The sequence below is a fragment of the Mustela nivalis genome (genome assembly GCF_964662115.1).
Source record: "Mustela nivalis genome assembly, chromosome: 9".
Lineage (NCBI taxonomy): Eukaryota > Metazoa > Chordata > Mammalia > Carnivora > Mustelidae > Mustela > Mustela nivalis.
This window is the reverse complement of record NC_139028.1, coordinates 36,513,719-36,802,076: the sequence shown is the minus strand read 5'-3', so window position 1 is coordinate 36,802,076 and position 288,358 is coordinate 36,513,719. Positions and strand designations below refer to the sequence as shown.

The 288,358-nt window shown below is 42.6% G+C and overlaps 4 protein-coding genes, 1 long non-coding RNA gene and 1 pseudogene across 12 annotated transcripts in view; 2 read left to right on the top strand and 4 right to left on the bottom strand.

The window, feature by feature from the left end:
* The first annotated feature begins 63,232 nt into the window (after positions 1-63,232).
* B3GAT1 (beta-1,3-glucuronyltransferase 1) lies at positions 63,233-93,495 on the top strand. Of its 3 annotated transcripts, none has more exons than XM_082682847.1 (7): positions 63,233-63,717; positions 83,983-84,078; positions 84,244-84,390; positions 87,674-88,182; positions 88,885-89,181; positions 89,944-90,044; positions 91,278-93,495. In XM_082682847.1, the coding sequence occupies exons 2-6, from the start codon at positions 84,075-84,077 to the stop codon at positions 90,028-90,030; spliced, it is 1,044 nt and encodes a 347-aa protein (XP_082538973.1). In that variant the 5' UTR covers positions 63,233-63,717; positions 83,983-84,074; the 3' UTR covers positions 90,031-90,044; positions 91,278-93,495. The 3 variants fall into 3 exon arrangements, with proteins under 3 accessions (XP_082538973.1, XP_082538974.1, XP_082538975.1); XM_082682848.1 differs by having other exon boundaries at positions 63,234-63,717; positions 89,065-89,181; XM_082682849.1 differs by having other exon boundaries at positions 63,580-63,717; positions 83,983-84,095.
* A 2,049-nt stretch (positions 93,496-95,544) lies between these two features.
* LOC309840623 (beta-galactosidase-1-like protein 2) lies at positions 95,545-143,201 on the bottom strand. The gene is made up of 19 exons (XM_082682846.1): positions 143,033-143,201; positions 128,840-129,037; positions 127,196-127,264; positions 126,545-126,640; positions 124,715-124,823; positions 119,858-119,950; positions 117,237-117,318; positions 111,158-111,228; positions 107,950-108,034; positions 106,211-106,348; positions 105,551-105,631; positions 105,029-105,135; positions 104,220-104,360; positions 100,593-100,664; positions 100,237-100,315; positions 97,881-97,968; positions 97,472-97,583; positions 96,929-97,045; positions 95,545-96,652 (listed from the first exon to the last, which is right to left on the bottom strand). The coding sequence occupies exons 1-19, from the start codon at positions 143,116-143,118 to the stop codon at positions 96,566-96,568; spliced, it is 1,911 nt and encodes a 636-aa protein (XP_082538972.1). The 5' UTR covers positions 143,119-143,201; the 3' UTR covers positions 95,545-96,565.
* LOC309840625 lies at positions 114,498-119,709 on the top strand. Its single transcript, XR_014298716.1, has 2 exons — positions 114,498-114,545; positions 115,083-119,709. It is a non-coding gene; the product is annotated as an uncharacterized lncRNA (long non-coding RNA).
* A 3,131-nt stretch (positions 143,202-146,332) lies between the features above and the next one.
* LOC309840622 (beta-galactosidase-1-like protein 3) lies at positions 146,333-198,068 on the bottom strand. 4 transcript variants are annotated; one of them, XM_082682842.1, is made up of 21 exons: positions 197,919-198,068; positions 197,009-197,134; positions 196,642-196,857; positions 190,535-190,603; positions 189,913-190,008; positions 188,766-188,874; positions 185,334-185,426; positions 183,796-183,877; positions 182,761-182,825; positions 166,861-166,945; positions 165,214-165,351; positions 164,527-164,607; positions 163,769-163,875; positions 162,783-162,923; positions 162,390-162,461; positions 161,761-161,839; positions 161,270-161,357; positions 160,881-160,992; positions 154,439-154,555; positions 154,237-154,298; positions 146,333-147,027 (listed from the first exon to the last, which is right to left on the bottom strand). In XM_082682842.1, exons 1-21 carry the CDS (start codon positions 197,939-197,941, stop codon positions 146,988-146,990), a joined length of 2,001 nt encoding a protein of 666 aa, XP_082538968.1. In that variant the 5' UTR covers positions 197,942-198,068; the 3' UTR covers positions 146,333-146,987. The 4 variants fall into 4 exon arrangements, with proteins under 4 accessions (XP_082538968.1, XP_082538970.1, XP_082538969.1 ...); XM_082682844.1 differs by lacking the exon at positions 154,237-154,298; XM_082682843.1 differs by lacking the exon at positions 146,333-147,027 and having other exon boundaries at positions 154,173-154,298.
* Positions 198,069-241,699: 43,631 nt separating this feature from the next.
* Positions 241,700-288,358, bottom strand: part of LOC309840829 (beta-galactosidase-1-like protein 2) — a 72,551-nt gene continuing 25,892 nt past the window's right edge. For both annotated transcript variants that reach the window (XM_082683309.1, XM_082683310.1), the window contains 11 exons: positions 287,098-287,190; positions 280,873-280,954; positions 279,589-279,653; positions 247,499-247,645; positions 245,473-245,544; positions 244,657-244,744; positions 244,238-244,325; positions 243,764-243,875; positions 242,953-243,069; positions 242,779-242,842; positions 241,700-242,094 (listed from right to left, as the gene is read on the bottom strand). In XM_082683309.1, coding sequence (XP_082539435.1) covers positions 242,087-242,094; positions 242,779-242,842; positions 242,953-243,069; positions 243,764-243,875; positions 244,238-244,325; positions 244,657-244,744; positions 245,473-245,544; positions 247,499-247,645; positions 279,589-279,653; positions 280,873-280,954; positions 287,098-287,190 — 936 coding nt within the window. In that variant the 3' untranslated portion in view covers positions 241,700-242,086. The remainder of the gene's footprint in view (positions 242,095-242,778; positions 242,843-242,952; positions 243,070-243,763; positions 243,876-244,237; positions 244,326-244,656; positions 244,745-245,472; positions 245,545-247,498; positions 247,646-279,588; positions 279,654-280,872; positions 280,955-287,097; positions 287,191-288,358) is intronic.
* On the bottom strand, positions 281,246-282,916 carry LOC309840827 (elongation factor 1-alpha 1 pseudogene; annotated as a pseudogene). The gene has a single exon. The product of its transcript is annotated as an elongation factor 1-alpha 1 pseudogene (transcript).

Below are 288,358 nucleotides of genomic sequence, written 5' to 3'. Positions count from 1 at the left end.
TTATTTATACCTTTTGGTATTTTATTTTATAATCACTAGGAAAAAGAACTAATTTATATAGAAAATGGCACAATGTTCTCCCTAAATATTGTAGGTTGGTTTTAATTCCCATACAGAGGAAATGCTTTCCCAGGTCTAGGCATGAGGTTCCTTGTTATAATAATGGCTCCTACACCATCCCGCCTGAGGACAGATTCCAAATAGATAGGAGATGCCCAGGGAGATGGGGGTTTTCCTCCCACTTTGCTGCCACCGACAACTTACATGACTCCCCCCTTCCATCCTTCCCACACCAGAATTCCAACCTTCCAACCCTGCTAATGACATCCTCACAGTATCCCCTGTATGGCATGTTTAGGTGAGTTAGGGCTCAGGCAGAGAGGATGTCTGTGCTCAGACACCCATGCACTGTCTGTTCTGTAGACTACAGAGGCAGCTCTGGTCAGCCATAGTGCTTCTCTGTTGTGGGGAGTGGGGGAGAGGAGGGAGTGCCCATGTTCCTTGTGCCAGCTTCCACAAGAGAAGCCTCCTAGTCCCAGGGACAGAGAGACTGTTGATTCCTTCCTGACTTTCTGGCTCATATCAAAATGGTGCTTTACATAGGAACCTCCTAACATAGCAGGCTAGCTGCCTGCTCAGCATCACAGTGGGGAGAAAGGGCAGAGGCTGAAGAAAGGATTTTGGCAGGGAAGGAAATAATAAGGAGGAAATTATAAAAGATGATGGGAAAGGGGATGAAAGTTGCTGCTTATGTTCTACAGCATTTCTAATACTGGCCAGTGCAGTGCTTGAAATTTTCCCTAATAATGTTAATCATTATTCCTTTGAGATTGGACATTGAAAGTTCTGCTTAAAATACAAATCTGTTTCCCAGAAGGGAAAACACATTAACGATAATGCCAAATATTTATAACACTTTATACCATATCTCACTTCATTCTCAAAACAGCACCATGAAGAAGTAGAATGATTATGCCCCTTTTACAGATAGAGGAGCTAAAGCTCAGTCAAGTTTGCTTTGGCAACACAGTCCAGAGCCACACTATATTGGGAGTCAGGGAGCCCTGGTCTTCCATGCTGCCTCTACTACTTAATCTTGGGATAAGCCTACACCAGCACTACACCAGTTAAATCCTTAGGTTTTTAAACCACAAAGTTAGGGCTCTATTAAGAGCTAGATGTAATTCCTCCCTGATAGAGTGTTTGCTATCAGACAAGGGGTGCTACCTGCAATAGAACCTGAAGGTAGAATGTACCATGAGCTCTGTGAAGGGAGTCGGGCACACAGGGTGAAGACACTCCCTGGTAAGCTGGAAACCCTTATAAATAGTGAGAAAATGTCTGGTCCAGGCTGCCTGCTGCTCCACAGGAACTTAGACCACATGCCTTCTGAAGTTAGAGCAAGGGCAAGTGGGAAAAATAAAATGGAGGCTGCTGTGATTTGACTCACTCTTGTCACTTTCAACAAAGTCCTGCAAGAGAGAGTTGGACTTCTGCTAGAACTAGCTGGTGTATGAGCAGAATGGAAAGGGAATGCTGCATTGTGTGTGCACGCCCTGTATAAGTTGAGTAAGAGTTTTCATGAAGCTAAAAAATACTGAAATTCTGCTCTACCGCAAAGGGAAATGGTTAAGGGGGACTGTGAAGTAGGAATTCTAATGGAAGATAAAACTATGACCCCAAGCTTTTATCAAGCCCTTTTAGTAAGAGTTCTCTGCAGAAGATGGGGGTCTATGCCCCACAAACCCAGATTAAGTGTGTTATCATGGTCACCATTAATTTACAAGCTTAGAAAATGGACCTACAAAGACCAGGGAGTAAAATACATGACTATTCCAGCTTAAAAAAATGGTATCTAGACATTAAGAAATGTAGCTATGGCTATTTTCACATTGCAATGCTCAGAAGCAAATAGACCAGAAACCAATCTGGGTTCTGAGAGAACATTTCTAAAGCAACCTCAAGCCCAGTCTACAACAAATTGAAACTACAAAAGCCCTCAAACAGTTCCCTTCCCTAATCCTGCACCCCATACCGCAGGGTGTTAAAACCATGCATCCTTAGGAAGGACCAGCTCTCCCACGCCCAATTCCAAGGAGGTAGGAGGATGATCGAGAGGGAGGACTCTCTCTGAAGCAGAGCCACACACCACACTACCCAAGCCACTCCCACAAGCTGGAGAAGAACAGCCACATCTTCCGGCCAAGGAAGCCATTCAGTCCACTGGCCAAAGCAAGCCCTACCATCCCTGTCCAGCAGAATTTAACCATCCCTGTGGACCAGTCATCTCTGCAAATCTTCCTCCCTTTCCTATATGGAAGGCTGGTTTTCTTTTAATTGTGGCTGTTTTATGTTTCTCCACAATGATGTATTAGATAGCCTAGGAACAAATAGCCTGACATTTTTTTATGATCACTAGTCTATAAGAAGCCACATCTGGGACTGATGGAGAGGACTTCCCATAGCACAACATTGAAAGGCTCAGGACCTTTAAGCTGGACGCAGTAACTGGACAAGATTTAGGGGTGGGAATGACTTAGGAATAGGAGCATGCATTCTCTGTGTGAGAAGAGCTATGCCACCGAAGTTGGGGAGCCAAAGTGGCAAATGCAGCATGTATTTCAAGCATTTCCAATAATCTTCTACTCCTCAGCTAGACAATCTCCCTATTTTATTCAAAGTAGCGCTGTGTCAGCCAAAAACCTACATGTCCCCTGCAGGTAGTTATGGCCATGTGACTGAAGTCTAACCAATGAGCTGCAAACAGAAGATTCTGTGTCTTCTTTGTAGGGAAATTCCTTTTTTGCTTTCTTCTCTTTTCTTCATCATTCCTAACTAGAATATAAAGATGATGAGTGGCACCCCACAGGAGTTTCAGTCCATGAGGAGAACTAAAAACTGGAAAATGATGTGATAAGAATGCAGAACATCGGTGAAGTTTCCACATCATCTACCATGTTTGCTCATCTCCAGATTTCTACTGTGGGAATAGGGTGGGGGAAACATTCAGTTGTGTTTAAGCTACTGGTTTTGTATATATTCTTCTTTTCCTAAAAGGTGCACTAAAAGGTGAACATGATTTTTGAGTCAAGTTCGCCACTAATTCTGAGCCTTAGTTTCAGCATCTGTAAAATGAGGATAAAAAACACCTACATTTGAGATTGTGTGTGTCTGTGTGTGTGTGTGAGAGAGAGAGAACTTAAATGAAATAATGTATTTTGAAAGCCCAACCCAAAACCTGTCATATAATAGTTGCTCAGCAAATAGAAACCATTATTGCATTTACTATCATTATTATACAGTCATTAGTGATTAGCCTGACCAAGGATCCAAACACAGGTTTGGACAACCAAACCCTTGGGTTCACATTTTATAACTGTATTAATTCTTAACATTTTAATGTTAGCTATAATGAGACTTAATTCCCCAGTACAGAGGACAGGAATATTTTGATTGAGATCAAGCAGCAGGAAGGTTTACTGCAAACAGCAGAATGAGCTTGGAGTTAAGTGTGCAAACTTATTCTATAAAGACCCAGACAGCAAATATATCATGTGGGCTCACCATCTATGCCACAGCTGCTCAGTGTGGCAGCCATAGTGAGGAGCGGTCACAAGCAGCATGTAAATGAATGACCATGGCTGTATTTCAATAAAATTTTATTTCCGAAAAATGGTCTGGATTTGGCCAGCAGACTGTAAATGGCCAAGCTCTGGTCTACAGAGCTGCACTATAATAAGAGACACAAAGCAGACCCAGAGGAATCCCTATCTCCATAACCATATGTCCTGCTACACACTTCAACAGCACATCTTTTTGCAAACCTTCCTGACCTTAACCTGGGTGAGGAGATTTGGTTGGTGATTCCCGAGCATGAACCTATCAGACTGGCTGTCTCCCCCATCATAGTTAATATCTGTGACAAACTCTGTGTAAGGGTTAAAAGAATATGACATTGGGTGCCTGGGTGGCTCAGCGGATTAAAAGCCTCTGCATTCAGCTCAGGTCATGATCCCAGGGTCCTGGGATTGAGCCCCACATTGGACTCCCTGCTCAGCGGGGAGCCTGCTTCCTCCTTGCTCTCTGCCTGCCTCTCTGCCTACTTGTGATCTCTGTCTGTCTAATAAATAAATAAAATCTTAACAAAAATAATGTGACATCATAGGGTGATCATAATGCTTGGGATCAATCAGGGAAGGGTCCTGGGGAGCTAAATTTTAAGCTGGAGGACTAGTAAATGGGGGAGATTGTGGGTTTAAGGAAGAAAAAGCAGGCATCTGGTGTCTGAGGACCGGGATGGGGTGTGGGTCTTCCGTGAGCCCCAGAGGGAAGCATCAGTCAGTCCCAGCTCTGTGGGAACCCTGCCAAAAGGAGGTGTCTTCAGCAGGCTGTTAACCTTGGTGATGAAAAGCACAACTTTACGAGCACCAGAAATTGGCTAAACTCATTAATTTTATTCATAATAGAAAATTAATGCTTGGGATGAGTAAGCCAGCAGTAAAGACCTCTAGTTTCAAATATAAAGGGGGAAAGCATGTAGTCATTTCCTGATGTTGAGGGTTATTTTCCCCTTTATTACATTGCAGCAGAAGTAAATTTTAACTGTCTTCTTTTTGTGAGGGAGTATTTTATTCTCCAGTACAGGAATCTCACTTTTATCTAGAGGAGGAAAGAGAGAAAAATCAAATAGCCCTCTTTCTGTCTTGCCCCTCAACCTCCATTCTTCCACCCTGGATGCACCATTAGAAAGCACAGATGAACTTGTGCCTTGGTCTTGCCGGCAGTGATCAGCGAGCTGTGCCCAAGGCTTCTGCCACATCTGTGCAGCCCAAGGGGGTCAGTGTTGTCTCATCTTGCCCTAACCCACCAGACAACATTTGATTCTGGAAGCTGAGCCTTAGAGAGTGAAGTAAGGGGAGGGAAAATAGAAATGGAAAATAGAAGGGAGGGAGGAAGGAAAGAAGGAAAGAGGGAAGGAATAAGGAAGACAGGAAGGGGGAGGCAGGGAGGGATGAGGAATGGAATGTGGCAATAAGTAGCATTTATTGAGAGCCCAGCATGTGTGAAGCACATTAAAGGCTTTACCTGTTTAATCTCATTTAAGTTTTACAAAAATCCTTTGTGATTGGAAAGAAGAAACTGAGTCCCAGGAGGGCAGGAAAGTTGGAAAGCACCTGACTCCAGTCTACCCCATGCTGGGTCTCTGTGGCCCTCAGTCCCACCCTCTCCAAATCCTTCTGTGGACAGCATTCCTGCAACTGGGCACTACCTGGGAATAAGAGTTCCCTGCACACCAAAGACACAGCAGTTAGTGCAGACTGTAGAATGAAGGAAAAGCAAGTGTTCCCCAAAAAGGATCAAGTACAGATTCATAGAAGGAGCTCCTAATCTTCTCCACAAATGTAACATGATCCCTCTGAGGGATCAGCAAGCCCACGGGGCCTCAAAGCCACAGGCCACCTGTGGCCAAGCCCAGCTCCCACCCCCACCCCCAAAACCACCACCTCCCCAGCCTGCACTTTAGATTGAAGCATTTGGTTAAGAAACTGCTTTGTGCTCTTCACAGTCACACAGACTCAGAAGACAACTTCTTGACTCCCTGAAAACGCCCCAGGGAGCCTCTTAAGTGTGTGGAGCGGTGAGTAATGTTTGCCTTAGGGTAAGGAAAGCATGACTGGAGAGAAATTACTTCAGAAAAATTGACCCTCCGGGCACCTGGGTGGCTCAGTAGGTTAAGCATCTGCCTTTGGCTCAGGTCATGATCTCAGGGTCCTGGGATCGAGCCCTCCGTTGGGCTCCCTCCTCAGCAAGGAGTCTGCTTCTCTCTCTTCCTCTGCCCCTCTCCTCCCTCATGTATTCTCTCACACTCTTCCTCATAAATAAAATCTTTAAAAGAGAGAGAGAGAGAAACAAAGAGAAAAGAAAGGCCGACCCTCCTCTTATCTTCTGGAACAGACACATGATGAATTTTGGCCTGGTACGGATCCCACTGGTGCAGTGTGGATTGGGTTAATGACGGCAAAATCATGGCTTAAATCCATAGCCCGACCTCACTGTCTGTTACTTCAGGCAAGGCCTTTAACCCTTTGAGTCTCAGGCTCCATAGCCATAGATGTAACAATAATATCACACAGTTGTTAAAAGGATTAAAGAGGAAATGAATGTGAGAAAATTGATACTGATAAGCCCCAAGCACATGTGAGCAAAGACAGTGCACAGAGAATGAAGTCCTACTATTGTGGGGCATGAATTCTTCCACTATAAGCTCCTTATTTCACCCATCACCAATACATCATTGAGATAAGGCTCCTCTCCAAATCCAGGAAATCAGGGTCTATGAAACGTTATTTCTAGACATAAGCATATACAGTGTCTTCTACTACAACTTTTCTCACCATCCATCCCAACCTCCCCTTCTGTCCAAGCATGTCCAGCAGGACTGACAGCAAGGTTGGGAAACAAAAGAACCCCCACAGAGCACTTCTGATCTCTACCATTGACCCCTATCAGGAGCTGCTAGGATTATACCCCAGACATGTGAAAAAGCTTTGAACCAGCCTTGTTCAATTTGATGTTTAGATGCTTTCCTTCTTGTCCTCTTAGAACATTTCTCTTTCATAAGTAAACTGGTACAGTTTTCAAATCCAGAAGAAATGATCCCTGACTCCACTGGTAAACTCCCAGGAGCTTAAGAAATCAGTTGACAATTTTCTGTTGTCAAGTTGCTCTAACAGCATGAATGCTTCCAACTAGAATCTCCCTGGTGTGAATTGGCCTGAAAGCTTTTAACGCCATCCTTTTGCAAGGATGATGAGAAGCTTTTCTGTGAAAGAGAGAGAGCTACTACTCATTCACAACCTTGCTCCAGGCATAAACTCACTGTTACATCAAAGGGCAAGGCAGCTTAACACTTGCAGCAAAAGATCTCTGAGAAAAGGTTTGAAACGTATTGTTTCCCATTGTCAGACAGAGTTGATTCCCACCTTGCTGTTGGGGCCACCAATGAATGCTCTTGCTAATGTTCCATACTGAAAATCTTCTCAATCTAGATCTCTTGAGCCAACTCTTATAAGAATCGTTAAGATCATGGATGTACCAGTGTCTGGATTTCATTCTGATAGAGTTTAAACACCATTTACCTTCCAAACGGCTCCCCTGCTCATAGAATAAGTTTTCTGTGGTATTAAATCTATTAGCAAAGTGAGGGTGTAAGTCTTCAAATGGCTTGAGCCTACTATTAATAATTCTGAATAATCTGGAATTTTGAGTGCCTATATTACTTTGCAATGATCGACACTTGTCTGAAAGTGTACCCAGGATTTGTTATAATCAGGCATGGTAAGGCTACCAAATCGGAAAATTGTTGCCACTGAAAAGACAGTTGATATTTACAGTTCCTAAGAGACAGGCATATGCCATACCACACAAGGCCACACAGGGAAGCACTAGAATCTGTCAGGAGTCAGAAGGGGCAAGAGGAAAACAACATGAACAAAGCTTTATTGTGGTTGTTGGGGGAAGTCATGGGTGAAACAGGGTGTGCAGCTGAGCAGGCTAGGGATTGGATAGTTTGAGGATTGGGGCAGGCACTAGGTTATAGAGGTGGTCACTGCTAGTCCAGTACCTGGCCCTGGGGTGATTTAGGGCAGGAGATAGTATCTCAGACTGCAAGAGCCTGATAATAAATAGCAGGCAGTTAGGAGTATGGGCTCTGGATTTGTTGGTTTGACTATCAAAGACATGCACTCAGGCAAGTTGTTTGCTATCTCTAGAAATTAGTTATTAGTTAGGGCCATCCCTCCCCTTACTAGTCACAAGGCTCCAAGATGTCAAAGCAAAATACAGGGGGAAAAAAAAAAAAAAAAAAAAAACCAACAACATGATTAACATAACCCTTAGCAATGAATTGCTGTTATTAGGTTATATTTGCTTTTGGATTATAAAATACTGTATACTCAGTATTTTTTTTAGATTTATTTATTTATTTATTTGACAGAGAAATCACATGTAGAGAGAGAGGCAGGCAGAGAAAAACAGGGAAGCAGGCTCCCTTCTGAGCAGAGAGCCCAAGGCAGGCCTCAATCCCAGAACCCTGAGACCATGACCTGAGCTGAAGGCAGAGGCTTAACCCACTGAGCCACCCAGGCACCCAAAATATTTTATAAGCAATATTATTGGCATTATTATTGCTGTGCATAGTCTTTCTACTTATAAGCTTCTTTTGGGCTCATTACTAACATAATGCTTTACGTGGTCAAGGGGAAACCTGTAGGTATTCTCTACACAAACCTCACAAGGTGGCTCTGCATCTCACCAATCCCGGGGTTCTCATGTTCCAAGACTGAGGTAAAAGCATGCAGTTCTGCTATGAAAGCATCCCTACCCTCAGTGAGCTATTGGTTCTGTTTGGAAAAACTACATCTCCAAATTACCTGATGCTGCTGGTAAGAAACATACTTTCAACAAACCCATATATTTAGTCTCTTGGGTAAAAGGAAGGAGAATGAGAGCTTTGGGTTCCATGGACCAGGAAAAAAAAGCCAGTCCTCTTCTCTTCTCTTTGGGCCCTTTATTTTCTTTGTTCAAGAGTTGGAGGTGAGGGGTGGGGGAGATCCTCCTCAGTGTCTGAATCCTGGGACTCTGGCTGACCAGAGGCATATCTTTGGCATACCCCAAAGCAGTGTGTTTGACTCTAGAGATAACATTTTAACTCACAAAGCACAACACACTTATTAAATTTTTATTATTTCAAAAAATAACACTCAACTTTGTGTGTTTGTTTTTGTTTCACTTTTAAATGTTGTCTGTAACCTACACGTTAATTTTAGAATGAACCTTTTCTAAAAGAAGAACAATGCCTTCCAGAAGTCTCGATCAGAAGTTGTAGCCAATATCTTACTGATAGTTCTTTCAATTAAATGTATTTAGTGTTTTAATTAAAAATCCAAATGATATGAATTTTGCCCCCAGAACAGGAGAGAAAAAGATCTTCCACACCTGGAGACTCCCACCATGTACTCTTCAGTGACATTCCCTCCAGATCATCCCCATGCATATACAGGCGCTCATATGCATCTAATTTTCTACAAGTGGTCTACTATACACATTGTTCTGTGCTCTTATTTCATGCAAAATGTCATTCAGGCATGTTCAGTTTGATCATGATTTCTGAGAGTGACAATGTTTTGTTATAAGTTGCCATTATTTATTCTACTAACTCAGTATTGGTGGGCATTCTAGTTATTTCCAATGTTTTGTGGTACTAGATAATACTTTTATGAATATCCTTGAGTACATATCCTTCTGCACTGTGATAATTCTCTACTTACAGTAAATCTGAAAGTTGATTTGTTTCATAAGGTAAACACATAAATTTGATGCATATCACCAAATCACCCCCAAAATATTACAATAACCCTTACTAACCAGACTGTCCAAATGCTCACAACATCTCTAACATTGGGTGTCGTCCAACTCTAAATTTTTTTCTAATATGATAAAAGAAAAATATCTAATTATTGCTCCTATTTGCATTTATCTAATTTTTAGTGGAGGTGAAAACCTTGGAATAGGTTTATTTGCTTATGTATCTCTTTTGTGTCTGTGTGCATGCAAATTACCTGTTCAAACCCTTTGTTCATTCTTCTGTTGGGTTGTTCTTGTTCTTGCTGATTTGGAAAAGGCAGTGATGCTCCATGGCTAAGAGGTTCGGCTCTATACTGCATAATGTGTAGAGCTGTCAAATCACTATGCTGTGTACCTGAAACTAATATAACATTGTATGTCAATAATATGTCAATAATAAAAATGTAAAAAGAAAAAGAAAAGATTGGGGGCAATATCTCTGCTTTAGTCTTTTCATTGTATTTATGAAATTTCTCTGTAATTTTAGCTGTTCTATATTTTTGACTTATTGACTTAGTGTCTTAGTTCATTCAGGCTTATTCCAAAAAAAAAAAAAAAAATCAGGTCCAAAGCCAGACTTCCTCAGTTCAACCTCACTCTGCCTTTCTCAAACTATCTAACCTTGGCACTTGAGTAGTTGCCCTCTCCATATCTCCATTTATCTGCAACCTGGCATAGTATTAATATCCTCTTCCCAAAGCTGTTGTGAAGATTATATGAGTTAGAGAGTCTAACATAGATCAGACAAGTGCCTAGCACATAATAAGCATTCCATAATGTGATGTGAAGAGTAGGGTAAATTCTAAAGATTTTGACAATCGCGTAGCATGGGCATCATCAACAAATTAGGGCAAAAATCAGCTGTTGCATTGGAGCAGGATCCTAGAAGCATTAATCTCCAAATTCCTGGATGTTGGGAGTGGGGCTGGTCCGAAAGGAGCCAGAGACGGGGCATATGTCCGTCAGAGGTTCAGGGAAGCAGTTCTTTACCAGCTGGTGCAGAAGACGGGCAGTACCATGCATGGCGCTGTTCAGTTGCCCAGCCCCTGTTGGCAGGGCTCCAGCAGCAGCCCGCCACCTGAGGCAGGAGTCGGCTGGTTTTTCACTTGTCACTCAGCTTCCTTGGTGGTTTACTAAAGCTCTAAAATTTCAGGTGACCAGAATTATGAATCGTTCCCTTCATGTTTTGAAAGACCTTATCTGCCCAAAGATTATACATTCACTTGTGTTTTCTTCTAGTATTTCCCGAGTCTCTTAATACGTTAAATCTTTGAGAGTGAATTTGCATTTTCTGTCAATGTTCACCTTTCTAAACAGACTCATTCTTATTGCCAGAAATCATACGCTATGGATCGCAATTTAAAATATACATATATATGTGTATACATAATATAATGTATATTACTTAATATATACAGTATTATAAAATGTAAGTGTATATGGCATTATGAATATAGAATATAACATTAGTTTACCAACAATACAGAATAAAATGTCTTGAGTGCTCTAGTTGCTGGAGCATGTGCCCACCACCCTGAGGCCCATCAATGAGATCAGCCCACGAGTCACAGCTCCCTGCACCCTTCCCAGCACAGTTCCTAATTACACACTTGGGTGCTTATTTGATTAATGGTTATGTCTCCCACACACTTGGGTAAATTCCATGAGATCAAGATGGAATCTTAGCTCACCATTCTTACCCAGATCTGAAACAGGGAGTCTGAGTAGAGTCAGAGCACAACCAATATTTGTTGTTCAACTGAGTGAAAAAGGATGAGAGGAGAAAGGGAAAGAGAGGGAGGGGGAGAGAGAGACAGCCTGAGCCAGGAGCGGGGGAGGGGTGAGCGAGGGGGTAGGAGGAAGGAGGGGAGAGGGTGGGACAGAGAGAGAAAAAGAGGAAGAGGGAGAGAGGAAGAAAGGATGAAAGAGCAGCTAGCCCTGTTGACACAGAACACCACAGTCTTTGCAGTCTCTGCTTCCCCACATCCAGCCCATGGCTCCACACTGCTTTTCCCAGAAACAGGTGCTCCGCACTGGTGGCTGGATTAAATTGGATACAGATGAATCAAAGGGGATTGTTTGGCTCCCTGGTCCCGAAGCACAGAAGCACTCTATGAGGACCTCACACGCAATCGCAAAGTCTAGTTGTTTCTCTCATCAGACTAGAAACTCTTAGAAGACAAGGGTCATTATTATACACTGTTATATCCCCACCCTAAGCCTCAGGCAGCAGGGCATCCAGAAACCCCAGCTCAGAGCCCCAGCTGTAGGGAGATGGCTCCCCCACAAGGTTTTGGCATCTGCAGCCCAGCTCCAGTCTCATCACCCATGCCTCAATCCACACTAGCTATAGTTATTGGATGTGTAAATTACCATCAATGGAGTGACAAAGACTCAATTAAAGCAGCAGATCTGAAGTCAAAGCTGTCACCTCTGAGAATTCAGATCTGACAGAGATGACAATAGCAGCTCTCTGCACCAGTGAGTGCTCCAAAGCTAAGCTCTTGCAGGGGTCCCTTCCCTCAGCTGACTGATGTCACCTTCCTCCCTGCTCACACACCTGTGCAGGGGTCAGACCTGCTGGACTTTGCCTGCTTCATGTCCTGGACCAGGCTGTGAGGGCCTGGAGCAAGAGAAAGCCTTTTGTTTAAGCATCCATGCTCCAGGCCCTCTGTGAATGTGTGCTCTAAGGGGAGATGGGGAGAACACTTGGCTGAGCTGTCACATCCAGAGCAGCACAGCGTCCTGAATAAGGAGGCCCTGGGACAATCCGTGCTCATCTCTGCTGCACACTTTGCTGCTTGTCAGCACTGGTCTGGGTACTAAAAACAAAAGAGTGAACAAGTCATGGGCCCATTAGCCAGCCAGCCACTCCTCCCTGGTGTTGACCCCAGGGTGACTGGCTTGCAGTCCCCAACTTCTCCCTGCTTCCACTCCCCACTCATAATATGGGACACTTTTCAAGAAGAAGGCAATGAAAGAACCAAGGAGTGGGGGTTTCAGTACTCACCCCACTACCGTCTAACCCCTTCGGGGCTTCAGGCAATGCTAGCCTTGCACATTAGCCCCTCCTTTTGATTCCTCGTTTCTCCCATTCCAGCCAGAGAGGGTCACGACCCCCACTCCCTGCTCAAATGTCTTCCAAGGATCCTCACTGCTCTCCAAGTACAATTTTCCTAGGCTGGTGTTTCAAAACCTTCAGCCTCTCTCAGTTCCCAAAAGGAATTTTAGCCTCATCGCCCACCCAGCCCTCTCTGTCCCCTATGTACCAACCACAGCAGACCACTTGCCATTCCCAGGGAATAATACTCAAAATTCCCATCAGCTTGAGTTGCCCCTTTCACGTGGGATCCCACAGCAATTTTTACCTCAGGGCTGATGTTATTCCTACATTTTACTTTTTCATATTTTATATTTTTATATTGCCATATTGTATTTTGCCCATTGGATTATGTGCTCTCCGAGGGCATTCCTTACACAATGCAGCTCAGAGATATGTACGTATTATATATTCAGCAAACGTTTCTTGAGTGGATGAATAAATACATACATAAATGAATGAATAAACCTACCTTGCCCACTTCTCTGAAAAGGGGACTACAATGAATGTCACAGTGTTAATGTGAGAAGTAGTCGTGATATACTGAATAAGAGTGCTTTGCAGTTTGGAAATAATTATTCAAAGTGGATGATTCCTGAAGGTGTCATTTACAGTGTTCCTCCCTCTCTGTGCTCTCTGGCAGCAAGGATGGTGTGAAGGCACAGTTACGGAGACCTTAGGGGGAAAGAAGTCATGGGAAAGCTAGGTGTTCCGTCTCACTGATGCAGTGGTTTGGTTTTGGTGTTCCAAGCCTTAATAATTGTTATTCCATGAGGACACCATCTCTTCCTGGATCTTACCACTCACTGAGGCCTCCTCCATGTACAGGGATGCCTGGAAAATAAGCTAGAAAGCGGAAGAAGAGACACAGTGAGGCATAGGCTCCACCCATGACTCTGCTTGGGGAGAGATGAGGCTTATAGGACATGATGCAGGTGTCACAGCCCACAGGGAAGTCTGATTTTCCCCCACAAATCCCACAGAAGGGCCTTCCATCCCCAGACTTCCTACCTGCTGGCATTGTCTTTCAAAGCCCCTCTAGCTTATATAAACGGCTACTGAAAAAGGAGGGACTGTATGAGTAAATGGAGAAGACAAGACAAGTAGAGCTTGAACCCATCAAAGTTGTAAAGAAAATTCCTGACATGAGGTGAAGCAGTTACGCTGGAGGCTGGAACTGATGGAGACCAGGCTAAGAAAACCAGACCTCGCAGTGCCTCTCTTCACCATAAAGACAACAGAAGTCTTTCCTTAGGTGGGAAATGTTCCTCCTCTGCTTCTGGGCTGGGGACAGCTGCTCTTCCCAGAAACCTCTGGGAACATAGCAGAATAGGAGCTAGAGTACAGGGGGAAGTCGCCACCCCAGCTCTGGGGATTCCCTTGTCTATACGGGAATGTGGACGTGAGAGGAAACATCACACTCACAGAGACAATTAAATAACCATTCAGGGGTCTAGTAGACACCGCCAAGCTTGAGGAAAAGGAGGCAAGGTTATTTTGGCTTCATTTACCATGACCCACCCCTCTCTCTCAGGTTACACTGATAAACATTTATGAAATCAAATGTGTCTTACACATTTATCTTACGCATCTTAAGATCCAGAGAGCAAGAGAGCAGGTAGAGAAGTAAGTCTGAACAAAGGTGTTTTTACATGTGTTTGTAAGAAGAATAAAAAGAATACAAAGTAGCCATCCAACAGAAGTTTCAATTGGCTATGTCTTTTGGTCTTTAGTATCACATAAGTAGAGTTTTCTCTTTTATGTGAATTCATAATTTTCACCAATAATATCTTCTGGAAGATAACCCCATGGCAGAACATTGGAAGGAAAAGTAATCACGCATCCTGGACATAGCCATTCATTTACCTGTGGTGTAATGACAGGCACCTGAAGCTCCCCAGCCTCAAGCCTAGACTGCAGTGCCCTCAAAGCTGGGATCGGATGGGACCACAGAACATGTCTTGAGGGACTATCACTCAGGAGCAGAACAGCATCTGTCAAAAGTATTGGACTCGTTTCTGAGACAGGCTGTTTTATTTCCAGCAATACATAAGATAACATGGGGGATGGGGAGAAAGAAAAAGAAAAACTGAGTTCAATAAAATAGCAAAAGCAGAGGAAATAATGGTATTTTTCAATATTCTTGAAATTACATTGGCAGTCTTAAAGTGTTCTAGGGGTCTGCATCAAGCATGCCCCAAGGAACACAGCTGCCATCGCAAGGCTCTGAAGAACCGTCAACACAGTTCCTGTGGTGAAGAACATTTCCCTTCCAAATGTAATGAAGGAAGACACAAGCACTACTCCCAGTCCTTCCTGAAGAACACATACAATGGCTTAGATGACTACATACCATTTCATTAGTCAAAAAATAATTGGGCAGACAAGTAATGTGGCACTTCCATGTTCTCCTACAATGCAAGCAGACAGCATGTTTTTAACCTTCTGGAATTTCCTTAGAACCAAGAGAATACAGTATAGTATTTGAGGATTGACTCTGGACCAGGCACTGTGTGAGGCACCAGGACCAGCCATGGTTCTTAACCTCAAGAGACTGCCAGGTCTATGAGGGGACAGGTGCACTAGCACGTCATCTGAGAGCTGTGTAGCAGGAGCTGGAATGGAGATACTTAGAGGGCCCTTCAGGAGCACCCAGCTGGGTCTCCTCTGTTGTATCCATGGAAGGTCATGTCTAAGCCAAGCTTGGACTCAAGGAGTTGGCCAAGACAAGGGAATGAGAAGATTACAGGAAAAGGGAACCGGAGATGCAAACATCCAAGGAAGAGAGAGTGCAGTGCTTTAGGGGAAGTTTCATTTGTCTGGAAGCCTGGGCAGCAAGGTAGAGGGGAATGATATTGGAGCAGTGAGTGGATCGTGAAGGCCCAGAAGGTTGCATGGGACCTTATCCTGCAGGCAGTGGGAAGTCCTTGAAGGATTAGAACAGAGCGATAATGGGCATAGATTCACAAATTTAACAAGAGCTCAGGGGTCTGTGAGGAGTCTGCTGCTACAGACAGATGAGAAATGATGGTAGAACCAGAGTGGTAATATCAGGGCTGAAGAAAAGAGCTTAGGCTTGAGGGAAGTAAAATCTGCCCTCAAACTGGAACTTGATGTGTTACAGTAGGGACAGCAGTGACATGTGCCCTTGGGGAACAGGTATCAAGCAGGGCCGTACACCAAGATAAGGAGGAACAGGTTTGAATGAATAGGTATGGGGGGACAGTTTGAGTTCCAACTTGCTATTTGTCTGACCTGTGGTTTGACCTCTATGCACTGAGTCGGCATGTACTGAACAGCACCTGTGAGCAGGGACCTGTGCTGGTCACATGAAGAGAAGATACAGCCCCTCTTGGAGTCCTCAGGCTTGCAGAAAACACAGCCCAGGGATTTGACATTCACCTTCCAAGCTGACCTCAGCTGGCCATCTCTGCTATGTATCCCAACTACCCTAGGTCATTCCCTGGACCTTCATGCTAGCTTGCTCTATGAGCTTCCGTGTCTTATTAGTATGTCCTGAGATTAGGCAGTGTGAAAGAAAAGAGGTTTCTGCAGCTTTGTGATTAATATGCTCAGAAATTTCCCCCAAACCCTCCCTTCAGTCTGGGATATAGGTAACAGTTCTAGAATGGGGACCTCCAGGTTCCTTAGTACCAGGCAACCAGACTCTCTTCCCCTGCTCTGTTCATCCCAACAGTACAAGAGCTCATACCATGTACACACACGCACACACACACACACACACACCACAGCAAGTACACAGCTTCTCCTCTGAAACTGATGGCTACTTCAACAGATAAGTTTCCTGTTTACTCAGCACCCTTTTTCCTTGTTCCCTATATTGGAATCTTCAAGATCCCAGATTTGTAAGGACCTTACGTAACCTAAAGCAACCTCTCATCCATAGGGAGACAACAGGAGCTGATAACAAGCCCACCCCCACCTCTGCCCCCACCTCTGCCCCCACTTCCTTTGTCTCTCAGGGGCTAATGCATTCTTCCAACCTATAGACCATATCCATGGTTCTTTCTCCTCCCAGGGCCAAAAGGAGGGAAAGGTGTTCTTGGGAGCTCTCCACTGATTATGTTGAATCAGCTTTACAACCTGTTAACAGGGACCCTTCCCAATTCCACTGCAGGCACAGTGCTGGCCTGAAAGCTACTCTGCAGATGGGCTCTCAAGCCTTTGGATGAACTGCTACAGGGAAAGCAGATGACTCACGCTGCTTGGCCGCCATAGCAGCTACCGCATGCTCACAGGGGCTAGCCCCGCCAATTTGGCTGGACTAAATCCCTGGTTCCCCCTTGGCTGCTCCTTTGGCCTCCTCCCATGCCTTGCCTTCTTCATCTCTCCTAGTTCAGACCCCCAAACACCTCTGCTGACATGAGTCCTCCTGCCTTTCTCCCTCTGGCTTAGGTAAGACCTGTGGTGCTTAGGAGAGCTCTGCAGACAGGGTAGCTGCACCTCCAGTAGGAGCTGTCTTCACAGGAGCAGCTATCAAGGGTAAAGTGCATTGCCCCCTAAAGGGAATGGGTGGGTGGAACTTTCCCAAAACAGTTCTTTTCCAGGCCTTCATTAAGGGGATATGGCAAAGGACTCCTCCTCTCTAAGATGCAGTTTGGGCTTCTTCATCTGTAGATGGGAGGTTCGAAGAGGCTTCCAGAGTGTAGAACAGGAGCAGTCTCTGCAGAGAGAGGTAAAGACGGGGAGGCACGGGTGGCAGTGTGCACAGGCACCCTACATGGCCAAATCGGAGCTCATTCCCCAGCAGAAGCCTGATTTTTCAGAACACAGTTCCTCCCAACAGGGTCTGAACTGCAGGGAGTACTTCTGTATCAAGATGTCTTTACACAACACAATTTGGAAATGGCCTGGAATGAAATTAAATGGCAGTTTGGTTACACTTTAATCACCACAGGCAGATCAAGATGCTGCTGTGATTACAACAAAGGAATCTATATTTATTGTCTTGTGGGGATTTGCATCGGAGATACAGTGATCTTTCTGCAAGGCACCCAATTTATTCATAAAGCCATAGCAAGGCGTTGCAACTGTGAATCCTTCAAGTGTGTCTTCCTCCTGCCTCCAGAGCCAGGAACTGGGGAGCGGAGCCCTGTCCACTCAGCAGGCTTCTCTGGGTCAGGCCCTAGTCTAGAATATTTGGAAGGAGTTGTGAATCCAGCCCCCAGCAGGGGAGAGTGTGGGGTGGGGCAGAATCACTTTAGAGCCAGCTTGCCATGAGCACAGAGAGACTGAGTGGTCTGTCACCACTAAATACAGAAGAGGAAAAAGTAAGCTCCTGAGTGAGAGCGCACAATGCTGACAAGAAAGACAAAGGCCTTTACAGGCTTTTCCAGGGCTTGGGTAAAGGGAACCTTCCAAGGTTCTTTAATTTTCCTCTCCTGTGCCCACGGGTAACTCGTGATTGAAAACGCCTGTCATTGAACAGACATTCATAAAACGCCTACAGCACGCCTGGCTATGGACCAGTAAAGGGTGGGAGGGTGGGGAATGCAGTTACAAGGGTGGTAAATGCCACCCAGCAGAGGACAGCAGGAAAGCTATTCCATGCAGGAGCTCAGAGATCCAGGGGCTGGGGCATGGGGCCACTGAACCAACCAGTGCCACCACAGGCTCCAGCCCTGGAGTAAGGTACTCCAGAAGTAGCTGGAGTATCCCCACTTTCAGCACAGCCTGACAGCTTGGGGTGGGATTACAGGTGGCTATTAAAGGGATACTGAACTACCAGGGAGCTTAAACCCCACTTAGAAGCTATCTACAGCTCCTAGTGGTGCCAGAGCCCACTCAGACCCACTCGTGAGAGCCAGTCATGCTCATCTCTTCCAACTCCAACATGAGTGACCACACTGGAAGCTCAAAATCAGCCAGGGCAAGAGTATTTACTCCACTGAAACCAGCACACACAACATACCAAGGCTCCCCCCACCCCAGCTAAGTGATAAACACTCATCAGCACAGTACCACACTCCCAAGTCTTAGTGGCTGGAATAAAGTGAACTCTGGTTGTCTCTAACCTAGTCCTAAACTGATTCTGACCCTTCATGTCCTTAGGCCAGCAAAGTGCTCTGTTAAGTCAGATGTGATCTAAAAACAAGGCCACCCACCCACCCAAGGCATGAAGAGAAGATGCCATCTTCCCCAAGGATGCAACTTCCTGCCCATGTTGGGGGAAACTCACAAAAGTGAACTCTCTCTCTCTCTCTTTCTCTCTCTCACACACAGACCACATATTTATTGAGGACTTCAACTGATTACAATATTCTTTTTAAAAAGAATTTAATAAATAAAGACTTGTTTTGTGCCTACTATTGTATAGATGAGGAAACTGAATCTCAGAGAGCCCTGGTCTAGAACAGATCTTGTTCCATAGCTAAATGTAGGATCATCCAACACTGTGGTGATGGGTTCTAACCTCAGGAGCTCCCTGGGAACCACTGCAAGGGCCTCACCATACCCCCAAGCAAGAATATGGCAGAACACTGTTTTGTGGGCCACTAACACCAAGTTTTTGAATAACAATGAGTCTCCCAGAGCTGGGTCCTCATGGTCCTGGCCCCACAAGTGCACTCCTCTTGGTCTCTGGTGTGGGACAGGCCACCCATAAGGTGACAACAAGATGAGAGTCAAACTTCACCAGGTAGAGCCAGGTGCACTTCTCAAGGGGTAGCTGCCTCTTCAGTGGGGCCAGAGACTTGTGGGGGCAGCCAGACTGGAAGACTTTGGCTGCTCTAATGATGACTCCAGCATCCTCCCTTAGCCAGCTGAGAAGTTGGTAAGTATCTAAGCCCAAAAAGCAGCAATAGCCCTGACCTGGGTAGGGAAGCAGAAGAAAGCACACTATGCTAGGAATTAGAAGGCCATGTGTACATCCCCGGGAAGCTTCTGGATGTAGAAAGGATTGAACTGAATATCCCTGAGTTCCCTTCTAACTCACATTTTGTTGCTCAGATTCCTCCTACTTCCTGTACTCCTATCACCAGGCTCAGGAGACAAGACCCAGGGGAAGAATCCATTGCTGCTTTAGGCACTGGCAGCTTTCCTCCTCTCCCTCCTTGGACCTCTGCCCATGGACAGGTACAGTTCCCACCCCCTCAATGTGATTGAGCCATCTGAAACCATCTGCCAGAATTATTGGCTAAAGAGTGCTAAACAGGCATCGGAAGCTGAACACTTAAGACATCCAGGGTGACAGGAGACAACAGGCTGTCTGATCTGTTGTTTAGCAATAGATTGTAATTCTAAACACGGTGTTCGTTATTCCACTGTGTGGATTCTAATTAACTGTCAGAAATACATTGTTGAGGGGATGATGGATTATGCTGTGGAAACTATTAATACAGCTCATTCACTTCTGCCCATGTGCAGCCTGAGCCCAGAGCAACTGACTCGGGAGACATTGAGCTACAAAGAGATGGCCACTCCATGCCTGACAGTGAGAAGGACATCAGCACCATCACACTTGAACAGGCAGAAGTCACTGCTTCCAGGACTTTCGGGTCCTGCAGATATGAGGGTAGCATCACGTGATGGCCCACTGAACTATAAAGGACGCCCAGAGCCTGAAGCAGCAAAGGGCACAGTCAGTGAAATGGAAATTATTTGGGATGGATATAGGGGTCTGTACATGGTAGTGAGAAGGTGTGGGGTTTACAATGAGAATCACTAAGTAGAGTCAACCTGGCATTCAACAAGCTGTGCAAAAATAGTCTGCATTAAAAAAAAGTTCTCTCTACATATAACTCCAAAAGACTACCTTCCTCCTCCGGTTTCACATTAGTCATACTGTTCAACTCTATCCAATACATGTTAAAAGATTGTATTACTCTGGGTTCTGCAGAGAAAGAGAACCAATAGGGAAGAAAGAGGGATTTCTTTAAAGGAATTGGTTCATGTGATTTTAGGGGCCAGCCAGTCCAAAATCAATAGGACACTGTTTCACTGTTTCACTCTCTTACTGTCAACTGATTATAATGTTAAGTAAATCTACAAAATATTTCCACAGCAACATCTAGACTAACATTTTACTAAACAACTTGACACCATAGCCTAACCAAGTTGACACCAAATAATTACCCATCACAAAGAAACATTGTCAATCGACATAGCTCATCCAAAGAGGTAACAGAACTACATGACCATATCATAGGAGAATTACTTGCTTATGGCTGACCTAAATACTACATTTCACTGAATGTAACACATTAACAATTGTATTTTCTTTTTATTTTATGTACTATTTCTTAAGAAAGAAGGGACTGCCAACTAAATCTGGATACAATGCATTCTTATGACATAATTTTTGTTTCAGATTTGTTCAAAGAGCTGGTTAGGCTTATTTTGGCTATTTCTTTTGTTATATGTTACTCTTTTACATGTGTAGAAAGAAAAATAGCAGATAAACTGAGTAAAATATTCTTAACCTTTAACTCTCTTGAATCACTTTTGATTCAGAGCTGGTGATGTTCAGGTTTTTCCCCATGATACCATCTGTGCCATCACAAGCTTGGCTGGTGCAACATTTTTAAAGGAAAGTATATGAGAACTAAAAAAAAGATTTGAGAGCTCTTATGGGTTTTGCAACTATGTAGACTAACCAACTTTGACTCTTGCTTTGGGAAGTTTGCTAACACAGGCCTGATTCATCACGCCCAACAGTTTGGTCCCTGCAGATTAGAAAAGTCCATCTATACTGTCCCCTGGGTGGTTTTCTAGGCCACTGACACCAGTCTGTAAGTTTGGAGACTGAGGCTTTGGACCTTTGTACATGTGCAGGCAATGAGCCCAGTGTCATAAGTCACCTAGCTGAAGACACCGTGAGAAGTTGCGATGCATTCCTACAGCAGAGGTGCTGAAATCCAGGGGCAAATGTGCCTTCCATATCAATGACACATTCACATTAAGTAATTGCAGGGCTCTTGCAATGTGGCTGTCACTGGCCCATGAGCCCACACCTTGCTCCATGTGGTCCACACAGCAACAATGTCAAGATGGCACTGCCACCCCCCATCTTACAGGTGACATAACCAAGGATCAGAGAAATTAATCAACTTGCCCCCATTTACAATGCATCAGTGAAGAAAGTGGGCAGTAGCCCAGGTCTGTCTGACAAGAACAGTGTTTGCTCTCAGCATGCCTCTCAGAGGAGATGGTAGTGGTCTGCCAGCACTTAGAGGGCTCTTCTGTGTAGGGAGTTTGGATGATCCCACTAAATTGCTGGGGGAAACAGAGCTCAAGAACAGTAGAACCTTACAAGGGAAGGGCTGGATCTGAGGGCATGGACACCCCCAGCACTACACTGGTATTTCCGCCTGTAGGATCTGGGCCAGGCCTGCACTTTATTACCCATCCCAGAGTTGTTACAGGGCTAGGTGAGATGCAAGGGAAAGAGTGCTGTGTGACACAGTGCTCTACTCTGGACAACTTAACATCCCATTCACAGAGTTCTGGGGATTACATCTCTGATTCATTCTCCCTGAGCCCTTGGCAAGGAGATTAGCCCCCACCTCAAACAAGAGAATACTTCAGGTCAGTAGTAGAGAAAGGAAATCAGCGTTCAAATAACCAAAGGATAATTAATGTTTTATTTCCCTGGGTAAACACTATGAAATCCTCATTGATGTTAAATATGTTAACTGAACAAATTGTATCTTTCGAAAAATGGAAATTTGCTCTCTGATGATGCAGAGTTTATCTTCCTCTCGCCTGCTGGATATCACAAGATCATTTCTCTGCGATATGAATGACCCCAAGGGAATGTGTAGCGGGGTCTCAGATTAAAGGTCTATATGAACAAAAGCCTATAGTGACCATATGTGTGTAATGGTCCCCAGCATCAGGCTGGTGAGCATGTCCCTTCTCCTTCTTCGAATGCAGTTCTCACAAAGACAAAGTCTTACTTTAAAATCCTGAGTATGGTTTGCCCCTGGCCATTTACTCAAAATCGGGTGAAGTCTGCAGCCCCAATATCTATGTAAAATAATATCTAGAGGGCTTGTTTACTCAGGACCTAAGGAAGACAGCAAAAGCATTTACTGAGAATTCTCTAGCCTACACTGTATAATGAGAAATAGGTAAGAGTTGATTCTATAGGGTTACATACAGAAGCTATAAAGAAATACTGTGGTTTTCATCTCCAGCTCTCCCTCAATGTAAAATACTTTGTATATTTATCAGAATCTCTCATATGGTCCTTTGTTTGGCCGGAGAGTCTAATCCAGTGTGGACCTCTTCTGGGAATGCTGTGCTGGCATGGCCCCTCCTTTCTTCTTTCTTCACCAATGCACAGACCATATCAGCTGATAAAGTGCCACAGCTTTACCAGCTGATATCAATCAAGGGCTTGGCCCACCTCCCTTTCCTCTGCAAATGTCACAGCTTTTGTCTTTCCATACTGGGCACCCTAAATTTGCACCTGTGGTCTTAACCCTTCTGGGTTTCTGCTGGTCCTGAGCAAGTACCACTCCACCCACCAACAACATCACCAACACCTCTCTCCCTCCTGCCTATTCCTAAATGATCCAAAATAAGACACAGAAGACCTGGATTTGATGGCTGGAAAGGGGATCTTGGGCAGGGCTCTTTAGTTTCTCAGAGCTTCAACTCCCTCATTTGTAAAGTCAGAATAATTAGATTAGCCCTTTGCCTTGTCCCTATGATGGTTTGGAGAACATCGTGTGTGTGTGCGCCCGCACGTGCGTGCGCACACGTGCAGGCATGCTTTAAAGAGAGAGCATGAGCAGCGGGGAAGAGCAGAAGGAAAGGGAGAGAAAAAATCTTAAGCAGACGCCACCACACTCAGTGCAGAGCCCAATGCGTGGCTCAATCTCATGACCCTAAGAACATGACCTAAGCTGAAATCAAGTAAGATGCTTAACCAACTGAGCCACCCAGGTACCCCAAAAATATCTGTATTAACAATTGTTTATAAAGACATGAATTACTATCACCAGGGTTATTCTCATTATGTAGACGTGGATTACCACCACTATCACCATTGTCATTGAATGATGGTAACATCAATACTGTCATTTTTTTCCTATGGAAGTCACATCTGATGGCTGAGATAAGGCCTTCTGGGTTCTTGACCTAAGGACTCATTCAACAGAATTTATTAGGTTCCCATGTAATTGGGACAAAGCTAGGCAGAGCACAAGCAGAGAGCTTCTACCTTTGAGGAGATAAGGGTTTGACCCTGAGGGTATACAGAAGCTAAACTCTTTGTGATGGGATTAAACATCATAGAATTCAGATGTGCTGGAAAAAGTTGAACCTCAGAATCACAGAGCTCCAGTCTCCACTTTCCATCACGAGATCTAGAACAATCCAGCACGACAACTATGCTGGTCCAACTCCTGGCATGGAAGTGATGGCTATCTCAGGAATGCATCCTTGGAAAAGCTCTCCTCCTTTCCTGTTTCATTTGTCCCAGCGTCTCACCCTGGTTCCTTGGTATCACTATCCAAACAAATGGTCTGTATCCAAGACCTTTTCTCAGGCCCTGATTTCAGGGAAAACCTGGACAAGACAAGGACTATAGTGTCATGAATTTGGACTCCAACTACAGAGAAGAGAAGGCTCATGTCATTGGAATAGGTGAGTTGTCAGAGAAAAAGGAGCAGAAGATGCAGGCTCTACACAAACTTTTGGGAGAAATCCTATTTATAGGGCAAAAAGGGAAAGGACTGGCTGGTCCTGACAATGTAGAGAATAGACCTTCCAAGAGAGATGCTGGAGCTTTTGGATGTTTGACAGCCTTTGAGATGCTTCTCTGCCTAGGAGGCTTGAGGGACAGCCCAGGCAAGTCTGGCTTTCCTGGATATTTGCATTTCATCCAAATAGCTGATCTAGAAAACAGGGTCTATTCACTAACCTGTTCCCTACTGTTTCTTTAAAAAACACAAAGCACATTTCTGCTACTGATGATGTTCCCTACCCATAATGCAAAGAGATAAAAACCAAAGGGGGAAAATCCAAAGATTTAAAGGTAGCTAAATAGAAGCTCTTGAATCTAAATACATAGAAGACTTGGTTCCCTGGCTTTTCCACTCAGGCTCAATCCCACTTTCCTACTACTTTTCATTCCCCAGACAGGCTTCTCCTGTGATAAAAAGGAACCCCCGGGTGGTAGAAGGGAGCAGAAGAATGTGGTGTCATAGACACACGAGACAGGAAGAGGAGTTGCCAGAATAAAAAGCGATTATCATTGTCTGATCACGCAGGAGGCTGAGGGAGGGGAGGGCTGAGGAAATGCCACTGATCCAGCTTTTCAGTCTTTGGTGACCTTTAAGAAAACAGGGCCCAGAGGGTGTGAAGGTGGAGACCAAGAGGGATGGGAGGGCCAGAAGGAGCACCAGAATCAGATAAACCAGGCAGTGAGTGAAAGGGAATAACAACCAGGTGTAAGGGTATATGGCAGAGGTTTTATAGAGAAGAGGGGCTAAAGAGACAAAGCCAGGAGGAGAGAGAAATGTGGAAGATCTGGGGGACAGAGGGCCTACATGGAGAGAGTCAGCTGAGTCCCTGCTTACCTCCTACCAGGTCCAGCAGTCTCCAGGTGGAAGAGAGCTGTCTTCTTCTTCACCCACACTATACACTCCCATCACCTAACAGTGTGTCCAGCATAAGCTGAGCAATGACCAAATATCTGCAAAAAATTAGGAGGCCAGAAAGAGACAGAGATGAGGAATGGAGAATTTGAAATACAAAAGAAGGGAAATGGAAATTTCCACTGAATGTCTCAACTTTCTCAGTACAATCAGAGGAAAATGTCATCTGCTCAAAATGAGACAGATGGAAGAAGCGTTAGAGGGTTAAGTAACGTGGAGAAGATGTAGAACAGCCTCTGGAAGCAATATGCTAAGCAGAGCTTCCCAGCCAGGGGGGACCAAAGCAGGGCCATGTGCCATAAGTCTGTGAGCACCAGCCCTGAGGACAGAGGGCCAGGTTGGCCCTTGCAGCCCCAAGTAGTGCAGAGGAGATTCTCAGAAGAGTGGTTCCAATAATCACAGGACATGGGGCACACACTACGCATTGGTATGCTCAGAGTACGTCTGAGGAGGGGCTGGGTCACATGCACATCTTCTCCAGCAACTCGTGCTACTGGTCAACAAAAGGGCCCATAGAAGTATCTGTTCTCCTGTCACCCAAGGGTTCCAACTGCAGCCAAGGTACAGCCAGTTGTGGTGGGGGCATGAGAGGCTCAGCAGGGGCCTGTGGCAGGTGCATATGTAGTCAAAGGGTCTGTATGTATATGTCCACAAACCATTGCAGCTGATACGCCCTTCAACAGTAGATGAACTGGATGTTCTAACAGTGCACGCACATTCTTTATTTTGGAATACTTGATATGAAAAAGATAAGAAATCTATTTAAAATATTACAAGAAATTCCAACATTACTTTTGTCAGTGAAAGAAAAGGAAGAACCGTTTGATCCTTTAAATATAATTTCAAATGTTGTAAATTTTTGAGTGGTTATAAAAAAATGGTTTTAAAACTTTTATCGCCTACTTGTATGAACAATTTCCAGTCAATGGTACCTATCAAGAATTGGAAAAAATTATCACCAAGTCTGAGACATCAATTGCATTGTAGCTATTTTAAGCACCAAAACAGATACATTAAAAAAGTTATGTTCATGGAAACCAGTTCAACTTTCTCATTTATTTTTTTTTAACTTTTTATTTTTTATAAACATATATTTTTATCCCCAGGGGTACAGGTCTGTGATTCACCAGGTTTACACACTTCACAGCACTCACCAAAGCACATACCCTCCCCAATGTCCATAATCCCACCCCCTTCTCCCAAACCCCCTCCCCCCAGCAACCCTCAGTTTGTTTTGTGAGATTAAGAGTCACTTATGGTTTGTCTCCCTCCCAATCCCATCTTGTTGCGGTTCCATGGTATAATGGTGAGCACTCTGGACTCTGAATCCAACTTTCTCATTTAAAAATTTTCATGGATATCTAAAATTCTTATACAAATTTATTATTTAATTTATTTCTTAGAATTGTATGTTTTTTTTCCATTTTATTTTATTTTATTTCTTCTTATGTTCCAAAATTCATTGTTTATGCACCACACCAGTGCTCCATGCAATATGTGCCCTCCATAATACCCACCACTAGTCTCACTCAATCCCCCACCCACCTCCCCTCCAAAACCCTCAGTTTTGTTCTCAGAGTTCACAGTCTCTCATTTTTTGTCTCCCCCTCTGATTTCCCCCATCTCACTTCTCCTCTCCATCTCCCAATGTCCTCCATGTTATTCCTTATGCTCCACAAGTAAGTGAAATTATATGATACTTGCCTCTCTCTCTGCCTGACTTATTTCATTCAACATAATCTCTTCCAGTCCCATCCATGTTGATACAAAAGTTGGGTATTCATCCTTTCTGATGGAGGCATATACTCCATTGTATATATGGACCATATCGTCTTTATCCACTCATCTGTTAAAGGGCATCTTGGCTCTTCCCATGGCTCTTAGCAATCGTGGCTATCGCTGCTATTAACATTGGGTACAGATGGCCCTTCCTTTCACTACATCTGTATCTTTGGGGTAAATACCCAGTAGTACAATTGCTAGGTCACAGAGAAGCTCTATTTTTAATTTCATAAGGAATCTCCACACTGTTTCCCAAAGTGGCTGCACCAACTTGCATTCCCACCAACAGTGTAAGAAGGTTCCCCTTTCTCCACATCCTCTTCAAAACATGTTGTTTGCTGTCTTGTTAATTTTGGCCATTCTAACTGGTATAAGGTGGTATCTCAATGTGGTTTTGATTTGAATCTTCCTTATGCCTAGGGATGATGAACATTTTTTCATGTGTCTGATAGCCATTTGCATGTCTTCATTGGAGAAGTGTCTGTTCATGTCTTCTGTCTATTTTTTGACGTGATTATCTGTTTTGTGTGTGTTGAGTTTGAGGCGTTCTCTATAGATATTGGATATCAGCCCTTTGTCTGTACTGTCATTTGTGAATATCTTCTCCCATTCCATGGGTTACCTCTGTTTTGTTGACTGTTTCCTTTGCCGTGCAGAAGCTTTTCATCTTGATGAAGTCCCCAAAGTTCATTTTCACTGTTTTTTCCCTTGTCTTTGGAGACATATTTTGAAAGAAGTTGCTGTGGCCAATGTTGAAGAAGGTACTGCCTGTGTATCCTCTAGGATTTTGACGGATTCCTGCCTCACGTTGAGGTCTTTTATCAATTTTGAGTTACTCTTTGTGTATGGTGTAAGAGAATGGTCAAATCTCATTCTTCTACACATAGCTGTCCAATTTTCCCAGCACCATTTATAGAAGAGACTGTCTTTTTTCCACTGAATATTTTTTCCTGCTTTGTCAAAGATTATTTGACCATAGAGTTGAGGGTCCATATCTGGGCTCTCTACTCTGTTCCACTGCTCTATGTGTCTGTTTTTGTGCCAGTACCATGCTGTCTTGGTGATCACAACTTTGTAGTAAAGCTTGAAATCAGGCAACGTGATGCACCCCCCACCCAGTTTTGTTTTTCTTTTTCAACATATTCATTGCATTCTTTTTATATTAAAGTTGATGAGAAATTAAAAATATACAGTTCTGTTTAAAAAGAATTTTACATTTTTAATTTCTCATCAACTTTAATATAAAAGGAATGTAATTAATATTTCACCACATATATAGATACCACCAAATGCCTCTGTTGCTCCAGTGCACCATTCAAATATTATTTTCTGTGTATACCATGACATGAAAAAGAAGCAAGGTCAGGAAGCATTGTGAAAAAAATCAAGGAGAAATGAATAAAAGATGATATATATCCAGTGGGCCACTCGAGCCACAATTCAACTATCTTCCCAGCAAAGCCAATTTCTGAAGAGCAAACCCCCAGGAGGGAATCACATGGAGGACCCAGAAGGAGGTTCAAAGAGCAATTGCGGGCAACATTGCAGGGTTGTTCACCCTACAGGGGAGCCTGTATTTGGGGTTCAAATCCAATCCAGGTGAACAAGTCTTTCTAGGGATGTCCCGGAAGCATCCCTCCTTGAGACATTACCATGCATCACACAGACATGAAGCTTTTCCATTTTTAAAGTGTTTCTTCTCACCCTGGATTTCAATCATCTGAAATGTCACTGTATTCCCTGTTCCAACTGTGACTACAATGTGCCACATAGACCTTGTAAATTATCCACTCACGGACACCAAGTCTAAGCCTGGAAAATCACAGCATGAGGTTTTGCTGCACCATGCAGCAGGAAATGCTGGACACAGACTTGAGTTCAGGTCTGTTTGGGCCACTGATCAGCTTAGGGACCTCTGGCCTCCTACATTTCTTTCCCATTCTCATATTCCTCATTTGTGAAATGTTTTACTATATGATCTTTAAGGTCCTTTCCAGGCTTGACATTGTCAATTTCTGTGGTAACCAATATCCAAAAGATTTAAATATTGATTCATACCACCAGGTTAGAAATGCCATGATGCAACCCCCTTAACGGGAGCTATATTCCTGCACTATTCCCAGCTAGATCTCTGGTGCTGAGAATCAATCTGGGCATACAGTAGGGACACAGTAAGTACTGGGTAGATGGGTGGATGGATGGATGGATAGATGGATATGCTTTCTAGGGATATGTTCATGTCGGAGTCCTGTTAAGATACTGTAAAGTTCATTCATTTGAAAAAAAAAAAATCAGTAGGGCATAGGGAGTCAGTCCATTGTGGACTAAAGTAACTTGATAGTGGCATATTTAACATCAGAACCACACTGGGAAAAAATGGACCAAAAGTGGGGGGTTATAGGAAGACATATCCATCAGAATTCCCAGACCAATTTTAGAAGGTTTCTAGAAGGACGGAAGATTTAAAACCCGGTTAGGAGGATGAAACTCTGCTGGACAGTGGAAAAGAACATATGGCCTGCTTTGAAGAAGTCATTAAAGGCTGAGTTGAAGTTCAGGCCTCACTGATGGGTGAAGGAGGCAATAAGGAGAACCAGTACTTCAAGTTGAACAGTCCAGTCTGAATTTAAACAGTGGCCACAACTTTCTAGCCCTTGGCCCTACTCTGAGTCCCCATAAGAATGGTAATGCCCAAAAGGTGCCTGCCTCCTTCCACCCTCCCTAGTGGAAAATGCTTCCATCCTCTAAAGTCAGCACAGAATGCCCCGTTAGAGGTTCCCCCATCCTGTGTTTTGCCTACAGCAGCGAATATCTGCCCAACTCTTGGGGGCTTCTGTATTGTCACCAGGGCTGGTCTGGGAAATGCAAAGACCTCAAATGACTGGCCTAAACAAGGTCCTTATGAAGGTGTTCTTCTTGGAGTGGCATCACCCACTACTCCCCAGGTAATTCCACTTTCATGGAGGGGAGAGGTGATTCCCTCCAGATGTTCCAATCATGTCTGCTTTGCTTACCTGTCTTCTCCTGCTGGACTCCTGACCCTGGGTCACTCACCAAAACACAATGTCCTTTATCCTTTGCTGTTCACCTGGCAACCTCACCCTCTCTATAACCCACTTCTAAGTCATGAGGAGCCCAGGCTTCCCAACCTCCAACTCTGTTCTGTCTGATGGCATCACACACCTGAATCATTCAGAGGATTGCCTACAAGTTATGGAATGCCATTCCTGACCACTGTATTTGCTCCCTGTTGCTGTGGGACCAAATCATCATAAAATTAGTTGCTTAAAGCCACATATATTTCTTACCTTATAATAAATATTCAGGAGGTCAGGAGTCCAAAGCAGGTCAGTGGAGCTGTTTTCAGTGTTTAGAGGTGCCCTCATTTCTTGACTGATGGCTCAATCCTCCATCTTCAGATCTCTCTGTGACTCTCTGACCCTACTTCTGTAATTGTATCTCCTCTATCTCTGACTGTCCTGCCTTCTCTTACAAGGATCCCTATGATCACACTGGGCCCATCCAGATAATCTGAGATTATCTCCCTATCTCAAGATCCTTAGTTTGGTCAACTGCACACATCCTAAGGGCCAAGGAATTAGAATGTGGACATCATTGGGGGCCACTGTTGCCTACCAATATGTGGCTCTGGAGGCTCAAAATTACTCAATGGCCTCCTATTTTAAAGAAACTAATGCCCTGACAAGACCTGCACAATCAAGTTCCCAGTTACCTCTTTAATGTCAATATCTACTATTCTCCCTTGCTCACTTGGTTCCAACCACATGAGCCTCACCAGGATTCCTTAAGTATGCCAGGTCTGTGCTCACCTCAGGACCTCTTTGTGGAAAGCCCTTCTCTCACACATGCACATGGTAATACCCTCTCCTTCAAGTATTTGGCTCAGTATCACCTCAGTGACAACTTCTCTCACCACTCTTTTTAACATTGTCACTCCCTCCCTCCTCGGTGATGCCGTGGCATTTGCTATCTCCCTGTGCATTGTCCTTCTTCACCCTTATCACCTTCCAGGATGCTATATATTTCCCTTTCTCACTTGTTTACAGTCCATCTTCCCTCATTAATGAGCTCCATGAGGGAGTTTTTGCCTCTCTTGGTCTAACCATAACCCTAGAGGCATCCAATTGTCCCCAAAACTCAGTGGACACTCAATAAGCATCTGTGGAGTCTCGTTATTCATTCAAAATAATCTCTTAAGCACATACTGTCAGGGCCACCGGATCCTACAACTCCAGGAGGCATCGTCCACATCATGACCCATGGACTAGTCCATCTGGTGGGAGAAGCCCCTGAGCTTTGTGTTCCAGGCAGGAAACAGATATGAAGGAAGGCCTCTGCCCTCACAGAATAGGACATTTAGTGGGGGAGGTTGATACAAAATCAAATAACAGCAACGTAATGAGGCAGACACTAATTCAGGCAAGTATAAAATATCATGAGATTATTCCTCACTTCATCATCTTGTGTATGTGCTAACATCACAAGACACCATGCATGTCCTCAGCCTTAACAGCCACCTGCAGTAAATAGCTGGCCTCCTTCACAAGGCCCAGATAGAAGATATGTGATGACTCAGAAAGTTTTTCCAACAGGAGTACCGTAAAGCAACCCAATATCGCTGCTGCAGCCTGTCACGGAACTGGGTCAGCCCATCAGAGGCCATCAGTCACAAGGCCACCCATCAGTGAGAAGCTGGATCCCCACACCTCCTGCCCCAGCTCACCAGGAGCCATGGAAGACAGCCAGAGCCTGGGACTGGTGGTGGCTCCCAGCCCCTGTGCTTGTGTAATTGAGTAGACCCAAATATATGAGAAAGACATTTGTCATTTTTTATGAGGGCACCTCTCCTTTTGGCTTCAAAACCCACATTTCTCTTTCTTATCTCCTCTTGGATATACAATACACAGCTAAAATGAAAGCAATTAATTGAGGCCTTTTCCTAATACTGAAGCTTTTTTGTAGTACCAACTTAATTATTTAATAGCATAGAAAGCAAGTTGTACAGTGCACAACAAAGGGTGCGATGCACACATGTGAGAGGCCCCATTGGGAGGGGGCCTCTCAATGACCCCTCAAAGTAAGGACACTCCAAGGACATTGCCTTTGGAAGGCCAGAGGCTAAGTCCAAACCTGGAGCGTTCCCCTGTACAGCCAAGGAAGCCTGTCATCTGAATCAACTGCTCACATTTCTCCCACTAAATGGACTTCTTGGGGATCCTTCTTCTTTCTTATCCCAGGAAGGTGAGGGGCAGAAGAGCCTGCTGGACTCTGCTCTTTCTGATCCTACCAAAAGAAAGATTGCTTTGGAGGACATTAGTGAGAGAAAAAGGCAGAGCCAATATTAAGCTTGTGACCAATGCCACACATGGACCAGTGCGTTCTTGGTCCCTTAGTCCCCAATGGCCACCAGGTAGCAAGCACAAGACTTCAGAAGTGAATTAGCCCTAGTTAGACAGAACTCCTGGAGTACTTAGGATCATTTAGGATCACACACTTAGGTTGAGGCAGACTTTAAATAGAATCTGTGTACTGAAGATTACACAGTCAAAGTAGTTGGGATAACAAGTCCTGCTCACTTGGATACATATACAACTCTGGGAGGCACATAGGAAGTGGCAAGTAGACAGTTGGAAGAGTAAATCCTTGGGACCCAAAAAATGCAGAGGCCACGGTGAAGCAGTCATAGAATGGCTTCCTGAGGACATGAAGTTGGGCTTGCTCTATAATCAGGACTTGTCAAGGCACTCCAGTGGGGGGAAGAGAGTCATGCCATGTGCACAGGCAAGGCACAAATGTGCCATGTCAGGAGGACAACCCACAGACCCCTCTGCCTAGGACAGCAGACTTATGCCAGCAAAGTGCAGGAGGCAAGTTTACAAGGCAAACCAGAGGTTCAGTTGGTTAGCATTCTAACCCAAACCATCTCCAACATCGGTATGCCCACAATACCACCATGCCACTAACCACCTACCAGTCTGGAACATTCACTGTATCCAAGCACTATCTAAGCACTTTTCAGGTCCTAAGGCACTTATTCAAACCAACCTCATGTACTAGATACCATTTCATACCCATTTACAAACAAGAAACCTGAGGCCCAGAGAGGGCAAGTAACCGAGCCAAAGTCATACAGCCAGTAAGTGTGGGAGCTAGATATTGAATCTCGCCCCAGAATCCACCAAGTTGTTTTTATTCCCAGTGCCTTTATTTATTCAGAAGTAGCATCTTTTTAATCATTACTCTATGTTGTAGCAGTATCAACTTTAACAGAAAACAATTATCCATTGTCCAACTCCACAAGTCAAAACTGTTCTGTTTCTTTTTTTCTTCTCTTCCCTTTCACTGAGTGACATATTTGCTCTCGTACTGGCTTTCCCCTCTGCCCACTCTTAGCACCTCCTTAGGACCTCTAGGCGTCCCCCCTCCAGCAACCGAAAGATTAATACCTGACATATTTTTAACTGCTGTGATATATTGCCTCTTGCAGACAAGTGCTGATGGTGTCCAGAGGGAGTGATTACTTAACCCTCTTGAGTACAATAACCAGGCTCCAGGTGGTACCCAGGAGGAAATGGGCCTAGATGTAAGTCAGAGCCAGCAGCAGCCATGTGAGATCAGACCCAGGAGAGAACATCTTCCGCAGTGGCAGCTCAGTGCCCTACATCTCCAGGTGCCTGCTCTCTCCTGCCATAGGAGGGACTATCGTGGACACTGTAAATGTGGGACCTTCAGGGTTGGTGACAATTTTGATGGGCTGCACTAAAAAAAATCTGTAAAGATGGTTAAGATTTAACATGACTGACTGCCTAAATGCTTCTTTTTATGTGTCTATAAAAATGATATCATCAAAGGAGAGCCTTGGGACGATTAATCTGCCTGCAGTCTACAGGGAGCCTAGGCAGAGATTATTGCCCAGGGCTGGGAGGTGTAGCCAGAGGGCCTGAGTCAGGGCTGTGGATCTTGCAGGAAGGAGGTGGGCAGGAAGCAAGAAGGAAGAGTCAACAGGTCACAGATACTGGATGGACAAGGGTGAGGGGCAGTGGGGTTCACTGATGACTTGGGTTTGAGAAGTGACCAGGAAAGAGGTTTTATTTTTATTGTGATGAGCTGCAGCTACAGGCCAGCCTGGAACTTGGGAAAGAAGAGACTGTGTCTCCCTTAAGTTTGAGGGGAGAGTTTAAAGGGGGAGTTCACGCCTCATTCCCATGGGCATACTCTGTGCCTGCCTGAGGCTTTGTGCTCTGGAAAGGAGGTTTTGAAATTGCAGGGAAGAGGATGACCCCTGTGGGAATATGCACAGAAAAAAGAAGGGTAATGAGGAGAAGTCCTCCAGGCTCCCCACCCCAGCAGGTAGGGAGCCAAAGGGAGACCTATTAGGGGAGTAACAAGTGAACCAAGAATCGCTGTGTGCTGCAAGTTCCAGCTGGCACAGGCTGCCCAAAAAGGACAAAACCAGCCCAGTCTACCACTGCTGGGGGATGGTCCATCACCAGCTCTGCAGAGGTGACCCTTCCAGGGGATGTACTGACAGAAATGATCCTTTTAATGATGGTCCATTCTCTGCACAAGAGTGAGAAGATCAATGGTGGGCCCATAGGCCACCCAGAAACCAGAAGAGGGCTGGTGCTTGTCCTCTCTCTGGGCAACTCTGTCACCTGTTCTCAGACCCTAGGTCTTCTTTCCTTTTTGTGGATTATGCTGGGGTCTGCCTACAAGGTCTATTTCTTTCACTTGCTTCTTTCTCATTTTTTCCTTAAATTCATCTTTAGGGTAAACGAATCCACCATCATCCCCCCTCCCCACTTAGAAAGAGAAACAAGAGTAATCCCTGTGGCAAACCACAGAGCTGGGAAGGGTGCTGGGAGCCATGGAAGGGCCACTCTGCCCAAAAGCAGCTGGAGGTGAAGCCGGTGGGTGGTCACTCGTTTCCAGATGGTGGGGGCTAAATATTTCCTCAATGTGCCTAACAAGCTGGATCTTGAGGTTCACCCAGGTTTATGAGGACTTGGGGGACAGAAAGGCCACCACCGTTAGGAACTGAAACTGTGCATCTTTTAGTTCTTGGGTCATGAATATGAGTTGTCTAATCTGATAATTAGAGTGTAGAGGCCAGAAGCACACAGTCTCATCAGGAATTTTTCCTAAAGCTTCCAATATGCCCCTTCCACCCACAATCCCCAAAATAGGACGGTCCAGCAGAGAGCAGACCTCCAAATCACTGACCATTGTAAAGGAACTCTGGTTCTCACTAATGCTGCTTTGGTGCTTCAGCCAAGAGCAGCAAAAGCCTCAGGGAAAATGCGGAAATTAGATGAAGGCTTTCTTATCTGTGGGTGGTTTAAGAAGCTAGTGTTACCCAGAGCACCGGCTCTCACATAGTCAAAACTTTAAATTTCTGGGACCGAAGAATCTGGGCCTCCCAACCCAAAAGCATCTGGGAAGTCCCCTGACCCTGAGTTGTGACTTTGGAGACACTACTCCTTACCAGGCTCACAGCCCAGAACCCATCTAGTCCCAGTCACCAAAGGTACAGTTCTGTATTCTGTGTCTGCCCAGAATCACAGAGCTAGTTCAGAATGTAGGAGATAGAAATGTCATGCCACTCCAAATGCCACAATGGCTTACCCAGAACCAGTGGGGTGACAAGACCCACTAGCTGGACAACAGGGGTGAGACAGACAGTGACCTCAGCGCTGTAGGAGGACACTCTGCACCACTCTGAGAAGAAGGACCACAAGGGATAGAGACTGCAAGTGGTTTCATCCAAATTACCTGACTAGACTCTCCAACTACTTTCATTTCATGGGTAATGAAACAAGCTCCAAGAGGTTTAAGTGAATGGCCCAGGTAATAAGGGGCAAGCCCATGTTCTGACTCAGATCTGTGTGACCTTGTGGGGAGGGGATGGCTCCAGGAATAAAGAGAGGAGTCCCTCAGCCAATGGGATCCAGAAAAGTTAGCACTGCCTCAGAAGTATGATACAACCTGAAGACTTCTGTCCACCCCAGGGTGGTCTTTCTAGCCAGGTCTCTGGAAGGGATGAGGCGGCGTCAGCCCCCTTACCAATAAACCTGGCTCAGGAATCAGCCTGGCATACCCAAAAAAGAATGGGGGTCTGTGTTCCATCTGGACTCCCCAGAATTTTACCTGACCCTAAATGGACATTATGCCATCCATTTCTTTCTCCACAGGGGTAAATTTGAAAGGAGCAGGAACTGCGTGGGTTGAGAAACCAAATTTCTATTCCCAATCCACCTGGCTTTGCTTCCTTAAGGAGCCTGAAGCACTGCCATCTGTCTCTCTTCTGCATGTTCCCATCCATCTACTGTTGCTGGCTCTCTCCTCATCCCTGTGCCCTATCTCCTTCTCTGAGTGGCCCGGATCTACCTCCAGGTCCTTCTACAACTCAGTCACCCAGCAAAGATTTCTGCCAGAACAACATGACCCAAACCCATGGCATCAGGGCTCTTCCTATGAGCCAGGGCTGGCTGGGGTCTGAACAGTAGCCTGGGGGCTGGGACCACTCCAGAAGCACCTGTGCCTATGACCTGGCAACCAGCCAAGGCCCCTCACACCAAGGATGGAGGGGAAAGTCTGAGAGACTCTCTCCCTGCAGGATCTGCTTTCTCACAGAGGCAGGCTCTCCAATGGCTATGATGCCTCAGCAACTTTAAAAAGGAATTATCTCTGTGCATGCTTCTTTCTGAGAGCTGCTAAGACCAGAAGAACAGGCCTAGTCGAGGTGGGGGGGGACGGGTGGACAAGAGACAGAAACTGTCATGATAAATACAGCCAGTCAGACAGCATGACTCTGCTGAGCTAGAGTTTGGGGGGTTTTGTTTTATTTTTCTTTTCTCTTTGCTAACATGCTTCATGAGACTACTGTGGAGCACAGACACCTCCTCTCACTAAGATGTTCCTCAGGAAAAGGGAGGGAAGAGCTAAGGACTCTGAAAAGGGTCTGAATTAGCCACCTAGGCTGATAGCAGGCCCAGAGCTTGGACCCCTGACTTAAGGGGCAAGTCAGAGTAGTAAGTGGGGATTTCCAGCCCTCTAGGTTTATTCAGGCATTTTGATCCCAATTCTAGTCCTGTCCACAGCTGAATGTGTCATATAGGCAGGCAGGCAAAGGGGAAGTAGACCCAGACATCTGCTCCTGCCACCTGAGGCCCTCATAGGGCATGATGGACCTGGGTGGAAGTCATATTTCCTGTGGGGGAGCTCTGTAAGAGCAGGTCACCTGGGTACAGCAGCTGGACACTGTCAGAAGACCCTCCTCCAGATACAGACAAGGGTTGGATTTAAATCTGTCTGTCCTCTTTGCAGATCACAAGGGTCTTCCTCTATAAACAAGAACAGCTCCAGAAAGAAGTCTTCCTTCATGAGAGGGAAAGGGATCAAGCATCTACCTCATTCTGACAGACTTCTATCAGGGGTGGTAATATTGATGTTACTACTAAAGGTATTAATACATATATTGGAATTAATAAACATTTCACATTCATTAAGTACCTGTTACATGCACAGTACTTCCTGTGCATAAAAACAAGAGCAGACCACAGTGAACCCATAACCTTTAACACACTGAAACATCCTCAAAAAGCACTCACTCATTTCCATTCATTCCTTCACTCACTGACTCAGCATTTAATTGTATCACCCATGAGGCCCCAGCACACAGCTGGGCACCTCGGGAAATGCCAGGATAAGTCAGATACACTTTCTAGATTTACCAGGAATACACTCTGGTGGATAAAAAGGAATTTTGACTCACAAAAAAAGCAGAGAGGAAGCCCAGGACTTTTGAGCTGGGTCTGGGAGCCATTTAGTAGGAGTTCTGCAGATGGGAAAGAGAATGGTCATCTTCTAAGTAAAGAGAATAACATTACACATTGGAGAGGGGAGTTGAAAACACAGTAACTAATAATGGGCAATAAAGGGCAGAATGTGATAAATGTCAAATGAGTGTTTCTGACAGTAAATGCCAGACGAGTTAGAGAAAAATGCCCATTTGAATTGGGGTGGTAAGGAAAGACAATAAAGGGAGTGAAGTTTTTAACAGGATCTTGCAAAACAAGCAGGCTTTCCTCTAGCAGCTAGAGAAAAGTGAGCACATTCCCGACAGAGGGTAAGGTTAATGGTTAATGAGGGCCAGTTATAAGGACATCTGGAACCCATGACCACCAAAGCAGGAGTTTGCTCATGGATGTAGCAGGGGTGAAATGTGAAATCCAAGGGAGTGGCTTGAGGAGAGGAGCATTTTCCCCATTCAGAAGTAGAAGATCCTAGAGATACAGCGCTGGGATGCCTGGCAATTTCGGATAGGCATGGAGAAGGCAGGCCAACCACCAAGTTCTGCTCAGCCAGCTCCTGGAGGTGTGCCCCTTGCCCCTCAGCCACTGAGAAAGCAAGCACCCTTCTTCCAACATCACTCATACCATGTGGAGCGTTTGCTGCTCTTGATCCAGAAAGAAGTTTTTCTATCAAAAGCAAAATGGAAACCTCAAGGTCTCTTGAACACAGTTTATCTTGAAAATACAATTTTCCACTTTGTCTCTATGAGTAAGGACTCCCTTCTTCTTCCCTTATTGCTCTGGGCACTGTCTTCACAAGATACACCATTTCTCTTGAAGCCCTGGGAGCCCAGATAGCCGCCTCTTGTTGGTGGTGCTACGGCAGCTGGCTGCCCGGTGGCCAAGCCTGAAGACTCCCCAGCAGTTACTGGGGGAACATGGGAGGAGAAAGCAGAGTTTAAAACTCTGCAGCCTGACTTCCAAAGAGAGGAATAAGGCAGGAAATGAAGACCATATATAATCCTTCCAGCCACAGCTAACAGTTTAACAAATTTCCTCCTAGCATATTTTTACAGATTTTATACTGCCAATGTTATGTTATACGTACAGTTGTATATTCATTTTCTTAAGCACTTCCCAATGTCTCTTTGTAACACAATCGTCTGCAGATCTCTTGACTGGCTCATTCTTGGAATTCCAGCTTAAATGGCATTTCTTCCAGGAAGACTTCTCCGACCACTCTCACCTCAGGTAATGATCTCTCTTGTGGGCTACCTCAGTCCTGACTTCTTTTGCCAGAGGCCTTACCAACAGTATAAGAATTTCCTTGTTATGTGAGGGCCATGATGACAAGAAATACGACTGTTTTAATAGTTTATGCCTTGTATAGTTCCTGATACATATTAGGCATTTAATAAATATTTGTTGGATGGATGGGTGGATGTCATTCTTTATATTTAATGGTCACATAATATTTTATTGTGATGATATACTATAATTATACCATACTTGTTAAACAGTTCTGTTTTTCTTTTTTCTTTTTTCTTGTGGTTTTATTAAGACAGAATTGACATATAAATTGTACTAGTTTTAAGATTACCACCTAGTGATTTGGTGTATGGGTATATTGTGAAGTGATTGCCACAGTAAGTTTAGTCAATATCCATCACTTCACATGTTACAATGTTTTTCCTTGTGATGATGAACAGTCTCAAATGTCTCATTTTGCTTATTGCCTTCCGCACTAAATGGTTAAGTTCACAAAGCACAGGAGCTATGTCCATTCTATTCACCAACATGTCTTCAACATCAAATATAGGATTTAGAATATTACCAGTCTTGAAATTTATTGAATAAATTATTTTAAAAAGAAATGAACATTTGGGTTGCAATTGTACTAAACAACAGTGAGATAAATATCCTTGTGGATGAATCCCAAACACAAAGGAGAAGTGTTTACTTAAATTGCTTGGACATATATAAAGGCATTTAATATGTGTGTCCGCACTATTTTAGGTAAAGGCAGCACCCACTATGCTCCTATCAGCAGGCAGCATAAGAGATTATATGCAGGAAATCCAAACTCTACCTTTTAAGTCTCTGTAAATGTAGTTGGTGAAACAGTATCTCATTTATGTCAGTTTGCATTTATTTCACTCCAAGAAAGAGTTAACATTTTTTAAAGGTTTCTCAGGCATTGTTATTGGGACCCGCCCATGTATGATTTTTGCCCATCTTCCTACAGAGATCTTAGTATTTTTCTTACTAATATAGGCATGAGTTCTTCAGATCATTTATTCTTTGTTTTTGATAGCTTTAACTTTTCCCATTATATTTGCCTTTTCATTGCCAAATATTTTTGATGCATGGAGTTTTGAAAATGTAACCAAATCCATTGTTATTTATCTCATCACTTTTATGCCTAGAGTACCCTTTTTCATTTAAAGGCAAGCATGGACTTAAATTTTCTTCTAATTTCAATATGGTTTGATTTATTTTCCTATTAACATAGATCTCTTTTGATATACAGTATAAAGTGAAATTCTTAGCTGCTTAGTTTTCCCAAAGAAAAAACCATTTCTTCCAACAGTGTTCAATCACTCACCCCTTCCCATACTGAGATGCCATACCACCTATATTATATAAAGGCCTTTACCTGGGTTATCCTGTGCTATAAATCTCTCTCCTCCTCCTTAACTATTACACAGTCTCAGTGATGATTTACAATATGTTCTAATGCGTGGTAAAACAAATCCCTCATTCAACTTCTCTGTCATAATTCTTAGCTATTTGCACCTGTGTATTTTTTCAAATGAACTTAAAATTTATTTTTGTCAAGTCTTCTCCACCCCATGAAAAAAACTGGAGTTTGAGGAAAAATTAAACCTATGAGTTAATATGAGAAGAATTGATATATTTATGATATCCAGTCTTCCCATTTTCCTTTCTTACTCAGGTTCTTCCTGAATGTGCTCTGCTCTATTTAGGTAGGGCATGAGGGCAGGCAGTGGGTTGTGCTACGACTCTAGGGAGCACCCAGCCTTCTTGACAGGATTCCCTCCCCTGGAGGCAGAGAGCACAGGGCAGAGCTATGCCCATCCTGGTGTGTCGGTATGAGCTCCATATACCAATTATTCAGCTAATTTACAGCCCAAATGAACATTTTGATCTGAAATAATTTGGTAATTTGGACCAAAATGAAGATGAGAAATAGGATGCAGAAAGTAGCAACATCATGGCATAATTACATAAAAAAAATTTTTTTAAAGCACTCGTAAACATGAATCCTATTCTTAGCTCTTCTGCCTACCAGCTGCATAACCAGAGACATCACTTCCCCTCTCTGGGCCTTGGTTTTTGCATCTGTAAAGTGAATAGGTTGGATTAGATAATGTTGAAATTCTTTTTCTTCTCTGGATTTCTTTTTTTTTTTTTTTTCAGCATAACAGTATTCCTTGTTTTTGCACCACACCTAGTGCTTCATGCAATCCGTGCCCTCTCTAATACCCACCACCTGGTTCTCCCAACCTCCCACCCCCCACCACTTCAAACCCCTCAGATTGTTTTTCAGAGTCCATAGTCTCTCATGGTTCACCTCCCCTTCCAGTTTTCCCCAACTCCCTTCTCCTCTCTAACTCTCCTTGTCCTCCATGTTATTTGTTATGCTCCACAAATAAGTGAAACCATATGATAATTGACACTCTCTGCTTGACTTATTTCACTCAGCATAATCTCTTCCAGTCCCATCCATGTTGCTACAAAAGTTGGGTATTCATCCTTTCTGATGAAGGCATAATACTCCATAGTGTATATGGACCACATCTTCCTTATCCATTCGTCCGTTGAAGGGCATCTTGGTTCTTTCCACAGTTTGGTGACCGTGGCCATTGCTGCTATAAACATTGAGGTACAGATGGCCCTTCTTTTCACTACATCTGTATCTTGGGGGTAAATACCCAGAGTGCAATTGCAGGGTCATAGGGAAGCTCTATTTTTGAGGAATCTCCACACTGTTCTCCAAAGTGGCTGCACCAACTTGCATTCCCACCAACAGTGTAAGAGGGTTCCCCTTTCTCCACATCCTCTCCAACACATGTTGTTTCCTGTCTTGCTAATTTGGGCCATTCTAACTGGTGTAAGGTGATATCTCAATGTGGTTTTAATTTGAATCTCCCTGATGGCTAGTGATGATGAACATTTTTTCATGTGTCTGATAGCCATTTGTATGTCTTCATTGGAGATGTGTCTGTTCATATCTTCTGCCCATTTTTTGATATGATTGTCTGTTTTGTGTGTGTTGAGTTTGAGGAGTTCTTTATAGATCCTGGATACAAACCTTTTGTCTGTATTGTCATTTGCAAATATCTTCTCCCATTCCGTAGGTTGCCTCTTTGTTTTCTTGACTGTTTCCTTTGCTGTGCAGAAGCTTTTGATTTTGATGAAAATAAACTTTGGGGATTTCTTCTCTGAATTTCTACCAGCCAACTTGCAAACTATTGTGGCTACATTTCTTACTGGTTAGAAAAATTTGGAAGATCTCATTCATTGGTTCCTAACTCCAGTTACACAAAACACAGTTTAACTTCAGCATTATTATCTGTGATCTTTACAGTCAAACCTAAGACACCTACAAGACATTGGACTGGATTCCTTGAGTGTTTGCCCCCATGCTGAGTCAAGGCATGGGGACACGAGTCAAAGGATCATGACTGGATAACAGTGATCTGGCCAATTTCCTTTCCTCCATGGCCAATGAAATGGGACCAGCATGGGGGCCACAGCCAAAGTGACAGAGCTTGGGAGGTTCTGAGAGGAGCAGGCACAGGGGACAGCTTATTACTACAGGACAGTAGTATGCAAAAAGTACTGAGTGCCATGGACACTGTAGTGGGCTCAAGGTCTTCAGGGTAAGTCTTCATACTCCTACAAAGGCTACAGTCAGATCCCTAGTGACTTCTAGTAACTTCTAGGGGAAGGACCCATTCCTCAGGTCCTCACTGCTGCAGAGGTGAGTTCTAATTCTGAAACATCCATCAACACAAACAAACAAGGCTTTGCAAAGGCCCTCCAAGTAAAAACCTGACTAAAATAAGTAAATAGATAAAATAGCCTACTCCTCTACAAAGCTTTATTGCATAGACCTAAGTGAGCTCCCAATGCCTGAACCCACAGTATGCGTAGTGCCTGAATCAACCAAAGGGCAATTGATAAGGACCATAGTCCTATTCCAGGGCCAGAAGTATCTAGGGACACCTTTCGAAGAAGCATGATATGGTGAAGTTGGATGTGAAGCTTAATCCCAGCTAACCACTCAGCAGCTGTGCAGCATTGGGTATATTGTTTAACTTCTTTGAGCCTCTGTCTCTTCACCTATAAAGTGGGTTTAGTCATTCAATGAGTTGGTACTGGCAAAGTGCCTACAAAGGAGAGGTAATCAATAAATGTAACTTTCTTCCTTTGCTCTTAAACCAGAAGCAAAAATAAATTAGAAAGAAATGTGGTCAAAAACATTTCACATACCAGCTCCCCACATCTTAACGATGTAAATTGGACCCTCTGCTCAACCTTCCCTTCCTCACCAGTGAAATAAGAACAATGATGCGCACAGAAGACGGGAGATCAGTAGAGAGATGTGAATGTTCCTTACCAAAAAAGTGCCTTGAGAAGGTAAGGGAAGACTCTGGTTTTTAAAGAATGGAGAAGGGCACCTCTCTGATGACCCCATGGGGCATGCAGTTGATGTATGGCTGCATGTGGGGTCACTTCATGGTAATTAGTGCCCAATTCCCATCATTAGACAGATCCAGCAGGCAGCCTGCTTCTCTGAGAGGAGCCTTATGCCTGCTGAAGCTAATGATGATGTTGCCGTGTTAACCTTCCCCAGGGGTGTTCTCCTTTGCCGGGCAGCCAGAAGATGAGCTATTTTCTGGCTTGGCTTTGCTCTCACAGCTGGACAGCTGCCTCTGGGCTGGAACCACAGGACTCTCCTACAGTAGTTTTCCTTCACTGCAACGTTATTGTCGAAGAAAACAGGATCAGAGGATTAAGACACACTCCCCGACTCTCTGAGAAAAATTAATGTAGATGGCATGTCCCTCAGGTCACTGGGCATCTGCAACTCCCCATGTGTGGAATGCCTTCTCCCAGTCCCTCTCCCCTAGGACTCCCCATTCCCCTTCAAGTCTCAGTTTGAAGGGTCCAGAACCTACCACATATATTCTGTTTATCTATTCTCATACTGTTTATCTGTTCTCGTTCCTAGGAGTGTAAGCTTCTCCAGGGAAGACTACATCTTATTCATGTTTGTATCTCCACTGAATGGCTCATAATAGACATTCAGCAAAAGACAAATTTAAACAGATCTGAACTCTACCAAAAGTCTATGCACCAAGGACCTAGAGCTGCCTAACAGTTAACTTCAGGGGGCAGGGGCAGTAGGCAGGAGGGAAGTTATGGACACTAAGGAGGAGAGGGACTGCCAGGAAATTGGATGCTTTCATGATGACCCAGAAATACCATCCCACAGTGGGAGCAGAGGGCCTGCTTTTGCAAAGAGATCCCTAAATTTGGAGTTCTACCTATAATGACCATATTTTCAAAACCAAAATCTTAAAAATTAAGATAAAAATTAAGTAGCATATGGTGACCCATTTAAGGAATCCAATTACTGAAGTGAATATAATCAATTGAAGTCAACAGTTACAAAACCCAGTACCCAAAAACTACCAGAAATATCCTCTTAGGGGAGGGATGAATTAACTTCATTATGCTTTGGGTTGGGCTGTGATAAACCCATCCTAAGCAAAACTAATAAAATACTGATTTTGGCTCCCAGGCAACCCTGAAGCAGAAGTCATAAAGGACTATAGATTCACCTTCCTAATGCCCAAGGAGAAGAAATATAACTGCAGAGAGAAGAAATAACCTCAGATCCCATCTCAGGTGGCCAGACATATTAATTTGACTAACTGAAGGACCAAGAAACCTGGGTACTATTCGAAGCACTCAGTCTGTTGTCTTGAGCAAATCACTTAAAGCCTCAGTTTCCGAGTCTAGAAAATGGGTGGGTGGGATCAGTTAGTGGTTTCTAACACCTTCTGGAGCTCTCCTGAGGCACTTGGAACACTGTGGAGGTTCTCCAAGCCCTGCACCCATCTCACCCCCAGCTCACGTGGCTTCCCTGAAGCAGAAACAGCAACTCTTTTACCTTTTTTTTTTTTTTTTCAATTCTGGTATCATTTTTTTTTTTAACAATCTGAACTTTTAATTCTATAAGGTTGAGAAATCACAGAAGGTTTATGATGAGAAAGAAGGTTTTTGGAAATTATTTTTAACAGCTAATGTTTTGGGGGATATACGTATTATTATTATGTTCAGTTATTATTTTATTATTTTTATTACTGTTTTCTTTATTTTTATTTTTTTATTTTTTGTTATTATTATGTTCAGTTAGCCAGCATATAGTACCCATAAGTTTTTGTTGTAGTGTTCAACAATTCATTAGTTACATGTAAGACCCAGTGCTCATCTACAACACGTGCCCTCCTAAATACCCTTCACCTAGTTACCTCATCCCCACCATGGCCCCTCTCTTCCGTAACCCTCAGTTTGTTGCCCCATGTTCAGAGTCTCATAGTTTGTCTCCCTCTCTGATTTGTTCCCAGTTTTCCCTCCCTTCCCCTGTGGTCCTCCACCCTTTTCCTTATGTTCCACATGTGAGTGAAAACATATGATAATTGTGTTTCTCTGCTTGACTTATTTCACTCAGCATAATCCCCCCCCCCAGTTCCATCCGTGTCAATGAAATGGTGGGTATTCATCCTTTCTGATAGCTGAGTAATATTCCATTGTATATATGGACCACATCTTCTTTATCCATTCATCTGTTGAAGGGTATTTTTTACCCGTTTTAAATACTGGAGCATTTCATACAATTTTGTTTGGAAAAATCAAGTATGTACACCATTGGACTGGAATATCTCTAAGAATCTTTCTGGCTCTTGTTCCTCTGGTATCCTCAGTGGACCTGGAGAACAGAGCAGAGCCTGGCTAAAGTCAGTATCCTGGGCAGCCCCATGAGGAGACATCCTTGCAGTAGGAGGTGGAATGAACGAACCAGGATATGAGTTAACGCTTTCCCCACAGAGCCAAATAGCTTCAACCAGAAAGACTTGGGGCCTATCGCCCTCCTGCTATAGTTATGTGCACTTGAGCAAGTGCTTTAGCTTCCCTGACATTTGGTTTCCTCATCTGTTAACTAACAAGAAAATGCTTCCCTGAAAGGTCAGTCTGATACGTGGAAGCACATGGAAGAGCCTTCCTGGGGGCAGATCTCCTTCCTCTCCTACTGGAAGGAAAAAACACTGGCTTGCTGCCTCTAAGAAATAGCATTCCTTTGTTCAGAACTCTGTTTTTGGTGTTTTTCTTTATAGAGGCTTAATTGGGAAGAAAAAATATATAATCTTATTGCATTATTAGTAAAAGCATCAGTTAATCCTGCTGTGAAGAGCTGCAATTTACTTAGGAGGGGCTGAGAAACAGTGAGTCCTCCAGAACAGAGTCATCATTGGTTTATAAATGCTCCAGGCTCCTGGCTTCTAGCTGGGCACTCCACTGTCCCTACTAATATGCCAGGTGCAGGGGAGGGCAGGGAGTAGTATGACCCCACCCTGATAGACATTCACAAAAGGAAAGGTGAGCTGGGTCCTCCCCTCACTTGGAGTGTGTGAGGTCCCTCAGCTAAAGATAGTTAACACCCAAAAAGCAGGCTTGGATAGGGGTGTATTAGTACCTGTAAACCCTGTATATTGTATGCTCAACAGCAATTCAACCCTCAGCCTCCTAAAAGCATCCCTGTCTGTTCCCTGCTCAGCAATTGCTTTCCTCTAGAGCTGTTCCTCTAGAGCTGGTTCCCCTACCATTTACCCAAACCCTTGGACAGACTAGAAACTTCAGTCCATACAGAAGGTGTCTTTCTGCAGCTACAAGACCTTTCTGTATCAGAGTCTGATAGCCTGACCTTCTCCTGGGTTCCTCTGTGCCAAGCTCCCCTACCTGACAGGCTTTTAGCCTACCTCGGCTTTGCATAGCCTTTGTGAACCACCTGGCTGGTTTCTTTGCTGCAAAAACCTGACTTATCGGCTGCCCTGCACTGCCCCATCTCTCGACCTCACCATCCCCAGATGTACTTGCTGCCAAGAAAAAGCCTCAGGTCCTGGAGACCTTGGCTCTAGAATCTGCCCACTTCCCTTTGAATATTGTCAAGCCCATCATCATGCCTCATTTACCTGAGGATCGAGGTTCTTTATCACTGTGATGCTAAACTGACTATGTCAGACTAATTCGCTGCAGAATTACTAAGAAGTAATCAGTTTAGACACAGCCATACATGCAATCAAAGACATTTCGAATTAAGAAGATTCTTAGACCCGGCTCATCTAGACCAACCACCCCATTTCAGGGTTAAAAAGACTGAAGGAGGGATGCCTGGCTGGCTCAGTTGGTTGGACGACTGCCTTCGGCTCAGGTCATGATCCTGGAGTCCCGGGATTGAGTCCCGCATCGGACTCCCAGCTCCATGGGGAGTCTGCTTCTCTCTCTGACCTTCTCCTCGTTCATGCTCTCTCTCACTGTCTCTCTCTCAAGTAAAAAAAAAAATCTTTAAAAAAAAAAAAAGACTGAAGGAAGGATAAGTGCTAGCAGTCACACAGCAAGCCAATCACTTATAAAGGTAATAACAATTCCTCTGGACCCTACAGTGTGATGGAGATGGGTTAGGTATCTCCTGCTTGGAGACAGGAGCAGGACTAAATGGGAGTTGTGGAGACCAGGGCTCAACAGCAGGAAAATGGAAATGACATTTGGCTAATGGTGTGCTTCTCTGGCACCTTCAAGGTCAGTATTGATAGAACTTGGGTCCTAAGAGATAAAAGGAAGGTTCTGGAAAATATTTGGTCCATGTCAGTGCCTCCAGTCATCTCAGTGTGCTCACAGGCTCTCTTGCAAGCAATTTGTTTCCATTCTCTTTCCCTTGTACTCAACTCAGCTAACATGGGCCAAAGAAATGTACCCAATGAACCCATAAACAAAGGTTAATGAAATCTGGGTTCCTGCATTCCTGAATGCTCATGGACTGTGGGCATCAGGACAAGTACAAGAGAGAGAATACACTCCTCTGGGTAATCCCCACTTTCTACTTGGTCCTTGATCTAGAGCGGCACTCCCAGGGAGGTAAGATGAGGAAGAACATCAAACTTGACCAAAGGAATAGCTTATACCTCTGGTCTTTTGTGTGTGTGTGAGGGGCCCCAGACCCCCAGGGCCTGATGGCTGTGTCCGTCTAAGTGAGTTGTAAGACAGGGAAGGAATTTGAAGCCCCACATGCAGAAGGATCCTGCTCAGTCTGCAGCTTGCACTCAAAAGCTAAATGACACGTAATTCAGTTAAAGGAGAAGGAAGCAAACCTCATCACAACAGTTGAAAACATGAAAACAACAAATAAACAGCTGCTTTGAGCCTGCTACAAGGAGGCCAATTTGATCTTTGCAGAAAGAAAAGTGCCATCTTGCATGTGCTTGCGCGCGCGCGTGTGTGTATGTGTATGTGTAGGGAGGGGCAGTTCTCTTCAAGAAGCTGCAGCTGTGAGCAGTTCAGAGCACAGCATTAACCAAGTTCCTGGAACAATTTGCTAGATTAGAACTATAGCATTCATAGCACACAGAGTAGGGTCCTGGGTTGCAATACTAATGTACTTGCTATAAAGCCCCCACCACACACACGCACACACATTCTCCCTGCCCTGACTGGGCTAGAAGAGGAGGTATTTGGAGTCTGAGAGCCAGCAGTCCTGGTCCTGGAAATGCACTCCCACACTCCTACCCCCCACCCCCGCCCCTGGTGAACTGAGACAAACTCTTCCCACTCAATGTGTATGAGGCAAACAGCCTGTCACAGAACCATGAAGCACCAAGTGAAAAGGCAGATTCCTGGGCCTCCTCTCAAATTAGTAAATCAGAATCTCCTAGGGTTCTATGAGTCTGTTTGCCCAGGAACCTCAATGTTTCTTTGGTACACAAAGGTTGAAGGTGTACTGAGTGACATATTGTCCAGGAGCATCAACTAACTATTGGTATAATAATTCTACATAGTGAAAAGAGACCCACAAAGCCTCAGTGGCTTAAAACAAGTCATTTGTCCTCACAGATGAGCAGGTCAACAGGGGCAACTCAGCTTTGAGTTATAGGTCTGCAAGTGGGGGGTTCCAGGGCCAGGCCAAGGGGGCAGAAACTCATCTCACAGCCATGGTAAAGGTAAAGAGGAAGAGGAAGAAAAAGGAGATGGAGAGGGAGAGGGAGGGGGAGCGGCAGGGAAAGGGGAGGGAGAGGAGGAGACACTAGCTTTTAGACCACTTTCTTCAGCCTGCATCTAGGATTTGGCTCCTTATGCATGTCCATGGATTCGTGAATATCACAGAAGGAATGTAGCCTAAAGCCACTCCATTTCCCCCTCATCCCTTCACAGGAATGAGGAATGATGAGACCCACTGAATCCCTCCTAAAGCTCCTCTCAGGGTGGATGTTAAGGATGCCAGTGTGCTTAGAGATACTCATCTCCCTACAACTGAGAGAGATGTGGTGAAAATGAAGACATACGTTTTGCCTTTCTCCAGTAGATGCCTAGGTGGGAGATTTTTGTCAGTCTCGCCTAGAACTCATTGAGCTGTTTCAATCTTCAGACTCAAGTTTTTTGACAAACCAAGACAATTTATCTGTATTATTTCTTAATTTATTGCTTCTTCATCTGTTTGGATTTCTTCTTCTGGCACTCTTGCTATTTACATGTGAAGTGTCCAGAAATTGTCCTTCAGATTTTTTTCTTCTTTCTTTTCTCCTCATATTTTCCAGCTCTTTATATTTTGCTTCATATTTCAGGCTTTTCTTCCCTTTGATTTTTAAACCACTAATCTACCTCTCAGAAGTTGCTGCCTTCTTCTTTAATTTAGCTACTGAATTTTTCAACTAGGAAAACATGAGTTTTAGTCACAGAAAGTTTCCATTACATTAGTTTTAATCTCACTTGTTACCCTGGTTTGGTAGTTATTAAGGTTAGATTTCCCCTGTGTTCTCTAGTACAGCCACCTGCTCTGGGCATTCTGATTGTTCTCTCTCATGCTGAAGGGCCCCCTTCAGTGTGCTTCAGTTTTCCATTGCAATCCACATTTACCTTGTGGGTTTTGCTAAGCCACTGAGGTTTCTTGGGTAGTGACAAACCAGGATTCCTGTGAGTCCCAGGGGAAAGCTGTCAGTCCTCCATCAAGGTTCTGAAGGAAGGCTGTCTCCTTCAATCCCTGTGGCAGATGGAGTAATACTTGCAGCTTCAGGGGTGGGGAGGGACTCTGAGCATCCCTAGAACTTCCAGCAGCTTCTCTGGATCCAAGCAGACTAGCTCTATCTAACTGACTACTCAAAATCTTCCCTGAAGTACCTAATATTCATCTCAAACTTAATGACCAAAACAGAACTCTGGGTTTTTCCTAAGAAATCCGATTCCCTGCCCTCTTGTTCTTTGATTCACGAGCTTTAATCTCTCCACTTCCCTCATCTTGCATTTCCAAAACCTATCAAGTCTTCTTGGTTACTCTAGGTCTAATTACCACATAATCCTATCAAGATATTGTTTCATATGTCTACAGTAGTCACATTTTCTTTTTAGGATGTACAGTCCTAGATTTTTACTTCCTGCTTCTAGTTCTTTATTCCAGTACCCATGCATATATATATATATATGGGCCTGGCATATAGTTGGTGTTAAATATTTATATATATTTATATTTATATATATTTAACACCAACTATATGCCAGGCCTGGGTTAGGTGCTTGGAAAGTGAATAGCAAACCAATCATAGTCCTTACCTCCAACGTACTTTTTGTATATAGGTGGGCAAAATGTGCATGTAAACAGGAAATATGTACAGAGGGCTAAATTCTATATAGAAATAAAGGACAAGTGCTGTGGGAATGAGAAGAAAGGATACCCGTTTTCTGATATATGTTAAGGGATCCAATCCTTTATTTCTTCCCTTTACCTTTAACATTTCTTCCTATTCAATAGGAGTCCCTAAGAGCCTTGCATTCTTTCTGTCTCTAAACTCCATGATGTATTTCCCCACCTCTTTTGACTGTTAACTTCTTCCTCTCATATATCTCTTCTATTGCAGCCTCTTTTCCCTGGTGAAAGCTAATGATACCAACTATCCTTACCCTCATGGAGCATCACTGAGAAGACCACCTCTTCTGTGCTTTTGCCTTTCACAGAAGCTCAGGGAACACATTTTATCACCTTCTTTTATCTGCTACTCCTATTTCTACTATCTGAAGGTAGCTCAGCTTAAGAGAAGAAGATCAGAAAAACTTAAATCTAAAACTTGAAAAGGATAAAAGACCTCAACATGAGGCATTAATCTATCAAAATCCTAGAGGAGAACATTGGCAGTAATCTCTTCGACATTGGCCACAGCAACTTCTTTCAAGATATGTCTCCAAACACAAATGAAACAAAAACGAAAATTAACTTTGGGGACTCCATCAAGATCAAAAGCTTCTGCACAGCAAAGGAAACAATCAATAAAACAAAGAGACAAACCACGGAATGGGAGAAGATATTCGCAAATGACAGTACAAAGGGCTGATATTCAAGATCTGTAAAGAACTCCTCAAACTCAGCACACACAAAACAGATTATCATGTTCAAAAATGGGCAGAAGACATGAACAGACACTTCTCCAAAGAAGACATACAAATGGTTCATAGACACATGAAAAAATGTTCCTCATCATTAGCCATCAGGGAGATTCAAATCAAAACCACATTGAGATACCACCTTACACCAGTTAGAATGGCCAAAATTAACAAGACAAGAAACAATAAGTGTTGGAAAGGATGTGGAAAAAGAGGAACCCTCTTACACTGTTGGTGGGAATGCAAGTTGGTGCAGTCACTTTGGAAAACAATGTGGAGATTCCTTAAGAAATTAAAAATAGAGCTACCCTATGACCCTGCAATTGCACTACTGAGTATTTACCCCAGAGATACAGATGTAGTGAAAGGAAGGGCCATCTGTACCCCAATGTGCATAGCAGCAATGGCCACAATCGCCAAGAGCAATGGAAAGAGCCAAGATGCCCTTCGATAAATGAATGGATAAAGAAGATATGGTTCATAAATACAATGGAATATTACACCTCTATCATAAAGGACGAATACCCAACTTTTGTGTCAACATGGACGGGTGTGGAGGAGATTATGCAGAGTGAAATAAGTCAAGCAGAGAGAGTTAATTATCATATAGTTTCACTTACTTGTGGAGCATAAGGAATAACATGGAGGATATTAGGAGAAGGAAAGGAAAAGTGAATTGAGACAAATCAGAGGGTACATGAACCATGAGAGACTGTGGACTCTGAGAAACACACTGAGAGTTTTGGAAGGGAGTGGGGTGAGGGGATGGATGAGCCTGCTGGTGGGTATTAAGGAGGGCAGGTATTGCATGGAGCAATGGGTGTGGTGCACAAACAACTAATCTTAGAACACTGGAAAAATAAAATTAAATTTTTTTAAAAAAACTTAAATGTAGCTATTTCTGGCTCTGCCAGCATTATGATTTTATGCAAGTTTCTGGACCTCAGTGTCCTTATTTGTAAAATAAAAAAATTAGTCAAGAACTTTTTTGGATGAGACAGTGTCTTCTAAACTTGACATTCTATGAGTTTATAAAATGTGTTTACTATGAATTTAATGGAATGTAGGACTTTTCTATTGGTGAAAAGAAATAAAAATATGGATATTATCACAGCCTTCAAAATTTTATCCTGTCTTGGACCCATGACAGAGACTTCACCACTCAAAGTGAGCTTAGTGGACCCATGGCATAAGTATCAGTATCTGAATCAGAATCTGTATTTTCATCAGATTCCAATCAGAATCAGGAAATTCCTACATACTCTAAAGTCTGAGAATCACTGCTCTAAAGGACATGGCCAAAGAACTTTTAAAAAGGCAGATTTCTGTTTCAGTAGGAAGAACTTTCTAATTTGGAGACAGACTGAAGATGGAATGGAATGTCTTAAAGGGTAATGGGGCCTCTAGCATTGGGTTAACAGAGAAACAGGAAAGACACCTCTCTGGGGTGTTGTACAGGGGAATGGAGTGTCCTACGGTAGTTTAGATGGATGGCCTGTGATTTCTTCTAACTCTGAGGTATAAGGTTTTTAAGTGTAACCTCTGCACATTGCGTTTGTTCTATCCAGGAGTAGAGTCAGAATATAAGCTCACTACTCTACTTAGCTGGTTTTGAGATACCATTACTAAATACAGATGTCGTGGTAGAAGACAGCAGAATGGGGCAAAGGAAAGTGACAGAGGCCCATCCTGATTGTACATTATTTCCTTCCCTCCCAGAGACCCTTTCTTGGAAAGCTACTGGGCCTAAAAACCCTTTTATTGCCTAAAATACATAAGACCCTTTTCTCCCTTCCTGGTCAAGAGTCTGGGCTCCTAATTTACAGCCTAATTTTTGTTCATATTAGCCCATCTCATAGATAGAATTAGAAGCTGGGTGATGATTTGGAAAATACAATCAATTTAATCCACTTGTTCTTGCATGACAGCTCCATCCGATAATGAAGAATTTGATCCTCAGGCTCTAGGGCTGACAGTGAACCATTACCCGTGGGAGTAAGGTTAGTCTGACAGAACACAGGAGCCAAATGGGTTCACCTAACAGAGGCTCCCAACCAGGGCCAAGAAGGGAGGTTAGTGATCAGATTCTACCCAAGGGAAAAAACCTGAGCACAACAGGACAACTACCTCTATGAGGTCAGATCCTAAGACAGGGCCAGGTAAAGAAGACAAGGCACCCATCTGTGCCTCAGTATCCTTATACCTAATTGGTGGGTAATGAGACCTACTTTACCCACCTCATGGAATTACACTTAGGAACAAACAATATAATTTATATGAAACCTCATTTACTCATTCATTTGTTTTTAATAAAGATTTATGACATCTGATATTCATTAGACATCCAGCAGGTACCGAACACTGCTAGTTAAAAGAGCTGATTTAATGAATAAGTCACAGTCTGAACTTTCATGGAACTCATGTGAAATTATACAGTTACCTAATAAATAGTAGGGATGCTGGTGATGAAAATGATGATGACAATGATGATTAGGTATTCACCCCAGAAGATACTGTTAGCCAGTGCCTGATTGTAATGTACAGTGAAAGATTGCTTCTTCCATTGCTCATCTTGGCTATGAGCTATGAGAGATTAAAATGCTTTTATACAAAGCAAACAATATACATATTTTATGAAATACATTTCTTTGCCTGTTTAATTGTGGGACCTTCAAGAGAGGTAGAAAGATTCACCATTCACCACTGAGATGACTGGATTGGGATTTAGCTTTCAGTCTCAGGGGAGAGACTAAAAGTAAGAGAGGAGAAAAGTAAGGAGAAAGTAAGGAGAGACATTGTAACCTCCTGGTTCTGTAGGCCTGTTGAGAGCCTGAGCATGCAGGAGGATTGCTGCCATGCATGGCCTCAGTGTGCCTAGTTGTAAAACTATAATGTACACTTTCCCATTGTTTAAGTTTTCTTAAGCCTGATTTATTACAAATGAATCTACTGAAACTCACAAAAATGATAGTAGTTTACCAGAGAACAAGGAACAAATTCATTAGAAATGGCCTATTCCAGCATCTCTGGTGGTCTTCCTAATTTTCTTTCACTGTGAAGACACTCTCATCCTTCCCTTTAATCCTTAATAAAGACACTCCAGTGTCCTCCTTCCTCCCCAAATTTAGGAGTCTTAAAGGTGGTTTCAAATTGGAAATATGTTGAGCCTCCTTGTATAACAACTGTGGAGTTCTACTAGGTGGTCTGTGGGTGACCATAGCTAGTCTAGGCCTAGGAGAGGACTCTGCAATTGCCCTCACTACATCAATAGGCTAGTGTCACTTAACATGGTGGGTTTACCAACAAACTGATGACCCACAGTTTGGGACCTCTTTTCTCAATCTCAGAGTTAAGTCATGGGAAGCCTGCTTTCAAATTCTGCCAGTTGGGCCAACAGTGTGTTGAAAGGAGTGTAGTTTGATTTTGGACACCCTTTGTGCAGGACTTTATTATAACTTCACTACACCAAAAACATGGCATCAGTTACATAGAATTTGTCTTTATCCACTATGTTGTATCTCCTTAGTTGTCCTTTTAGCTTATTAGACTGCAAGCTCACTGAAGGTAAGTAACATGTACTGCCCAAGACAAGCACCTAGCAGGCCCTCAGTAAATGTTAGTTAAATGGGTGAACAAAGGAGTGGATTTTTTTTTTAAGGAAGAACTAAAAGAAAAGAACACATAGAAACTGACTTTTAAAGACATATAATCCTAGAAGTCAAAAGGATTTTAGGTATCACCTACTTAGCAGAAATGGCCTTCTCTATGACCTACCACCCACTCAAGGCAAAATCACTAATGGGTCATAGCACACTGTCCTGCTTACCACAGATGTAGTTTCAGAACACTTCACATAACACTTCACACATCCACAACCAAACTCAATGAAATTGACATGCAAAATAAAATTGATTTGCCATCCCTGATCTAGGTCAGCCCCCTCATTTGGAACATGGGCCCTCTTAACCTTTTCCAGTCAGTCCCCAAATATGTTGTTTCCACTCTATGCCTTATCTAGCAGTCATTTTAAAAAAGAATCTGTCTTTTTCAAAGAAACATAGCTACAGGGCCTGGAAACTGGGTTTTATGTGGATGTCAGCCTGGCTCCCACAATGTGATGCCGTCCTGCCAAGCACAAGTTGGGCTTCCAGAGTCCTAATATTGCTTATGTCCAGATGCGAGAACATATGCCGCTCATGAGTGGCGCTGGCCTCGGTGCTGAAACATAGATCTGTGTATATGAGACAGTAAAACCTACGTTATTGAGGATTTAGGGTGTTTGCTTTGCTGAATGAGGGATTAGAGACCAGAAAGCCCAAAATGACCATCCATTTGCAGAAAATCAGAGCTGGAGAATTAGAACTATCAGATGTGTGCTCTAACCCAGAGGGTCCTATTAGAACTCTCCCTAACTCCTTACCCCCTATCCATCAATAGGCTATGTGAAGACAGATCACCAGTTCCCCTACAGAGACACTGAATGCATGCAGCCAGGAAGTAGTCATCAGGTGAAAGGCAGTTTTCCCAGTTACACGCCTGGGAGCAGGCATCTGTGGGTGGGATACCTGGTGAGCAGCCACAGTGGCCTGAGGGCTAATCATCAGAGCAGGGGGTTCAAGACTGGCATCTTGGGGATCTTACTGAACAGCCTGATGCTGAGTAATGTTCAGGATTTCAAGTGGCCTTGCCTCCACCATTTCTCACCAAAGTCTGAGGAAAAGCTTGACACTCAACATTCAGCACCCTTTCCACTCATATGTCCATACCTTCTCTTTGCTGCCCAGAAATCCCGACAGAATTTCTGCTTCTTTGACAAAACCAGAAGGGATGTATTCCTCAAACCCTCAGCTTCCCATGATCAACAAGGCTGTCAGAGAGTGTTTAGTGTTAGTTCCTTCTTTTCCCATCTTCCATAACACATAAATGAGGCCACACGCCCACACTGGGCAACAAGCATCAGTGCCCACTGATTCTGAGTATCCCCTCCTCACATGGCTCCAGGAAAGAAAAGAAGAGAGAGGAGGTTAGAGAAATTAAAAAGAAGAAAATAAAGGGGGGAAAGAAAGGAGAGGAAAGAAAGGAAAGGGAAAGAAAAGGAAGGGAAGGGAAGAGAAAGGAAATTCACAGGCCTAAGGAATCTGGAGAGGGAGGAGAGAGTTGTGTGTCTGATACACTGAGCACAAAAAAGGATTCCTCAAACCTTTTAATCCCAAACTTTTCTTTCAGATTATGCCTGATCAAAAATCATTACTTGAAGTCTGAATTTCACCTACAAGTGTTACAGACTCCTTTTCTTCCTCTCTTATCCAAAAGAGGTCATGATACCAAGCATCATGGACAATAAGAAAAATTTTGGAGGTCATTGCCCAGTGCTTCTCCTCTCTGTCCCTCCTACATTTTGTCCTGGTCAGCAGCCTTGCCCAGGTCTCAGCCTGCCCTCCGGACAGCCCATTCTTCTTCTTTCTTTCAGAAGAATCCAGTGGTAGGGCACATGGGGAAAAAGCAGAAAAATCAAAACACAGAAACCCCAGGTTTGAGAGGACTGCCAGACTGAAACAGGAGCCAAACCTTTTATTTCTCTACTTTTCAGCACCTACTAGAGGTCCTGGGACAGAGCAGCCTCCCAGAAACTGAGATGAATGATTGAATGAATGAATGAAATCAAAACATCCATAAGGATAGACTCTAAGTCCTTCTTTATGTTTTTCAAATTTCAAAAGAAGGTGAGAGCAGCTCAGGAGGAGGAAGTCACTTCTGCAAAAGCTCTGCTAACACTGAAGGTCTAAGATGTCAGCCCATCAACCTGGCTGTGGAGGGGAGTCTAGGCAGGAAATTAAGCAACTACATCCATCATATTTATTGAACAACTCCTCTCTAAAAGACACTTGTAAGGGAGGTCAGTCATGCACACAAATCCTCAAACTCTGAAAGGGAATGTTCTTCTCACTTTACATTGCTCTCTGCTTACTCTCCACACTCCAGCTTCACTTGCCTTGGTTTTGTTTCTCAAGCATACTGAGTCTTTCCTGCCTCCTGACTTTGCCTGTTGCTGTTCTCTAGGACTGAGCCTCAGGTCTCCAGCCTTGCATGCTACTGGCCCTACCACCCTGCAAGTTATAGCTCAAATTTGACCTTTTGACAGAGGCTTTCCCTGATCCTCCAATGTAAAAAGCCCCTCTCAAGATTCTCCCTAGCTCTTTGTCGTGTGATTTCCTTCTTATATCTTATTCAACATCTGTGTTTATTTAGTGTATTTGCCTGTCTATTATATCCCTATCATATAAGCCCCTGAGGTATACTGGGATGATGAACAGTATGAGTTCTAGAATTAGACTGCCTATACCAAATGCCAACTTTGTCACTCACTGAACATGTGACCTTGATTAAATTACCTAAATACTATGCCCTGGATTCCTGACCTATAAAATGCAATTTATAATAGAACCTTATCGTTAACAGTGCCTCATAAACAAATGTCATGAAATTTGTTAATGCACACGAAGAATTCAAATATTGCCTCATACAAATAAGGAGCCCAGTGAAAGTTAAATTTTCTCATTGCTGTTATTTACTGCAACATCCATTATCTCTATCCTAGTGCCTAGCACAGAGTGTGGCATAAGAGGAGCTTAGAATAGACTCAGAATATCTGCTGAACAAATGAAAGCATGCATGCATGAATAAGAACCTCCAAGAAGCCTAGAGAAGATGTGATGGCACTGAAAGAAAGGCAGCTTACTTCCTTAGGAGGCTCAGGCAGGAGAAGCTGTAGGATGTGGACAGCAGGACCAGAGCAGACTCTTGGAGGAACTGAGGGAGTCCTTAGGTCTCACTGTGACTGACCCAGGCCCAGTCATAAGGAGTTCTAGAGGGACTTGGGAGGAATGGATTCTGGGGAATAGTTAGGGAGTAGTGGGAGAGATCACTTTATGTTGGTGAAGATGTAGAGAAAAAGGAACCCTCGTGCACTGTTGGTGGGAAGGCAAACTAATGCAGCCACTGTGGAAAACAGTGTGAAGTTTCCTCCAAAAGTTAAAAATAGAACTACCCTATCACCCAGTAATTGTACTATTAGATATTTACCCGAAGAATATAAAAACACTAATTCTAAAGGAAATATGCATCCTTAATTTATTGCAGCATTATTTACAATAGCCAAATTATGGAAGCAGCCCAAGTGTCCATTGATAGGTGAGTGGATAAGGATGTGGTATATATATTCAATGGAATACTACTCGGTTGTAAAAAAAAAAAAAAAAGAAAAGAAAGAAAGAAAAAAGGAAAGAAAAGAAAAAAGAAAGAAAGAAATTTTCCCATTTGCAACAACATGGATGAATCTAGAGAGTAAAATAACAAGTTAAAAAAAAATAAAAAAGTCAGTCAGGGGCCCCTGGGTGGCTCAGTGTGTGAAAGCCTTTGCCTTCGGCTCAGGTCATAATCCCAGGGTCCTTTCTGCTCAGCAGGGAGCCTGCTTCCTCCTCTCTCTCTGCCTGCCTCTCTGCCTACTTGTGATCTCTGTCTGTCAATTAAATAAATAAAATAGTCTTTAAAAACAAAGTCAGAAAGAGACAAACACCATATGATTTCACTAATATGTGGAATTTAAGAAAACCAACAAAGAAAAAAGAGATAAATGAAGAAACAGACTCTTAACTATACAGAACATGGTTACCAGAGGGGAGGTGGAGCAGGTATGGATGAAGTAAGAGAAGGGGACTAAATGTACACTTATCCAGGAGCTCCTGGGTACCTCAGATGGTTAAGTGTCTGCCTTTGGCTCAGATCATGATCACCAAGTCCTGGAATGGTGCCCCACATCCTGGGATGGGCTCCTGGCTCTTCAAGGAGTCTGCCTCTCCCCCCCTGCTCATTCTCTCTCTGTGTCCCTCTCTCTCTTTCTCTCTCTCTCTCTCTCTCTCTCTCTCTGTCTCAAATGAATAGATAAAATCTTTGGGGGAAAAAAAGAGTACACTTATCATGATGAGCACTGAGTAATGAACAGAATTGGTGAATACTGTATTGTACACCTGAAACTAATACAAAACGGTATGCTAACTATACTGGAATTTAAAAAACAGATCCCTTTAGGCATCTAAAGCCGTACAACTGAACCTTCCCCATAGATGCAGGGTTTTGAGAAGGCCAGGGTCAGCCTTCTCACTGTAGCTCAAGAAGAATGATGTCTGTGCTGGAAAGGAAGGGAGGGAGAAGGGGGAGGGGGAGGGCTGAGAGTCCTGGAGACCAAAGGACCGTTTCCAGTTTGTTATGGGGAAATGAGAATGTTCAAAATCCAAAGCTGACCAGAGGCCTCCTGATAAAGGAGAAGAGCTTAAAGGCTTCCTCTCCTTTCTCTCTCTGGGCCATGAGCTCAACCACCCAAAACAACACTCGCACACACATCCAGTGAAAGCCATTGCAGGGACAAGTTATGTGTGCCTGTCAGAGGTTCCGGGGCCCTGGGGAATTCACCCCAACTGCTCTATCCTCTCAACTCCCCCACTCTGGTGAGGGAGGGGCTGCAATAACAGGCGAGCACACGCAGCGTGTGGTAGGTGGGGAGAGTCTTCCTGGACCAGGCCTTCCACATCAAAAGGGGGCCTCAACAACTAGACAACGAAGACCAGCCCTGGATCCCAGATAGGCAGAGAGCAGCTCAGCTGCTTTCTGTTACCTCTCTGGGGTGGTTGGTGAGCTGAGGAGGAAGGGTGGTCAGAAAAGGAAGTACCATTATAAACCAGGGGAAGGCCAAAACTCCTGCTGAAAGAGAGGCCTGCAGAGGCAGAGGGAACCCACAAGGGGAACAATTAACTGATAAGAGTAAACTAATTGCTATTCATATTAAATTAGGGCACAGGTGATTTGGAGAAAGCCTACAGACCCTCCCAGATGTTTTTGGGGTTTTGCATTGCAGATGATGGTTTTATGGAATCCTTCTGGGAGTCAGATTACAGGAGCTGGGCCAGGAACAGAGCAGGGACAGGGCTCCCATCCTGTTTAACTACACAATAAACACATAACAGCTTGTCCCAGAGGACAGACTCAGACTCTGCATACTAAACATTTTGGTGGTAGGCTTTGGGGGCCTCTAAGAAGAGGGGCTCACTTACTCCTGGCAAGGAAGAGGGGGAAGAGGAAGAGCAATCATTCAGGGAGATTCAGGGGCTGCTCCAGATGTTTGGAACAAGGGCTTAAATCCTGGGTTGCACTAAATCCAGATGTGGAAGGGTTTCCACAGATCTGCAGAGGCCAAGCAGGAGAACAGAGAAGAGAGTAGAAGGCAATAATTACAGCCCCAACCAGCCTGTGGAATCTGGAGTGTATGTGTGTGTGCACATATATGTCTATCTGTGTGGCTTTTCAGGTATGCACATCTGCATGCATGCATAAACGCACTCCAGGAATAGAAGAGTTGTGCATGTCTGCATGTGTATCTGCCTCTGTGTGAACATTTTGTATCTATATAGCTGTTTGTGTATTTATATGTGTTCACGCACTTGGGGTATTGCCAAAACTTCCCACTGAAACTAATGGCAGGCTGTTTTCTCTTCACTGAGGCTTATCATGCTAATTTTAATCCCACATTATTGTTTTAAGTTGGCTCTAAAAATTAATATTAAAAAATTCTGTAAACAGAGCCTGGGGCTAAATTGCAAGACAGGTCCCTAGAAAGGGGTTTTATTATCACTATTGTTCTTACAACAATAGTGAGGTTCGTGAAGCTCGCCACCCATCCTGTTCCATCTGGTTAGCCTCCCCTTAGTGAAAGGGAGAGCAGCTGAGAACACCTGCAGACAGTGTCCAACTGGCTACAGCCCGTCAGGACCAGACGGGACTGATGACCATTTACTCTAACACCTGGTTTTATTACTGAAAAGAATGGCTGTGAAGGACTGACTACCCAGTCACCCAGGTAGTGTCTTCACAGTCAGCCTGAAGCTCTTCATTGCCTGAGCTGTGCCCTGTTCTGGGGGAATTGATGGCAAAAAATGGATGTAACCCCTGTCATAGCCTCACACAGTCCACACACTGCTGATCCTGATATCCTCTGTGGGCTTCAGTCTCCTTATTTATAAAATGATGGGTCTAGAACCAGCAACTCTAAAAGGGCATTTCTACCCTACTATTTGGTGATTGTATATCCAGGACCAGCGGCTTTAACTAGGGAGATGGGCAGTTTGTACTCCATGCAAACTCATGGCCACGTCCCTCCTCTGCACTCTCTTGATCTTCCCTTTCCTGCTCCAGTTGGTGCGGTGGGGAAGTAGAATGTGAGGACAAGGAAAACTTGATCTCTGAAAAGTTTCTCTTAGCAGAGTCTAAGGTGCAAGGGTTATTAAAATAGGGGAAAGAGAAAATAGAGTAGGGGTTGCTGTAATTCATACATCATTAAGAGAATGAAGAAATGATCCTGTGTTATAGCAGAAGGTACTCAGGTTAGATGTGGAAGAACTTCCTTGACAGCAAGGAGAGCTGTTAGACAGTTAAGGAAGAAAGAATAGGAGGGAATAAGAGGGTGGGACAGCTTCTCAGAATCAGCCCAGCGTACATAGGAAAACTGCCCGGTGGTACTACTTTGACTCAGCAATGCCTGACAGTGGGTCTAGGGATGGTGGAAGGAAGAAGGCATCAGACCTTGTGGGAGAGTTAGAGTTCCTAAAAAACACTGACATCCTCTGGCCCTGCTGTGACTAGAACCCCAGCTACAGGAACTGGCCTCTGCTGGGGCTGTGAAGAGAAAACACGGTGGCCCTGACTACAGGTGTCCAGGAAGACGACAAGCCTGGGTGTACAAAACCTTTAAAACATTTATGAGGATAGCTTCTAAGTCTCTGGCAACTTGGCACAAGAGCACTTGGAAGTATCTCCATAGCTAGCTACCTGCCATGGCTATATCTGTACCCCATACATACATGCACACACATGTGCCTATGCAAGGACTCCCTGGTTACACACACCCCCAGCCCACCCAGGCTGCCTTTCCACACAGGCAGGAAACATGCAGGGGCATCTTTGCCCAGGGAGCCCTGGGAAATTACTGGATAGCCTACTAGCCACCTTCTCTCCATCTCTGCTCCTTCCTTCCCAGCTCCCTCTCTACCCCACGCATTGCCTCCCTGCTGTCTGTTTGGAATGTCCAGGGCACTGTGGGAGGGGGAAAGGAGGCTAACCCTCAGCAGCTGGACATGCCCTTCGACAAGGCAGCAATGCCGACAGATGGGGCCATTCTGTTGGCTGGTACCTGAAGACTCCCATCTTTACCACACATAGCCCTGTATCCAGGCAGGTAACACCCACCCCCACCAGCTATCTCCTACTCCTGGGTGCCTGAAGCCCAGCAGGGAGCCGCACCCTCCCCACTCCCCAGCTCTGCCTCCCAGTCCCAGAGAACCGCCCCCCAACTGCCCAGCCCAGAAACAATCACCCTTTGAGAAAGGCTGCCAAGCTGGGCGCCAGGAACAGCCAGGATGGAGGCGGGGTGGGATGGGGGTGCAGGCAACGGGCCGGGAGAGCTTTAACTCTAGAGAGTCGAGGCCCGGTGTGGCTCGCCACCCCCCACCAACCCCGCCCTCGCAGCCCCTGCTCTAGCGCCTCAAACCCGAGCCGCGCAGTCTAAGAAGGGCTTCTGTGTAGGGGGCGGGGGGGCGATACCAATCACGGGGGGGCGCCACCTCCTCCTCGCGCCCCCCGCCTCGGCTGGCGAGGTTGGTACCGCCCATTAGCGGCGCGGGTCCCGCCGGCAGCTAGCGCGCGCTCGGGGGCGAGGGCGGGGAGAGTGGGGGCGGGGAGCGAGGGGTGGGGGCGGGGCGGCAGGCGCTGTCAGAGCCGCGGCTGCACCCGCGCATCCGCTGCCGCCGAGGGGACTCCGCGCCCGCCGGGTCGGCTCGGCTCCGGCCGCCCCGCGCCTCCCCCCTCGCCGCCCCCCGGGCTTGCCCCCCTTGCTTCCCCCACCCCGTCCCCTGTGCCTCCCCCGCCCCTACTCCCCCACCCCCCGTCTCCCAGCCTGCGCCCTCCCTCGCGCTCCCAGGCTCCGGCTGCAGCCTCTCTGAGCCCAGGAGCCGGGCCGGGGCGGTGGGCGGGCGGGCGCGCGGACCCCGCGGCTATGAAGTGGCCCCCAGGGGCCCGGAGCCCGAGAGCCCCCGGGGAGAGAGGTGCGCGCGGCCCAGGGCAGCAGCCGAGGGGCGCCGGGGCCGGCGCATAGGGGCCGCCGCCCGCCATGGACCGCGCCGGGGACGCTCCGGACTCGCCACCGCAGGTCAGTGCCCCCGCGCCCCCCGCGCGCTGCCACAGCGCAAAGAGTCCCATTATGCGTCCCCATCAGTACCCACTCCATGTCCTCCCGTGCGCGCGTGTGTGTGTGTCTGTGTATGTCTGTGTGTGTGTGTGTGTGTGTGTGTGTGTGTGTGTGTGCGCGCGCGCGCGCGCGCAGCGGGGACAGCTGGAAAGGGGCCGGGAACCGGGCCGGGGCCGGGAGGCGCAGCCGCCGAGGGGCTGCGAAACAAAACCCGGTTGGTGCCTGCCCTCCTCCGGCCGGCCTTAAGGGGAAAGAGAGCTGGTTCTCGGCAGCTTCCAACAACTGGCCCAGGCTCTGAGCTCTTGCGCCCCTTTCCACCTCAGCAGGTGGTTCCTTGTCACGCGGAGGAGTCAGGGGTAGCACACCCGCCGCACCCCTGCTCCCCAGCAGCCATTCCCAGTCGCTCTATAGCCGCAGGTATTGGCAAGTTAACTCTCTTCGGGGAACCCAGCCTCTGCCACTCTACTGGGGAGTCTGAGGGGCTAGAAGGTGGTAAGTGTGGCAAAGGGCTCTTGGGCCCATCGGTGTAGCCAGGAAGGAGGCATGACCAAGTTCACCACCCACCCCGGTGCACCTGATTGCTCTGAAGTCAGAGCGTTAAACTTTAGAAAAGGAAGCTGAGAGGTGAGGCAGGATAGAAGAAAGGAGAAAGCCATAGGATCTCACAGTGCCAGAGAAAGGAGGTGACAGCCTGGTACCAGTCAGCTTAGGTCAAGAGACACCCCTTCCCCCACACACATATGAATACATAAGCAATCTTGACTAGCCTCCCCTTCCCCTACCTCCACCCAGCCAGGCCTACCATCAGCCATGAACTAGTCTGATGAATTCTTGTAGAAGCTGGAGCTAAAGGATTCCAGGGATTTCCAATTCACAGGACTCTGAAGGGGACCTCTGCTGACAGTTACTAGCCCTATGCTGGTGGGGCAGCTCTATCTGGATAGAGGAAGCATTGGGACCCGGTTGGATTCCGTGGCTTGCACTGTAAAAGGATTGGGTGTGAATGTCCTAGTGCATAATAGCACTGTGAAGTTATTATGTGTTTCTGTGGAAATGGGAGGCACACAGCTTCTTAAGTTGGGGGTTATGGGGGTGTGTGGCTTTACAGGACTGATGCTCTAGTGTTTTCTAAGATTTGTCTTCTGTGCCCCATGTCACCCTACCTCTGCCAATAGCCACCACAGAGATTGAGACATTTCCTCCCAGAACTTGATTAACTGGTGACCATTATTACTGGACCAAACAAGTTCCCCGTTTATATGGAATAAAGACCCTTCCCATGAGACCCTCAAAGAAACTGTCCACTCTGCCAAGTCTGTGTCCAGCACACCCAAAGGTTCTGGAGTTGCATGCCATTTCCCTCTGCCCCTTTTGGTGGGAACAAGAAAGCTTGCCAAGGTTAATGGAATAGGGAGGGTAAATGAATTTGTGCCTCATTCAGCCCAGGAACCATGTGGTTTGCTGTGCCCTTTTCTCTACCTGATCCTAGATGCTTGGAAATCACTCTGTTTTCAGGCATGTTGGAATTTCATTTCTGCTGGATTGAATATATGCATATAGGTTTCCAGGTGAGCAGGCACTAACTGGTCCACCTGAAGCATGGGGCAGGTAAATCACTGAGGTGGGACAGCTCCAACGACAGGATTGGAGCCTGCAGCAGAGACCAGGGGCTCCAGAGGAGCATGGGGGGGAGAAGGGGGTAGCTCAGTTCCTTGTCTCTGGCATCTGGATAGACCTGGATTTACCCACAGTAGTTTGAGGGGTGAGGGGAACAAGTCAGCTGTACTTCTTGTTGTGAAGCATAAGGTGAGGAGGTAGGGCAGGAGCTTTGCAAGTGTGAGGAGTGCAAGAGGATGAGCTGAATGGGAGTTGGGCTCAAAGATAGGGGAGATCGTTGGTTCAATTTGGCTAGAAAAGAGGAATGAGCAGGCCTTAGAGATGCCCGAGAGCTCCTGTCTGATGACACTGGAAGAGAAGCTAGGCAGGGCTCAGGAAGAGAAGGAATCCGAGAGTCTGAGGCAGGCAGTGGAGCCAGCCTGAGACAACAGACAAAGACACAGAGGCGTGCTCACAGAACGATGGGGTGGGGGGCCCAGAGGCAGAGCTGTGGCTTGCCCAGTGGTGCTGTTGGGGCCAGTCCAGGGCCCTCCCAAGCTCCACAGTACCAGCAGTCATCCACCAGGGCAGAGTGGAGGGGTCCTTAGAGGAGCTGTCGGACAGTCTCCTGAGGAAGGCCCTTTCCAGGCCTCGGATGAATGCGAGGGAAGGTTCAGAGGGATGCTTAAAGGCAAAAGAGGGCTGGCTGTTGGATCAGTGTCTTCAGGAAGACTTTCTTGCCCAGGCTCACCCCCCAGTGCTGAGGGCTTCCCCCATCTCCTGGCCCCTGCCCCACTACCCCTCCTCATACTGGGATGCATGGAGTGGGGAAGGGTGTGGACTCTGGAGAGACTGGCTCTGGGAAGAAGGAAAAGAAAAGCCTCTTTCATGATGCCCCAGGCCTCCAGACAAGACATTTGGAGACCCTGCAGAAGAGCATTGGGGGCTGGAGTGGTAGGGTATGGAAGTAGTGCAGTGCAGGGCACTGGCTCTCAGCCAGTTCTGGGGGGCCCTCCTTGACCAGTTTAGTGGACTTTGGGAAAAACTCAGCCCTCTAAGCCCTGGTTTCCTAAAAACCTAACCTGAGGAAGCCTCATCCCACCAGTCTGTTTTTAGGTGAAGTGCCAGATAAATGTTAATTTATGTACTTATTTTATATACCCTCCCCCACATTCTTCCAGGATTTGGATGGCTACAGAATTTGGAGTAGCAATTCTCGGGCCAACCATGGAACCAATTACACTGGGATGGTTATAGTCTCTCCATCTCCCACGCCACTCCACCCCATCTGCTTTGCCACTCCTCCAGACTCTAGGCCTTCCCCAGGCCCACCTGGGATCTGCCTCTGTTGCTTGGACATTTTCATGTCTTCTTGGAACAACAGCAACTGCAGTGTTTTCATGTCTAATTAGTGGTCAGTGTAATTGTTCCAATTCATCAGCTAGTGATTTCATAAAACAATTTATGCAACTTAGAAGAACTCTAGCTCTGTGACCTCTTATTATCCATGGTGAAAAATGGCAAGGTGGACAGATGTCACTCAAAATTCCTTTCACTTCCATAGATGTTGACTGAGCACCTACTGTGTTCTAGGCCTTGGGCCAGTGCTGGGAACATAAGGCATCAAATAATCCAAAATCAGGAGTTTTTATTTAGTTTTTGGAAGGGTTATGTGGGTTGCTTTTTTTTTTTTTTTTTTTTGCAGCTACAGCAAATTTACTTTTCTAATGAGGTTCAGCTCCAGCCAATATTAAAATGAGTCTGCGCTCCCTGCACACACCAGCTGACAGCAGGGCAGGCAGCCTCGCAGCCAAGTGGCTGGCAGGGATTAGGGCTTTGCCACCAATAAGCCCCAAAGTGGAGAGTTTCAGTCTGGATCACCAAGAGTTGACTGGATTTAGGGATAAACCTTGCCCACGGGGCTACATATCTGACAAAATATTAGAGGCATGGGCAGGGCTTCTTCTTGTATGTGTGAACTGTAAGCTGTTCTTATCTCTTTATGATGGGAAGAAGGCTGGAAGGAGCAGAGATAAAACAGCATGGTCTGGATTATTTGGAGTGGAAATATAGGACCGGACCTGAGGTTGGGATCCTGGTTCAGCCAGTCCTCCCTGACTGGCTAGGTGTGGCTGAGCTCATCCTTTCTCCCTCCTTCTGCTTCTCTCCATCTTGCTTTTTTCCTTATGAGGCAGTTAGGCAATTGGGCCTCTGAGGCCATGAGTCTCTTTAGGCTCAGGATCCTGGGCTATTCATCTGACCATCATTCAAAAACCTCTATAGCCCAATGCTAGATGTGGGGTGAGCTGTTTTCCCTCCCATGGTGAGCAGTCTTCCATTCACACCAGCCATATTTTGAGAGCCAATGGAAATCATATTGGACAGCACAGATACAGAACATTCTGAGCATCACAAAAAGTTCTACTGAAAGTGCCATTCTAGACTCGGAATGGATGGTTTTAGCAAGGTGGCTAAGAGAATGGGGTTCTGAAACCTGACTGGCTAAACTCAAATATGGCTTTGCTACTTAATAACCGTGTAGTCTTGAGACATTACTTATCCTCTTGGTGCCTCGGATTTCTCATCTCTAAAATGGGGATAATCCCAGGGTGTTTATGAGGAGAGAATGAGTCATTACGGTTAATCATGATAATCACTCGGAGAATGCAATACTAAGTGCTTTGCCTAGCAATTTCTATTATTCATTTATTTAACAATTCACTTAACAAACACTTAATGAACAACACACTTTATGCCAGCGTGATGCCAGGTGCTGGGGCTGTCAGTCATAAGCCTGTGATCTTGCTCCCTGAACCTCAGTTTCCTCACCTGTGATGGGAATGTGCCAGATAGTAACCCCTCACCACTGCCCCGATGAGATGCACTGAGATGAGTAATGTCTTCCTTTGCCCATGATACTTCTGGATAAGCAGGGCTAAAATTTCTGGAAGTGGATACAACTTAAGTTCTCTTTTTATTGGAACCACTCTCACCAAAAAAAAAAAAAAAAAAAAAGCATTTCCTAAGCCTCCATAAGTTCGAAATAAAAGGGGCAAATGCATCTTGTTGAGTGGGGAAAGAACCAGCATCTTGTTGAGTGGGGAAAGAACCAACTGGCGGTGGGGGTGGGGGGTGGCTCTTGCCTGGGCTCACCCCCTCCCTGGTCTGGAGGGAAGGAAAGCTAGGAGGCCGCTGCCCTGGGCTCAGCAGTGGAAAGAGGCCAGGAGGGAGCAAGGCCCTTGGCTGGACAGGATTTAAAAATCAGCTGCCGACCCAGTGACTCGCCACAGCTCTGTCAGCAGCTCACTGTGTGACAGAATCTTGTAGAACCTTATCTTCCTCATCTAAAATATGAGGAGTGTGAACCATGTGAACATTGCTCCCCCTGAATTATACCACTTACCTTGGTAAAGGAAATGTGTCTGAGAAGCAAGAATTTGCCATGTGTAGCCACAAACTATTGGATGAACACTGAAGACTATCTGGGCTATAAGGCTTTACACAGAATTTAGATTCTGTGACTCTGGGTTACAGAGTCCATCTGTAACTAACTCCATCTGCATCTAACTCCATCACTTGTTGATTCCTTCTTTTTATAGGTAAGAAAACCAATGCCCAGAGAGGTTCCAGGCCTATCTCAGGTCACGCAGCACTGTCGTGCCTTTTCCTAGACTCTGACCTCAGTCTCCCACCTCCCTACTTTTCCCTTTCTGTTAGGCTGCCTGTCCTTTTGGCAGGACAGAGATGCACAACAGGGAATCAGGAGTTGCCTCACCTGGGGCGTGGGGTAAGAGGCTGACACTTGAACCCCAGCTCCTTTCATCCAGTCTGGGACAAGTCTTCTCTCCCCTTCTCTGACAACTGGTCCAAGAAGACGAACTTAAACTATCTCTGACAGGACCCCAGAAGGTCAGATCCTTCCGGCCACCGGCAATGTGTTAAAAATACATAGAAAACTTTAATTAAATCAGTGAATCATTAACCTGCTACTGTATGTCCATGTACACTCTGACCAAAGGAATAAGTTCAGCCTGGAAATCATCAGTCTGAGAGAGCCATCAGGGGCCCTCCGTGGCTTGACACTGAGGTTCTGGGGCCACCTGGCTCCAGCTCAACCCAGACCCGAAACTTCTGGGTCCCTGATGGCTGATTGGGGGTGTCCTATGGGATGTGTTCTGAAGCCTAAGGATATCCAGGCATCTTTCTCAGCCCACCTCCCCATCACCAGCATCCTGATGCCCTTAGAGATAGGTAAGTGCTGACTTCTGGAGATGTTAGCACCCTGTCCCCTGGAAGGTGTAGTTAATAGGATTATACAGCCAGGGTGAGCAGACCACATGAAGCTTTTCAAGGAGACGCCTCTTCTTTGTGGCCATCCTGGGCACATATTTATTTCTCCCACTCACTACTTCATGCTCTCTTCTCCTCTACCCACTTCATGCACAGAACACAGACCAGGAGGGACCACCCTAGGTGCAATGGCAATGGCCGGCCAGCACTCCCCCATGGGCTGCAGAATCCTTACTCCAGGACAGCAGCTTTCTCCCACCCCAGCCTGCTTAAGTGAATGTAAAGCCTCTGGGCAAGTTATTTTCTTTTTCCATCAAAGCTTCTGAACTTAAGCTGAAGTGTTACTCGCCTAACTCCATCATTTGTCGATACCAACTTCTTCTCCCACTCATAAATCTCTCTCTGTCTCTCTGGAAACAAATGCCCCAGCTTCTCTGTCCCTCCCCAGGCCCCATGACTGGGCAACACATCAGGCTGCTCTATGTGTGAGTGCGTGCACGTGTGCATGTGTGTATGCATTCATGTGTGCACACACTCCTCCACCACACCTCACTCGGTCATAGCAGCACCTTTGGAACCTCTGTAGGGTTCTCTGTGCATGTTTCCTCACGGCAGCACTCCCCCGTGACAGCCACCAGGCAGGTGCACCCAGCAGCCCCACTTGGGACTAAAACGAAGGGGCCCATTCCAGCCCTGCTGCCAGGAAAGCCCTCTGACCCACCATCCCCTCTCCCTGCCTAGGATGCAGGCCCTAAGGGATGTGTCATTGTTGGCAGATCTAACCAGACCTTCTGGACAACCAGTTCTTTTTGGTGTGAGCAGTAAAACAAGAAACACATGAAAATAACGTGAAAATTACCAGCTGAGCCATTTCTCCGTGTTCAGCAGTATTAAGTACATTCATATTGACATGCAGCCGTCTATCTCCATAACTTTTTCATCTTGCAAATTGGAAAGTATATTCGTTAAACAGCAGTTCTCCACTTCTCCTTCCCTCAGCCCCAGTAAGCACTGTTCTACCTTCTGTTTCTGAGTTGACTCCTTCCAATAACTCAGGTAAATGGCGTCGTACAGTATCTGTTCTTCTGTGATTGGCGTCTTTCATTTAGCGTAGTGTCCTCTAGGCTCATCCATATTGCAGTGTCGCTCAGGACCCCTTCCTTTCTCAGGCAGAGTACTACTCCATTGCACATGTACACTGCATTTTGTTTATCTGGTCAGACAATTGACCAGTTCTTTGGTGCCAGGCCATGGAGCAAGAAGTGCTTGATAGTGGTGGTTCTCCCCACTTGACCTTCCCGTTCAATGGGTGTCTCAGTATAAGGGCCCAGCAGAGACCTCTGTGCTCTGAGTTAACCTACGTGACAAGCATAATAGGAGCACAGAGAGGAGAGAGACCCATTTTGTTTGAAGAGAAGGGTGTATTTTTTGGACCTCTGGTTGCTCCCTTCACTGCCCAGTGCGGATGGAGCCTCCTCAGTGCCCAGCCCCTGTGAGGCATTCCCCAGGAGAAATGTACCTGGCCCAGTCCTGGAAGGTCAAGTGGGGAACTGTTCCTTGAGGAACAGTATGGAGAAAAACATTCCAGGCAGAGGTACCTTCCAGGGAGGTAAGGTCAACACCCTGTCCCAGACCCCTCCCTACCCTGAGAAAGAAATCTGTCCCGTGCTCCCCAGAGCTCTTCCCTGGGGGCAGGAGCCCTTGGTGATCCCAGAGAGCCCCTGTGTATGTGGCAAGCCTGCCTTACCACCTGCCTTTGCATTGTGCAGGCTCCTTCTTGGTGATCTGTAGCCCCCCTGCTGTTAGCTGTATAACATACAGCCTGTAAAACACAGAGATAGTGTCAGCATAATCTACCGTCTGGGGGACTGAGATTTAGGGATCCTCCATTCATCACACTCATGCCAGCCTGCCCATGGTGGGGAGGGCACACACTGCCCACTCTAGACTCACAGGCCTGCTGAGGCTGGGCTCGCCACACTCCCCCCTCCACCTTCAATGCCTTCCCTTAACTAGTCTCCACCCAGGCAATAGGGTGAGCTAATGCCAGGAGGGATCGAAGGGATATGGCAGAAGTAACAGAGGAAATTGGGCAGCCTCCAAGGGGGGAGATGAAGCTTTCCAGGAACCTGGCCTGCTTCCAGGGGAGAAAGGGCAGTGATGACAGGCCTCAGGGGTCAATAGCACCAGCCCCTTGCTGACAGTCAGCTCTCAGCCCCAAGGCTGCTAGAGTCTCCATGTCCTGACATCTCTGGAGACAGAAGAGAAGAAGGGGCATCTGACCTGAAATCCCCAGTCCTTCCCTGAGCGTGTGTCTCCGAGAGTCGGGCAGAGACCTGGGCTGACGTCGTAGGGGGAGGAGGGCAACACAGGGAAGTGTCCCAACACCAGGGCAGGCCCGGCTGTCTACTCCGGGCACAGCCTTTCAGTTCTGTGCTCAGCTTCTGAATCTGTAAAAAAGGAACAAAGAAAGCACTGCCTTCCCAAGGGAGCTGTACTGAGAGACGATGCTGGGCAGCTGTATATGAAAGAGCTTGGTAAACTGCGAAGAGCCTGCGAGAGGGGTCAGAACAAGGCCCGAGTGCTGGGTTTCCTAGGCATGGCCTCTCCCCAGGGCCAGTCTGCCTTCTCCAGGCCACAGCAGGCAGGCGCCTCTCTTTATCATCCTGCTGTGTGCCCGTGTGCCTGCTTTCTGTGGGGGCCATTCTCAGCACAGCCTCATCCTTAGAGGGAGGAATCTGCTAGAAACACTGTCCCAGAGGCCGATTGTGCTGACCGGAGAAGAAGGAACTGAGATGCCCCCTCTCTCTTCCCTTCTCTTTTAGGCACTTGGATTTAGCTGAATCTTAAAACAAGTTGTAATTACTATTTTACATTACATTATCTAACATTTTTAGTACTCATCGTTTGTAGGCCTCACGCTGGATGTTTTCCGTGGTTCCCTCACTTGATCCCAAAAATAGGTCAGTAAGAGTTACAGATAAGGAAATTGAGTCACAGGGATATCAGTGCAATTTTTGCTTTGTGTCAGGGCCTGGACCCTATGAAGGGATCCAGAGGTAAGTAAGGCCTGGTGCCCCCAGAAGAACCCATGGCCCAGGAGCTGGAGACAAACATGAAAACCAACAAGCACACAGAAGGTTCCAGAGCTGGACCTTGCTTTCATGGACATGGAGTGCTCAGGCCTGGGAAAGAGCATGGCCAGGAAAGGCTTCAAAGCAGGAAAGGCAGGCTGAGGGCATAGGGCTCAGAATGGCCTCACCTAGTCAGCACCCTCACCCAGAACTGCACAACATCAGCACCAAAAGAAACTGAGGCAGAGAGCAGCCTGGACAGTATGAGGGCAGGAAGGACAGTACTGTGGGGACAGATTAACATTGGCTGCTCACACCTTCTCCACAAGATGCCTGAATCCCACCCTCACCCACAGTCCAGGAGGCTCTATATGGCTATCCCTGCCCACCCTTGTCATGGACCCTCAGTCCCTGGGCCAGACCCACCGGGTTACCTGGCCTGCTTCGTTCCAGTCCCCCAGGCCCTGGTCACGTGCCCTGCCCACCAGTCTGCAAGGGTCTGATGGGTGCCAATTCAGTCATTATGACCTGTTCCCTGCTCCATCCTATGGGCCCTCAATGGAGCCAGTACTTGGCACCTACCTATCCCAGCACTGGGCTTGTCTCATCCTCCCTGGGCCTCCCCTATAGTCAAGTGCTGATCAGATGAGGACTGTGTCCTCCCAGCAATCCGACCCCAGGAGTCTACAGTTTTTCTAGGTTCTGGAATGTACCCTAACCTCAGCCTCAGCAGGTAGCAGGCCACCCCCTACTGCTCAGGCAGCCTGGAAGAAAAGGAGGGTCATAAAGCAGCCTGCATGGCCCTTGATACCACTGCTCCACTAGCAACTGTCGGTTTGCGTGTCCTCCCCCACTGGCCCCTGCTGTTCATCTTACATCAGAATCTGCTCAGTCCTCCACTCCTACTCCCCTCACTCCCTCTCAGCCAACCAGGTGTTTGTGGTGTCTTGACCCCATGGGTGTGTGCCACATTGAGGCAAGACCCCACCTTGTGTCCCAAACTGCCCCATACCTTTCACAGAGCAAGTGTTGCAGCAGCTGAGCTGAAAGGCTGAAGAGGATTTTGCTATAAACGTGGGATTCAAGGCAGGACTACTGTATCCTCGTGTGGCCTTGACCTGTGCTAGGGTAACACACATTGCCAGTTCTGCTCCCCTGTCTCCAAGGGGGTGAGGCGAGGCCAGGGCTGGCAGAGGATATGGGGAGGTGTTCCCAGCAACAGTGAGAACCCCAGTGCTCCCAGAGCTTATAATGCAGAGGGTGGAAGAGCCGTTCTGGATTTGCTCACAGCACAAACCAAGTGTGTTGATCCTTTGCAGGGGTAAAGACCGATTTGGGGAGTAGGCAGAGGGGAGAAGGACTCTGTACACAAGGTTCATTCCCATGACTGGGTGCCACACAGTGGGTGACAGTGGGCTCCAGTTAGGGGACCATTACCCAGTGTGCCCAGGCCAGTCCCTGAGCGTGCCTATTGTTGATGCACTGACTCATCATCACAGTCTGAAAGGTCCTGGTTTGGTAGTAAAATATATGGCCCCACCTATTCTGATGGACAGGGCCAAGGGGCAGGACTGAAGCACAGATGCCCAGCATGGGCTCAAAGACCAGGAGGATGAGCCCTAGTTTCCACCCAGCCCAGCACAGAGGTGGGAGAGTGCCCCCCAGAGGCAGCCTGCAGGGAGCTTGGACCAGGAGAGAGAAGAGCAGAAAAGAGGGCTACTGCATCCCAGGGAGCAGGTCTCAGGCAGGGGTGAGGCTGGGCTGCTGTCAGACTGGACCCAGGATGCCCGGACATTCAACTCCTCTGTGCCTCAATTTCTTCATCTGCAAAGCATCAATAAAGCTTTGGAATTACAAGGATTTATTGATTAAATGAGATGACCAATGTGAAATCATTTGGGAAGTTGCAAATCAGTACTGAGTTGTGTTCCCAGTAGTTTCTAGGGGAGGCTGCCCCTGCCCACAGCCCCACAGAGAAAGGGAATTGGCCTGTCTATATCTGTGTTCTGAGATCTGAGGCCATTGGAGACCAAGGGCCCATGAGGTAATCCTTCAGTTGAGCAGAGACCCAATCATGGGATTCTCCAACAGGGCTTAGAAGCAATAACCAAACCCAGCCGAGGGTGTGCTCGCGTGTGCCCATGAACACACGTGCACTCATTAAGATGGGGTGCTGGCTGTGAGCACCGAACTGTGTGCACCTGTGTGTGAAGTGAGCTGCTGCCCTGTGAAATCACTCTGAAGGGGGCTTCAGAGTTTGCTGGCACAGCCTTGATGACTTATTCAAATGGGAGACTCAGCCTGGCTATTCTCCTTAGTGAAATGACAAATTTTCCACAGCCAGGAGGATGTGGAGCAGGAGGCCTCAGTCACCTTCCCCCGTCATGTAGCGTAGAAACGGTGGTAAGAGGCAAGAGGGCCCCAAACACCGAACTGGTACTTAGACTTCCACAAGGCAAGGACCTGTGTAGGACCCTCTCCTACCATATGGGATGATGGCAGAGGTTCTAGCAAGAGGGACAGCAGGGGTCAGAGGCCAAGGTGAAGAAGCATGGTTGCAGATGGAAGGAAATAGGGGGATGCTAGTTAGTGAGGTCCAGGCTGGCTTGCTCTCAGGACACCTTGACTCTAAATCAAGATCTCTGTCCCTGGGGCTGGCCCAGATGCTGGTCCTAGGAAAGAGCAGTTACCATCTAAATGAACCAAGCAGTTTTACCTGCTTCCAGAGCTTTCCCAAGTTTGCTGCAGGGAGAGGAGAAGGCTCTGGATGGTAGAAGTCAGAGACTGCCCTGGGTAGGAGGTAGATAGGAAACAGAAGAGTTTCTGTTTCTGTTTCTGTTTTTGTTTCAGTTAGACTCGGCCACATGGTAAAGAGCCTTGAATGCCAAGCTAAGTAAGTTGCAGTTAGCAGGAAAGACAAAAAGTATTGAGTGTGAGCAAGTTAGTAAGGGGGGAGGGCCCAGGCAGTGAGCTGGAATCTGAAGAAAGATCACAGTAGGTGGCTAGGGGAGCAAAGATATGATCTGGACCTGCATCAGAGGGATGTGCCCCAAGGCCTAGGGGCAGGCCAGGCCAAAGGTGCTAAGCCCCAGCTGATGCAAAGAGGGGGAGGGATCTAGGGCATTCCTGGGACTGGCTGAAGATGAATGGCAGAAGGAAGGGATGGGGAGCTACTCTAGGAGGAAAGATGATACTCGAATTTTAGTCATGTATTTGAGGTCACAGTGGACTATGCCAGACAGTAAAAGAGACAACAGTTCCACACTGGAGATGAGGAGCCTGAGCTGAGGAGCCTGGAGAAATCAAAGGTACTTTTTAATGGCCCCATACTGTAGAAGGCCAAGGTCAGCCCTTGAGACAGGGAGATGTCCCTTCTGCCTAGCCCAGCCACCTGTCCTCACTGTCTCCTCCTTTGGGGGTGATACAGGGCTTTCAGGGCCTGTGGTTTCCACCCTGCCTTCCAGCTGTCAGAAGTTCAGCTGGAGGGAGTTGGAGGGAAGCAAGGCCAAGCAGACCCATCTCGGGCCCTTTCCAGGGCTACAAGGTTGGCAGTTGTAACTGCTTCTCTTATTGGCACCAACCCTGTGTCAGATAGTTTATACAGATTTTGCCTCATCACCCTAAAAACCCTAGTGAGGGAAATACTGTTTTTATTCCTGTTTTATAGTTGGAAAAACCAAGACCCAGAGAGGTCACCTTGTCTAAGTCACACAGGAGGAGGAAGGACTCTAGAATTGTGCCCAGGGCTCTCGGGCTCCGGGCGTAGGCTCCCACTGCTTCAATATCCATCTGTGTGCCACTTTGCTGGGCAGAGGAGAGCAAAGGAAGATGGAAGGGAGGCAACAGAAGACTGTGACTGTGGGTATACCCTGCTGTCCCCTCAGCAGCCATGGGGGCCAGACAGGAGCTGAAGGTCAGATGGGGATCTGACCTCCTTGTTTTGATAGACAGACTCTGAGGTGTCCCCCGATGACTCCTGACTCCTGTTGTTCTTGCCTTTGGATAACCTCCTCCCCTTTTGTTGTGTATGACACCTGTGACCAGCCTCTCGCAGGAGAACGTGGCAGCAGTGGAGGGCTATCCCTCCCATAAGTGTGTAGGACTCTGTCTTGTTAGTTCAGTGGCTCTAGATCCTCCCCTTGCTGGCTCAATGGAGCAAGTGGCTGTATTGGAGAAACCTGTATGGCAAGAAACTTGGAGCAGTCTCTAGGAGCCGAGGGCAGCCTCTAGGAGCAGGAAGAGTGACACTCGTTCCCATGCCTGAAAGGTAGAGGACTCTGCCAACAGCCTGTGCTTGGAAGTAGGTTCCTCCCAGGTGAGCCCTCCAGAGAATAATGCAGCCCAGCCAGCACAGTGCAGGCTTGGCGGCCCCTGGGCTGTGCGTGCCTGGGCTCCTGAGTCACAGAAACTGAAGAGAGTAGATGAGGGTCACTTTAAGCGGCTGAGTGTATGATAACTAGTTAGATAGCGGAAGAAAATGAAGGCACTCAGGAGCAGTGACCTTCCTTTCAAAAAGTTGGCATGGCTGCCGGAATGGGCCTGGGATGAATATGGAAAGAGAACAAGCAAGGAGGGCAAAGGAGGTGAGGGCGTTGGCACTTTGCAGGCCCAGAGCCCTCTCCTGGCCCCAAGGCCCCAGCCAAATGCCGTGCCAGAAACTGGGCTGCACGGCACTTTGCAGGGACTGCTTCCCTGTCCCATAAACTCCAGAGCTAGGCATGACCCCCCGGCTCTCCCCCAGCCTGCAGGCAAGGGCCGAGCAGCTATGTGCTGCTGTTTGCCAGACTGGGACTCTCCACTGTCCTGCGGGTGACCAGGACATCCCTGCTGACCGTCTTGCCCACCCAGCCCTCCGCTTTTAGCCCTCACATCCTGCCGTAGGCTAGCTCTGAACGGGGGTGCCCCATGGGCCTTGGGCCACTACCCAACTCTCCACAACCCTCCATCAGGCCTGTGTCCTTCAACAGGCTGTCTCCCAGGCCACTGTGCACTCCCTGCTGTCCCCACTCTTAAGGGAACAAGCTGGTCATCAGTGTGCTTGGGCCCCAGCCTCTGCAGGCCACAACTGAAAGTAGCAACCAATGTCCCCACAAAATAAAGCATTTTTTTTTTTCTCTAAGGGCCTCCTGCCTGGAGGAGGCTCTGGGATGTGTGGACGCCTCCCTGCCTGAAGCCCACAAGCTACACAATTCAAGGAACTTCAGTGAAACCCGCTGGGGACCATCTCTTATTATGCAATGAACCAGAATGGACTTGGCTTTGCAAAGTACCACGCGAAACCAAACCCCAATTTTTATTTCTTACTGAATTCAAAGGCTATTTCAGAAAAACCAAAAAGAAAAACAAAGGAGTTACCTAAAAGAAACAAATCATAAGTTGCATTTTCTGACACTGCTGGGCTGGAAGAAAACAAAGCGTATGCTTTATGCCAAGCCTGAAATGAATGAACTCTTCTTTCTGCCCAAGCGCTTGGATTGGTTTTCCTAGCTAGAAAGGGACAAGATGGGGGAAGATATGGAATCCATGCCTTCCTTCCTTTCAGAAGTACCCGGGAGCGAAAGCCAGCAGTGGCTGGGCCCCAAGGCAGGACACAGACCTCCCCAGGGCCTGGATCTTCCTCTCCTCAGTGATGCACCATGAAGGCAGGATGAGGGAGCTCCTCCTGGGGCCCTGGGCCTGACCACCAGGACGGCAGGCCAGTGGTGGGCCCCAGCAAGCTCAGGAAGCCGTCCCTGGGGCCGAAGTGCCGGGTGGAGAAGGCAGGAGGCAAGCACCAGGTCTGAAGTGAGACGAGCTGCATGGTCCTGGAGGGGCACTCTGATTCCGGGTCCAAAGGCCTGAGCGGGAGCTCTGCCAGCAGCCGACTCAGCCCTGGGCCAGTGACATAGCCCATCTAAGCCTCCGTTCCCTTGAAGATAAACTAGGGATACAGTTTTCCTGCCTTCCTCACAGGGCTGTTGGGAAGATCAAAGGAAGATGAATCCTGTTGGCCCAGCATTAGGCTGTTACAGGGAAGGCTTACAGTCCCAACCAGGTGTCCCACAGGACCTCACTTCACGTTTTCTGAGGTCATGGGCACAAGAGAGGAAGAAGAGAGCAGGAAGCCTGCTCACTGCAGCTCCTTGGACACTCCCTCGATGAGTGTCCAATGCCTGTGTGCTGCCCCTTCCCCAGCAGGAGCTGGTGGCTGGAAGCCAGGGCCAGGTTGGGGGATGGAGAGTGGGGGTAGCCGGGACCGGGTCGTGGGGCAGAAGACTGGGGCTGGGTTAATGAAGTATGGATTGACTGGCCCAGGCGCTGATTAGCTCTGGCATTGGGCTTTTCCTGAGCAGTGGCAGCAGAATCAATACTAATCCCTTGATCCCATTAGGGGCTCCTGCGGGTCTCAGGGACAAAGTCTGTGCCTCTCTTTGAGAGGCGCGCTGTCTGGGGCTAAAGGGTAATGCTAGATAGAGCCTTGACCAGCATCCCTCCCACTATCTTCTTTTAAAATTTCCCCTCTCTCTGCCTCCTGTAGCCACATCCCTGTTCCCATGCTCAAAGGTCTGGTGCCTTCCCTAGTCACTCTGGCTGCCCTAGCTCTCTCCGCCCACCCACCCCCTCCTTCTGGGTCCAGACCAGTCAGGCTGGCTGTGCTTCTGCGTGGGGAGGCCTCAGCATCTGCCTCTCAGCCCCAGTGTCTCAGGCTCCCAGATGACAGAGAACAGCTTTTTCCCCTCACACATGCAGCAGAAGCTCTCTTAACAAGCCTTTCCTCGACTGACTGCGCACGTAACTGATGTTCTCCACCCCATCTGTAAAGCACAGGAATGGCTGCCTGTGGAAGCATGGTGCTGGACCTCCCCTCTGGCAGCTTGTACCAGCTGAGCCGCATGCTTACGGAGAGGCCATAATGATTGCTCCCAGCCTGTTTACAATGGTCATGCTTGCTGTCACCATCATAGGATATTATAGGAACCACATATTGCAAAGAAATAAATGTGTTGTCTCTATGAAAACTAAGTTGAATGCTCTCAAAAGACTGCATAAGATGACTCCAGGGGGAAAGTTCTCCAAATTAGGTGAAGATGTGTGTCATAAAAAATGTCATAAAAAAATCTTAGAGGGTACAGCACTTGAATTGCTCACCAGGTATCCTTCAGGTCCTGGACCACTTCAAAGACATCAGCACTGGAGGGCACAGGCAGTGCGTGGTGGTGAGGAAGATGTCAGAAAGGCAACATGGAACTCAGCTCAGCTGTCTCCTGGCTCCTAGGAAAGGCTAAGGCCCTGTGTCAAAACAAGCTAGCCAGTGCTGAGTGGTTTGGATTTGGGGAAAGTAACCACATACAGGGCAGTCCTGGGAAAACATCACCTATTGAGCTCTTGGCACTTTAAAAGTTACTTAAGTTGAAACATATATCATATGTGCATATTTTGAAGGACTCTTCACTTTAATGGATTCCTTTGACTAACCAATTACTGTTCCCAGTCTTATTGGGTGACATGGCTTTAACATCCTCCAGAGACAAGTGACTTGGATTGTTTCTGAGCTTGTTTGTGACTAAACTCCATCAGACACGCGCGCACACACACACACACACGTGCACACACATGCACTCTGCAACATGAGTACTCATCACACGTCACCCTGAGTGTTGTTAAGGGAGCCTCAAAGACACCTGTGTAAAGTCCCTACCTCCCTCTCTCTGGGCTGGGAGATCCTGGAAGGAAGCCCCTACCTCCCTCTCCCATGCTGCTGCTTTGCTTTGCCGATAGAACCTGACGCAGTGCCTGCCCACTACAGATGCTGAGTTAATATTTGTTGAATGTAATTAAATAACGCTCCTCTTCAGGGACTAAGGGCATTGATGTGGTTTTCGTTTGAACACCTGTAGGCTCAGGAGGAAGCCTTTCTATCCACTTGGAATCATTCAGCCTTGAAGCCAACCTGGCCTCCAGCTCTGCCTCCCCAGGCCCAGCATCTCCTGCTCCGCCTGACTGTCTCTGTCCCATTCTTGGGCACTTCCTTCAGGATCCCAGATGGCCCCTGGTTCTCATACACAGACCATGACACCCTTAACCCCAGAGACAACTTCTTATAAATAGGTCTTCCCAGACATGGACACTCTCCATAGCTATTAAATCATGACTATGTTCCATACAAAGTTGTTAGTTTGGCTTCCTGCCTTGAATGCCCACCTGGCCCCACTTTTCCCACATAAGGCATTTCCTCTTTGTCACAGAGGCCTAACGGTCTCAACCTCAGGTTGAAGCTGGTCACGGACAGGGGTGACCAGTGTCAGATGGAGAGTCACGCCAGCAAGGCCCCTGCAGTTTCCCATCAGCCACCCCTCACAGCCTCCACTCAACGCTTCTCAGGCAACCGACTCTTCTTGACCTTGCCTCCTCCCCTCTGCTGGCCTCTTGGTGTGGCCAAGCACCTGTTCCATCTTTGTGTTGATTCTTCTGCCCTAGCCAGTGAGGGCCCAAAGGAATTCCGAGGTCTGAGCCTGCAACCACGGGCAAGGAATTCCGAGGTCTGAGCCTGCAACCACGGGCAAGCCCCCAAGGCACAAACAGAAGAGCAGGCTGTGGCGAGGTGGTCATCCTTGCACTCCCATCTCCCACCCAAGCCCAGGTCTGGGGTAGGAGTAGGTGCAACTCCCAGGACCCTCCCCTGCCCCAGGTCCCACTTTCCACAAACCTGCCCCCTGCTGGCCAGCCAACTTTCTCCAAGACTGAGGGCTCTGTGCGGCTTAATAACTGCCTGGTAATTAGCTCCACGATTTTGCTACTATGCTTATAATAGCCTCCATTAAAGTTATGGGGTTTTCAAGCCGTAATGGCTTCCAGAGTAATTAATGCACAACTGGGTTTATTGCTAAGTTTATTTTTAGAGCTTTTCTCCCTCATTCCCTCCTCCCTTTCCTTTCATAAATGTTTTGACCAAAAAGACTAGATGGGATCAAAATTATCTCCAGAGCCCCCTTACACCCTTGCCTACATCCTAACCCCAGAACCCGCTTCCTGCTCCCACCTCCAGGGAAATTCTTGGACCCCACGGTGGAGGCAGCTTTTGCGAAGAAGGTTGGCTCTGAAGCAGCTCTAGGCCAGGGTCTTTGTGTAGACCTGTGCTCACCCTGCACCTGAGCCGGCTTTGAGGCTCTGGGACCTGGAACCTCTCTTCCTATAGTCCCACTGACAGCGTGGGGGCACAGGATCAGCACTTAGGTCTGGCTTTACCATGACCTGATTACAGCCTTGGACAAGCACTGATCTTCTCTGGCCTCAATGACTTCCTTGTGAAATGGGGTTACAGCGGTACCTGCGGCCAGAAGTGCCATGAGGATTGAGTGTGATGTGTTGAGTGTCATTTCTGAACATCACCAAGTGCTGCCTAACAGCTTGTTATTATGAACGACAGCCCAAGCAGACAAGCTTGAGGAGGTTGAGCAAGTGCCAGAGGTAGGAGGCTTGGGGTAAGGGGCTCCCCAGAGGGGGAAAATTTAAAAGCAGGCAAGTGCAGGCACTGAGCAGGCTGAATTTGCATGCAGTAGATTGGCCCAGAGCTTGCCTCTCTGGTGCTTTCTCCACCCTGGACTTAACCCTCCCCAAGATGAAGGACATTTGGAAAAGCTTCTTTTTTAATCACTAAGAATCCGAAGGAACTCTCCCAACCAGGCCTCCTAGGAGCTCCCCTGTCCTCCATCAAATGTGGCCTGAGATCACCCAGCCAAACTGAGGCCTTGACTCAGCTCTTTGTAGCCTTGTCCGTGGCCTTGGAGTCGGGGGCGCAGGCTGGGGGTGGCAAGAGGTCACCCCACTTCGTCCTACTGAGCACACAAGAACCAGATAAGCCTCCTGGGGTAGGACATTGGGTTCTGTCACCTGATGGGGGCCATGAAAGAGGAGTTTTAGAATTATTCTCCCTGCTCTGTGTCCACATCGTTTGTCCCTGCCTGTAACGTTTCAGCCTGGGGGACTTTCCATTTCCCTGAGGAAGGTGGGGCCGCCTGTTTACCACCTGCCTCCAAGGAGATGGTGGAGGGAGAGCAGGCCTCTCGTAGGTAGGTGGCTGGCGGGGACGTGCTGGCTGAAACAGCGGTGCTCTTCACTGGAAGACATACTTCTTCCACAAGGTGACAAACCTGTTTGGAGAGAGGACCAGACAAGGAGAGGAAAACACACTGTTTCCCAAGCTGGGTGGGTGGGGGTCGGACAGAGGTTCTCCTTGACCTTGGCTCTTGACACTGCCAGAGGGGAGAACATGTGCTACCGGACCTGGACTAGGCACCTGCCATTTCCAAGGCATATCACGGCCCAGGGCTGGGCTCTAGAGGCAGTGGGCATGCCAGAACCAGCCAAGGGCTGCCTGGATCCTGCATCTTGCACAGGGCTCAGCACGGAAGGAGAAAGGAAAGCAGAGAATAGGGTGTGACAGTCTCCACAGTGGTCATGAGGGCTCTGTGCCTACTGTCCTTGTCACACAAGACAAGGCCCAGAGAAGGATGCTGCTGACAGACACTCACTCTGCAGAACTGAGGCTACCGGGCTCATCCTACTTACAGAAAGGGAATCTCTCCTGGAACCCCGTTGTTTGCATTGTAAGTGCTGTCTCCTCAGCATATGACAGCCTCCAAAGGGACCCTCTTCACCTTGCTGATATCCAAGCCATGTGAAATTCACAAAAATTCCCAACGTGATGTTGACAAAGGGAAGGCACTTGCTGCATTTCCTTCTGGGGCCTCTCCCCAAAAACATCTTTTGTTGGCCCTCACCCCAAAGTTGACCCCTTTATTTAGGCTATGAAAGAAACCATCTGGACACATGTGGACACCAGAGTAGCTAACAGGTCTTGAGTTACTCACTCAAGGTACCAGATGCCATTCTGTGGCCTTTGTGGGTATGAACTGATTTAATTCTCAAAACCTTGTGAAATAGGTAGTGATCATACCCCGTTTCACAGATGAGAAATCAGAGAGGCGCAGAGAGCACCCATAACTTGGTAAAGAGCATATGGCTTATTGGTGGCAGAGTTGGGATTTAAAACAAGGCACGTGTGTCTCAAGGTCATGCCCGTAACTTCTGTGCCCTGCTGAATCCTGTAACTGGGCACCACCATGTCCCCATGCCTGGGGGGGACAAGTTCATTTCATTCAGGCAGGCAAGCTGGGGCAGTCCTCAGGGAGATGGCAATCCACACTCGACTGGGAAGACCCCAATGCTGTGAGCCCCACAGCAAGGCCCCAGGTCTCTGGCCATCCTGTTCTGCTCTCTCTTGCAGGTGTCCACTTCACAGGGTCCCTGATCGTGCCCTTGGACAGCCACCCCTTCTCAGTCTCTGGTCTGGCCAGACTCCGCAAACCTGCTTCCGCAATGGGTGGGTTGTGAGTGCTGGTAAGACCTGCTAGCCAACATTCGGCTTCTCTGCTCTCCCTGTGCCTGGCCTGCCCGGCCCATTCCTATTCTTTTCTCCCCTGTGCTCACCACTGTCTGCTGCCGTCGCCCCTGGGGCCACCCTTCTCCTGACCTTGCCACCGCTCAGGTAACGAGGAGCTGTGGGCCCAGCCAGCCTTGGAGATGCCGAAAAGACGGGACATCCTTGCGATTGTCCTCATCGTACTGCCCTGGACACTACTTGTCACCGTGTGGCACCAGAGCACCATCGCGCCTCTGCTCACCACGCACAAGGGTGAGCCCCCCAACCTCTGGCCCCAAGTCCCAGCCAGGCTTCTGTTTTAAGAACGACCACAACCAACAACGATGGAACTCATGTTTTCATTTATTAGGCAGCTGGGAGGTCAATGACCTTACCTTTAGGGATGTCTTGGTCCCTTTGGGAATGTGAAGAATATCCCCACACATATGTATGCCCAGAAACACACACAGATGCACAGAGACATGTACAGACGCACACATGCAGAGACCCCACGCACAACTCTGCATCCAGTCTCAGGACGTGTAAGAATTGGTTGCTCTCAGCTGTGGGTAGCGAAGGATGAATGGACAGGATTTCTGGCCTGTGTTTTAAAACTCTTCAGGGAGAGCATCATGTTTGGTTCTTTTTCCTGCTTAGGAAACCCTGACCTACTCAGTCCTACCTAGTGAAAATAGACCTGGATAGAGAAAAAGTCCCACAAAGCACTCGTGAATGAACAGGCTGGAACGAGGTTCTCCTGGCTCTGAGTCCAGAGACTTCCCCTCCACCAGGCTGCCTTTCCTTCTCACACTGGGCTCCCTGTGCCTGCCCCCTTCGATGTGCCCTTCATCTAACCTGCCCCCTCATTCCTTGGTCTCTCATCTCACACTCTTCTACCCTCCAGTGTACTCCATGCACACACAGCCTCAATCCTCTAAGGCAGCAGTTATCCTATTGAAACGTACATCACATTACAGGATAAAATTAAAAAGCACCCAGGCCCATCCCAAAGAGCCGTTGGATCCAGGGTAGGGCCTGCAGATCTAACATGGAGCTCATAAGCCCAAGTGATTTGGATGCCGTCAGTAGTCAAAAATCCTAGTCACAAGCCAGGCTGCTTCACAGGTATGCAGTGGGTCCTGCTCAGCCCCAGCAGTTCCTGAAGCTTCCATGAGGAAGACTTTCCAGGCTGAAGATCAAGGAATTCTCACTGCCCAATGCTGAGCACTTAGAGCCTCTCCTGACATTTATCCTCCACCATCTATCTTTGGTGCTCTTCATTTTGGAATTGTTATCCGACAACCACATCATTCCAGAAGGGTGAAAACTACCATATGCAAAGTGACATAATATCATGTGGATTCCATTCTTGGCAGAGCTCTAGGGTCAGAGGTGTCCGAATGTTTTGCTAAGCACCGATGCTGCTGCCTGGGGTTGTAGAGCTGGCATTCTGACTCCTGAGTATACCAAGAGGGGCTGAACGAAAGCCTCTGAAATCATGTCAGGGTGGCTGGGAGGCCTTTGTGACTCAGACATTGCAGAAGCCCTGAAGACAGCACAAAGGGCTAAGATCACACTGTGGCCAGGTCAGAAGGCATAGAGAACCTTCCCAGGGCCCAGACCCACCTGTTTGGGAGGACTTAAATGGAAGAAAAAGTGGGGAAGATGGCTTTGAATCTTTCTTCCCAGGCCTCAGTTTCACTGACTGCAGAATAATAAACCCTTATATATCTTGATCAGAATCCCCAACACCCATCTCTCTTACCTCAACTTTGTTGTTTTCCCAGTTTGACCCCAAAACCCTTCCAAAATGTCGACTTTGATCAACAGAGGCTGAGCCAGTCTCCTGACATGTGCGTTCACACCCTTGGGGGCATGGTGTCTCCTGCCCCAGTTGCAGGTTCCATCACTGTATGTCTTATTGTACTGTTGACCTGTGTGAACTCCCTAAGAGCCAGAGCCAGTACCACCTCCCAGAGCCCAGCAGCACACCTCATACAAGCACCATACACACCCCATCTGCTGACAGTGATGGGAAGAGGAGAGGTGACAATGGCTGACTCCCAGCATCCTCTCTGGGACCATACCTCTACCCCATGGTGAGAATGCTTCTTTCATCCCTTCTCTGACTGCATGAAGCCATGCAGACACAGGGCTGGCAACTGTTCTCGCTCTACACACAAGGAAAGAGAACATGCCTAGCAGTGTTCTGAGTCTTTTACGTATATTGACTTAGTCCTAGAGTAACTCAGTAAAGTCGATGCTATTATTAGCTCCATACTACAGTTGCTAACATTGAGGCATCAGAAGCTGAGGAATCTCCCCAAGGGCAGTAGTTAATGATAGAACTGAACAGGGTCTGAGCCCAGGCATTCAGATTCCGAAGTATGTCCTTTGACTTTTACCATCTCCTGCTGAGATGCTGTGAGAGCAGTGAGGGCCACACAGTTGTTCAAACAAAAAGACTTAACTTGTAGAGGAGGGGCTCATTAAAAGCAAGAATACCAATGGCCCTGATTTCCCCTCTTGATAGAACTACTAGCATCAGTAATGAGGAAAATGTCCAGGATCTAGAAAAATGTTTGTTTAGAGCTGCCCCAGCCAGAACAGGTTGCCTTCAGGAAGGAATGGGTTCCCCGTGACTGTGAGTGTTTCACCAGAGGCCAGGGCTCTGCAAGGTTCCACACACTGTCCCTCGTGGTGTCTCGGGGAGTAACGCTTATACGCTAGAAGGATGTTAGCACAGCTGGGGTCAATGGTACAGCTAATCTCACAGACGGTTGAATGAGTCCAGAATGTACAGATCAGGAGATTGACATGGAAACAGCAGAAGAGCTAAACCTAGGTTTCCACTCTGTCTTTTGGTGTAGGCCAAAATTTAAGAACATCTAAAAGTACAAACAATGAGTTCAGGATTCACAATTATCCTGACAACCATAGGCATAACCCTGGAAGGAAATGTGATACTTAAGGATGAAATTCTACACCAGGTTTCATAAGACCAGGAAGGGGGTGGCCCCACTTAAGTAGAAATTTGTGAAAAATGGGGCTGAGCCAAAGTCAGGCTCATCGAGTCCACAGTGTGATGTGGCTAGAAAAATCCTAAGGCTGGGCTGGGGCTCTGTGGCAGCTACACCAGTGCAGGGGGCAAGTGCAGGCAGCTCTGGCCAGATGGGGAGGGCAAAGCACTAGAGTGGGCAGCATCCCGACACTGTGTCATATAAAACCCAAAACATTTCAGAAGTGGGAAGGCAGTCTTGGAATTTGGCCAGCCATGCTCAGATAGCTACAGAGCTGTCAAATGTGTGAAGGAGGAAGAGGTTATTTCTGTGCCCTTTCAGGAGTCAGAACTAGGAAAATGCCCGAGAGAATTCCAAGGATGCAGCTTTCTCTCTTAGCTTAAAAGCTAGAGCCCCAGGCAGGTTTCGGATGACAATCCTGCAGGAGTGGAGGAGAGGTTTGTCTTAGCAGGACGGGTGGCCTCCTGTCCAGTACCTGAGGCCAGAGCCAGGCCTGCGCGGTCCGTCCCCACACCGTGTGTCTCCCAACCCCACAGATGACGGCAGTGACTCCCGGCGCGACGCGCCCCCGGGTGCTGACCCCCGGGAATACTGCATGTCGGACCGTGACATCGTGGAGGTAGTGCGCACGGAGTACGTGTATACACGGCCCCCGCCGTGGTCGGACACACTGCCCACCATCCACGTGGTGACGCCCACCTACAGCCGCCCGGTGCAGAAGGCTGAGCTGACGCGCATGGCCAACACGCTGCTGCACGTGCCCAACCTGCACTGGCTGGTGGTGGAGGACGCGCCGCGCCGGACCCCGCTAACCGCACGCCTGCTGCGCGACACCGGCCTCAACTACACGCATCTGCACGTGGAGACGCCCCGCAACTACAAGCTGCGCGGCGACGCCCGCGACCCGCGCATCCCGCGGGGTACCATGCAGCGCAACCTGGCCCTGCGCTGGCTGCGTGAGACTTTCCCGCGCAACTCCAGCCAGCCGGGCGTGGTGTACTTCGCCGACGACGACAACACCTACAGTCTGGAGCTCTTTGAGGAGGTGTGGGACGGGGCAGAAGGCGGGGAAGTGGTGGGGAGGATGCCGGCTCAGGCCCTCTGGTGTGGGGCCCCGGGACTCTTCCTGAGGGGCCCTTTGGAATGGGTACATAGAGAAAACTTGGGGTTTGGCCGGGTTGGGGGTGGGGGCGGGGGGAGGATGCGGGTGCCAGTGCCAATTGGGGTCCGTGTAGACTGCGGGTAACCAGGGAAGAGATGAAGAAAACTCGCAAGTCTCATTTGTCACCACTAGTTAAAGGGAAGAAAGTTGGTGGTGGTGAAGTTCTTAGACCAAAGTCTTGGCCTTAGAAGCATTGTCTCAGTAAAGGCCTCGAGTGGGGTCATTCTATGTGAAACAGCTTGTCCTTGGTGTTTGTGAGTCATGAGTCTGGGGCAGGGGAAGGAGTCATTCTAGACTCTAAATTGGAAAGATGGAGGTTTTGCAGGAGAGGAAGCTGGACTGCAAGTCTTGCAGAGAAGAAGCATGTCAGCTGGGTGAGAGGTCAGGCCTTGTTCGCAGTGAGGCAGGTTTCCCGATAGGTGCCCCCCGTGGAGAATGCATCTGGAGACAGGGCTGGGCTGGATCCCCTGGTACGGCTTCAGATGGCCTGTCTGCATAGAGTTAATCGAGTTCCCCTTCTCTGGGGACAGGTTCCATTCCCCATCAGCAGTGCCACCTGCCCTGACTCTGGATCCCCTCTTGTAGATGCGCAGCACCAGGAGGGTGTCTGTGTGGCCCGTTGCCTTCGTTGGTGGCCTTCGGTACGAGGCCCCACGGGTCAACGGGGCAGGGAAGGTGGTCGGCTGGAAGACAGTGTTCGACCCACACCGACCATTTGCAATCGACATGGCTGGATTTGCCGTCAACCTGAGGCTCATTCTACAGCGTAGCCAGGCCTACTTCAAGCTGCGTGGTGTGAAAGGAGGCTACCAAGAAAGCAGCCTCCTCCGAGAACTTGTTACCCTCAATGACCTGGAGCCCAAGGCAGCCAACTGCACCAAGGTAAACACTCCCAGAACTGACACCTATAATGCAAGCTTTTTCCAGCCCATCCAAACCCTCCTTTAGATCAGAGGGAAGGAAATAAAGACCTCAAAACAGCCCCGCAAAGGACCAGCCTAGAGCCATGCCTTCCTAGAACACCCTCCTAGGAAGGTAGTTTATCCCATCCAAGGCTGTCACACTAAAGTCAAGCAGGGAAATAGGGTCAGTGAGCAGGGCCAAGGGTTACCTTTCCCCCAAAACCTCCACACAGCAAAGCTCCGCAACCGCCCTGCCAGAAGTGTGTGCACATATGTACGAACACATGCCTGCCTGGGTACATGCACACACATGCATGGGCGCACACACGCATGCATGCACGTGGACAGGCACACACTACTTCTGGTTTGGAATTCTCCAGCTAGGGCCTAAACTATCTCTAGTTTGATCCGAATCCTCCTGAAGAAATTCTTCCCTCTCTGGAGAGACCTATGAAGAAATACAGGGGAAGACAAAAAGCAAGAGGTTTTGGAACTGATCTATTTTCTGTAGCTATACACCTTTTGTTTCCAACAGATATTTTGAATGCCTCATATGTACAAACAGCAAGAATGTGGGGGTGGGGGAGGTAGGTGGGAATAACAATAGAGAAAATCTTGATGGAACGGGGTCAGAACTGGAGGGGCAGGAAAAGTACTCGCAAAGCGTAGGAGAGAGCAGGGAGGTGGTGGGCTGAGGTCAGGGGGGCCTGCCACATGCTGTTTCATGTCTCTGGACACACAGATCCTGGTCTGGCACACACGGACAGAGAAGCCAGTGCTGGTGAATGAGGGGAAAAAAGGCTTCACTGACCCTGCTGTGGAGATCTGAGCCCCAGGATACAGGTATGGCAGGGACAAGGGTAAACCACACACTCGATGCACATCAAGTTTGGATGCAGAATAAATCTGCAGAGGCTTTTCCTCTCGTTTTTAATTGTGGGAGGACAGGGCAGAAGGGGGCAAGAGCGGAAGGGGCATAGCTTCAGCTTTCCTATCATGTTCACAGCTGCCTGCCCACAGAAGACCGCGGAAGGGGCATGGCTGAAGTCCTCGTCCCGTTGTGCCACCTGGAAGTTCACAAGAGCCAACTTCCGTCATACAGCAGGGTCCTTCTGCCACCAGCTCCTTGGAAGGCCTCACCTTCTAGACATGGCCTCATGACAGCCTTCTGTCATTACTGCTATTATCTTGGCCACAGCTCCAGTCCCGTTGCAGGGTGGTGCTATGTAGACTCTTTCTCCGAGGCTCTGTCTTCCCCTGGTCTTCAGCCATGCTTCTGTGACAGGGACCCCTCGCTCCCTGCCTCCACCTCATCAAGCACATCCATGTGTTTCCTAGTAGTAACCGTGTCATGCTGAGCTGAAAGCAGGGACCCTAGAGCCTAGTTCAGCCTCCAGGCCTACCACTTTTCACCCTTTGACTTAACTTACTTTCTCTCAGTCTGTTTTTTTGATCTGTAAAATGGGTTTTGGGGGGCACCAGAAACAATCTTTGGTACCCAAGAAGTCATATAGGTATTGCTATTTTTATTTGATTCTTTAAAACTTTCTATGGAAGTAGATCACAGGATCTATCTATATTTTAGAGGTTAAGAAACGGTGTTCAGAAAAGCTATATGAAGTGAATTGTGCCAGCTGATTGTCCAAGTCAGGAAGTTTCTGTGGGCTTTTCTATGTCATTACAGAGGTGAGAGCTCAGACAGCGGGATACACCTCTGTCCACTGGCCCCAGAGTTAAGCTTCAGCTTTCCTATCATGTTCACAACTGCCTTGCCCACAGGAGATCACAGGGTGTCAGTCTGCCTGCTTTGTGCCCTGAACCAAAAAATCAGCTTGACCAGTGTGGCTGAAAATGCATCAGTCCAGAGCCCTGTTCCCTGCCTCCTCACCTGGTCACCAGAAGAACCCACCTGCCTCTCAATAAGGGATCCACAAAGGACTCTGAGGGTTGGGCTTTGCAGAGCTCCTGGGTGAACTCTGATGGGGGCTCAGGATTAGGAAGTTTGGCCAGAACGGCTGCCCTTCACCTGCCTCCCCACATCGAGCCTCACCCATATTCCTCCTCTCCCCTTCACAGGAGCCTCCTTCTCAGATCCTGTGCCTGGCCTTACATCTTCTCCCCATGGCTGATGGTCCCTCCGAGGCAAACTCCTAAGGAATCACCATCATTCTACTTTCTATTCTGGGAGCTTCAGAGAGAGCCCAGCTTGATGCCAGGACAAAGGACGGAGAACCTAAAGCACAGAAATCCCAGACCTGTTGTTCTCTTCCATCTAGCATGACCAGGGGCCCAGCTGCTAGTCAAGCCATGCCAGCCAGCGAACCAGTGCCCCAGCATGCCTCCCCAGAGCTTCCTGCACTGACAGGGCCTGCGGGAGCAGACGCAATGGGCACTGAAGCCCTGGAGTGAGGCCAGGCTGGGAGAGAGGTGAAAAGACCCCGGCTGTCAAGTGCAGTGTGGCCTTCCCTGGCTCCCTGCTCCTGGGGCCCAGCATGACCGCACAGGCCATCCGGCCAGGGAATTCTGAAGACTGGAGAGCAGCCCCCTGCCCAGGCATCAGGAACACCCCCTCCCCTCCTCAGAGAGCTGCTCTCAAGTAGACATACCTCTCTGGCTTTCCTCTGGATCTCATTTCCAGAGCATAAGTCTGTCTTTGATCCCAACTGATGACCACCCTGCATGAGGGGAACCTGAGCCTGCCATCAGGCTCCCCCATACCTCAGGCTGTGGTAGGAGTGGAGCCCCTTACTCTGGCCCCACATCCCCAAGCCTGCTCCTTCCAGTACAATGAAGGAGGTGGGCCCTTGAGCCAGCACAGGTCATGGACTGACCTGGACTAAGACCATGCAGGTTCCTGTCTAGGCACTGCCTCCCCACTGTCCACTGGGCTCCAGGGCCCCTCGCCTGGGCTGGGACTGGGGAGGTTAGGAGCCCTCTTTCTGGAGCTCTTGAGAACCACAGACCTCAGGGGCTAACGTGAGCCAGGGGTGGACAAGGTGGAAAGAAGAGGGAGGTAGGGGCAGGTAGGGGCAGCTCCTCTGGTTGGGAGGGGTGGGAGGGAGGGGTAAGGGCCTTGGGTTAACAGAAGGATTTGTGGGAAAGGGGCAGAGATCATCTGGACCCTGAGGGGAAAGGAAACCTGAGCACACACTACTTTGGAAAATCATTCTATTTTAAACACATAATGGGAACGAAAACCTCCCTTGTCCCTAAGTTGAGAGCATGAGGAATAAGCCTGCTGCTTGTCCTCCTCTCTCCCCAGTTACCCACCCCCAAGAGCAAGAACAGTGTGCATGTGTTGCCCCCTGTACCAGGAGAGGCCCCTGACAGGGACAGGCCTCTTCTGATTCTCTCACTCATGCTCCTGAAAGTTGGAAGCACAATTTTCCTCCCAAGTGGAGGAAAGGGAAAGGCCTGAGCCTACTGAAGAGGTGTTTATTTTTTAACGCTAACAGCCCCCCCCCACCCCCCATTTAAACTCACAGGACCCGTCTGAGGACTGCTGAGAACCCACTCCTGGGTCGGTGGGTAGGAGTCAGTCCAGCAACCTAACATTCAAAAAATAGCCTTGGCTGCCGATTTTGAAATGGATTTAACTTCCCACAGCATTCGTGAAACCATCCAGTGGGATCCTGTCTGTGAGAACCCTGAGACACCTTGTGAGACGTTCCCCAGACTCACACTTTCGATGGCGGCTCTGGAATCAACCCCTCGGAGCCAAGTGGGGTGGTGCGGGAGGGAAGGGAGGAGATGTGCACAGGGCACCCACCAAATGGGTGAATTTATGCCCAGGCACGGCACTGCCTCACTCACCAAAACCAGCCCTGAATGCTCAGGTCAGCCTGGCTGGTCTTAGGCCACCTTCTTAGCCAAAAACCCAGGGCTCATTTTTCAGGAAATTGATAATGAACAACAAAATGGGATATCCTCTCTCGGTTTTTGTTTTTGTTTTTTTGGCAGATGCTATTTCTGTTCTTTCCACCTAATAGCCTCTCTCTTAGCTGCATGTGTATTTATTTATAATTATAATCCTGGTGGACTGCAGCTTTCATCTTTGTTGGGAATGAGTTTTTTCCAAATCAGAGCTGGGTCCATTACAACAATTTGTTTCCCAGACCCAGTCTGTTCCTGCTCCCCACCACAAAGGAGTGAGGCTGGGGGCTCAGAGCCCCGAGAACAGAGCCTGTGGGGGAGGGCAGAGCCCATGCAGCTGCACCATCTGGTCTGTTTTAATTTAACTGTATTTAATTTGTTTCCAAAATTAAAAGTCAAACATGGTTTTTAACAGCCCTAATCTTCTGCAGCCCTGCCTTACTTTATTCTCAGAAACTGTCTTAACTATCCAACAAGTATTTATTTGGCGGGCATTATTTTAGGATCTAGTACAGAGCAGTGAAAAACCAGAGCACTTGTCTTCATGGTGCTTCCCTCCTTGGGAAACAAGACAGATGGACACTAGGCAAACTGACAGTATTTCAGATGTGATCTGGTCTAAGGAGAAGTATGAGGCCAGATGGGGGTGTCAGAGTGTAGCTGAGGAGGAGCTGATCTCCTCTGCAGGGCCATCAGAAGAGCCTCCCTGATAAGGGGACAGAGCAGAGCTGCAGTGCGCAGACAGGCACTTACCTGGGTCAGAGCTTTCTGGAAAATAGAACTTGCTCCCATGGGGAGAGTACTTAGCATGTTTGAAGATCAGCAAAAAGGCCAGTATGCCTGCAACTGGCTGGCAAGGTGGGAAGGGGTAGATGGGAGGTGGGATGGACGCAGTTGATGGAGGGTGCAGAAGCTGTTGGCTCTGGGAACCAGGGCAAAGTTTTTGGCTTCTCTCCCGAGTGAAAAGGTAACTGGAGCCATTGGAAGGTTTGGAGCAAAGGGCCAACATGATCTAACTGACCTGTAAAGAAATCACAGCGGGCAGGGCAGGCTAGGGGAGGCAGCCAATGCTGTGACCCAGGCAGGAGGTGATGGTGAGTCAGAAGAGCAAACCTTGAGGCACTGAGAAGTGGTCAGGTTCTGGACCTGTTTGAGGTACAGCCAGGAGAGGCAGCTGATGGTGTGGCTGTGCCATATGAAAGAGAGGAGCCAAAACTAATCTGAGACAGAGTATAAAACTGCCCATTTCCTGCTACCGGCGGAATGCAGGAGGAATCCCAGAAGAGTCATGGGAGTTTGGTGTCACACGCAGGAAAGAAGGTGAGTAGACACTGAGTGAGCCTGGAGGTAAACATCAGAGAGCATGAATGTTGAGGCTGTTTACAAACCACCAGTCAGTGAGGCCACCCACAGTGAGTGTGGACAGAAGGAAGTAAAGGCCCAAGGAGCAGGCCTGGAGACCTTCAGCATTTAGAGGTAGGGGTTGTGAAGAGTCTTCTAAAGACCCTATGATGAGGCCATCCAGTAGGGAAGGCCTGGACAGACCATGAATAAATGCTGGAAGATGAGCTTTGCCAAGGGGCTCTGATAGAAGTTGCAGGGCTAGCTGACAGATAAGAAGATCAAGAACAGTAAGTTGGTGCAAAAGGAGCAACGCAGCCCTGCACAGATTTGGATAAAAGCAATTCAAGAGGATTCTTCACTTTACAAAAGGATCACAGTAAGGTTCATTTAAATACCAGTTCCCTATAACATTTTCCAAGAGAAGCCAACTTTTACATACACCTTTGTAAAATCATGCTCAGGTGTAAGGTAAGGCACAATGACACTGCTCCCCAGTGTTGGCCGTGCCCAAGCCCTGGTCTTATCCACGTGTTAGCTTTGTGCTTTCCGTTCCAAGGCAATTCAGGAATAGCAGATGAATTTTTGGCACAAGACTGGGGACTTTACCAGTGGCTATGCACCACAAATGCCCCCTTCCTTAGCCAAGCCCAAGATGCGAGCCATGGGGCTGCTGGGAACCTCATGGCCTCTTAGTCTCCAAAGGTCTTTATGGGCTCCAGGCACAGGCACCATCCCAAGGAGGTGTTGGCTTTCTAACTTTGATTACTATTGAAGATAATCCAGTGGCAGTGCAATACAGATGTGATGTGTGAGGAAAACTCACCCACTAATGGAGAGCTCTTGGCTGTCCAGCAGATTCTTACCACCTGCCCACCAGCACCAGAATGGCTTCTGGCCAATGACTTCCCCTCCCCAATGGCACTTCCAATCCACAGTGACACTTCAGGCAGAATGAAGGTCAGAAGGGAGGTGGTAAGGAACCAGGGACTGGATCATCCACTAACCGGGTAAGTCAGTGTCAAGACTCTGAGTGCCAGTTGAGATAAATAGGTGCCTGACCCTACAAAGCCTTTGCCAGTGATGAACAGGGGCACAGACAGGATCAAGAAAGTATCACCAAAAGGGGTTTGATTGAATTCTGCTTTATTGCAATTCAGAAGTGAACCTGAGCTAACCCGATGGATTCAATCCCTAGAACAAGTGCCTCAAATTTGGACAGACAATTGCAAAGGAAGGCTGCCTCTCCTCCCTACTGCTTAAGTTACAGGAAGTAGAGGGAGCGAGACTGAGCTGGAGGCAAGATCTGGGTTAGGCCTGCAGGCCCCTTGGCTATAGCAACATTCCAGGGAGACTACCTGCCCATGCCCCTGGATCTGGGCCTTTAGATCAGGGTGTGGTTCCTACTAGGCTCTGCATTCCCTCCTCAGGTGATGCTTCTCACTGAGTAAAACTGGAAAGACCTTCTAATTCAGGAAGGTAAGTAGCTGAGTATTTCTGTTTCTCCTAAGTTTGGCTTGTCATCCTGTCAGATGCAATTAGAGTAGAAATGAGAAGGAGAAAATGTGTGTGTCTCTCAAACGAAGTTTCTTCCAGAATCCCAGAGAAGACTTGGAGGGTTGAGAAGAACAAAGTTGATTCAGGCGAGACATCCACCTGCTTCCCTATCCTCTGCAAATGGTGACAAATCTTCTCTTTCAGATGAAAAGGGCCAGGAGGGGTATGGCTAAGCACAGGTGAGAACATCATAGGTCAAATCTGTGTCTAGAAGTCATGCCCAACAGAGGGCCCCAGGTGTCATCAGTGGACATCTGATTAGACAGTCCTCCCTAGAAAGGCATCCCTCTGTCCTCTCTCAGAAGAGAAGGGAAGTAGGGAACATCCCATCAACAAAGCCCAGTCAAGAAGCCACTTAGGTAAGAAGTAAGTCCCTCCTTCCTATCCCACTTTTCTTCTTCAGTTCTTCCAAGTTTAAGGTCTTGAAGTGAGCTAGTGGACCCTGCTGAACATGTGGCTGCCTGAGGACACTACTTCAGGAAACTCTCCTGCATGGGTGGGTTGTGAGGCCACAGAGCACCAGGCTCTGGTCAGCTGAGAGGATGGTGGTGCTCTCCTGCTTCCCACCACCAGGGGGCGCGGGGCAGTGCTGCTCATTCAAGGTACTGGCTCCTGCCTAGGTGGGGTGTTTCAGTGAACTGTATCACAGGGCCTGCCATCTTCTCCTCGAAAACAATAACCTGGAGGGGAGAGAAGTGCTGATATATGACAGCAGCAGAGGTTTGTCTTGGAGCCAGATGACAGTGCCTTAGGGGAAAGGACTGAGAACCACGCTGGAAGGAACAGGGACCCACAACTCATTGGCACCAAGGAGGGATGCAGAAGGGGCTGGCTAAACCTTCTGTCCCCTCTCCCACCCTAACAAGCCTAAATAGACTGTGATCTGGGCCTCCCTGGGAAAACACTGTGGTACTGGGGAGGGCTGAGACGAGGGAAGAAGTTGCAAGTGCTCCAACCTGGTTGCTGCCTTGGTCCAACCAGGCACCTGGGAGGTAGAGGGTCTCCTGGGGTCCAATGTTCCAGTAGCGTCCAAGGTTTTGGCCATTGATGAATACAACCCCCTTCTCCCAGCCCTTTAAGCAGAATGGGGAAAGGATTAGTTGACCACAAAAGCCACCAAATATAAAGTCACATGAGAAGACAGAGACGGACACATGCCATGCACTTCTCTCAGCTTCTAAGATATCAGTGTGAATGAATATTTCAACATCCATGAGGTTAACACATGGGTATTCTATCCCCGAATCCACTAGCTCTGAGCCTCCTCAGCAAGGTACCCAAATGCACACCTGGACCCTGAAGAGTACCACCCGGTAGTTCTTCTGCTCTGAGTCTACTCCTCCACCCAAGGAAGGCCCTAGAGGCCCTTCAGAGAGGCCAAGACAGAGAATTTCTGGGTGCAGGTGGTATAGAGGGCTCCAGCAAGAACATGTAGAGGGCTTGGGTTCAGAGCTCTCTGAGGGAAGACTGGAGAACCCAGGCAGGAAGGAGATACAAACCTCCAGCTTCATAAAGGTGTCAAAAGGGGAAAGGGAAATTGACAAGGCACCCAAAAAGAAAGCAGGGAATGTAGGTACTTCAGGGATAGGGCTCCACTTGTCAACGCTGAACCTATGAATAGAATGGAAAACAAGAAAGAAAAGAGGACACTTTCTCAAATTTGGACTCTGTCCCAAATCTAATTATAAAGGCATTCCAAACCCCACCCCCAACCTATTAATTAATTAATTAAGGTATCACAGAAATTTCCTAGTCTCTAGCGCTGGTACTGCCCCTACCTTGGGCAAGTTGCTCTGGGTCTGTTTATACTTGAGTGGGAGGGTCTAGGGCAGAGCAGTTCTCCAGGCCTTCCTGGCTCTTACTGCACATTATCCATGGCTTCACACACTTCATGGGGTGGGGACTCACCTCTGAAAGAAGCTCTTTTTCATATCCAGGCTGTAGATTCTGAATTTTTTCAGGGGAGAATTATTCAGATAGATATTTCCAATTAAACCTGTGGGAAGGAGGCAAGGAAACATGAATGAGGTCAAAGGCAGGGGCACAACTGACCCAGCTAAGGCCCTGCACATACATGGAGAATTTCTGAAAAGTTCCAGTTAGGATTCCTCCAGAAGTATATACTCCCTACAGAGCTCTTCTTATGGCATAAAACTTTCTCTAGGAATCCCAAAGGAGAAAAGAATGAGTAAAAAGCAGTGTTTGCCAGGACCTCCCAAGGATTTGCAGAGAAGAATAATTCCGAGGGTAGTGAGAGCAGAGGCCATCGCTGGGTGAGAACAATCTCTAGTCTCTCTCTGAAGGGGAAGCTCCCTTTTGGGGATAAGAATTCCAACACAATAAAATGAGGCCCAAAGGGCAGATAATCAAGAGGTCACAACAGTTCTAACTTAGCTTCAAGGTCAGATTCAGTAGGGTCCTGGATTAAACAGACCTAATAACTCAGCCAAAAATCTTCTACATGACCTGGGATTGAAGATAAATTAAATATTTATATTGTGAACAGATAGCAACATGACTTGGGTATCTGAGTCTAAGGATACACACACACACTTGCATAGTTATTAGCTAGTGGCCTGGGGAAGGGGCCAGCAATATTAGTCCTGGAGCTGCTCCCATGGTACTCACAATCATGGAGCTGTTGAGTTTTTTGAGAGGTAATTTGAATAGGCTGGGGATTGCAAACAGGTCTCATGGAGCCTGAAGAATCTAAAGTTGCAGGTACAGGTATGGATGATGTGGGGTGTGTAACTTATAAACACTGAACTGTTCCAAGGGATAAGTACTCCACAGTGAGAGTCCAGAGCATATCTTATTCAGGAACGTGGTGAAGCAAAGACTTAGGGCAGGGTGAGACTGGCAATCCCTTCCCACAGACAGAAGAGTGAAGGAAGTGAAGATAGCCCTGAAGACAGAGCTCCTTAGGACAAGAAGCGAAGATCCAGAGAGGAACACTCAGGGACTGTTTAGGGAAAAAAGAGGGTAAGCCTGGACAGTGTTAGAAACTACCATGAAACCTATCTGGAGAAAGCCAAACCCCAGGACCCAAGAAAACCCCAGTGGCTAGGGCCACAGTGCTTCCCAGGCAGGAAAGGAAGAGATGTACAAGTTTCCTCATTACAAAGGCAAACACCCGTGAGAGAGCTGGGAGGCCACCAGCATCTCTTACCATAGTAGTATTTATTTGTCTGAATTCTTTGTTATAACTTACATGAAACCACCTACATTTTGACAGATGAAAAGGAAGAGGCAAATTTAAGCAGAGAAGGTTTAGAAGGCCAGGAAAAATAAAATGAGTTGGAATATTCCTAGGAGAGCACTCCATCAAGAGCATTTTGTTTACTCTATGTACTACCACCTCCTCCCCCCCACAAATGAGATCATCAGTGGGTTTCCACAGTGGGTCAAGAAAAGAAATTCTGGGGCACCTGAGTGGCTCAGTCAGTTAAGCATCCAACTGTTGGTTTCAGCTCATGTCATATTCTCAGGGTTGTGAGATAAAGCCCCGTGTCAGGCTCCATGCTCAGCACAGAGTCTGCTTGAGATTCTCTCCCTTTCCCTCACTCTCTTCCCCTCCTCCCACTCACATGTGTGAATGTTCTTTCTCTCTCTCTCCCTCTAAAATAAATACATAAAAACTCAAAAAAAAGGAAAAAAAATCTCAGTATGGAGACCCAAGAAGGCAGGGGTCCTATGCCATTTTTGGCTTCCTGGGAATCCCCTTGCTTAAGCTTCACCACCTCTAGCCCAGCCCCAGCAGAGAGTCCTCTGTTAAAGCAGACTACAACCCAGGGAGGTCTGGAGAGGTTTTTTCAGTGTTCCCTGTGTGTTCACCATGGACATGTAAACAAGATGCATAAGGAAGAGGTCAGAACTCACATGGGTCTTTTAAGAAGGCCCACTTCCACCTCTCTCCAGTGGGCTTCCATGAGTTAACTCCATCCGATGGGCTTCAATGAGTTAGCTCCCTCCAATGGGCCTCTGCAACTTACCTCTCTCCAGTGGGTCTCCATAACCCACCCCCTCCAGTGGGTTTCCGTTATCTGCCTCCCTCCAATGGGCCTCCACAAATCTCCTCCAGTGGGTCTCCATGACCCACCTCCCTTCAATGGGTTTCCACAACCCAGTTCCCTCCAATGGGCCACCATGACTCCACCTCACTACAGTCAGCATCCATCATTAGCTGGTACACTGGTTTGAAGAATAGATATTGAGGCATTGCTGAGGACTAGAAGCTCTTTTCTCAGTACATGCTATGACCCACCTTTGCGTTGGTCATCAATGTTATTCCCGTAGTTGACTCGCCCGCGATTCTCCACCAAGATCCTCAGCCTGGTGTAACCCTGCCAGGAACATAGTGGTCGATAATGACCACCTGATTACCCAACCATAAGATCACAGCTGCACCTCAGAGTTTCTTTGTGGAACCCCAGCTCTTCCCTGAACTCTGGGGATGAAAGATTACCCACTGATCAGAAAGCAATGTTTTGCCCCTCTTTCCATCAGCAGCTCTGTGGTTAAGGAGCCTCCTGTCTTCCAAGTCTTCCTCTTTGACTCCCACCAAACCTGCTCAGGAAGCAGCTGGTGCTAGCCATCACCCAGCTCCCCAGGATAACAAACCTGGATCAAAGGAATAACAATCTTCTTCTTTTCATAGTCCAAGAATCCTACAGACACTGTGTTCACAAATACCTGCAAATGAACAGACAGAAAGCATTCATGTGTCAACAGAAGGGAGGCATTTGAGGGATCTCCGATAAGCAAGGAAAGGGGTAACACTATGTGTGTGCAGTGGAAACCGGGGTTAGCCAAGCACAGAAGAAAAATGAATGCCCATGATTATAGCTGAAGAGCACGGCAGAGCTGATGGTGATTGGACATTTCTACACACTAGTAACAAGCAGATATGTGAGCGTTGCGGAGAGCAAGTCAGATGCATTTGGTAAGGCTTCACAGGAAATAACAGAAGATGCCCCAAGATTAGAGGAGAATTTAATGGTATGGAAATTTTAAAAAATAGTAGAATAGACCAAGGAAACTAGGAGCTGGTTTGTTGAAAGAATCAGTAAGACCAATAAACCCCTAGTGAGATTTATCAAAAATAAAAGAGAAAGGACCCAAATAAATAAAATTGTGAATGAAAGAGGGGCGATCACAACCAACACCAAAGAAATACAAACAAATTTAAGAACATATTATGAGTAACTATATGCCAACAAATTAGACAATCTGGACAAAATGGATGCATTCCTAGTGACCTAGGAAGTGAACCAGGAAGAAGTAGAAAACCTAAACAGACCCATACCCAGCAAAGAAATTGAATCAGTAATCAAATATCTCCCAATAAACAAGAGTCCATGGCCAGATGGCTTCCCAGTGGAATTCTACCAAATATTTAAAGAAGAATTAATACCGATTAATACCTATTCTTCTGAAATTCTTCTGAAACTGTTTCAGAAATAGAAATGGAAGGAAACTTTCTGAACTCATTCTATGAGGTCAGCCTTACCTTGAAAACCAAAAAAGATCCAAAACCAAAAAAGATCCCACCGAAAAGGAGAATTACAGACCAATGATGAACATGAATAAAAAAATTCTCGCCAAGATACTAGCTAATAGGATCCAACAGTACATTCAAAGGATTATTCATCACAACCAAGTGGGATTTATTCCTGGGCTTCAAGGATGGTTCAACATCCACAAATCAATCAATGTGAAACATCATATTAATGAAAGAAAGGACAACAACCATATGATCTTCTCAACTGATTCAGAAAAAGCATCTGATAAAATACAGCATCCTTTCTTAATTAAAACTCTCCACACTGTAGGGATAGAGGGAACATACATGCATAAAAGCTATATATGAAAAACCCATAGTGAATATCATTCTCAATGGGGAAAAACTGAGAGCTCTTCCCCTAAGGTTAGGAACATGACAGGCATGTCCACTCTCACTACTGTTGCTCAACATAGTACTAGAAGTTCTAGCCTCAGCAATCAAAGAACAAAAAGAAATAAAAGGCATCCAAATCAGCAAAGAAGTCAAATTTTCACTCTTCACAGATGACATGATACTCTATGTAGAGAACCCAAAAGACTCTACCCCAAAATTGCTGGAACTGATAAAGGAATTCAGCAAAGTGGCAAGATATAAAATAAATACACAGAGTTCAGTTGCATTTCTGTACACTAACAGTGAGGCAGAAGAAAGAGAAATTAAGGAATTGATCCCATTTACAATAGCACCAAAAACAAGAAGATATCTAGGAATAAACCTAACCAAAAAGATAAAAGATCTATATTCTGAAAACTATAGAACACTTATGAAAGAAATGGAGGAAGACACAAAGAAATGGAAAAACATTCAATGCTCATGGCTTGGAAGAATAAATATTCTTAAAATATACATACTACTTAAAGCAATATAAACCCTATCAAAACACCATCAACATTTTTCACAGAGCTAGAACAAACAATCCTAAAACTTGTATGGAATCAGAAACAATCCCAAATAGCCAAAGTCATGTTGAAAAAGAAAATCAAAGCTGTGGCATCACAATTCCAGACTTCAAGCTTTATTACAAAGCTATAATCATCAAGACAGTATGGTACTGGCACAAAAAAAGACACATAGATCAATGGAACAGAATAGAGAACCCAGAATTGGACCCTCAACTCTATAGTCAACTAATCTTTGACAAAGCAGGAAAGAATATCCAACAGAAAAAAGACAGTCTCTTCAGTAAGCGGGGTTGGGAAAATTCAACAGCCAGATGCAGAATGAAACTGACCACTTTCTTACAGCATACACAAAAATAAATTCAAAATGGATGAAAGACCTAATATAAGACAAGAATCCATCAAAATCCTAGAGAAAAACACAGGCAACAATCTCTTGATCTTGGCCACAGCAACTTCTTGCTAGACACCTCTCCAAAAGCAAGAGAAACAAAAGCAAAAATGAACTATTGAGACTTCATCAAGATAACAGCAAACAGTCAACAAACTAAAAGGTAACTATGGAATGGGAGAAGATATTTGCAAATGTCTTATCAGATAAAGGGCTAGTATCCAAAATCTATAAAGAAGTTATCAAATTCAACACCCAATTGATGGAGAGGAGAAGGGAGTTGGGGGAAATTGGAGATGAACCATGAGAGATGAACCATGAGAGACTGTGGACTCTGCACAAAACTCTGAGGGTTGTGGAGGGGCGGGGGATGGGAGGTTGGGTGAGCCTGGTAGTCCGTATTATGGAGGGCACGTATTGCATGGAGCACTGGGTGTGGTGCATAAGCAATAAATTATGGAACACTGAAAAGCAATTTAAAAAATAAATAAAAATTTAAAAAAAAAATCAACACCCAAATAAACAAAAATATCTGGGCAGAAGACATGAACAGACATTTCTCCAAAGAAGACACACAATGGCCAACAGACACATGAAAAAATGTTCAACATCAGAGAAATACATATAACCACAATGAGACACCACCTTACAGTGGCCAGAATGGCTAAAATTAACAAGTCAGGAAACAGCAGATGTTGGTGAGGATGCGGAGAACGGGGGGATGTAAACTGCAGCCTCTCTGGAAAACAGTATGGAGGATGGAGGATCCTCAAAAAGTTAAAAATAGAGCTACCCTATGACCCATCAATTGTACTATTAAGTATTTATCCAAACGATATAAACATAATGATTTGAAGGGGCACATGCACTCCAATGTTTAAAATAGCAGCAATGTCCAAAATAGCCAAACTATGGAAAGAGCCCAGTTGTCCATTGACAGATGAGTGGATAAAGAAGATGTGGTATATATATATATGACTCAACCATCAAAAAGAATGAAATCTTGCCATTTGCATCGATGTGGATGGAGCTAGAGTATACTATGCTAAGCAACATAAGTCAGTCAGAGAAAGACAAATACCATATGATTTCCTTCATGTGGAATTAAGAAACAAAACAGATGAACATAAGGGAAAGGAAAGAAAAATAAAGTAAAATGAAAACAGAGAGGGAGACAAGCCATAAGACACTCTGAACTATAGGAAACAGAGGGAAGGTGGGCGGAAGGATAGGGTAACTGCGTGGTGGACATTAAGGAGGGCACTTGAATATATGAGCACTGGGTGTTACATGCAACTGATGAATCACTAAATTTTACCTCTGAAACTAATAATGCAGTGTATATTAATTAATTTGAATTTCAAATTTTAAAAAAAAAGAGAAATCACCCCTACCTGTCCGCGGTCACGCACAAGACCACTAAGGATGCCCGATGAAGCAATGGTGGTCTCATACAGAGTGTACCCAAAGGACTGTCCATTTCCATTATTTACTGGCAGGTTTTCCATATTGACTGGTTTTTCAGAATTGACTGGCTGCATAGAGGAGAGTATGGGGAGATAAGGCTAGGCAGAGGAGAAAAGAGGCAGCAACCTCACCTTGAGACTTCTGGGGGAGTGCAGGGTAGCAGACAGATCCCCATCTGGGACTAGGGGTTTGGGGGAAGAGGACCTCTAACCTTTTCTTCTAGTTTGACCTCTCACTATACAAACATGGAGAGCCAATCCAGTTGATAGGCTCTCCAAGCTCCAAAATTCTGATTTTTGACTTCTCATCTCATTAGCCCTATGGCTGTCCAGGGTCAAAGGGATGGCAGATGTGTGATAACAATAGAATGAAGCCTGGAAATGTACCAGACCTGTAGCCTTTCAACCTGCCTTCATTTCTGCATCACTACACTCCACTGGGTTAGCTCCAGGGGTGCACCCTCTTCTCAGAGGGGATACAGCCCATTCACATGCCTCTTTACCCTCCTCCCTGTCCACCAAGGCTGGAGAGAGACTACTACCTACTGTATTACCCAGTTTTTCTTCAAGTTCTTTTTGTTCCTTTCCACTCCATACTCTAACACAAGTTTATTCTCTTTCCTCTGAGCTCTAAAGTCAAAGTGGACCTTAAAGCTATCAAGTACTTGTTTTCTCTCTCCACAGTCCCACTAGCCCACCTAGCGACAGTCCCAGCTTCCCTGCCCCACGGCACTCACCTCCTCCATGTACTTCAGGGCATCCCACAGCGACAGGTATAAATATGGTCTCAAGGGCTCATATGCAGTCTTGGGAAGAAGGTCAGGTTGGGGAGGAAGAGGGACACCTGCAATACAGACAATAGGTTCATCCCAAGAGGACCCAAAATCACTGCCACCTCCAACCTCCCCAGGCCCTGGCTCCTTCCTGCAGTCCAATGTGCTCCTTTATCCTAGAGCCAAGAGGGAAACATTCTTAGACTGCTTGGCCTTAGACTTAGGAAAGCAACATGGGGCGGGGGGGTGCCGGGAACTTGACTTCCTCATATTCTCAGGAGTCTTAACACCCATTGGAAGGTGAAGGTGGTGACACACAGACCATGATAAAGAAGACAGTCTCTCAAATTTGCCTGTCCTTGTCTAGGGACATTCTTACATACAAGTCAACTGGGGTTGAGGTAGGGTAGTGAAGAAGTAACTCTTTAGGGAGTCGCAGAGCAAAAAGGGCCCAAGTTGGTGCTTGAGTCTTCTGTCTTCAGGTACCTGAGAGAGAGCCAAAGAAACCTCGGAGCTTGAAGTACTTGGCTGTGTAATCCCCAGCCTCTGTCAGCACTGCATCATAGTCTGCAAGACACCAGAATGCTGTCACTGGTCACCTGTGTCACAGAGCAGTGTCCACAGCAGCAAAAAGAGAAAGGAGAAGCTGGGTACGGCAACAGGGTCCTCACCCCAGCAATCTGGCAGCAACACTTTTGGTGTGAGCCATCAGTCCAAATACAATAAGTACTAAACACTATGAAATATCACCAACAGTGCCATGGCCATGGCATGACCCACAATTTCCTGCACCTTGCCTGACTTCAGGGGACTGTCAACCTAAAGGGTTCAGAGGTCACACATTTCAAGGGCCTGAGTAGGGAGAAGAGGCTGCCTTCATCAAAGGACCTTCCCTCACCCTGGCTGTACCTCTCACTTCCTCCAGTGACTTCCAAAGGCTCATAGGCACGTCAGTGGGCTTCAGTACCTCCTACTGCTCTAGAAGTTTAAAACTGATAATCTCAGCAAAACCATCCCTTCCTCCGGCACTGTAGAACCAAATGCATTAAAGGTGCCAGACACTGCCCCTAAAGGACTCTGCATAAAAAGCTCCAAACATGCAAATGTGGGGTGTTCCACGAAGGGCCAGTGTTGGGGAATACTTGCCGTAGCTGGTGACATCAGATTTATATTCATGAAAGTGCATGGCTCCATTTATGAAGCCAAAGTTGGTACCTCCATGGAACATGTAGAGGTTGATGGAGGAGCCAGCATCGAGGATGGCAGACACTGTTTTTAGAACTTCTGCAGGAGGAGGGGAGAAAGGGCATGTGCAGAGTGAGTCAAAGTTTAGGACGAGCCACAAGTCCTGTTGATGTCTCAGCTTTCCTGATCTCCCCCCAACCCCATCAAATTCAACTCCCTAGCTCTGCCCTTCAGCTTCCACTAGAGCTGCAATCACAAAAGATGAAGGGTATGAAGAGAAAAGGGCCAGCAAGCACCAAAGCCCCCGAGCTGAAGCCTTATAGTTGTTTGTTCCACCATGGCCAAGTCTCCAATGACTATGGTCTGAACAATGGCAGCCTTCTACCTCCACACTTCTCAACAATTACTCACACTTGGTAAGGTGCAAAAGACTGGACTCCTAATTGCAGCTGTAATTTCTGACCACCTCCCCAATCCCGCCTCTATTATAGAATTAACCAAAGATGTGAAAGATAACATCAAAAGAGAAATATACAGTATTAACATACCACACACACACACACACACACACACAAGCAATCAGATTGACAAATATTAAAAATTATTTTAATAACCAGTGTCGATAAATCTGTGGGAAATACGTATTCTCATTTAATAATAGTAAGAATTGCTGTAATCTTCTGAAAGAGCAGATTAGTACATATATATCAAAATTGAATTAATGCAGCATTCCACTGGTTAGGGAATTCTATTGGTTATCCTAGGGCACTAATATGCAAAACTGGATGTTCAAGCATGGTCGCTGCAATGACATTTAATTAACAAAAACCACTGGAAACAACCTAAAGGTTCATCAATAAGAAAATGGCTAAATAAATTGTGGTTTAATCACCAATACAATAGGGTTCTTTCTGTTCTTTAAAACGGTGATGGAATCTCTCAGAAGGCTGTTCATTTGTGTCCATCAGGGCACAAGCAAGTAACAAAGAGCAGATAGGACTGCAAGTGTCCATATCTCTGTGTGCATATAGGGCTGCAGACAGACACACAGAACTGCCTGCACAGTATACAGCTGACCCTCAAACGACATGGGTTTGAGCTGCACGGCTCCACTTATGCATGATTTCTTACAGTACAGTGCTGTATTTTTGATTTCTTATGATCTTCTTCATAACCCTGTCTTTTCTCTAGCTGGCTTTATCATAATAATAAGTATATGACACAGATAACATACAGAATATGTGTTAATCAATTACATGCTATCAGTAGGTTTCTGATCAATAATAGGCTATTAGTTGTTAAGTTTGGGAGGAGTCAAAGTTATACCCAGACTTCAAGTGTGCAGGGGGTCAGCACTGCTACCTGCCACATTGTTCAAAAGTCAACTGTATGTGTTTTGTCTGGGCTCTGGGCTTTTTATTTATTCTTCCTATATTTTCTGTATTTGCTGGATGTTTGCAATAGGCGTGCACTGCTTATCTAATTATAAAAACATGATAAAGCAGTGTTAAGGGTCCTACCATTCATGACAAATGTCAGGACACATGACTCTGGAATATCAACAGCTGATTATGACATGCAGATAATCCAGGAGCCTTGTACCCTACAGCTCATTTACATCAATTAGCAGGTTATTTGGAACTGATTTTTATTTCATAGGTCAATACACATGCTGGATTTAGGTACCGCAAAGCACTCACCAGAAGAATCCAGGATGTTGTGTGGGCCTCCCCACGAGTCAAACCACCCTGTCCAGTACTCCATCACCATCTTGGGCTGAACCCTCTGAGCACCACAAAATGAGAAGTTAGCTGGCCAAAAGAGGCAAATGGGGAGTTCTTCCTTCAGGGAAATCCCAGCCCTTCTACCCTTCCCAATCTTCCCTGACCACACACTCCTTGCTGTAAGAGCCATCAAAAGCAGTGCACAGGTGAGGACCAAAGGCATCTGCACCAGCTTATCTTCCACATGTGGCCTCCACACTGCAGGTAGAAAGTAGAATGAACTACCCAAGCTGGTGCAGGAGACCCTGAGGCCTTAATGTGATTTTAATGTTACATACGGAGCTGGCAAGAGAACACAGGGATGTAAGCCTGCATCAGAATGCAGCATGTACTCTGGGAGACTTTTCCTACATGGCTTTCTGGGCCAAGCCACACTTTGCCTATCCTCTCTTGGGGAAAGAGAATCTTCTAACAGGATAATTCCATTTCTGACAGGCACCCCAGAGATACAGACCCCTCAGCTGCTGTTTCCCTTTAGCTGGAAGAGTCAGAGGGCTGTAGAGTGTGCCCCTCTCTGAGGTCTAGCTTAAACATAAGTTTACAAAACTGGACAGGAAAATCAGGGAGTTATTTAGCACAGTGAGTCATAGTACAGGCCCTGCAGCCTCAGTATCTGGCTTTGTACCTTGGCTAGGATGTTTGATAACAATTAAGTCCTTAATATTACTTCAGAATACTGCCTTTGGTGCGGGGTTGCCCCAAGGATGCAGAAACAATTTCCAGAACCATGCTCTACTGTACTGTTACTGTGCTGTGTTTGCAGGAGCACCGGAGCATCAGGAGGGAGATATAAGGACTAACATGCTGGTGTTTCAGGTTCCGCACCAGAGAGCTGTCCTCATTCATCAAGTACTTTCTCCGTTAGTGATGGCCTGACATTTAGAAGGCAACACATACAGAGCAACAAAATCTGGTTCAGACTCATGGGGTAGATTTATTATCTGCTGAGTAGGAGATACCAACCATGCCAGAGGAAAAGCCAAAGTAGTCACAATAATTTTTTTAGCAAGGCTGGTGGCTGTCTACCTCCCAAGAAGGGGATATACTGTACAATGTTTAAGTCCCTAAGGGAGAAATAGATTCTCTGTGCCACATGTCAATAGTCTCCACAGCTAGGAGGGGGCTCCCTGACTTGATGGTGCCAGGGTCAAGTACTGGGGTGCCCACCAGTGGCCCAGGTCACTGCCTTGCATGTTGTGGTTAAGAGCTGAAGTTCTGCCTCAGTCAGACTGTGCTCTGCCTCCTCACGTGCCACTTACTGGGTGCTCTTTTTGTTATCAAATCTGTCTCCTTAACTACACAACCAGCTGACCTGGTTCCTGGGAGAATTACATGAAATAATGCACATAACCCCTTTAGCACATGGTGCCTAGCACTTGGAAAGTACTCAAGAAACACTCATGTTAATTATCTCCATCACCGGACATGCACGGGAGGGCGCAGTGGGGTGCTGTTGGACATCCTGAAGTTTAGCAGAGCTGTGCCTGTCCTGTTTGATCATCCAAAGCAGACTCTGATCGAAGTCCCCTTCCTTGACGAAAACAGACAGCACTGAACTGCGGACAGAAAGGCCGTTTAATGGAGCCTGTCTGTCAGCAGGATGACCCGGCCTGGGTACATAGGTGTGGGGCCCCTATCTAAGGATGACCATAAAGGAAACAGCATGAAACCTTGCTTTCCTGGGTGCTTTCCAAATATTACTTCATTTGATCCTCAAACAACCCCATGAGTAGGTACTATCATCATCCCCACTTCACAGAAGAGGAAAGAGAAGCACAGAGAGGTGACAATTTCTATCCAGTGGGCAGAGACTGCTCACAGTGTCCTTAGACAGCACTCAAGTACGATCCTAATTAGTTGCTGGGCAATTGTTTCTTTTTGTTTATCTCCCCAGGTAGGTCACAATCCCCATAAGGGCAAAGACCTGCCATCTTAGTCACCACAAGGTAACAGGGCCTAGCCACATTCCACACACAGAGCTGGCACTCAGTCAACACTGGAGGAAGGAAAGAAAGGACAAAGTAGCTAGACCTGGGCCCTCTGGGAGAAACTGTCTCTCCCTTCACTGGCCTAACAAAGTCTGCCTGGCATCAGGTCCCAACCTGTCTCTTCTCTTCCTATTCACCGTCCTTGCACATTCCACTTATCCTCCTAAACTCAGGTAGTAGCCACATCATACACACAGGTGGCCCTCATGCTCCACAGCTTCACACTCCCCTCGTGATTTCATATGGATGTGCCTTTGGGCCTACTTCTGCTCCAAGAAATGAACAGGTAGAACGGAGATGCCCCAGCATCTCTGCATTTATGGGGGACACTCATGTTCCAACAGCTCCACAGTAGGCCTGGGGAATCAATGCCTACACATAATAGGTGGTGACAGTTTGGGGCATTCACACCCTTCAGTAAGACACGGTGAGAAATGGGGCCCCAGCTCTGTGAACGGGCTGCCACTACCATGGCCAGATCCCATTGGCCTCCTAAGGAGAGACATGTGAACTCAAGAGAACAGAAATCAATCAGAATAGGATTTAACTGTAAATTCCCAACAACCTGAAGGATGTGAACCTTCTACTCAGAAACTCCTCTCTCCTGTGACCTGGAAAGGCCCAGGTCTCCCATCTTTCTGATGACAATGATCTTTCTAGGCCCAGGGGGGTCTTACGGGTTAAGGTCAGACACACACAATATAGGTCAGGAAAGCTTCTCTCCTCAATCCCCAAATGAGCATATCTTGGGCTAATGGAGTCCATAGAATTCTAGTCCAGAGCCTCTGTGAACACACCAAGCCTAGGCCTCCCAAAAGGGCCCCTTTCTCAAGAGGCAAGAAACCACATCCATGCATCAGTCTATACACCACCACCTTGAACACTTACACTCCTACAGCGCTTCCCTACCTGAGGGCATGGCAACACAGGGGCCACAAAGGTTGAGCGTCACAGTGCAGAAGGTTGGCTGAGAGGTGAAAATCTGAGTGAGCCCAGAGTCCTTCTCTCCCAGAGCCCTGGGTATAGTTGCAGGTACCTCACAGCACTGTACAGTGCTGACAGATGCTCCACTTAGCTCTAGGACTTTCTACACACATGCCAAGCAGAGCAAACAGCTGCCCCTGGGCCAGACTTACCTGCACACTTAAGAGAAAGTTGGTTAATAACTGCAGCTCATGGTGTGACTGCAAGTTGATGGTGGCCAGCACTGTGAATGGGAAGGAGAAAGAGAAACAAAGCAGGTCTTAAAGGCAAGGAGACTTTCTGAACTAAGCCAGATCTTTCCCAACTTACCGGCAAAATAAATTAACCTTGGCATTGTTTCCCACCTCCAATTAGAGTTTAGTTCCTCAGATGTCAAGAGATTCATCTTGTTTCTCTCAGAAACTCCACCACTCAGCACAGAGCTTACAGGGCAATCATTCACTAGGCATCTGTTCTTGACTAATGTAATTTTTACAAGCAGAGGGTACATTTCTGGTAATTATTCTTTCATAGGAACCTAGATTCTGTTCTTTGTTTTGCACCTCAAGCATCTAGTACAAAGTAATGACCTAAATGAATACTCCCATTTTATTTCTTAAATGAGGGCTAATTTTCTATTCCATCCCACAATGTGTCCATTTTTTAGTTTAAAGTTATATTTTAAATGGTATCAGTGAAAGATATGCCCAAGAAGGATATGCTATGTTTGGCCTACCCCAGCTGCAGAACTTGGCTTCTGAGGCTCCTTGCCTGCCTGTTGTCTGCTTGGACAGCAGGCCTCACATGAACTGGGTTTGGCCTGAGCTCCAGCAGGTCTGGGAATGCATGAAAGAGACTGAGCAAGCCTGCCAAGCTGGCTACCCTGATACTCTCCTATTGGACATAAGCTACTGATTACCAGTGATTAAAAACAAACAATACCTGAGGCTCCAGGAGGTTAAATAACTTGCCTCAAGATCACACAACTAGTAAGCAAGAGAGTAGGGCTGCAACCCAGGCCCATCAGACACTGACCCATTGTCCCGCGATAGCACCATCCTCCAGCAAGCCACTGGATAAGACCCTATATCCAGACCCCTCCTCACCTAAAGGAGGAACCTCAAAGACAGGAGGCCTGTCTGAAAATAAGCAAGCAGAAATCTCAGAAGTGAACAGGATTAGCATGGCTAACGACTTGGCATCTATTCCTAGTCTTCCTGAATCCTCACTAATATAAAAATAAAGGAATCCAAAGGTGGAAGGCCATAAAGAACAATATCTAGAGAGGAGACAAAGCAGAGAGGAAGTTTCAAGAAAATCTCAGGAGGCTGCAAAGAGCAGTGGGTCAGCGAATGGCCCAGGAGAGTGGAAGAAGCTTCAACCAGCTCCCCACCTCCAGCTGCAGTCCTTGTCTCACATCCCAGGGACTGTGCAGCCAGGAGCACACTTCCCTCCCCTGCTTCACACACTCCTCAAACCTCTTCCCCACTGGAGCCCTACCCCAGGGGACCACATTCTCTGGGAAAGCTGAGCCCAGGTGTCTCCAGGTTGGGATTGGCACAGCAAAGTGTGAAATAAGGGATGTGCTACGGATCAGTAAGGGCCATATCAGCCAAAGTATTCCTGTCCATATCTTCTGCTGGCTCCCAGAATATCTATAGCAACAGACCAAAGGATTTGTCTCTGCAAACACTTAATAGAGCTAAAGACAGTATCTCCAACCCCCAACATTTGGCCTTCCCTCCTGGAAAGAGCACACCCCAGCCCAATCACCCCACTGGGAAGCACACCTTCCCAGCCCCTTCTGGCACTCAGCTTCCAACTGGCCATTTAGTGCCTCCTCTTTAAACTGCTCAGTCAAGAGCCAAACAATTGAGAAAATCCCCTAACATGGAAGACTGAGCAGTCTTATATATATATATAATATATATATGTTATAAATATATAACATATATATATATTTATAGTTCTGTCCAGCAGAACTATATATATAAATATATATATATAAATTAAAATATCCTCTAAGCAAAGTAAGAAAGATAGTATCCATTTAAAAAGTATGCCATGAGAAAAGAAATATATTCAAGAAAACAAGACCCAGGAAATAAGAGAAGGATTACATGAAAGAACTTGAGGAAGTCGCCCAAAAAGTGGAACTAAAGGGCAGAGATACATCAAAAAGATAAGCAACTTAGAGAATAGATACGACAGTCTAATCTACAAATAACAGGAGTGATCAAAAGATAGAAAAAAGAAAGGAAAGCATACCAAAATAATGCACTAACTGAATATCCCACTGACAAGTACCAGAACTGTGTCAATTCAAATAACGCACAAAAGTTCCACAGAAGAAAAAAAAAATCCCATACCAAAGAACATCATTGTGAAATACCAGGATACCGAGGATAAAGAGAAAATCCTGTTATTTTCTAGAATGGGAAGGAAACACACACACACACCACCACCACCACCACCAACAACAACAACATATGAAAGGATCAGGAACCAGAATGTCCTTGTACTTCAGCAGTGACTACGGGTGCTAGAAAATCTGGGCATAGTGCAGAGAAGGGATGGGGCAGGAGACCCAGACAGAGCTCAGCCTCCCTTGGGTGAAGCCAGTTAGTGGACTTCCATCAGGTCAGGGGGTGGTGGGGTCTCAGACCCACCGGACTTGACACAGAATCCGATATATACAGTATTTGGAACACGTGTGACAGGAGTTTGGGAAATCTTTGGTAAAGGGTTTATTTTATTTTTAAAAAGATTTATTTATTAGAGAGAGATCACAAGTAGGCAGAGAGAGAGAGAAGCAGGCTTCCTGCTGAGCAGAGAGCCCGTTGTGGGACTTGATCCCAGGACCCTGAGACCATGACCTGAGCTGAAGGCAGCGGCTTAATCCACTGAACCACCCAGGCGCCCTAAAGGGTTTGTTTTAAAGAGAAGGTGTAGGGAACACCTAAAATTAATGTAACATGTGTCAGCTGTGTTAACATGTGTCAGGATAAATAACACCGAAAGTGAAAACTAGCCCCACCGAAAGCGAGTCACTTCACAAATACTGCCCCGAACACCACTCGCACCGCCCATACCGCACCGCCCGCACCGCAGTACCGGGTCAGAATAGCCAGAAGGCACAAGCCAGGGTCGCGGCGGGGCGGGGGGGGGGGGGGGGGGTGGAGGGGAAGTAGGAGGAGGGGGAGGGGGAGAGGGAGGAGGCGGCGGCAGCGGCGGCGGCAGCATTTCTGGTATCTTTACACTTTACTTTAATTACGTTTTTAAGTAATTGAGTAAAGTTCTGCCGACAGCAGGCAGAGCTCAGGAGGTCAGGGCAGAGGTGCAGGGCACCGGGAGGGAAGGGCAATACGGGGGCGCCGACGCGGGGGTAGAGGAGGGTAAGGAGATGAAGGGGCAAGCGGGGCGGGGCGTCGGGGAGGGAGGCGGCACCGAGAGGCGGAGGCAGGGAGACAGACAAGGCAGGGGCGGAGGCGCGGCATGGAGGGGTGGAGGGAGGCGGCACCGAGAGGACAGAGGCGGGGAGGCGCGGAGGCGAGGAGACCCGTAGGAGGCGAGGAGATGGATGGGGGGCGGTAAGGGAGGGGTGTGGAGGCGGAGAGGTGGGGGACGGGGAGGCGGGGAGGCGTGGGGGGGAGAGGGGTGGGGCAGTGGGGAAGCGGGTGGGGGGCGGGAGCGGGGAGTAGGACACAGCGAGGGCGGGCCTTGGAGGAGGGCCTGGAGTCCCGCGGCCCGCCTCGCTGACTCCCTCCAGGCCCCGGAGGCCTTGCTCAGGACCATGCTGACGCGCGCTAAACCTGTGCTGCAGCCTCCATAAGAGTCTTGCCTGCCGGCTCTGGCCGCAGTCCCTCCCAGACCCCCCTGAAGGACTGGGCCGGCGGAGGCTTTCGAAGCGGCCAGAAGGGGACAGTGCCATCGCGTGGAAGTGGCGGGAATCGCTGCTGGTCCTTGAGAAACCCAGTGGGTTTGGGGAAAGGGACTGACTTCTCTTGCGGGTTCATCCAAGTCACACCCTGAGTGCCCCCCGCAGGCCGGCGCTGGCCTAGGGCTGCAGAGATGAAAGGCCCTATCTGTTCAGTCTAGTAGAGGGGAGGGCGACGCCGAAGGAACCGGAAGCGCAGCGGCGTTGGGCCATGGAGTAAGCTGGTGGGAGCCCCCAGGAAGCATCAGGCAGCTGATAGGAGGCCCTTCCACCACCACGGTCTTTACGAACATGAATCATGTCCAGGCACAGGGGCACAGCCAAACAAGAGGGAATCCAGGCCCTAGCGGAACTTACGGCCGTAAACAGGTAAATAAAACAAAGAAACTATCTAGAATATTAGAAGGCAAAAAGAAAGCAGGGCCGAGGGGCTGGGTGAGCTCCAGAAGCAGCTGTATTTCAAATGGGTGCTCAGGGGAAGCCTCACTACGAGGTGACCAGGCAGAAAAGTGGGAGGATAGGGAACAGCCATAAATAGCTCTGCAGGAAGACTGGGGGTGTCCAGTATGTTCCAGAAACAGATAAGAAGGGGACCAGGAGACACCTAGACAGGTCACAGAGGTCAAAGGCCAAAGGAGGGCCTTTGAGGACTTTCTCATAACTTGTGCTTCAGTCTGAGGAAGGCAAGGTAAACCTTCAGTTAAGGAGAGGCCTAAGGGGATCCAAATGACATTTGCAAATGCTGTCATGTTGAGAAAAAGTTATGCAGGTGTCAACAGTGAAGAAAGATCAGTTCAGTGCTGTTGCAACAATGCACATGAAAATGATGGTTATAGCAGAAGTGGTAAAACTTACTTGGATCTGGATAAATTTGAAGATAAAACTAAAGATAAAAAGGATTAGCTGTGCGTCACGCATACACAAGCAGAGGCTTGAGAGTGCCTACAAAATTTAGGGCCTGGGCAACTGGGGGAAATGGAATTGCAATTTACTGAGAAAAAGACTGAAAGTGGGGCATGCTCTGGGAGGGAGACAGTTCAGTTCCCGGCAGGTTCCACGATACCAGCAGACTTTCTGGGGTGCTGTATGCAATAGGCAGATGTACACGTGAGGCAGGAGTTCAGGAAGGTCGCTCATGGTGACATGCATCTTACACTCAACAGTACACATGTCAGATTAAAGACACCTAGATCATATCACCAGGGTGGTGAAAGTAAAGAAAGGATGAACATTCATTCCAACGAGTAAGAGGTAAAGAATTTAAATATCAGAACTCAGGGACAGAGAAGTGACCGGTGGGAGATATCAGGTGGGAACAGCCTGTGAGGTCAGAGAAAAACCAAGAAATTGGGTCTCAGACACCAAGGAAGGAAAACACTTCAAGGGAAAGAGACTGATGGTTGCTGACAAAATCAGAGAGGTCAGAGGCGACAAGGACAAGCATTTAAATTTGAAACATGGAAGTCCCTGGCAACCCTGAAAAGAACAGCGGCAGTGAAATGGCAAGGATGGTTACATGATGCCCACGGTTTAAGAGAGATGGAAAGGGAACAGACTGGGGCAGCCAATGAGCATGGGCATGGAGAGATCTCTTGAAAGGAGAGCAGAGAAACTCAGCAGCCTCTGGATAGGGAAATGAGTCAAGAGTTGTTTTAGAAGAGAGAAATAACAACATGTTTATATGCTGATGGGAATGACCCAATAGATAGAGAAAAATCTGATGACCTAGGGCAAAAGCAGGAGTTGCTGGAGCAATGTCCTTGAGTAGCTCAGAGACAAGGGGCTTAGTGCACAAGGGTGAAGCTGGGCCAGTGCCTCTACAGTAACAGGAAGAGACTCAGAGTAAGGGGAACAGATACCCTGTACTACTGTATACTTATTGCCCAGCCAGCTGCCAAAACCACAGGGGCTACATACCCCCTGGACAGTGGTCAGCCATCTCCATGATTTTGGCAGGGTTTGACTAAGCCACCCTAACAGGACACCCCATCCTGATTCATCTGCTCTGCCTTCTCTGCGGACTTTCAAAAAGACCTTCCTTTAGAATGACCAACTTACCATTCCCATCTTGGAGTTTGCAGAGCACTATTAGTGTCCTGAGAGAGTGCTCAGCAGAAGTGGGAGACCAGAGATCCGTCTGCCACAGATCCTCCAACCCTCTGAGGCCCAGAGCTTCGGGCCTGATGCCATGCAAATGGGAGAAGCTCAGACATCAGGGAAACTCCACTGGTGGCCCAGGCCATTTGGAGAAGAATACAGAGTGAGGCCAGGGTACTGCTTCCCACCCTCCCACCGCACAGCTTCCAGGCAGGCACCTCCATCCATGACTCCCTTTTGCAGGCCATCCTTGTTGTCTGAAGTCAAGAGCAACTCCACAATACCTCGGTCCTCCAAGGCCTGTGGGGGAAAAGAAAACAAGTCAACATGTCGTTCCTCAGAGTTGGGAAGGGAGAGTTAGAAAAGAAAGAAGGAAAGTTTCAAAATAAAGTATTTACTTCACCACAGAATGTAGACAGAAACCTATCCTGTTTATGTTCAACATGTTCAACAAAGCTCCTATCAGCTGAAGTCCAGCTGAGGCAGGGTCAGGGCTATCAGACTCTGGCATCCCTTGGCTGCCACAGATCTGGTGAGGGGCCAGTTTTGACTAATGTGCCGTTCCTAGACAGGCCTATGCAGAGGCCAGCTTGCAGGGGGTCCATGAGCAGGTCAGGACCTCCTGACCCTCCAGCTACCCCACATCAGAAAGAAGCAGCCCATCCCTCCCCCACACCGGGCCAGGGTGGGCTCTGTTCAACACAGTCACATGCCCAAGACATGCTGCATGTGCCCAGGAGAACAGGAAGATCTCCTCGAAAGTTGTCAATCAAATGAAGAAGTAGAAGGAGCACACACTGCGCTGAAAGGCAGTAACCATTTTACTACTCAGAGTAACTGCTACATTTATGAACCACTTACAATCATGGCAGGCCTTCTGCTAAATACTTTACATAGACTGTCCTATTCACTCTTCACAATAACTGTACAGACAGAAACAACAGAAGCTGCAGAAGTTCAATTCGTTAAGCAGGGTGAGATTTTTATTAAAATCTGGACTCAGCATCTCACAACTCCCAACCCAGTCATTTGCCAATATATAACAGGCTTTGCCTCAGTTCCTACTTTACACATACAGCCTCGTGTTGGTTGGGAGGGTGTAACCTTCTTTTACAGCTGTACTATTTACACTTGACTTTTCAAAGGCATTAATTTATTGACTGCATTCCATAAGGGGTAATTACTATTTCCTGAGCACCAGTGAACTGTCAAACAGAGTTAGGGGTCTTGTGTCTGTAATCTCACTTCATTCCCAGAGCAGCCTTAGAGAAAGGCATTCTTGACTCCACTGAGCACATGATGAAGCTAAGGCTCAAAAAGGTCAGGTGTTTGACCCAAGGTCATCCTATGCTGATGGTGTCTGTATATCTGCAATATCCAGGAAAAGCTGCATGGCAGCTCTAGGAGGGGATCCTCCCAAAAGCTCAGGATGACAGAGGATGACAGAAGCTGCAGCTTCTCTTTATCCACCTGTCTCACATGTGGATACCTTCCCCAGACACCAAGGAAGTTGAACCGGAGAAGCCCCTGAAGGATTGCACTCTCCTCTCCACCCATCAGCAGAGCTCTCCTTCTCTACAGCTCAGGACTCAGTAAACACCTTCTGGAGAAACCCCAGCATTTGAGAGACAGTCCAAGGAGTTACAGTGGGAGAAGCCCTCCTATCCTGAGGCCTGGCTGAGATCTCTCTAGTTAATTCAAAGGCAAAGAGGAAGTTGGAAGTGTGATCTAAATAGGCTGCAGTTGGGCTTAACTATCAGAATGGAAGCTAATTCTGGAGCTCCCCTTCCCAACTTTGGGAATGCCTCTTCCTGGAGACAGGCTTGCTCCCTAGAGACAGGGCTTTCTGCAGGTGATAAGAAGGGGGCAAGACTACATGAGAGCCTATAAGCTGGAGCACTTGAGCCTGTGTGCAGGGACTGAAGTAATTTCCAAATGGAAAATCAATCTGCCTATGACAGCAGAAGAGATGCTGACATCAAGGGCCAAAGCTAAAGCAGCTTTAATTAGGTGGATTCCCTAAGGCCACTTAACCATTTCCTCAGCCCACACCATGGCCCGCCCTTCTAAGTACTATAAAACCACTGCCAATAATCTATCAAAGTCTTATTTACTGACTACTTACTATATCGCTAGAATAGTCCTGAGCCAAGTGATCTCAAACACATGCACAATTCAGAGAGGCAAATTCTCTCATTAGTCCCACTTCAAAGAAGAGAAAATGGAGGTTTAGAAAAATTAAGGCATTTGCTCAAGGCCTTAGCTACAAATGGATAGAACCCAGAGCAGAGTATATCCCTGCTGTTTTAAGTGTCATCTAGCCCTGCCCTACCCTGATCTGCCACACATTAAATCAGTGGTTCTCAAAATAACCCACACATTGGAATAAGAACCCAGAGATTCTTATTTAATTGGTACAGTACATGGCCTGGGCACAGGGATTTTTAAAGTGATGTTCACATGTTTAAAGTGATGTTTAATGTTCACATGAAGCTGGGAACCCTTGCATTAGATGCTAGAATGAGAGCAGCCTCTGCAGAGAGACTTCACTTGTCATCACACTCAATGAAACCCATCCCTTTATTTTCAGCCACTGTGATACCATATATGTACTACAACCCACAATTAGACTCAATTGATAAATGGTGATAAAAGTGATGACACCACTGAAATAAAAGTACAGTGAAAGGATTCACCATATGTAAAATATGCTAGGTGAAAGGTGCTAGAAAATTAATAAATGGTGCTAGGAAATGTAGTATTAATATGAGAAAAGAATTAGACCAACATCACATTTCAGAGGAAGGAATATGAAGAAATAAACCAAACTGACTCTTACTTTCTTGATGTAAGGCATATAGGCAGGGTCTTTGTTATAGGAACCATACTCATTCTCCACCTGCACAGCAATGATGGGGCCTCCATGCTTATACTGGGAAAAGAGAAATAATCAAAAGCTGAGTTTGTAGTGGAAACTGTACTAATTTCACCACACTTATCACCAATTACCAGCAAAATATTGCATTTGAAAACAAAAGTCTCAAAAGATTTGGTAATATAATTGAGAATGATGTCAGTAGGACATAGAGTAGGTAGAGAGTTCCAGGTCCTCATTCCCTTATGGGAACATCAAACAATTACAGGCCAACTAAAATAACTTTTTAAGAGCTCTGGAAACCAGTTAAATGTTTAAGCAAATCAAGAAAAACGCATGTTTAAAAGCATAAGAAATCTCCTGGTGTTTTTCTTCACCCTTGCCCCACCTCCTCGCTGGCATAGCATGGCATAGTCAGAAAAAAGCAACCCAATCCCCAGTTCCCTCCCTGAAGACAGAAGGAGAAAAATGAAACTTGTTTGCAATATTCTGGACTGTCTATAGGCTTCCCAGTAGACTAGTTTCTGTCTCATCTGACTTGGAGCTCATACAGGAAACGGCATAGCTTGGACCTCAGGTTGGAAGCTATACAAGGTAATGAAGATAACAACATGTGAAAATTTCAGGGGGGGTCTAAAGGCCCATATATGCCAGGTACAAGGGGTTATAGGTAGAGGAATATGATAGAACACCTAAGGCCACAAAAAAAAAAAAAAAAGAAAGAAAGAAAGAAAAGAAAAGAAAAGAAAAACTGAGGTGAGACTCTTTGGGAAATTAAGACATGTAAAAGCAGCCAAGGAAAATTAGGAGGAAAAAAAGGTGGCACACACACAGGCAAGACTAGACACATGCCCAGAAAACATCTGAGAAGATCTAAAGCCATCACCCCACTGTGATCTTAATGCTTAGGATCCCGCCAACTTTCAACAACAACAACAACAAACACAGGCAAAGAAACAGCATAACATAGCTCATTCAAAAGGATAAAGTATATCTCTAGAAACTGTCTTAAAGAACACACACTGGACTTACTAGACAAAGATTTTAAAACACACACACATACACATATATACACACATATTTTTTTTTCAAAGAGCTAAAGAAAACCTAGACAAAGTCATCAGGAAGAAGCTATATCAGCAAGGTGAAAATATCAGTAAAGAGAATGTATTAAAAAAATAAAATTTCTGGAGCTGAAAAATAACAGTATCTGAATAGAAAAATTCACCATAGAAGTTCAACAATGGATTCAAACAGGAAGAATAGGAAAACTTGAAGACAAGTCATTTTAAATTATTTCATCTGTAGAGCAAAAAGTGACAGAATGGGGAAAAGTGAACAGACCCTGAGGGACATACACAACATCAGTAAGCAGATAAATATACACATTGCAGAAATCCCAAAAAGAAGAAAGAAACAGGGCAAAGAGATTATTTGAAGAATTAATGTCTGGAAACCTCTCAAATTTGAGGAGACATAGATATACAAATCTGAGAATCTTCAGTTAACTCCAGGTAGCATTAACAAAAAGACCAAACCAAGACACATTACAATCAAACTGTCAGAGCCAAAGACAAAAAGAGATTCTTGACAGGAGCAAGAGAAAAGCATGTGTGAGTGATCCCCAATAAGACTATTAGTGAATATCTCACCAGAAATCTTGCAGGGCAGTGACAGAAGGATGATACAATCAAAGGGCTGAAGGGAAAGGTAAAAAAAAAACCTATCAACCAAGAATTCTACATCCAGCATAACTGTCCTTCAAAAAATGAGGGAGAAATTAAGACGTTCTCAAATAAAAGTGGAGGGAGTTTGATAACACTAGAATCGACTTATGAGAAATGCTACACAGACTCCCTCAAGTTGAATGAAAAGATGCTAGACAGTGACTTTAAGCCACAGGAAAATACAAAGTTCTCCAACAGAAGTGAATGTCAAAAAGAATGAAACTTTGCCATTTGCAACAATGTGGATATAACTAGAGGGTATTATGCTGAACAAAATAAGTCAGTCAGAGAAAGACAAATACCATACAGGGAGGTAGAGGTGTAAAGGAGTAGTTTTTGTGTGTAACTGAAGTTTAGTTGGCACCGATATAAAAATAGAATGTAATAACTTTAGGACAGTATCTGTAATCTCCATGGTAACCACAATGAAAATACTATAGAACATACACAAAAGAAATGAAAAGGGAATTGAAACTTGTAATTCTAAAAAATCAACTAAATACAAAGGAAATTAGTAATGGAGGAAATACAGGAGAGCAAAGCTATAAAACATAGAGAAAACAAATTAAAAATGACCAAAGTAAATTCTTCCTTAGCAATAATTCCTTTAAATATAAATGGATTAAATTCCCTAATGAAAAGACCTAGATTTCGACTCAAACAATGCTATAGATCAAATGAACCTAACAAATACATAGAGAACAGTCCATCCAAAATACACATTTTTCTCAAATATATACAAATGGAACATTCTCCAAGGCAGATCATATGTTAGGCCACAACACAAGTTTAAATCATTTTAAAAGACTGAAGTCATATAATGTATCTTTTCTGATCACAACAGAATGAAACTAGAAACAACAGCAAAAAGAACAATGAAAAATTCACACCTCAAATTCCCAGAAATATGTGAGAATAAAACAACACACTCTTAAAAACAACCAATGATTCAAGGAAATTAGGAAATACCTTGAGACAAATGAAAATAAAAATTCAACATAACCTTACAAGATGCAGCAAAAGTGGTGTTAAGAGGGAAATTTATACCAGTAAACACATTAAAAAGGAAGAAAGGTCTTATGTCAACATCTAACTTTTCACTTTAGGGAACTAGAAAAAAGAAACAAACTAAACTCAAAGGTAGCAGACGGAAGGAAATAATAAAGATTAGAATAGTGACAATAACAGGTAATTAAAAAAAAAAAAAACAACAAAACCAAGAGTTAGTTCTTTGGAAAGATTAACAAAATTGATAAAACTTTAGTAAGACAAACTAGCATAGCAACATTATTCACAATAGGCAGAAGCAACCTAGGTGTCCATTCATGAATGAATGGATAAAATGTGATACAGACATACAAAAAATTATGATTCTGTCTTAAAAAGGAAGGAAATTCTGACACCTGCTACATGTGCTACAACAAGAATGAACCTTGAAGACATTCTAAGTAAAAGAAGCTAGTCATAACAGGACAAACACTGTATGATTTTACTTATATGAAGTACCTAGAGTGGTCAACTTCATAGCAACAGAAAGTAGAATGGTGGTTGCCAGAGGTTATGGAGAGGGGAGGTGGGACGTTAATGTTTAATGGAAAGTTTCAGTATCAGAAGATGGAAAAGTTCAGGAAATGGATGGTAATACTGTTTGCACAACAATGTAAATGTATGTGAACTCTACACTTTAAAATGGTAAGAGTAGTAAATTTTCTGTTATGTATATTTTGCCACAACAAAAAATAAAATAATTATGTTATACCCAGAATTTTTTTTTTAATTTCTGGTATACTACTTCCGTATTTAAGAATGCTTCTGAGCCATATTCCTGGATGACCTTCCCTACAACCCCTGCCTCTACCTCCAGCACCCAATCTACTACAACCTGCTGAATCATCTCAGTAATCCCATCTTCCTTGCAAAAATCTAGGCTAATAATTTCCTGGCTTCTTACTTCTTTCATGATTAGGGTTTCTAGGTTTAATTAAGAAGTTAAAAAGTACAAGATAGTCAGCTAAACTTGATTTACAATGAATACATTTTTATGTAAATTATGAATATTATAATGTAGGTACATCCCATGCAACATTAAGGACATATTTATATTAAAAAATATACTCCTTCTTGTTTAGCTGAAATTCAAATTAAACTGAGCACCTTGTGTTTTATTTGCCTACCCTATAAATGGTCAAGGAATTCCTTTGGTCTATGTGTGCTCTGAACATTCCAAACGATTGACTCAAAAGCATGGTTTTTTAAAGATTGTATTTATTTGTCAGAGAGCGAGAAAGAGCACAGCAAGGGGAGCAGTAGGTAGATGAAGCAGGCTCCCTGCTTAGCAAGGAGACCGATGTAGGACACTGGGATCATGCCCTGAGCCGAAGGCAGCCATTTAACCAACTGAGCCACCCAGGCGCCCCAACTCAACAGCAATTTTTGTAGATGTATTAATTTTTTTAATAAATTACTAATTTCTCAGCATGATTCTTCTAATTTTTATATACTATTAGATTAATTATTCCCATTCCTGCCTTTTGATTGCCTCCAAATATTACATGCAAGGATAAGATACTTTCTCCCCAAAACTGATTTTTTATCACCTATGTTTTGAATAAAATGTGTATCACACAGCACTTTTTTGGTAGGTAGCCAAAAGATGTACCTTGAAAAGTCATCAACTGTAATTTTATAACCACAAAAAGTCCTGCTGTCTTACAGGTAAGGGCCCATCCATTTAAGCTCTTCTCCATGTAGGACTGAGCCAGTAAGTACGCCACTGGTACTGGTACTGGGACACCAGTTGGTGGGTTTTTCAGTTACCAAGACATCACATATGGCAGCTCTGACACTGGGAGGATGAATGTCAGTCCTTGTGCCTGTCTATCCCTTCAGCACTTTGCCACCTAAGACAACACTGAAATATATCTTTTAGAAAACAACTATTACAAACCCCTCCAATTAAAGATCTCAGGCAGTGGAAAAGAAAGCATTCCTGTGTTGAAAGGAACTGTGAGCCCCTAGTCTGAGAGGTCACCTAGGACTATTTACTCCCAGTAGGAGACAGCTGAAGATCAAAGAGGAGGCTCCTTGCTTTTACCTGGAGTGGCACCACCCTGGACATCAGGTGATCAAAATAAAGGTCCACTGCTTCCGTGAAGCCCTTGTAAGTTGTTCTCAGCCTCATGCCAGAGTCTTGGAGTAACCAGCTTGAATAAAAGGGGGGGGGGGATTAGTTTCACTGTCTGTGGGTTTATTCTGGATAGGGTGATGGTGGGGGAGAAAAGCAGCTTCAGAGTCCTGGGGAGTGAGACCATTCCCACCCCACTCAGCCAGGAAGGCGGATTGTGCAAACAGATCCAGAGAGATCTGTTTGCTCCAGCCCTGCACTCTGCACTGCTTCCCTACAAAAAGACAACCAGCACAGCTAGGGATTTTATTTCCAGCGTTATGGCTATATAGATAGGCCTGGCTGCCAGGCAGTGTGAGAAAAGCTTTTCACTGAACGCAAGGCCCAGCGTTGAAGCATTTACTCTAAAATCTCATTACAAATTAGTGAAGCCAAAGGGGTTAAGGAATCACTGGGGCCAGATGCAACCTTCCAGTGTCACCCAGAAAACCAGTCCTGACACAGAGGCCATCAGAGGCTAATCCGACTTCTCCCCCAGCTGTCCTGGCTGGCGGGGGAGGGGAGCACATTAGCATCAGCCTCCTTAGCTCTTCAGACCTCAGCTCAGGGGAGTTGCAGGTGAGGAAGAAGGGGAATGTTTTCCACAACTTGTCCATTGTCATTGCATTCCCCAGATCATATTATTCCTTCCAGACCTGGAGTCAGAAAGTTTTCCTTCTCACTTGAAATTTCTGAGAAAACATTTATATTTTCTTATAAAGGCTCTGAGGGCTCTCCTAAATTGGAAGCCCTGAACAGGTCAGAAAATGATCAATTTAGGTAGGTAAAAATGCCTGAGGAAAGAGCAGCTTCCTCGAGATGGATACCTCCACCCTCCATCTCACCTAGAAGGGTCTAGCTTCTCATCAACACTGGGTCTCTGCTTATTTGGGCCTCCCTAGGGTGTGTCCATATGCCAGGATATGAATGGACAGTGCTGCCCAGGAGGAGGGCTAAGTGCTGGAGCTTCTGAGCTAACACTTCAATTCTGTCCTCCTGGCAGCTCCGGCTGAACCTGAGGACATCGCTGACACAGAGATTTCTAATCCCTAGGTGCAGGGGGAGGGCACTCCGGCTGTGTGCACAGCCTTGTCAAGGGCACAGAGACAGGGAGGTGATCCTAGGGATCAAAGGAAATGGAGATAGAGGCTGCTTGGATCCCTAGGGTAGGGCTGTGTTGCGCTGGAGAGGAAAGAGAAAACAAGGCCTGGGCTGGTGGCTGTGCAGTGGGGAGAGGCCATTCCCGAAGGAGACCACAAGGCAAACAGGACCAGTCTTCCTCCCTCTTGGGGCAGCATGGGGTAGGGAGAAAGTGGATCTAACCATCTGGAACACCCTAAAGATAGGAAAGATTATATCTATTAACAAAAAAGTCTTTTTTGTGGAAAGTTAATGGCAGTAATAATGAGGACAAGGAATGAATGCGGTACCAGGTGATTACTGTCCAGATTTCTCCTCCAACCTCAGACAACTCTACTGACCTTAGTGGAGACTATACATAGTCTCCTAACATAATTCATTCAAGCCTGAAATTTGAAGATAAAACAAAAATATTAATTTGTGCTTCTTATACTTTATCAAATAAAGTGACATCATTTAAAATGGCCTCCTTTGGTACCACTTATTCTGAAAAAGAATTTCAGTACAAAATGAAAAATATACTTTTGTAGCAAAATTAAACCTACATTTGTGATCACTATTTTGCACAAGCTCAGAGGACAGTTCAAGCCACAGCTGGAGCCCCACATAGCCCCCACTCACCTGGGCAAGCCCCCGAGGTCAATCTCACTGCAGATATAAGGGCCTGGACGCAGAATCACCCACAACCCGATCTCCGCAGCCATCAGCACAAAGGCCCTAGGGAGGTCAGCGTCAGCAACTCTCAAGACACAGAGGAGGAGGGTGGAGACAAGTCCAGCATCCCAAGGTGGTGGAGCTGCCCAGCTCCTCTCCTCCCTGCCTTCAGAGGCCCTGGGAGCTGGGTTCTCACCTGCTCCCAGACTAGGACCTTCTGCCCAGCCCCACTGGGGGCATAAGGATGAAGGGTATTAGACAGGGTACGGGGGTCCTAACAGTGAACCTGACCCCAACTGCCTTGCTACCAGAGAGGGGCAACCCCTGTCCCAGCCCAGGTGGTTGGACCACACTGCAAAGCAGGACAGACACTGGGGTTTAGGCACTGATGGGCTATAGCGAAGAGGTTTGGACTCAGAGTAGGCAGACCCAGACCCCCAGGAGTAACAGGTTCGTCGCGAGACAGCATGTGGGTCCTGAGAATAAGGCTCCTGACCTGCCTTTCTCTGGTTCTCAAAGCAGAACCGAGATGGTCCCATGGTTCCTAATCAACCCCAAGGGGTCACCTCTCTGCTTCCCAACCCCAGGCCAGGCCACAGAAGCAGCAACAGCACTTACTCCAGGTCCAGGTTCCCAGAGAAGTCAAATTTGCCTCTTTCTGGTTCATGGAGGTTCCATGGCACATAGCTGTAATAGAAGATATTTACAGGATTGAGCTTTTCATTTATTCTAGTTTGTTGTCTAGATTACCTCCTTTATCCCTAAAATGTCTGAGGATATATTAGGTACATTGTTGTAATGGTGTCATGATTGTAACCAAGAACTAAGTGAAGAGATCTAGGGACCTTAGAGAATCCAGGGCCAGTCCCTGGATGGGGTGTGGGGGCTAATATGTCATCTCCTTAGGAGAAGTGAGAGAAGGCCAGTAAGATTTCGGTAAAGCCTAAGATGGGACCACCGGTCAGCTTGAGCATGCACTCCACTCCCCGACTTCCTCCTCCCTCCCCACCTCTCTCGTTTTTCCTTCATCAGAGGAAAAAAAGGTAATTTATTAAGAGAAAGAGTTAAAAGTAAAATAAGAGGAAACCTCAGTGGTCAGTCCTATTTTTACTGATGCAACCAAAATTCCAAAGAATTCTTTCCTTGTATTCTCTTGAAAAGATAAGAAAATAAAATAAGTTCTTTAAAGGGCCCAACTCAAGAGGCAGAGATATGGGCTGATGTATGACAGTAACACACATCAGTAACCAGTAACAGCTGGTCCTCTCCTGGACCCCCACCCACCCCAGCTTCCAATGGAACCCTCTTCAGCTGCAAAGAATGTGCTCAGGTATAGGGAGAGGAGGTTTGCTTGCTTCTAATTCAGACTCAGGAGTTCTGTGTTTGAGAAAATACAGATTACCTAGCTTTAATAACATAGAATGCTTAGCTTGCCATATTCCCACAAGACTGAGGAGTCCTGTGATGTGTGAATGTACCCATAGGACCAGAATTTACATATGCAAATAAATGGATCCTTTTAAGTAATCTTTCTGGAAAATTATATACATTTGTTTCAGCTATGTTGTGATGGCCCAGAACATTCCTGTAATTCTTTTTAGAAATTGTCTACAAAGCTACCTCATAAACTGTTCAAGAAAATCTATAATCACATATTTCTGCCTGAAAATGCTTTCCCAAGGAAGCTATTTTGAAAAAGATCTTACTCATTTGCTGAATAAACTGAGGGGTGGTGTGCTTGTTTAAATATATCTATATCTATCTAGCTAGCTACCTAGGTAGCTAAATATCTATATCTAAATATATCTAAATATATCTAAAATATCTAAATATATCTATATCTAGCCTAGATATAGATATATCAATGTATATAGATATAGACGTATATATATTCGATAATTTAATCACCTCCTACACCTACACTCCCCTCCTTCACTGTATACCTTTGTATGCCATTGCTCTTTCTATTCCTCTAAAGCTTATACATCCAGCCTGTCTTCTCATCCACACAAACGGGGAGCGCTGTGCAGGTGAGGGAAGGCAGTTGTTATACCTGGCAGTCCTGTGCAGAGGACTGGGCTCCTCCTATATTTTTCCTCACAAAATTCAGCCCAAAGATTCTCTTCAGGGACAGCTCACATTCAGGATCTGGCAGGGCTGATCCTGCCAGATGGAGACCCACCGTCTGGGCTGCCTTAAAGAAGCCCAAGACACAGATGCCACAGATGCCCATGCTTGGTGGTGGGGTGGGGCAGCACTCACGTGGTGAGGGTATTCAAGCCACAGGCTTTCATCTTCAGCAAGCGGTCCCTCCAGTATTCCTTGGGCACCCGGAAATAGTGCATGGAGCCCCCAAAGATCCAGAAAGTGGAGTCCTCCAGCATGAAGTATTGGCCATTGGCCTTAAGCCCTGACTGCCGGTGTTTTAGCCATGCAGGGATCAGATTATACCAATCCGACCTGCAAAGAGAAAAGGCAGCTGAGACTTGGCTCCTTCTCAACAATGAGCAGGGGTACAGAGTCTTAGGAGAGAGGCTTTTTCTCCTCCTCCACAGGCCCTCCTTTTTTCTAAGAGGTCCTGCTTCCGAGGCCTTCAGAAAAAGCTCCCTACCTTCTGATTTAGTCAAACGTTAGAAGGAGTCTTTCTTTAGTACACTCATCTGCACCCCACTGCAAGGGAAGAGCAAGCTGAGGCCGTTGTCAGGAACAAGACAAACACAAAGGTCAATGAGGAAACTATGTGCTAACAGGAGAGAGGACATGGTGGGGGCACACAGCATTGAAAGGGTATTCGCAGGGGAGTACAGGGTACCCAGGACAAGTGTGGCACGCAGGTTCCTACAATGGCCAGCTCTTCCAGGCCATTCGACTTAACATCAAAGCAACAGCTACTTCAAATGGTACCTCTGAGCCACCCCACGGTCACAGCTGCCCGGCTTGAGGTGTAAATACCTAGAAGGAGGTTAGAAACAGCATCTGTTCATTGACCAACTTTCCAAGTCTTAATTATTAACTAAAGATTAAGTTCAAGAGATAATCCAGCACAACAGAGAGCCCCATCTGGGAGGGTGGTTGGAAAGTGTTAGTCCCTAAAAAATCAGGTCTTGACCGAGGGGAGTCCCCTCAAACTAATTCTCATGATTAGAATTCCCTCCCTCTCTTATCCCCAGTCTCTTAAGGCCATGGAAGAAACCCAGCAAGAGATGCTGGGGGAGACCAGAAATTGAGGAGTTTGAGGACAGGAAAGCGCAGTGTGAGTCTGAGAGGAAAGCAAATTTCCCGGATCTGCCTTTTCTACACCCACTTTTCATTACAATTCCTGACACTAGAGGGCGTATTGCCCCCGCAGGGCTCTTCTGCGTTAAAAAAAAGCTCCCTAAACTGCTGCCCACCTGTCTTTCTATTCATTTTGTAACACTGGCTACAACTGTGCCACTGAGAGACATGCTCTGTTTAAGGCCCAAATTGCTCCACTCAATCAATATTGATAATCACTGACTGGAGACTGTCATCTCTTAGAAGAAACAGAAATGCATGAACAAAATTTAGGCTGAGAGTTTCCATCTTGATTCTGGATTCAACAATTTTCTGTGTCCTTCAAAGGGGCAGCTCCTTCACAGAGCTCTGGTCTCTCTGGGGACCAGCAGTGCAGGTCACGGGGGCACAGGGCACATGCATGTTGCACATCCATAGATGACTCTCCCAGTGTGATCATGGGATGAGCCATCCCTTCCACTCTCCATCTCTGCCACAGCTCTGTCCCTTTCCTACGTCCTTTCCCTACATGCCAGCCAGCTTCTCCTCTGCCTACAATGCCAAGTGCTTCAGCTCTGAACATAAACTTGCATACGCTACACTGCAAAACAGCCAGAGCCCTGCGATTGATGGGGGGGAAAAATGTTAATGGCATTTAGTGAAAATCCAGTGCAGGTGTGCGTGCTCCTCAGGAAGCTGGCTCCCATCCTAACAAAGCTTCTCCAAGCCACAGTCCTCATGGTCCTATACGGCATTCTGACACATACAGTCTTTCTACACCTCAGTGCACACTCGGATAATTACAAGTCGGTGTCAGAGTGCTGTTGTAAGGCAAGCACAGAGATAAGCCCAAGGCTGGCCTCTGGGGCATATGACCCATGGAATCCTCCAGGTCCCCATGCTTAGAAGGCTCTCTTGCAAAAAGTAGTTAAATAAGCCATAGAGATCTAATGTACAGTATAGTGAATATAGACCGTATTGTACTATAAATATGTCACGTGATAAATATTGTTAGAGTGTCAATCACATTACAATATATAAATGTATCAGAGCGCACACTGTATACATGGTTTCAGACACTATCTCCATCCTGAAATTCTCAATGTTTTTTAGACAAAGGCCCTACATTTTCATTGTGTACCGGGCTCTACAAATTAGGTAGTCTGGCTTAGCAAGGGCAGAGGACAGTAGCTGAAATAAATATACATATACACACACACACACACATATGTAATTGTCAAATGAAGAAATTGTCTAAATTATCCAGGTAGAGTCAGAGAAAGCTTTGCCAAGAAGATGACACTGTCACAGGTTGGAAGGCAGACAATATGAGAGAGCATAAATTATCTAAATTATCCAGGTACAGCCAGAGAAAGCTTTGTCCAAGATGACACTATCACAAGTTTGAAGGCAGACAATATGAGAAAGCAGAAGGAACTAGGGGCAAAAGCATTAAAAAGTGAGAGCATATCTACTCAAGGACTAGCAAGCAGACAGGTGAGGAGGCTGTGTGAGCATGTGGATAGCCTGGGGCCTCTCGACAACACGGGCCTGGCCTAGCACACACCAGTCCCAACCGCCAGCTACTAGTCTGTGACCGGTACAGAAACTGAGATACTGGGGCACCTGGGTGGCTCAGGTGGTTAAGCAACTGCCTTCAGCTCAGGTCATGATCCAGGAATCCCAGGATTGAGTCCCTCATGCATCCAGCTACCTTCTCGGTGGGGAGTCTGCTTCTCTCTCTGGCCTTCCCCTCTCCATGTCCTCTCTCTCTCCCCCTCTCTCATTCTCTCTCAAATAAATAAATGAAGTCTTTAAAAAAAAAAAGAAAGAAAGAAAGAAACATACTTTTAGAGCAATACATGTCATTTTGTCTGTTGAAGCTCATCATAAAAGACTGGGGCACATACTTTGTGAATCTTTTCATTTCCTTTTTCTAGTATCTGTTTTCAATGTATTCGATAAAGTAACATTGGGGGGAAAAAGACTTTTAAAGAAGAAAAGGAAAATGATGCTGCAGCACAGAGAGAGTGAGAAGTACTACTTGAGATCAGAAACAACAGTCTGTCTTTGGGCAGTTGTGATCAGAGCTGAGAGAACAAACATATTGACCCATTGGGTTTAACAGGCTTAGTAACCAAATGATGCAGGATGCGTGAGACCAAAACGGTGTGAAATCGCTTCATCAGCACCCTTCCTAGCACTTGACTGAGGTCGGCCAGTAGGACAAGAAGGAGGTTCGGGTTTAGCCACAGCTGTTTTCACAGCTGGCCCCATATCTGAATCACCTGGGAAGCTTAAAACTAAGGAATGCTATAAACATTGGGGTACAGATGGCCCTTCTTTTCATTACATCTGTATCTTTGGGGTAAATACCCAGTAGTGCAATTGCAGTCACCAAACTGTGGAAAGAACCAAGATGCCCTTCATCAGACAAATGGATAAGGAAGATGTGGTCCATATACACTACGGAGTATTATGCCTCCATCACAAAGGATGAATACCCAACTTTTGTAGCAACATGGACGGGACTGGAAGAGATTATGCTGAGTGAAATAAGTCAAGGAGAGAGAGTCAATTATCATATGGTTTCACTTATTTGTGGAGCATAACAAATATCATGGAGGACATAGGGAGATGGAGAGGAGAAGGGAGTTGAGGGAAATTGGAAGGGGAGGTGAATCACGAGAGACTATGAACTCTGAAAAACAATCTGAGGGTTTTGAAGGGGGGGGAGGGTGGGAGTTGGGGTGAGCCTGGTGGTGGGAATTATGGAGGGCACGTATTGCATGGAGCACTGGGTGTGGTGCATAAACAATGAATTCTGTTATGCTGAAAAGAAATTTTAAAAAAGAAAAAAAAAACAAGGAATGTGCAGGCCCCACCCCTGACCAATTAATGATGGTGGAGGTGGAGCCCAGGGATTGGTGGTATTTACAAGCTCCTCCACAGACCCCATGAGGCTGAGCCCCTGGAGGGTTTTACAGGAGGGCTTAGGGCAAATCAGGGGCCCCAGTGGCCAGAGATGGGAGAACAGGAAGTGCCATAGATTTCACTACTTGGAAATTTTGTCGACAGCCACTCATGGGCAAAGAAAATTAATTTCACCCCCTCCTTTCTACTTCCCACAGCCCCCAGGACCCAGAACTCCTATTGCTCCACAGGACTGCAGTTGTGTTATACTACAGTTCAAACGTCATTTGTGTATAATCTGGGGACCTCGTTACTATTTTCTCAAAAGAGAAAAGTTCCACTTTCCAAGTGACTTAGAAAGGATATTTCAGAATACAGTTCTAGGGGCACCTGAGTGGTTCAGTTCATTAGGCCCTGAGATCAAGATCTCGGGTCATGAGCTCAAGCCCCATGTTGGGCTCCACACTGGGCATGGCACCTACTTAAATAATAATAATAATAATAATAATAATACAGTTTTTCCAAGGGACCACCTATATGGGGAAACAAAAACAAGAACAATATCTGTAAGAGGAGGATCTGGACACGAATCCTGGCCCTACCCTTGTAGCATGGCCTCCTTGGGTCAGTGACACGAGCCGTGTGGGAATGAGTTTCTTCCTCTGTGAAACGGGGTGAATGCCTGTCCTAACTGCTGTGAAGGTCAGATATAAATGGAATACTCTGTAATGTGTTATAACAGAGTTTGTCACCATTTGAAATAAGTTTATTTTTGCATGCTTTGCATATTAGAGAATAGCCTCAGTGAGGTTCTTTTATGTCCTTAACATGGAATAATCCCAATCTTTCCATTCTTAACCATTTAATTTACTATCTAATCACATTTTATATGGAAGATTTTGTCCCATCATATTACAATTTCTAAAATGTTACAACGAAAAGTTTTATCCACCAGGACCCTGTCAAACCAACCCAGCCCCCTGACCAGTGTCAGCAAACCCCAGGTGTGGGCCAAAGCCACCCTGCCTCCTGTCTTTGTGCAGCCAGCAAGCTACAAATGTCTTTCACTTTTTTTTTTTTTTTTTTTTTTTTTGTCTTTCACATTTTTAAGTGGTTTGAAAGAAACTAAAAAAACAAGATTTGGGGACACAAAAAATTATATCAACTTCACATTTCACATTTCGATGTCCATAAATAGTTTTACTGACACCCCACCATGCCCACTCTTTCCAGTCCTGACTGGCTACTTTGGGCCACAGTGACGTTGCTATGATAAAAACATTGTACAGTCTGCAAAGCTGAACACATTTACAGGAAACTTTGCCAACTCTACCCTAAAGGATGAGGCCTAGGATACTTACATGAGGCTTCAGGTCCCCTATGACCACAGTCTGGACCTCCTAGCCACCTCCTTGCTCTGGCTCTTCCCAACCCCTCCACCCCTCCACCCCCCTTTCCTTTGGCCACAAGCTCCTGGTGTTCTGGCTGTGTCTGAGGTTTCTCATACCACACGCACAGAAGAGTTTGGTGTCCCTTAGTTTTCATCACATCTGCTCCAAAGCACACACTCTGCCTTCTTGCCTCATGTACTCACTAGGCTTTATGTACTCTCCCCTCCTGACACCCCCAGGCATTCCCTCAGGTGCCCCACCCTCCAGGCTGGCCCCAGGCTAGAACGAGGAAGAACTGATGGACAGATTCTCTTCTTAAACTCGGGGAGTATACTGACAGTCCAAGTGGTGAAAATACACACAGGCACACATAAAATTTCATTATTTTTAAAGACAGTGAAAATACAACTTAGCAATCGCTCCACTGGGCAACACTCCTTATTCACTGGCCAGAGCTTCAAAGGAACAGTCTGCAACTCACCAAGCTCATATCACTGACCTTAATTTTAAGGTGTCTCCCAAATGCTGTGAGAGCCTCCCTTTCCTTACCCACTCAGTGTAGAGGTATATACAGGGCTGGAAGTGCTCTCTGTGACCCCTTGTTCCAACATAATCTCTGCTAGTAACACACTCTCCCTAATCTGTCCCCTAGCTAATCATTGGGAAATCTCCTTTGGGCAGGGGGGTGTTGTCTCCAGATGTGGTCTGCACCTGCAGAGTATCTTCATCTGGAATTTGCTACAAATGTAGAAACTCAGGCCTTAATTGACACCTGAATCAGAATCTGCATTTCAACCAGACCCTAAGGTAAAGTTTGAGAAGCACTAATCCTTATCTTGTCCTTGATATATGTATTTATCATCCCTTCCTGGATAGAGCTTCTATTTGCTACTGTCTTTATGTGCTATCATTTTCTAGATTTTTTAAAAAAATATTTCCTCTCAGTGCTTCTTAAGAGGCATGAAGCTAACACTGCAAACAACTAAAGCTAGCTCATATCAAATACCAAATTCTGGAGAATTCAACTGTTTCCTTTCTGAAAATCTTCTGGTAGGTTACTAAATGAGTTTTTAATATAATTAATGAAAAGAATAAATTCATTGAGAAAATGAGGATGATAAATGTGGGGTTTCTCCAAGGAATTCACTGTGAGGAAATGAGATAATACACATTAGAACTTCATAAACAAGAAAGCACCATGCAAATAGTTATTAATACTGATAACAGTCATTAGTACTAGAGATCATAAATTAATAATAACCCCCATGCTTCCTGAGTTACTAACTCAGTAATAACAAAATAAAGAAAATGGAAACTGTTTGGTTACATCAGGTCAGAGAGATTTTCCTTCTAAATTAGGCCTGTTACCAAGGAGGTAATCAAATCTTCAAGAAACCTTTATTTCTGTTGCTTTTCCCAGTGAGCAAGCAATTCATGTTGAAACTTTTTTTCTTTGGATTGTAGAAAGCTTTTATTAGAAAGCTTTTATTTATTTATTTAGATTATGGGAAGTTTTGTTTTTTGGGTTTTTTTTTTTTTAAGTAATCTCTGCCCAATATGAGGCTCGAACTCAAAACCCAGAGATCAAGAGTCACATAATCCACCAACTGAGCCAGCCAAGGCGCTCCTTGTTGAAACTTTTTTTGATGAAACCAGGGCATCTGCCTTCTTTCTAGATGAAGCATATATTACTTTTTCCTGGAAATTTTGTTGCCTTTATATCTTTGCTTCATTGTAGGCTAAGTAAATTTTCAGTCTGAGAATAAACTTCTTCCTAGAAGAAGCCACATGTGTCACAATTTCTGACAAGGCCTCACACCATGTAACAAGACCTCCACATTCTGATTGCTACCATCCCTTTTGGCAGGTGATAAAGGTTGTGCAAGCTATAAACTTAACAGGTTACAGCAGAAACTAGGCAGAGGACCTGGGGCCTGAGTTCCCTATGGTGAGGAATTGACATTAGGCAGTGACTAGGAGGTTGTTGGGGGAAGAGGGACCAATCCTTCTTATGCTTTATCCCTTTCGTGGATCATGATGACAAAGGACACATTGCAGGCTCCACACAGGCTGGATGGCACCTGACATGATCAAAAGTGCTGGGTTAATCTGCTTGAATGGAAAAAGGCAGATAAGCTGGTGACAAGCTTACAACTTCTTTCATGTGAAATGGGCCCCCGAACTGATTCTCAGCTCTCAGAGACAGTCTTTCAGGTGGGGTGGGAGAAGAGCCAGATCAGTTACCTACTTGAATGATCTCCTTGAACAGAGTACGCTCATCAAGGTGGCCCTTGAAATGGCCCTTGCCATGCCAGAAGGCATCTCTGTGTCACCTGTACCTGCAAATACTGCTTAGTAATGAGGGCCATCGTAGGATTGGGAAGCTTCACTTGGAGTCACAGCCATCTCCTTCAGCTTTCTATCATGCACACAATGTGACCAGATTCAGACAAGCCAGTATCCACTCAAACAGATGTGGTAGAGATACCATCATTAACTGAGGCATACTGGCCTCCAGCAGAGACCAGGCAATGCCCAGGCAATTTTAAACTGGCCATGGATATGGACAAGCTCAGTACATGAGGTAGGAATCTGCAGATATAGTTCTTCAATTTACAGAGCATAAGTCTTCATTGATCCTAAAGATTGGTTCTTTTGTCACTACACATAACGTATAATTGAGAGATAACTTACAAATCCAATTTCCAGGTGCACTGTGATCCTATTAGGGCTGCCCTATGCAGAGGTTCACCTTCATCTGAGTCCAATGCATCATATTAAAGATACTGATCAAAAAACACTAACATTTTCATTCATCCAGGTGGTCATGCCAGAGACTATTATTTAGATGGCAGTTATGTTAAATTGCCCAAAAGATATCATCATACATAGAAATCTCCTCACTTGGATCTAAAATACAAATTTTCTAGTCATCAGTCCAAGATTCTGATATGGTTACAGGTTCCCATGAGGTCCCATTTTCTTGGGTATTCCATTCCCTTCAACTGCTCCCTTGGGGATGTTTCAGCCTTAACCGTCTTTAAGCTGTACACTCCTCCCTCAGCAGGGGAACTTGAGGGCCTAAGGAAGGAGCAGACCCTTCTTTGGCCCAGGCCAGTACTCTTAATGCCTCTAATCCAGAATAATGGCTCTTGGATCAATCCTGGAACCCCAAAAACTTCAGCTCCAGCAAAACAGAACTCTGTCCTTGTAGCTGATCCAGCTTCCTAATTGTGATCCTTGGCTTGGGGCCCAATGCTTTAGGCTCCTGCTTTGCTAGGACAGCATGAAATACTTCCAAAGGGCTTGAACCTTCCATACCAAAAGCTAGTATACTCGTTTTGCAGAGATGTGAGGTCATTTTGCAGCATTTTGCAGGTCAATGGCACTACTGCAACCTTCATACCTCTGTCCTTCCCTCTGAAAAGGCTTCTTGGTAAGCCAGGAAATGGCATAGCACCCAGGCTCCAGCAAGTCAGGCCAAGTGGCTGCCTACATGATCCAGGGACATGCTCTGGACCATTTAAATACTATAGGAAGTTTATATGTGAATAAACACTAATTAGACCAAAACCTTGAGACGCATGGGTGAAGCAACAAAACTGCCCAACCACGTATTAATAATAGTAATCAACCACATTTTAGTAATAAAAAGTATCCTGATGTTATGTGACAGAAATTTTTCATTTGGGGAAAAATTTCCATTGTGGCATCATCAACAAAAAAAAGGATTATATCTCAACCTAGAAAGGGGTGAAAATTCTGCTAGATAACCCAAAGGACTCTACTAATAGCAAGACTCTGCTCTTGAGATGCTTGTGGTATCAGAATAAAATTATTTCATGAAACAGGGGAAACATAAATATGTTCAATATTTTTTTTTAAATCCACCACATGATACTTATGTACATAGATACAGAAGAGATGGACTAGTTCTTAAAGATACAAAGAACCCATATACATGCAAATTAAACAGTACCTCCCCTTCAGATGACAGAGCTGAGAATCTCCCTCACATTGATCCACAAAAATAGAATGTGCTACTTTACTTATTTTAACTTATTTTTACTTACTTATTTTAAACGTCTGTCAGGATTTAAAGTGAATATCTCATATGGTCAGCAATTCTAGGAACAGAAATATACCCAACAGATATTCATTGCAACTTTGGGGTTTTTTGTTGTTTTTACTTTACGTTATTTTGTTTCAATTCCAGTGTAGTTAACATACATTGCAACTTTGTAGTAGCTAAAAGATTGCAAACAATCGATGCCCATCAATAAGGAACTGTTTGAATAAATTATATCCCTAATGGACAATGGGGTAATAAATATAGCTGCCTTCTTATATATGCACAGAATACCCCTGAGAGAAGCCATTATTAGTAATCACCTCTGGTGGGGTGGAGAAGGGTGCATAAGGGCCAGGAGTGGGGAGTTATTTTTCTTCTTATATTATTTGAATTTTAAGCCTTTATATAGATTACCTACTCACAAAATAAACTTTGCAGGAAAACACAGCATGTTCTTGAAAGTAAAAATGCCACTATCTATATGTGGGAGTATGAAAGCAGTGAATCCCATCAACTAAGGATCTCTACTTAGTAGACCCCAGTGAAGAGTTATTTCATTACCATTAGCCTCTAAAAATACCCCTGCCCTTCTTTCCCAGGAGAAGTCTCACACAACAGGAACTCTTTTTCAACATGACCTTTAATATCCAGAGCAATAGATTTAAGCAAGAAATAAAACTTAGTGGGGAGGAAGCAGCAGCAGAACTGTGCTGGATGATGGGGGAGGAACGAGGAAGAGGGGGGCTGGCCTCCAGAGTCTGTTTCAGGTGCAAAATGCTCTGAAAAGACCTCTCTAAACTCCAGCATCTCCTGAATCTTTATTAGAAGAGCATTCTAGGTGATACAGTGGAATTCAGTCATTTCATCAAAGATTAAGTGCTTTTATTTCCTTTGCTACTTCCTTGACCCAAGGTACAGATAACTCTTTGGCCAACCTTCTGATACTTCTGCTGCCAAGGCTGTGTAGCTTTTGCCCTGAATCTCCTGGGTATCCCAGTCCCTTTAATCAGAAATACAGCAATAATGTCCATGCTCTTGATCTAAGACACTCTGGTTCCCTTCGGTTGGCTAGTATGGCAGTGAAAAGAATCCCAATGCCAACTCTATCTTCCCAGCACAGGGTGGCTCAGACATCTTACCTCTCTCTTTCTCTGACTAAGCCACTGCCCAGGTAGCCATGTTTCTCCAGTTCTGTCAGAGAAATGACTACCTGCTGAAAGACACTTCCCAGATGCTGAAAACTTCACTACTAGAAGATGAAAGGAACAGTGTTCAAAGAGTTTGAACATTCCAGGGAATATGACTCAGGCCTCAAGCAGGGTAGAGTCCTAGAACAGGTAAAGCTCATAAAATCAGTGACCTCACAGAAGCGCAGGAAGAGACACAATTTGCCCACACATCTTGGCAGGCAGGACTGGCCATGATTTGGATCAAAGGTGACCAGGTCATGTTGCTAAGCTATCCACCTTCTCTAGAGAGAAGATGTTTATAGGCTCTCCTCTTTTTTCCTTCAGGAAGAGTGTGGGGTCTAGAATTCAAATAATGCTAGTATAGGAGCACTGAGTGAGGTAGAGCTGGGCAAACAGATGAACTTACCTTTGAGAAGGCATGATGCAGGGTGCCTACCTTGCCACTTTCCTCTCCTGACTTTTGCCAGCTAAAATATCAGGTATAAGAGATGCAAAGTTAATTGAAATATTGCTCAGTGATGCGTTTATATTAAGTAAAAGAATCACAACCATGCCTTGATCATATCAAGTAGGCATTCTTGCCTCCATGGAGTGGGAGGAGGAAAGACAAGGAAAGGCAACCAGATTAGACATGGTTCCCACTGATATGCATCAAAGATCTCCAAAAATATACGGAGTAAAAGAAGCCAAATCAAAACAGAGTACATACTTTAGGATTACATTTCTATAAAACTCTAGAAAATGCAAACTTATAATATATGGTGAAAGCAACAGATCAGTGTGCTTAGGAGTTGGGGAGCAGAGAAGGGCTGGAGAGAGAGATGCATAGGGGCAAAAGTAAATTTCTAGGGCTGATAGATATTTTCACTCTCTTAATTATGGTGGTATTGTCACAAATGGATATATACACCAAAACTTATCAAACTGTATAAGCTAAACATGAACAGCTTATTGCATGACAATTATACTGCAATAAAGGTAATTTCAGACCACTGTTCAAGCTAAAAAATAGCAAAGGTTGAAATCATCCTCAAAAGTCATCTTGGGGGGCGCCTGGGTGGCTCAGTGGTTTGGGCTGCTGCCTTTGGCTCGGGTCATGATCTCAGGGTCCTGGGATCGAGCCCCGCATCGGGCTCCCTGCTCCGCAGGAAGCCTGCTTCCCTCTCTCTCTCTCTCTCTGCCTGCCTCTCTGCCTACTTGTGATCTCCGTCTTTCAAATAAATAAATAAAATCTTTAAAAAAAAAAAAAGTCATCTTGGTCTTCCTATTTCTCAGATACGATATAATCAAACAGCTTTGACTGACCGTGAACCAGCCCAAGGTAAAGTTCATGGGAAAAAAAACAAAAAATGGATCCCAGAAGGCCCCTCCCCCAACCAAATACCTGCCTTCTGAGGTACAGGAAAAGGCTGATCCTGGCAGCTCAGCTCCACAAACCTGCCGCTGAGTAGCAAATTCCCATGTGACCTATATTCCCCTGGCCATATCCACATTTCCAGCAAAGGTTGGGAGGGGTCCTCACTTCCCTTTCAGTTAATGATGGTCAAAACTAGAGCAAGGCAAGAAGAGGAAGCAACAAAGAGTGAGTTCTTCTCTGCCCTCCAGAGATAATCCTTGGTTTCCAGCCCATGGCAAACAGGAGGAATTAGGCAAAAAGCCCAATACCATGAAGGTGATAAAATTTAAAAGATGCCCAAAAGACACATATTCTGAAGGACCCTAAGAGATGGCCTTGAATAGGGGTCAGAGCTTCTCTGGCCTCTATCTTACCTGCTCAGAAATGAGAGATATCAGGAATAACGATTTTAATAAGTATCTCAAACTATTTCCTCAGGCTTGAGTTATAGCTGTTCCCAGGCACTTCCATAAACCCAGGATTGACTCCTGTTACGGCCACTCTAATCCAGGCAGGGACATGGTTAACTCAGTTATGAGAAGCTCAGGCTTCACAGCCAGTTACGGCCACTCTAATCCAGGCAGGGACATGGTTAACTCAGTTATGAAAAGCTCAGGCTTCACAGCCAGTCAGTTCCCTGACACCTCATCTTCTTTCCTGCCAGACACCAGCAAACACCCAGCTTCCTTCTTATACCTTTTCCTGTGGAATATTAGGGTGCACTACCTGGCCCAACTCAAGCCCCTCAGAGCTGCCCCTCAATGCCCCTGCATAGACTGCCATATCCTTGACCTCCAACAATGGACAAACCACATGCTACTTGCGCAATTCTGGCCTTTCTCTCTGGGATGTGGGCTTCTTGATACCCTGCTGTATTAAGTAATCCTCCTGGGCTTTGCATCAGCCTTGCATCAGGAGGAATGCTGAACATCCTACAAGAGCCAGGAGCAGTCTTCAAAGAGGAATGGATTAGAGATCACTGACAAGATGGAAAAAAGTCTTGGGAATAACTCAGGAAACAAAATGCCTCTTTCAGTTTTCTGGACCCCGGAGTGAGAAGAGCACCATTTCTTTCTCTCAAACAATATTATGACACCCTCGTCAATTCCAAAGCCAAAAAGAGGTAAAACAAAGATACATAAGTCTGAAAAAGGTGGAAGTAGAGTCACTGAATGTGTTCTGTGCCAGCAAAAACATTCAGATATTCATCTCCATCAAAAACTTCCCTATTTTCCAGGGGAAATTTAGAGAAACTAACAAAGGGGTTTAGCAGAAACAAAAGATAAAGCTGAAGGGGTGGTGTGTCTGCCCCATCACCTGCTTCAAAGTTAACTTGCAGTGCCAAAGCATTTGATACTCCTGGTCTGCCTTCCCAGAAACACTGGAGGTTTTGAATATGAAAAGTGCCAACCATCGACCTGAAAAACATGGTCAGGACAATAGAATCCTATAAATAGATACAGTTTATGAAAGTTCTGGGCCACGGCACCCACTGGCTGTGGGTAAGTCCTTTTGCCATTAACACAACCACTTGCCACAAATAACAGTTTGTAAAAGGGGGTTGGGAAGGAGTGAGCTGATGACTGACGAACGTGGGAAAGTGGAGAGAGAAGACATATCAGTCTTAAAGTGGGGCTAATAAACCCAGAATTGAGGACCTTGAAGGACCCGTGGGACAGCAATCTCATGACTGTGCTGGTCAGGCGATATCAACCACATCTGTGAGCCTTGGAGCTCGGGCTTCTGATGAATAGAGAAGAATCCCAGCAGGCTTGGCAGGAAATGTGGGGACCCGGGAGAACAGCAGAAGTGGGCTCCCCAAGGAGGACTAGAGAAAGAGCAGTGATCGGGGGACATCTGACAAGAGTCCTGAAGGCTAGCTCTGCTGCTCTTCCCAGAGAGCTGGGGGTATCCACGAGAAAAGCAGAGCCCCAGGCATCACAAGCTTCGAGAAAGTGGGGGAAGTTCTAGGGCACAGAAGCCTGGGGACTGAGAGCACAACGCCTGGTGTCACCCGGGAAGCCTGGATCTCGAGGTAAGAGCAGAGTGCCTAGTGATGGAGAGGAACGCCAGACCCAGCAAAAAAGAGGCCGAAAACGCCTTTCCAGTGGGGTCTCGCGATTCGCGGGACGCGGACACCTAGGGCTGCCTCCCTCAGGTGAGAAGGGAAGCGAAAACTGTGAGTGTGGAAGGCTGAGATGTCCGGAGTCCGGCAGGTGTCGGGCGGGGCTCTCTCACCTGCGGAGCACCAGGAAACCCACGATCACCAGCAGCAGGAGTCCGAGTGCGCGGCCCGGTTTTCGCCCGATGCTCCACTTGCCCATCGCGCGTTCCCGCGGCGCGCAGAGACCTCAGCTAGCACTGTAGCCAGAGCTCAGCCGCGCGCGGGAGGCTCGGGGCCGGTGGGGGGGGGCGGGGCCGCACTCTGGTCGCCCGGGCGACCGGACCGCGTCCCCCCGCCCCTGGCCCACAGGCACTCATTGGCTGAGCCCTTGGGCCCCGCCCCCCGCGCTTCAAGTTGAAAGCGTAGGCGGGGGCGGAGCCTGACGGAGGCGGGGCGCACTGCCTCCCCAAGCAGTTTCCAGCTCCGAGAAGGTTCCCGGGAGGCTTTCCGGGTCTCCTCCGTCAACTCCCCCTAGTCTCAGGGAGGCGCTGGTTGTTTCTATGTTCCTTCACGTGGTATGCAAACAGGTGCAAAGATACTGGACTCCTGTTGCCCAGTCCTTGCGGATCGTAGAGCACACCCACCAGCGCTCTACATTAGCATGTATTGAATGCGGTGCCTGCAAAGCCGACACAATGTTTTAGAACAGTTCAGATTTGGAAGAAAAACATTTTGAGGTAGTGAACTACCATATGAAAAGTCAGAACATTGTGAAATTTCCTTTAGACATGTTTTAGGACAGTGTGGTTCACGTTTGAACAGCGTGGGGCGTGGTGAGGTGAAGAGGAAGGAGCACCAAAATATTTTTTGCCTTTAGTTTCCACAAGTCTTGTTCTGGTCCTGACTCCCAGTAATTTCGGTTTTTCATCTTAAAAAAGTCCAGCTAAAATCCTCACATTTTATGAAAGGACAAATACAATTCCTATGGGTACAGAATTATGTCACAAAGGATATTGTGTAATATTTGGACAAATTTATGCTTTCTAACAATCACACACCCAATTCATCCCAAGAACAAAATTCAGATTTTACTGAAAGAAAATCTGAAACATTTTCTAGGAAGGCTAATGTAATTTCAGAGCACCCGAGGTTCTAGAAAATATCCCCTGTGGTGTGTTTCAAAGATTTGTTTTAAATTCATTTGTCAGAGAGAGAGCACACACAAGCAGGGGGAGCAGCAGGCCCAATGCGGGGCTCGATCCCAGGACCCTGAGATCATGACCTGAGCCGAAGGCAGAGGCTTTAATCCACTGAGCCACCCAGGCGCCCCTAATGACTTTTTTTTTTTAAGATTTTATTTATTAATTTGATAGGCAGAGATCTCTGCCTTTGAAGTCCAAAAATATTACTTTTCAGCCTCAGCCTTTGAAAGGCAGAAAGGCCAAAGACCTAATTCATTGAGAAGTAAGCAGCAAATGTTTAATGACTACCGTGGGCTGAACACTGTTTAGGTGTTTGCAGTACATCAGTGGGAAAAAAAAAGATGAGGATAAAATATAAATTTCCCTTTGAAATTTATATTTTAGCTGAGGAAGAAAGAAAACAAAAATTAACAAATTAATAAGTAAATTATAGAGTATGTCCAGAGATAATAAATTGCATGGCAAAAAGAAAGTAGATAAAGGAAGGAGATTGTGAGTGTGTGTGGTGGGGTGGGGGTAAGGGAATGCACAGAGGAGGCCTTACTGAAACCATGTTAACTGAGCAAAGATCTGAAAGAGGTGAGAGTTAACCATGCATGCAAATAACTGGAGGAAGGGCTAGGCAAGCAGAGAGAACCCACAGTGCAAAGGCTCTCAGGCAGGAGCATAACAGAGTGTTCTGGGAACTGCAAGGTCCGTGTGGGAAGTGAAAGGGAGGGGGAAAACTACAGGCCGGGAGGACAGAAAAGTACAGGGGCCTAACGATGGAAGGCCTTTCAGAGGACTCTGAAATGAAATGGGAGCCATTGTAGACTTTGGACATCAGTTATGCTTTGAAAGACTCCCCTGGCTCACCAGGAGTGGGTAAGAGCAGAAGAAAGAAGACCAGCTTTGAGGCAGCAATCCCAGTGGAAAATGATGCTGGCTCACACAAGGGTGGTAGGAATAAAGGAGGTGGGAAGTGTTGGATTTCTGGAAATAGTTTGAAAGCAGAAACTGGAGGACTGTTGGGATTCTAGGATCATTTGTGAGGTGAGAGAAATAAGGCAGATTCAAGAATGACTCCAACATATCAGAAGTACAAATTGGGCTGGTTGAGTTTTGAGATACCTGTGAATGTGCTAGAAGAGATATCACATAAGCTATTGAATGCACAAGCCTGAAGTTCCCAAGAGAGGTCTGTCACAGAGATATAAATTTAGACACTGACATAGAGTTGGTATTTAAAGGCAAGAGTTTGAGTGAGCTCACCAATGAAGTAAGTGCAGACAAAGAAAGAGAGGACAAGGATGAGCCCTGGGGCACCTGACACTCAGGAGAAACCAGCGAAATTGAACTAAAAGGAGTGGCCAGTAAGGTAGGAAGAACACTCAGAAAAGATGGCATCCTGAATGCCGAGAGAGAAGTTACCAAGGAGGAAGCAGTAATGGCCTACATTATATGGTGCTGACAGGTCAAGTTAAGACTGATAATGAATCAATGGATTCAGTACATGGAGGATTTTGGTGACTAGGATGCAGGCAGCTTAGGTGGAGGAGGGGGTTAGGGGCAGGGAAGCTGACTGGAGTAGGTTGATTTTTTTTTAAGATTTTATTTATTTATTTGGCAGAGAGCACAAGTAAGCAGAGCAGCAGGCAGCGGGAGAAAGAGAAGGAGGCTCTCTGCTGAGCAGGGAGCCCGATGTGGGACTCAATCCCAGAAGCATGACCTGAGCTGAAGGTAGCCGCTTAACCAACTGAGCCACCCAGGCGTCCCTGGAGTAGGTTTAGAAAGGATGAAGAATCTAAGAGTGAAAGGGGAATCAGTAATTTGAAGAGTAGCTGGTGGTTCTTAACTTGGAGTCAGGGATAGTATTCTATCTTCATTTCTATTTTGGATAGAAACTACCACATACTTGTACGCTGATAGTGATCGTGACCAAAAGAGATGAAAACTGTGAAGCAGCAGAGCCCTTACAGAATCTCTGGAGCAATGTCCTTGAGTAGGTGAAGTGGCTAGCGGCTGGTGACCGAGTCAGCATACATCAGCATACATAGGATCGTTCAAGGTCTCACTGCATTCTCTGTGATAGAATGATCACTTAGGTTAATTTCAAATACAGACAGTACAACATTGTCAGAAATGAGAAATGGACTCATCATTTGAATTTGTTGTTAATATCTGATTATTAACTCTATATTTGAGATGTGACATGAAGTAAAACATTGAAATTTTATTGATAAGTTTAAGCAAAATAAAGTAATAATTAATGATTATTATGGAAACATTACCATAATGTACAGAATTATTCTAAGAACTTTCAAAGACTTAAGCACATAGAGAAGTACATTAATAGCCAGTAACAGAGTTACTGAGAGTACATTAGCGTTACAAGTTCTAAAGAAGAATATCCTATCTTCTCTGAGCCAACAAATGTATGTAAATAAATGGTCTTTAGAAAATAAAGAAGATGGGGCACCTGGGTGGCTCATAGGACTCTTGGTTTCAGCTCAGGCCATGATCTCGGGGTTATGAGATCAAGCCCTGCATTGGGCTCCACATTCAGTGGAGAGTCTGGTTAACATTCCCTCTCTTCCTCTTCCTTTTCCCTCACCCTACATGCACTCTCTCTTCATCTCTCTCTCTAAAATAAAGAAATACATCTTAAAGAAAATAAAGAAGATAGACATCTATTTACATAGCATACAAAGTAAAAATATAAATAATAATTAAGAGCTATCAGTATTGTTATATCACAATTTTACAACTTTAGAACTATTTGATGTCTACCATTCATAACAATAAATAACACAATTTTTATAAGCTGAATTTAATTATTACATAATTTCATTGCAGCCTTGAGTCTTGGAAAAAAGTATTCTTTGGGAATTCTTGCCTTCTTGAAATGTCATGAGGAGGAAAATCTGCAACATGATATGCAGCTACATCTATGATAAATCACATTCAATCCAGATAGGACAAAGAATGAACATGTGAAGAAAGGATGAAAACATTAACCAAAAATTAAACACACTTTTACTCTCACTACCAAACTTCAAAAGGACAGACTTATTAAATTTTAAGAAGACAATTTCTTATTATTTGAGTCTATGGAGGCTAAATAAAAAGTCTCAAAATAATTGCTCTATCTTGCTATTTTCCATCATTTCTAAACGCCAAGATTTTTAAAAATCTGCCCAACTTATGATTCCCAGGTGTGAATTTCCTTCTATAAGACATGTCACTGAAAACATTTTCCCCAAATTATATTTTGCTATGCACCAGTTACTGATATGAAATATCCATATTTTATCTATCAGGTATCTGGATATATAGGAACAAAGTTTGACATCATAATAAATTAGTGATGAGTTTAACTATGCTTCTCCTTTACTTTGTTACCATGATATCTTAGTTTAGCACAGCAAACTAAGAAATATTTATAAGGGGCGCCTGGGTGGCTCAGTGGGTTAAGCCGCTGCCTTCGGCTCAGGTCATGATCTCAGGGTCCTGGGATCGAGTCCCGCATTGGGCTCTCTGCTCAGCAGGGAGCCTGCTTCCTCCTCTCTCTCTCTGCCTGCCTCTCCATCTACTTGTGATCTCTCTCTGTCAAATAAATAAATAAAATCTTTAAAAAAAAAAAAAGAAATATTTATAAAATGAAAAATTAGGAAATACAGATGCTATGTATTTGTCATTAGCAGAGGACATACATGGTTAAAGGAATTACAAATATCATTTATGACATTCAGCTCCTTATTTAGAAAGTAATTTCAGCGTGGTATAAAGTAAGCATTATTCAACTAGAAACAAATTTCATAACATACAAGATATTTTGAAACTCTCTTGTCCCTTTACTTTATGCAAGATGTTTAGAAAGATTGAATAGCAGCTAAAACATGTTTTAAAAAAATTAAGCTTTAGCAAAGAAAATTAAAGTTAAGAAAAAAAAAATAAAGAAATAAAAAGAAGTACAGAAAAAACTTAAGCTTTAGCAAAAGAAAGCAAAACAAAGCCAAAGTCTAACTTTACAGAAAATAATAGCAACATAGAAGGCCATACAAACAACAAATGATTTATTTTCTTGAACCTGCTGAAAAAGCAGCACATTGATATGCTTTGAGATGAAAAGTTATCGTAACATGACACTTGCTGAGGAATACTAATACTCTGTGAAAATGAAAGCTGAAATGCAGATGAAGTTTCAGAGATTATTTTTGTTATCTTGAAGTACAGTTACATGACTCCATTGTTAGATTTTTATATTCAGTATTTAAAAGGATATATGTTTGGGGGAATGCAAATCAATGTTACAATGAAGCAGCATTTCACACCCACTAGGATGGCTATACTGGTTTAAAAAAAAAAAGATTAAACCAAGTGTAGTGAGGAGATGTGGAGAAATTACAACCCTCGTTCATTGTTGGTGGGAATATGAAGTGGTATAGCCACTTAGAAAAACAGTCTGGTGTTTCCTCAAAAAATTAAACATGTGTCCCAGCAATCCCACTCCTAGGTATTTACCCAGGAGAACTGAAAAGATATGTTCGCACATAAACTTGAGTGTGAATGTTCATAGCAGCATTATTCACAATAGCCAAAAAGCAGAAAGAACTCAAATATCCACTCATTGATGAATGGATAAACAAAATGTTGTATCCGTATAACAGAATTTAATTTATCCTTAAAAAGGAATGAAGTACTGATATATGCTACATAAATGAATCTTACAAACATTATGCCAAGTGAAAGAAGCCAGTCACAAAGGGCCACATATTGTATGATTCCATGTACATGAAATGTTCAGAATAGGTGAATACATGGAGATGGAAAGTAGATTAATGTTGCTAGGAGCTGGGGAGGGGCAGAGGGGAATGACTGTTAATGGGTACAGGATTTCTTTCCAGAGTGATAAAAATGTTCTGGATTTAGACAATGGTTACAACAACCTTATGAATATATGACAGTAAAAACTACTGAACTGTAAAATTTAAAAGGATGGGTTTTCTCATATATGAACCATATCTCAATTTCAAAAACTTTTCTCAAATATAAAGTACTTCTATTTGTCCTTTTTCTATGTATGGAACTAGAAATATTTGCTTTATATATTGAGGCTAAATGTTTAGGAACTCTAGAATTTACAACTCTAGAATTATATCTTTTCATGAGTTCAATCTTTTATCATTATCAGTAACTCTCTATATCTGGTAATGACTATTATTATTCAGTCTACTTGCCTGATATTAATATGGTTACTCCAGATTTTTTAATATGAATTTGCATGGTATATGTATATTTATATTTTTAATTGAGGTAAAGTTGACACATTTTATATTAGTTTCAGGTAGGAACACAGTATATTCAACAATTATATACATTACAAAATGCTCACTATAAGAAGTGTAGTTACCATCTGTCACTATACAAACTTACTACAAGATTATTGACGATATTCCCTATGCTGTGTTTTTCATCCCTATGATTTATTTGTAACTGGAAGTTTAAAACTCTTAATCCCCTTTACCTATTTCACCCCATACCCTCACTCCACCTCCCCTCTAGCAACCACCAGTTTGTTCTTTGTATTTATGTATTTCTGTTTGTGCATTTGTTTTTTAGATTCCGCATATAAGTGAAAGCATATGGTGTCTGTCTTTCTGTCTGACTTATTTCACTTAGCATAATACCCTCTAGGCCTATCCATGTTGTCATGAATGGCAAGATTTCAATCTTTTCATGGCTGAGTAATATTCCCTTGTGTGTATGTGTATGCATATGTATATATATATTATGTATGTATATGAATGTGCGTGTGTATGTATGAAATATATATACCAGAACTTCTTTATCAATTCATCTATCCATGGATATTTGGACTGCTTCTATATCTTGGCTATTTTAAGTAATGCTGCAATAAGCACAAAGGTGCACGTTTTTTTGAATTAGTATTTTTGATTCTTTATGTTAAGTACCAAGTAGTGAAACTACTGGATCATATGATATTTCTATTTTACATTTTTTTAAAGATTTTATTTATTTATTTGACAGACAGAGATCACAAGTAGGCAGAGAGGCAGGCAGAGAGAGGGGAAGGGAAGCAGGCTCCCAGCCGGGCAGAGAGCCTGATGCGGGGCTCGATCCCAGGACCCTCGGATCATGACCTGAGCCGAAGGCAGAGGCTTTAACCCACTGAGCCACCCAGGAGCCCCTGTATTTTACATTTTTTAATAATTTCCATACTCGGGCGCCTGGGTGGCTCAGTGGGTTAAGCCGCTGCCTTCGGCTCAGGTCATGATCTCAGGGTCTTGGGATCGAGTCCCATATCAGGCTCTCTGCTCAGTGGGGAGCCTGCTTCCTCCTCTCTCTCTCTCTGTCTGCCTCTCTGCCTACTTGTGATGTCTCTCTGTCAAATAAATAAAATTTAAAAAAATCTTTAAAAAAAATAATAATAATTTCCATACTGATTTCCATAGTGGCTGCAAGAAATTTACCTTCCCACCAATAATGCATAAAAGTTCATTTTTCTCCACATCCTCACTGACACTTGTTATCTTACTTTTTTTAAACTAGCCAATCTCACTGATGTAAAGTGATATCTCATTGTGGTTTTGATTTGCATTTCCCTTTTATGATTAGCGACACTGAGCATCTTTTCATGTGTCTGTTGGCCATCTGTATGTCTCCTTCGGAAAAACATCTATTCATGGTTTTATTTTAAATCAGATTATTATTATTTTTTTTTTTGGTGTTAAGTTGTATGAGTCCTTTTTATATTTTGGAAATTAACTCCTTATCGGCTGTATCATTTGCAAATACCTTTTCCCATTCAGTAGGTTGCCTTTTCATTTTTTGGTGGTTTCCTCTGTTGTGCAAAAGTTTTTAATTTGGTATAGTCCCAGTTGTTTATGTTTTCTTTGATTTCCCTTACCTGGGGAGACATCTAGAAAAATAATGCTAAGGTTGATTTTCAAGAGTTTACAATCTATGTTTTCTTTTTGGTGTTTCATGATTTCAGGTCTGGTATTTAGGTAGTTAATCCATTTCAAGTTTACTTTGGTATGTGGTGTAAGAAAGTGGTCCAGTTTCAATATTTTGCATGTAGTTGTCCAATTTTTCCAACACCATTTATTAAAGAGACTGTTTTATTCTTGTTACCTTAGTTGTAAACTAATTGACCATAGAGGTGTGAGTTTATTTCTGGGCTATTTTGTTCTATTGATCTATGTGTATATTTTTGTGACAGTTCCATACTGGATTACTACAGCTTTGAAATCTTGAATTGTAATACCTCTTTGTTCTTCTTTCAGCTAGTTGGGGTCTTTTGTGGTTCCATACAAATTTTAGGATTCTTTGTTCTAGTTCTGTGAAAAATGCTATTGGTATTTGATAGGGATTACATTGAATTTGTATATTGCTTTGGATAGTATGGACATTTGATAATATTAGCTCTTCCAATTCATGAGCATGGTATATTTGTCCATTTATTTGTGTTGTCTTCCATTTCTTTCATCAATATCTCAGAATTTTCAAAGTATAGGTATTTAACTTCCTTAGTTAAATTTATTCTTGGTATTTTATTCTTTTTGATGAGTTGTTAATGGGATAATTTTAATTTTTCTTTCTGCTAATTCATGCATGGTATTTTTTAAAATGATTTTATTATTTACTTGCCAGAGAGCGAGCAAGAGCAAGTTAAGATAGAGCATGCAGAAGCAGAGGGGTTGGCAGGTAGAGGGAGAAGCAGACTCCCTGCTGAGCAGAGAACCTGATGGGACACTCGGATCTCAAGATCCTGGGATCATGACCTGAGCCAAAGGCAGATGCTTAACCGACTGTGCCATCCTGGCATCCTGTGTGGTATGATTTTTTATATTAACTTTCTATCATGTTGTATACTATGTTAAAGGTGTATTTCTTGTAAAACATATATTTCTTTTTTGTGTGTCTGACAACTTTTACCTTTGGAGGGTTTACTACATTTACAAAATCTACTATGGTTGCTAATATATTTGTATTTATTTCTACTATCTTAATATGTGTTTTCTACTTGTACTTATTTTTTACATTATTGTCTACTCCTTTTTACCTTTTATTGGTTAAGTTTTTTAGTTGCCTTTTTTTTTTCCTCATTCTATTTGCCCCCTTCAGGTTTTTTGGTTTTTTTTTGAAAGTTATAAGTATTAAGTACATTAAACAGTTAAGCTAAATTTAACATACATATTCAACAAATTCAAAGTTAATATCTTAGCATTACGAAAAGCTTAGATCTCCCTTGTTTTTGCTATCACAGCTCTTCCACCATAGATATTTTCTCCTAGTCTTAGAACTTTATACAGATTTTGCCCTCAAATTAGACATTAATATATTTTTTATTGAATTAATGTTTGTTGACCTGTATTTGCATATTTGTCAACATCCTTCCTTTGTTTCACATTTTTTCTTGAATCTCAGACCTTACCACTGGGGTCATTTTCTTTCTGCTGACATATGTTCTTTAGGATATTTTTTCTCCACTGAGGTTTACTGAGAGACTTAAGGGGCAATGCCCTAAGCATCCATGGTCTGTAATGAATTAGCTTTCCTGGTATGCTTCTATAAATTACAGTAAGGAACTAATCACTGAAAATATTTCCTGTAAGGTGTTATCTTATGGAACCCCAGTTAAGAAAGGCTGCCTCGGGGTTCCTTTTAAAACATGGATCTTTTGATGATATAAAATCTTTTGGCCCTTGTTTGTCTGTAAGGTCTGTATTTTGTTTTCTTTTGCTTTGTTTTTCTTGAAGGACCATGTTGCTAGGTAAAGAGTTTTAAGCTGTGAGCCCTTTTCTCTAAAACATTATATCTTCTGGATAGTATTGTTGCATTCATATCCGCATTCATAAAAAATGACATAAGTATGGAGTTGAGGTATAATAATAGAAGAAGAGGTATAAATCAGAGATACATGTATTCAAACATCTCTTAAACCTTGGTTTCTCCATCTACAAAGTGGAAAAGCTTCATGGTTGCTAAGATTAAAAATAACATATATATTATCTGAAATATAATACATACATATGATTTTCAGGATTATTATTTGTTTTTTCCCTTGGTCTATAGATTATCCTTAGATTTTATGGGTTTGAGTCTATAGCCTCAAAGAATAAAGTTTTATGTAGAAATTTTGTGGGTGCATGATAAAATTCTCTTTCAGTGAGCCAGACATTCAGACTAGTAGGAGAAAAGATCATCTGACTCCTTAGTTCTCATCCCAACCGGTAAGGTTCCTTCTTCCCTTTTGACACCAGATTATTTGCCAAATTTGTTGAAGCTCCTAGGCACCATATCTAGGTGCCTAGGTAATAAGATTTTGTTGTAGTGCAATGGTTCAAATTTAGGTCAAGTGCTATAATTTGATTATAAAAATGTGATTCATTTCCAAAGGTGTCATTTGAGGAAATCCATTTGACTAATATTTGTCCACTATCAGTAAGAAACTTGCCTATATCCAGATAGCTGAGAAATAAGACAACACAGAATGCTCCATGGCAGGCTTTGCTGTCAGACCTGTCAGAATCAAGCAACCAAATTGCTATACCTTCTCTGACTGGATATGACCCACAAGGTCACCTTGGAGACACACGGGCTGTAGGAAAATGCCTGAAGACGTTGTTCATGGCACCTTGTATTCCCCCCCTCCTACAACACACATACACACACACACACACACTCTCTCTCTCACACACACACATCAGGAATTTACCATTCAGCATATACAGTACTTTCTTTGGCATAGAGAGAACACTAATCCTTACTCTCTCTTAAGCCAGAGACTCTTTTCTTCCTTCCAAATGAGTCAGAAATAAAATCTGGTATTATTTTAATCATATCTTCCTAAAGGCACATTTGATTAGAGAATAAGAATATGCTAAGGATTAGGCATTTAACTAGGTAAATCAGTCATTAAAGATTTTTGAAGACTTTTTGAAGCCTAAAAATAGGCATCACATGGATATACTATAATATTCATAACAATTTCCTTTTTTTATTTTTTAGCTTATTTTTACATTTTTGCTATTGTAGGCAATACTGATATTCTCGACATAAATCTTCCTACTTAAATGCTTGTAGGTGAATTCTAACAATCCTAGAAATGTATTATAATACAGTCTTACAGGATGGGTTCATTTGTAGTTTGGATGTATGACCCACTCTTCCTTTTCTCAAACAGGATGATCTAGGGAGAAAAGAAAGGCTAACAGTAAGAAAGGGTAAGCCTATTCAGTACAGAATGAGAAAGACACTGAACTGTATTCTGGGGATGAAGGCAGATCTCAACATTCATGAAACATAAAAGCAGGGGTAGGGGTGACTCACCTCATTGTCTTCTGGATGAAGCCAAACACCGGGAAGGTAAAGTGTTTTCTGAGGTCCAATAATTGAATATCGCCCAAGGTTACGTCCATTGATGAATGCAAATCCAGAATTCCAGGTCTGGAAGGAATGGAGTCTTGAGACATAGGAACAGATTCACACTGGCAAGGTAAAACCTAAGGCACATTTGAGAGTGAAAGCAAAACTCAATGCTTTGTGGCGATGGAAGTGGCAGTGAGTTTAGAATGGTATGTTCGAGAAGCTGATTTAGGGGTGACAGAGAAAAACATGAATCAGACCTTTAATGCTAATGCTGCTGTTGTTCCTGACCCATGATGTATAATGGTATGGTTTTTTGTTTTTTGTTTTTTAAAAAGGAGTTGTTCTGTTTCCAGAGATAAGTATTAGATAATAAAGATGAATGCTAAAGCTAAGAAGTTATAAAAGTTATACATTTTTAAAAACCTGCTCACAATACCATGATGAGTGACAGGACCAAGATCTCGGCAAAGAAAACTGAGAGATAAGAAGACATTGAGACAGTTTTTCCAATAGCAGCATCTGCTTATTCAGGAAGAGATGGCTGAGAAGCTTAGCAGAAACTTCTTTAGCCTCACAAGTTTAGGGAACAAAAACTGGATACCAACGAACCTTATTAAATAATTTACACTCTGGGTTGTGATCCTGAGCACCTGCCTAAACCCAAGGAGAAGAGTGAACTAGAAATAGTCTGGCCATTATATGAAAACCTTGATTCAAATAATTTCTGTCCTCATAATTGTACTAAGGTGATTACTAATGCACTTAATCAACTCTAGAGGTGGATGTAAATTCCTGATAGCATCTTAGGCTTTAAGTTACTTCTAGCAGTTTTCATATGTAATTTCTGGAACTCGAAAATATCAAGCAGATGGGGTTGGAAAAGACAATATAATAAAAAATACTACATGGAACAATAGGCAATAAAAACAGATGCACAGGTGATGCAGATAATGGATTTATAAGTACCAGGCTTTCAAAGAATTATGCTGAGGCACCTGGGTGGCTCAGTGGGTTAAGCTTCTGCCTTTGGCTCAGGTCATGATCTTAGGGTTCTGGGATGGAGCCCCACATCAGGCTCTCTGCTCAGCAGGGAGTCTGCTTCCTCCTCTCTCTCTGCCTACCTGTCTGCCTACTTGTGATCTCTATCTGTCAAATAAATACATAAAATCTTTTTTTAAAAAATAAAGAATTATGCTTATTAAATTAGTTTGCTCATAGGGATGAAAGATAAAAGCTAGAATTTTGACAGAGAAGTGGAAACTATTTTTAAAAAGTCTAAAGTTATAGAATGAAAATTCTAAAATTAAAAAATGTAATAATTAGAAATAAGAATTTAACAGATATTTCGAATAGCAGATTCAATACAGCTAAATAGAGAATATAGCTAAATATAGACTCAGTAAACTGAATAATAGGAAAGAAAGTTTCCAAAATTAAGCTTAGAGGAAAGAAGAGTGAGAAACATACAAGACAGGAAGAGACAAAAGGAGATATAACAAAATGGTTCTAACCTATAAATTGGAGGCTCTGAAATGTTCCAGGTAAAAACAAAGATTGCTAGACATTAAATAAAACAGTTATATGATATTCATAAGAAAACCATCTAAAATATAAAGGAATTATAAAAATAAAAGAATAACAGAAAAAGATAATATAGATAAACCTTAAGCAAAAGAAGTTACTATAGCTTCATTAATATCAGAAAAAAATTTATAAAGATTTTTTTTATTTGACAGCGAGACAGCGAGAAAGGGAACACAAGCAAGGGGAGTAGAAGAGGGAGAAGAAGGCTTCTGCTGAGCAAGGAGCCTGATGAAGGGCTCTATCCCAGGACACTGGGATCATGACCTGAGCTGAAGACAGCTGCTTAATGACTGAACCACCCAGGCACCCCTAGTATCAGAAAAATTTGACATTTAGGCAAGAAGCACACCTAGGGATAAAAAGGAACATCTCTCAATAATTAAATTTTTAATCTAAGTGATAATGATACATATAAAAGCTAAAAGTATAGATTCAGAATATCTAAGCAAAACTGATAAAATAACAGGTGAAATAAAATTCATAACCATAATGGAAAATTTTCAAACAATGTTTCAATAGCTAATAGATAAAGTAAACAAGAATCAATAAAGACATAAAACATTTAAAATAAGGTAATTAACAAAGTTGAACTAAATGATATATATATAGAGCATTGATCTAATACATGCAGAATATACCTATTCTTTCAAGTATACACAATAATCTTTATAACTTTGACCCTATATTGGACTAAACAAGTATTGTATTTTAAAATTCTCAGACCACAGTACAGTTAAACAAGAAATTGATAATAAAAAAACTACTATAAAGTATCCAAATATTTGGAAATTAAGAAACATGTACACATCTTTTTAAAAATATTTTATTTATTTATTTGATGAAGAGAGATATCACAAGTAGGCAGAGAGGCAGGCAGAGAAAGAGGGGGAAGCAGGCTCCTTGCCCAGCAGAGAGCCCAAATCAGGGCTTGATCCCAGGACCCTGAGATCTGACCTGAACCGACGACAGAGCCTTAACCCACTGAGCCACCCAGGTGCCCAAGAAACATGTACACTTCTAAATAACACAGAGGCCAAAGCAAAAATCATGAGGAAAGTTAAAATATATTTAAATTGAGTGGTGATGAAAATAAAACATATAAAAACTTATGGAGTATATATCCAGAATAGGCAATTCCATAGACACAGGGAGAAAATTATTGTTTGTCAGGGGTTAAGGGGAGGGGAAGAAAGTGCTTAATGAGTACAAGCTTTCCTGTTAGAGTTATAAAACTGTTTGGAACTAGATAGAAGAAGAGTTGCATTCATTGTAAATGTACCAAATGACTCTGGATTGTTCACTTTAAAATGATTAATTTTATGTTAATGTAAACTTCACCTCAATAAATGTTTTATGCTTATGGGATACAACTGAATTCATACTTAAATGAAAAATTGCCTAAAAGAATAAAAACTAAAAGTCAGTTATCTAAGCACCCATCTCAAGAAATTATAAAAAGAAAGAAGATAACTCCTAAGATAAAAAGTAGAATGAACAAAACACTTTACACCTTCAGAATGGCTAGTATCAAATAAGTAAATGAATAAATAAGATATAGCAAGTGTTAGCAAGAATGTGGAGAAAATGGAACCCTTATGCCTTGTTGGTGGGAACACAAACTGGCATAGCCCTGTGGAAAACAGTATGGAGGTTCCTCAAAAAATTTAAAATAGGATCACCATATGATCCAATAATTCTGTATGGAGTATTTAACTAAAGAAAACAAAAACATTAATTCAAAAAGATATATGTACCTCTATGTTTATTATGGCATTATTTACATTAGCAAATATGGAAGCAATCCAAGTGTCCATAGAAAGATGAATGGATAAATATGTGTGTGTGTGTGTGTTTAGACAATAGAATATTACTCAGCCACAAATAAAAAGAACAAAATCTTTCCATTTGCAACAATATGGATGGACCTGGAGGGTATAATGCTATGTGAAATAAGTCAGACAGAGAAAGACAAATACCATATGATTTCACTCATACATGGAATTTAAGAAACAAATGAAAAAAGAGACAAGTGAATAAACAGACTCTTACATACAGAGAACAAACCAGTGATTGCCAGAGGGGAGATGGGTGGAGGAATGGATGAAATAGATAAAGGAGATTATGAGTAGTCTTATCTTGATCAGCACCAAGAAATGAATACAATTGCTGAATCACTATATTGAACACCAGAAACTAATGTAACACTGGATATTAATTATACCTGAATTAAAAACTTTAAAATGCAAAATAACAGAACTAGGTGATAAGGGAAATAATTGATGCTTGAAAGTTGTGGGGCATCTGGGTGGCTCATTCAGTTAGCATCTGCCTTTGGTTCAGGTCATGATCTCGGGGTCCTGGGTTTGAGCCCTGTGTCGGGCTCCCAGATTAGTAGAGTCTGCTTCTTTTTCTCCTCTGCCCCTCCACCCCACTCATGCTTTATCTCTCTCTCAAATAAATAAATAAAATCTTTTTTTAAAAAGTCGAACAATTAAAATAATACATATTAGAAACATACTAAAATGTTTAATATATTTTTTATTTTAAAATAATTTCAGATCTATAAAAAATTTGCAAAGATAATGCGGGATTTCACAAAAGAACAAAATAATAATAATAATAATAAAGAAAATGGCAGAAATGAAACAGAAAAGAACTATACAATATGGTAAAAGTCACAGCCAACCATTGATTCTTTGAAAGATTAATAATTTGGTAATATTATGATGAAATTTACCAAGACAAAAAGAGACATTACTACAGATGGTCGAGATATTAAAAATGAACAATTTAAACATAATACATTGAAAATTCAGAGGAAATGGAAAAATTCCCAGAAAAATAAAATTTATGAAAACTCACTTTTAAAGAAGCAAAATCTGACTAGTACTTCAATCTTGACGGAATTTAATCCACGCTTACAAACTTCCCCACAAAAAAAATGTTGGCCCTAATTGGTTCCACTAGTAAAATCTACCAAACATGTAAGAAGTAATACCAGGCTTACAGAGACTCTACTTCCCAAATCATTTATGGGGGTCTTAAAACTTGGTACCAAGACATGACAAAGATGTCTCAATAGCAAACATTAACACAAAAGAAGTCTTAATATTTATAATAGCCAAACACTGGAAATAATACAAATGTCTATCAACAGTAGGATGGTTAAATAAAGTATGGTATTTTATGAAATGGAACCCCATACAATACTGAAAATGAATAAATCACCACAACATCACTTAATGCTGAATTTTAGCAAAAAACCAGGGACACAAATAAAGAAGGCATGCTATGCAATTCAATTTACACAAAGTACAAGGGAAAGCACTGAATTGGAGTGTTAGAAATCAAGATAATGGTTCACCTTTTTTTAATCTGGTTTTTTTTTTTTTTAAGATTTTATTTACTTATTTGACAGAGAGATCACAAGTAGGCAGAGAGGCAGGCAGAGAGAGAGCCGGGGAAACAGGCTCCCCACAGAGCAGAGAGCCTGATGTGGGACTCGATCCCAGGAACCTGGGATCATGACCTAAGCTGAAGGCAGAGGCTTTAACCCACTGAGCCACCCAAGTGACCCTAGTATGTTTTTTTTAAAGATTTTATTTATTTATTTGACAGAGAAAGACAGTGAGAAAGGAAACACAAGCAGGGGTGGGGAGGCTGGAGAGGGAGAAATAGGGGGCAGCTGGACAGGGAGAAGTAAACTCCCCTCCAAGCAGGAAGCCCAACACGGGGCTCAATCCCAGGACACTAGGATCATGATCTGAGATGAAGGCAGCTGCTTAACAACTGAGACACCCAAACACCCCTAGATAATGGTTCACTTTAAGGGACAAGGAGAGATAGTGATTGGGAAGGGTGCTGACAATATTTTACTTTTTTATCTCAAAAGAAGTACATGGTGTTCACTTTGTGATAATTTATTGAACTGTGCATTTATTATGTGCATATATACATAAAAAGCTATAGGAGGTATAGTATTTTTAAAAAGCAAGTTGCAGAATATAACTTAGGGAGTGAACCCATTAATGTAAAAAGTAATTGTGTATATGTTTAGGCAAAGTTATATATGAAATCCTACAAACTTTTACCCTAACCACAAACTGTCAGCCTAACCCCTGAATTCAGGAAATTTCTAGTAGAAGCTTCTGCCTGTCAATGTTATCTTTTAGGAACTAATTCCTAGAGGCTTCTGCTGAGCTGTCAATTTCACCTTTTAGAAAGAAACTAACAGACTGCTAGAATAGAAAAAGAAACATTTGAGGGCCACACATGTGCAGATGAACCAGAAAGTGCCAGAAGTGACCTCAGCCTCATGGTATTAAAATCCCCTTTGAATATTCATCCCAAGCCCTAATAAGAGTCTGCTTTCCCATCTTCAGGGAGACAGGACTTTGGAAATTATTTCCCACAATCTCCTTATTTGCATAAATAAATGACTTGTAATACAACTCCATTTGATGTAGTCTGTCTATAACTCACAGAGGAGCAGCCCACTTTGGTCCAGTGACACAGGTAGTGTTTAGTTCTGAAAAGTAGAAAGTAATTGGAATGGAAGGTGGGTTGAAAGGAGAAATTCCATCCTTTGCTCTCTCCATCTTATTATTTCAGGTTTTCTGTTGTGTTTTGATTTATTATTTTTTAAATAATGATAATCAGGAAGTTTGAGAAATGTTGGAAGTCTTGTTAGAAGTGAAGAACAGAAAAACAAGGAAAACGGGGAGGCATTCCCGCTAGGAACACTACAGCTTTGTTTTAAAACTCTTTTGACAAGAAGAGGTGGTTGGGACACCAGAACAGATGAGGGCAGCTCACCTACCAATAGACTCAGGAAGGTGTCCTTGGGTGAAGAGTCAACCTTCAAGGTACCAAGGTAGAAGGCAGGGCCCAAATAGTTCCTTGGGACAGGCCTCCAGGTGGCAGAGCGGAGTCTGGAGGAAGAGCAGAGCCTTGAAGAAAAGACCCTTCCGCACTCTAGTGCAAACACTGACCCTAGATTTCCCCACCCAGGGACGAGGAGATGTATTAGACTAGAAGCATTAAAATCAAGAGTTGGGAGACTTGTTCTAGGGTTCTAGTCCTGACCCTAAAGCACTCTATAATCCTAGGTAAATCAGTTGTCTGGATTTTAGCTCTTCATCTGCAAAGAGTTTGACATCTATAAGCCCCTTGATCCCTCCAAAGGTTTAGGCATAAGGAGGAACATACCTTTCAAAGAAGCTCATTGTCATTTCCAGAGAATAGATAGCAAAACCATTCAGGGGAAATTTATCAATGGTAACTGATTCAGTTAGTCCTGCAGGTGAGAGTAAGAAAAAATATAGGGATTGGACATTCTCCAGTGTCTGGGATAAAGAAATTCAGACTGCATATGCCTATGACAAAGAATCAGCCAGGAGGGCAAAGACTTGTCTAACCTGCTATTACCAAAAGTTTCCTGTTACATGGTTCCATATTACAAAGAAAGTTTTTCACTGGCAGACTGGGTCCGGGCTCTATAATAGGCCAGGGCCCTATCCAACCGTTCTGCTTTTCCACCCAGGAGAACTGGAGAAGGCAGGACAAGGGAGAGGGAGCCTTTGGTCCAGGGACCTAGTCATCCCACTGATCAAGGGACTCATTTTCTCCTCCCAACAGCAACATCGTCCCAATCTGAGAATCCAAGTAACTACAAAGAGAGATTACAGCCTGTTTCCCACCTTTCCGCTGATCTTGAATTTTCCACGAAAAATTGACTCGTCCTCGATTTTCTACCAGGATCCTTAGAAGTTGACATTCCTAAAAAGAAAAAGAAAAAATAAGAAGAAAGTTGGCATTCCTGCTTGGGATAGACCATTTTACAGAGACTACATGTCCTCGCAGAGTTTTTACTCTCCAACGCATTCTTTTCTCTGAGTCCCAAATAGAAAGACAAGCAAATGGGAGAAAAGGGGTCTCCAGAGCACAGCAGTCCTTCTCTCTCATGAGGACCCTTTGTGTTCCTATTCCAAACCCAATCTCCCCTTTCATCTGCTGATCTGTCTTAAGAAAGGCAGAGCGGCTCAGCTGTGTGCTTTTGATCAGAGACCCAACCAGCAGCTAATGACTGACTCAGGGCCTAACGGGGAAGTTCCATTTAAGCCCTTGCATGTATGTTACAACACTGATACACCTGGACCTGGGAGATGCAGTTATGCTTATAGCCCTAAGCACTTGTTGATGGAACCCTAAGTGAGAAGCAATACCAAAGAGCAGTGGCAGAGAAAGGCGGTATTCTATCTCAGGACCAGGCTATGCTTGCTTTTGAGTCAGATGTGTAAGGCAACACCAAGACTCTTGAATCACATACCCTGATTTTAGGAATAATCAACGTCTTAGTATGATCATCCAGAAGTCCTATACTTATCTCATTCAAAAACACCTGCAAAAGAAAAGCCAGCATCAGACTTACTGGCCCACCTGAAGAAAGAAGAGAGGCTCTGGTTTAGGAAGCAGGTCATTTTGAAGGAAAAGACTAGCCTTGGTGATCACAGATGGCTAGAAGCTGAACAGGAGGACTTCACAGGCTTAAGTTGTGACAAAGCCAAAAACAAATCTCTTTGGCTTGACTTTATATTCCCAATGCCTCATGAATAATAGATGCTTGAAAATACCATCTAATAGTAAAGCTGACCAGTGACTACCCACCCCAATAACAGAGTCCGGTTCTGCTTACCTCCATTTACAGTCTGTTGATACCTACCTGTGCTGTATCATGAACATTAGCATGGAGAGAACCTCCAGAGCAAATGGAAGTTTCATAAAGCACGAATCCATAGGACTGGCCATTCCCACTGTTTATAGGGAGGTTCTCCATGTTGACTGTTGTATGAGATATAACTGGCTAAGAGAAAGACATAGCAGAAACAGGGGCCAGGGTGATGAGAAGTTGGGATCCTTCTTCCTTAGGCCCTTGTCATTTTTTGTTGTACATCCTAATGGTCCCCAACAGTTCTTTGGGTAAGAAATATTAAACCCATGCTATTTGATGATTTTCATCATCTCCACTGACCAGGAAACTCAGGGGATAGTAGGAGCATCATAGAGGGAACAATTGCTGTAATCATGAGAATTAATGAAGTGAATAAACTGTCTAACATAACTGAAGTTGAATAAGAATTATGCACTAAAGCAAACATTTAGTTAGCATCTACATTATGTGCCAATAAGATCTAAAACAGCGATAGCAGAAGTGAAACTAATATGAATTCAAGAGTTAATATTTTTCAAGCAATTTTCACCTTTTCTTCAAAATAAGACAGGTAGTCTAATTTTAAAGGGAGAGAATGGACACATAAAAGTTCAGTGATTTGGCCTACTGGATGGTGAAGAAGAGTTAGAAACTCAGTTTTACAGCTTCCTGGCTCTCAATGTTTCCTATATGGATCATGCAGTCCCACCTAAGAATATCTAGCAGATGGTTCCTCTGAGCTGGGAAACAGGATCCTCTAATTATCCTGCTTTCCCCCGCCCCCCACTCATTCTTCAAATTCAAACCCCTTTACAGTCTACCCAGAGAAAAATTTTGTGGTTCTTACCCCATAGTTCTAAGTTTGGACAAAATCTAAAAGATTTATTTTCACCCTTCCCATAAAAAGTCCTTGAAAGAATCTCTACTCTGTGGTCTAAAGCTCTCTCCCACAGGTCCCCAGTAGCCAACCCCCCATTCCACGGCCAGGTAGTACTCACCTCATGTAAGTACTGTAGAACATCCCACAGTGGCAAGTAAAGGGATGGTTTCACAGAAGGATACTCAGCCTTGGGAGTGAGCTTGGGCAAAGGTGGCAGAGGCATTGCTGAAATGAAAATAAGCCATGGGGCAAGAAGGGCCTGAAATAACTACTGCGTTCTCCAATTTCCCCATCCCTACCCATGAACTCTCATATCCCAGAGCCAACAGGAGAAATGGGTCCTATCCTAGCATATGTGTATACTTCTCCAAGAGTGGTGAGAAACTGGAAATAACTAAATTGGAATGAGTTTTGTGTGCATGATAACTGATAGCTATAGACCTCTATAAGGTAATGTTGGTCATAGGGACTGAGGGCTCTCAGGGAGCAAGAAATCTACCTTGCACCTTCTGGCAATGCCAGTGCTCACTTTCTAGGACATAGCAGATTATGAACTGTATTTATTTTTGCTATCGTATGTAAGGGTACCATGCCATCATACCAAGAGATCTACAAATAGTAAATTATTTAATCTTCACAGTCATTATAGGAGATGGATATCACTTTTTCATATTTTAGTGAGGAAACAGGCATCAGGGTCTTGAAACACTCATGAAAAGCCCCTCATCTTTTAAGTGTGAAAATCAAGATTTGAACTTAAGGTTGCCCTTGCCCTTAAGGCTCCAAACTTTTGCCCATGGGGGGAACTTTCCCTTCCCTCACCCTTCCACTTCATGAGGAAAGCCATCCCTCAAATTAAAAGTGATTGCTGAGTACCTAAGACAGAGCTAAGGAGTCCTTGAAGCTTGAAATATTTTTCTGTGTAATCTCCGGCCTCTGTCAGGACAGCATCATAGTCTGCAAGACACCAGAGTCACTGGCCAGGCAATCTTCCACAACAGACCCTCTTTCAGCACTGCTGGCATGAGATGGGCCAGGGCTACCAGAGGGAGAGAGAAGATACATCTTCCCCATGGCCCGGACCAGTCTATCCCAGGCTGGGATGTGTGTGTGTGTACAGGGGCAAGGGTGTGTTATGTCACTCTGGGAATACTCCCCACAACCCTTCCTGGGGATCTGAGACTGCAAAGACATTGGACTCATCCTTCTGTTTTCTAATGGATACCCTCTTCTTCCCTCAATCTGGATTGCCCAGGTGTGTCTGTCAGTACCAGCAATCACCATTTGTATTCTGCGTGTCTTAGAAGGTTCAAGACAAGGGATGATATATATGATGAGTGAAGCAGGGCTCTAGGTCTGAGGCACCCCATCTACTGCAATGACAACCTGCAGGGGGCATTATGAACATCACAGAAGAAAGGAAAATAAACAGGAATATCCTGAATGCTCAACATAGATTATAAGTCAAGAATTCAATGATGCTCAGAAGATGCTTTTGGAACCTTCTCTGTAAAACTCCAGTACCACTTGTGCTGGGAGGTGACCATACCAGCAAGCACTTGCCATAGCTAGTGACAACAGCTTTGTGTATCCCAACATATGTGGCCCCATTCATGAAACCAAAGTTGGTTCCACCATGGAACATATATACATTGAAGGAGATCTCAGATGTGATAAATTTGGACACAGTTTCCTTAACATCTGTAGAGGAGGAAAACAAGAACACAGGGAAAATTAAAAATTAAGACAGAAGTCTTTGGTGAAACTTATTCTCAACCCCACCCCAGAATCAACTTAGTTGTTTTGTGTTTCAATCTCTAAGGAGAAAATAGGTGGAACTGGCCAAAACTATTCCAGGAAACCAAGTCTTATCAATACCAAGAGCCTTTTCAAAAATTGTTTTCCTCAGAGTATAGACATAATTTAGCTCAATCTTATATCTATTAAATAATAGCCAAAAAACTTAATGTCACTTAAATATCTAATGTTCATTAAATTTTCTGAAATTATACAAATAAGTAGTATAATCTCATTACTCCCTTCTAGAGTAATATAAAACCACTGCAGTAGTCCACAAGTAGCTGTTCCCAATCTTTAGCCACAGAAACTCTTATTTTTTCATCATGACTTTAAGAGATATGATCAACCTTCCACTGGCCATCATAGGGAATTGGTTAAAAGTTAGTCAGATATGGGATTCAATTCTGGCTGTGCTCTTTACTACTTGTATTAACTTGGACAACTTATATTTCTCTCAGAGCCTCTGTTTCTTTATCTGTTAAATGAAAGTCCTAATTTCTACTATCTCATACTACTGATGAAAGAATCAGGTAAGAAACACACCATAGTGACAGACATGAAAGCAATCAGAAAACTTGTTTGTCGGGGTGGGTTTTCTTTTGTTTCAGGCCAAGCAGGCTTTCCTCAGTTACCTGGCATTTTTCATTGGTTTACATTACTTCTGGTATAATTGAGCTTATTTTCATAACATCGACAGCAAAGTATCTTTAGCAGCAAAATATTTTTTCTAAGTCAACATCAGCCAGGCACTGTTCCAAGTTGTTTACTGCACTTAACCCCCACAACAACCCTATGAGGTAGGGTACATGATAATTCCCATTTTCAGTGAGGACACTGAGGTTTAGCAGACAAGGAAAGCTGCCTTGGATCATGCAGCTAGTCACGCAGACTAGCAGTGCTGAGGCTGAAATCTTGATCTCTTTGGCTGCAGGACCCATGCTTTCAACCATCATTGCATGTTATTTCCTGACAATGACTACCACTTAGTTGACATCAACATAGCAATGGTCTGCGGTTTACCAGAGATTATTAAGGCTTTTAGCAAATGCATCCCCTTCTTCAGAGATGTTGCCTTTCCAAGACCCCTTCCATGACCACCTTGCCTTACCTCTGCAGGCTTGTCCCTCTCTTTTCTATCACTACACCTGTTTGCTTCAAAGCTCTTGTCAGATGTGGAACCCCTGATTTACTTCTTTATCTGGCAACGCTACTAAATAACAAGCTCCCTGGGGGAAGGGACCAGGTCATTTTATTCATCAGTTCACCCTCAAGCATAGCCAAGACCTTGTATATATAAATGTTGAATGAATAATTTGGGCTGAATGAGCTAATTCATTAGCAAAGAAATGTATGAATGATCCATGACTCAGAACCACCTCTACTTGGGGTCAAACACTGCAAAACACTTACCCTCAGCATTAGCAACTGAATGTTCACTTCCCCATGTGTCAAACCAGCCAACCCAGAATTCCATGATCATAATGGGCTTATTGCTCTAGAAACAAACCAAATCAAATACCAAGTCTGAGAAAATGTAAAAAGAAAATCAGAAAAGCTAAGCACAACAGACAAAAATTTAAGGAACTCATGCTCTTCACTTTTTCAAAGTTCAGCACTTCATTCTCCCTCCTTTCCCATCACCCCTTTCCCATCATCCATAGCTTTGGTTTCTCCACCTCTCCTAAACATTCTCCGTACTCCTTAAACTTTATATGTTTTGCTGCTGTACCTGGATAGCACCATCTATGATTCCAACCTTGTCATATGTGAGGCTGGTTTTAAAAAAATTGGCTTTGGATAAACAAGGACCTGACTGCAATTCCTGACACAAATATTGAGGCTCACATATACCAAAGGCCCACAGCTAATATTATCCTCAATGGGGAAAAACTGAGAGATTTTCCTCCATGGTCAGGAATAAGACAGGGATATTTACTCTCATCATACTATTTAATATAGTACTGGAACTCTTAGCCTCAGCAATCAGACAACAAAAAGAAATAAAAGGCATCCAAATCAACAAGTAAGAAGTCAAAGTTTCACTATTTTTAGATGACACAATACTCTATGGAGGAAATCCAAAAGACTCCACCAAAAATTTGTTAGAATACATGAATTCAGCAAAGTCACAGGGTATAAAATCAACATACAGAAATCTGTGGCATTTTTATTTGCCAATCATGAAACAGCAGAAATAAATATTAAAGAATCAATCCCATTTATAATTGTACCAAAAACAATAAGATACCTAGGAATAAACCTAACCAAAGAGGTAACAGTTCTGTACTCTGAAAACTACAGAACACATATGAAAGAAATTGAAAAGGACACAAAGAAATGGAAAAACATTCCATGCTCGTGGAATGGAAGAACAAACATTGTTAAAATATCTATACTACCTGGGGATGGTTCACAAACTGGTAAAAGGAGTACATTTTGCATAATACAAGGTATCAGAAGCTTGAAAGAAAATAATTATTGCATAATCAGGGATAAATTCTGACATTAAGAACACAAAACATGGGGGAGGGTAATAAAAATGTAATTTTAGAATGTGTTTGAACTAAGTTTTTACCAACTTAAAATAGACTGATATAAATTTAAGTTGTTCTATGCAAGCTTCATGGTAATCAAAAAGCAAAATGTGTGGTAGATATGTGAAGGATAAAGAGAAAGGAATCTAAGCATACCTTTAGAGAAAATCATCAAATCACAAAAGAAGGGAGCAAGAAAAGAAGAAACAAAGGAATTATAAAACAGCCATCAAACAATGAACAAAATGGCAATAAGTACATTAACTGTCAATAGTTACTTTAAATGTAAATGGAGTAGCACCTGGGTGGCTTGGTTGGTTAAGCATCTGCCTTTAGCTCAGGCCATGATCCCAGGGTCCTGGGACCAAGTCCAGTGTTGGGGAGTCTGCTTCTCCCCCTCCTTCTGTCCCTCTCCCCTGTTCTTGTTCTCTCTCTCTCTCAAATAAATAAATAAAATCTTTAAAAAAAATAAAATAAAATAGGGATGCCTGGGTGGCTCAGTCAGTTAAGCATCTGCTTTTGGCTCAGGTCATGATCACAGTGTTCTGGAATCAAGTCCTGCATCAGGTTCCTTGTTCAGCCTCTCCCTCTGCCTGCTGCTCCCAGCGCTGTTCTTTCTCTCTCTCTCTCTCTCCCTATCTCTCTCTCTGAAAAATAAATAAATAAAATCTTTAAAAATTAAAAATAAATAAAATAAATAAAAGTAAATGGACTAAATTTTCTAATCAAAAGACATAGAATAGTGGAATGGGTAAAAAAAAAAAAATAAGACCCATCTATATGTTGCCTACAGAAGACTTACTGAACATTTAAGGACATACATATTTTGAAAGCAAGAGATGGAAAAGATATTCCCTACAAATGGAAACCAAAAGAAAACTGGGATAGCTATACTCATATCACACAAAATAAACTTTAAGACAAACACTGTAATAAGTGATAAAGAAAGTCATTATATAGGGGAGCAATATAAAGAGGTCAATCCAATAAGAGAATATAACATTTGTAAATATTTACTTAATAAGGTTAATAAATATAATATGATCCTATCAAGCTCTTTTCCAAACATAATAGTATAACACTAGAAATAAATTACAAGAAGAAAACTGGAAAATTCAAAAGTATATAAAGATTAAACATGCTACTGAACAATCAATGGGTCAAAAAAGAAATCAAGAAATCTTGAGGCAAATGAAAACAGAACTACATATCAAAACTTAAGGGATGCAGCAAAAGCTGTCTAAAAGATAAATTTGTATGAAAAATGCCTACATTAAAAAGCAATATCTCAAATAAACAACCTAACTTGACGCCTCAAGGAACTAAAAAAAGAATAAATGAAGCCCAAAGCTAATAGAAGAAAGGAAATAATAAAGAACACAATAGAAATAAATGAGAGAATAAAAGCACAATAGAAAAGATCTATAAGGGGCACCTGGGTGGCTCAGTAAGTTAAGCCTCTGCCTTCGGCTCAGGTCATGACCCCAGGGTCCTGGGATTGAGCCCCACATCAGGCTCTCTGCTCAGCAGGGAACCTGCTTCCCCCTCTCTCTCTGCCTGCCTCTCTGCCTACTTGTGATCTCTGTCTATCAAATAAATAAATAAAATCTAAAAAAAAAAAAAGTCAATAAAACTAAGGGCTGTTTTTTTTTTTAAAGATAACAAAATAAACAAACTATTGGCTAAACTTACCAAGAAAAAGACAGAGGATTCACATAAATAAAATCAGAAATAAAAGAGGACATGTTATAATTGATACCAAATTAATATAAGGAAGGTAAGAGACTGCAATGAACATGCAATGAATATGCTAAAATATTGGACAACCAAGATGAAATACATAAATTTCTAGAAACATACAACCTACCAAGACTGAATCATGAAACTACAGAGAATCAAAAACATCCTAATAAACAAAGGTCCCAAACCAGATGGATTAACTGGTCAATTCTGTCAAACATGTAAAGTAGAACTAATGCCAATCCTTTCCAAACTCTTCCAAAAAATAGAAGGAGGAAGTATTTCTAATCTCATTTTCCAAAGCCAGCATTACCCTGATACCAAAACCAGACCAGCATGCTGAAAGAATAGAAAATATCAAGCCAATATACTTGACGAACATATATGCAAAAATCTTCAATAAAATATTAGCAAACTAAGTTCAACAATACATTAAAAAAATCATTCACCATGAATAAGTGGGATTTATCTCTGCAATGCAAGAATGGTTTAACATCCACAAATCAAACAATGAAGAACAGAACTGAGAGCCCAGAAATAAACCCACACATATATGGTCAATTAATTTATGACAAAGAAGCCAAGAATACAAAATGGGGAAAGTTTAGTCTCTTCAATAAATGGTGTTAGGAAAATAGGAACAGTCACATGAAACAATGAAATTGAACTCCTATCTTATACCTTACATAAGGATTAACTCAAAATAAATTAAATACTTGAATGTAAGACCTGAAACCATAGAATCCCTAAAAGAAAACATAGGCAGTAAGCTCCTTGATGTTGGTCTTGGAAATGATTTTTGGATCTGACATCAAAAGCAAAGGCAACAAATGCAAAAATACAATGGAGACTACATCAAACTAAAAAGCTTTTGTTCAGCAAGGGAAACCATCAACAAAATGAAACGGCAACCTATTGAATGTGAGAAAATATTTCCAAACCATGTATCTGATAACCAGTTAATATCCAAAATACATAAAGAACCCATACAACTCAATAGCAAAAAACCAAATAACCTGATTTAAAAATGAGCAGAAGATATGAATAGATATTTATCAAAGAAGAAATATAGATACCCAACAAGGACATGAAAAGATGCTCAACATCACTAATAATTCAGAGAAATGTGAATCAAAAACAATGATATATCATCTCACACCTGTAACAATGACTCTTGTCAAAAAGATAAGAAATAACAAGTGTTGGGTGTGTATGCCATATAAAAACTTTTCACAGTAGAGTAAAAATTAACATTAAAATGTTACCAAATTTCAGCCATATTATCATGTTTTATCCAATTAGCTCTCAAAATGCCTGATTAACTGTGAATCAAATACGAATAACATAGGATTCTTTTTTTAAAAGTTTGCCCAGCATTTCAAAATGGTTACGGAATTAATATAACTTTTAAAATGTCGAAGTATGCTATACATATTGCACTTTTCTGCTAGGCTGGGCTAGTATCTTCCATGGCAAGATACTAAAACTATTGAATAAAATACACTTTTAAATCAATAGGTACTTGATTAATTTCCCTGAAATTATCAACATCATTACCAAAATCTTCCAGGATTTTGTAAGATTTGATTCCTTAAATACAGTTTTAAAGTTTAACCTAAGGAGGGAAAAAAACCCTCAAATATTTCACTTTTTAATGTCCTTTTTTGGTCCTTCAATGACCAAAGAGAATTTGAAGCAGATTATGCTTCATGTTTCATGGCTTAATAAAAAGCTACAATTTCTATTATCCAAATGAAGAAAAATTATACTAATCAAAAGCTATTAATTTTGAAATGTCTACGTAAGTCTGTCTGTAGGTCCCCTTAGAACCTTTCATGCTTTTATAATCAAGAGATTTTAATCAATTATGTGCTAAAATCAAATTAGGTAAGGAAAAACTTATTTGAAAAAATAAAATCACTTCCCAATATGCTTGACAGAAACAAGCTATTCATTTTCATTTGTGTTCCATTGAAGACATAACTGAAATCTGTCCAATGGTTTATTTCCAACTGGTCCACTACGGAATTCTTTGGAATGTTTTAAGATTGGCTATAGCTAGAGTTCTGACTTCCATTTGGACCCTGCTCTCCTTCACTGTTTGGAGGAGGTTCTGGTTTCGGCATCTTACTAAGAATAGTCGCCATCTCTTTTCTCTAGTTTATTTTTGTGTCTTAGTGTGGATTTACAAATTTACTACAGGTATCCTGAACCAGGAACACAATCAGGTTTCAGGCCAGTTTGATACTGGCTATTCTTAATTCTCATGAGTGTAGGACTTTGGACTAAATGTCATGTCAGTGGGACTGTGCTGTCTGTGGAACTTAATCATTTTCTTCAGATTTAAGGAGAGTGATAAAATTTGGAGTCAAAGGATACTGATGTACAATTTAAGGATTAAATTTTTGTATAAATCAGTTGTGAACAATGGATTATTAAATTAAATGTTGACTTCCTAGTATAAAACTGCAAGAATAAAAAGTAAAGTTCTCCAGCTTAAAAAAAAAAAAAAGAAAGAAAGAACAAGTGTTGGAGACAAGATGGTGGGGAAGTAGGAGGAGGTGCCCTTTCAACCTGTACCCTAAAGTGAGCTGATTACCTTCCAAAGAACTCTGATCACCCACGAAATCAGCCTGAGATCAGAATTATACACGTCTGGATCTCTACCAGAGCAGAAGACGCCAGTGGGCAGGTAAAGCAGAGTGGGAAAGTCTGACTGATATTAGAAGATAAACAAAAGGAGTAGGGAGCCACCAGAGGCGACCCATTGGAAAGTAATACCCCAATACGAGAGTGCCCTGCGCCTGGGGAGCAGCATTAACTCCCAAGTCTGGTAGAAAGCACTCAAAAAGAACAAAGGATCACCGGGGGTGAATTGCGGGAATCCGGGTGTTTAGGGTCGGGGCTTACGTCCCCAGACCCAGGACAGCCACCCCTGGTGCAGAGCCAGAGAGAGTGCAGCAGAGAAACCAGGTCTCCTCCCTGAACCACCAGCGCGCCTGAGAGTGCGTGGCGCCCGGCTCCCGTGAGGGGCTGGGAGCCTCGCCAGCCAACAGAAGCATAGCCTTTTTGCAGTCCCCACTAGAGTGCCCTGCCATGCCATCAGAGTCCGAGTCATGCCCCGCACCCTCTCCTGAGAGAGGTGCACACAAACGCCAGCTGGGTGCTCTCAGACTGGAAAGACCAGGCACTCCCAGCCTGGGCCAGTGGGAAAATCTTAGTGTGCAATGGCTGCTTGGAACTTCTCTGGCAGTCTGGAGCTGCCAGACAGCCACCGCTGCCCTGGTTTGGGGTACAAGCAAAAAATCCGGAGACTGCAACTGGGAACCTGCTCCGCCAGCGGCCAAGGGGGGATTTATTTGGGCACTGAAGCCAGACTGAGGCTTCTCTCTGAGAGGGAGGTCAGGGTGCAGTTTGTGTTCCTCTAAACCTACAAAAACCATCAAAAGCGGTCAAGGCAAGAGAGTAAAACAAAAGTGAAAAAATATAAAAATCTCCAGAGAACAAAAGCCTGAAAAAGCAGTTTCCTCAGAGCCCACCCCCTTGAGGGGGGCGGGAGGACTTCACTGAGAGAACATCATAGACTGAAAAGCCACGTAGCAGGCCCCTCACCCAGAAAACCAACCAGGAAAGGAAAAAAAAAAAAAAAAAGACGACAAGAGAACAACCACCACTACTTCATAGGACAATTTTTATTATTAATCCTATCCCACTATTCTGGCTCACTTTTTTTTATATAGTTAATTTTTTACTATTATGTAGATAATTTTTAACCTATTTACTGTCACAGTGAGATGTCCAGTACATCAAATTCCATAATAACCTTCTAACCTAAACTTTTTGATACATTCACCAGTGTTTTCCTTTTGCATTTCTATTTTTTAAATTTCTATTTTTTTTAATTTTAGTTTAGTTTAGTCTAGTTTATTCCTTTTTTTAATTTTAATTTTCTAATATTCATATAGAGTTAAACTTCAAGGTAATCCCCTTTCCCCAATCAATGCCACCCCTATAGGTAAACCAATTCCTAATGCCCCATTATCTTAGGAAAGTTGAATCCTTTAACAAAGATATCAAGATACATCCAGGAAGAATCAAAACAACCTTCCTCACCCACACTGAGAATTTACAACCACTCTCCCATCTTTTTCTTCCACCAGTATTTCTGTGTTTTTGTGTTTGTCCTGATAGTATATAAATCTTACACTCAGGGTTCTTTCTGATGAGGTTCTTCCTTTATTTGCATATATATATATGCAAATAACATATATATATATTTTTTTTTTCTCTTGTCATATACTTTTATCAGTCTTTTTGTCTGTGTCTGTTTGTATACTTCATAAATCTTACCTTGGGGCCCATTTGGGCTAAACCTTCTCTTTTATCTCACCTTTCATTCCTGTCTCTCTCCCTCTCTTTTTTTCTTTTCCTTTTCTTTTTCCTCTCATTTGGGTGGGGAACCCTGATTTCTCAGAAGCATTCCAGAGTGCACCTTGACTGCACCGCAGTCGATACACCCAGCTACACCCATTCAGCCATCTCTCCCCAAAATGACTAGGAGGAGGAATGCCCAACAGAAGAAAAATACAGAGGATGGACCATCTGCAACAGAGCTAAATGCTATCAACATAGACAATATGTCGGAAAGAGAATTCAGGCTAACAATTATCCAAGCAATAGCTAGGTTGGAGAAAGCCTTGGGTGACCAAACGGAATTGATTAGGGCCAAACTGAAAATGACCAGAGATAATGTTTTCAATATTAGGGAAGAGCTGAAAGCTACCAGGGATGAGCTTCACAATGCTCTCAATGAGTTCCAATCTAATCTAAATTCTCTCAATGCTAGAGTAACTGAGACAGAAGATAGAATTAGTGATCTGGAGGACAAACAGATAGAGAGAAAGGATCAGGAGGAAGCCTGGAACAAACAGCTTAGAAGCCACGAAAACAGAATCAGGGAAATAAATGATGCCATGAAACGTTCCAACATCAGAATTATTGGAATCCTTGAAGGGGAGGAGAAAGAAAGAAGTCTAGAAGATATAGTGGAACAAGTTCTCCATGAAAATTTTCCAAATCTCATGAATGGAACTAGCATTCATGTACTAGAGGCCGAAAGGTTTCCCCCGAAGATTACAGATTCTCGAAAGTCCTCGAGACACCTAATAATAAGAATGAAGAATTATAATTGTAGGCAGAACCTCCTGAAAGCAGCGAGGACAAAGAAGATCCTTATGTACAGAGGAAAGCCCATCAGAATAATGTCAGACCTGTCCACAGAGACCTGACAAGCCAGAAAGGGCTGGCAAGATACATTCAGGGCACTGAATGAAAAGAACATGCAGCCAAGAATATTTTATCCAGCAAGACTGACATTCAAAATGGATGGAGAGATAAAGAGTTTCCAAGACCGGCAAGGCTTAAAAGACTATGCAACCACCAAGCCGATACTGCAGGAAATATTAAGGGGGCTTCTTTAAAGGAGGAAAAAGCCCAAGACTAGCATTAAACAGAAATATAGAGACAATCTACAGAAAGAAAGACTTCATGGGTCTGTACTCGAGAAACTACAGAACACTCATGAAAGAAATTGAAAAAGACACAAAAAGATGGAAGGCCATTTCATGCTCTTGGATCGGAAGAATAAACATTGTTAAAATGTCTATACTGCCTAGAGCAATCTATACTTTTAATGCTATTCTGATCAAAATTCCACTGGTATTCTTCAAAGAGCTGGAGCAAATAATCCTAAAGTTTGTATGGAATCAGAAGAGACCCCGAATTGCTAAGGAAATGTTGAAAAACAAATATAAAACCGGGGGCATCACGTTACCTGATTTCAAGCTTTACTACAAAGCTGTGATCACCAAGACAGCAGGGTACTGGCATAAAAACAGACACATAGACCAGTGGAACAGAGTAGAAAGCCCAGATATGAATCCTCAACTCTATGGTCAAATAATCTTTGACAAAACAGGAAAAAATATACAGTGGAAAAAAGACAGTCTCTTCAATAAACGGTGCTGGGAAAACTGGGCAGCTATATGTAGAAGAATGAAACTCGACCATTCTCTTACACCGTACACAAAGATAAACTCAAAATGGATAAAGGAAGTCAATGTGAGACAGGGATCCATCAGAAACCTAGAGGAGAACATAGGCAGTAATCTCTTCAATATTAGCCACAGCAACTTCTTTCAAGATATGTCTCCAAAGGCAAAGGAAACAAAAGCGAAGATGAACTTTTGGGACTTCATCAAAATCAAAAGCTTCTGCACAGCAAAGGAAACAATCAAGAAAACAAAGAGGCAAACCACGGAATGGGAGAAGATATTTGCAAATGACAGTACAGACAAAAGGTTGATATCCAGGATCTATAATGAACTCCTCAAACTCAACACACACAAAACAGACAATCATATCAAAAAATGGGCAGAAGATATGGACAGACACTTCTCCAATGAAGACATACAAATGGCTATCAGACACATGAAAAAATGTTCATCATCACTAACCATCAGGGAGATTCAAATTAAAACTACACTGAGATATCACCTTACACCATTCAGAATGGCCAAAATTAGCAAGACAGGAAACAACATGTGTTGGAGAGGATGTGGAGAAAGGGGAACCCTCTTACACTGTTGGTGGGAATGCAAGTTGGTGCAGCCTCTTTGGAGAACAGTGTGGAGATTCCTCAAGAAATTAAAAATAGAACTTCCCTATGACCCTGCCATTGCACTACTGGGTATTTACCGCAAAGATACAGATGTAGTGAAAAGAAGGGCCATCTGTACCCCAATGTTTATAGCAGCAATGGCCACGGTCACCAAACTGTGGAAAGAACAAAGATGCCCTTCAACGGGCGAATGGATAAGGAAGATGTGGTCCATATACACTATGGAGTATTATGCCTCCATCAGAAAGGACGAATACCCAACTTTTGTAGCAACATGGACGGGACTGGAAGAGATTATGCTGAGTGAAATAAGTCAAGCAGAGAGAGTCAATTATCATATGGTTTCACTTATTTGTGGAGCATAAGAAATAGCATGGAGGACATGGGGAGTTAGAGAGGAGAAGGGAGTTCGGGGAATTTGGAAGGGGAGGTGAACCATGAGAGACTATGGACTCTGAAAAACAATCTGAGGGTTTTGAAGAGGCGGGGGGTGGGAGGTCGGGGTACCAGGTGGTGGGTATTATGGAGGGCACAGATTGCATGGAGCGCTGGGTGTGGTGCAAAAATAATGAATACTGTGATGCTGAAAATAAAAAATAAATTAAAAAAAAAAGAATCAAGGGGAAAAATGTGTTCTACTAGTTGACATTTTATATAACTCATTTAACAATAATGCTTAAGATATGCAGTAACTCCAAATCATGAATTCATATTTATTTTAACTTCATTTGAAAAAAAAAAGTAAACATTCATTTAATTTTTGGGGAGCATTATTTTCTATTTTACAGTATATGAACCAGCAAGTATCTCTAGTCCTTTTCCCCCTTGATTCTTTACATTTCTAGTTTCATTTCATACTTTTCTAACAAAATAAATTACTTCTCAGAAAAAAAAAAAGAAATAACAAGTGTTAGTGAGGATCTAAAGAAAAAGGAACCCACTCTTGTAAATTGTGTAAATTTGTGTAAAATTCATAAAATTCTGTAAATGTAAATTTGTGGAATCACTATGGAGAACAGTACACAGTTTACTCAAAACATTAATAACAGAAATACAGTATGATCCAGCAATTCCAAACCTGGGTATTTATCTGAAAAAAATTAAAGCATTAACCCAGAAAGATTTATACATTACAGCATTATACAATAGCCAATGTATAAAGACAAACCAAGTGTCCATTGATGGATGAATGGATAAAGAAGATATGAATAGAATAGAAGTTAACCAAAACTGAACTAAAAAATAAAGAGAAAAAAGAATAGGAAAAAAAACCCAGCATCCAAGCAGTGTGAGACAATATCAGATGATATTATGTACATGTAACTGGGCCTGCAGAAGAAGAGAGAGAGAAGAAAGGAAATAGGTGAATAAGTAATGGCTGAAATGTTCTTTTGTCATTTTAAGATTTTTTTTATTTATTTGACAGAGAGAGAACACAAGTAGGCAGAGAGGCAGGTAGAGAGAGAGAGGGGGAAGCAGGCTCCCTGCTGAGCAGAGAGCCTGATTTGGGGCTCGATCCCAGGACCCTGAAATCATGACCTGAGCCAAAAGCAGAGGCTTAACCCACTAAGCCATTCAGGCGTCCCAGCTGAGAATTTTCTAAAGTTAATTACAGACAGCGAACTACAGATCCAATCTGTGAGAACATCAAGCAGGATAAACTCTAAGAAACAAACCACACCTAAGTATATTATACTCAAGCTTCTGAAAACCAAAGAGAATGAGAAAATTCTAATGGCAGTCAAAAAAAAAAAAAAAATCACCTACAAAAGCCATAGATAAAAATTACTACAGACTTCTTATCAGAAACCATGAAAGCCAAAACAAGACAAGGCAAAATGAAAATCAACAAAATAGAACGGCACTTTAAAATGAGGATTTAGGAATATATTATTATAAGATATTAATAATACATATGAAGCAGTTTAGTATTTGAAAGTACTTTCAGATTAATTTAACATGTATTTTAAATCCTTGGGCAACAGCTAAAACTTTAAAACCTGAGAAAAGTAATTAGTCCATAGAGGAGACAAAATGTAATCATAAAAAATGCTCAATTAACTCAAGAAAGGGGGAAAAAGAAACATAACAAGTGCATTTCAAAACAGAAAAAGAATTAGCAAGATGCTAGATTTTAATCCAACTAAATCAATAATAACTTTAGATGTGAATTATGTAACTATATCAGTTAAGAGGCAAAAACTATCAAATTAAATATTTTTAAAAGTAATACATAATTATATGTTGTCTACATATATATCCACTCTACATAAAAATCCACTTTATATACAAATACTTAAAGAAAGGTAAAAAAGTAGTGCACCTTGGTGGCTCAGTCAGTTAACAGCTCAGGTCAGGATCCCAGGGTCCTGGGATTAAGCCCCAAGTCAGGCTCCCTGCTCAGTGAGAAGCCAGCTTCTCCCTCTTCCTCTGCCCCTTTGGCCCACCTGTGCTCTGTCTCTCAAATAAATAAATGAAGTCTTTCAAAAAAAAGATAAAAAGTAGAAGGATAAAGAAAAATACATCATGCAAACCACTAACCAAAAGAAAGCTGGAATAGGTATATTTATAGTAGACTTCAAAACAAGGAAGATGATCATTACATAATGAGAAAGGAGTGAATTTTCCAAGAAAATATAACAATTCTAAATGTAAATATAACTAAAAACAGAGCTTCAAAATACACAAGACAAAAATGGATAGATCTGAAAGGACAAATGAATAAATCCACAGTTATATATAAAGATATCAAAACTCTTCTCTTAATAATTGATACAGTAAGTAAATACAAAACCAGTAAGAATAGAGATTACCTAAACAGTACCATCAATCAACTTAAGCTAATGGAAATATATAAACAAATGCAAAATACACATCTTCGCAAGTGTACATGGAACATTTACTAAACTGACGATATTATGAGTCATAAAACAAACCTTAACAAATGTAAAAGCATAGAAATCATACAAAGTATATTCTTGTATTTTAACAGTATTAAACTAGAAATCAATAACAGAATAATACCTGGAAAATCTCCAAGGATTCAAAAATTAAGCAACATACTACTGACACATAAATAAGGATGAAGTCTCAAGGGAAATTTTAAAATGTTTTGAGCATTTTTGAAAATGAAAATACAACATATCAAACAGTGCATTCAGGGAAATTTGTAGCCATAAATGCTCATATTAGAAAAGAAAAAATTCTCAAGTAAGTAATCTCAGCTTCCACCAAACAAACAAAAAAACAATCTAGAAAAAGTAGATCTGATTCAGTCCAAAGGAAGCAAAATAGAAAAATGTCAAAGAGCAGAGAAGAAATCACTGAAATAGAAAACAGGAAGAAAATAAAGCAAATAAATAAATAAATAAGGCCAAAAGCTAGTTCTCTGAAAAGATCAATAAAACTGATAAACTTTTAGTCACAATGACCGAGATAGAAAGAGAGGAGACAGGGTGCCTGGGTGGCTCAGCGGGTTGAGCCTCTGCCTTTGGCTCAGGTCATGATCTCAGGGTCCTGGGATAGAGCCCCGCATCGAGCTCTCTGCTCCTCAGGGAGCATGTTTCCCTCTCACTCTCTCTCTGCCTGCCTCTCTGCCTACTTGTGATCTCTCTCTGTCAAATAAATAAAATCTTTAAAAAGAAAAAATAAAAGGAAAGGAGACACAAACATACCAATATCAGGAATGAAAGAAGAGCCACCACCACTGACAACTAAGATTAGAAGGATATCAACAAAATATTACAGACAACTCTGTGCCCATGAAGTCATAAACTTAGATGAAACAGAACAGAATAAATCCTTAAAAGATACAAATTACCAAATTTGCTCAAGAAATAATCTAAATTATGCTACATCTATTAGAGAAATTAAATTTCTAGTTAAAAGTCTTTTTAAAAAGAAAATTTCAGGTCCAGATGGTTTCACTGGTGAATTTTACCAAATATTAAATAAGAAATGCTATGGATTCCATAAAATAGAAAAGGAGGGAATATTTCCAAACTCCCTTTATGAGGCCAGCATTGCCCTGGTTCTAAAATAAAGACATCACAAGGAAAGAAAACCAAAGACCAATGCCCCTATGGAGGTGGAAGCAAAACTTCTCAGTAAGACATGCACAAATTGAATTCATTGGAATATAATACATCACAATCGAGGAGGTTTAGTCCCAGGAATACAAGACTGGATCAATTTTCAAGACCCATGTTTAGCCATATTAGTGTATGAAAGAAGAAGGACTTTGTTTATGACCTTAGACATAGGATACAAGAACGTGATCCTCTTGGCCATCAAAAGGAATGAAGTACTGATTTATGCTATAGTACAGAGGAACTTCAAAAACATCAAGCTGCATGAAAGAAACCAGATACAAAATACTAGATCATGTATGATTCCATTTATATAAAATGTCCAGAAAAAAACCAAATTTATAGAGATGGAAAGCAGATCAGCGTTTGCCTTAGGCTGGAGATGGGAGCAGGGGATTTAGCACAAATGAATGTGAGGAAACTCTTTAGATTGTGGTAGTGGTTGTAAAACTCTACATCTTGGATTGTATACTTACGATCAGTAGATATAATGGTGTATAAATTATATTTCAACAAAGTTGCTTTAAAAAAAGTGACAATCAGGGCGCCTGGGTGGCTCAGTGGGTTAAGCCGCTGCCTTCGGCTCAGGTCATGATCTCAGAGTCCTGGGATCGAGTCCCGCATCGGGCTCTCTGCTCAGCGGAGAGCCTGCTTCCCTTTCTCTCTCTCTGCCTGCCTCTCCATCTACTTGTGATTTCTCTCTGTAAAATAAATAAATAAAATCTTTAAAAAAAAAAAAAGTGACAATCAGAGAAAGACAATTATCATATGGTTTCACTCAAATGTGGAATGTAGGAAACAGTGCAGAGAATCATGAGGGAAGGGAGGGAAAACTGAATGGGAAGAAAACAGAGAGGGAGCAAACCATGAGAGACTCTGGACTCAAGAAAACAAACTTCCTCAGGTTGCAAAAGGTCACGTGGGTGGGGGGAACGGGGTAACCAGGAGATGGGCATTAAGGAGGGCACGTAATGAGCACTGTGTGTTACATGCAACTAATGAATCATTGAACACTACATCAAAAACTAATGATGTACTGTATGTTGGCCAACTGAATTTACATAAAATAGTAATGATAATAATAATGTAAAAATTTTTCAATAGTGACAAGAGAAAAAGAACCAACAACAACAAAAAAGAGACTTATTACAGCCATTAAGAACTAGATAGCCATGGATCCAGCCCTGGCAGAGTCCCTTCCATTTATTAGGTCAGATGTGTAGAAATCAGTGAGAAGAGGAAATAAGATTAATTCTTCCTTAATTACAACTTGTGTAGAAGGGTGTAAGGTACTTGAGGAAGCACCTTGGGATGTTCTAGCCAAGTGAGCAGTTCGCCCCATACTTTGCAGTACTGAAGAAGGCCTTCCTGCCTAAGGGAGAAGAACAGTGTGGGCTGAGCCTGGCAACAGGTTTGGATATTAACCTGGGCACAAAAGAGACCCAGGAAAGTGTGTTAAGCAGAGGAAATCATAATCAATTTAGTCTTTAAGAGCTTGATCCAGCTGTTCTGTGAAGAAAAGATATAATCCCCAAAGGCATAGTCTATGATTTTTCCATCTTTGAAACTATCACAAGGGACAACCCACTGAGAGGAAATAGGAGCTACTCAATCCATGGCTGTTAGTGAATTCATGTACATCCGTTATTCACTCCCATAGTTTGCAGTCTGGCTAAAATAGGCTGACTCCAAGAAAACTAGGTATGAGTCCTCTCTCAGCAATGTATATAGCCCATTTCTTTTTTTTTTTTTTTAAAGATTTTATTTATTTATTTGACAGAGAGAAATCACAAGTAGGTAGAGAGGCAGGCAGAGAGAGAGAGAGGAGGAAGCAGGCTCCCTGCCGAGCAGAGAGCCCGATGCGGGACTCGATCCCAGGACCCTGAGATCATGACCTGAGCCGAAGGCAGCGGCTTAACCACTGAGCCACCCAGGTGCCCTATAGCCCATTTCTGAACTCTGTCCTTGCAGGGGAAAAAGAACATCATCTCCCTTTGATTTACCCCACATAATTCCCTCACCTTCGCTCTAGTCATCTCCATGAGTTGCTTCACTAACAATGGTGATAGAAGCAGAACTTGCTCTTCATTCCCCGTGACAAAAGGCATGAATTCCCCAAATTGCTTTGGAACCCAGCTGAGGCTCTGGGGGTTGCAGGGAAGCAGGGGTTTCCTTTCCAGGCCTGTTCTTATTGAATACCAGCTGCACAGGCTAAGGAGGTTTGGGCAGGCAAAGGAGGAAAGACTCTTCATCTCTAAGACATCCTTACCTGCAGGTGGGAAAGCTGCTCAAAAGCACTCTTCTCAAATTTGTCCATATTGATGGTGGCCAGAACTATAGAGAGAAGAGACAGGTGCTGCATGAGGTACGGTGCCAGTGCCAGCAGGGGAAGGTTGCAGGCCCACACCCTGCACACAGAAGGAAGATGTGCTAAGTTGGAAGGATAATGGGACTCTACTCATAGTCCATTTTGCAAAGTACAAAGTGTTGCCATTTATGTCCTCACATCACTGGACACTTGTAAGGACAATGCAAGATAAGAAGGGCAGTTAAAATTAATCACATTTTGTGTAGAGAAGTAAAATAGGCCAAGATCATACAACCTGATTAGACCTAGGAACAGAATACAAGTTTCCTGATCCAAATTCAGCATACTTCTCACCATACCATCATAATGAGGGGGAAGAGCCACCAAAGAGAAAGGGAAAACAGCAATATATGGAAGTAACAGGTCTGAAATAAGGACTGCCTAACAGATATGCCCCTGGATTCAAATGACTGCTGATAATACCTTGGTCGTTTTCCTCACTATTGTTACCTTATGATTCTGGTCTGAACTGTTCTGTTACCTCACTCTCTAGGATGAACTCCACTCAGAGTCCACAGTGACCTCCAGCTATAAGATCCCAGGTCTAGAACTTGGCCTATGCCAGCTTCCTGACACATGTGTTATCTTCTGATTCTCCATGTAGCTCTCCATTGGAAGAGTTTTCTCTTAGAAGACCTAGATTCTAAGCCATGCCCAGCACCAATCCAGATTCTTGGCCCATGGAAAGATTATGAAAAGGGTACTGAGGCCATAAGATCTTGATTACAGCTCTGTTTAAAGACAACATGAATGAGGGAAAGAGATACGGTTTTTTTGAACTCTTCACTTGGACCTTGAGTCCTCTTCGCTATCAAGTTTCTGGAGTTCTCTTCAAGGTACATGGGAAAAAGAGACATCCAAGATATACCTGGTTCAAGATTCAAGCTGGCTGGTGAAGAGCTTCAGTTCTTCCTTAAAATAAGTCTAAATTTGTACCTCCTTTTATGCGGCCTTTTAGCAGATTTTCTGCTTCATCCGAGGTCATGAGCAGTTCCACAATCCCTCTTTTCAGCAGGGCCTGTGGAGAAAACTGGACAAAATGAACCTACTTCCCTTACTCCCATAAGAAGAAGGAAACATAAGGAAGTTAGGGAAAAAAATATAGCTTGGGCTCATTTGGGCAATGTGTGAGCTAGAGAGAAAGGTTTGAATTTTGAGTCTGACCATCTGCAGTTCAGTAAATTATGGGAACCTTGGTCTCTGTCCCAGCCTATGTTGTTCCCAAGGATGACCACAAAGGTAGCTGTGTTACGGGCTCTGCCAGCCATGGACATAGCCTCAAGAGAACAAACCCAAGGTTAACGTTTATAAGGAAGCACTTGAGGGAGGCTCTAAATCCAAGAGAGAGAGAGAGAGAGAGAGAAATGAAGCATTTTGTGCATGAAGGGAAGAGGCCAAGGCTGTGGGGACCACAGATAAACTTTATAAAACTTGCATCCTAACTGGATACTCAAAGGAAGCAAGGAAGTCTGTCATGGCTTCAGGGAATAGGGGGAATCTAATTTGCAAATTGTATTTACTAAGGGCTGAGTAGCAGACAGATGGCCAGAGGGCAGGAGGACCCTATCCGTGCATTTTACATGTTCACTGAGCCATGTCTAGGCCTGACATGGAAGTCAAGTAGTAAATCTGGAAATCAAGAAAACACAATGCTAACAGAATGAGATTGATTTGATGGGGGTCTAACATGATGCCCCTGAGAAAAGTTAGAAGGGGGAATCCTTCTAACTTGTCCAGCCCTAGAGGCCATAGCTGTATGGCAGGAGCCAGGATGTCCAGGGAGCCCGGCCCTGCCCTCTTTCCCCTTTTGTCACCTACTCACTCTTCCTTGCCCAGCTGGCAGCTCCTCCCCACTCTTCCCCACTGCTTTCCAGGTCAGCCCACCCAAGGGTCTCTGTGTGGACACAACTAACATGCAACCCCACATTCTGCTCAGCAACCTAAGGAGGAGGTCCAGCTTACAATCGAAACTCATCAGCTTCTTCACTGTGGGAAATCAGGGACAGGAAGGGGTCTGACCCATCAGAAAGGCAACCAGGCAAGACTCCAGTCATTTCCCGGCCTGAGACATTCCCCCCATTGAGGAACAAAGACAATAGAAGAAAGAATGTTAACACTACAGGTCAGAAAGCTGCAGGATGAGAGCCATCGACATTAAATTCATGAAGCATTATTTGTTATGGATGTAAATTTACCAGCCCCCAGATTTAAGGAGAATTATGGGTCACAGAGATAAGAACAGAAAGGAATAATTTCTCCACATCATGTTTTATCTCCTAAGAAAGTTATCTGAGTACATCCTGACAACATTGCCGACTCACGGAGACTCTGAACTTGATTTCACATATTCTCATCATCCATAGCACCTACCACAGGGTCACCTATGCAGCAGGGCCTCAAAAATGCATGCCTATAAAGGTGACAGAGTGAGGAAGGAAGGATGCAAATATGAGAACAAATCAAGTGTCTCTTACCTTTCGAACATAAAGCATGTAATCTTTATCCTTGGCAAATGAACCATATTCATTCTCCACCTGCACTGCAATGATGGGACCTCCCTTATGGTACTGAGAGACAAGGAGATCAGGGGGGAATGTAAAGTGACTGGTGGAAAAAGCCTGCAGTCTCCGAGTTTCCTGCTAAGATCACACACCTCGTGGGTGAGCTTTGATCCAAGTAGTTACCTCGTGTTCCTTTGGTGCTCCCTCTCCACCCCCGGGTCCTGGAGTCAGTCACCTCCAGGCACTCATCTATGCACAGAGGCCTGACTTCCCTAGTCTTTGGAGATAAGCAACTCCCACAGTTTTCCCTCTATTTCTCCTACTAATTATCTGCTTAAATATGAATCTCAAACCTACAAACTCCTCTGCTCGCATGCCTACCCTTTCACTTTCCCCAACAAATCAAAGAAGGAACACCCTTCGTCCCCCTGCCTTAGGATAATGCCACCACTTGTGAGCGGAGTCCCCCTTCCTCCTACTGCCTGCTCTCTGCCCTGTTCCCTCTACCTTCAACCTTCAACCTTTCCTTTCAAACCAACTGACCTCCAGTATCATGGAAACTTATTTGGAACCCTCATAGCAGAGAGGGAGAGCTCATGCACCCCAGGACTGTTTCTCCACCCACAGTTCTCTTGCTCTTTCCGTTTTTTTAAATATATTTGACAGAGATCACAAGTAGGCAGAGAGGCAGGCAGAGAGAGTCTTGCTCTCTCCTTCTTAAGAGCCCTGTGTCTTCAAAGAGTTACCAGTAGTCTACGCTCACTTTTCTCTGCATTCATGCTTTGTTCTGTTTGATTTGGTTTGTTGCTTTGCTTTCTCACTTTGACTCCGCCCCCCCAACCACCATGTTAATTCTTCCCATGCTGTTGTGCCCCCTGTCATCAACAGTAACCTAGCTGAAATTATACTGAAATTGTAAGTTTTTAATGTTTAACTTAATCTTTCAACGTCCTTCCACACTCAACTGCAGAAAGAAGTGTCTCCATACTGAAGGCAGGGGGAGCTCTTGACAGCCTGACCACTTCAGCCCCCACCCTTCATCCGCCCTATTGCCTACAGGGTAACCGCCAATTGCAGAGTGAGGTATTCCCTTTTGGACAATGGGACAGGAAAGAATGAGGGTGTGTGGTGGGATTTCCTCTACAGCCCCACCTTTTCCCACTTTCCTACCTCACTTTCTGTGCCCCACACCAGCTGAACTTCTTCCAGGTCTTCAAACTCCTCATTCCATTCCTTGCTCTCTGGTCTTTACCCATGCTGGAGACTCCTGACCATTGCTAATGCCTGCCCATGCCTCAGGTCACTGTTTAAGTTACTTTTTCTGGAAAGTCATACCCTGAACCTCCCTTCCTCTCCTGTTTCTACCCTATGAGGGGTGCCCTGCACTTCTCCTACTGCAGCAATTTCTCCTCATATTGGAAGTGACCATTTGCTTCCATGGGGCAGGAACCATGTCTGTCCTTCTCATCACTGGAAGCTTAGTTCCTACACAGCACCTGGCACATCGCAGCTGCTTAGAATTCCTTGTTGAGTGAACAAAAGTATCCCACACTGATGAATTAAGAAAAATTGTTTGTATTATTGAATCATATCTTCTCCCCAACCTGAAGGGTGAGATTCCTAAAAACTGCATCATAAATTCACAGCTGACCTTATAAAACAGTGTTAGAAGAATAAAAGTCCCGAGTAAAATAGGAAAGATACTCTAAAAATTATTTAAATATAATACTTAAAACAATGAAGACAACCAGATAGAAAACCTTAAGATACTAACAATTTAGTAATAATAAGTCCTATAAATTTCATTTGCACTTGAAATTTCTTGCTTCTTAAAAATTTCCTAGGATCTCCTACCTCATGATTCCAGCGGGGAATCTGTAAATTCGCTTTGCTTGCTGCATCTGTACTGATGGTATGTGGCATTTGTACTTGTGCCTAAACTTCCAGGCAAACATTCAAAATCTTTCTAGTTTTAAGGCTTAGAGATTTTTGCCCCTGCATCTTATACCACCTATATGGCAGAAATGCAGCCAGAAACATAGGGTTTTCAGCCCTTCTAGTGAAAGACATACCTCAACTCTGCCTAAGAGACTCAGAGTTTAATCCTAATGATGATGTCTTCTTCCCCACAGCACTGCTCATCTCTCCTAAAGCTGTATGGCAGAGACATTTTTCCTAATCTGTCTTTCCCTTTATTTTCATTCCTAATCTGCAATTTCTTTTCTCTAAAATTATTCTAAGAGTAATTCATAATTCACAATTGAGAATTAGTTACAAAGAGTTAGATCTGCATCATATTCCCCCCCCACCAAAAAAGAGTCTAAGATAATAAGCTATTGGTCTACTACCTAATAACTGGTTTTTATCCTTGCTCAAGTTTTATCAAGATATATGCTCTCAAAACAAAATTTATTTTTATTTAAATAACAACCATTGTCTTCTCTTGTTTGGAAGAGAGTTGTATTTTAAAAATCAAACATAATAACCGAATAATTGTTGCCTTGTAGACTGCAGGATAGAATTTTTTTTTTTAATCCCAGACTGGTCTGCATGCTATGGTTTCCTTGCATAGATCTGGAGACTCCATGAAGAAAGGAAAATGCATGGTGTCTGTGCTCTGTGCATTTATGAAATGAAAACAAACTGAAATGTAAGCAAGAGTAAAATACTCATAAAGGTACAAAAGGACATATTAACCAAGTTATGCATTACAGCATAAACTTGAAAAATCAAATTTCCATGATAAGTTACTAGTTAAATAAATTATGATATATTCAAATTGTGGGGTACTATGCAGATATTAAAAAGAAAGGGTTTCAAAAATATATTTTTAATAAAAAAAAGTCCAGTAGGAATTGTGTATTTTTTTATGCAAAGGTATGCATAAATGCACATATATAAGTATAAGTGTATATATAAATAATTTGCTTCTATATGTGTACAGAATCTCTGGAAAGACACAAAAAAATCTGGCAAAATTGATTATCTTCTGAAAAGACAATTGAATGGCTTTGGCTCAAAGTAAGAGGGAAGAATTATTTCACCAAAAACTCTTTTATACTCTTGAGTTTTATCACCAAGGGCCTGTATTAACTATTTAAAACAACAAAGATAATTTAAGAGTAAAAATAAGCAGTATGAAAATCAGTGAGCTTAATGAATATCAATTACATTCAGAACAATGACAACCACAAATGAACACCCTTTGTCAGTCCCTTGTATGATGTGTGACTTTCTAGAAACCTTGGAGTAAAGGGTGTACTTAAGACGAGGGTCTAGAATTGAAAATTGCAAGAATGTCAGCTTCAGTTCTCATAGAGACTGGGCATGGTCTATTCTGTGAACATGCCAGAAAAACAATTTTCCTAAAGCAAAGATAGGAAAGGAACAGAAAGTTTGCTTTACCTGGAGAGGAACAACTCTGGAAATCAGGTGGTCAAAATACTTATCAACTGCTCCAACAAAGCCCTTGTAGGTTGTTCTCAAAATCATATTGGGATCTTGCAGCAGCCAGCTGGGGGCAAAAGGAGACAAGCTCAGTGTCTGAGGTGGGAAGGTAGAGGTGAAGGTAAGTGGAGTGGGGCTTTGGCAGTTTTACAAGCTACTATCAAAACTTGTACTCCCACATCTTAACAAGAGGTAGTTTAACCTTTCATTGAATACTCTCCTCTATTCTTCGTCCATTCATTAAAAACATTTTTCTTGAGCACAGTGTATACACCTTAGGCAGAGGGTTGCATTTCCTCTAAGAGCTAAGACATCCAGCACAGAGCAGGAGCACATAAACCAGGAAGCACACCTCCAGATCATCTGTAAAGTACTGGACAGGGTTCCAGCTAACCATGAATTGCTACTTCTCTGAAGTACCCTCTTCCTTCAAGGTCATGCATTTTCTGCTCCTGAGCTGGGATGGGAGAAGGTGCTCATCTTGGAGGAAAACAATGCTTTTACCTGACAAAGGGAAGTAAAAGCTCACCTGGAGCAGAGCCATGGACTAAACGGCCAGTCGTGTTAGCTTGTGACAGTAACAGAAGAGCATTCTTGAATTCTCACCCTGAACCTTAGCTGTTTGCATTGACGGCAATCATCACAGATGAGAGAACAGGCAAAGAAAAATGAGAGGGAAGGCAGGGGATCCGAGGGCTCTTAGTACAGAGAATTTGGTCTTCCATTGATAAAATAAGAGAAAAATCAGACATTGTCAGAACTAGCCCATTCTTCACTGTCTAAAGCTTCCCTTCCCATTCTTCCCATCACAGGACAGAGCTGGGCATAGCTCCCTCCAGTGGGGAAAGAAGGCTATGATCATCCTGATGCTTTTCCCTCTGCACACTTAGTCACACACCCAGGGCACCAGGACGAAGTGTCATCTATAAAATGGGAATGACAAAGGCACATACACCTCACCATTACCTGAGACGATGTATATAAAGCAACAGTAACAGTGCAAGACACAGAGGATGTGCTCATTCATTATTAGACTGAAGTTTTATGTTTAGTAAAGCCAACAACTTTAGTACAACCCCAACTCTGGACTCATATCCCTGCTCACCTGGGCAAGCCCCCAAGGTCAATCTCACTGCAGATATAGGGTCCTGGACGCAGAATCACCCATAATCCAGTCTCCGCAGCCATCATCACAAAGGCCCTAGGGAGGTCAGTGTCCGCAACTCTCAAGACACAGAGAGGAGGGTGTGGTGGATAGCTCCACCACCAGCATCCCAAGGTGGTGGAGCTATCCAGTGCCCCCCTCTCCCACCCTGCAGAGGCCCTGGGAGCTGGGTTCTTACCTGCTCCCAGCCCAGGATCTTCTGCATAACCCCACTGGGGACATGAGGATCAAAGGCATTAGACAGGGTATAGGGGAGTCCTAAGAGTGAACCAATGGCCTTGCTACCATAGAGGGGCAAACCCTGTCCCAGTCCAGGTGGCTGGACCACACTGAAAAGCAGGGCAGACACTGGGGATTTGGTACCTCTGGGCTGCAGTGAAGAGGTCTGGGCTCAGAGGAAGCAGACCCAGACCCCTTGGAGTAACAGGTTCATGGACAGCATGTGGGTCCTGAGAACATAGTGCCCAACTAAGATGGCCTCATGGTTCCTAATCAACCCCAAGGAGCCATCTCTCTGCCTCCTCACCCCAGGCCACGCCATAGAAGCAGGAACAGCACTTACTCCAGGTCCAGGTTTCCAGAGAAGTCAAATTTGCCTCTTTCTGGCTCATGGAGGTTCCATGGTACATAGCTGTAATAGGGAAGGGGGAAGTACAATAAACATCTTCTGATTTCTTTCCTCTAAATTTGTAGGTCATCCCCAAATCCATGCCTACACCTGGGATAGTTCTATTTTGGAATAAGTAAGAGTTTCAATGGCAATTAAATCTGTATTACATGAACAATGATAATTGTCAATAGTTCCTTTTTTTATTACCCAGACTTGGTCCAAGCTACCAATAATCCTATGATTCTACATTCCTTGAATTTATATATAAATTATCCCACTCACCACCCCATTCTATGTAATACCCATTAAACATATAATGAAAAGGATAAAACCCTCAAATGCCCAAGAAATGTTTGCTAAGAACTAATCAAAATAGGAATGGAGGAGGAATTCCTATGAGGATAAAGGAGATGTAGTAAAGAAAATTGCCAGCTTTAGATTTAGCAAGAAGGAAGCTGCCAGGTACCTCCCCCCTTAGGGCTGAAACTGTAGGGACAAAAGGATATGTGTAAAATTTTTATTAGGTGCTATTTTTAATAGGTGACTGTCTTTTTTGTGTGTGTCACCAACAAAGTTCTTGAGCGTTGTGCCTCTAACTTCATGTTTCTCATCAGCTCTGTAGTTCTTATTACACAATTTTGTACAATGTAAACTTTTAAAATCCATATGTTGCATTGTGGTAGAACTGACTGTATTTAATATCTTTTCTTGTGAGGAGGAATGAAGAGTTGGCTTGCTAGAGACTTAAATATGCATGATAAAGTTGATAGCTAAGCACTAAGAGAACAAAAGGGAAAAATTTTGCTAAATGATGCTTATAAGTGACTTACTTTTTAAAGGATACTGCTGGAAAAAGTTGAAAACAAAAAGATGGAAAATTATATAGATGAGGCAGAATTATTCTAACAATCTTAAATAGCAGGCAAACTGAATTTTAAGGCAAAAAAAAAAAAAGCCTCACAAATAGATGTTGAAAGGCATCAAATTATAAGAAAGGAAATGATCCATCAAGAAAATATGGTAATCATTACCACATGCTCTCTATAACCATAGTTTCAAGTAAAGGAGGAATTTACTAAACCAGAGAAGAAAGGGATAAATCCACAGTCATAGTGGGAAGATTTAAACTACTTCCTCGAGAAACAAGGAAAATAACAGCAAAAACTAGAACACAAATGAAAGTCTGGTGATCTAAGAAGTACACAGAGAACTCAGTACCCAAAGGTGGAGCACATACATTCTTAAAAACACATGCAGCAGTCATAAAATACAAGATAAATCTCAACAAATCTCAAAAACTTACATCACGTAGTCCATGATCCCAAGACAAAGGCAACTACATTAGAAAACTATGCTTTAAAAGCATAAAAAGTAAAATAAATAAATAAAACAGAAAGCATATTCCCAAATAGCTGAAATATTTGAAACCAAATGACATTCAAAGTATTACACAGCAAAATTTATGGGATATGTAACCAAAGTAATAATTAGAGGTACACCCATATCCCTGAATAAATATATTAGAAAATACAAAATCCTGGAAAGAAAATGAGCTAAATATTCAACTCAGAAGACAAAGAGTAAAGAAGCAAGTGGAGTGGGAAGTGGCGAAGGGGAGGTAGAGCAGAAGTAGGGGAATAGAAGAGGAAAGTACTAAATCAAATAAGGTAGAAGAAAGGAAATTATACATTACTCAGAAATTATAAACTAGACAACAAAAAGATACAGAGCATATTAATAAAGCCAAGCTAGTTCTTTGAAAAGAATAGACAAGAAAAAAAAAAAGTCCCAAATACACAATATGATGTACAACTACCAAGAAAGGAAAATTTTTAAAAGTCCTAGTGAATCCAAAAGAAGAAAGAAAAGGAAAAAAGATCTACAGGATAAAAATAGTGTATACTCTAGCAGAAAAAGCAGTAGCCTTTCAATAAAGTTGAATCTTCCCTCACAACCACAAAAGATATTAGTCACAGAGGTTTTACAGGTGAAATTTAAGAAACATTCAGGATAAAGAGAATTCTTTTTCAAGATAGATTGAGAGAAGAGAAAAAACATATAGTCACTTGAAGAGTTTATTACGACTCATATCAAAACTGAACAAGATACTAAGAGAAATACAATTTTAAATCAATTTCAATTATCAAAACTCATATCAAAACTGAACAAGATACTAAGAGAAATACAATTTTAAATCAATTTCAATTATAATCATAAACATATATATCTGAAATAAAACACTAATAAATGAAGTCTAGCAGTGTGTGTGTGTGTATGTGTGTGTGTGTGCGCGCGCGCGCATTCACATATGCATGTCTCATAATTAAACAGAATTTATCCAGAGCTGTGGATTGGTTGAATATCAGAAAAATTGTTCATATAATTTACTACTTTAATAGAGTGAAGAAAAACTATATAATTTTTCAATAGATGTATAGAAGCCTCTCAGTAAAACTCAACAGTTATTTATTATTAAGTTCTTTATATATTAAATGAGCCAATTATCAATTTACGGCTTCCCAGCTTCAAATGTAGCCTTTATATCAGCTCTGCAGGAGTGGATGGGGACAGCCCTAGAAGCATTTTGTCCTTTGTAGTGAGTACCGTGCTTAGCCTTGCCACAAGAGGGTAGTGGAGAGACACGCAGGAGGAAAGGGGCTTCACTTCGGATTCCAATGCAGGTTTTGCATTTCTGTGGTCCTGCTAGGTCTGGTCTGTGGTATAAGTGGGTGAGGACATCTGGTGGTTCTTTGTTTTTTTAAATAATGAAAGCATTGTAAGCATAATCCGTAACAACCAATGTAGTATTACCCCAGAAAGGCAAGGGAACTCAACTATTTTTTGAATTAACATAATTAATATAGTTACAGATGTTAAACATTACATTAAATACCCCATAGAGTTTTGCTAACATTTTTCTGCTCCTTCCCCTTCTATATTGTAAGTTTAAGCTGCTCAGAACTGTCTTTACTTTTTCCTGATGTTATTAATAAAATCCCACAGCTTGACCATGAAGACAACATACCCTTCTGACTGCTGGTGACAAACATCTCATCAAGAAACAGAAAAATTAGTTCTGCTTCATAAAATGATAAAATGCCCTGCAGAGGGGACTTAAGTTTACAAGACTTCAAAAACGGGGTTGCAAAATGCTCTGAATGTCATCTTCAATCTCTAAGTGAAGTCCACAATTATGAAAGGCAGTTGAGCTGCTTAGCTCAGGTGCCTGACTAAATTTAAAGCACAGCTCTGCTAATACTACATAGACTTCAAGCAATTGCCTTCACCTCTCCCCACCTGAGTTTTCTCACCTACAAAAGACAGTGATCACACTACTCTCCACATACTATTGATATAGTGACAATGTGAATTAATATTTTCCAGGGATTAGAACATGCCTGGCTGAGTGTAAGTGCTAGAGACATGTTAACTGAATAACTAAAACTGGTTGTCTTACCTTACAGTGTAGATGTATGTAGACTGGGATCTCCGTGTCCTGTCAATGGCAGCATTGTTATACTAAGGGTGGGCTCCCCTGCCTTTTCTCGAGCTCCAAAAACACATTCCCATGAAGTTAACCTCACATCATTTCATGTGCACCTGTTACAGTGCTGCCTTCCATGGAATAGTTTCTTTAGGCTTACCCTATAACCCATTTTTATTGACTCCCAATTTTTTTAGTTTCAGGACTTTTTTAGAAATTGATTTGTTATGAAGGAATCTCCACTGTTCCTAATTGAAACGTGATTTTTGCTTCCAGCTGGTCATCTGTGCACAGACAGGAGCCCATACCTATACGTGACCTTGGCAGCACCCTCACTCACAACTTCATGGTCATACACTGAGAAGATGGTGGATGAAATGAGCAAGCTAGTTAAGCCCTCTATGCTTCTTTTTTTTTTTTTTTAATTTTTTATAAACATATATTTTTACCCCCAGGGGTACAGGTCTGTGAATCGCCAGGTTTACACACTTCACAGCACTCAACAAAGCACATACCGTCCCCAATGTCCATAACCCCACCCCCCTTCTCCCAACCCCCCTCCCCCCAGCAACCCTCAGTTTGTTTTGTGAGATTAAGAGTCATTTATGGTTTGTCTCCCTCCCAATCCCATCTTGTTTCATTCATTCTTCTCCTACCCACTTAAGCCCCCATGTTGCATCACCACTTCCTCATATCAGGGAGATCATATGATAGTTGTCTTTCTCTGCTTGACTTATTTTGCTAAGCATGATACGCTCTAGTTCCATTGTCGCAAATGGCAAGATTTCATTTCTTTTGATGGCTGCATAGTATTCCATTGTGTATATATACCAAATCTTCTTGATCCATTCATCTGTTGATGGACATCTAAGTTCTTTCCATAGTTTGGCTATTGTGGACATTGCTACTATAAACATTCAGGTGCACGTGCCCCTTCGGATCACTATGTTTGTATCTTTAGGGTAAATACCCAGTAGTGCAATTGCTGGGTCATAGGGCAGTTCTATTTTCAACATTTTGAGGGAAGCCCTCTATGCTTCTGTTACTTTCCCCCTGCATAGTGAGAATTACACTAGCCATCTCACAGGACAGCTAGTTGTAAAGATTAAGTGATTCTGTGAAGATGATTACAAAATGCCCAGCCATCAGTAGACCCTAAATACACATTACCTTTGTCAGTATACACCTAATCATGTTAAAGATCATGCTAAATTTATCATGTTAAATGCATATTTAATCATGTTACATTTATATTTAAGTTCTTGTGATTTACTATAATAGGTTTGCATTTCTTTTTTTGCCATCATAATTGAATGCATATACGTCCATGCATTGGGATAGGCATTTTTCACATAAACAAGGCAAAGGTTTTATCTCATTTAATCAATACAAACTTATGAAGCAATTTTTATTTTGCCACATTTATAGATGAGGACACCAGGGCCCTGGGATGTGATGTTTGGAGGCAGAGCTGGGACTCAAGACAGGTCTGTCTGAGTCTGCAACCCTATGTTCTTAATCATTAAGCTACAGTATTCATTCCCTTAATGCCATTAAATTTAACTTCAGTGATACTGGTATTTCCTTTGATGTGTTCATTTTTTTGACACTACTATTCCTTTTCAAGCTCACCTCCATATACACAAATAATTGTTTTTAAAACACCATGTACTGGGGCGCCTAGGTGTCATAGTTAAGTGTCTGCCTTTGGCTCAGGTCATGATTCAGTGTCCTGGGATTAGATGGAGCCCCATGTTAGGCTCCCTGCTCAGCAGGGAGTCTGCTTCTCCCTCTGCCCCTCCCCCCCGCTTGTGCACGCTCGCTCTCTCTCTCTCTCTCTCTCTCTCTCTTAAATAAATAAAATCGTTTAAAAAACACACCTATATGGGCACCTGGGTGGCTCAGTGGGTTAAAGTCTCTGCCTTCAACTCAGGTCAGGATCTCAGGGTCCTGGATCAAGCCCCGCCAGAGCCTGCTTTCCCTTCTCTCTCTCTGCCTGACTCTCTGCCTACTTGTGATCTGTCAAATAAATAAAATCTTAAACACACACACACACACACACACACACACACACCTTATGGGGGTGCCTGGGGGCTCCGTCATTAAGCATCTCTCTTTGGCTCAGGTCATGATCCCAGCGTCCTGGGATCTAGCCCCACATCCCGCTCCCTGCTGGGCAGGAAGCCTGCTTCTTCCTCTCCCACTCCCCCTGCTTCTGTTCCCTCTCTTGCTGTGTCTCTCTGTCAAATTAATAAAATCTTTAAAACACATGGGTGCGCGGGCGCACGCACACACTTGCCTTATGTATTTAAACTGAGAGCTCCTAAGGGACCCAATGACCCGCTCATTAGAGAGATTACTACAGCAATCCCTTAGGGCTTCTGTCTTTCTCTCATTAACCCCTATCCAAGACTGTGACCACAGCCAACTGAGTGTGAGGTGTGACCCTTAAGTTTATCAGACACATGCTAGAAAAGATTAGGGATCCCAAATCCAGAGGTCCTGCACCTGGGTGCAGGGGTTAGGAGTCCCTGAAGGTAGCAAGTTCACAGAGGAGTAGAGAGCCAGCACTCACGTGGTAAGGGTGTTGAAGCCACAGGCCTTCAGCTTCAGCAAGCGGTCCCTCCAATACTCCCTGGGCACCCGGAAATAGTGGATGGAGCCCCCAAAAATCAGGAACTTGTGACCCCCCAGGGTGAAGTATGGCTTCCTTCCGACTCTGCTCACAGTCTCAAGTCCCAAAGATCGGTCCTTCAGCGTGAGGGGGGTCAGGTGAGACCAATTAAACGTGCTGAGAGAGAGAGAGAGAGAGAGAGGACAGGCCGCCATAGCTTTAGTGGAAAAGAAGTTCTGGCGGCAGGACAAGCTCTAAGCATCCCGCTGCTATTATCTTCTCCAAGAAAGGAGAACCCTCCCCTTCCCCCACTCAGGCAAACACCTACCCGGCAGGGTGTAGCTGTGCATTTGCATATATAAGACCCTCTTTATCTTTCACTCGGGGAGCAAAACTTGCTAAGATAAGTGGCAGGAAAAAGATGCTCAGGATTCTTTTCCAGGAGAGACACCGGCTGAAAGGAGAAAGAAAAAGCAATGACCAGTGGGGGGAAGGCACTGGACTCGTCAAACTGTAAGGATTAAAATGCGACTTCAGCATTATAAGAGGCTCACATCTAGGTAGGTCCTCCAGGCTAGCCTAACGCGCTGAGAGACTGTGGCTTTACCTGGATCCACGGAGGTCCCCTGTACCACAGTCCCCTGTGGCTGCCGCACAGCCCACCTCAGTCCCGACAGAAAACTGCGGATAGACTCAGCCCTAGAAGCCCTCAGCCAGGAACGGAACAGGACAGGCGTGGGAGCTGGGGAAAGGGGGTCCTGGGGCAAGGTGGAGGAAGGGATAAGGGGTTCAATGAGAGGGGGAGCACACCATCCTCCAGGTTCAGAAAGGCTGCAGTGTCCGATCCCTGAAGCATTTTTGTCAGCGTCTACACGCTGATCTTCTTCTCTCGGGGATAATGGACAGACTCTCCGCAGAGCTCGGGTGTATCTAAGGTGTGGGCAGAAGAGCTGGAGGAGCGAAAGCTCGAAAGGCGAGTAGATAAGGAGCGGCTCCCGCAGATAGGAGGACCCAGGGGCAGTCCCAGTCCAAAGGGGCCCTTGCTCCACGTAATGGCCACGGGGCCCAGCCTATAAACTCCTGTAGATGACCGGGTGGCTAAGAGAACAAGAGAACGGGGAGAGAGGTCTAGCAGGCCCTCTGCCGGGAAGTTACCCAGCAGCCGCGCTAGGCGCGAGGGTCGCGGGGAGCCTGGAACAGCGGGCCCGCTGCCGGCTGCGCTGTGGGGGCAAGGTCACCTGAAGCGCGGAGGGAGGACCATCACGCGCCGCCCGCGCTGCTCCCGCCGCCTCTCCGCAGACCCAGACGCTGAACACCGGAGTGGGGGAACCTGCCAAATAGTGCCAAGGAGGTCTCGGGCTCTGCGGGGGCAGGAAAAACAGAGCACCGCACCGGACCCAGCGTGTCGGAACTGCCTGGGTGCGCAGATGACTTTCAACTGGGGCGAGTAATGTGGGAGGGTCTTGAGCTATTGGCCATGACCTTGGTGTTCCTATACTGTTGTGTCACCAGCCAGCTGGGAGGGAAAAGCTGCGATAAGTGGGAGTGAAAAAAGGCAACTTGGCCTAAGCGTGTTCCGCAGGTCGACAACTGTGCTGAGTGCCCCTCTGGCTGCAGACAGCGCGTTCAAACCAATGGACGGAGTGTTTTGAATGGGTCAATGGGTAAATGCCAAAATAAAGGTTTCACAGGGCGTAACAGAGGTGCAGATGAGGGACACAGGCTACCCTGGAGGAGTATAGTTTAACCAAACCGAGTCTGTAAATTAAGAGAATTACCAGAGCAAAGAATGGAGTGCTGTTCCTATCAGTGAAACAGTTTGAAAGTATTCACCTAGGATATGCAAGAAGTACAGTTTGGAATTCTTTGGTTACAAAGTAGCAAGAGATGGGGCTGGAGAGATCAGATCAGGAGGAGGCAGGCCAGGGAGGGGTGTGAAGGCAATGAACTGCTTTAGTTCAGCCTCTTTCCAGAGATTTCAAGCAGAAGCTAAGTTAGTAATTTTCTGGAGATGAGGAGCCTGTAAGGTGTAGGCTAGATGGGAGACAGACAAGTCATCCCAATAGACCTGGTGATCCCAGGATAAGGGCTGGTATTGTTCTCATGGTGTTTAATATTAAGCAAGAGGACAGAGTTGATTTAAGAAAACTTGGGGAGATAAAACTGGTAGCTTTTGATAAGTGATTGGATGAGGCAGGCGATACAGAGAGAGGAGTCTGGGACGACACTGTTTCAGCCTAAGTGACTGGGGTAGATGGTGGTGACATTTATTGAGATGAGAAACACAGAAAGTGACAGAGGTTTGAATAGACAAAAAACACTGATGAACCCATCTTGGAATGTGCTGGGTTTGAAGTCCCTGTAATGAAGAGAAGTCTCCTGATTTTTCTCTTTGAAGCCATTGCTTTTTCACTCCCATTTGAGTGAAGAAAGCCTGTGGCATCAGGTTGAAATTAGGACTATAGTTTTCAGAAAATATGATGAGTTTTCTTCTCTTGTCTCATTCATTACAGGTATATATATATATATATATATATATATATAGTTTATTTATTTATTTTTAGAAACTCTGTAGATTATCCATCTTTTTTCTCATTCTTAGGTTGGAAGCAATGGACTTTTGGGTCTTTATACATGTTACACAAAAGCATATTTTTCTTCTTTGAATATACCGTTTTATAAATTTGGTTTTAACAGCTACAAACCTTTATTCTTCTTTGCCAAGATTTTAAAAACTATTCTAGGGCTGATGCCTTTCCATATAAAATGTAGGATAAGCTTGTCTCTTTCTACAGAAAGCCATGCTAAAATTTGGATAGGAATTGCAATCGTCCTACAGATCCAATTGTGGAGACTTGACATCTTTACAGTGTTGACTCTTCAAATCCATGAACATGCTATGTGTTTTTATTTCTTTTGGTCTTCTTCCACTTTTTTAAATCAGAATTTTGTGATTTTTTTTTCACACAGATCCTACGCCTATTTATACCTCAGTGTTGCAATTTCCTTTGTGTGATTTTGAATGTTATTATATTTTTAAGTTTGGTTTCAGTATGTTCAGTCTTAGCATCTGGAAATGCCATTAGGTTTCTTGTATTGATGTTGGATTCTGTGACCGTGGTAAACTCACTGATTAATTCTAGGCAGTTGTTTTAGGAATTAAAAATCCAATTCCTTGGGATCTTCTACAGAGGCAATCATGTCATCTACAAATACAGTTTTATTTCTTTCTGTTATCTAATTGTGGCAGCTAGAATTTCTGGTACTATGTTGAGTAAGAGTGGTAAGAGCTCAATCCTTACTTTGTTCCTAGACTCAGATAAAAAAAAATGTTCAGTCTTTCACCATTAAGTATGATGTTATGTGTGGGGCTGTGTATATCTTGTTTATCAAGTTGAAGTAGTTTTCTCTATCCTAATTTGCTGAGAGTTTTTATTATGAATGGTGTTGAATTTTGTCGAATACTTGGATCCTGTCTTCATTTTTTACAGCATTACTATCCTAATTTTCTTCCTGAAACATATTTTTGCCAGATACAGAATTTGCAGGTATGTAATATTATGTGATATAATGAGAAATATATATTTGGTTTTCATTCCCAGTTCCTGCTACACAGCTCCTAAAATATTTTGAATTTCCAGAGTGAAAGAGAGCAGAAGAGCATTTTTTGTTATTCATAACAAGCCTTTTTCAAGCTTGTCTGAATTTATATTAATGAGGTAACTTTTGGAAAGCCCCTCAGGATGAGGAGGAACTGGTTTCCAGGGGACTGAACCATGTGATTAGAGAGTTGAAACTTTCAGCATCTGCTCCTCCTTCCCCAACTCTGACCTCTGGGAACAGGAGAGGGGCCAAAGGTCAAGTTAATTACCAATGGCCAGTGATTTAATCAATTGTACCCATATAATGAAGCCTCCATGAAAACCCTAACTGAAGGGGTTCAGAGAGCTTCCACGTTGATGGACATATGGGGAGGTGCTGGGAGTATGGTAAGTCCAGAGAAGATATGGAAGCTCCATGCTCCTTCCTCATATCTGGCTCTATGCATCTCTTCCACCTGGCTCCTTTGAATTGAATCCTTTATAATATTATAATCAATTGGTAAACCTAAGTGTTCCCAAAGTTCTGTGAGCAGTTCTAGCAAATATCAAACATGCAGAGGGAGTTATGAAAAATTGATTTGTAGCCAATCAGAAATACAAGTGACATCCTGCAACTGGCCTCAAATGGGGTTAGTAGGAGACAGTCATGTGAGATTGAGCCCTTGACCTGTGGGGTATCTTCCTTGCAGTGAGTAACCATTATTTCTTCAAAAATTATTTCATCCCCACTTTCTTTTTCCTCTTCTTATCAGACTCCAATAATATAAATGTTAGATGTGTTTTATTATTTGTTACTTTCCCACAAGGTCCTGAATTTCTGATGGTGATGATGGTGATGATGATGGTGATGATCTGGCCTATTTGCTCTCTGTTGTTCAGATTGGGAATTCTATAATTCTCAAGTTCTTGGATCTTTCCCTCTATCCCCCACTGTGATTATGTCCCTGACTACCCTGGTGTCTTTAGACACCAGAGGAGTGTCTCAGGATTGCAAAGACAGAGAGACTCCCCAGAGTGGCCCCTGCTATTGCTGGGAGCTCTTCCTATTGTGCCTCCCTTGGCGTCACTGCCTGGGGAAAGGGAGTCCATATTCTAAATGACAACCTGGTATTTTTTTGAATTATTAGTACTAAAACCTAAGCCTAAAAGAAATGTGTACACAATCTATCACACTTTCAGCTTAGAAGAACTGTCGTACACATAGAAATTAAAAAGTACTTACACTAAGATATAAACAAGGATAATAAAAATATTTAAAGCCATAACTGTTAGAACAGGTCATAGCATCTGGAATACCTCAAAATTGAAATTCATGTATTTGGTTGTAAAAACAAAGGAGATTTTTAGCTTATTTGGATTGTATTCAGGAGGAAAAGTTAGATGGAAGGAAGAAAATGCTATAATGATCTTAAGAAATACAGATTAAAATAATCTGTAATAGAAAATGTGCCAAATGCCTTTGTATTAGTGGAAAGATATTAGAACACAATAAATATATTGATCTAGGACATAGTTCTCTCACTTGCTTCTAAGACCTTCAAGGAAAAAAATTAAATATAATAAAGAATCTTTTTTTTGTGGGTAAAAATACATTGCTATGTGAAATATCAAAATCATAGCTAAGAAATTATGTTATAGTACATTAGATAAGTTTTATTGATTATGTTGATCATATAACTTATAAGTTATTACTTAATTTGCTAAAAACCTTCAGGGTTCTTACCTGGTTTTCATATTTATGTATTTTTTCCAATTTCTGAAACTTTCTTATAAATTAATCCAACACTCATTATTAATTATCCCTACTATAACAAAGTGTACGTATATTACTCAGCTTCTCACATTTACCATTCATTAAATTTAGGCATTTAAATAAGATGAAAATTAGAGCAGTTTCCATAATCCTAAAATCTAGAGAGAGAACTTGATCCAACCAAGGTGTAATATGTAACATTTAAAACACAGAACAGATTTACCCTCTTGCCTTAAACAGCTAGAAAACCAGACCATACAGAAATATTTAAAACAATGTTTTCCAGACATGGACAGAAGGCAACACAGGACTGTGATTCTTGAGATAAGGGATGCCAACAAGATAAGCCCTATGATTGCATGAGCTTAGTGCTTGCATGCAGCTTCCAGGGTATAGCACAGTAAAGGAATCCAAATAAGAGATCCAAATGCAGGGGGACCAAGATAGCTAAATTCTATCAAGATAGCTACTTTGTAGAACAAAGTGCCCAAAAGAAATCTGCACAGGGAGCTCTGGAGTTCTGCAGAGAGGTTCCCATGAATCTTTGTCTGAGTTCTGAACTGGGCATGTATGTGAGAAAACTACCAAGGCCAGGGGCGGGGGCAAAAATGACTAAAAAGGATTAAGCAGAAAAAAATCCTCAGGGTTGCACAGGGTTGGGAATTGTTCACATCTCACCACCCAGAGTGGGAAGATGATATCTTAATGTGTGGAGAACCCAGTAGAGTCCTAATAATGATTTGGAATATATTCTCTTTCTAACAAAGCTTATAAATAATCCTTCAAATGATCAAATTAATTCCAATTGACATAGTGACATCCCATTCTGAAATACATAAAGAATTACAGCAAATCCATCAAACAACATAAAATTTACAATGCCCAGCATATAATAAAAAATTACCAGCTAGGGGCACCTGGCTGGCTCAGTCAGCTGAGTGGCCAACTCTTGATTTCAGCTCAGCTCATGATCTCAGGGGCCTGGGATAGAGCCCTGCAACAGGCTCTGTGCTCAGTGGGGAGTGGGCTTGAGGATTCTCTCTATCCCTCTCTCTGCTCATGCTCTCTCTCTCTCTCAAATAAATAAATAAATCTTTTAAAAAATTACCAGGGAAAGTGTGGGGCATAACCAGGAGAAAAATTAATCAGTAGAAACATATTCACAAGTGAAGGAACTAGCAGAAAAGGATGTTAAGATAGTTATTATAGTTACACTCCAGGTGTGTCTGCCCATCCTCCTAGAACAATGAGCCTGCAAAGGGTAAGGTTTGTCTTCTAGTCTTTCATGTGTGCCCCCCAGCACTTAGTATGGCTCTAGTCACACAGAAGATGTTCTTCAATAAAAGTTTATTGACCAGCATTTTATTTTTTTGTTTCTGTTAACTGGTAAATGCCAGACAATAGCTCAAAGCTTTCTGGTGCTCTGCAGTAAGCATTGCATCCTTGCCAGGTATAGACCCCATTTGGGAACTTTCTCAGAAAACAAAATTGAGAGTGTTTGTGACAAATGTCCATTTAATAATGCTATAATTTCACCAAATGTCCTTAAAGAAGAGAGAATCCATGAAAGAGAAAATATAACATCTTGTGAGTCCCTTAGTTCTGTGTAAGACCTCTCAGCATATGAACCCCCAAAGGTAGTCACACTGCAAGACATTTTCAACACCAGCCCCCTTGTCCCTCACATCTGCCCTTTCTCACTTGCAGTCATATTGAAACTCAATTACTACACATTTGACTATGACCATCACCTCCTAATTGGGTTAGTCTAGTTCACACCTTACCCACCCCCATTCATAGCCATTCTTCAAACTCTCCTTTAAAGGCATTACCCTCAGCATTTCTCCTGATTAAAAATATCTTGTGTATTTTGCTGATCAAGTAAAATTCAAACTTCTTTACCTGGTGTGTATGACCCTCTAAATTCAAGCTCAATATACCTTTCCAATTTTATTGGACTTTCCTACCCATCCTCTCCCCAGAGCACATAAGCTGAAAAAGAAGCCGCCTCCTCAAATGCACATAGCAGCTGTCCTCCCACCGTCTTCCCACCCCTGTTCCAACTGGGATCCACTTTGCCCATTCACTTCAGACATTCTGCGTATTCAGAGACTTATGTCTATGAATTCTGTGTCCCCCTCTTGAATCCGTTCTTTTCCAATCCTTCCGGTCTGAAAGGCTTTCTCCCTCTAACGTGGATGAATCATGAACTAACATTGTAGCTGAATGTCTTATAATTTCCCTATTAAATTGTAAGCCTTTGAAGGCAGAAAACATGTTCGAAATCTGCCTTTTATCCTTCCCCCTTCTAGAATCTGAGCTCCTTAAATGAAGAATTCACTCAAAATAAAACTTAGGGCAGTAAACAGTGAATTTGGATATCCAAGTGCTCCTGTCTGTTAACACTAAAAAGATGCTCATTTTTGTGAGTGAAATTGTTTAGAAAGAGGTTTCTCATTGTCTTTCCCAAGAACCTGCTGAATGCGTAAGTCAATCTAAATGCCAAAAGAAAAGAACAATTGCACATGGGGGCTTAAGTGGGTAGGAGAAGAATAAATGAAACAAGATGGGATTGGGAGGGAGACAAACCATAAGTGACTCTTAATCTCACAAAACAAACTGAGGGTTGCTGGGGGGAGGGGGTTTGGGAGAAGGGGGTGGGATTATGGACATTGGGGAGGGTATGTGCTTTGGTGAGTGCTGTGAAGTGTGCAAACCTGGTGATTCACAGACCTGTACCCCTGGGGATAAAAATATATGTTTATAAAAAATAAAAAATTAATAAAAAAAAAAAGAAAGAAAAGAACAATTGCAAATATTGGATGAATGAATAAAGAGAATTTCCATTGTTTAAATGGTAGAGCAAAGGCTGTAGTTTCCCCTTATCCTCTTGGAAATAACCCCAAATCGACAAGGGAATGAAAGAAAAATGCAAATATGCATATTCTTTGAAAATAAAAGATATCAAACAAGACAACAGGCCCAAAATGGAGTCACGTAAGTGAAGCCTCATGTCACTAAACTGAGAATTATACTTTCAGCTCTCCCAGAAATGGAATCTTTTTTTTTTTGAAATTTTATTTATTTGGCAGATAGAGATCACAAGTAGCCAGAGAGGCAGGCAGAGAGAGAGGGGGAAGCAGGCTCCCCGAGGAGCAGAGAGCCAGATAAGGAGCTCATCCTAGTACCCTGAGATCATGACCTGAGCCAAAGGCAGAGGCTTTAACCCACTGAGCCAGCCAGGTGCCCCCAGAAGTGGAATCTTAAACCAGTCAATTACCTGATCAGCACTAGTGAGATAAGCTGCATAATACACCCCTGCCATCCTCTAAAGGAAAGTAACTTTGCATAAAGCAACCCACTCTTATGCTAGTATAATTTTCTTAAACCCCCTCATTTCAACCTTTTAAAAGTCTTTCATTTTGTATGGCTCCTCAGAGTTTCTTTCTCTCTGCAAGACTGGATGCTGGCCAACTCGAAGTTTTGCTCCAATAAACTTAAAAAAAATTTAATATGGCTAAGTTTATCTTTTAACACCCCATGCCATGCTTCCTGAAGGAGGATGTATAAAAATGGCCCACCAACAAATGCACTAGCTGTCTCCACAGAGGCCTGAGCTGACACTACTGAAGGTCACTGATATGATTCCAGCCTGTGAACATGCAAGGCCCTGCATACCTTACCAGAGATAAGGAGCCCAAGACCCGATCCGGTTTATATCAGCTCTCTGAGCTCACACATAACTCCTCTCCTTGTCCTGAAGACCTGATGTCAGTGGCCAAATCTGCCTAATTTTAGTGTTAAATCTCCACCCCACAGTGAACACACAATATGTTACCTACGTGTTTGTTCAATGCATATGTTCCATCTTTCCTCATGAATGATCATAACTTTCCCTGCCCTTTCATTAGTACGTGTGTAATCCCAACCCTTGTCGTTATTAAGACCTGGTTATAACGTCAGCTGGGGAGCTGGATTTAAGCTAGTCTCCTGTTTTCTCATTTGGCTGCCTCTACCATGAACCCTTTTCCTTGCATCCTCTTCTGTGTCTCAGTGATTGGCTTTACTGCACATCAGACAGATGAACTTGGGTTTGGTTACATAGCTATTGCCTGAAATGCTGTGTGCTAAAATTCCAAAGTTCTGCTTGGCCAAAGATCTGATCGACAAAGTATTTTGAGATACAGTCTCCAAAGTCACTGTCACACTGATACTCCCCTCTCTCCATCCCAGATGGATGGTTCTTTAGTGTAGCTCAGGTCTTGCCCTTTTACATTGCATTTTTAACCATAGCTTTTACTTTGCATTTTTTTTCCCAATATAATTTCATATTTTGGATTTTCATCATGATAAAGGCTCCTATAAATCTCGTCAAATTTACCAGTCTGATGATCATTATTTTGCTTTTAACATAAATAAAAAGGCAAATTTTTATGAGCGCCACTGAATGCATATTTAAAAATTTGTTCATTTGCTTTTTGTAATCCGAAGTAGCAAGACTCAAGGCAACTGATTATTTTAACTAAAGCAGTTACATGAAAAATGTGGGTAGGAGAGGCCTGTGGAAAAAATACAAATAATTAAACTTTAGTTGCTCTAGTAAGATAATTTTTAAAAAGTGGCCCCCAAAGTGCCATGGAGGAGAAGTTCACTGAGTAGTCATTATTTGTGAGATGATCTGGACAGCATTCTCCTAAGTGAAGTACCTCACTGTCTCTGGCATAAGTCATGCCCTGACTCTGTGAATTTTATTCTGTGTGCTTTGGTAGACAACCAACTGATTTCTTCAGCCCCAAAAGAGGAGGGCTGGTAACCAACAACAATCTCACCCTTCTGTCGAATCTTAAAACTTTTAGAGAATAAATTCTTTGATCTAAATGCTGTGGGTGAAAAATCAAGTCTATTTAAGCCATTAACAAACTTGAACAACTATTTTTTTTTTAAAAGATTTTATGGGGAGGGTATGTGCTTTGGTGAGTGCTGTGAAGTGTGTAAACCTGGTGATTCATAGACCTGTACCCCTGGGGATAAAAATATATGTTTATAAAAAATAAAAAATTTTAAAAAAAATTTATTTATTTGACTGAGAGAGACACAGCGAGAGAGGGACCAGAAGCAGGGAGAGCAAGAGAAGGAGAAGCAGGCTTCCCGCTGAGCGGAGAGAACTTCCCGCTGAGCAGAGATTCTGCCCAATGCAGAACTTGGTCCCAGGACCTGGGATCATTCATGACCTGAGCCAAAGGCAGACGCTTAACAACTGAGCCACCCAGGCGCCCCACTGAACAACAATTCTTAAAACTTCAAATTTTACCGCATCACAGTTTGGATGAAAGTTAGAATTATCATTTAATTGTTGCAGAGGGTGGCATTTTGCTGAATCTTAAAATGGCTTTTGAGAAAGAATGACATTGTAACCTGGTAAAGTAATTGCATGATACACATTGACTGTATCTTAATGCCAGAACTTTCCTATTCCTTGCTACTAGTGGTGTGAAGACTTTTAAGTGAGACCACTAAATATTTTGGTCCTGTCCAACTCAGTTGAAAGAAGGTAGACTTGGAGTATGTCTAGTCATAAAGGCAACCAGAGAAATCTGAATATGCCAAAATTATTTAGCCTCCAATTTAAATTATATTAGTTTATTAATACAACTTTCATATTATAACTTTACTCAGATATGATGCCAGCTAAATTCAGGAATATGTTATTTACAATGCTCACATTGGCTTAGAATATAGGATTTTAAGATTCCCCAATCTTGTGCTAAAACATTTCGATAAAATCATGCTATCTCTTTAAAAAAAAAAAAAAAAGGTACCCAATTCCCACTATTAAAAAACAAAATTCAACTGAATAAAGTTCAAGATGTAATGGACTTTATTCAATGATTCATGATGCAGGCAGCATCCCATCTAGCAGATGATGGAAAGGAGGTCTGAAGAGCTGAACAGAGCAGGTGACTTTTGTACACATAAGGGGGGAGGGGCAAGGAAAGAGCAGATTAATTCATTTTTCTTTTGGGAATGGTAGGGGTTTGTGGAATGAATTAACTCACTAGTGCTGACCAGAAAATTCCAGATTTTTGGTTTAAGATTACCTTCCTGGGAGAGGTTGAAACTGCAATTAGATTAAGTATTAAGTTTTGGTTTGGTTACATGAGCTTAGCAACCAAGTGACTCCATTTTTGATCTGTTGTGTCTCTTTCAATACCACAAATTTCTGCTTTATGAGGGCAGAGACTGTGACTGTCCAATTCACTATTGGAGCCTAACACCGATAAAAACTTCCTGGCATGTAACAAACCTTCAACGAGTGCTTATTGACTACATAAATAATTTAGACAACTGCAGGAAGAGGGTTGGGTGTTCCAAATATGAAAGAAATGCCAGCCTGAGGTGTGAAGTACAGGCTTAGAAGGAGGGAAGCCTCTGGAGTCTTGGGAATGAGTTTTAGAAACAAGAAGCAAGAGCACAGGACTGGCCATCCTTTGAGATAAAAAGACAAGTCATCGGTCTTTGTGAAACTAGTTAACTATGCTTCCACTAGGAAAAAACATGCATAACTTAATAGGAATACTACTAGAACAGAGTTGTCAAAGTTGTCTTGGTTTTCCAATAGTCTTTCCACTGAAATGAGTGTGTACTCTAATTTTACTAGGGAGTGCAAAATTAATAAAAATACCTATAAAAAAAGAAGCACGAGTTCATGTGTCTCCATAACTAATTCTGTGATCTGAAGTTAGTGCATTTTAAAATGCAAACTTAACTCAGTGGGAGCCAGTAGACACCTGCTGTTCCCACAAATGGGACTGGCATCCATATTATCAGGAGTGGGGAGTGTAGCCCAGGAAAACCCATAAAAGAGTCTGTGGCCAGGGTAGGAACAGGATTCAGGACCAGATGCTGTCACTGAAGAGTTGAGTATATATATTTTTAAGCATGACCTGGCTTTCCAGTAATATAAGAAAGAGGCATCCAAAGTTAAGAGCATGTCTGATGGCTGTCCTCAATGAAGCAGTTTCTTGTTTAGTCACTCTGCGAAAGAATCTTAACCAACGATAGATTGGAAACTGTGCTAGCTAGAGACACATCACTCCAATACAAGGAAAGACCTAAACAATAGACCCTAAAAAGCCTGATAAGTGAAAAAGAGTAGTTTGATTTTCCACCAAGAAGCCTTTCAAGTAGAACAGCTGTAGGATTGGGGTCTAGAAAGTTCCCTTTGGCTTAAAAAAAAAAAAAAAAAGTGAGGGCAGCCTAGGTGGCTCAGTCAGTTAAACATCCGACTCTTGCTTTCAGCTCAGATCATGATCTTAGGGTCATGAGACTGAGCCCTGCATTTGGGTCTGACCTCAGTAGGGAGTCTGCTTAAGCCTGGTGGTGGGTATTAAGGAGGGCATTGCATAGAGCACTGGTTGTGGTGCAGAAACAATGAATCTCGGAACACTGAAAAAAATAAAATAAAATTAAGATGTTAAAAAAAAATTTAAGCAAAAATAGGGGAAAAAAAGATCTCCCTCTCCCTCTACCCCTCCCCCTGCTCATGATTGCTCTCTCTCCCAAATAGATAAATAAATAACCTTTTTAAAAAGTGATATATGATACAGCCAAGAGGCAAAATAAATTAAAGGGTGAGGAGATATATATATATATATATAACTCATCTCAAGTTTCACTGAGGTAAGGTGGAGCCAGATAAGAGAGACAAGTCAAAGGGATGCTGGAAGTGTGTGGGTGGTAAAATCGAGTGGGAGAGAATAGAAATCCCCTGGGGATTGTGACAAAGACAGCCCAAACATAGGGTTCCTGGTTTGAAGAAAGGCAGAAAATGAAGATGGAGGGAACTCTCCCCTGCCCATCCTTTAACGATCCCCCCTCCTAGTTTCAATTTATCCAGAGAAAACAAAGAAAAGACAAACCAAAGGAGATTCATATCCCTCGCTGTTTTCTTCACAGGCCACCTGGGAACCTTTAGAGCAGTCCCTGACCATGTGGAAGTCGGACTCCATAGTGAGCATAAATCCAGTAGACTCTAGATTGTGTTGCAAGTTTGCTATGGCTGTTTTTTCTAATTACGAGCAAGTACAGAGATGTTACCAAAGCTCTTTGATGTGACTACTACAAAACAATAAACCCTAGAAAGCAACCTGATCTGAGAGAAATTTGTGTTGACTAGAAAGAGAGAATCAAAGTCCCTTTTGATGCTTTATGTGAGGATACATAAAGAACTGAGTATCTTTAGGTGACAGACAAGAAGCACATCAACTGGTCAGCACAGAGTTGGGAACTGAAGAAAAGATATTTGCAAAGAGAAGAAAAAGTACATCCTCAGAATGTGAAAACCGGAATTCTGACCTCAGCTCCTCAACTGGCTAAATGTACAACTTTAGAAAATGTATTTAATTCTCTGAGATGTTCATCCTCGTGGTTAAATTTAGTCCTATTTGCTACTTTGCCACTGTCCATTGTTGTGTTAGGTCCTATACAAGACAATGAGGAAGCAGTAACAAATGAGATCTGGCACAGATCCTCCACAAGATTACCTTTAACCAGAGGATGCAGATAATGTTTCAAAGAAATCACCTTACTTCCTGAAACTGAGAATTAGAAAAGGATGTGCTACATATAGAAATGATCAAATTTTTTTATTTGTCTGGAAATATGTGTGTGTATCTCCGAGGTGATACTGTGCTAGACTCAAAGATATGATAAAATATGACAATCAAAAAGTTTCCTCCCTTCAGATTGTTTGAGCCTTGATGAGGTGACAATCCTATAAAGAGATGTGCAAGTCTCTGGACAATATTAAGCACCACGGTGGAGAGAGCCCTACACAGCCCTGCAATGCCTATGCAGGCACTACGAGGAGAAAGGGATTCATTCAGACAGGAAAGGGTTTATTCACTTGATCAGGCTCTTGAAAGGGGAGAAGTTCTCTCTGTTCTCTTTTGGGCCATAACAAAATGTGTAAAAATAGAATGCCAAGAAATTACAAAGGATTTTCCAGAAGTAGAGAAATACAGGTCCTTGGAATTCCTAAAGCAGAACCTAAAGGTGATAGGCTTGGCAGCTAAGGTTACAGAAGCAGTGTTCAGACTACACTAGGAGTTTAGACTTGACACTTTAAGGAAAGAGGAGTCAGTTAAGGTTTGGAACAGAGAGACATGTACTCAAATTCATATTTCAGCAAGCACTTCTGGGTGGTAGTAGAAGGAACTCAACTGCAGGGGTCAGTAGAGGTTACACTATAAAACCATTAAAACACAGAGATCAAATTAATGACATGGAAACCAGGTCACAATACTGTTTAATTTAAAAAGCAAGTTACAGAGTATTATGCACAGTACAGTCCCATTCATATATGAGTTGCTTGCTAAAAAGATCATTGTAACAGTAATAGCTTCTAAGTTTTGAGAGCTCACTGTGCTTCAAGCATTGTGCTCAATAATAGACAAAATATGCTGTTATCTCACTTATGCCTCATAGTAACCAACTGATACCAGTGCAAATATGATCTGCATTTTCTATCTGCAGAATGCAGGCTTTGTCTGAACAACTTGCCCAAAGTCAGAGAGTCCAGAACTGGATCTACAAAGTACTGAGTGCACCTGCTCAACTCCTCCACCTGTACCATAAATCTGTAGATTTATTTTAACAGAATAAATCTACAGAAGTTATGGGAAATATATTAATATTTCTGCAGTTATACATCTGAACATTCATATTAGGGAGGATAAATAAAGACAATCAAAAAGTGTCAGGTCAATTCAAAACAGGTTTTATTAATTAATTTTGTTAAGTTAATTCACATTGCATCAAGATGCCAAACGACTTGGGGGGAAAATGCAAGGTTTCACAAAATTTTGTAAATGACAGAATTACGGATAAGGGATTATAAAGTTGAAAATTTTAATATTATTATTGCAATGTACATAGAGTTCTAGTTTCAAGTTAGTTAAGTGCAATCTTCCTCCCTTGTACCAAATGGTGGAAATGATCAAGAAGACAGACTTAAATTTTCAAATAAGCAAATATAACTAAACTCAAAAGCAAGGGATTTCAGAAAACTGGAATCCCATAAAAACAGAAAGCAAATAGGATTATGAAAGAGAGGATAGCCACTTAGAATGGCGATGATGAGGACTTGTCCCCACAAAAGAAGGGCGTTTTCTTTAAATTCTGGTTTTCTTTAAATTCACCCCTAACAAAGCTTACCTCAGTCATACCCCTTCTGAATGTACCCTTCTTCCCTGCTGGAAGAAGTAGCCTCAGATAATAAACCCTTAAAATGAGGTTACAAAGATGTTTAGTAAACCCATAGGTAACTTTCTTGGTGGAGGGAAATGAGATGTCTTTGGTGTTGGTTGGTGGCATGATTACTCAAATTGTCACTATGACAGGCATGGGGTAGAGTGCAGACGGAAGGCGGGCACTAGGAGATCAAGGGGCTGGGCACTGCTTCCTATGGCAACAAAGACTGTGAAGTACACAGGATGTACGCACAGCCCAGGAAAGAAGAGAGAAGACAACTTAAAAGCTCTCAATTTCCAATTCAGGGAAAGGGAAGAAAATAAGAAAGCCTTTGATGGAGTTTGGCACAGTCTGAGTGGACTCAGTCATGGCACCAGCAGACAGACACAAATGCAGCTGAGAACAAATCCTTCCAACCTTAAATCAGCCATCCCCCATCCCACCATGGCCCACTAGCAGAGTACAAGGCCTGGTCCAGGAGAAAATGGGCTATAGATTTAAGAGTGTCAAGAGTTTATCAGCTGGTATCAACAGGAGTCTAGGGATCACATATGGGATTTGGTTCTAAGGGTGTTAAGCCAGGCTAAGAGGGACAAAAATATAAAATTAGAACAGACAATTCACTAAAAGGATTTGATCTCAGGAAAAAATTTTTAAAGAGATAGATGCAGATGATAATGGGTAGAGCAACACTTAATAAATGACAAAATAGCATTTAAGGCAAACAGATTTAATAACATTAAGGAATGATAGTACTTAAGTGAGGAAAATGGAATCTGCATAGAAAACCTAGCAATCCTGATCACATATAAATTTAACAATGTAACCTCAAAATACATAAAGTAGAAAGTAACATAATTACAAAGAGAAACTGACAAATTCAATGTTAAATAGGGGACTTTATCATGCATACATACTGAGTGTATGTTTGTATATGTCATACATACATACTGAAAACCCTTAGCTCAATCAGACAAAACCCTTAGCCCAATCAGACAAAAATTAATTCATTGAATAATGTTTTTAATAAGCTTAAGCTAAGGGATATATAGAGTCTCTTATAGGTACAACAAACACATACAAATTTTTTCCACATTTGACTATATATTAGGTTCCAACAATGTGTCAGAAAATTTTGAGTAATTGACATTTTATGAAAAGTATTTTCCATACATAAACACCAAATTGGGGGCACTTGGGTGGCTCAGTGGGTTAAGCCTCTGCTTCGGCTCAGATCTCGATCCCAGGATCCTGGGATGGAGCCCCTGGAATGGAGTCCCTGCTCAGCAGGGAGCCTGCTTCCCTAACCCCTCTCTCTGCCTGACTCTCTGCCTACTTGTGATCTCTGTCTGTCAAATAAATAAAATCTTTAAAAAACAAAAACAAACAAATAAACAAAAACATTAAAAAAATAAATAAACACCAAATTGGGAATCAGGATCAAAAAGATTAAAAAAAAAAAAAAAAAAAACAGGGACGCCTGGGTGGCTCAGTTGGTTAAGCCGCTGCCTTCGGCTCGGGTCATGATCCCAGCGTCCTGGGATCGAGTCCCATATCGGGCTCCCTGCTTGGCAGGGAACCTGCTTCTCCCTCTGCCTCTGCCTGCCATTCTGTCTGCCTGTGCTTGCTCTTGCTTCTCTCTCTCTATGACAAATAAATTAAAAAAAAAAAAAAAAAAGAAAGGATGAATACCCAACTTTAAAAAAAAAAAAAAAAAACAGACTACCAACTCAGGAAATAACATGTTGGTGAGGATGTGGAGAAAGGGGCTTACACTGTTGGTGGGAATACAGACTGGTGCAGCCACTCTGGAAAACAGTATGGAGGGTCCCCAAAAGTTAAGAATGGAGCTACCCTACAACCCAGCAAATGCAGTCCTAGGTATTTATCCACAGGATACAAAAATCCTGATTTGAAGGGGTATGTGTACCCATATGTTTATAGCAACGCTATCAACAAAAGGCAAATTATGGAAAGATCCCACCTGTCCATCAACTGATGAATGAATAAAGAAGATGTATATATACAATGGAATATTTTCAGCCATCAAAAAGAATGAAATCTTGCCATCTGCAAACAGCATGGAACTACAGTGTATAATGCTCAGTGAAATAAGTCAGTCAGAGAAAGACAAATACCATATGATTTCAGGCATATGTGGGATTTAAGAAATAAAACAGATGAACATAGGGGAAAGGAAGGAAAAATGTAATAAAATAGAAAACAGAGAGGGAGGCAAACCATAAGAGACTCTTAGCTATTGAAAACAAACTGAGGGTTGTTGGAGGGGAGGTAGATGGTGGTGTGGGCTAATTCGTGATGGCAGTAAGGAGGCCACTCATTGCATTGAGCACTGGGTATTCCTTTTAATTAATTTATCTTTTAAAATTATTTTTATTAACATATAATGTATTATTTGCCCCAGGGGTACTGGTCTGTGAATCATCAGGCTCACACAATTTACAGCACTCACCATAGCACATACTCTTCCCAATGTCCATCACCAGTGACCCTTTCCCTACTCCCCCACCTCCCAGCAACCCTCAGTTTGTTTTGTGAGATTAAGAGTCTCTTATGGTTTGTCTCCCTACGGATCCCATCTTGTTTCATTTTATTTCTTTTAATTTAAATTTGATTAGCCAACATATGGTACATCGTTAGTGTCAGACGTAGTGTTCAACGACTCATCAGTTGCATATAACACCCAGTGCTCATTACATCATGGAGCACTGGGTATTATATGTAAATAATGAGTCACTAAATTCTTCTGAAACCAATACTATGCTAGATGTTAACAAACATGAATTTAAATAAAAACTTGAAATAAACAAAGAAACAAAAAAAATAACATACCAGACCAGTGTAGGACTCAGGCTATTTGAACAGTTCAACCCAAAACATGGACGTCAGTTTATATCAACAATATAAATGACAAAGTTAAAAAAGAAGAATTGAAGAGATCCCTAATGCCCTGTTTTCTCAGTTTGGCCATATGGTGCAGTATTTGGTACCTGCAAGTCATGACATTGCTTTCGTTGAATTTGAAAATGATGGAAAGGCCGGAACTGCTAGAGATGCTTTACAGGAATTTAAAATCATACATCCTATGCCATGAAGATCACCTATGCCAAGATACAGCTTATGGGATAGGTGTCTTTAAAGAGCTTGGTGTCATGTTTAATGTTTGTTTTGATAACATTTGGTCAGGGCATTTTAATAGTTGGAGGGGAAAGAAAGAAATTTTTATAAATTATTAAAGAAAAAACACCAGGTCTTTGGTTAGCCTTAGTGAACTAAGTAAAATACAAGCCTCAATTTTGTACAATAAACTTTTATTTGTATTCCAAAAAATATTTAAGAACCATGCATTTGGAAATGAAAATCATACAGTAAAATAATCCATGGATTAAAAAAATAAATTAGAATACATATTTTTAAATATGTAGAACTGAATGAAATTGGGTGTGCTACACATCAACATTTGGAGCTTTATGGAGCCAGACCACACATGGGAAGTGAATATTCCCTGATTTTCTCTGCATTCTGGGAGGACAGAAGTCCTGCAGTTTTCCACTGCTGCCTGTGCATGAGTGAGGGCAGGCATTGATCCCAAGCACTCCTGATAAATGCCCAACACACCTCCGGTGTCTGTCTCAGAGGCAGCAAGACTACAAGCCCAAACAAGGTTACAGGAGATGTTTACAAAAATAGATGAACTATATCTCATACAAGTCACTCCAGATAATAGAAAAAGAAATCTACTAAGTCCATTTTATGCAAGAAACCAGCTAAACAAGGGGAATGTAGGAAAAGAAAGAAAATCATAGTAAATAATATAGTGAAATAATAATGAATAATAATAAAGTGAGATAATATTAAATGACTAATAAAAATAGATGTAAAAATTCTAAGTACATATAGGAAATCCAAGCCAAAACAATAATAATAAAGTTGGGTTTATCTGAGCAAAGTAACTGCTCATTTCCAACATGGGGAAAAAAATCTGTGTTATTTACCAATTAAGAGATCAAAAGAAAAATGCCATTTAATCATCTCAATGGATGCAAAAAGCACTCAACACACAAATAAAATTAAAAATAATAGTTTCAGAAAACTAGGAGTGGCAATTTTTTACATAAAAGGTACTGCATCAGTACAGAAAGTTTTTATTCAACTATCTTACAATAATATTTTGTTTTTTCTCCAAACAAGAATTTTGTATGAGAATGACTCTAGGGTCTGTTATTTCAGTGACACACTCATCTCACCTTTTCTCATCTTTCCTGCTGCCCTTTGAGACCCAAACTGCCCATATGCCGGCCAGATGGTGGCCAGTACTGCAATGGCTTCAGGCTTCGAATGCAGACTCAGACACATCAGTGTTGACATCTATTTGTATATCTCTTCTTATTTCTATTTGTTTAAGATTTTATTCATTTATTTGACAGAGAAAGAGCACAAGCAGGGGGAGTGGCAGGCAGAAGGAGAGGGAGAAGCAGGCTGAGCAGGGAGTCCGATGTGAGGCTCGATCCCAGGATCCTGGGATCATGACCTGAGCTGAAGGCAGATGATCAACCAACTAAGCCACCCAGGTGCCCCCATCTGTATATCTCTTTTAAAAGTGATGAAGTTTTCCAGCAGACTTCCCTTATGTCTCATGATTCATTATAGGAGCATAGGCCCACCTCCAAACCAATCACTGATAAACGCAACAGGATTACCAGTCTTTGATCATTAGAATTGAGCTCTACCAGCAATTAGGGTTATCCTAATTGTAGATCCCACAGCAAAGCTTAAGTTTTGTATACCAGGAAGAATGGATATTCAGAAATGTTATACAAAGGAATCTCAAACACACACACTATTACCACCACAGGATACATACGCACAAGAAGCATTACTGGGGACAAACGTACAAGCAGTAAAGTAGTAGAGTATATAAATTTCTCCCTCCCCTCAGCTCCAATCATCCCAGTGCTTAAGCCAAGTGGCCGCTGTGCATCATGGCCCCAACCTATAATGCCCTCCATATTTATAGGTCAGAGGGCAGGAAATATCTACATGTTTACACAATAATGGAGGTTCTCTGCTTGAAGAAGTGATCTTAAAAAAAAAAAACCTCTGGCTGATATCAGCTCGTATCAGCCTTCTGTCGAACTAACTCAGACCTGTTAAGCCAGATTTCTGCTAAGCTAATGACACATTAGAAGAACAAGAAACTCCTGGGCCATTCAGATTTATCACCTATAAATCCACTGCCATGTCGTTGAGGGCTCATTAAATATAGTTACTATCTCTATCACTACTATTTCTCATTGATAGTGCTTTCCACAAGTCTGTCTTAAGAATGAGACGTCAGGGGCGCCTGGGTGGCTCAGCGGGTTAAAGCCTCTGCCTTCGTCTCAGGTCATGATCCTGGGGTTCTGGGACCCAGCCCCGCATCAAGCTCTCTGCTCAGCGGGGAGCCTGCTTCCTCCTCTCTCTCTGCCTACTTATGGTCTCTGTCTCTCAAATAAATAAATAAAATCTTAAAAAAAAAATAGAATGAGACGCCAATAACATCCCATGGTCCGGGACAGATGAACAAACATCATGAAGTGTTCTCATGATGAGTTACTGCCTAGAAATGAAGGCTACTTGGGGCTCTTAGTCCATTTCTGTAATAGGGAAAAAGAGATTTCTACTCCACTTTGTCCCATCCCACTGTTCAAGTTCTGATTTACATAAGCACAACCAATTAAAGCTTACTATCCCCTCTTAAAAATAAGGTAATTCCCCCCCCCCCCAGAGCAATGAGTTCCACTCTTGTCATGCTGTGACCGAAGAAGCCAAAGGAGGTGGTGAGAGGCACCTGGGGCAGTCAATGTCCAAGTTCAAGTTTTTCAAAGTTGGTCTTAGTTCTGACCAATATGAACTGTGAGACCATCCACTGAATTCAAAGAAAGCACAGTGTGATCTGTATCCGTCTGTCTGTTGAGACCAAACAGACACACACACACACACAAAAAGAGGTGGTATTATGCCATAAAAAAAAGGGGAAAGAAATGTTCTGTTCAGTTCCTCCTCAAATTCTCCTATTTCCCCAGCTCATGAGTTCTGGGTACCTAGTTGCTGAGCCAAGAATAAAGAGGTATGGCTGTGTGGGACACATAAATGACTGATAAGAGCCACGTGAGCTGATTCCATGGAGACTGTCTTTGGAGAGAATGGTCGCTCCCATACATGTTAAAAGACCTGTTTTTGGGGATCCCAGTCTTCTGTAGTGGTTTCATTCATTGAGATGATGATTTTACATGTTTGATTGTTTTTTTTCAATCCAGATAACATCCTTTCTTTTTTTATTAGTTTCAAAGGTAAAATTTAGGGACCCATCAGTTGCATATAACACCCAGTGCACATTACATCAAATGTCCTCTTTAGTGTCCATTACCCAATTATCTCTTACTCACTCTCACCTCACCTCCAGCAACCCTCAGTTTGTTTCCTAGAGTTCGGTGTCTCTTACAGTTTTCTACCCTCTCAATTTTTATCTTATTTTATTTTTCCTTCCCTTCCCCTATGCTCATCTGTTTTGTTTCTTAAATTCCACATATGAGTGAAGTTGTATGGTATTTGTCTTTCTCTGACTTATTTTCCTTAGCATAATACCCTCTAGCTTCATCCACATGGTTGCAAATGTCAAGATTTCTTCCTTCCTGTGTAATATTCCATTGTGTACATACAGCACATATCCTTTATCCATTCATCTGTTGATGGAAATCTTTACATGTTTCGGCCATTGTGGACATTGCTTCTATAAACATTGGGGTGCATGTGCCCCTTTGAATCACCAGATGCCTTTCTTTAGATGGAGTTGCTTCATGCACATGTGCATTGTTGTATGCACATGTATCATAAAGCCAGTACCTAGTAAATTGTATCTGTTTCCATAGAGAGGTATTTCATAATCTAGTCCTAAGGCATTATTATTGATCCACCAGTCTGTGTAAAGGTATTTAGTCTTTGCTCTATAGCCAAGAATACCATTTGAAACTCAGCCTACTGTGAAAGCATTCAGTGCAGTGAGGCTATTAGCAATTCATCACCTCTAGGTTAGATGGCTGCAAATTATATTGGATATTTCCACCTAGGGACAAACTATTTCACCTGTGAACCAGGCTGTCTTTCCAGGTATTAAATCTTATAGACAAGGCCCTGATCCAGTAATATAATTAGCAAGGGTAACTTGGGGTGAGGAGAAGAACTGTATATGAAGGCGATACTGGTCATTGGGGCCAAGTGTAGCTCATAATAAGATGTTTTAATTTCATATCACAATGGAACTTTTTGGAAATTTTTTTTTTTTACCAGATGGAAATTTAGTTATGAGGAGGAGGCAGGATGGTGGAAGAGTAGGGAACCTCATTTCATCTGGTCTCTTGAATTTAGGTAGATAGCTATTGAACCATTCTGAACACCCATGAAATCAGCCTGAGATGTAAGAACAAAATATCTGGAACTCTACAAGTAGAAAAGCAACTGCTTTTTTGCTAGGTAGGAAGTGCAAAGAAGTGAATCTGAGGGGAGGTATCAGAAGGTGAAGGGGGTGGGGGAGATCCCCCATAAGCTAGCTACCAGAAAGTGATGTAACCCCGGAGGACAAAATCAGTACTCTTAGAAATCTGCCTCAGTGAAGGAGGTTCAGGAGATGAAATGGGCAGAATTCTAGGTGAGTCAGCATGGTCTCAGGACCTCAGGAGTCAGAACTAACAGGGATGCCTGAGCTGGTAGAATGCTAAAGCAGTGGAGTGGGGAAACTGGTTACCACCAGGAAGTCCAGGAAGGGGATCTCAGCTCAGGTTGGCAGAAACTTCAAGCTGGCCAAATCCGGTGACTGCTCTCTGCTTGGGCATCCAGCGGTGGACTGGAACTCGGGGACCATCCACCATCCCCTGGGAGCAGCGGAATGGATATGCACATGATTCTGTGACTGCGCTCAGCCCTGGGGCCTTACAAAGCGCAGTAACTCAGGACCCTCAGACTCCTATGGGAGGATTGCTGTGGGCATGCACTGGCAGGAGTCTGTGGAGTTTGAAACACACAAACTGTCCCAGCAGGGTTACTGAACAATCTTACAGTTCTGGGGCTGGAGATCAGGATATGGGCATTTTAATTTTGATCCTCAGAAGCACAGAAAGACTTCAGGGAACAAAAGCCATAGAAAGAGCCAGCTTACACTGAGCCCAGCCTCCTGGCAAGGGATGGTGCAACAGCACCTAGGCAAAGACACCTGAGACGCAGCACAAGACTGTAAAACTTCTGTGCTAGGGTGAAGTAGTATATAAAACTCAAGGACATTTCTCTTGATTCATTTATCTTTCAGACTAAAATTTTCTATTTCTTTTTTTTTCTTTTTTCCCTTTACAACTAGTTTATTTTTTTTTTCAACTCTTTGTTTTCAAGTCGCTTTTTAAGTTTTATTTTTTACATCTTCATTTGATGGGCCTTTTTTCATTCTATTCAATTTTCTTTTTGTATATATATAAGTTTTGCTCTCTTTGCAATTTTGGGATTTAGTGTCTTTTAACAAACAGACCAAAATTCACTCAGGCACAAGTGGATCATCCTGTTTTGTCCACCCTGTGACACCCTGTAATGTCACCCTGTGACATTACGTTTTTTCTTAACCCTCAACCCCGCGTTTTGTTTTGTTTTTGTTGGCTTTTCTGTTTTGGTTCCTGATCTCTTCAGATTTGTATAATGTGTATTTTGCTTAGATCATAGTTGATATTTTTGATTCTGCTCACTCACTCACCCATTTTTCTCTTGGAAAAATCATTACAAGGAAGAATTCACAACAAAAGAAAGAACCAGAGGTAATGTTCTCTGCCACAGATCTAATCAACAAGTTATAAGTAACATGTCAGAGATGGAATTCAAGATAACAATTATAAAGTTAATAGCTGGGCTTTAAAAAAAAAAAAGCATAAAAGAAATTAGAGAATCTAATCAGGCCAAAATGAAAAATCTATAACTGAGATGCAGTCTAAATTGGATGCTCTAAGAGCTAGGGTGAGAAGCAGAAGAGAGAGTAATGATCTAGAAGACAGGTTGATGGAAAGGAGGTTGACGAAAAGAGAGAACAACTAATAACCCATGAAGAGAGCTTTGAGGTATCAGTGGTGCCGTGAAATGTACCCGTGTCAGAATTATTGGGGTGTCTGAAGGTGAAGCAATAGAGAGAGGGCCAGAAGGGTTATTTGAACAAATCATAGCTGAGAACATCCCTGATCTGGGGAAGGAGACAAGCATTTATGTCCAAGAGGTAGAGATGACCCCTCTCAAAATAAATAAAGATAGAGCAATATACTGACATTTAATAGTGAAACTTGCAAATTTCAGAGAAAAAGAGAATCCTGAGAACACCTCAAGACAAGAGGCTAACCTACAGAGGGAGGAACATCTGCTATTAGAACATCAGACTAACATCAGACCTATCCACAGAAACCTGGCAGGCCAGAAAGGACTGGAATGATATATTCAGGGTACTAAATGGGAAGAATATACAGCCAAGAATACTTTATCCATCAAGGCTGTCATTCAGAATGGAAGGAGAGATAAAGAGCTTCCAGGACAGAGAAAAACTGAAAGAATATGTGACCACCAAACCAGCCCTGCAAAAAATATAAGGGAGATCCTGTAACCGAAGAAAGAGCCCAAGAGTAATATAGACCAGAAAGAAAAAGAGACAATCTACAGAAACAGGGACTTTACAACCAAAACAATCACACTAAATTCATATCTTTCAATAGTTAATTAGAATATAAATGGGTTAAATGCTCCAATCAAAAGAAACAGGGTATCAGATTGGATAAAAAAAATAAAAAGCAAGCCCCATGCATATGCTGTCTAGAAGAGACTAATTTTAGACGTAATGACACCTCCAGGCTGAAAGTGATGGGGTGGAGAACCATTTACCATGTTAATGGACCTCAAAAGAAATCTTATTCTCAGACAAATTAGATTTTAAACAACCATAGTAATAAGAATGAAGAGGGGGGTGACTGGGTGGCTCAGTGGGTTAGGCCTCTGCCTTCAGGTCAGATCATGATCTCAGGGTCCTGGGATAGAGTCACGCATAGGGATCTCTGCTCAGCGGGGAGCCTGCTTCTTCCTCGCTCTCTCTCTGCTTGCATCTCTGCCTACTTGTGATCTCTCTTTGTCAAATAAATAAAATCTTAAAAAAAAAAAAAAAGAATGAAGAGGGACACTATATCATACTTACAGGGTCTATCCAATAAGAAAATCTAACAATTGTGAATATATATGCCCCCAACACAAAAGCAGCCAATTATATAAACCAATTAATAACCAAAGTAAAGAAACACATTGATAATAATACATTAATAGTAGGGAACTACTACTCACTACAATGGACATATAATCTAAGCAACAATCAACAAAGAAACAAGGGTTTTGAATGACACACTAGACCAGATGGACTTCACAGATAGATACAGAACATTCCATCCTAAAGCAACAGAACACTAATTCTTCTTGAGTGCACATAAAACTTTCTCCAGGATAGATCACATAATGGGTCACAAATCAGGTATCAACAGATACCAAAAGACTGGGATTATTCCCTGCATATATTTAGACCACGGTGCTTTAAAACTTGAACTCGATCACAAGAAGAAATTTGGAAGGAACGCAAACACTTGAAAGTTAAAGAACATCCTACTAAATGGGTCAACCAGGAAATCAAAGAGTTTTAAAATTCATGGAAACTAATGAAAGTGAAAACAGATTCATTCAAAACCTTTGGGATACAGCCTTTGCTGTAAGGAAGTCATTGCAATACAAGCCTCTCTCCAAAAATTAGAAAAATCTCAAATACAAAAGCTAACCTTACACCTAAGGGATCCAGGGAAAGAACAGCAAATAAAGCCTAAACCAAGCAGGAGAAGATAAATAATAAAGATTAGAGCAGAAACCAATAAAGTAGAAACCAGAAGAATAGTAAAACAGATCAACAAAACTAGAAACTGCTTCTTTGAAAGAATTAATAAGATCAATAAACCTTTAGCCAGACTTGTCAAAAAAAGAAAGGTCTTGAATTAACAAAATCATGAATGAAAAGGGAGAGTCCCGGACCAACACCGAGGAAATACAATTTTAAGAACATATTATGAGCAACTATATACCAAGAAATCAAGCAATCTGGAAGAAATGAATGCATTCTGGAGAAGTATGAACTACCAAAACTGAAACTAAAAGAAATAGAAAATCTGAACAGACCAATAACCATCAAAGAAATTATAAATATAGCAAGGAAACAGTAATCAAAAATTTTTCAAAACACAAGAGCCCAGGGCTAGATGGCTTCCCAGGGGAATTCTACCAAACATTTAAGGAAGAAATAATACCTATTCTACTGATGATGTTTCAAAAAATAGAAAGGGTAGAGAAAACTTCCAAACTCATTCTGTAAGGCCAGCATTACCTTGATCTCAAAACCAGACAAAGACCCCATTAAAAAGGAGAATTACAGACCAATATTCCTGATGAACATGGATTCCAAAATACTCACCAAAATACTAGGCAATAGGATCCAACAGTACATTAAAAGGATCATTCACCACAACCAAGTGAGATTTATTCCTGGACTGCAAGGGTGGTTTAACATTCACAAAGCAATCAACATGATAGATCACCTTAATAAAAGAAAGGACAAGAACTATATGATATCTCAATTGATGCAGAGAAAGCATTTGACAAAATACAGCATCCTTCCTTGATTAAAACTCTTTGAAGTGTAGGGAGCATACCTTAATATAGAGAAGCCCACAGTGAATATCATTCTCAGGGGTGAAAAACTGAGAGCTTTTCCCCTAAAGTCAGGAACATGACAGGGATGTCCATTCTCATCACTGTTGTTCAGAAGTCCTACTAGAAGTCCTAGCCTCAACAATCAAAGAACAACAACAAAAAATAAAATGCATTCATTTTGGCAAAAAAGTCAAACTCTCACTCTTCGCAGATGACATGACACTTTATGTGGAAAATCCAAAAGACTGAGCCCCAAAATTGTTAGAACTCATACAACAATTCAGCAAAGAGGCAGGATATAAAAATCAATCCACAGAAATCACTTGCATGTCTATACACAACAATGTGACTAAAGAAAGAGAAATTAAGGAATTGATCCCATCTACAATTGTACCAAAAAATCACAAGATACCTAGGAATAAACCTAACCAAAGAGTAAAGAATCTGTACTCTAAAAACTACAGATCACTTAGGAAAGAGATTGAGGAAGACACAAAGAGATGGAAAAACATTCCATGCTCTTGGATTGGAAGAATAAGTATTGTTAAAATGTATGTGCTACCCAGCAATCTACACATTCAATGCAATCCCTATCAAAATACCATGGACATTTTTCACAGGGCTGGAACCAGAAAAGACCCTGAATAGGCAGAGGAATGTTGAAAAAGAAAACCAAATTGGGGGGCATCAGATGCCTGACTTCAAGCTACATTACAAAGATATGATCATCAAGACAGCATGGTACTGGCACAAAAACAGACATATAGCTCAGTGAAGCAGAATAGAGAACCCCAAATGGCCCTTAAACTTTATGGTCAGATAATCTTTGACAAAGCAGAAATAACTATCCAATGGATAAATGACAGTTTCTTCAATAAATGGTACTGGGAAAATTGGGCAGCCACATGCTGAAGAATGAAACTGGATCATTTTCTAACACCACACACAAAGATAAATTCAAAGTGTATGAAAGTCTGAAATGAGAGACAGGAATCCATCAAAATCCTAGAAGAGAACATAGACAGCAACCTCTTCGACCTCTTCAATTTCTTGCTAGACATGTCTCCAAAGGCAAAGGAAACAAAACCAAAAATGAACTCTTGGGACTTCATCACAATAAAAAGCTTCTGCACAGCAAAAGAAACAGTCAACAAAACTAAACGGTAACCTATGCAATGGAAGAAGGTATTTGCAAATGACATAACAGATAAAGGGCTAGTATCTAAGATCTATAAAGAACTTATCAAATTCAACACCCAGAAAACAAAATAATCCATTGAAGAAATGGGCAGAAGACACGAACAGCCATATTTCCAAAGAGACATACAAATGACCAACAGACATGAAAAACATGCTCCACATCACTTGTCATCAGGGAAATACAAATCAAATACAAACCAAAACCACAATGAGATACCACTTCATACCAGTCAGAATGGCTAAAATTAACAAGACAGGAAACAACAGATGTTGTTGGATGCAGGAAATGTTGAACCCTCCTACACTGTTGGTGGGAATGCAACAGTGATACAGTCACTCTGGAAAACAGTATAGAGGTTCCTCAGTAAGTTAAAAATAGAGATATCCTATGATCCAGCAATTGCACTACTGGGTATTTACCCCAAAGGTACAGATGTAGGGAAATGAAGGGGATCTGCACTCCAATGTTCATAGCAGCAATGTTTGTGGAATAGCCAAACTGTGGAGGGAGCCGAGATGTCCTGTAACAGATGAGTGAATACAGAAGATGCGGTTTATATATACGATGGAATATTACTTAGCCAGCAGAAAGGATAATACTTACCATTGATATGGACATGGATGGAACTGAAGGATATTATGCTAAGAAAAATATGTCAATCACAGGAAGACAATTATCATATGGTTTCATTCATGTGTGGAATATAAGAAATAGTGCAGAGGATCATAGGGGAAAGGAAGGAAAACTGAATGGGTAGAAATCAGAGAGGGAGACAAACCATGAGAGACTCTTGACTCTGGGAAACAAACTGAGGGTTGCTTAAGGGGAGATGGGTGGTAGGACGGGGAAACTAGGTGATAAGCGTTAAAGAGGGTACATGATGTGATGAGCACTGAGATTATATAAAATTGATGGATTATTGAACACTACATCTGAAACTAATGTTGTACTATATGATGGCTAATTGAATTCAATTTTTTTAAAAAAGGAAATCTAGTGATGAGAGGACCATTTTCTTTTTTTAAAAGATTTTATTTATTTATTTTAGAGGGAGAAAGAGAGCACAAGTAGGGGGAGGGGCAGAGACAGAGGGAGAAGCAGACTCCCCACTGAGCAGGGAGCCTGACCTGGGACTTCATCCCTGGATACTGGGACTGTGACCTGAGACAAAGGCAGATGCTTAACTGATTAAGCCACCCATGTGCCCCATGAGAGGATCAATTTCTAGATGAAAATGCTGGGTCAGATAGTCATGACTGTTCTATGAGGCAATCTGTCTTCTGTAGCTTCTCAGAAAGAGGAAGTTCTCAAACCCCAAAGCATAGAGACTGATGATGCCACTGGAGCCTTATTTCAAAGGTTCCAATTGACTCTGAAGTGGCCACAAATACTAATTCTGTGGAGAGATAGGTGATCTGGGGCAGGGTTGGATTACTCTCTCCCAGATTACTTAAAAGGCTGTAGGGAGTCCCAGTGAAATTTGGCCATCTGTCTAGTGACTGATGATAGTTGCATTAAGGAAATTCCCTAATGTGAGATATATTGTCTAGAATTTTTCAAAGAGACCAATCAAGTGCTAGGCTTTTTTCTCTGTAGTTAGTGGCTAAAGGACCACTTTAATCTTTTATCTTTAATTGGGTGTAGAATTTTTCTTCAGGCTACAGCCCAAAGATTTTACCTAAGATGATTGCTTAAGAAGTTGGGTCTTGGATTTTGTCTTCATTCAATCCCCATTCTTTCTCAATCAGCTGTGCTTGGGTGCCATGTAATGTTTGTGGAATGTGATAATGAAGAATGCTTTCTTTTTTTTTTAAAGATTTTATTTATTTATTTGACACATAGAGAGAGTTCACAAGTAGGCAGAGAAGCAGGCAGAGCGAGGGGGGGAAACAGGCTCCCCACTGAGCAGAGAGCCTGATGCGGGGCTCGATTTTAGGACCCTGAGATCATGACCCGAACTGAAGGCAGAAGCTTAACCTTCTGAGCCACCCATGTTCCTCTGAAGTATGCTTTGTTAAGGACCAGAAATAGAAAGCCTATCTTTGTTCCCCCACTCACTCCCTCAATGGCCACTGCCCCAAATGGGCAAATCCAAAAGACACTCCATTCATTTATCTTACTGGCCTGTACGTATACTCGCCTACAGTGCAGCTTCCTTTTCTTTGCTTTCTGATTATCTGTTTTGAGAAATGTCACCCAGTGGACATCAGTCATTAGGTCAGGATGTTGCAGCTTTAAGGCACAGAGTGCACTGGGACAGATTGTGGGATATATGGGAAAACAAGTCTGCCTGAGCCTGCTCAGACCAGTTTTGCATAATCTTTAATACTTGGGTAGCATTTGTTCCACATTTTAAGCTCCTATGACAGGCTTGAATGCCTCTGTGCTCAGAGTTCTTAAAGCAAAAGGGATGCATTTCAATTTTATTTATTTATTTGACACAGAAAGAGAGATCACAAGTAGGTATAGAGGCAGGCAGAGAGAGAGGAGGAAGCAGGCTCCCTGCTGAGCAGAGAGTCTGATGTGGGGCTCAATCCTAGGACTCTGGGATCATGACCTGAGCTGAAGGCAGCAGCATAACCCACTGAGCCACCCAGGTGCCCCAGGATGCATTTCCATTTTAAGACTAAAATAACAGCTCACTCAAAATCTGAACCACTTAAAGAAGTTTCTCTTTCCCTTCACTTTCTACATTTTAAATTATGTTAGGGGTTTCCTGATGCCCGCCCTGCATAGCTTTTTAAAGTGGAACACCAGAAACTTTAGTCCAAATGGAAGCATATGCCAAGTAATAACTCTCTTGCGTTTGTGGGCCTTGGGGTTTTTCATTATTTGCTGTCTCTCTAGGATTCTTTGTAAACAAAATTTCTCCTTAGCATAATAAAAGTTAAAACTCTAGCATAACTTTTGTCACCATCAATGTCTGTGAGATGTTCTGTTCCTTCCCCTTCCTGGGAATCTCTTATGTTGTGTCTTGGCCAGAAATAGGAGACCTTGATTACATGTTTACAAGGAGCTAAATACAATTAAGTACTTATTTTGGAATTGTAACAACCCCACACTCTTCTCTCTCCTGATATTTGTTTTTCACACATGCATACAGAATCATTAATTGCAATGTCTTTTGCATATGCATTAAACTTTGAAATAAAAAATTCTACTTTTTGTGCATCTTCTTTTTAAAAATTATTAAAATAAAGAAAAATATGGCAGTTCCTGACTCCTGTTTCCTGGTAAGATCTAGACTAGCAAGTCTTCCAGCCTAGCCCAAAAATATGCAGATGTAATGACCAAGTTAGCTGGCCTGGTGTGGAAGGAAACAGTGGATCAGTGATAGTAAAACAAGTATCAGCCTTTAAGGATGGAGTGGTGAATGGGGCAGAAAAGAACATCTGCCTGGGGATTCCTTTTTCCCCTTACTACTCCAGCTTATTGCTACATTTTTGAAACTGGAGTTAAGAAAACAGTGGGAGCTGTTTTTCACAAATTTATTTTAGGAGAAAAGGTTTCAAATGTAGCATTTTATAATAGCAGTTTAATGTGGTGGTCCCTTGATGTTCCAGGGTTGCACTGAGTCAGCCACTGTTTTTCTGATGCAGATTGTTAACCTCCCAGGTGCCATGCAGCCTTCTCTTGCTCTGGAACTCATTCAAAGCTTCTGGACATGAGTTCTGTTAGGGATTAACACGCTTACAACATAGGTCCATTTCTGGGGACTGATCCTATTAGTGAATATCTTAAGTATAAAGCTCTTAGGACAGTACCTAGCATTTAATGAACACTGTACAAACATTTGCAATTATTGCTATTGAAAGACCCGCGGATCCCCTTACCCAAGAATCCAACACTGCCACTGGATGCAAACAGCAAGAGGTTTATTGTCACGCAGGTGGTCGGTAGCTCCGGCTAACCGAACACACCGACCGGAGTGAAGCGGGGTCTTTTATAGGAAGGTACAAACAAGTTTTGGGTGGGGCGCAACTGATTGATGGACAGTTTGAACTTTTGAAAAAGGCATACTTGGGTTTTGCTGATTGGCTCTGAGGACCCGCGTGCGCGAAGAGAGAGGCGGGAAGGGGGAACAGGCTGATTGGTTCTGAGGGCCCGCGCGCGGGAGGAGAGAGGCGGGAAGGGGGAACAAGAAGGGGGAAGGTAGGAATGCCATCATGGCGTCTCTATTATTTCTATAAGCCAAGCAGTTACAGAAGGGCAAGAGAGCAATTAATCACGCAATTAATAACCTAATCTACGCCTAAAAGCCAGCGGTTCACAGAAAAGCAAACAAGCGGTTAGTTATCCTATCTATCTTCTAGGGGAGGGGGCTTTCTGGGGGAGGGGTCTTTCATTCCCCCCTTTTTCTTTATCATGGATAGAATCTTATATCCATTCGTCTTGTTCCTGCTCTAAGTGGGGTGCAAGGCGCCAGCTTTTGCTTTCTCCTCAGCCAGCCTCCTGCTCCTTCATTTCCCCCTGAACAATCTTGACCCTGAAATCTTTAAGGGGGTTGAAGGTGGAAGGTCTCATCTTCTGTAACTTCTTCGTGCTGAATAGGGGCGCAGAGCTGTCCCTACCTACTGGGGTCAATATTGATCAGGGTAGGAATGTATAAGGGAGTTACGAAAGGTGGAGGCAGCTGAATCCAGCGCTGATAGTGAAGAGGCGTCCTCGCGCGCGACAAGGATCGTCTGTCGTGGTGTAGTCATTGTAGCAATGGAGTCTCGGCACCAAGTAGAGAAACATGGAACAAAGCAACGTATTAAGGTTAATAAGGCGATAAGAATAAGAAGCCCGAAAAGGAGATTTGGCCATAGCCCTCCTCCAAGCCAGGAACTTAACCAATCACTAAAAGAGAGAGGGACCTTGTAGAGCCTTAATCTGGGCATTCATATCCTTTATTAGTCCTGTGATATTTTTGTGATAGTCTGGGATGTACACACAACATTCTGTCTTGATAATTGCACATATGCCACCCTGGGCTGCTGTCAGGACTTCTAAGGCCATCCTATTTTGTAGGACTGCCTTGCGTATCTGTGACACTTTGGTATTAAGCAGGGAGATGCTATTTAGTGAATTATTGAGTGCCTTTGTAGTATACTTATTAAGGGCTTCTACATGCCACATGACATCTTCTAGTCCCGCAGATGGAACAAAGATGGATGCTAAGTGATCATACCATTTAAAAACAGATCGCGTCCATCCTTGTTTCAAGTTGGGGAGATTAGCTGGAGTGGTGATGGTTTTAGTAATGCGCCCATGAATCCAGGCAAATCCTAAAGTACAGCGACCATCCTGGAGGAAGCCAGGGCCACAGGTTGGTTCCACATATCCAGTGGGTTCCGTTTGGAGCTGGCCATCTAATGCCAGGTCGCCTTACCCAGTCAGTAGCAAAACATTCAGTAGCCTGAAGTACTATTATTTGGGAACACATTTCTAGTGATAGCCATCCTCGATACTGTGTGTTATTTGCCCAAGTATCATACATATGATTCTTTTGTTCCCAGCATAAAACTGCATTTTGACTGAGGCTTCCAATCATGGGTGTAAGCCACAGATATGTATCCCAAATTTGATATATATCATCCTTAGTATAGCGATAAGGAGGGTTTCGTAACTTGGGCCCATATTTGATTGGGGAGTTATGGCTTGACAGCAATCCCCTTTCCTTCCAAATAGCTCCATGGGCATGTAGTACCAGGAAAGCACATTTGGAGTCAGTATAAATGTTAATTCTTAGGCTTTGGCAATTGCAAAGTGCTAGTGAGCACTATGGCATACCTAGCTTATCTTATTTTTTTCTATGAAAACTACTGTCATCAGAAAACCAACTGTCATTCGTATTTTTAACAGGGGCATCTTAAATCTGGACAAATAAAGTAAGCAAGATCAATAACCTTTTTTGCTCTATAGAGAAAGAAGTACAGTGGTCAGGTTCAGGCATACAGGTAACTAGGTTTAAAGTCTGACAAGTTTTAAGTATTAATTCTGCCATATCTATAAGTATAGTCCAATATTTAATTAGTTGGTTTCTATCATCCACTGATGGCCTTTGAATTCTAAGACAAATCTGGACCTGATGTGAAGTCATTACAGTCAGGGACTGTTTTATAGTGAGCTTTGAGGCTCTTTTTATGAGGAGGGCTGTTCTATGCTTAGCTAAAGCATCTGTTTGCAATTGCACCTCAACAGAGGTGGCCTCTAGGATAAATATGACTAAGGGATGAAACCAGTAAGAAGACCTTTGAGTGGTCCAACCTTAACAATATCCTGATTACAGAGAATCACTGGCAAGTGAGAAAACTTGTCAAGAGATAAGGGGAGTCCCCTATGCATCATCCAATCCACTCATAAAGAAAGTGGGGTCATCCATTATCTCCACAAGTCCATAGTTAATCCTATGGAGTGTGGTATGGTGGCTTTTAGACAATTTCATTATTCCAGTTGTTTTATCATGTGCCGTGGGGTCTGCTAATATCCCCACAAAACAGTAAGATTAACTAAAGAAGCTATTGTACAACTTCTCTGAAGTTTACCTCAAATTGTTTAGCTTAGGTAAACATTTAAAGACAATCAAATCTAGAATTTAACATCCATAAAGGTGTGTTACTAAAACAATTTTTCTCTCTAAAATAACCCTCATTTACAGAGATAGCCAAATCAGGACTAATTCACTTGTGAAACAAGTCCAGTTTTAACAAACTTGGCCCATTATTTACATAAGCTCAGCAAGAACAGTTGAGTGTGATCAATAGATCTTTTAGAATCCGCTTTGCTGGAACTTCGTATAAGGAATCTCTAGGTTGAACTTTTAGTAGCCTCTCCGGGCCAGAAGCCAAGCCCTGTACTTGCCATCAGGCATGCCTGCAATACCTGTTGATTTGGGCGAGTTCCTCTTCTGAGTCTCCGCACCTACCAAGGAGTGACATTCTTTACTCACCTGGTGAGGCTGCTGGGAACTCTGTAAGCAAGGTATCAGGCCAACAGTCCCAAGGGGCTTTATGGCTCCAGGTTTCATAAAGTCAACCTTAGTTCCTTTAAAGCTGTCTGGTCATATCTGAGTCTATGCATGTCTTTCTCAAATATGACATTCCAGCCAAAGCCTTGGTAAAATAACCCATGTTTCCAATGGTGTCCTGTTAAAGGAGAACAGATTCTTATTGAACTTATGCAAATGACTGATTGCCATGGAAGAATGAATACTTACTGAGACCTTTTGGTTTCAGAGGGTTCAGATAGAGAGAAAAGCTTGAATGCTGTGAGCACTTTTACATCTATATATAAGTTACAGATAACTAGGAGGAAGTATCCCTAGTCTGGAAGAGCAAACAGTAGAGAGAACCAGCAATGTTTAAAGTAAGACAAAACATTAAGAGACACAACACTATAATCTTTTAGTTCATTTAGTCCCATGTTACTAATTCTGGTGAATGCGGCTTTAGTCAGTTCTGGAAATTCTTACCCATTTCAGTTTTAGGATTTTCAAGCATATCAAATATCTGTATTTGTCCTGAAAGTCCTTTATAGGAATCTCCTTGAAGATAAAACTCATTTTACAAGAGAATTAAAACAATTATAAATGACAAAAACTCAGAATGGATATGGTTAGAGCTAAAGAGACACAGGAGTTTACAATTTAGCTGCAAGGAAATCAGGTTATTTCTGAGATACATAACATTTCCATAATTATAGTATCCTCATTTAGGACAAAATTACCTTCCCTTACCTTCAACAAAATGTATTCCCATTCCTTAAATCTTTCTTACATATCTCCTACTTTCCTACATGCAGAGTTTCCTTTTATTTCCATCAGTCTTAGTTACACTAAGCAGAACTTTGTATTCTTAGAAACACCTTTAGTTATTAACCAATTGTGAACTGCTACAACAGAATTCTTCAGGTGGCAAATTTATGAATCAGTTAAGTGGCAAACAAGTTTACCAACAGATTTAAATACTCTTAGTTTCTTTGCAGTAAGAAGTCAAGAAGCACAAACCTACATCCAGTAATTAACGACTTAGCATTTTATCCTGTTTGGTTAAGACCTAGATGTCCACAATTTAATTCCATTTGTCATCCAAGCAAAACTTTAAAACTTTCAGATTACCAAAGACTTTGAAAGCTACTTCAGCAATTACCCATTAGAACTTTGAGACAGACAATTAACCATCAGTTTAGTTATTTCTTTGCTAACAAATTTTAATAAATAACATGAGCTTATTTGACCTTCAGTAAACTTCGAAGTTTCACATTTACTGCTGATAACTTAAAAGACAGGTCTTATCTTAATTAAACCAACAGACTTAACTTAGTTCCAACACTGATTTACATTCCACCTGGACCCACTCCACTTTGAATGTTTACCTGAGACACAAGTGGAAAGATCTGGAGTGGGTGTGTTAGGTCCAGGGGGTACTCTTCTTGCTCCTTGACAGTGAAGAGAGAAGGAGCTGTGGTGCATGATCTAGAGGCCAGTCATGCAGGCTGCACACACGTTGGTACAGAAACACCTAAGGGGGAAACAGAAGAAACAAAACGCCGCCAGGAGGCAGAGAAAGGATTCCCGGTTTTGGAGCTCCTAAGCCCCAACAGAGGAGCAGACGCCATGCTTTCCCACCAGCAAGGGGGGAGGGGTTAAGCAGTCTAAGTCAGGCCAGAGAACACAGGGAAACTTCCCCGAAACAAAGAGAGTTTCGGCAGCTGCTTGGGAATATTCCCTATAGTCTCTGTCTCGAGTTAGACTAACCCCAGTTGGCTCCAGTTAACCTTAATCAAGGGAAACACAAAGGGCGACGAGAAAAGCACACAAGACACACAAGACAATTAACAAAAAGGTCGCTGCGCGGTTTCGGGATATACTACCGAAAGAATGGTTTCCACCGGCCCAGAGGAGCCTCGAGGTCTCCCTGCGGTGGACAGACTCCGTCCAGAGCCGAGGCACCTCTGGAACGGACAGACGGATATAACCCTCGGATACCTGCGGGGCCCCAAAAAACCGGGCCCCTCTGATCCCTGGGGCGTCCCCCAGGGTGGCAGGGGAGAAGTCCGAGTTCGTCAACTCCTTCTCAAGCTGCCTACAGAATACAGAGCAACAACACGCGCTGTCGTACAGTCCTATGCTACCGAAGCATAGGCAGAACAAATAGACATAGACAGAACAGAAGGCGACGAGACGAAGACAGTTTTGTACTGGCCAGCTTACCTCCCGGTGGGAGTCAGTTGGATCCTCGAGCAGGAGTCCGATGGTCTTGATGGAACCTCCAAATGAAAGACCCGCGGATCCCCTTACCCAAGAATCCAACACTGCCACTGGATGCAAACAGCAAGAGGTTTATTGTCACGCAGGTGGTCGGTAGCTCCGGCTAACCGAACACACCGACCGGAGTGAAGCGGGGTCTTTTATAGGAAGGTACAAACAAGTTTTGGGTGGGGCGCAACTGATTGATGGACAGTTTGAACTTTTGAAAAAGGCATACTTGGGTTTTGCTGATTGGCTCTGAGGACCCGCGTGCGCGAAGAGAGAGGCGGGAAGGGGGAACAGGCTGATTGGTTCTGAGGGCCCGCGCGCGGGAGGAGAGAGGCGGGAAGGGGGAACAAGAAGGGGGAAGGTAGGAATGCCATCATGGTGTCTCTATTATTTCTATAAGCCAAGCAGTTACAGAAGGGCAAGAGAGCAATTAATCACGCAATTAATAACCTAATCTACGCCTAAAAGCCAGCGGTTCACAGAAAAGCAAACAAGCGGTTAGTTATCCTATCTATCTTCTAGGGGAGGGGGCTTTCTGGGGGAGGGGTCTTTCACTATGTATTTTAATAAGTGCCAGAATGAAACTTGCTTTCTTACTGGACCACATGAATTTTAGAATTACTCTGATAAATGCCATGAATTCTTGAGATTTTAGTTGGAATTACATTAGAGTGTACATTAATTAAATTTTAATAATATTAAGTCTTCCAATCTAAAAACATGGTATATATTCCTATTTATTAAGGTCTTCTTTTATGTATTTCAATTGAAGTTTGTATTTTTCTCTATAATAGTCTTGCACATTATGTTAGGGTTATTTCCAGAAAGTTTATAGTTTTTGTTGCTATCATGAATGTTAGGTCCATGATCAAAGGAGTGAGACTGATACAAAGCGAAGGTCAAGCAAAGCTTTATTTCGCACCAAGCATGGAGAATCAAACAGATTGGTCGGGGCCACCTCTTACAGAGAGGGCGACCCCTCCCTGCCTCACAGACTAACTTTTATAGAGCAAAGGCCATGTAGTTGGGCCTGGCCACACACAGGTGGCCAGTGAGGTTGTAACGCACAGAGAAAGCTGCACAGTCATGCTAGTTCACACACGGGTGGCCAATTGAATTACAATTCACCCCATAGTAGCTATTCGAACTAACCTATCACGTTGGTTAGAACTGGCACCCAAAAGGCGCCCAAAAGGCGGGGCCCACACTTCTTGGTAGCTAGGGAGGCATATGCGCACTCCACTGATTGGATGTCTCCATCTGGTCCGACTCATCCTTGCATTTGGGCTATTATCTTCATCTGACCTGACCCACCCTTGTATTTGGGCTCTGTTATCAGGGACTGGTCGACCATATTTTACTGGTTTCCCGGACTTGCTTTTAAGTAAGTTCCCCTTGGGGGGTGGGGAGGGCAGGCAAGGTCAGTTTAAGGTTTACCGCATAAACAACAAAATCACTGTTTAACCAAGATGAAATTGCTCTGGCTAAGTAAGCCCTTACATGAACAGTATCTTTTTTTTTTAATAACATGCTATAATTCGTACTTGCTGGTACATGGGCTCTCAATTAGTTCTTATATTTCAACCTTGAGTCTAGTAACTTATTAATTTCTAAGAGTTTGTCAATGGAGTCTCTTGAGTTTTATATAAAGATCAATTACAGTTCTGCATTTTATATTTCAGTGCTTCTTTCCATGTATTATTTTTGTCGTTGTTGTCTGTTGGCTAGGACTGCCAACAGAATGTTGATAAATGGTAATAGTGGAGCTCCTATATTTCTCCAGAATTTAATGTGGCTATTTCTCCATAATATATTTGGTGGAAGATCTGTAGATAATATTGATTGTCAACCTGATGAAAGTTAAATCTGATGACCTGAGGCCCTTTGCCTTCCAACTAAACCATGTTCTGTTAGCAAGGAAGAAAGGGAAGAGACTATTGAATAGACAATAATTTTGCTGTCATTATAGCCAAACCAATAAATAATACCAAAAAAAAAAAAAAGGAAATAAGATTAAGATGTTAAAATGTAGACAGAAACCATCAGAATTTGCATTTATAGGACAATTGACAAACTTACAAGTGAGGAGTTTTAGGAAGGTGGCACAGATATCTAGGCAATTTGTATCTACTAGAAACAATGACTCTCAAACCTAGCTGTAAAACGGAATCATCTAGAAAGCATTTAAAAAACTCTTGTGTCCACCAGAATATCTAAAACAAGTTTGGAAAAATAACAAAATTAGAAGGCTCAAATTTCCTGATTTTAAAAATTTAACAGAAAGCTACAGTGATCAAGATAGTGCAGTACTGGCCTAAAAATAGACACAAAAGTGAATGGAATAAAATTGACAGTCCAGCAATAAATTCATACATTCATGGTCAATTAATTCTTGGCAAAGGTTACAAGACAATTTGATGAAAAACAGTCATTTCAACAAATAGTGAGTCATTTCAACATATCCAAGACACATGGATATTCTTGTGCGAAATAATAAAATTGGACCCCCCAAATTAATTCAAAATTTATTAGAGATCTAAATTTAAGAGTTCAAACTGCAAAACTCTTAGAAAACATAGAATTAAATTCTTTATAACCTTGAGTCAGGCAGTAGTTTCTTAGATATAAATGACATTAAGCATGAACAACAAAAGAAAAAATAGATATGTTGGGCTCTATTAAACTTAAAACGTGTGGTGCTTCAGATACTATCAAGAAAATGAAAGAGCACCTAGGTGGCTCAGTCAGTTGAATGTCTGACTTTGGGTTTCGGCTCAGGTCATAATCTTACCAGTCGTGAGATTGAGTCCTACATTGAACTCATGCTATGCACTGAGACTCCTTGGGATTCTTTCCCTCTTCCTTCCACCTCCCTCCCCAGGTGCACAAGTATGCACACTCTCTCTGTCCTAAATAAATAAATAAATCTTTTTTAAAGAAGAAGAAAGGGGGCACCTGGGTGGCTCAGTGGGATAAGCCTCTGCCTTTGGCTCAGGTCGTGATCCCAGGGTCATGGGTTCGAGCCCCACATTGGGCTATCTGCTCATCAGGGAACCTGCTTCCCCCTATCTCTCTCTGCCTGCATCTCTGCCTACTTGTGATCTTTGTCAGGTAAATAAATAAAATATTTTTCAAAAAAAGAAGAAGAAGAAGAAGAAAGAAAGAAAAAGAAAATGAAAGAAACCCCCAGAACAAGAGTAAATATTTATAAATCATATATCTGAAAAAGGACTTGTATCTAAAATATACAAACTCATAATGCATCAATTAAAAAGTAAACCAAATTTTTTAAAAGATTAAGGGTATGTCAAAAGATTTGAATAGACATTCCTCCACAGCATGTAAACAAATGGCCAATAACCATGAAAAATGCTCCACACTGTCATTCATTATCATCATATCTTTAGGGAAGTACAAATCAAAACTTACCAGATCATGCCTGAGTGAAAGATCCATGCCAAGTCAGACAATGGATTTTAATGTAACTGAGTTCAAGACGTTTATAAGATTTTAGATTCCACATCTCTACTAATCTTTAAGAAACTACTTCTTGTAACATTTTGGTGTAACACCAAAGAATATCCAAAATAATTTCCTGTGAACACTGTTAAAATACTTCTCCTTTTTCCAGTTACGTATCTGTGTTAAGCTGGATTTTCTTCATATGCTTCAACAAAAACAACATAATGCAGTGGATTGAATCTAGAAGCACATATGAGAATCCAGGTATCATCTATTTAGCCTAAAGACATTAGCCAAAATGTAAAACAATGATATATTTCTCACTGAACTTTTAAAGTATACTTTAAAATTTTTTTAATAAAAAATGAGTTTATTGAATTTATTTTTAAGTGAATTAATAAATAAATATTATTTTTAAAACTTGATATCTACACTATATTCCATACTTATCAAATCAAATCCTTTGGAGGTGGAACCTAAACATTATTTTTATAAACTTCCCCAGATGATTCCAATGTATAGACAAGTTTAGAACTAGTGCCCTAGAGCAATGTTCTCAAGTTTTGGTGTTTATCAACATCACCTGGGGAACTTGGTAAGACTATGAGTTGTAGGCTTCATGCTACTTCAGTAAGCCTGGACCACTATATTTTTTATTAGTTCTCCAGGTGAGCTGATACACACCAAGAGTGAAGAACCACTATCATACAGGTCAAGAGCATTAGGCCCCTTTCTTAACTCTATTTGGATCCTGGACCTGTTATTTGATGTAATGTCTTCTTTCCAGAAGATGTGGGTTCACTCTTCCTTTTCATGGGTTTCAGTAAGCAAAATATCAAGAGGAAATGCCCTGCTTTGGCTGAAAGGACTCTTACTGCAAGTGATGTAATCAAGCAGAAATGCACCCCAGCTCCTACGGGGACTGCTGCTTGTCCTGTCTCCCTGAGGAGCCTCCCTTCCAGTCTGTGCTGCACAGTCATGGAGGGTCTGTCGCCAAGTCTAGGGGCAAGAGCTCCTAAAGTGAACTCAGAGGATGGTGCTCTGATGGTTAGGTGACAAATGAATCTACCACACCTGTCTCCAGAATACAAAGTTCTCTATTGGGTTGGTTTTGTTGTTATCTTTAGAATTTGGATGACTGCCACTCAGGATTTCTCCTGGTTTGTCAAACCCATGATACCTTTGTTCATCCAAATGTTAGTAAGCCAGGGATGGGAGTCTGTTATCAGGTAGATTTCAGGTGTCAGAGAGAGGCTGGGCCTGGCTGCAGATGGCTGTGATCTTGATGATGTTACACTGGCATAGCAATGGAGAGCTATCACCTGAGGGACAGCAAGTTTACAGAGGGTAACAAGCATAAAGGCTTTCCGGGCCCCATGTTGGTTAACTTTCTCTCCTTCCACGGATTTGTCAAAAATTGAGCAGAGCTTGTATTCCTGCATAAATTTAGGTTGCTGAGAGAAAGAGAGAGAGAAAGGACATCTAGAAACCAGCTAAGTGTTTAGCAGATTACAGAACGGTTTCAGGTGCTCCACTCCCTTCCCAGACAGATTTGTGTTCCTAAGGCTAGACGTGTAGGAAGCTTATGGACAGAAATATTGCCTACTATACAAAGACATCTGTATTATATAGGAGAGGACAGACTTCTCTGTCAGTCCTCATCCTCTTCAACCTGCCCCTAGAAGAACAGAACAGGCACTTAGTCTTCCTGTTTGAGCTTTTTGACAGAATCTAGATGAAAATATTCAGTGTCACTAAATTTTGCTTGAGTATCTCCGTGTTTAACACTGATGGACCCTAAAGATACAACAATTAAAGAAGGACAAATATTCACACAGCAACTCACTTGGATAGAGAAATTGCATTTAGGCTATTAATTAACCTGGTATTTCACCCAAGGCACTAACTTCTGGTTATCTGCAGGGAAAAATAACATTAAATCACCGTTAAAGCTTCTTCCAGTAAGATAGCATAGACTAGGTAAGAATATTTGACTGGCCTAAGTGTTGTCTATATTACCTGGGATCTTAAGGAATCATGAAGACCAGACACTAGTAATGCGCTGTGCCTCTTATAGCAACACATCATATTGTGCTTATTTATAGAGGTAAAGGGATAATATTAGTAAAAATGTCATGTGATTTTTCTTTTTAGTCTATCCCCTCTAGGACTTTAACCCCAGTTTACACTATGAATCCATTAATCTATGAGGATATTAGAATTTCTTTCAAAAGTAGTACAAAAAAGAAAGAATAAGCTGTTTCTGTCATTCAGAACTAGGATTATGCAGAAGAAAAACAGTCATAGACTATTATCTTGAAGGAAGATTTCCCAGATTCTGTCATCGTTGCCTTTTATTTACAAAAGTTTAATCCCCAAGGCTCCCAACTTCTAGCTCTTTCCAGTGAGTTAGGGAAAGCACCACTTCTGACTAGGAGAACCTAGGAGTGTTTCTCTCCTGGAGGGATTTTTGCCTCTAGAGGAAATCTGGGTAATATCTGCACACATTTTGGTTGTCGTAACTAAGAGGGTTGTGCTACCAGCATGTAGTGCATAGAGACCAGGGATGCTGTTCAACATCCTGCAATAGTCAGGCAGCCCCTGCCACACAGACTTATCTGGCCCAAAAGAGTAACAGTCTTGAGACAGGCTGAGATCCTGCTCTATGACTAAGATGCTCAAAGTGTGGTCCTCAGACCAGCATTATTGCCATCACCTAGGAACTTGGTAAAAATGCAAATCCTCAGACCCCCCCACCTAAGAACAACTGAACTAGAAATTCTGGGAAAGGAGACCAGCAATCTGTGTTTTAACAAGCCCTCCAGGTGATGTCCACACTAAGGCTTGTGCTCTATGGAAGTCAGAAGCAATGATACAGGACCACTGATACTTTCCAGATCTGGGTTATGGTGAGAGGAGAAACAAGAGATTGAGTAAGAAGCCCTGTTGCCAGCTTGCTCTTTCCTCCTTGGCAGGTTTGAACTGAGGGATGTGGCGGTGGGATGGAAAGTGAAGGAAGCATCAAGCAGGGAGATCACGCTCTCCAACCTCCTTGGGCTATGGAAGTTCTGGTCCACATGGATACTGCTGGTCCCCTGGCTTTTGCAGATGCAAAGAGTGGACTCAGGATCTTGATTCTAGGAGGAATGCAGCCTCTTGCACAACTGAAATCTGGCTGTGATTCCTTATGGTCTTGGCTTGGAAGTCTCGACAGCCCTTGATGCAATGACAACTCACCTTCATGGTCACCCACTCTCCCAAGCTTCCCAGAAGCCTGTCAGCTAACCCCAGGGCCAGTTTATACCCTGCTGAAATTTGCCACAGTAGAAAGTAAAGCTCCACAGATCTCCCCTTTGCCTGTCCAGACAGTCGATGCATTCCAACACTTAAGTAGCTCCCTGTGCTCTCACTATGGCTCAGAAGGTCTGCAGCACCCAGAGGACTGGGAGTACAACATGGACTCAAGAAGAGTAGCATATCAGGTACCAAAGATGGTAGTCAGGTGGTGGGTAAAGAATAATAAGGTGACAAGGAGGCACCAGACCAGGCAGTTGGTGTCATGAGTCTCAAAGAAGCAGGGCTTTCCCCTTGACTATAGAAAAGCCAGTGGTATGGTATGGAATAAGAACTGGAGGGTAAAAGGAAAATATCTTTTTTAAAAAAATACATTGAAAACACAGAGTGTATGTGAACTACATTAATGTTTACATTTTATTTGATTTCTTCAAAAGATCACTTTTGCTTCAAATTTACATTTGTGGGATCAAGTATTCTGAGCATCTCATTTTTTCAGCATTTTATTTGGTGGTCAAACAGCCTTTATTGTAGCAGTATGATAAAGGGTATGCACTAAGTAGGTCTATTTTGTAATGAGCATCAGAAAAAGGTTAGCTAACCTATGCCAAAAGAGGAACGTACTGGCAAATTAGGAAGAGGATGGTAGGCCCAAAGCAGGGACTGGGTAAGTGGAGAAGCCAGGGTAGTTTCCGCAACCGAGTTATCAGGATGGGTAGGTTACTCACAGCCCCACTGTTGAAGTGATTCATCTCAATCAATTTCATACATTATGTCACAACACTCAAGATTCAATATCCTGAAAAAGAGAGTCTGATTAATCTACTGTATGTCACATGCCCACCTGGCAGGAAAGGACACTTGCAGGTTAGAAGAAAGGGCAGTGTGATTATCAGTCCCACAAAGTCTCTAATGAAGGGAACAAGGGTGATTCTCCAAAAAGACCTCTGGATCCTGATACCAACATAAGGATCAGGAAAGCTGGGCGTAAGACACAAATGGGCAGGCACAGACACTCTGCAACCTTCTCACCTGTGGTGACTGGGCCATGCAGTCCTCCCTTTGGCAATCTAAGAAATGGTACCAGGAAAAGTGCCTAGGAATGACCATACATGGCAGCACAAGAGAGAGCAGTAGGAAGCATATTTCAGAAAAGGCAAGAAGTGAAAAATGTTGGGACCTTGGTTTACAATGAAGGAGGGATCCAGACAGCACATTGGAAACATCTGGAAGGAAGGGAGTTCCCCAGGGAGCTGGGTTAAGGCTGTTAGAGGAGTGAGCTAGTCAGGTCACTTGGAAATGGGAGGTGATGAGTATAGCTATACAAGGTAAAAGAGAAAACCTAGCTATCAAGCAAAGGCAGTGAGGAAGTGTTCAAGTTCCTGGGAGATAGTACATTCTGACTTCTTTATCTCTAGCTCAGCTAGAAAGACCCAGAAGGATTGACTCAGATGCTGCAAATTTACCCTCCTGAATATCATACCTAGACGAGATATGTTTGTGAATTGGATCTCCAGGCCAGGTTTAAACTCCTCAAACACAATGATCTGTGAAGAGAAAGGAGGTGGGGTGGCCATGAGATTCAAGTTCTGACTCGTTGCAAGGCAAAGGCCAAACAAAGTGGACTGGGATGAGGGAGGTGTAGGGGGGACCTTACCTCATTTGATCCAGGACGAAGCCAGGGTCCTGGAAGGTAAAAAGTCTCCTGGGGACCTATATTCCAGTAGCGTCCCAGATTCTTTCCATTGACGAATATTACACCTTTTGTCCAGCCCTGAAAAAGATTGGAATGAAGGATTCAAGACCTGAGTTCTAGATGTAATGACACTAGGATGAAGACACACACAACCCATAAACACATCTTATCACAGTCATAGATACACATAGATGGAGTGGATTACCACACATGGCCTTAAATGGAAGGTTACCTGGAGAGGTCTATGTTATTGCCCCTGGCCTGGGGTTGGCTCAACACCTAGGCCTCAAGAAAAAAGGTACTGTTTTCTAACTCGTCTGTCCCAAGTCAGGGAAGGGTCCTTCCATTGACCATCAGGCATTTACCAAAACATGCTGAGCCCCAAATAAAGTCTGAATTCTAGAATTTTGGGGTGGCTGTACATATGCATTAAAATCTCAACATCCCCACCACAGATTGGATGTGTGTTCTAAGGGGTTGAGGGTCTCAATGTCTTGGGTTATGTCTGGGGACAAGTGAACCACACTCACTAAATTCTTCATGTAGTAGATTTTACAGCTTCTGCACTAGAACATACTACTTATGCCTCTGTTGCATTTGTTAAGCATCTACTCCTCATTTTTGTCAACACCAGGGAAGGGACAGCCTCCAGAATGCTGTGGAGTGGCTGATGTCCTTTCACAGGATAGGGCCCATGTACCAAGGAGCTTTATCTCAAAGATCCTTTTCAGATGGGGGTGAGGGGAATAGGCAGGGGAGAAATATCACTAACCTCCATTTTTATGAAGGTGTCTCTGGGGTCATTACCAATTCTCAGGATACCAAGGAAGAAGGCAGGGCCCTGATGTTTGAATACAGCTGGTTTCCAGATGTTAGGAAGGTCCCTAAGAGGAAATCAAACACCAATGGAAAGGTCATGCCCTTCTTTGTATGTCAGCTGTGATTTTTGAGGTAAGTCCCCTTTGTGCCCAGGCCTGGCATTCCTCTTTGCCTCTAAGGGGATATGATGCAGAAAAAACAAACAAACAAAAAGATCAGCAGACCAGGAGTTGCATGAAGGAGGGAATGTTCATCACTCTGCCCCAGACAACTATGAAACTTGGGGTCATTTCCTTCAACACTGTGGGTCTCATCTCTCCTATCTGAAAACAAAGGAGGTTAATCTGCTTGGTCTCTGAGCTTCTTTCCATCTCTAAATCAGAACCATCTTTGATCAATCACCTTGAGTTGATGGTCTGGCACCCACCTTTGTATAAATTTAGTTTTCATATCCAGGCTATGGATTTTAAAATTTCTTAAAGGAGATTTGTTCAGGTAGATATCCCCAATTAAACCTACAAAAGAGGGAATAAAAGGAACATGAAGAAGGCAAGAAGGGATGTGAACACAGAGATGTAAACAGGTTGTGGCCAGGTCTCCCCCTGAAGGAAGATGTTTTCCTGCCTTTATCAAATGGTAGGTTTCTGCAAAATCTTACATAAGTTCTTCCTTCTGTTATACATGTACACTTCTTAGAGCATGCCTCTATGTCCAACATACAGCAGAGATACTGCTGTCCACTAAATCATACACCTGGCCATGACTGTCCAGCTTACAATAAGAGCAACAGGAATTTGATGCCTCAAGGTCTCAAACTTCTCCACCCTTGGAAGGAAGGAAGCCTACCTTTTCTCTCCTTATTGATGTCCTGCCCATAGGCAAGGCGGCCTTGATTCTCCACCAGGATCCTCAGTGTTGGGTTATCGTTGTAGACCTGTCCAAGATAGACGAGCCACAGTGAGTACCACTCAGAGAACTTTTCTGTAGACCTCTTAAGTCTTCTCTGAAACTCAGATGAGATTGTAAGCAGGGTGACTGACAGACAGCAGGCCTCAAAAGCCTGTAGAACTCCAGCCCTGGGTCAAGTAAACCCTTAGGTTCTTGCCCTTCCTACTTACTCCATCCTCACCCTCACCCCCATACTAGGCCTTTCAGAAAACAGTCACTTGAACATTTCACTAGAGATTATTGAGGCAGGTGACAAACCTAGAACTTCTGAGCAGCAAATATCCAACAGGTTGAAGTTCTCCTCACCCAAACCATATACACTTGTACTTTAGAAACACATACAGGGGCACCTGGGTGGCTCAGTGGGTTGGGCCGCTGCCTTCGGCTCGGGTCATGATCTCAGGGTCCTGGGATCGAGTCCCGCATCGGGCTCTCTGCTCAGCTCAGCAGGGAGCCTGTTTCCTCCTCTCTCTCTCTCTCTGCCTGCCTCTCTGCCTACTAGTGATCTCTCTCTGTCAAATAAATAAATAAAATCTTAAAAAAAAAGAAAAAGAAAAAGAAACACATAAAGGTCTCCTGCATCTCTGCTGGGCTCTTATGCTGGGAACATTTCAAAGAACCGTGGAGGAGAAAATAAGCTATCACGAGGTCAGGCCACGTTTACAATTAAGCCAGGATGCTGAAGTATTAGTTCATCAACACTAGATTATATACCATTTTCTTGGGAATAGTAAGCTGATCAGTAGAACGGTCGAAGATGCCTAAAAAGTTCTCATCCAAAAACACCTGCCAAAAAAAGAGGAGAGCACCATTAGGTCTTCATAAGGAAAGGGATTAAAATGGTCCATAGGAAAGCAAAGAAAAGGCAAGTTCTAGGAGAAGGATTAACTCTGTCTCATAGAATATTACAAGCGGACTATGAGTTGATAAAAATACAACATATTCAAAGCAGTACAGTTGTGAGATGTGTGAGGCAAAGTCTGGAGAAGGATGTTCCAATACCAAATCTGGGCCTTACTGTACTATAGGGCAAGGAGAGAAGGAACAAAAATTTTAAAAAACCTGCAGGGAATGAGGGGAAAAGGAAGGTAGAGAATGAGTCTTGTGATTGAATGGATCTTGTGAAAGAAGTGATGATCACAGGGAAGATGGGACTCCAGATGCAGGAATCTGCTGGCCTTGCCTGCCTAGGTTCACTCTCATATTGGATACAGTCTTCCAGGTTTCCCCCGACCCTTATCTGAAGAGGCTGCTGCCACCACTGTTTCTCATTTTAAGAATGACCTGGACATAAATCCCTTTTTTCCCCTGTTATCTATTATACTGCTTCAGGCTCAGATAACGTCACCCAGAAGAATCTGCCCTAGCCATGCAGGACCACAGAAGGATAAAATTTGCCCCTTAGATTATTTGAGTCAGGTCATAATTTTCAAATGAAGTTTGACTAGGAAACTATAAAAATTAAAATCCACAGATTTTTTTAAAAGATTTTATTTATTTATTTGACAGATAGAGATCACAAGTAGGCAGAGAGGCAGGCAGAGAGAGAGAGGAGGAAGCAGGTTCCCTGCTGAGCAGAGAGCCCCATGTGGGGCTCGATCCCAGGACCCTGAGATCATGACCTGAGCTGAAGGCAGAGGACTAACCCACTGAGCCACCCAGGCACCCCTAAAATCCACAGATATTAAAAACACAAATATTAATACTATACAAAACGCAGAATTTATATTTTAAGCTATTTAGAGTCTAATCACAAGGTTTAAATACACTATACAAGGATTAAATACACTATAATCATTTGTTGAACACCTACTGGCTGGAGCAAAGCGTCACCAAGCTTAACACTAGCCATTGAGGAACTCAGAGAGTGACACAAATAAATTTTTAGGATACATGTGCCAGCTGAGAATAAGGTGTAGAGAGAGGATGAGGGGAACAGCATTTTCAGGTGGGGAGGCTGCAAGTCCATGATTGATATGAGGAGTACAGGATGAGGGTTATTTAGGAGGGTGATGAATTTGGTTTTGAACATGATGAGTACGAGGAGCCAGCAGAACACATATCTAAGCAAAGAAAAATGTTCAGCAAGGAATTCTCAAGGAATCTGGGTCTGAAGCTCAGGATAATGAGGGGAGGGTTGGAGTTACCACCGGGAGTGCCTGAAACTTTGGGAGAAGATGACACAGGTAGCACAGAGAGGGCTTTTTGCAGGAGAATTTCACCAAGACCTGAGGAAACTCTGCTAGCTCTTAACTTGGAGTGAGATGATGAAGTCTTTACCCTTGGCTCTGTTGTTTTCTAGTCAAATATCCTCTGAAAGTCATTTAACTTCTCTGAGATTTTCTCATTTGTCACAAATATCTTAGACGGGTGTTTTGAGAATTAAATGAGAGCAGCACATTGTAATGTGCTGTGTAAATGTGGGGATTGCTGTGCAGTTAAGTACAGGGACTCCTGAAGCTCCTCTGGAGTCTCCTTTAAAGAACTCCATCAACTCCCATAAGGATTCAATGAATATGCTCCCTCCCTGGGAACTAACAGAAACCTCTGACCTATGACAACAGTAGCTCACATATCAAACATTTTACAAATGTTTGAACAAACAAGACAAAGGTTAAGAAACAGTGATGAATTTTTGAAAGTAAAAAAGATTTGACTGTCATGTAGATATTCACCTCAGCAACACAACCGGGTTTTACTAGCAGAGAAGTGCCACTGGGACCCATCCACTGTCCCTTACCTGACCTCGGTCTTTAACATGATTCTTTGTGGTAAGGAGGCCACTGGTGGTGATCACAGTCTCATAAAGTATGTATCCATAAGACTGACCATTCCCCTGGTTCACAGATAGCTCCTCCATGCAAATCGGCTTGACAGAGCTGATGGGCTGAGACAGAAACAGGAACAAAAACCAGGCTGAACATTCAGGCTTAGAGAGACAAATTTCAGAAACCAACACCCAAAGCCCACTTCTCCAGTGGAACTGCCCCCAAAGAGTCTTGAAGACAAATGTATAAAAAAGGAATATATAATGATAATCATGCTTAAGTGTCACATATTAATGTCCTTTTTAAAAACTAAAAGTTTTCCTAACCACCTTTATATTTCTCTACCTTGCTCATCAATTTATGATAAAGCCTGGACTAGACTCCTGATTTCAGGAACTCCATGCCAGCTGCGCCATACTCTATCATTGGTCATCTCTTCTTGTTCCTTCATATAGTAAAAGAAATCATCCTAACCCACGGTCTAACTGTGACTATTCATGGATCTGCCTATCTAACAGTGACCTAAAGCACTCAATATTTGTTAACCCCCGTGTCTGTTAAATTTTTCCTTCTAACAGAAGGAAAATGATTCATCCTTCATTTAGGGATGAAGATCCCTAAATGATTCCAATGTAGTATCTGCCAAACTGTATTTACCACATTTCCCCATCCTACTCTTTTTCCTGTCCAGAGCAACACCAACCATCCAGTCAAAAAGGTAAAAAGTATGTACAATGTCTCTTCCTCTTCCTCAATATCCCCAATCAACCAGTCATCACCTCCTTTAGAGTCTGACTCTAAATCTCTGTTTCACTAATCCTTCTTCACCTTCATTATCTAAGCTCAACTTCAGTAGCTTTTTATTCATTTTCAGTGTTCTAGCATGGTCCCACTCTACTCCATCCCCTATTCAGCTACCAAAGGAATCTTTCTGATGCAAAATTGGTCATCTGATTCCCATGTCTTAAAATAGCTTCCATAGCTTTCAGGGAAATGTTCAAATTTCTTAGCATAAAAACATGGGTTGGAGTGCCTGGATGGCTCAGTCAGTTAAGTATCTGCCTTGGTTCAGGTCATGGTCCCAAGGTCCTGGGATGGAGCCCTCCATCAGGCTCCCAGCTCAGCAGGAAGCCTGCTTCTCCCTCTGCCCCTCCCTCCAACTATGCTTGCCCTCCTCCTCTCTCTCTCTCTCTCAAATAAATAAGTAAAATCTCTAAACACACACACACAGAGACACATAAACACAAACACACACACACACACACACACACACACACACACACACACGGCTTTTCAGACTGCCTTGGAGAAATACATGATCCTAGTCTCTGGAGCCGCATGGCCTGAAACATTCTGGAAGGACAAAGAAGACATCAAGAAGCTACCAGACTCATGTCTGACAAGAGGGCAACAGGGGCCAACTTAAAGGAGATAGGACAATTTGAATATCAAAAGGAATGACTGCAACAGGATCAAAGCATGTTAAATGTGTGTGTGTGTGTGTGTGTGTGTGTGTTTAATAAACATATAATATATTTTTATCCCCAGGGGTACAGGTCTGTGAATCACCAGGTTTACACACTTCACAGCACTCACCATAGCACATACCCTCCCCAATGTCCATAACCCCACCCCCCTTCTCCTAACCCCCCTCCCCCAAGCAACCCACAGTTTGTTTTGTGAGATTAAGAGTCACTTATGGTTTGTCTCCCTCCCAATCCCATCTTGTTTCATTCATTCTTCTCCTACCCACTTAAGCCCCCATGTTGCATCTCCACTTCCTCATATCAGAGAGATAATATGAGAGTTGTCTTTCTCCGATTGACTTATTTCGCTAAGCATGATACCCTCTACTTCCATCCACGTCATCACAAATGGCAAGATTTCATTTCTTTTTATGGCTGCATAGTATTCCATTGTGTATATATACCACATCTTCTTGATCCATTCATCTGTTGATGGACATCTAGTTCTTTCCATAGTTTGGCTATTGTGGACATTGCTGCTATAAACATTCGGGTGCACATGCCCCTTCGGATCAATACATTTGTATCTTTAGGGTAAATACCCAGTAGTGCAATCGCTGGATCATAGGGTAGTTCTATCTTCAGATTTTGAGGAACCTCCATGCTGTTTTCCAGAGTGGTTGCACCAGCTTGCATTTCCACCAGCAGTATAGGAGGGTTCCCCTTTCTCCACATCCTCGCCAGCATCTGTCATTTCCTGACTTGTTAATTTTATCCATTCTGACTGGTGTGAGGTGATACCTCATTGTGGTTTTGATTTGTATTTCCCTGATGCCGAGTGACATGGAGCCATTTTCCATGTGTCTGTTGGCCATCTGGATGTCTTCTTTGCAGAAATGTCTGTTCATGTCTTCTGTCCATTTCTTGATTGGATTATTTGTTCTTTGGATGTTGAGTTTGCTAAGTTCTTTATAAATTTTGGATACTAGCCCTTTATATGATATGTTATTTCAAATATCTTCTCCATTCTGTCAGTTGTCTTTTGGTTTTGTTAACTGTTTCCTTTGCTGCACAAAGGCTTTTGATCTTGATAAAATCCCAATAGTTCATTTTTGTTCTTGTTTCCCTTGCCTTTGGTGATGTTCCTAGGAAGATATTGCTGCAGCTGAGGTCAAAGAGGTTGCTGCCTGTATTCTCCTCAAGGATTTTGATGGATTCCTTTCTTACATTGAGGTCCTTCATCCATTTTGAGTCTATTTTCGTGTGTGGTGTAAGGAAATGGTCCAATTTCATTTTTCTGCATGTCGCTGTCTAATTTTCCCAACACCATTTATTGAAGAGACTGGTTTTTTTCCACTGGACATTCTTTCCTGCTTTGTCAAAGATTAGTTGACCATAGAACTGAGGGTCTATTTCTGGGCTCTCTATTCTGTTCCATTGATCTATGTGTCTGTTTTTGTGCCAGTACCATGCTGTCTTGATGATGACAGCTTTGTAATAGAGCTTGAAGTCCGGAATTGTGATGCCACCAACTTTGGCTTTTTTTTTTTTTTTTCAACATTCCTTTGGCTAGTTGAGGTCTTTCCTATTCCATATAAATTTTAGGGTTATTTGTTCCATTTTTTTGGGAAAAATGGATGGTATTTTGATAGGAATTGCATTAAATGTGTAGATTGCTTTAGGTAGCATAGACATTTTCACAATATTTGTTCTTCCAATCCAGGAGCATGGAACATCTTTCCATTTCTTTGTGTCTTCCTCAATTTCTTTCATGAGTACTTTATAGTTTTCTGAGTATAGATTCTTAGCCTCTTTGGTTAGGTTTATTCCTAAGTATCTTATAGTTTTGGGTGCAATTGTAAATGGGATTGACTCCTTAATTTCTCTTTATTCGGTCTTGTTGTTGGTGTAGCGAAATGCAACTGATTTCAGTGCATTGATTTTATATTCTGACACTTTACTGAATTCCTGTACAAGTTCTAGCAGTTTTGGACTGGAGTCTTTTGGGTTTTCCACATATAGTATCATATCATCTGCAAAGAGTGATAGTTTGACTTCTTCTTTGCCGATTTGGATGCCTTTCATTTCCTTTTGTTGTCTGATTGCTGAGGCTAGGACCTCAGCAATAGCAGTGGTGATAATGGACATCCCTGCCGCATTCCTGACCTTAGCGGAAAAGCTTTCAGTTTTTCTCCATTGAGAATGATATTTGCGGTGGGTTTTTCATACATGGCTTTGATGATATTGAGGTATGTGCCCTCTATCCCTGCACTTTGAAGAGTTTTGATCAGGAAGGGATGCTGTACTTTGTCAAATGCTTTTTCAGCATCTATTGAGAGTATCATATGGTTCTTATTCTTTCTTTTATTAATGTGTTGTATCACATTGATTGATTTGTGGATGTTGAACCAACCTTGCAGCCCTGGAATAAATCCCACTTGGTCGTGGTGAATAATCCTTTTAATGTACTGTTGGATCCTATTGGCTAGTATTTAGTGAGAATTTTTGCATCTCTGTTCATCAAGGATATTGGTCTGTAGTTCTCTTTTTTGTTGGGATCCTTGTCTGGTTTTGGAATCAAGGTGATGCTGGCCTCATAAAATGAGTTTGGAAGTTTTCCTTCCATTTCTATTTTTTGGAACAGTTTCAGGAGAATAGGAATTAGTTCTTCTTTAAATGTTTGGTAGAATTCCCCCGGGAAGCCGTCTGGCCCTGGGCTTTGGTTTGTTTGGAGATTTTTGACGACTGTTTCAATCTCCTTACTGGTTATGGGTCTATTCAGGCTTTCTATTTCTTCCTGGTTCAGTTGTGGTAGTTTATATGTCTCTAGGAATGCATCCATTTCTTCCAGATTGTCAAATTTATTGGCATAGAGTTGTTCATAGTATGTTCTTATAATTGTTTGTATTTCTTTGGTGTTAGTTAGGATTTCTCCTCTTTCATCCATGTTTTTATTTATTTGGGTCCTTTCTCTTTTCTTTTTGATAAGTCTGGCCAGGGGGTTATCAATCTTATTAATTCTTTCAAAGAACCACCTCTTAGTTTCGTTTATTTGTTCTATTGTTTTTTTGGTTTCTATTTCATTGATTTCTGCTCTGATCTTTATGTTTTCTCTTCTCCTGCTGGGTTTAGGGTTTCTTTCTTGTTCTTTCTCCAGCTCCTTTAGGTGTAGGGTTAGGTTGTGTACCTGAGACCTTTCTTTTTTCTTGAAAAAGGCTTGAACCACTATTTATATTTTCCTCTCAGGACTGCCTTTGTTGTGTCCCACAGATTTTGAACCATTGTGTTTTCAATATCATTTGTTTCCATGAATTTTTTCAATTCTTTAATTTCCTGGTTGACCCATTCATTCTTTAGAAGGATGCTGTTTAGTCTCCATGTATTTGGGTTCTTTCCAAATTTCCTCTTGTGATTGAGTTCTAGCTTCAGAGCATTGTGGTCTGAAAATATGCAGGGAACGATCCCAATCTTTTGATACCGGTTAAGGCCTGATTTAGGACCGAGGATGTGATCTATTCTGGAGAATGTTCCACGTGCATTAGAGAAGAATGTTATTTCTTTTCTATTCAGAAATGTTCTGAATATATCCTTGATGTCCATCTGGTCCAGTGTGTCATTTAAGGCCTTTATTTCCTTGTTGATTTTTTGCTTGGATAATCTGTCTTATTTCGTGAGGGGAGTGTTAAAGTCCCCTACTATACTGTATTATTGTTGATGAGTTTGATTTTGTTATTAATTGGTTTATATAGTTGGCTGCTCCCATGTTAAGGGCATAGATACTTAAAATTGTTAGATCTTCTTGGACAGATCCTTTGAGTATGATATAGTGTCCTTCCTCATCTCTTATTATAGTCTTTGGCTTAAAATCTATTGATCTAATATAAGGATTGCCACTCCTGCTTTCTTCTGATGTCCATTAGCATGGTAAACTCTTTTCCACCTCCTCATTTTAAATCTCGATGTGTCTTCGGGTTTAAAATAAGTTTCTTGTAGACAACATATAGATGGGTTTTTTTTTTTATCCATTCTGATACCCTGTGTCTTTTTATTGGGGCATTTAGCCCATTAACATTCAGGGTAACTATTGAGAGATATGAATTTAGTGCCATTGTATTGCCTGTAAGGTGATTGTTACTGTATATTGTCTCTGTTCATTTAGGATCTACTACTTTTAGGCTCTATCTTTGCTTAGAAGACTTCCTTCAATATTTCCTGTAGAGTTGGTTTGGTGTTTGCAAATTCTTTCAGTTTTTGTTTGTCCTGGAAGCTTTTAATCTCTCCTTCTATTTTCAATGATAGTCTAGCTGGATATAGTATTCTTGGCTGCATGTTTTTCTCGTTTAGTGCTCTGAATATATCATGCCAGTTTTTTCTGGCTTGCCAGGTCTCTGTGGATAAGTCTGCTGCCAATCTAATATTTTTACCATTTATGTTACAGACTTCTTTTCCCGGGCTGCTTTCAGGATTTTCTCTTTGTCACTAAGACTTGTAAATTTTACTATTAGGTGACAGGGTATGGGCCTATTCTTGTTGATTTTGAGGGGGTTCTCTGCACCTCCTGGATTTTGATGCTTGTTTCCTTTGCCATATTGGGGAAATTCTCTCCAGTAATTCTCTCCAATATACCTCTGCTCCCCTCTCTCTTTCTTCTTCTTCTGGAATCCCAATTATTCTAATGTTGTTTCGTCTTATGGTGTCACTTATCTCTTGAATTCCCCCCTCGTGGTCCAGTAGTTGTTTGTCCCTCTTTTGCTCAGCTTCTTTATTCTCTGTCATTTGGTCTTCTATATCACTAATTCTTTCTTCTGCCTCATTTATCCTAGCAGTGAGAGCTTCCATTTTTGATTGCACCTCATTAATAGCTTTCTTTATTTCAACTTGGTTAGATTTTAGTTCTTTTATTTCTGCAGAAAGGGCTTTTCTATCTCGTGAGAGGGTTTCCCTAATATCTTCCATGCCTTTTTCGAGCCCGGCTAGAACCTTGAGAATCGTCATTCTGAACTCTAGATCTGACATATTACCAATGTCTGTATTGATTAGGTCCCTAGCCTTTGGTACTGCCCCTTGTTCTTTTTGTTGTGTGTGTGTGGTGAATTTTTCCTCCTTGTCATTTTGTCCAGATAAGAGTATATGAAGGAGCAAGTAAAATACTAAAAGGGTGGCAGAAACCCCAGGAAAATATGCTTTAACCAAATCAGAAGAGATCCCAAATTGTGAGGGGGAAGAAAGGGGATTAAAAGAGGTTCAGAAAGAAAAAAGAAAAAGGAAAAAGAAAAGAAAAGAAACAATTAAAAAAAGGAAATGAATAAAGAAAAAAAGAAAATATATATATATATATATTAGATAAACTAGTTTTAAAAAACATTAAAAAAAGAAAAGGGTAAAAGTTTTTAAAAATTTTGCAGAAGAAGGGAAAAAAATTGAAAAAGAAGAAAAAATTAAATTAACTGCAAGACTAAAGGATCATGGCGAGAAAGCCATGAGATATATGAATTTAGTGAATCCGTGCTTTGCTTTCTCCTCCTCTGGAATTCCGCTGTTGTACTTGGTATTAAAACTGCACTCCTTGGTAGGTGAACTTGGTCCTGGCTGGATTTCTTGTTGATCTTCTGGGGGTGGGGCCCATTGTAGTGATTCACAAGAGTCTTTGCCCCAGGTGGAATTGCTCCGCCCTTTCGGGTTGAGTAATCTGCTCAGGTTTGCTTCGGTGGCTTTTGTCCCCTGAGCGCTTTCCCTAGAGTTCAGGAGGACTGAAATGAAAATGGCAACCTCCTAGTCTCCGGCCCAGAGGGGCCAAGAGCCCGGAGTCCCACTCCTCAGTGCGCCCACAGAGAACAGCACCCAATTATTCCCGTCTCCCTGGCCTCTAGCCGCACTCCAAGCTCACCGAGCCTGCGAACGGTTCAAGGTAACCCCGAGCTCAGAGCTCCCTCCTCAGCTCTGTCTCTGTAGCCGGCTTCCCTGTTCTAATACCTGTACGCTCTGCGACACTCAGACACCACCGATCCTTCTGTGACCCTGCGGGACCTGAGGCCACGCTGACTCTGCATGGGCTTCACCCCGGTTTAGCTTTTGGAGCAATGTCCCTCAGTGGAACAGACTTTTAAAAGTCCTGATTTTGGGACACCTGGGTGGCTCAGTTGGTTGAGCAGCTGCCTTCGGCTCAGGTCATGATCCCGGCGTCCTGGGATCGAGGCCCACATTGGGCTCCTTGCTCCGCGGGGTGCCTGCTTCTCCCTCTGACTCTGCCTGCCACTCTGTCTGCCTGTGTTCACTCTCGCTCTCTCTCTCTCTGACTAAGTGAATAAAATCTTTAAAAAAAAAAAAATTTAAAAAGTCCTGATTTTGTGCTCCGTTGCTCCGCCGCTTGCTGGGAGCCGGCCCCTCCCCCACAGTCTATCTTCCCGTCGCTTTGGATTCACTTCTCCGCCAGTCCTACCTTTCAGAAAGGGGTTGATTTTGTTTCTAGAATTGCTGTTCTTCTTCTCTTCAATCTCCTTTTGGATTTGTAGTGTTTGCAATGTTTAGATAAGCTATCTAGATGATCTCCTGTTAGCTGGAGTAGTCTCAGCCTGCTACTTCTCTGCCATCTTGACTCCTCTCTGGGTTTTTTTTTTGGGGGGGTGGGGTATTTTTTTGTTTGTTTGTTTGTTTTAAGTGTAAGTTTTCAGAATGATCTTGGGGAGATGGTGTCAGAAAGATTCTGACCTCACCTCCTTCCACAGACATATCAAGGCTATAGCTGCACATTGTGCACCTCACTCTGAAAATGATATGAAGACTGGCATAACTGATGTTCCACAGTTAGAGACATAAAAAGAAGGCCACACTGAGAGAGGTGGAAGGGGCAAGAAGCAATGGAATCAAATCCCTGGCATAGCAACTCACAAGCAGGAAGAGGATTCCAGGCATGGAGGTCATCCCTGAGGAGTGGAGGGGATCAAGCCCTCTATCAGACACCCTTGGTCCCAGAGACCTGTACCAAGAAGAACTCTGGCTTTGAAAATCAGCAGGACCTAATATCAGGAAAATCAAAGGTCAATAGAAACCAAGTGTCTACCCATGTAGAGGCAGAATGTTGGTATCAGTTGGTCCAAGACCTAGCACAGAGGCAGCAGTTTGAAAAGCACCTGGGTTATACATAAAGATTTACTGTCTGATTTTAGAACATATGCCTGAGGGGTAAGGATCTGTAGAAGTTTCTCCTAGAATGGAAGAGCAGGTAGAAGCCATTTTTCTGGCCCTCCTATAGCCTAGATAGTCCTATTCTTGTGGAGCCATTTCTAACATTATCCATCGACCTTGCTAGCATGGCTTGACCCACCCTGGAATTCTCCTACAGACCAGATCTAGTAGGCACCCTTCCCACTACAGCCAGAGTCCAGAGATCAGAGTCCCCAGAGTGACAGTTGGCCTCCACCCCTGCTGGGCAGCCTTGGCCTATACCAGTGCCCCTCTAAAGCAACTCCTTGCCTGGGGAGGAGAGAGCCAGTCTTACAACTAATCTAGGACAAAAGAGTCAAGACTATACAAGAAGGAGGAGTCTCTTCAATAAATAGTGTTGAGGAAACCAGACAGCTACATGGAAAAGAATGAAACTGGACCACTCTTACATCACACATGAAAATAAACTCAAATTGTATTGATTAAATACCTAAATGTAAAACATGAAACTATAACACTCCTAAAAGAAAACATAGGCAGTAAACTCTTGGACATCAGCCTTAGCAATATTTCTCTGGATCTATCTCTCCAGGCAAGGGAAGCAAAAGGAAAAATAAACAATGGGAACTATATCAAACTAAAAAGCTTCTATATAGAAAAGGAAACCCTTAACAAAATGAGAAAACAACCCACTGATTGGGAGAAGATATTTGCAAATGATATATCTGATAAAGGGTTAACATCCAAAAATACAAAGAACTTGTGCAATCATTATCAAAACCAAATAATTCAATCTAAAAATGGGTAGAAGATCTAAACGGACATTTTTCACAAAGCAGAAATACAGATGACCAATACACACATGAAAAGATGTTAAATGTCTTTAATCACCAGGGAAGTGTAAATGAAAACCACCCTGAGGTGTCACCTCACAGTAGTCAGAATGGCTAATACCAAAAAGATAAATACTAAGTGTTGGTGAGCATGTGGTGAAAAAGGAACCCTCGTGCACTGTTAGTAGGAATGTGATTTGTGCAGCCAATGTGAAAAACAGTATGGAGGTTCCTCAAAAAATTAAAAATAGAAATACCATAAGACCCAGTAATTCCACCACTGGGTATTTACCCGAAGGAAATAAAAATACTACTTTGAAAAGATACATGTGCCCCTAAATTTACCGTAACATTATTTATAATAGTTAAGATATGGAAACTACATAAGTGTTCACTGATATATGAGTGACTAAAGAAGATGGGATATATAATACGGTTTCACTTATTTGTGGAGCATAAGAAATAACATGGAGAACATGGGAAGATGGAGAGGAGAAGGGAGTTGAGGGAAATTGGAGAGGGAGACAAACCATGAGAGACTATGGACTCTGAAAAACAATCTGAGGGTTTTGAAGGGGTTGGGGGTGAGAGATTGGGTGAGCCTGGTGGTGGGTATTATGGAGGGCACGTATTGCATGGAGCACTGAGTGTGGTGCCTAAACAATGAACTCTGGTACACTGAAAAGAAATTTAAAAAATAAATTCTGGTACACTGAAAAATTTTAAAAAATAAAAAATAAAAAAGATGGGTGATATATAAATAAATGTGGGGGGGTGTATATTGGAATATTACTCAGCCATAAAAAGAATAAAATCTTATCATTCACAACTATGTGGATGGACCTAGAGAGTATTATACTAAGGGAAATGAGTCAGAGAAACAAATATCAGGTGATTTCATTCATATATGGAATCTAAAAACAAAGTAAACAAACAAAGACAGACTCATAAATACAGAGAACAAATTGGCAATTGTCAGATGGCACAGGGTGAGAGGTGTTGAGGAAAATAGATGAAAGTCATGAAGAGGTACAAAATTCCAAGTATAAAATAAATAAGTCATGGGGATAAAAAGTACAGCCTGGAAACTACAGTCAGAAATACTGTAATAACTTTGTATGGTGACAGACACAGCTTATTGTGCTGAGTATTTTATAATGTGTATAATTTTCAAATTAGTATCTTGTATACCTGAAACTTATATAGTTTATAGTATATCAACTGTAATTGAAAACAAAATTTTTTAAATTATGAGTTTATAATCAAATAAAGACAACAGCAGCAAAACAACTCACTGGCCACCTTTGGAGGATATCCAGGAATAAATTCATTATCGGATAAAAGAAAATATTTGAAAATTTGTCCTAACTTTTCTTTATAAACAGTACATTAAGGTGACAAGACAATAGTAAAGGAAAGCTCTTCTACATAGAATAATTCAAGTGTAAAATAAATGAAGAAGGAATTACAGAATAAGAATGATACTATTTTGAAAGCCTTAATGAAATATTGGACATAGGTAATTGGTATAAGTATTGGATATAGGTAATAATTGCTAAAACCATTAAGTAAAAGGCTGATGGGAAAATGGATAATGGATAGACTGAGTTAAAGGCTCCGGAACCCACTGATCAATTATGAAAACAGAAATGACCAGCCACTATGTACCTGAGATATAATGCATAAAAAATATATCATCAGGGAGATTCAAATTAAAACCACATTGAGATACCACCTTACACCAGTTAGAATGGCCAAAATTAACAGGACAGGAAACAACATGTGTTGGAGAGGATGTGGAGAAAGGGGAACCCTCCTACATTGTTGGTGGGAATGCAAGTTGGTGCAGCCACTTTGGAAAACAGTCTGTGCCAGTTCATTAGTGCCAGCTGTACACATCTATACCCAACCCTGTATTTTGTCTCTGTATTCAGTATTGTGATGCCAGAGGCTTGGAATTAGACATTGTGGGAGTACTTATGCCACAGGAATTGGCAAGCACTACTAATCAGAGTTTTTTCTTCTAGAGAGCCTGTTACTAAGTATTTCCCAGGAAATCACTGACTTAAAGGATTATTATTATTACTATCATCATCATCATCATCATCATCATCATCAAGGACAATAATGATTTTGTAGTTGTGTTTTTAAGGAGTTCTTATCTTTTCAGATACATATTAAACCATTTATAGCTAAAATTATATGATGTCTGGGATCTGCTCTGAAATAATCTTAGAAAGAGTAGAGTAGGGGTGCCTGGGTGGCTCAGTGGGTTAAGCCGCTGCCTTCAGCTCAGGTCATGATCTCAGGGTCCTGGGATCGAGTCCCGCATCGGGCTCTCTGCTTGGCAGGGAGCCTGCTTCCCTCTCTCTCTCTCTCTGCCTGCCTCTCCATCTACTTGTGATTTCTCTCTGTCAAATAAATAAATAAATAAATAATCTAAAAAAAAAAAAAAAAAGAAAGAGTAGAGTAAGAGAAGGTATGGGTATAAATGAAAGGGTATTAGCCATATGTTACTAAATTGAGGCTGCATGTTGAGCACATAGGGGTTCACTACTTTTCTCTGTGCCATTTGTTTGTGTCTTCCAAATTCCATCAGAAAACACTTAAAACAAAACCACAAAGGTCCTCTGACACGTGGTGCCTTGTCCCTCACTTGGCACTAACCCACAAACGCTTTTCATTGCAGTCATATTTGCAGTTCCTTAAACATGCACTTCCTTTCATGTCCTTACAAATGGTTTCCACTATGCCTCACATTCCTTTCCCTCCCTCATTCTACCCCACAGTTTATCTCATTAAGCTCTTATTCATCCATTGGATCTCAAAATCATCTCACGTGGGATATAATATTAGGTTTTATGACAGTCCTGCATGCTGAACATATCTCTAAATAAGGAAACAGCAGCTAGCACTTCCATGTGTCAGGTTCAAATAGTATGGGTTTAATCCACACTACAATCCTATGAGGTTAGTGCAATTATTAGCCTCATTTTCTAGATATGGAAACTTATAATGAGGCTAAATGACCACCCCAAGGTAAATATTGGAGTAAAGATTCAAACCCACTCGACTCCAGAATTTATACTCTTTAGCACAATACTATGTTCCCTTGACAATGCTGTGCTGCCTTCGTTCCTCTACTATGGGACCTACTACCCCCTAATCTCTATTCACCTCTCCTTCCCATTAGACTGGAAGTTCCCCCCAAACAACACCTTGATAATACTATTCCTCCCAAAATTAATGTTTACTGAGTATTGTGTGAATAACTATGCAGGTTTTCCTCTATACCAGTGGTTTTCAAACTATGTTCCTTTAAATCTTACAAGTAAGTCAGAAGTGGCATATGGGTCATTCTAATATGTGCAACCCTAAAGAAAGGATGACTGACCTTTACGATGCAAGTACAGAGCCTCAGAACCAGCCCCCCGATTAACTAGTGCATGTTTTATGTACTGAACACTTGAAGTAAGTTTAAAGGAAGAGTTATTCTACTAAATCAAAAGTTTCAAAATCATTGTCCTAGATCTAGTCAGCGTGCCTTCATTATAACCATCTTCAGAAGGCAAGGGATATCTTCTTGGCTATGTTATTGAAAGGAGATTTTCCCAGTATCCTGGAATGTTTACACTGTTTCTTTACATTTAAATCTTCTGAATATTCCTGAATTCTTATTCCAGGTTTATTATTCTGAATTGTAAAACCTCTGGAATGGGAGAAGATATTTGCAAATGTCTTATCCGCTAAAGGGCTAGTACCCAAAATCTAAAAAGAACTTATCTAACTCAACACCCCCAAAAATCCAAATAATCCAGTCAAGAAATGGACAGACAACATGAACAGACATTTCTCCAAAGAAGACATACAAGTGGCTAAAAGACACATGGAAACATGTTCAATATCTCTTGGCACCAGGGAAATACAAATCAAAACTACAATAAGCTACTACCTCACACCAGTCAGAATGGCTAAAGTCAGGAAACAGATATTGGTGAGAATGTGGAGAAAGGGGAACACTCTTACAGTGTTGGTGGGAATGCAAACTGGTGCAGCCAGTTTGGGGCACATGCACCCTAATATTTATAGCAACAATAACCACAACAGCCAAATTCTGGAAAAAGCCCAGATATCCATTGACAGATGAATGGATATAGAAGAGATGGTATGTGTGTGTGTGTGTGTATATACACGCACACACGAACATACATATATGTATATATAGATATATATTTTTCAATGGAATATTACTCAGCCATCAAAAAGAATGAAATCTTGCCATTTGCAGCAACATGGTTGGAACTAGAGGGTATTGTGCTAAGTGAAATAAGTCAGAGAAAGACAAATACCATATGATTTCTCTCATATGGAATTTAAGAAATAAAACAAACGAACATAAGTGAAGAGAAGGAAAAATAAGATGAAAAGTGAGAAAGAGGCACATCATAAGAGATGTTGAACTCTAGGAAACAAACTGAGGGTTGCTGGAGGGAAGAACGGTGGGGGAAGGGATAATTGGGTGATGAGCATTAGGAGGGCATTTGATGTGGTGAGTACTGGATGTTATATGCAACTGATGAATCACTAAATTCTGCCTCTGAAACTAACAACAACAACAAAAACCCCAAAACAAAAACAAAACAAAACAAAACCCAAAAGTCATCACAACAAAGAATTGCTTTTGGCTCCCCAGTAATTTACATCCTATTTTCTGAGCTAAGCCTTTCCCTTCTCTCTTCTGTCCAAAGCCTATCCCATGCTTTTACTCCCAGGAGATGCTTACCTCCTCCAAGTAGGGCATGACATCCCACAGTGACATGTAGTATTCTGTTATCACTGACTTATATACAGCCATAGGTATAGAATCTAGGTTGGGAGGCTTGTGAATCCCTGCAATGAAAAACAGGAGATTGGACCATTATGAGATCCTACTCCAACCCCCTTCAATGGCACCACCCCAAACCACCAAGAATGAAGGGCCCAGGCCATCACAGGACATGCCTTCCCAATTTCAGGAAGAATCATAAGGTAGGAAGAGAGTGAGTGGGATTCCTTCCATATCTATAGGCTCTGAGGCAGGAGGCCCTGCTGTCCAGGAAAAGAAGGTGGCACATCAATGCCACTGCTGTACCAGTAGTTAGTTCTCAACCCTGGTCACTCATTAGAATCTCCTAAAGTCCAATGAGGAAATACATATGCTCAGATTCTGCCCCTTCCTCCCCATTTCAACCAAGAAATGCTTTCTAATAGCTCTGGGATAGACCTGGCATCTCTGGTTTTTACAAGTTCCACAGAGGATTCTGATGCACAGCCCATGATACACATGGCCTTAGGTGCTGAGAACCTAGAGGGTGGGCCCTGTATTTGGGCATATTTGAATCCCTGGTGCCTTATGATAAAATAAACTGGAACAAACTGGATATCTCCCCAAAAGTACACCTTTATCCATTCCCTCAATCCCCTCTTCATAGGACAGAGACCAATTGAGATGCTGAGTTACTGTTACTGTTCTCATTTGAGTTACTATTCAGATTGAGATTGTTGTTGGTACCCAAAGAAGAGCTAAAGAACTCTTGATATGCAAGGTACTCAGTTGTACGTTCTCCATTCTCTGTCAGCAGTGCCCCATAGTCTGAAAAATATAAAGAAATTTGTCACTTTCCCCCAAGAAATCTTCAACTTCAGTAAAGGAAGACATGTGAGTTTAGTAGTGAGCAAAAGGATCCTTAATACAGAAGCTTAGGAAGGAAAGATTTTGGGCATTAAATAAGAAAATACGACATCCCAGTTAATCCAAACCAGGAGCCATCTGCTGTACTTTGCAGGGCTTTCAACTGGTATCTAGTAAGTCCTGGCTGAGAGCCCAAGGCGACTCCAATCCTCCAATCCAGTGGTTTCTACTTTCTATTTAATTTCTAATTAAGTTTCTTTCTTTCTTTCTTTCTTCCTTTCTTTCTTTCTTTCTTTCTTTCTTTCTTTCTTTCTTTCTTTCTTTCTTTCTTCTTTCTTCCTTTCTTCCTTTCTTCCTTTCTTTCTCTCTTTCACCCTTGACTTGTCACCTGATCTCTCAGTGGAGTTATAGACTGGGGAAGACCCATTAACAAAAGCCCTGGTGTTATCAAGAGATCCAGAGTAACTGGTTTCACAGTGAACTTCTAAGAATAAGGGCCTGCACAGTGGATAGATAAGATTAAGCTACCAAGGCCTCTGCCTGCAAAGTCTCAGACAGCCTAGATTCTAGTGGTGGATAAATTCTAGTACCATCAAGAGGAATAAACATCAAACCTTCAATCTCCAGCATTTGTTAAAGGCAAAACATATGAACAGGCCCAGAGATTGTTCCCAGAGACCCACCCTAGGAAGCTCCAGGCTCAAATGGCAGGTGGCCTAGGTTGGAGACAGCTGTGGGGGTCAAGTACTTGCCATAGCTTGTGACCATAGGGAGGTACTGGTCCAAAGATGCAGATCCACCCATAAAGCCAAAGTTGGTGCCACCATGGAACATATAGAAGTTGAGGGAGAAACTAGCATTGAACATTTCATGCACATCTCTCATTAACACTGCACATAGATAGGATGAAAAGGAGAAATGGGGGAGAAAACAAAGTTTGGGAGAATTAATAGACCTTTGTGGGATGTTCAAACTGTACGCATTAAATATTTGTTTATGTCTTAGTCTCAGGTAAATAGATGTCAAGCTCAGTGTTTCTGCAGCACTTAGTAACTTTTCAGTAAATTCTAGGTAACTTCTTTAGTAACCTAAAATCATGGCACCAGAAACATTTACTTCAAACCAGATTTGATCTTCATCAACTCTCCTGGAAGGCTGTGGCAGATAGTCTCGGACCAGAGAACACACTACTTCCACCCAATACGCTTTCACTGAATTGCCCTATCTGTTAAAACGACTCACTCTAATGTTTAATAGCCTCCACAAAATATAAGCGGAGTGGAAACACTGCTAAAATTTTAGTTTCAACTCACTCTGGGGTTTCCATTCAGCCTAGCCCCCTAAATCTGATATTCAAAGTACTCTAACCAGCAGGGGAAAAAAAAAAAGAAACAGGCCAGTGTCATCTCTGTTATCCATTCTCCTGAGAAAGGATCTAAGAAGTACTCACAATGTGAATTCACAGAATGGGGGGCAGTGCCCCATCCATCCAAAGAACTTGCTGTATACACCGTCATCATTATAGGGCTACGACCCTGAGAAAAATGAAATGCCAATTTAGTAAAGTTCGGTACAGTTTAGAAGCCCTGAATTGCTTAGGAGAGCATTGTGAGGTCCAGTTCTCACAAAGCTCCTGTATAATTAGGAGCATCCCCTCACCGCTCACAAACCCTGAGTTCTACTCTTCATTCTCAGGTCATTTCCCTGGTCTTATTATTCCTTTTAGAGTTTGAATGGACTTATTCCTCAGGATTTGGTAAAAGCAACTGCTATTGCCACATTTTCCTTTCTGGAACAGTAGAATCTCTTCATTCCCTTTAGTGACCAGATTAGAGGTCTAGTATAGAAGCATCTTGCTCAGGGGAAGCACTAAAAATATTCAATAAATGAATGCTAAAAATATTGAATCCCATTAAATAAGAATCCCTGAGTCTCAGAATTGTGTTTTGTTTTTATTCAAGTATAAATAACACACAGCGTTCTAATAGTTTTAGGTGTACAATATAATAATCAACAATTCTGTACATTTCTCACTTCTTATCCTGTATACTTAGTTCCCTTCATCTATTTCACCCATCACCCCCAGTCACCACCCTGACGACTGTGGATTGAAAAAAACAGTATTTAAGTTTGTTGTCTCTTTTTTTATTTGTTTGTTCATTTATTTTATTTCTTAAATTCCACATGAGTCATATCAGTGCCTTTCTCTGACTTATTTCACTTAGCATTACACTCTCTAGATCTATCCATGTTGTTGTAAATGGCAAGATTTAATATATATATGAATATATATATATGAACATATATATATGAGTTTAGACACACCATGGAATATCACATGTAATTATAAAATAATCACGTTTTTATATATACACTATTGAAACACATATACATTATTTATATACATACGAAACAATCACATTTTCTTTATCTGTTCATTGATTATCATATACTTAGGCTGTTTCCATACTTTGGCTATTATGAATAATACTGCTATGAACATAGGAGTACAGATATCTCTTCAGGATAGTTATTTCATTCCTTTAGCATATATACCCAGAAATAAGACTTCTAGATCATATGGCAGTTTTATTTTTAATTTCTTTATTAACCTCTATACTATTTTCCATAGTGGTTGTACCAGTTTATATCTCTACCAACAGTATATGAGAGTTTTCTTTTCTCCACATCCTTGCCAGCATTTGTTGTATCCTAACATCCTAACAGGAGTGAGGGGATGTCTTATTGTGTTTTGATTTGCCTTTTCCTAATTATTAGGCATACTGAGCAGCTTTTCATGTACCCATTGGACATCTACAGGTCTTCTTTAGAAAAATGCATAATGCAGGCCCTTTGCTCAGTTTTGGTTAGGTTACTTGGGATTTCTTATTTTGCTATTGAGTTGTACAAGATATTATATATTTTGGATATTAACCTGTTATCAGATATGTGATTTGCAAATATTTTACCCCATTTCCATAAGTTTCCTTTTCATTTTATTGATTATTTCCTTTGCTGTGCAGAAACATTTTACTCTGATATAGTCCCAGTTGTTTACTTCTGCTTTTGATGTCAAATGCAAAACACTACTACCAAGATCAATATCAAGAAGCTTATGCCTATCTTTTCTTCTGGGAGTTTTGTGGTTTCAGATCCTATGTTCAACTCTCTAATCCATTTTGGGTTGATTTTTGTGCATGATAAGATGGAAGTTAGTTTCATTCTTTTGCATGTAGATATCCAGTTTTCCCAACACCTCCTCTCCCCAGAGAAAATCTCACTTGATCATGGTGTGTGATCCTTTTAATGTATTGTTGAATTTGGTTGATAATATTTTATTGAAGATTTATGCATCTATGCTTATCATAGATCTTGGCCTGTAATTTTCTTTTCTTATAGTGTCCTTGTCTGGCTTTGGTCTCAGAGTAATGCTGGTCTCATAAAATGAGTTTGGAAGCATTTTCTCCTTTCTATTTGTAGAAGAGTTTGAGAAGGATTGGTGCTAGTTTTGCTTTAAATGTTTGGTAGAAATAAGCAGTGAAACTATCTGGTCTTGGCTTTTCCTTTGTTGGGGAGGTTTTGATTACTGATTCTGTCTTCTTACTAATACTTGGTTGGTCTGTTTAGATTTTCTCTTTCTTCATTATTCAGTATTAGTAGGCTGTATGTTTCCAGGAATTTATCTATTTCTTCGAGGTGGTCTAATTTTTTGGCATATGAATGTTCATACTAGTAGAAGCTATGATCCTTTATATTTCTGTGGTACCAGTTGTAATTCCACTCTTTCACTTAAAATTTTATGTACTGAATCTGATCTCTTTTTTCTTAGTATAGTTCAGTTTGTCAAGTTCATCTTTTTTAAAAAAACATGGTTTCATTGATCTTTTCTATTGTCTTTCTCATCTCTGTTTCACTTATTTCTCCTCTGATCTTTGTTATTTCTTTCTTTCTACTAACTTTGAGCTTAATTTGTTCTTTTTCTAGTTCCTTGAGGTAAATAGTTGTGTTTTTGATTTGAGGTCTTTTCTTTCTTAATGTATGTGTTTATCACTATAAACTTATTTCTTAGAACTGCTTTTGCTGCTTCTCATAAGTTTGAGATGTTGTGTTTCCATTCTCATATGCTTCAAGATTTTTAAAAATTTCTTTTTCCATTTATTTGACCAGTTGGTTGTCCAGGAGCATGTTGCATAATCTCCACATGTGAATATTTGTGAATTATTCAGTTTTTTTCCTTGTAATTATTTCTAGTTTCATATCATTATGGTCAGAAAGTATGATTTCAAACTTCTTAAATTTATTAAAACATGTTGTGTGACCTAATATATGGTCTATTCTGGAGAATATTCCATGTGTGCTAAGAAAAATGTGAATTCTCCTGCTGTTGGTGGGAATTTCTGTATATATTCTGCAGGTCCCTCTGGTCCAACATATAATTTAAGTCTCATGCTTCTTTATTTAGTATCTATCTAGATGAGTACTCCATTGTTGGAACCGAGGAATGTAAGACCCCTGCTGGCATTGTATTGCTGTCTATTTCTCTGTTCAGAACTGTTAATATTTGCCTTATGTATATGGGGCTCCTATGTTGGGAGCATAATATTTACAATTGTTATATTCTTTTGATAAATTGACCCCTTTGTCATCATATAAAGACATTCTTTGACTGTTGATAGATAGCTTGTCTTAGCCTATTTTGTCTGCTGTAAGTATAGCTACTCCCTGATTTGTTTTATTTGTTTTGGTTTCTATTTGCTTGGAATATCTTTTTCCACCCCTTCAATTTCAGTCTGTGTGTATTCTCAAAGCTGAGGTGAGTCTGTTATAGCCAACAGATGGTTGGGTCTTTTTTTTTTTTTTAATCTATTCATTTACTTTGTGTCTTTTGATCAGAGGATTTAGTCCCATTTTAAATTTAAAGTAATTATTGATAGGTATTATGTTAATGCTTTTCTGGTTTGTTGTGTTTTTTTTTTTTTTATAATTCTTTTGTTCCTCTCTTTATCTCTTCCTCTGTAGTTTGATGATTTTTCTGTACTGGTAGGCTTTGATTCCTTTTTCTTTATCTTTTGTATATCTACTACAGAGTTTTATTTTGTGGTTACCAGGAGGATTACATAAAACATCTCATATTCATAGCAGTCTATACTACTAATAACAGGTTAACTTCAAACATATACTTTACATATTTAATCTTCTCCTTACCTTTTATATGTTTAATGTCACAATTTACCTCTTTTTACTTTTTAAATGGATCATTTAAAAATTATTGTAGTTATAATTATTTTTAATACTTTTGTCTTTTAACTTTCATACTGGAGTTAAATTTATTTACCCATGACATTATTTTCTAAATTTAACTATACATTTACTTTTACCAGTGAGTTTTATACTTTCATGTGTCTTCCTGTTACAAATTAGCTTTTTCTGTTACTAATTAACTTACCATTTCTTTCAGCTTAAAGAACTCTTTTTAACATTTTTTGTGAGGCTAGTCTGTTGTGATGAACTCCTTTAGCTTTATCTGTCTGGTAAATCCACTGTTCCTTCAATTCTGAAGGACACCTCACTGGGTAGGGTATTCTGGGTTGGTGGGTTTGTTTGTTTTTTTTCTTTTGGTACTGTGAATATATCACCCCACCTTTTCTGGCCTACAAGATTTCTGTTGAAAAATCTATGGCAGCCATAAGGAGGGGGCAAAATTAAGATGGTGGAGTATTAGGAGGACCCTGAATTTGCCTTTCCCTTCAAATACAGCTAGATCAACATTCAACTATTTTGAACAACTAAGAAGATGATCCGAGGATTAAGAAAATCTGCACAGATGGAGGGAGAGAACATAGCAGATGCAATGTTTGGAATCATGAATTGGGAGCGAGGAAAGCCTCATGGTCATTGATGGGAGGAAACCCTTTGCATGGAGCAAATCAGGAAGAGAGAGAAAGTGGGAAAGAACCCAGTGGGTCGGGAGTGCACAATAAATCTTGGTAAGGATATCCTCTGGGTAGCACAGTGAGAGATCACTCCCCTTCCTAAAGGGCATTTGGAAGAGAATATTTTGCTTCTCCAAGGACAAAAGGCCAGCCAGGAGACATTGAGTGGTGCTCAATAGCAGAGTCAGAGGTGCATGCAGAGGACAGAAAGCCTCTTAACTTTTTGCTAGGAGTCACAATAGGTTTAAATCTCTGTGCACACATCAAGTGGCTGCTTTTCTTCAACAGAACTAAGCAGAAAGTAAAGAAAGGAGCAGACTGCAGATAACTTAGCCACCACTTCTTACTGTCTGCCACAATAGATGCAAGCCTCTGTGATGGTCTCTCTGGGACAGAAGGAAGTAGGGGACTGAGTCAAGTGCAGATGGCCAATAACCTGGCTCCAGCTTTTTGCTGAGCATTACATAAATTCTAGAGTCGGAGTGCATACTATATAATGGCTTTTCAGGGGTAGGGCAGTGCTGGGCACACCATGAGCCTCTCCTCTGAGGGACAGGAGTAGGCCCACACCTTACCAGGTCCTTTAAAACCTGGAGTTTTGAATCCAAGCCACTGACCAGAGTGAAAATCCAGGAGTTCTGTGGCTCCAGACATGCTGATGGCTCAGGTACAGACAGGTTAAAGACAAGGAACTGATGAAATCCCAGCACACAGAAGATTCTTTGCTCTTCTAACAGGGCCTCCTGAACAGGGGTATCTGTGAATTCTGCTTCCCAGAGACAAGATGGGGGATGACACCATATTCTTATTCCTTCACATCATTCTCTCCCACCCACAAGCACAGACTTCCACCTCCAGTGGAAGCTGGAGTACCCTACACTAAACCCTGACACCCTGCATCTGGCAGGTTCATCTTTATGAGGGCAAAAATTCACCCTAAAAGAAAACAGAAGGTAATAGTCACTGCCAGGGATTTAATCAATATAGTTAATCTGCTGCTTTCGGCTCAGGTCATGATCTCAGGGTCCTGGGATGGAGTCCCGCATGGGGCTCTCTGCTCAGCGGGGAGCCTGCTTCCCTTTCTCTCTGCCTGCCTCTCTGTCTACTTGTGATCTCTCTCTGTCAAATAAATAAATAAAATCTTTTAAAAAAATGTTTGAACTATAACTTAAAAAGAGCAATTTTAAAGATACTAGCTGGGCTTGAAAAAAGCACAGAAGACACTAGAGAATCCCTTACTATAGAAATAAAAGAACTAAAATCTAATCAGGCTGAAATTTAAAAATGCTGTTACTGAGATGCAGTAACAGATGGAGGCTTTAATAATGTGGATAAATAAGGCAGAAGAGAGTCAGCATTATAGAAAACAAATTGATGGAAAATAAAAAAGCTGAAAAGAAAAGAAATAGACAACTATTGGATCATGAAGAAAGACTTAGAGAACTCAGTGATTCCATAAAGCAAAATAATATCCTGATAATGGGTGTTCCAGAAGATGAAGAGCAGGGTAGAGGGACATTTGAACAAATTATAACTGAGAACTTTCCTAATCTGGTGAAGGAAACAGGCATTTGAGTCCAGAAGGCACAGAGAACCTCCTCCCCTTAAAATCAACAAAAATAGGTCAACACCTGGACATATTATAGTGAAACTTGCAAATTTCAAAGATAACATGAAAATCCTGAAAGCAGCTCAGGACAAGAAGTCCTTAAGCTGCAAAGGTAGAAACATAAGGCTGGCAGTAGACCTGTCCACAGAGACCTGGCAGCCCAGATAGGACTGGCATGATACATTCAACATGCTAAAGGGGAAAAACAAGCAGCCAAGAATACTCTATCCAACAAAACTGTCATTCAGAATAGAAAGAGAGATAGAGTTTCCAGGACAAACAAAAACTAAAGCAATTTGTGAATACTAAACCAGCGCTATAAGAAATATTAAAGGGAATACTTTGAGTGAAGAGAGATCCCCAAAGTAACAAAGACCAGAAAGGAACAGAGACAATCTACAGGAACAGCAACTTTATAGATAATACAATGACACTAATTCATATCTTTCAATAATTACTCTGAATATAAATGGACTAAATGCTCCAATCAAAAGATACAGGGTATCAGAATGAATTAAAAAAAAAAAGCCAGGACCCATCAATATACTGTTTACAAAAGACTTGTTTTAGACCCAAAGACACTTCCAAGTGGAAAGTAAGGGAGCGAAGAAAAATTTAACACATCAAAGGACATCAAAAGAAAACTGGAGTAGCCATCCTTATATCAGACAAACTAGATTTTAAAGTAAAGACTGTAATAAGAGATGAAGAAGGACACTATATAATAATAAAAGGATCTGTCCAACCAGGTCTAACAATTATAAATATTTATGCCCCCAGCTTGGGAGCACACAAATATATAAGCCAATTAATAACAAAATTAAAGAAACACATTGATAATAATACAATAATAGTAGGGGACTTTAATGCCCCACTCATAGCAATGGAAAGATCATCTAAGCAGAAGATCAACAAGGAAACAAGGGCTTTGAATTACACACTGGATCATATGGACTTCACAGATATGCTCAGAGCATTTCATCCTAAAACACCAGAATATACATTCTTCTTGAGTGCACATGGAACATTCTTCAGAATACACCACATATTGGGTCACAAATCAGGTCTCAACTCGTATGAAAAGATTGGGATTATTCCATGCATATTTTCAAAACACAGTGCTTTAAAACTTGAAGTCACCTACAAGAAAAAATTTGGAAGGACCACAAACACACAGAGGTTAAAGAGCATCCTAAGAAAGAATGAATGGGTCAACTAGGAAATTAAGAAATATAGGGACGCCTGGGTGGCTCAGTTGGTTAAGCAGCTGCCTTCGGCTCAGGTCATGATCCCAGCGTCCTGGGATCGAGTCCCACATCGGGCTCCTTGCTCTGCAGGGAGCCTGCTTCTCCCTCTGCCTTGCCTTCCACTCTGTCTGCCTGTGCTCGCTCTCACTCTCTCTCTCTGACAAATAAATAAATAAAATCTAAAAAAAAAAAAGAAATAACTAAAAATAACTTTAAAAAAAATAAACGGGAGCAAATGAAATGAAAGCATGACAGTTCAGAACCTTTGGGATGCAGCAAAGGCAGTTATAGGAGAGAGGTATACTGCAATACAAGACTTTCTCAAGAAATAAGAAATATATAACCTAACCTTACACCTAAATGAGCTGGAAAAGAACAACAAATAAAGCCAAAATCCAGGAGAAGCAGAGAAATAATAAAGATTAGAGCAGAGATCAAAATATAGAAATTTTTTTAAAAAACGCAGTAAGGCAGAACAATGAAACTAAGAACTTGTTCTTTTAAAGAATTAATAAAATTAATAAGAATTAATAAGATTAATAAGAATTAATAAGATTAATAAGATCAATAAATTAATAGTAATAAAATTAGTAAGATCAACAAATGCCTAGCCAGATTTATCAAAAAGAAAAGAGAAAGGACCCAAATAAATAAAATCATGAATGAACGAGGATAGATCCCAACCAATACCACAGATATACTAACAATTATAAGAGACTTATGAGCAATTATATGCTGACAAATTAGGCAATCTGGAAGAAATGGATGAATTCCCAGAAACATGTAAGCTACCAAAATTGAAATAGGAAGCTATAGAAAATCTGAAAAGACCCATAAACAGCAAATAAATTGAATCAGTAATTAAAAATCTCCCAAGAAACAGGAGTCCCAGACCAGATGGCCCCTCAGCAGAATTCTACCAAACATTTAAAGAAGAATTAGTACCTATTCTTCTAAATCTGTTCCAAAAACTATAAATGGAAGGAAAACTTCTAAACTCATTCTATGAAGCCAGAACTACCTTGATCCCAAAACTGAAGATACCCACTGAAAAGGAGAATTACAGACCTATTCCTGATGAACATTGATTAAAAAAAATTCTCAGCAAGCCACTAGCTAATATGATCCAACAGAATAATTAATTAATTAATTAATTATTATAATCGAATAATAAAAGGATTATTGACCATGACCAAGTGGGATTTATTCCAGGGCTTCAAGGGTGGTTGAAGATCTGCAAATCAATCCATGTGATATAACACATTAATAAAAGATAGGGTGAGAATCATGATCCTCTCAACAGATGCAGAAAAAGCATTTGACAAAATACAGCATCCTTTATTGATTAAAACCTCCACAGTGTAGGGATAGAAGGAACATACCTCAATATCATATCTATATCAATATCATAAAAGCCAAACAAGCAAAACAAAAAAAAAATCCAGTAAATATCATTCTCAATAGGAAAAAACTGAAAACTTTTCCCCTAAGGTCAGGAACACAACAGAGATGACCACTATCACCAGTGTTGTTCAACACAGTACTGGAAGTCCTAGCCTCAGCAGTCAGACAACACAAAGGAATAACTGCATCCAAGTCAGCAAAGAGCAAGTCAAACTCTAACTCATCACAGACAATATGATACTCTGTAGAAAACTCAAAAGGCTCTACAAAAAAATTGCTGGAACTGATACAGGAATTCAGAAAAGTGGAAGGATATCAATGCACAGAAGTCAGTTTTATTTCTATACACTAACAATGAGGCTGAAGAAAGAGAAATTAAGGAATTGATACCACTTACAAGAGCACCAAAACCCATAAAATACCTAGGAATAAACTTAACCAAAGAGGTACAGATCTATGCTTTGAAAACTATAGAACACTTATGAGAGAAGTTGAGGAAGACACATAGAAATAAAAAAACATTCTATGCTCATGGAATGGAAGAACAAATATTGTTAAAATGTCCGTGCCACCCAAAATAATTATATATTCAATACAATCCATATCAAAATACCATCAGCTTTTTTCATAGAGCTGAAACAAACAATCCTAAAATTTCTGCAGAACCAGAAAAGACCCCAAATAGCCAAAGGAATGTTAAAAAAAAAAAAAAAACCAAAGCTGGAATCATCAAAATTCTGGATTTGAAGCTGTAATCATCAAGACTATATAGCACTGGCACAAAAACAGACACACACCTCTGTGAAGCACAATAGAGAATCCAGATATGGACCCTCAACTAATCTTCAACAAAGCAGGAAAGAACATCAAATGGAAAAAAATCTCTTCAATAGATGGTGTTGGAAAAACAGGACAGCAACATGCAGGAGAATGAAACTGGACCATTTTCTTACACCATACATAAAAATAAAAAGAAAATGGATGAAAAACCTCAATGTGAGATAGGAATCCACCAAAATCCTAGAGAAGAACATAAGCAGCAATCTCTTTGACCTTGGCCACAGTGACTCCTTGCTATACATGTCCCCAAAGTCAAGGGAAACAAAAACAAAAATGAATTCTTGGGACTTCATCAAGATAAAAAGCTTTTGCACAGCAAAGGAAACAGTTGCCAAAACCAAAAGACAACCTAAAGAGTGGGAGAAATATTTGCAACTATCTTATCAGATAAAATGCTAGTATACAAAATCTATAAAGAACTTATCAAACTCAACACCCAAAAAAACCAAAAAAATCTGGTCAACAAATAGAAGACATGAACAGACATTTCCTCAAAGAAGACATACAAATGGCCAAGAGAAACATGAAAAAATGCTCGATACTTGTCATTAAGAAAATGCAAATCAAAACCACAATGAGACACCACCTCACACTGGTCAGAATGGCTAAAATTAACATGTCAGGAACAACAGATATTGGTGAGGATGTGGAGAAAAGGGAGCCCTCTTACACTGCTGGTGGAAATATAAACTGGTACAGCCACTCTGGAAAACAGTATGAAGGGTCCTCAAAAAGTTAAAAATAGAGCTACTCTATGACCCAGCAATTGCCCTACAAGGTATTTATCCAAAAGATACAAACAGTGATTCGAAGGGGCACATGCACCCCAATGTTTATAGCAGCAATGTCCACAATAGCCAAAATATGGAAAGAGCCCAGAAGTCCATCAACAGACAACATAGAGCAGATAAAAATGTACTATATTTCTATAATGGAATATTACTCAACATCAAAAAGAATGAAATCTTGCCATTTGCAGCAACATGGATGGAACTAGAGGGTATTATGCTAAGCAAAATAAGTCAGTCAGAGAAAGACAAATACTACATGATTTCACTCATATAAAAAACAAAACAAATGAACATAGAGGAAGAGAAGGATAAATAAAATAAAAGAGGGAGGCAAACTATAAAAGATTCTAAGTATAGGGAACAAACCTAGGGTTGCTATAGGGGAGGTGGATGGGGGGATCGGGTAACTAGGTGATGGGCATTAAGGAGAGCACTTGAAGTAATGAGAACTGGGTGTTATATGCAACTGATGAATCCCTGAATTCTAATAATACAATATATGTCAATTAAATTGAATTTAAATAAAAACTTAAAAAAAAATCTGTGGTAGCGTTATAGAAGTTCCCTTATTTGTAACAGGTCGCTTCTTTCTTGTTTTTAAGATTTTCTCCTTGTCTTTACCTTTTGACAAATTTATATTGATATGTTCCAGTATAAATCTCCTTGGATTCATTTTATTTGGCACTTTATAGGTTTCCTGGATCTGGATGTCTGTTTCATTCCCTAACCTAGGCAAGTTTCCAGTCATTATTTTTTGTTCCCTTTTCTCTTCTCCCTTCAGGATCTTTATAATGTGTATATTCTCTGATTTGTCCCATAAGGTGCCCCATAAATCCCTTAAGCTCTCAGAACACTTTTTATTTTTTCATTCTTTTTTCTTTTTCTCTTATGATTGGAAGAATTCTACCACACTGTCTTTGAGTTTGCAGATCTTTTTATTTCCACTTCATCAACTCTACTGTTGAGCCCTTCTATTAGATTTTAGTTCAACTATTATAGTTGAACTATGATTTCTGCTTGGTACTTTTTTATATTTTCTATCTCTTTGTTGAAATTATCACTTTGCATATGTGTTGTGCTCCTGACCTCAGTAAGTATCTCTATGATATTATTTTGAACTCTCTATAAAGCAAAGCACTTACTTAAATTTTATTAAGATCTGTTTCTGGAGTTTCTTTTTCTTTTGTTTGGGACATATTCCTCTGGTTTTTAGTTTGTTTGTTTTTCATTTTCTTTTACTCTCTGTTAACTCCTGTGTATTATATACAAAGAGTCATCTCTCCCCATCTTGACAGAATGATCTCATGTAGATGAGCCTTGTTGATCATCCCAGCCCAGGTTCCTAGTTGTCTCTCAAACTTTTGAGATTGTCTGAGCCGTCTTCTTTGTTTTTAGTGGCTCATAGTAGTTGAGCAAGTGCCAGGAGCTGACACTGTCCCAAAGGAGAGGATCACAATCAGCAGCCAGATGCAGACTGATTAGAGCCTGGAAGCTCAGGCACCAGCGAGAAATATATTGCTAAGCTCCTTTCAGGGAGAAACTGGGAGATGGGCATTTTAGCTTGCTTTATCAGTGTTGGGCCTAGGTATGTATCGCCAGTTGGGAAGGAGAAGCTTCTGTCCTTGTTAAGGACTGTACTGTAGTACTTTGCTATAGTACTGTAGTGCTCTTGAGTAGAGGTGCCATTGATTATTACAACCAGGTGATCCAGCAGCCTCAGGTCACTGCTGCAAGCTAGGTACCAGATATGTGCACAAGCTCCATCCAGAGAGATCTCGGGGACTTGGTTTTATTATTGGAGTGAACTGGAAAAATGTGTGAAATGTGTCTGCTGGCTCCCCAGTACTGGAGAGATTGCAGTCAGCTTCTAGCTGCCTGCTAAATTAGAAGCCTGGCTGGCCCTCAAACAGTAACCTTTAAAGTTCCAGATATACCTCTTTGGGGACAGATTGGGACATAGATGATTTTGCCTTTCCCTCTGTGCTGAGCCCTGTGGGGTGGAGGGGCAGTCATGATTAGTGCTCATGTGGCCATTGCAATTGCTTCCTTTTTTATAGAGAGTTTTATGGGTTTCATGGGCACAGCTTTCAGAGCTAGGTGTTTGGAAGCCCATATCTCCAGTGGGAGTCTTAAAAGTTGGGACACTAGATGTGGGTTCCGAATCCTCCACTCCTCAGGGAGAAGCTAGGGGCTGAGGATTCCCTCTCAATTTTGACACTATATCAGAGGATGAGGTTTAGGATAAGAACATGTCTCAGCCTTTCCCACCTATTTTGGTGTGAATATTTTTTCATTCTCACAATATGTAAAGTCACTCAGCTAGTTTCTATACCTAATTCAGAGGGAATTGCTTGTGGGTGGCTGTATATTTGGGGTATGTGTGGGAGGAAGGGAGCTCAGCACTCTCCTGTCACCATCTTGGTCAACTTCAAACTGAACTCCCAGTACCTTTCATTTATTTTCAGAGAAATCCTAAATTACATTTCCTGGAAGCATTCCACTTTGTTAAAATATCTCTTAAAACAAAATAGCCTGAACAAAAACACAAAAACAAATTCTTCAAATGTGCTCCAACCAGTATGAAAAAATATGGTAATATCACTCATAGTAATAAAACCCAAGTTTTCAAAACTTGGTAGTAGATGTCACAGATTTTATTTAAGTGAAAGCTGCCATCAGATAGCATTCTAAATCTCTTTCGTATAAACTACCAGCAGGATGGATCTCTTCCTTTCTGCATTTTGGTATTTCAGCTCTGCGGCTGCTGTTTTGTTGTTAATTTTAATGCAGGGACTTTATAATTATCTGTGTTGATTGCAGCCTACTCTAATACAGCAGATCCCATCATTTGGTGTATGAGCACTCCTTTCCAGCACTGTCTCATCTAGACCTTTGACAAGCACAGCTTCTGTATCTTCCCTCAGAAGAGGATCAGTCAGAACAGAACCAATAACAGAGCCCCCATACTCAATGAAAAATCCTGGAAATAGCCTCCACAAGGACAAAGAAGATATCTTTTTCATCATCAGTATATATCCAGAGCCTAGCACAGGATCTGGCACAAGGTACCCACTCAAAATAATGTGCTCATTCTGATCTAAATTTGAAATATCTAACTTCTCATCCACTTCAAGCTTTAGCTCCCCCTTAACTATGTATGCTCTACCTTGTCCAGTCTGGAGAGGAATCTCTTTGATAGAGAATACAAAAACAAAATAGGGATTCAAAAGCTCCGCTTTCTCCCCTTATTTAGTTACATGTGTCCTAAGAATTGTGTTTCTCTCATGTTCAATTTCTCACATAAGAAATGTATTAGAAACAAGTTATAATGAACTTTCTAAAGCTATGGGTACTTATTTTTGTTATTTAATTCCTGTGATTGCTCCTATATTGTATCAAATAATTTTCTTACCACAGAAGAAGTTTAAACAGTTAATGATATAAGAAAGTGAGAAGAGCATGGAATTTGGGAGCAGAAGTTTTAAGTTTAAGCCTGGGTTATTCTATTACATGGTCTGATTATCAACCTGTGATCTCAAATCAGTAATTTAACCTAAGTCATGGTTTCCTCATCTGCAAAATGAGAGTACAATTAATAGCTTTCAACATGGTAATATAGGAAGTAAACATGAAAAAAATAGGAAGATTACATAAAGTTGTGTATTTAAATATTATCACAAGTTTTTCTAGCTTTTGTTAATACCTCATACTCTGTATTTGCCTTTGTTTATTGTCTGCCTCTTACCACTAAAATATAAGCTCCAAAAGTTCTGCTTTTATAGATTTCATTCACTGCTTTATACACAGTGCCTTGAAAAGTACCTAACTGGTACACAGTAGATGTTAAAAACATTTGCTGACTTACTCAATAAATAAACAAATTACCTCATTTTCAGAACTTTGCTAATTATAGACAGCATATCATTTTTAACTTTGGATTCCACTGGTTTAATTGCCCCCCCCCATTCTTCTTCCATTATCATAATGTTAACATCTATCTGAGTGCTTACTTTGTCATGGGAATTATAGCACCTCTTCATATTCCCTTGGAATGCACTGACCCTAATCCCTGCACATCTCTGAGCTTCCTGTACCACTTCCTGATGTTGGCCTAGTCATTACAAAGCTGGACATCTCCCTTTGTATCTCTTCTCTAAATCTTAAGTGCTATCTCAGACCATAGGGGAGGAGAATCAGGGATTTAACGGTTTTTAGAGTTCCAGACGTTATTTTATATTGATGGTAATTAACATATTCTTCTTTTGCTCCTAATACCACATATCTCAGTCCTGTGAAAAATGAAACACATGACTATGGATCTCAACTGGTGGTAGGAATCTATACCACCCTCTGATCTCCAGTTACCATTAATAGTTTTACTGCAATTAGCACTTCCTATCTTGTGTTTATTTACCTTCCTTGTCTCTCTCACTGGATCATAAGTACTTACAGGTGAATGGGGCCATGCGTAAGGGGTTAACAAAAACCTCTCTCTTTGCCCATGCAAACTAACTTCAGGTCTACCTGAAAACCAGATAAAGTCGAATGCTATGCATGTTATCAGGTAGATTGCTATGATTAAAATGATCTCTGATTAGCAAATTGTATCTGGACTGGAGAACTATGAATGATATACAAGTTCCTAGTGTAGACCTAGATGCCTGCATGCAGTGTATCTTGAAACTGAGAGTTCCCTTTAGCAGACTTGGAATCTATACCTATAGAGCTGTGAAAAAGGATACTGGTTGGTTCCCCCACTGAGACTGAGGCTTCTCTGAAAGGATGGTTCCCATTCCCTAAAACCTGAGCTGTCACTGGGTGTAGGGACTGCCCCTGGACTGCTGTGAGGATTCCTACTGACGCTGCTTTGCTAGTATGCTATGTTTCTCATTCCGTATTCTTCTAAAGGGCTATGGCCCAGACATTGTAAGCATTTGAACTTGATTTAGTTATACCCCAAACCACCTACAGCAGGCATTTCAAGGGCATAACACATCCAGGTTTTAACTGAATTAATCCCTGCTGAGAATTTCCCCACCAAATGAAATAGAGGTCCTAGAGTGAGCCAGAATCAAAACATCTCCCATCTCTCAAAAATCCTTACCTGAATTGATAAGAGTGTATCATAAGTTTCTTTCTTTATATTTTTCATGTGGACAGTGGAAAGTACTGTGGAGGAAAAGGAGACACTGTGTATGAAGTCCTCCTACAAGCACTGTTGAGCAGAGAAAGACTATACTCCCAGACAGAGGATGAAGATGTGGGCATCCACAACTTCTGCGCATACACCTCAGAGGGAGTTCTCATTAACACTTTATTGATTGCGGTTAATAATAAAGATATGTTCCTGCATGTGGGTCCATACCTGCTCCATACAAAGTGTTTTCACGTACATCCCTTCATTTAACATTTACAATGAATGATCCAGACAACAAGACTGGTTAAAATAAATTAAGTTATGCTGATGAATAAACAAAAGTCAAATGAAAAAACTCAGCCCAAAGAGATGAATAGCCTAAGACCTAAAACTTGACTATAGATATCCTGAATTCTAATTCAGAATGCTCTCCTGCCTCTCCTACAAGATGAAGGACACCAAAAGATGGGAGAAAGGCCAACAGAAGAGAACATGCCTGACAGGCTGTGTGTGTGAAAGGACTGCAGATAGCGGTTTTCTCTGATTCAATCTGTCTGCACATCGTCTTTTTCCATTTTCTTAAGTGTCAAAAGTGTCAATCCATCTTCCCTCCTTAGAATTCTATTCCATGTTTCCCTAATACATTTATTCCCCAAACTTATTTATCCTCCGAGTTTGGGGTCTTGGTCCATGACAGTACTATTTCTCTGACACTGCCTCCACTTCCTGTTGTTCAGTCATAGACATTTGGCAATGACAAAGATAGCCCTTACTCAGGTCTCAGCCAGGCCCCACTCTGACCACTAAGGACTGAAAAGGATCCAGCAAGCGTTCTGCATTGTTGGTTCTGTAAGTAACAGCTGGTGGGGTAGTAGGGTAAGAACTTGTTCCTTAACTCACCCCACCACTTTCTCCTAAAAAACTATGGGGCCTCAGGATTAGTTGATTAAGCATCTGACTTCAGCTCAGGTTGTGATCTCAGGGTCCCAAGGATCAGGCCCCATAGTCAGGCTCCATGCTCAGTGGGGAATCTGCTTCTCCTTCCCCCTTTCCTTTTGCCCTTCCCCCAACTTGTGGGCTTGCATGTTCTCATGCTCTCTCTGTCTCTTTCAAATAAATAAAATCTTTAAAAAGAAAACTATGGGGAGAAATAAAGCATCCATGGGAAATGGGAGAAATAAAGCATCAGAAGGACTGCGGTTCTCTTTCAGACTTCACTAGTACAGGAAAAAGAATAAAGAGAAATTGTACCCCGTTTTAAGTGGCCTCTTGTCAGTTCATCTCCATTATCAGCGGTCATAAGCAGCACCTTGATTCCTCTTGTGATCAGAGCCTGTGAAGAAATTTAGTAAGGTAAATGAACTGCCCCTTATCCCATGGAATGGCTTTTCTCTAGAAAAAAAATGATGGCGATAAAAATACTGGAATGAAGCTGAGGAATGGAGAACAAGCCTAATTCTTTCATCCAACTTATTGTAAGTTAGTAAATTAGAACCAAAAAACATCATCCCCGCCTCAGCCACACTCAGAAAGGCAAAACTGACAATTAAAATATCGGACCTAAAGGAAGAAGCAGTGAGACTATTTTCTTTCTTTCTTTTCTTTTTCCCCTTCATTAAACTTTTGTTTTAATGGGTCTCAGAATTCTGTGACAGATATTTGGTCAAGTTGTTTCCATTAAAAAGTACTGATTTTAAAAACTAGTAACTTAAAACTGCCACACACACACACACAAAAACAAATGGTCCACAAAACATTTTCCTTTCCTTCTAAAGGTTTTACGATGCATTGTTATCATTAACCAGTCTTTTACTATTAAACTTAAATGGCCAATTGACACAAACACCACTGATTAAGACTGGGGTGGCAGGTATTGGGGATAATATTCATTGAGGCTTCTGAGCTTTATGGGCAGACTTGGTGACCTTGCCAGCTCCAGCTGCCTTCTTGTCCACTGCTTTGATGACACCCACAGCAACTGTCTGTCTTTTGTCACAAACAGCAAAATGGCACAGAGGAGGATAGTCAGAGAAGCTCTCAACACACATAGGCTTGCCAGGAACCATATCAACAATGGCAGCGTCACCAGAGTTCAAGAACTTGGGACCATCTTCCAACTTTTTTCCAGAATGACGATCTATCTTCTCCTTCAGCTCAGCAAACTTGCAAGCAATGTGAGCTGCGTGACAATCCAGCACAGGTGCATATCCAGCATTAATTTGGCCTGAGTGGTTCAGGATAATCACCTGAAAAGACAACTGCTTCCATTGGTGGGTCATTTTTGCTGTAACCAGTCACATTGCCCCGACAAACATCTTTGACAGATACGTTCTTGACATTGAAGCCCACACTGTCCCCAGGAAGAGCCTCACTCAAAGCTTCATGGTGCATTTCAACAGACTTGACTTCAGTTGTAGCATTGACTGGAGAAAAGGTGACCACCATGCCAGGTTTAAGAACACCAGTCTCCACTCGGCTCACAGGGGCAGAACCAATACCACCAATAATGTAGACATCCTGGAGAGGCAGACGCAAGGGCTTGTCAGTTGGACGAGCTGGTGGCAAGTTGCAATCCAGAGCTTCAAGCAGTGTGGTCCACTGGCATTCCCATCTTTACGGATGACTTTCCATCCCTTGAACCAAGGCATGTAAGCACTTGGCTCCAGCATGTTGTCACCATTCCAACCAGAAATTGGCACAAATGCTACTGTGTTGGGGTTGTAGCCAATTTTCTTAATGTAGGCGCTGACTTCCTTAACGATTTCCTCATATCTCTTCTGGCTGTAGGGTGGCTCAGTGGAATCCATTTTGTTAACACCAACATAGTTGTTTTACACCCGGAGTGTAAGCCAGAAGGGCATGCTCACGGGTCTGCCCATTCTTGGAGATACTGGCTTCAAATTCACCAACACCAGCAGCAACAATCAGGACAGCACAGTCAGCCTGAGATGTGCCTGTAATCATGTTTTTGATAAAGTCTCTGTGTCCTGGAGTATCAGTGATAGTCACATAATACTTGCTGGTCTCGAATTTCCAGAGGGAGATATCAATGGTGATATCACGTTCATGTTCAGCTTTCAGTTTATCCATCAGTTTATCATGCATACTTGAAGGAGACTTTTCCCATCTCAGCAGCCTCCTTCTCGAATTTTTCGATAGTTCTTTTGTCGATCCCACCACATTTGTAGATCAGATGACCAGTAGTGGTAGACTTGCCTGAATCTACGTGTCCAATAACAACAATGTAGATAAGAGCCTTTTCCTTCCCCATTCTGGTTTAGGTTGAGTGGTGGTTTTCACGACACCTGTGTTCTGGCAGCAAACCCATTGCGAAAAAGCCAGTGAGACTATTTTCATTCACCTTAATACAGTGCTTTCCCCTAAGGCCTTGAATCCCAGATTTTGTATAGTGCATCAGAGAGCTTAAGACAAACTTCTCCTCCATACTCATATGCAAATTATCTACATGCCCGGGACCCAGCTCACGGGGTGGATTAGGAAACACACGCACAACTGCTGGTTTTCCTTTGGTCAATGGCATGCACAGGTAAATTTTTATTTAGTCAGTCTATGGTTGCACTTGTCACTGCCTGAAACTTTAATGTCTCTACTTCAACTAGAAATAAATCCAAGATAGTCTAAATCAAAGAGAGAGAGAAGAGGCTAAGAAATTTATCTATTTGATAAATCAAATACTGAGACTATGGCCATCAATACTGAGAAAAGCCAAAGGTATGTCTTCCTGGGCCTGTAGATTGCAATATTCTGAAGGTGAAACTATTCCTGCAATTATCCTTGTTGGGAATGAGAAGGTGGTTTGCTTCTCCTGAACTCTTCTGAAAAACAGGGAAGGCTGAGAGGTGAACAGAATGAGTGAGAGGAGATAGCATGTCATATATTAATTACAGCCAAACTTCTACTACCATAGGTCCTATTAGATGTAATGTTTCCCAATTTGGGGACCAGCAAGCAATATGGCAAATTGGTAGAGGACAATATAACTTTTCATCTAAACTAGAACACTTGGTAAAGAAAAGTGTGCTAACTGGGATTCATGGACCACTACTCATAGGGATGGCAATAGGTTCCACTTCTAGGCACAGTGGGCTATTTTGTTTCAGACTAACCATCCTGCTAATAGCGACTAGATGAGCTGGACAAATACTAGACATATGTCAAGGAAGGACTTGAGGAGTCAAGTTTTCAGAGAGGCAGGCAGCCGAGAGAGGTGAAACTAGCATGTTTTAAACTTTTTCCTTCAGACATTGATTCCCCAAGCATCAGTTGAGAGGCTAAAAAGCTGATTAGATTCCCCAGCATTTTATGGGATGTTGGGAAAGAAATTGCAGTTTATAGACTTCCAAAATAGAAGAGGTGCCATAACAATTTTAGGCTTTTAGCTGGGTCGCAAAGGATTATCTATCCCCTAGGAGAGAAGGTGAGCAAGAATTAGACTTACTCTCATAAGAATTAAAGCCCAGCTCCAAATTATTTGTTAGAAGCAAAAATAAATCCATCTGAAGAACTTCAAATGATCTCAGTCATGTTTTCATAAATAAATTGGATTGAAAAATTATTAGGCATACCAAAAGATATTATTTACTGAAAACATGAGAAAAACAGACAACAGAAGAGATAGATAGGAAATTAGACATTAGGTTTCTTAAACACAGCTTTGAAATAATTATAATTAATGTGTTCAAGGAATCTTTTAAAAATGAAAAATTTTGGCCAAAAAAAGGAAACCACAGAAAAGAATCAAATGAAAATTCTAGAACTAAAAGTCACTATATGTGAAATTAAGAACTAGGTTTAACATCAATTTAGACAAAGCTGCAGACAAAATTCATAAATTACAAGATATCTTAGAAAAAAGTAAGTCAGAAAAGAGCAAAACAAATATGATGAAATATCTAGTTTTGTATAACAGAAGTCCTAGAGGAAAGGAGAGAAAAAATTAAGCTGACAGTTGGTGGAGATTTTCCAAAACCAATTAAAGACTTCAAGCCACATAATGAGGGGTGCAAACAAATGTAGGCAGAATAAAAATAAAAACCACACCTAGCCAAATCTTAGTAAAGTTGAGGAAAACCAAAAAATAAATCTTAAAAGAAGCCAGAAGAAAAATACATTTTACCTTCAATGGAACCATAACATTATCAATACCTAACTTCTTAATAAAAAAAATTGTATGCCAGAGAATCATCAAAGAAAATAACTGCCAACTAGAATTCTACATACAGTACGAATATCCTTCAAAATGGATGATGAACTAGGCAAATTTTCAGGTAAACAAAAGGTGAGAGAATTTGTTAATAGCATACCTGCAACAAAGAAAATACAAAGAGGTATTCTTTAGGCAGAGGAAATGATAAGAGAGATAAAGCTCAGAGATGCAGAGAGGAGATAAGAGCAACAAAAAAGTAAATTAGGTACATAAATTTAAATTACTCCATGTAATAATAAAAATAATATCTTGTGGACATAAAATATATTTAGCATTAAAAGAAATAACAATAGTACTGAGGAAAGAAAGGAGGAAAATGCAATTAAACTTAATTTGTCTAGGAACCAGCAAACACACTAATTTATATTAGACAATAATATTTCTAGGATAAATAGTAGTCTAGGATAAACAGTAGTCTAGCATAAATAGTAGTCTAGGATAAACAGTAGTCTAGCATAAATAGTAGTCTCTATGGCCAATACTAAAAGAAAAGTAAAAAGTGTTTAACAGGCTAATACAGGAAAAAAATGGAATAAAAAAAATATTCAGTCAATCCAAAAGGAAGAAAAAAAAAGAGAGAGAGAAAAGACCATAAGACAGGTAGGGCAAATAGAAAGTTAACAGGATGGTAGATTTAAATGCAACTGTCAATGGGATGCCTGGGTGGCTCAGTGGGCTAAAGCCTCTGCCTTTGGTTCATGTCATGATCCTGGGGTCCTGGGATCAAGCCCCACATCCTCTTCCTCCTCCCTGCCTGTCTGCCTACGTGTGGTCTCTGTCAAATAAATAAATAAAATCTTTTTTAAAAAAATAAATAAATGCAACTGTCAGTAATTATATTAAATTTAAATTAGCCAAATAACTCATTTAAAAGATAAGAATTTTCATAATGAAGTAACAAAAACAAATTCTAATCATATACTGCTTATAAGGTATGTTCCTTAAGCATATGAATCCAATGGGAGAAGATATTTGCAAATGACATATCAGATAAAGGACTAGTGTCCAAAATCTATAAAGAACTTAGCAAACTCAACACCCAAAGAACATATAATCCAATCAAGAAATGGGCAGAGGACATGAACAGACATCTCTGCAAAGAAGACATCCAGATGGCCAACAGACACATGAAAAAGTGCTCCATATCACTCGGCATCAGGGAAATACAAATCAAAACCACAATGAGATATCACCTCATACCAGTCAGAATGGCTAAAATCAACAAGTCAGGAAATGACAGATGCTGGCGAGGATGCGGAGAAAGGGGAACCCTCCTATACTGCTGGTGGGAATGCAAGCTGGTGCAACCACTCTGGAAAACAGCTTGGAGGTTCCTCAAAATGTTGAAAATAGAACTGCCCTATGACCCAGTAATTGCACTACTGCGTATTTACCCTAAAGATACAAATGTAGTGATCCAAAGGGGCACGTGCACCCGAATGTTTATAGCAGCAATGTCCACAATAGCCAAACTATGGAAAGAACCTAGATGTCCATCAACAGATGAATGGATCAAGAAGATGTGGTATATATACACAATGGAATACTATGCAGCCATCAAAAGAAATGAAATCTTGCCATTTGCGACAACATGGATAGAACTAGAGTGTATCATGCTTAGCGAAATAAGTCAAGCAGAGAAAAACAACTATCATATGATCTCCCTGATATGAGGAAGTGGTGATGCAACATGGGGGCTTAAGTGGGTAGGAGAAGAATCAATGAAACAAGATGGGATTGGGAGGGAGACAAACCATAAGTGACTCTTAATCTCACAAAACAAACTGAGGGTTGCTGGGGGGAGGGGGGTTGGGAGAAGGGGGGTGGGGTTATGGACATTGGGGAGGGTATGTGTTTTGGTGAGTGCTGTGAAGTGTGTAAACCTGGCGATTCACAGACCTGTACCCCTGGGGATAAAAATATATGTTTATAAAAAATAAAAAAATTTTTAAAAAGCATATGAATCCAGAATAATTGAAAGTAAGAGGATAGAAAAGTATGTATTATACAAACACCAACCAAAAGAGAGCTATGTTTTTCACAGAAAAGAAAAATATTTTAACATCAGTCTGTCTTATTCTCATCTTGGGACATAAATGCATGAAAAAAATTAAACTGGACCTTATTCATCTTTATATTCCATGGTATCAGGCAAGCTATAGCTACTCAGGATAGTTAGTTTGCTCCACAAACTAACAAAATGAGGAAAAAAATATGTGAACATGGAGGAAATTGAAAGGAGCACTTACCTTTTTAATATAAGACATGTAACGATTATCCCGATGATATGAACCATATTCATTCTCAACCTGCACAGCAATGATGGGGCCTCCCTTTCCATACTGAGGGTCAAGGAGATGAGAGTTTGAGAGTAAAGTTACTGTGGGAAAGCCTAGATTTTCTCAATTTTGCTGTTGCACACACATACTTAGAGTGCCATAAAAATAACACGTTCCTAAACTCAACTGCAAGTTACACTATAATTCAGGCAATTTCTCTCACTCCACAGTCAGCAGTCAACTGCTCCTAGAATCCTACCTTTTCTATTACTTCCCATTAATGGACTCCCACCCTTTTCCCTTTTAATTCAATGTATTAAGCATGATGCTTCACACCTCCACTTCCATCCTTTCTATCTTAGCACCAGTTAAATGAGTCAAATGTCTCTCATCCTCCTTACTTCTCAGGAACTTCACCCTTTTTGGACTACCCTTCTGTCTTCTATATCATCATCTCCCTCTTTACTAAACCTTCCCCATTATCATTTAAATTGACACAAAGTCCTCTGTTAAAAATAACTTGCCTGGACCACTTCCCCCTCCAGTGCCCACTATCTTGCCCTCTTCATCTTCATGGACAAACTCTGAAATATTCCTGAACTAACACTTGACTTCTTTTTCTCTCATTTACTCATTTACTCTTTTACTCATTCCCATTCTTTCCATTCCACCTACGTTATTAACAATACCTTATCTTTGCTAAGTTCAAGCAATAAATTTAAATTCAAATTTACTATCTCTCTAGGCAACATTTGGCATCCTTGGCTACCTTCTCCTTCTTGAAACCTCTCATCTGTGGTCTCCTATTGCTCTTTCCTAGTTTCTGGCCTGCCTCTGGCCTGGTCACTACACTTCAGTTTTCTTTTGTGAGCTCCTCTTGCCCTACCCACCTCTTAAATGTTGATGTTTCTCATGGTTCTTTATTAATCCCAACTTTGTGCTAAGTCACATCCCTTCTGTTCTCGTAATTATGCCCTCTTGCAAATATCTTCACATTTCCCATCCCTACTCATTCCTGTCTGTTGATGGTAACATATTCAGTCATCCCCTATCTTTATAGTTCTCACCAGTCTAGCCAATATATTTTCTCTTCATATCTTGCACCTGTCACACCTTAGTTGAGGTTTATCATGCCCACTTCAGCAACTTCTCAACCTACCCTCGGAGATACATGGGGAAGCGTGAGATACTCCTCCCAGCATACAAAAATAGAAATAGTGTTGATTTCTAA

Bases quoted from the DNA above. Each gene is read 5' to 3' on its own strand.
- LOC309840623 (XM_082682846.1), bottom strand. From the start codon at position 143,118: ATGGGCAAGTGGAGCATCGGGCGAAAACCGGGCCGCGCACTCGGACTC. The intron at 127,265-128,839 runs GTGAGTGCTGCC...CTTCTATTACAG, and splicing joins GGCTTGAATACCCTCACCAC to CTATGTGCCATGGAACCTCC. The intron at 104,361-105,028 runs GTGAGTGCCGTG...TCCTCTATGCAG, and splicing joins CCCTGAAGTACATGGAGGAG to CCAGTCAATTCTGAAAAACC.
- LOC309840622 (XM_082682842.1), bottom strand. From the start codon at position 197,941: ATGGTCCTCCCTCCGCGCTTCAG. The intron at 154,556-160,880 runs GTAGGTGAGCTG...CATTCCTTCCAG, and splicing joins ACACCTTCCTGAGTCTATTG to ACCTGGAATTCTGGATTTGC. The intron at 154,299-154,438 runs GTGAGTCACCCC...TTTTCTCCCTAG, and splicing joins TTCATCCAGAAGACAATGAG to ATCATCCTGTTTGAGAAAAG.
- B3GAT1 (XM_082682847.1), top strand. The intron at 84,391-87,673 runs GTGAGCCCCCCA...CCAACCCCACAG, and splicing joins TCTGCTCACCACGCACAAGG to ATGACGGCAGTGACTCCCGG. The intron at 88,183-88,884 runs GTGTGGGACGGG...CCCCTCTTGTAG, and splicing joins GTCTGGAGCTCTTTGAGGAG to ATGCGCAGCACCAGGAGGGT.